This window comes from Mustelus asterias, chromosome 16 (genome assembly GCF_964213995.1).
Source record: "Mustelus asterias chromosome 16, sMusAst1.hap1.1, whole genome shotgun sequence".
Taxonomy (NCBI): domain Eukaryota; kingdom Metazoa; phylum Chordata; class Chondrichthyes; order Carcharhiniformes; family Triakidae; genus Mustelus; species Mustelus asterias.
In genome coordinates, this window is record NC_135816.1 from 71,237,464 (window position 1) to 71,525,821 (window position 288,358).

Here is a 288,358-nt window from a genome sequence, read left to right on the forward strand (position 1 = left end):
AAATAATGGAGGCTTGTAAGAGAGGTCTGGATATAATCATTGGTGATTTTAATCTGACACATAGATTGGACAAATCAGAGAAGCAAAGGCAATCTGGAAGATGAATACATAAGCGTATTTTTGGAACAATTTTGTAGAGCTGCACATTCTAGAGCTAATCAGACAGGCGATTCTAGACTGGGTAATGAAGCAGGTTTATTTAATGACCTTATAGTAACTGAACCTTTAGATAACAGTGATCATAACATAACATTTTGCATTCAATTTGTGGGAGAGAGGGATTGAAGTGTGGGTCTAAGACTAGTGCCTCTAAATACAAGCAATTATAGGGATTCTTGAACATGTATTTGAGAGATTAAATATTTTAAGGAACATTTTAAAGGTATATTTCTGTGTTCAAATTTCTAAATTTAGTTTAAAAGCTACTTTTATTTTAAAAAATCAAAGCATGAACTGACAATCTGGCAAGTTTCTGTGTTTGTTCAAAGTTTGTTATCCCTTGAGATGGCTACGAAAAATAATTAAAATGCAAAGATTTCACCGGGATGTTGATTGAAACTTCTAAAAAGTCTGAAAACCCTTTGGTTTCTAAAGGAATAGGAGACAGCAAGGCACTTCAAAGGAGCTCAATGTAATTAACATCCTTGCTTGTTAGAAATAATGACTTATTGAAATTGAGTGTGTCACATAAAGGGTTAAAGTGGAACTGAGTAAAGTGAAAAGTATTGATGCTTGTGCGCTATACAAAGCATATCGTTCATAGAGAAGGAAACGAGAGAGTGCAGAATGTAGTGTTTCACTCATAGCTAGGGTGTAGAGAAAGATCAACTTAATGCGAGGTAAGTCCATTCAAAAGTCTGATGGCAACAGGGAAGAAGCTGTTCTTGAGTCGGTTGGTACGTGTCCTCAGACTTTTGTATCTTTCCTGATGGAAGAAGGTGGAAGAGAGAATGTCCGGTTTGCGTGGGGTCCTTAATTATGCTGTCTGCTTTTCCGAGGCAGCGGGAAGTGTAGACAGTGTCAGTGAGTGGGAGGCCTGGTTGAGTGATGGACTGGGCTTCGTTCACGACCCTTTGTAGTTTCTTGCAGTCTTGGGCAGAGCAGGAGCCGGACCAAGCTATGCTACAACCAGAAAGAATGCTTTCTATGGTGCATCTGTAAAAGTTAGTGAGAGTCGTAACAGACATGCTAAATTTCCTTAATCTTCTGAGAAAGTAGAGGTGTTGGTGGGCTTTCTTAACTATAGTGTCAGTGTGGGGGGATCAGGACAGGTTGCTGGTGATCAGGACAACTAAAAACCTGAAGCTCTTGACCATTTCTATTTCATCCCCATTGATGTAGACAGGGGCATGCCCTCCACTGTGCTTCCTGAAGTCAATGACTATCTCCTTCGTTTTGTTGACATGAAGGAAGAGGTTATTGTCGTCGCACCAGTTCACTTACATGCACTTTCTAGTAAGCAAAACAGCCATAAACTTTCTCCGGCATCTTCTCAATCTATCAAGTCTACCTATGAAAAAAAGGTTTGACTCTTCAGCCTCACAAGCCATTGTAGCTGTTAAACTAAAACTCAAGTTTCAATCCCTATATTTCGGGGGAAAAGGAATTCAAACAATGGGCCCACTCTGATATCTCACAGAGTGTGGTTGTAAATCTCATCTTTAACTATCTTTTTCCTTCATCTGTATTTTAATGCTTTGTATCTGTAGTTTAGTTAATAACCTTAACACTTTTTTAAAATTTGGTGACTCGCACACACGATGATTTGTGTACATATACACACACATCCACTGAACTGGGAAAATAGGTTAAAAGTAATTGGAAAAATAACGTGAGAAAGAAGACGCTATGAGAAGGATGTACAATCCATAGCTAACTAAGGAAGTTAAAGATAATATCAAGTTGAAAGAAAAAGCACACAATACTGATAAGATTCGTGGCAGGTCAGAAGATTGGATAGATTTTAGAAATCAGCAAAGAATCACAGGGGAGAAATTAAAGTACGAGAAAAAATAGCTTGCAATATCAAACAAATAGTGAGAGATTCTACAAGTATTTATTCCATTATTAAGGAAAAGAGTAACTAAAGTGAGCGTTAGTCCCTTACAGGGTGCGACTGGAGGATTAATAGCAAACAAGGAAATGGCAGAAATGTTGAATGGGTATTTTGTGTCTGTCTTCACTGTAGGCGACATCAGAACATGCCAGGAACACTTGGAAATCAAGAGGTAAATGGAAGGGAGGAATTTAAAACAATCACAATCACTAGGGAAAAGGTACAGAGATAACAATTAGAATCAAAGATTGACAAGTCCCCTGAACCTTATTTGATTTGAATTATTAATGTCACATGTATTAGTATACAGTGAAAAGTATTGTTTCTTGCTCCAACATTAAGGGCATTTAAATAGTCATTGGATAAACATATGGATGATATTGGAATAGTGTAGGTTAGATGGGCTTTAGATTGGTTTTACTGGTCGGCGCAACATCGAGGGCCGAAGGGCCTGTACTGCGCTGTAATGTTCTATGTTCTATACAGACAAAGCATACCGTACATAGACTAGGAAAGGAGAGGATGCAGAATGTGGTGTTATAGTCATAGCTATGGTGTAGAGAAAGATCAACTTAATATAAGGTCCATTCAAAAGTCTGATGCAGCAGGGAAGAAGCTGTTCTTGAGTCAGTTGATACTTGACCTCAGGCTTTTGTATCTTTTTCCCGACGGAAGAAGGTGGAAGAGAGTATGTCCGGGGTGCGCCGGGTCCTTGATTATGCTGGTTGCTTTTCTGAGGCAGCGGGAAGTGTAGACAAAGTCAATGGATGGTAAGCTGGTTTGCGTGATGGACTGGGCTTTATTCACAACTCTTTGTAGTTTCTTGCGGTCTTGGGCAGACCAGGAGCCATTCCAAGCTGTGATACTACCAGAAAGGATGTTTTCTATAGTGCATCTGTAAAAGTTAGTGAGAGTCGTAGCGGACACATCAAATTTCCTTAGCCTTCTGAGAAAGTAGAGGCATTGATGGCATTAAAAGAAGTGAGTGCAGAAATAGTGGACACATTGTTTATGAACTTCCAAATTTCCCGAGGTTCTGGAATGGTCCTAGCATATTAGAAAATCGCCAAATACTCTCTATTTGAGAAAACATGAAGGCAGGAAGCAGGAAACAATAGGCCAGATGGCTTAATGACTATCATAGGAAAAATGCTAGAATCCATTAAGGAATAGCAGGACATTTAGAAAACTAAGCAGGGTCAACCTGGTTTTGTAAAAGGGAAATTGCATTTGACTAATTTATTAGAAATCTTTGAGTAAGTAACAAGCAATGTGGATAAAGTGAACCTGTAGATGTGGTGTGCTTGGTTTACAAAAGGTATTTGATAAAGTACCATATGAAAGATTACTCACAAAATAAGAACTCGTGGTGTAGGCAATAAGAAATTAGCATGAATAGAGGATTGGTTAGCTAACAGGAAACAGAGAGTAGGAATACATTTTTCAGTGTTGGTCATTCTTCTGTCAAGGTGAGCATAGTGAAATATTCCTTGACCTGTCCTTAAATTAGTCACTTATTGGTAGTTTGTCAGAATTATTATAGAACAATGCTTTTTGCAAGATTGCCTCATTACAAGCCGATGTTACATCTGTGATTTGTATTTTTTTCTTTTATTTGATGAACAAACCTGGATAATTTATTTGGGTCTTTAGATTGTACTTGTCTTCTGTGATTAGAATGTTGCTACAGGACTTGTATAAGGCCAAGTTTAGTGGATTTTCAACAATCTACTAATTACTATTATTCACCATGCAGATTCCAGTATACAGTTTTTTGCAAGTTTTAGTTCTGGTATGGATTCTAAGTAGATGAGTTCAACTATGTTCTGAGAGATAAGGCTATGAAAAATTTTCTTTGGTGCGTCTATGACATAAATGAAGAAAAATATTATATGCACTAAACAGTTTCCTGTTTGTCAAATGGAAGTTCCTCCAGATACCTCATTTAACTGCCACAGTCCCTCGAAGCTAATCTAGATCTACTTCTTGTACCAGTCTAGTCCCAGTATATTGAGTTTTAGTATTTGTCAGAGTGTGATGGAATACTCTCCAGTTGCCTGGATAAGAGCAGCTCCACCAAAACTCAAGAAGCTCGACACCATCAAAGGCAATGCAGGCCACTTGACTGGCACCCCATCCACCACCTTAAACATTCACCCCCTCCACCATCGATGTACAGCGGCAGCAGTTTGCGCTGCAGCAACTCACCAAGCCTCCATCAAAAGCACCATCCAAATCTGCAACTTCTACCAACTTCAAGGAAAAGGACAGCAGATGCATGGGAACACCACCAACTTGCAAATTCCACTTCAAGCTATTCACTCTCCTGACTAGGAACAATATCACCATTTCATCACTGTCACTGGGTTGAAATCCTGGAAATTCCATCCTAACAGCACTTCGGGCGTACCTGCACCACATGGATTGCTATGGATCAAAACGTTGGCTCACCACAACCTTCTCAAGGGCAATTAGGGATAGGCTATAAAAGGTGGCCTTCTCAGCGGTGATCGCATCCCAAGAACAGTGAAAATAAAAGATTAATTTATGCTTAGATATACTAAACCGAATAAAGACAATTCCATGAAATATCAATTGTTTAACATTAGAAAATATACTTTAGTTAACTTTTCGAAAAAGTTTATTACTTCTATGTTTATCTTTGTCTTTGAGAAGACTATTAAATATATTTTAGAATGCAGAGTATTAAATATTAAATATTTCAAGCTACCTACTTTAAATACCAGTCTATATTTATATAGCACAGTTAACATCATCAACCATCTTAAGGCATTTTACAGGAATGTTTTAAAGCAAAGTGTGACACAGGACCACATATGGCAATGTTAGGGCATTGTTAAATATTTTTAAGGGGTTTCTTAAAGGAGGAAAGGGAAGTGGAGCATTAGAGAAGTTTAGGGAGAGAATTCCAGAGCTTAAGGTCAAAGCAGCTGAAACCATGACAACCAATTGTGAAGCAATTAAAATCAGGGATACTCAAAAGACCAAAATTCATGAGCGCAGTTATCTCCAAAGGTTGCGGGGTTAGAAAAGATTACAGAGAGGAATTTGAAAGGAAGCAGAATAATATGGGGATGGTGAGGGGTCCAGGGGAACATGGACACTATGCCTCCCCGGAAATGCTAGCATGAAGCCAACACACACCAAACAGCCATGAAGCGATGCTAGGATCACTAACGACGCCGAGTATCTCTGGAGTCGCCAACCAAAGTGCTGTGGAGCTGCCGGCAGCTCTATCAGTCCCAGCCGCACCAGGAAGGTGTCAGTGGCAGCTCCAGGACTGCTGGTGAAGCCAGCAGTGGATGCCTGGAGCAGGCAAGTTTGGAGTCTTGGGTCAGGATGATTTGGCGAAGTTTCGGGAGAGGGGCAGAATGGGGGTAGGAGTGGGTTTAAGGGAAGGAATGAGTATAAGAGAGGTGGGGGTGGGAGGGAGGTTCACTTTAAAGGAAGCTGCCCCTTGATTGACAAAGGCAGCCCCAGAAGAGTGACCCGCCTGCCTTCCCGCCCTTAAACCATTTCAGTTTAAAAATCGGCCTTCCTGTTCCTGCCCTGCGGCCCACACCAAATGGTGTGGGCAGAGTAGTACGAGGGTCAATATGCTTGATAACAAGTCTACTTCACTCTTAGCTTTTCATTTCAATATGTCAAGCAGGTTGTTGACTTTGGCACCCACCGGCCTCCCATTATTATGGGGGTGAGCAAGTGGATGGGCGGGAAGGTGGTAGGATGGGTGTCTATCCTATTTTACTTGACTCCATCCCATGGGAAACATATCCACTGGGGCACATAAAATTCTCATCCTTGGGGCCGAATTTTATGTTTATGCTTGACTGAGAGCCAATGTAGATTAGCAAGCAGAGAACTAATGGGTGAACTGGACTTGCTCGTTGTAAGAACACTGGCAGCAGAATTTTGAATGACTGCCAGCTTACAGGGTTCAGAACATGGCAGACTGGCCAGGGGCGCACTGGGAGAGGTGATAAAGACATGGATGGGGGTTTCAGCAGCCTATGAGATGAGACTGGGGCAGAATCTGCCGATGTTACAGTGGTGTAAATTGGCGGTCTTAGTGAAAGTGCAGATATGTGCTTGGAAGCTCATCTCATGGTCAAATGTGGCACCCCAGTCACAAACAGTCTGGTTCAGCCTCTGACAGTTGCTCCAAGAATTAGGTAGCTAAAGAAAAGTAGAAGTTTATAAATAGAATAGTTTATAAATAGTATATAGTAGGTAAGTTATTACATTTTCTGATAACTTGGAGGTAATTTGTTTTTCCTCCTTATTCCGATAAATCTTTGTAATAAAGTATGTTATCTGTAAAGCACCTAGCACTTGCTCAGGATGCCCTACACATGACCAATTACTGCATGGTCTCTATTATGTGGGTATATGTAGCAGTCATTTTGCACACAGCAAGTTCCCAAACAGAGCAAGACAAATGCACTAAAGCTTGAGTCAGCCACCGCAGAGGCACAACGGGGAAAGATCACCGTCTAAAACTTTTCAGTTATAGTATATTGAGAGGCTGGAAAATCTGCAGAACCTCTGAAGCTGTACACCTGTCATGCAATGTATAATTATGAATATCAAGAGTATTACAATTGTATAAAGGTATGTAAGTGTGGAACGTGCTGTATGGAGACAAGTTGAATTTTATTGTACTTTCTGTCAAGTTGAATTGTTTTGTAACGTACTTTTACAAAGTTTATAAGGTTGATTTTTGGGTGAAAGAACAGTTTCCAAACAGAACAAATGAGGTAAACAAGCAGTAAATTTGTTTTGGTGATGCTGCTGAAGGATGAACGTTAACCAGGATACCACAGAAACCACTGCTTTTCTTCAAGCATGTGGAGATGCCGGCGTTGGACTGGGGTGAACACGGTAAGAAGTCTCACAACACCAGGTTAAAGTCCAACAGGTTTATTTGGTAGCAAATACCATAAGCTTTCGGAGCGCTGCTCCTTCGTCAGATGGAGTGGAAATGTGCTCTCAAACAGTGCAAACAGACAAAATCAAGTTGCAGAATACTGATTAGAATGCGAATCCTACAGCCAGCCAGGTCTTAAAGGTACAGACAATGTGGGTGGAGGGAACATTAAACACAGGTTAAAGAAATGTGTATTGTCTCCAGACTACTTTCTTCAAGGAGCCAGGGAATCTTTTACATTTAAATAACTCATATGAAAGACAACAGAGCTGACATTTCAGCATTCCTTCAGCACGATACTGAAGTATCACCATAGATTACGTGATTTCAAGCACTGAGTTTGAGCACACAAATTTGTGAAAGAGTCAAGAGAGTTACGATTAAGCAAAATTGACACAAACATTTGAATCTCAATGATTATCTGCTTTTGGAAAAACAGCAGTGTGAAAGGCATTGGAAACCTCATTACCACCCAAAACCAATGAAAGTTTAGATTCAATTTTTAAATAGGAAAATTGTTAATTATATTACAATATAAAGCATGTGCTTTTACTTTAAACGTTTTGAAGAAAGTTACCGTGACAGTTTCTACGTGATGTAGTCCAAGTCTCATCTGCACTTCTTTTCCACACAAAATGCCAGAATGTCAGCAACATGAAATGCCCGATTGCCACACTGAAAGTCCCATTTTCTGGTAATCAAGTGCAGATTATCACTCAATAAATTTGCAATGCTTACATCACAATTGGTAATCCCTCAGTGAGCGTGTCATCCCACCTTAACTGCAGGGAGTGTCCTGATTGCCAATGCCTGCTAGGATATGCAAGCGCAGACCAAAAACACCAGAAGTGAAAAGTAATAATACTGCCCATGGTGACAGAATTATACTAGCTCAATCTGGTGTTCAGATTCTGCTGTGAAGCCATCTGTACTCTTATTCTGTCATTTAAGATAGCATCAGGGCTTTTTGACAAGACTACATTTTAGCAAGTACCGAGAGCCATCCATCAATCTTCAATTCCTATGCCCCTGGTTAATAAGAGCATCAAATCACCTAATAGGTGAATCTTAGCAATGGTTCAATATTGGTGACACTTGTTCTCCCGTTACAACAATTAAAATACTGCACTCATTCTTGCTAATTTTATTGGATGTTTACAACACTGCACAATGTTTCTCTTGCATAATACTCATAATCCCCATGGCTAGGCTATTACTGTGCCCAACCTACAAGACCAAACTTCAGAGCCTCCCAACTAACCATCAATAGCTCATTTCATCCAGATCCTCTGAAGTGCTGGGGGCGGAAAGGGGACAAATCCCCATATCTGCTGGAAGTCAGTAAATAGCTGAGCATACCATCCACTGAAGGCTTTGAATAATAATTGTTCCAGAACAATTTCCAATTGAAATGCAAGACAGAAAGACAAAAATGTTAGGCAATAAGAGAAAAATGGTTTAAGAGGACCCATCAATTTTTGGCAGCATTGTAGTTGCCCCTCACCCAAGAGGATGCCACCAAACACACAATTTACAAATGCTACAGAGAAAAGTCCTGAATTCTCATTTGGGATGCCATTGGTTTTGGGTGGTTGAGGATTAAAAGCAACCTCATTTTTACCCTCCTTGTCCAAAAGGGTTTCTTCACCCCCTCGGGTTGTTTCACAAACTGTTTCCCAATGCTGTTTTTCACCTGCTGTCTCTCCTCTTCTTGCCTCCTTGTTTACCTGGATTGCTTTATTCGGAGATGCCTCCATTGTGATCATTATTTTATTGTGATCTCAGTCAATGGGATCCTTCTTCACTCCACACTCACTGCCCTCACCCTTTTGTTGGGTTTGTTTCGTTGGTAACAAACGGATCGAACCTGTTTGAAAATCATTGGGCCCGGCACGTGTCCCGCCGCAGCGTCACAATCGGGAGGGAGAGGCATGTCACGGCAGGGCGTGGCCGGCGGGGAGGGGGCGTGGCCGGCGGGGAGGGGGCGTGGCCGGCGGGGAGGGGGCGTGGCCGGCGGGGAGGGGGCGTGGCCGCGTCTGTCAATCACCGCCCCGGCCTCTGGGATATACCACGAACCGAGAAGAGGGAGAGTCCTGACACTTAGAAACGCGGCTGAGTACAATTTACTCACAAATGAAGATGAACAGCAAAAGTATGTCTATCGATTGTGATATTATTTTTGTTCATGCTGGTTAAGTCTCCCACTGATTGATTTTCTATCTTTTGTAATTTATTACAAGTGTGCTCACCCCCCCCCCTCCCACCCTAACTGGAGGTGGATCCGTTCGGAGTCCGAGCCCGAGGCCGGCGGTTGTGCGCAGTCTCAAGTGGCCCAGCCGAAGGTGGACGGCAAGTTGGGAGCTGAAGGTTGGTTGCCGGGCAAGATATACGAGAGCCGCTTTCCGAGAGAGAGGAAGGTCAGAGCGGCCTGCCCTGGCGGCAGCTGAAGCTTGTACAGGGTGAGAGAGAGAGAGAGAGAGCGCGAGCGATGCCATGATGGAAACCCGGCTGGGGGAGGGGGGATAGGGAGCAACAAACGCATGGGCTCAGACAGCATCTAACTCCTGGGGGTCCCACACAGACAGTAAGTGCCTTGAACCCACGGGGAAACCACAGATAACGGGGTCCGTGTTCCACTGGGGAGTGAGGTTCTGCTCTGGGCGAATGGAGATGATATGGGTTAGGAGTGATAGCTTTTGGTGTGAGCGCAGCCGGAGAATTCCACCTGATATCTCTGCCTGAATTAGTTTGCATAGTGTTTAGCACCATCTTACTCTTTGGTTATTTGTAATTATCTCTCTGTCTTAAATTATCGGTTCTTAGGTCATCCCTACACTTGTTATATACAGCCTGTTGACACTTTACACATACTGATTATACTTAACTGCTTGCACTTATCTATTGGCACTTGTGATACCTGTAAATTTGTTATTCAGCTGGCCTACAATGCAGTACACTATGTATCTTTTGACACTTGGTCATCTGTGAGTGTTGGGCTATCGTCACTATGCCTATATATTCTGTGCCTGCGCACCTCTCCACTTCACCTGATGAAGGTTGTGATTTCAAATAAACCTGTTGGACTATAACCTGCTGTCGTCTGACCTCTCATCTTGTCCACCTCAGTCCAACACCAGCGTCTCAACAGGAGATGGTAAGGGTTAGGAGTGAGAATGGAAAGTTCCTTTCGCGCTAAGGGAGCAGGAGGTGAGGTTGGAGAAACTCTGCCAGCTGAGAGGGATAGGGATATTCGGGTGTGAGGAAATGGCCATTTTGGTGCTCAAGAAAAATAACCACTTTTCAAGCAGTTTGAGCAACAAGCACAGGGCAGGCTAGGTGCAAGATGATGTTCCCTTGATGGTATTCCATCAGCCAAGACAGGTACAGCACAAGTGAGATAGAGTAAAGCTCCCTCTACCTTCTTTACAGAATCAGCAGAATGCATTAATATGACAATTTTTCACATCCAACACTCAGTGATTCCTGACAGTTTGTTTCAGGCTTACTAATCAATCCCGAGTGACGGTGTATTTGCTGCAGTTCGAGCAGAGCTTTCCTTCTGTGTGGCCACTTTTACATTATTCACCTAAGTTGGTTTAGCTCAATTGGCTGGATGGCTGATTTGTGATGCGTAGTAATGCCAACAGTGTGGGTTCAATTCCTGTACAGGTGATTCATGAAAGCCTACCTTGCCGCTTGCCTGAGGTGTGGTGATCCTAAGGTTAAATCACCACCAGCCACAGCCTATGGTCATCTGGCACTATGGTGACTTTACTTTTATTCACCTTTGTTTTTAAATAAGTACTACCTGATAATATTTGACAGGAATGGGAAACAGTGGATTCTATCACCTGAGGTTAGATGATGTGCTGTTTAGACATACTGAAGTTTATGGCCATTGTAAGGTTCGTAATCCAGTAGAGAACCAAGATGAATAGTACAGAATTTGTAAAGTACAGAAAAGTAATAGGGAGGAATAGTTTAGTGCCTAATAAAAGGGAATTTGAAAGACTTGTATAAATACATAATACCAGGGTAGTTGATGGAAGAGTACAATTGAATAGGGGTCAAAAATGAAATCTTCCCGTGAAGGCAGAGGCTATAGCTGAGGTGTTTAATCAGTGCTTGCATCTGTCTTCACAAGAGAAAAAGATATAAAGAGTGTGGCAGTGATGATATTGAATAGGATAGAAATAACGAGAATGTTCTTAAAAGTATTTAAAGGTCACCTAGTCTGGAAAGCGTATAGACCTGGGTTACTGACTGAAGTTAGGACAGAAATTACAGGGCTCAAGCCACAATTTTCTACTCCTTGGAGAAGGGGAGGAGGATGGTGATTCCAGAGCACTGGAGGACTGAAAACATTACACTCCCCTGATAACTTCAGGAACCACTGGAAGCAATAATTTGGTATAAAATAAATTGATATTTGGAAAAGCACAGGTGAGTAAATGACAGTGCATAGATTTGTTAAAGGCAAATTTTATTTGTTGACTTGATGGAGTACTTCGAAGTAATGAAAGTGATTGTTGAAGGTAGTGTGATTGATGTGTGTGTATGTTCTTTCAAAAGATGTTTGACAAAATAGCACATGATAGACTTGTTAGCAAATTGAAAGCCGTGGAATCTAAGAGACTGTGTCTACATGGATAGAAAACTGGCTAAGGGATGGAAAGTATGGAAAATGGTGAATAGTTGTCTTAGAATCATAGAATCCCTCCAGTGCAGAAGGAGGCCATTCGGCCCATCAAGTCTGCACTGACAACAATCCCAATCAAGCCCTACTCCTGCAACATATTTACCTTGCTAATCCCCCTGACACCTAATCCGCACATTTTAGGACTGTGGGAGGAAACTGGAGCACCGGAGGAAACCCATGCAGACACGAGGAGAATGTGCAAACTCCACACAGACAGTGACCCAAGGCCAGAATTGAACCCGGGTCCCTGGCACTGAGGCATTATTTTCCATTTCATAGAAATCATAGAAACCCTACAGTGCAGAAGGAGGCCATTCGGCCCATCGAGTCTGCACCGACCACAATCCCACCCAGGCCCTACCCCCACATATTTACCCGCTAATCCCTCTAACCTACGCATCTCGGGGGCAATTTTAACCTGGCCAATCAACCTAACCCGCACATCTTTGGACTGTGGGAGGAAACCGGAGCACCCGGAGGAAACCCACGCAAACACGAGGAGAATGTGCAAACTCCCCACAGACAGTGACCTGAGCCGGGAATCGAACCCGGGACCCTGGAGCTGTGAAGCAGCAGTGCTAACCACTGTGCTACCATGCCGCCCTATTGCAGAGATAGTATGGGTCCAGTATTGTGACAACTGCTCTTTTTCTACTAATGACCTGGACTTGGATATCCTGGGTAAATTTCAAAGTTTGCAGATGACAAAAATTTGGAAATGTTGTAAATGATGCAGTGGAGTAATGGACCTCAGATATTCTGGTGAAATAGGCAGACACATAAGTATCATTCTATGATTCTAACCCTTCAGGAGCTGAAGAGGGGAAACAGAAAAGTCAGTACTTCAGAATACCTTCAGGCCCTGATGTACTCTTGCCTTTTGCCCTCATATATTCCTCTTTTTCAGATTTTTATGCTCTTTCCTTTCATATTTAATATCAAGTATTTGCAATCATCTTTAGCCAGAAGTACCAAGTTTATGATCCATCTTGACCCCCAGCATCACAGATGCCAGTCATGTCATTTCGATCATTCCATGTGAACAAGAAATGGCTGAAAGTATGGGATACTGTAATGGTTTTAGGTCCGGACAACATCTCAGCTATAGTATTGAAGACATGCTCCAGAACTAACTGTGTCCCTAACCTAGCTGTTTCAGTACAACACTGGCATTTACCCGATAATGTGGAAAATTGCCCTCTGTTTAAGATCCTCTCTCTTCTTTTCCCAATTGGTACTTTTAGTTTACTGGCTGCACCCCTCTACATCTCCCAGTCCATGTTTCTGCTGCTCGTGGCTCTGCAACATGTGATGCTGGTCACCTACCCCTCGCTGGGAGTCCCAGATTATCGACTCCTAGTTCCCTGCTCTTCCCCTTCTGTTCTTATGCTTAAGATATTCCCAGTCTCCATCACATCCCTATGTTACCTGCCCCCCTCCCCCATGCCTCCAAATCCATCCCCAGATAGTGAGACATCACTGGATCTTGGATCCACTCCTTCCTGCCAAGTGCGGATCCCACCTATCTCAGACACCATTCAGTAAAACAACATCCACGTTCCTGACTCTCCAGCCCCCTCCCAGCTACCCTCTGGTCCCAGCTACCTGCAGCATTAGTAGGACGGTCTCACTGGAGAGACCGTCCTACACACTGCAGCAAGAAGTTAATCAATGACTGTTGCATCTTACAAGTCTGTCTTCCGTGAAATGGGTGTTTTCTCTGCCACATGCCAGGCAAAGGCTTCTCTGTCCCTGGAATGAAGCTTAGCAAGTATCCAGTCCTGGGGGTGGTGGTTGCATTGGTTGACTTTCTCTAGTCCTTGGATGTTGGTTGGAGAGGCCTTATTACACAAAAGCCATGGCTTTCATCTATTGCCGCCTCAATGCACCTGTGGGTCTTGTGTCTTTAGTTGCAAGTTGCCTTGGCAATTTGAAGGATTTTCTGTTTGTAATTTGCACAATTTCAAAGGGCAGTTTGCATCCACTGTAATGTAAAGTTATCAGGGGCTTTCATTGTCGTTTTAATAATTGCTTTTTTTTGTGGTTGTCTACAGGTTTTACTGTTCTAGTGGTTTGTTTCTGTGGGAAGCAGAGTGCCAAGAGAGAGTTAGCAGAAAAAGAAATGCACATTCTAATGTTCTATGAATTAGTAAATAGGGATGCGAGCGTTACATGACTTTAAGTAAAGTAATAGTCTGCTAACAAGTGCTTTCACAGTAAGAGTTTTAACAACACCAGGTTAAGCGCTTTCGGCCATACTAGTCTGAAAACGCCTGATCTCGGAAGCTAAGCAGACTCAGGCCTGCTTAGTACTTGGATGAGAGACTGCCTGGGAATACCAGGTGCAGTAGGCTTTTGTTGCCAGTAGAGAATGCTCTCAGCTCTGCATATTAACACTGCTGTTCATTGCTACTCACCACTGCATCTCACTTTCACTTTCTTTTGCCTGTTTCCTTGCTGCACTTCTACTGCTACATGAAGGGATAGTGTTTGGTACAGGGTTGGGGATGAAAAGCAGAAGAATAAACTAAGCAAGCCAGAAAAAACTTAACATAGAGATATCACTTACAGCAACATGGGTCTAAACCCACATTTCCTCATTTCTTTTCATGAGTGGCCTATTCATTTAAGTGTGCTGGCCCTATAAATCTTTCTGTGAGGCAGCGTAAAGAGGCTGACTGGTGATCGTCATGCATTGGAACTTCTGGGTTGCTGTGCAGCCACACAGCTTAGAAGAAGCATTGGTCCAGACCCATATCCCATAACTTTGTAGGGAAATGCATTGTCACATTACTGACAGTGGCTTTCAAGCAGGACACTAAGCGACTTAGAATTTTTATTCATTATGTTAATGATTTACGAATGCAAGCTGTGTTTGTGGCTCTGAATAAAAGATTGTAAAATGAGAACACCATAAACCTTTGTGCCCCTACTTTTGCAGGCTGTCTGATGCTACATTTGAATCGATTTTCAAAAGCTGCTGTTACAATTGGTCTTTCGAGATGCAGTAGGAAAACGAGTGGAGTTGGATGTGGATTCTTTTGGGTCATGCCACACGTGCGTGCTGAAAGTCACAAAACTATGGCTAAAAGTAAATTTGAATATGTTCGCAACTTCGAAGCTGATGATACCTGTCTGCAAAATTGCTGGGTTGTGGTTCGACTAGATGGCCGGAATTTTCACAAGTGAGTGGAAAGCATGTTATCGTACAATACATACTGATAAATTGTAGAAGGGAAATTATTCATTGTACCCTTGAAGCATTTTGTGATCATGCAGTCCCTAAATTTAAAATACATCTAAATCACTGCTGCTTGTTTCTCAACTAAGACCAAAATCTAATTTATACATCAGTCAAGTTTGCTGACCTACTTTGGCTGCTGGTGCACCAACATAGGAACAAGAAGAGGCCATTCAATCCTTTGAGTTTGTCCCATCATTTCATGAGATAATGAATAGTCTGTATCCTAACTCCATCCACTTGCCTTCACTCCAGATCCTTATCTAGCAAAAATCTATCACTTTGTTTTAAAATTATTAATTGAGCTAGCAACTACTTTTTTATATCAGAGAGAGAGTGCTAAATTTCTACCACCTTTTACACATAGCGTTTTCAAACCTTTCTCTTGAATGGCTTGGTTCTGATTTTAAAATTACGTGGCCTTGTCAGTTTCATCCAACAGCAGACAAAACTTAAGTTTAAAGTTTATTTATTAGTGTCACAAGTAGGCTTACATTAACACTGCGATGACGTTATTGTGAAAATTCCCTTGGCACCACACTTCGGCACCTGTTCGGATACACAGAGGGAGAATTAAGCATGGCCAATGCACCTAACCAGCATGTAGGAGAAAACTGGAGCACCCAGAGGAAACCCACATAGACACACGGAGAATGTGCAGACTCCACACAGACAGTGACTCAAGCTGGGAATCGAACCTGGGTCTCTGGCGCTGTGAGGCAGCAGCGCTAACTACTGTGCCACCCATTCTTTATGATTCCTTATACATCTCAAATTAACTTGCCTCTTAACTGTCTAAGTTCCAAGAAATACAGGCCTGGTTTATGTAATCTTTCATAATCTAACCCTTGAAACCCGGGTAATATTCTGCTGCACTCCTTCCAAAGCCAGTGTATCCTCTACTAAAAGCTGTTTTGGTCTAACAAGAGTTTTGTATAGTTTCAGCAAACCTACTTCTCTTTTATTATTCCAGGCATTTAGTTAGAAAATAGATCATCCCAATACCTGTTTTGTTTATATTTTGAACCTGTTACATTTTAGTTATGTGTACGTGAACCTCCAAATCCCTTTGGATCTCCATCATTCTAGATTTTTGCTTTTTAAATAACGCTCACATCTTTCCTTTTTGGTCAAAAATCAATGATCTTGCACTCTGCATTGAAATTCATCTGTTACCATTTCATACCAAAGTATGAGGAGCCTAGACAGAGTAAGCAGGAAAGACTTGTTTCCCCAGGCTGAGGGGTCAATTACCATAGATTTTTAAGGTGATTGGTAGAAGGATTAAAGGGGACATGAGGAAATACTTTTTCACCCAGAGGGTGGTGGGCATCTGGAATTAACTGCCTAAGTTGATGGTTGAGGTTGAAACACTCAACTCATTTAAAAGGTACCTGGAACTGCGTCTGAACTGCCGTAATCTGCAGGGCTACAGACTAGGTTCTGGAAAATGAAACTAAAATGAACAATTATTTTAATTTTTTCTCTCTTTTGGTTGGCACAGACATGAACAGCTGAATGATCTCTTTCTGTAACCTTTCTATGGTCCTCTCCACTCGCTTTATAAATGTCTAATTTTATGCCCCTATCAACACTAATTACAATACTGTCAATCTTTGTCATCAGCAAACTTGGGTGATTTGGCTCATTATTATTTTTTCTAAATCACTAATAAATGTAGTGAATAATTGGGTCATAGCACAAATTCTTGAGGACAATGGATAATAACTTCTTCCAATTCAGGTGCATGCCTATTGTCCCTACTGTCATCTATCACCTAAGCAATCTCAAAACCATGTCAATAATCTGCCTTCAATTTAATTGTAGCTAAAAGTCTCTTATGTGGAACCTTATCAAATGCCTTATAGAACTCATTGACATTCCCTTGTCTACTATAGTTCCTGAAAAAATTCAGTTACGCTTGTTAGACGTGGTCTAGCTGTTACAAATTCATATTGGCTTTCTGTACTCCACTCAAATATCTCTTGTGTTACCCAAATTGATTTATGAATCATAGAAACCCAACAGTACAGAAAGAGGCCATTCGGCCCATTGAGTCTGCACTGATCACAATCCCACCCAGGCCCTACCCCCATATCCCTACATATTTTACCCGCTAATCCACGCATCCCAGGCCACTAAGGGGCAATTTTTTTAGCATGGCCAATCAACCTAACCCGCATATCTTTGGACTGTGGGAGGAAACCAGAGCACCCGAAGGAAACCCACGCAGACACGAGGAGAATGTGCAAACTCCACACAGACAGTGGCCCAAGCCAGGAATCGAACCCAGGTCCCTGGAGCTGTGAAGCAGCAGTGCTAACCACTGTGCTATCGTGCCGTATAGTCTATCACCTTAATATGCTACAACCACCAGATCCCAGCCATGATTTTAAAATTCTGATCTTGTGTTCAAATCCTTCAATAGCCTCATCCCTCCAACATTAGGCAGCATGGTGGCACAGTGGTTTGCTGCCTCACAGCGCCAGGTACACGGGTTTGATTCCCGGCTTGGGCCACTGTCTAAACATTCTCCCCATGTCTGCGTGGGTTTCCTTCGGGTGCTCCGGTTTCCTCCCACAGACTGAAAGACGTGCTGGTAAGGTGCATTGGCCATGCTAAATTCTTCGTCAGTGTACCTGAACAAGTGCCGGAGTGTGGCAACTAGGGGATTTTCACAGGAATTTAATTGCAGTGTTAATGTAAGCCTACATGTGGCATTAATAAATAAACTTTACAAACCTACAGGTATGTTGTTATAATCATTGAACATCCTCGATTTTTACTTTTTTGTTTTTGGTAGCCGTACTTACGACTGTCTATGCCCTCAGCTCTTTAATTATCTCCCCATATCTCTCCATCTCTTTTCCTTTTAAGATGATCCTTAAAATCTACCTCTTTAAACAAGCTTTTTGTCACCTAATATCCTTTGGTTGATTGATGTGAAGTGTCTTGGGTCATTTTACCTCATTTGAAGACTATATATAAATACAAATTGTTAATTAATACCTTCTTGAAGTGTCAGAAATATGTCATTCTGTACCAATAATATCCCAGAAGCAGGTTCATACGTATTCTTCGTCAGTACTGATTGAGGGAGTAAATATCATCGCTTGCATCCACCTTAACATGCAGGGATTCATTTCAATAGTGGCATCTCTGATAATGCATTACTCTGTGTTGGTTGAGACTATGAAGTGAATCTTAGTGGGGCTGAAACCCACTGGTGGAGGTGAGTGCTATCAGCTGAGCGGACATAAATGATGCATTTCTGGTCATTAAACAATGGTATTTTGAATAAGTCGATGACGCATCAATAAAGCTTGTCAATATGTTGTCACAGGTTTAGATGGGTACGGTTTTAATTTTCCTTTTGAAAATTTGATATAAATGTTGATAATACAGGACATTAAAGTTTTAGAAGAGGAGGAGATAAATCAGGAAGTAGAAGTTAGATGACAGGAAGTTAGATGTGTGTTGGGTTCTGTGGTATAATGGTGAGCACTCTGGGCTCTGAATCCAGCGATCCGAGTTCAAATCCAAGCGGTATCATGCTTTAAGGGTACTGAAAGAAATGTCAGAGGTAATAGCGGATGCGTTAGTGGTTATTTATCAAAATTCGTTGGATTCTGGGGTAGTGCCGGCGGATTGGAAAACGGCTAATGTTATGCCGCTGTTTAAAAAAGGAAATAGACAAAAGACGGGTAACTACAGGCCGGTTAGCTTAACGTCTGTAGTTGGGAAAATGCTGGAATCCATCATTAAAAAAGAAATAGCAGGACATCTGGATAAGAATGGTTCGATTAAGCAGACGCAGCATGGATTCATGAGGGGAAAGTCGTGCTTGACGAACTTGTTGGATTTTTATGAAGATGTGACTAGTGCGGTTGACGGAGGGGAACTGGTGAATGCGGTGTTTTTGGATTTCCAAAAGGCGTTTGATAAGGTGCCTCACAAAAGGTTGCTGAAGAAGATTGGGTCACACGGAGTTGGGGGTAGGGTGTTAGTGTGGATTGGGGATTGGCTATCCGACAGGAAGCAGAGAGTCGGAATAAATGGATGCTTTTCTGGTTGACGGATGGTAACTAGTGGCGTGCCGCAGGGATCGGTACTGGGGCCTCAACTATTTACCATTTATATAGACGATCTGGGGGAGGGGACTGAGTGTAGGGTAACAAAGTTTGCAGACGACACAACGATAAGTGGAAAAGTGAATCGTGTGGAGGGCGTAGAACGTCTGCAGAGAGATTTGGACAGGCTGAATGAGTGGGTGAGGACCTGGCAGATGGAGTATAACGTATAATGCGAGGTTATTCACTTTGGAGGAAATAATAGCAAATTGGATTATTATCTAAATGGAAAACATTACAACATGCTACTGTGCAAGGGGATCTGGGGGTCCTTGTGCATGAGACGCAAAAACCCAGTCTGCGGGTGCAACAGGTGATCAAGAAAGCAAATGGGATGTTGGCCTATATCGCAAGGGGGATAGAATATAAAAGCAGAGATGTCTTGCTGCATCTGTACAGGGCATTGGTGAGGCCGCAGCTGGAATACTGTGTGCAGTATTGGTCCCCTTATTTGCGGAAGGATATATTGGCCTTGGAGGGAGTGCAGAGAAGGTTCACCAGGTTGATACCAGAGATGAGGGGTGTTGATTATGAGGAGAGACTGAGCAGATTGGGTTTGTACTCATTGGAATTTAGAAGGCTGAGGGGGGATCTTATAGAGACCTATAAGATAATGAAGGGGCTGGATAGGGTAGAGGTGGAGAGATTCTTTCCACTTAGAAAGGAAACTAGAACTAGAGGGCACAGCCTCAAAATAAAGGGGGGTCAGTTTAGGACAGAGTTGAGGAGGAACTTCTTCTCTGAGGGTGGTGAATCTCTGGAATTCTCTGCCCACTGAAGTGGTGGAGGCTACCTCGTTGAATATGTTTAAATCACGGATAGATGGATTCCTGATCAGTAAGGGAATTGGGGGTTCTTGGGATCAGGCGGGTAAGTGAAACTGATCCACTTCAGATCAGCCATGATCTTATTGAATGGCAGGGCAGGCTCGAGGGGCTAGATGGCCTACTCCTGCTCCTATTTCTTATGTTCTTATGACACCAAGTTGTGGATTGAAGGACTGAGAGGGAACGAGACCCAGAAAAAGAGGATTTTTCTATTCAGTGGCATATGCAAGCTTTTGTGTTACCTGTCACACACAATTAGTCAATGGGCACACTCTAAATAACTTATTAGGATTGATTTAACTTTGTGTTTATCAAGTCACTTTTGTTTTAAAAGAGGCTTTTACTGAAACATTGCATAAATAACACAAAAGTACCAAAACTTAAAGCCTCTGCAAGCTAATGGTTACAGAGAAAGGAATAGAGTGGGTAAGTGATTGTGATACTGATTTAGTGACCCAGAGGGTGTTGGTTCAAATCTCAACATAACAGGTTGTAAATTCAATAAGTCTGGTCATTTATGGGCTAGGACCAGAATATAAACCTGTTAAAATCCATTTGGGTCACTAATGCCCAGACACTGGCTATTGTTTACCTGATCTGACCTATCTGTGACACCGTTCTGGAGGCAACTGGTAAAGGGCAATAAATACAGAATTTTTAAAGCAGAGTTTTATATATTAGGTGGGATTCTGATATACAAGCGTTCAGTCATAATCCCACAGATGGTAGCTTTGCACCATTGGCTCCTCATCAGTATTTATCAATAGAGTTGATTAGTTTCAATATTTATCAAGTTATCAATATTTTTTGAAAATAGTCAGTAAAAAGTCACAAACCTTTGACCTCTTAATGGGATAAGAGTACAATTGCTCATGGCAGCCCTGGAAGGAGAAAATCGTTCCAGATTCTGACCCTTGGTCAATTATTTCGCAACTCGACTTAGAGGCAAGTGCTTCTCCTTTTGTCATGTAGCGTAGGACCAAAGCTTTGCATCCTTGTCTAATATGTTTGTTTTTTAAGTTCCGTTTCGTGTGCGAAGGTGCTGCTTTTTGAAACTCCCGCCTTTTGGTAAACTCTTACTTAAACTGGTTTTTCGACTTCAGATTTGCAGATCAGCATGGTTTCAAAAAGCCCAATGATGAGCGGGCTCTCCGTCTGATGACCAAATGCGCATTAACTGTCATGGAAGAACTGAATGACGTTGTGATTGCCTACGGCCAAAGTGATGAATACAGCTTTGTCTTTAAAAGGAGAAGTAACTGGTTTAAGAGGAGAGCAAGGTGCAGTATACAAATAAAGGCTTTCGCTACGGACTAGTTTTATTTGCTTCAAACATATTGTGTGCTTAATGTCAGGGGAAGCAATGATGTGTCGATTAAACAGTACACTGAGGCATTGATACGAGGAAAGACTGGAAGAACAGACTCTTTCAGTTGAGGTAGCGGAGATTATTATGAGAAACTTTGAGATAAAAAAGGAAGAACTAATTCTGCTAGTCATTAACTGGAAGACATGCATTTAAGATTCAGAGAAGGATGGAAGAGGTTTGATTTACTTTCATGCTGAGGGTGGTTGAAAGATTGAGCGAGCAAGTAAATTCTGTATAGGAAATAAGTAAGTATTTGAAAAAGGGGTTTAAGAGCTTGAAGGGTAATGTACATACGAACAGGAGAAGAATATTAAACTTCTTAAGCCGGTTCATCTATTCAGTTAGATCATTACTAATTTGTATCTTAATAATATCTACTTGCTTGCTTCCATATCCCTTAATATCCTTATTTAATTTAAAGTTGTAGTTTAGAAGAACAGGGGGTGATCTTATTGCAACATATAAGTTCCTGATGGGACTTGATAGGGGACACAGTTTAAGAATAAGAGGTCTCCCTTTTGTTATGATATTGCAGGCGGTAATTGCCCGCCTTTTGGAGATTTTAAATATTTAAATTAGAACGTGTTAACAAAGCAAACTTAAACACTCCAGATAACATTTACACCATTAAATATTAGCCTTGCAGAACAGTTCCTCCCACAATATTTCTTCTTAGTTAACCTCATAAAATAAGATTGCCTTAAGGCCACAGTCCCTATAGATATTTAATCTATAAAAAATCCAGTATTATTACCACAAGGTGACTGCTGTTGCAATAGGGAAGATATATGTTACAGGTCTTTTCTCTCTCCCCCTTTCTCTCCTCAACACGGCTCCCAACCTTTCCTTAAATATGTCTTTTCTATTGCATCTTTAAAACTATTGTTCGTATCATCTCTCTGAACTTAACTGTCTTCAGAATATAAAAATGTTTAATGTTCTCTATTGCCACCATCATTGGGTCAAATAAAACTTAAAAGACTTTCCCAAATTTATTTATAACCTTTCCTTAAGTTGTAAATTCTTTCTTTACCTACCTTTGGAATTCAACAGCTAAGAATCCAATCTTCACTTATTTCTGAATGCAAATTTCTACCAAGTTGTGTTGACTTGTAGAACATCCAACTTGGCTCTATTCACTTCAAATGTCTGCTTTTCACAACTAGCCCCTTTTGGTCTCAATTCCATAGACACTCAATCTCCAGCTTAATTAAATTAGTAATACAAAGACACACACACACACAGCACTTCCACAGACCAACACAATATCCCCAAAAATATTAAAATATTTTTGTTCACTTTTAAGACAAAGATGAGAATTTTTTCTCTGAGGATCATTAGTCAGTGGAATTATTTCCTGAAAGCAATGGAAGCTGGGTCATTGAGTTTATCCATAGCTGAGTTAGTCAGATTTTTGATAGTAAAATGTTATGGGAGCTGATGGCAAAGTGGTGTTGAGACTACAACCAGATCAGCCGTGATCTCATTGATTGGTGGAACAGGCTCGAAGGGCTGAATGGCCTCCTCTTGCTCCTAAATCCTATGTTTCTTTCTAATCTGTCCTCAATATTACCCATTTATCTCTGGTATCATCACCAGAATGACACGCTGCAGAGAGCTGGTACATGCATGATGGGCTGACAGGACGGCACAAGCACTGCTGCCGCACAGCGCCACGGACCTGGGTTCAATTCCTGGCTTGGGTCACTGTCCTTGTGGAGTTTGCACGTTCTCCCTGTGTCTGCGTGGGTTTCCTCTGGGTGCCCAGTTTCCTCCCACAGTCGAAAGATGTGCGGGTTAGGTGGATTGGCCATGCTAAATTGCCCCTTAGTGTCAAGGGGACTAGCTAGGGTAAATGCATGGATTATGGAGATCAGTGCAGAATCGATGGGCCGAATGGCCTCCTTCTGCACTGTAGGATTCTATGATGGGTGTCTCCTTTTTGTGTATGCTTGAGAAACACTGCGACATACAATCTGCTTATCATATTCCACTGTATTGTTTACGCTGAAGAGTTAAATGGGAGAGGTCTGTCTGTTTGGCTGTGGGAGAGGCACAGTGGCAGAAGAAATGTTAATTCTGGTTGGCTACTGGTTTTTCTCTTGGAGTCAGCTCCTGGATTGGTGCTGGGGTTCAGTGACATCATCCCCTGGAATCTTTCTCAAGAGGCTGTTCTTCAATATTGCCTGAGACAGTGAGTGTTGGTAAGCAGCTAAATTGCTTCCCTAGCATAGAATGTTATTTCTCCTCTGATCTGTAAAAGAAAAGGAGCCCACTAATTAAACTGCTCTGACTGAGAATAGCTAAATCAGCATCAGCCAGGTTCAAGCATGGGGGTCTACCTAACCTAAATTGCATAAACACATAGAACTTGCAGCTTAAAAAGTGAGTCATTTGGCCTAACTGGTTCTATGCTAGTGATTATGCCCACACAAGCCTTCTCCCATCTTATTTCATCCAACCCTATCTGCATATCCTTCTATTGCTCCATTCTGTACTTATCTAGATTACTCTATACCATTTGACTCACTAGTCCGCATTGTGGTTAGTCCCACTTTCTAACCAAACTGGGGTTACTAACGGAACCAGAGAACAAAACTTTTTTTCAGAACCGATGGCATATGAAACGGGTAACAAAATAACTGGAACTTCATTTTCTGAGATTAACAAAACATTTATTTTCTCTTCTTCTTCCAACAGCAAATTCATGAGCCATGTGGTCTCCCAATTTTCTTCCAGCTTTGTTTTCTACTGGCAAGATTACTTTAAAGATCAGGCTCTCCTATTTCCACCTGGATTTGATGGGAGAGTTGTTCTGTATCCTAGCAACCAGAATCTGCGAGACTACCTAAGCTGGAGGCAGGCCGATTGTGAGAAACTTTACTGGGTTGTTTTCTTATTTGCAACTTAAAGGAGATGATTTTCATTTTCCTATTGCATTTATTTAATATATTTTTAAAAAGGTAATGGAACTATTGTACAATTCTCCCACCCCCATCATTTAAAGGCTTTGCATCTTTGCTGTGATACAGGATTTTGCGGCTCTCTGACACTTCGGCCTAGTGGCCATTGTTCACATAACTGCTTGCTCATCACTAAAATGGGATGGGAGCATACCAGTGATATTTGCGCCCACATACTTGTGTGCTGAGATCTGATAAAGACTGCCTGAGACCACTTGGATTCACTTTCAAATGTTTCAGCTGTCGCACTCGCAGCCCAGGCTAATCTCTTCCCAAAGCCAGTGGTGTGACTGGCAGCTGTTGCCCCAATTGACACAAGGTACCTCAGCAATGTCTGGGGCACTCTAGTGGTCTGTGATTCAATTGACTGGATAAGTGTTTTTCTTTTTCATGTTTCAGATGGGTGGCACAGTGCTGCCTCACAGTGCCAGGGACAGTGGTTCAATTCCAGTCTTGGGTGACTGTGTGGAGTTTGCACGTTCTCCCCCTGTCTTTGAGGGTTTCCTCTGGGTGCTCCGGTTTCCTCCCAAACTCCAAATATGTGCAGGTTAGGTGAATTGGCCATGCTAAATTGCCCCTTAGTATCCTAAGATGTGTAAGTTCTGGGGATTTACCATGGTAAATGTGTGGGGTTACGGGTCTAGAGCGGGGCTTAGCTCTGTCAGAGAGTCGATGCAGACTTGATGGGCCGAATGGCCCCCTTCTGCATAGTAGGGATTCTATGATAGTATGAAAGTTCCAACCCTCTTCGAAATGTCCTTCCTGGTAAAAGATTACTGACTGCTTTGTGCCATAAGATTGGTTGTACTTTAGCTGTTCAAGTGTAAGAATTCTTTTGCCACCTACACGGCCATTATATGTATATCCGATGTGGGTTTGTATTGAAATCAATTATTCAGAATATTCTGCTTTTAAATGCACTAACAGTAGATTTCCATCAAATAGGTCATATTAATAACCTTTACAACACAACCTTTTGGGCACTTGTGCAACAAGGTGGCTTGTCCAATAGTGAAGCTGAAGAAAAACTGAAGGTACGAAATATTTAAAGCTGCTCAGTGTGGGTTAGGACTAGGACAATTAACCGTGTATATGAAATTTTGTTCTAAATGGGTGTCTTTTTTCCCCACTCATTTTCTCTTCCTATCTCTTAATGACGTGGGGTCTCAGGCTGTTGGGAATATATCCCTTTTTAGTTTTCGGTTTGAGCAATGCTAGGAATAGTAAATAATGGTAATAGTGACAATTATAGGGTTAATAGCTTGAAGTGTAGAATAGAAAACAGGTAGTATATTGTTGAAAGAGTGTGGGAGAGCATATCAGACATTAGTGTGTCTGCTGAGGTGATAATTCAGAGATGAGCACATCCTCAAGTGTTAAAGAAAAGTCTGGAAAGATGAGAGATGCTAACCTTTATGGTTGGCCTAACTGCTCAAGTATGTAAAATGTTTGGAAAATAATGAGCAGGTTGAGCTATCATGTGTATGTGTGAGCAGGGAACATTGCCTACTTGAGTGTCTGCTCCCTTAAGCATTAACCTCACAAATTAATATTCAATGTTGAACTCTATGAAGATAGGTGCACCGGAAAACTATTGGGACTCTAAATCATCTTAAGGAAGAACTACCGTGAGAGATCTGAAGGCTTAGTTCACAACATTGAGTGTGTTGTTTGAGAGTTTAAATGTGCCTAACTCATAAACCTGATGAGCAGTATTTGTATTTGTTTGATAAGTAAAGATTATTGATCAGATGATTCTCTCTCTTGAGTCCATGTGCCTGCATTGCCAAGTAAAAGAATGAGGATTGTCCTATCAAGTCATACCAAATTTGTCTTACTTTCAGGATCTTGAGAGATAACAGACCATCTGAGGACTTTGCAGTGAAGTTCAATTGTTTGCCCATTGGTATCCACTTAAGTGCAGTTCTAGCAGCACTTGTTACCTAGTGATCAGGATTCTGAGGCATAACGTTTACTATTTCATATTCATAGCTGAGAGCTGCTGCTGACAGCTTAGTATCATTGTGGGAAAGAGGTATTTAAAGACTTTGAGGAGGAAACCATGGCACTATGCAATCCATTTTTGATCTCTCCTTATGAGGGGCAGTTAAAAAAATTGTAGCTGAGGTCATGATCACAGTCCTGATAGTTCCTCTTAAGATCGCTGCTCATTCTTCTGCAGAAAAATTATTTATATTTGGGAATTGCATTATTTGCCATTGCTAATCCAGCTGTGACTTTCTGGTCGTAACTACCTACTGACGATTTGTTTCCCAGCTACTTAAATTGCAATAGCTGTTCCAGCTGTTGAACATGACTTTGTGATGGTACTGTGCCTTGAAGAAACGTATTTATATCATGTTTATTGTAAGGGGTATATTTAAAATTCAACTCTGTTTTACAAGGTACCGATTTTTCTGGACAACAGGCAGCTCAGATGTTGAGAATGTAGGATAATGACTGATTTTAACTAATGGTCTATTTGTCCAAACAGAGTTAATGCATTTTACTTAGGTTTGCCTTGGGGTTTCAGAGTAGGGTTTTGATTGGGTTGATTGACAGAAAGAATCATGTGTTAATGGGTGGAGCTAAGCTTACAGGAGAGAGTGTTTATAGCAGTCTGTTACTGCCTGGCTCTGAAAGAAGCAAGAGGTGTCTTTCTCTCGAGGTTGCTGTTTGGGGCTGTCAGAAGACAATTGTCTCTCGCTCCTTCAGAGGTGTTCAAAAAAGCTCTAGGACTGTTAACAAGTACAAGCACATAAGCCTGAGTTTTTGCTAACTGATTTTGAAGAGTTTAAGTCTATAAGAGGAATATTGTTTGAATTGGAACTAATAGAGATAGGTTAGCAGTTAAGAATGATATCTTGTCATGTTTAAGTATTGTTCAAATGTTAAACTGATTCATGTGTTATAATTAAACTATATTGTTAAATAAAGTTTGTTTTGATAAAAGCTTCCTTGTGTGTCAATAGAATGACACCTGGAAGTACCTTGTCCTCACAATGCCGAAAATAGCAAATAGTTGGAGTCTAGTCTAACTTCACTATAAAGCTTGGGGTTTCTGATCTCATACCCTGACAACTTTCCTGTCATTTCTTCCAAACTTCCGAACTTTTGTGTCTTTTATGTTAATTTTCATTCCATAAGCTTTCACCCATTTCGTTCTACCCATTAATGTCTGTAGATCTTATGCTGTGCTTGCCACTTTAAGAATGGCTTGTTTTTAAATTGTAACAGAGAGAGATGTTTTTTTTAAATTTGCTAAATTATGCATTTTAAATTTTTTGGCACAGGGCACTCTTGCAGGAGAAAAAAATGACATTTTATTTCTGGAGTTCAATATTAACTATAATAACGAACCGGAAATCTATAGAAAAGGAACTGTGCTGATATGGCATAAGGTGAGGTCTGTTATCATGTACCTAATATACTCTGTTGTTAGTATACCAACCACACTGAATGTCCAGGATTTACACTGACCAGTGTTTCATTGCTAGTTTAAGGTTATCCTTCTCAGCTGCTTTAGTCGCTCCCTCCTATGTTTCCCCTCACCAGGAACCAATATCAAAGCAAATGGAGGCAGGGAATATCACAGGAAAAGGAACCCTTTGTGATATATTTATATTCTGCAGGAATTTGGATGTTGACTGTGGGGGCAGCGGGGATTGAGTTTGATACTTATTCTGGGTTTGGGAATGCAGCTAAACTGCTAGGTTGCATGCAAGTAATCCTCTTTTTAGAAAATAATGTTATGGGATTCAATCCACAATCGCAAACATCAAGCAGATATTCTGTTTTATTTGACTTCCTGAAAGAAGGATACATGGATAAATGTAGTTGAGCTCTAAGTACATGTGGAACAGATGATTGGCCTATAAATAGAAGGCCTGTTGATGATGTTATTGAAGGTAGCATCAAACTCAGCCATATGGAAATGGGAGGTCCTGGTTTTAATCTGACCCTGCAAATCGGCCACTGTTTTTCGACAAATCACTTTAAAAATTTATTTTTAATGAACTCCATTTGGTAATGTCTAGGGCATGATTAATTAGGCGCTATATAAGCACAAGTCTGGGGAAATCGTGATGATTATCATGCTGTGTGGGAGCTTGCTATGTGCAAATTGGCTGCCACACTTCCTACATTACTACAGCGACTACACTTCAGAAGTACTCCTGTAAAGTGCTTTGGGAGGACATCATGTGGACATGAAAGAGGCTATAGAAATGCAAATCCTCACTGTTGCATGAAGTTGTCGCTGTTTGAAATGCCCTGTGAACAAATACTGGCTTAACTAAACTATTCTAAAGAGGATAGGATTGATTCCTGTTCTAGCAGTCCAAATATCAGTGGATGCAAGGAAGGGCAGGAGAAACATTTGAGCTCAATTATAAGTTATGGCATAGGTTACAAGGAATGGCTGTTGAAGTGGATAGCTTAAATGGTTTCAAGGGGCAATTTGATATTCTGGAGAGCGCAGAGTGCAGAAGATACGGTGAAGTTGATCTTTGAATAGGACAAACCTTTTGCGTATGAATGTCCTTTGTTTGTACCCTAACATATTTTAATGTGCATTAGGGGTGCAATTTATCTTGGTCAGATTGTGGTTATTAAATTCTTAAAGGCACGCTAGCATTGTGAAATAAAGATCACAATATATTAATCTTATGAATTTAATGGTGAGATCTCGGTTTGATTTTTTTTCCATTTAAGGTTGAAGAAACTATTGATAAAAGGGTCACAACTCCAGATGCACCAGAGGGGAAAAATATTGTGGTTAAAAGAACTCGCAACAAAGTATTCCCATTTCACGTGGACATCATAGGAGACAAGTTCTGGGAGGAGCATTCCGAGATTCTTGCTGATGATAGCTAAGCAGCTTTACTTCTCAGCTCCTGGTGGTGCTGCTGTGCTGGATTACAGATCAAGAAGCACTGATGGTGCTCATGCTAGCTTGTTCAGGTGGTTATTTTTGACTTTAAGCTGCAGGGAATGATAGATAGAAGATGGAAGGGTCTTGCATCATGACCAAGCCAGCTCCCTATCGACACAGACATCAAGTTTCTACAAAGATGCAAGAAAGTACTGTGGTTCCAAGGTACACAGGTGTACCTTCTGGTGGAGTTCAAAGGATCGCCGGCAGGAGCAAGAATCCCTCGGTTTTTTTTCTTGCCTCCCTTACCAAAAGTGCTAAGGCCAGCCACCATTCCTTGCTGCTGCCTGAAGTGAACTATTTTGGAAAAGACTAAAATTTGAACTGGGGTCCTGACCTATTTTAAAGTTGTATTTATGTATAGCTTTTTAATGTTTTAATATTAGATGTGCTTTTGATAAATGTCATGAAGAAATGTAATATTATGGCTGTAATTGAGATCAGGGTCCCAAATTCAGGTTGCTAATTATTCATTTATTAAATGTTTTTTAAATGTCTTTTCTGAATGAGTTGTGAAGTTGGAATTGTTTGACTTCATACTTTGTCAACCTATTTCATTATTTGTGCATCTTATACTCAAATACCTAGCTGTAAAGTCAAGCTGACTTATTTTGTCGACCATTGTATAGATTCGTGGGATATTTTTAACCAACCTGTTTTTAGCTAATAATTTTCTCCTTTGTAGTTATTAATACCTGTTAGAGATTTCAAGATAGAGATAGTGGAGGCAAATGCCTTTGTGTGGGCTAACAGGATGCTGTGATGGGTGTTCTAGGTGGACGATACATTATGAGCCAAATAAGCACATTTAATGCTTGTGATTAACAGTGATTACATCTTCCATTTATACAGAGCTTTACTTTTAGAAAACAACCTAAACGGCTTCACGGTGACAGCAAACAAAACAACACTGAGCCATATAAGAGCATCTTAAAGGAGAGCTGGAGGGGTTTGGGGGGGAATTCCAGATCTTGAGATTCAGGCAATGCAGGCACAGCTGCCATTGTTGTAGTAAAGGAAATCGAGTGTCTCGGCCTTTTGGCTAAGATCAAGTGTAGTTATGCAGATGCTGCACTTGGTTGAGGTCATTGGGTTGCATTTAAGCTTCATTTTCATATGAAGCAATTTTTAAAAGCGGCATCTCGGCCTTTTGGCTAAGATGCAAATGAGATCAAGCCTTGGAGGAGGAAACCTCTGCCTATTCCAATCAGCTTGGCTCATGTAGATCAGGCCCAAGACAGGGTAAAGGGTTGCATACCCTGTCTTGTCAGCTTGGATCGGAAATGTCTCAACTTGTGAGACTCTGAATTGGACTTGATTTGATTGAATTGGAAAAGTATAAAAAAAAGGAAATCAACAGTGTGCACAAGAATAACAAAAGCATGGATCACAGACAACTGCTGAGCTGGTGAAGATTTGAGGCCAAAACGTTGCCTGATTGCAAGAAGAAATTAAATATAGCTCTTGCGGCTAAAGGGATCAAGAGATTTGGGGGGAAGGGGGGATCAGGATATTGAATTCAATGATCAGCCCTAATCAAAATGAATGGCAGAGCAAGCTCGAACGGCCAAATGGCCTACTCGAGCTTCTAGTTTCTATAATCAGTGATGGGGAAGTGTGAGGCCATAGATGAATTTAAAAACCAGGAAGAGAGTTTTAAAAATGAGATATAAAAACATAAAATAACGGAATAGGCCATTTGGCCCTTCAAGCTATTCAATAAGATCATGATCTGATCATGACCTGAGCTCCAATTTCCTGTCTGTTGCTCATCACTCTCGATTCCCCTGAAGATCAAAAACCTGTCTAGGTCAGCTTTAACTATATTCAATAACCCAGCCTCCACTGCTCTCTGGAGTAGAGAATTCCAAAGACAGTAACAGCCCTCTGAGAGGAACTCTCCTCACCTCTGGGAGACTCTTAATTTTGGGATTGTGCACCCTCGTTCTTGATTCCCCACAAGTGAAAACATCCTCTAAACATCTCACCAAGTCCCCTCAGAATCATATGGTCACTTCCCACTCTCTAAAATGGTATAAACACAACCTGCTGAATAATTCCTCCATCAGACATTTTCTTGAATCCAAGAATCAGTCTGGTGAGCCTTCTGAACTGCTTCCAATGAAAGTATATCCATAAGGAGACTAAAACTGTACACAGTACTACAGGTGTAGTCTCAGCCACATGTGGCAAGACCTCCTTACTTTTATACTCCATCTCCCTTGTAACAAAGGCCAACATTCCATTTGCTTTCCTAATTACTTATCTGCATGCTAAGTTTTAGTTGCATAGATACAAGGACACCAGATCCCCCTCTACTACAGCATTCTAGTCTCTCCATTTAAATAATATTTTGCTTGTCGTCTTCCTGTCAAAAAGGATAACCACCTTTTCGCACATTACACTTCAATTGCCAAATTTTTGCTCACTCACTTATCTATAACCCTTTGCAGACTCTTTGTTTCCTCCTCATAACATGCTTGTCCATCTACCTTGTATTATCAGCAAATTTGTTATGTACCTTCAGCCAAGTCATTAATATAGATTGTAAATAGTTGAGACCCCAGCACCAATCCTCAGTGGCATCTCACTAGTTACAGTTTGACATCCTGAAAATTATCCATTTATTATGTGTTAGCTAATCCTCTGTCCATGCTAATATGTTACCCCCATGAGCTCTTATCATGTCCAGGAACATGGCACCTTATTTAATGCCTTTTTGGAAATACAAATACACTACATCTACTAATTTCCCCATTATCTGCCCCGCTTGTTACAAAACTCAAAGAACTCTAATAACATTGTCAAACAGTATTTTCTGACTGGGTTCTAAGATACAACTATGAGAACAAGGATGGGTGATGGGACATGGTGTGAATTAAGCTATGGGTGGCAGAGCTTTGGACAGGGAGTGCAAGGCACAGGACCAGCCAAGAGAACATTGGAATAGTTTTAGTGGTAGCAAAGGTACAGATGAGAGTTTCAGCAGTAGGAAGGCTGAGGCTAGGCAGACTGGGGCAATGCTATGAAGGTGGAGGAGGACTTGGTGATGGTAGACGATAAGTGGTTGGAAGCTTGGGGTCATGGAAGAAACCAAAGTTGTGAATTGCCAGGGAGAGGAATGGCCTGTATTCAACAACTATGAAGGGGTGGGTTGGATTTACACTAAACATAAATGTTGACGTGGCTTTGTATTATGTGGCATTAAGTGTTTCTTTTAATTGTACAAGTGGTACCAATCCACCTCTGTATTAGGCAAATCCAGCCATTGTAAATAGAGAATCTTGCTATGTGCAAACTGGCTGCTGTAAAATGGTGACTCCACTTCAAAAGTACTTTAGTGTGGTGCTTTGTATGGTCTTGAGAAAAGAGGTATTATGTAAATTCGAGATATGAACAAGGTGTCGGCCTTGGTATACTATTGGCCACGTTCCAGAGATTTGAGTACCTAATTCAACTGAGCTCACAGGATATTTTTAGGGGCCCGCTCCCTCCTGGCCGCAGGGCACGGTCATCATCAGCTTCTTGAGGCGCTCGATCCTGTCTGGCTCGGGTGTAGGCCAGGCAGAAGTGGTGTAGCGGCCCCGGGCCTGGAGTGTGTGGACGCGGGGGGCTGGAGCGCTCTAGCAGTGGCTCTGGTACTCAGCCACTTAAAGAAGAACAAAGAACAGTACAGCACAGGAAACAGGCCCTTCGGCCCTCCAAGCCTGTGCCGCTCCTTGGTCCAACTAGACCAATCGTTTGTATCCCTCCATTCCCAGGCTGCTCATGTGACTATCCAGGTAAGTCTTAAACGATGTCAGCGTGCCTGCCTCCACCACCCTACTTGGCAGCGCATTCCAGGCCCCCACCACCCTCTGTGTAAAAAACGTCCCTCTGATGTCTGAGTTATACTTCGCCCCTCTCAGCTTGAGCCCGTGACCCCTCGTGATCGTCACCTCCGACCTGGGAAAAAGCTTCCCACTGTTCACCCTATCTATACCCTTCATAATCTTGTATACCTCTATTAGATCTCCCCTCATTCTCCATCTTTCCAAGGAGAACAACCCCAGTCTACCCAATCTCTCCTCATAGCTAAGACCCTCCATACCAGGCAACATCCTGGTAAACCTTCTCTGCACTCTCTCCAATGCCTCCACGTCCTTCTGGTAGTGCGGCGACCAGACCTGGACGCAGTACTCCAAATGTGGCCTAACCAGCATTCTATACAGCTGCATCATCAGACTCCAGCTTTTATACTCTATACCCCGTCCTATAAAGGCAAGCATACCATATGCCTTCTTCACCACCTTCTCCACCTGTGTTGCCACCTTCAAGGATTTGTGGACTTGCACACCTAGGTCCCTCTGTGTTTCTATACTCCTGATGACTCTGCCATTTATTGTATAACTCCTCCCTACATTATTTCTTCCAAAATGCATCACTTCGCATTTATCCGGATTAAATTCCATCTGCCACCTCTCCGCCCAATTTTCCAGCCTATCTATATCCTACTGTATTGCCCGACAATGCTCTTCGCTATCCGCAATTCCAGCCATCTTCGTGTCATCCGCAAACTTGCTGATTACACCAGTTACACCTTCTTCCAAATCATTTATATATATCACAAATAGCAGAGGTCCCAGTACAGAGCCCTGCGGAACACCACTGGTCACAGACCTCCAGCTGGAAAAAGACCCTTCGACCACTACCCTCTGTCTCCTATGGCCAAACCAGTTCTCCACCCATCTAGCCACTTCTCCTTGTATCCCATGAGCCTTAACCTTCTTAACCAACCTGCCATGTGGGACTTTGTCAAATGCCTTACTGAAATCCATATAGACGACATCCACGGCCCTTCCTTCATCAACCGTTTTTGTCACTTCCTCAAAAAACTCCACCAAATTTGTAAGGCACGACTTCCCTCTTACTGAAGTGTTAAGGGAGTGTGTGTATGTGTGCGGGGGAGAGGGAGAGTTAAGTGGCAGAAACAAAGGCCCTTTCCCCCACAATTTAATGAGCGGGAAAGTTATCCAAAGTTCATTCTCCCGACACAGTATTGTGGTAACATGACCTGGCCTGGTGTCTGTGCAATGTGGCACGGTGTTGCCTGGGGTCTGTGTGCAGTGTGGCTTGGCTGCGCTGTGCTTTTGTACATCCTGAACAGGAATCCCACAATGACCCGTGCGCGCGACTCCAAGATGGCGGCGGGTGCAAGTACCCTATCGCGGCCGCGAGAGGGTAACGGCTCCGAGATGGCGGCGGCGAGCGGGCGGCTGGAGGAGGAGGAGGCCGGAGCCGGGGCCTCGGAAGCCGGCCCGGGGAAAGAGGGGGAGGAGGATGGCGGGCTGCTGGATGTCAGCTCGCCGCGCTTTGACCCGTACCTGGCTCTATACAGCCCCTGCCAGCCGCCGCTGCCTTTTCCCAATGTCCGCACCTTCAACAACATGGCCGAGTACCAGAGCTTCCTGAGCGGCCGCCTCCGCCAGAGCGCCCCGGCCCCCCGCGCCCACACACGCCCGGCCAGGGGCCGTCGCACCGCCTCCGCCCGGCCTACACCCGACCCCGAAAGGATCGAGCGCCTCAAGAAGCTGATGGTGGCTGAGCCTAGCGGCGAGGAGAGGCCCAGGCCCTGCAGGAGGGAGCGGGCCCCCAAAAATGTCCTGACCAGGATGGCCCGTGAGTAACCACTGTGTACAGTTAAAGTAAGAAGTTTAACAACACCAGGTTAAAGTCCAACAGGTTTATTTGGTAGCAAAAGCCACACAAGCTTTCGAGGCTCTAAGCCCCTTCTTCAGGTGAGTGGGAATTCTGTTCACAAACAGAACTTATAAAGACACAGACTCAATTTACATGAATAATGGTTGGAATGCGAATACTTACAACTAATCCAGTCTTTAAGAAACAAAACAATGGGAGTGGAGAGAGCATCAAGACAGGCTAAAAAGATGTGTATTGTCTCCAGGCAAGACAGCCAGTGAAACTCTGCAGGTCCACGCAACTGTGGGGGTTACAGATAGTGTGACATGAACCCAATATCCCGGTTGAGGCCGTCCTTGTGTGTGCGGAACTTGGCTATCAGTTTCTGCTCAGCGACTCTGCGCTGTCGTGTGTCGCGAAGGCCGCCTTGGAGAACGCTTACCCGAATATCAGAGGCCGAATGCCCGTGACCGCTGAAGTGCTCCCCAACAGGAAGAGAACAGTCTTGCCTGGTGATTGTCGAGCGGTGTTCATTCATCCGTTGTCGCAGCGTCTGCATAGTTTCCCCAATGTACCATGCCTCGGGACATCCTTTCTTGCAGCGTATCAGGTAGACAACGTTGGCCGAGTTGCAAGAGTATGTACCGTGTACCTGGTGGATGGTGTTCTCACGTGAGATGATGGCATCTGTGTCGATGATCCGGCACGTCTTGCAGAGGTTGCTGTGGCAGGGTTGTGTGGTGTCTTGGTCACTGTTCTCCTGAAGGCTGGGTAGTTTGCTGCGGACAATGGTCTGTTTGAGGTTGTGCGGTTGTTTGAAGGCAAGAAGTGGGGGTGTGGGGATGGCCTTGGCGAGATGTTCGTCTTCATCAATGACATGTTGAAGGCTCCGGAGGAGATGCCGTAGCTTCTCCGCTCCGGGGAAGTACTGGACAACGAAGGGTACTCTGTCCACTGTGTCCCGTGTTTGTCTTCTGAGGAGGTCGGTGCGGTTTTTCGCTGTGGCGCGTTGGAACTGTCGATCGATGAGTCTAGCGCCATATCCTGTTCTTATGAGGGCATCTTTCAGCGTCTGGAGGTGTCTGTTGCGATCCTCCTCATCCGAGCAGATCCTGTGTATACAGTTAAAGTGCCTGGGATTGCAGGCAGTGTAGAGTCATAGAGGTTTACAGCATGGAAACAGGCCCTTCGGCCCAACTTGTCCATGCCGCCTAGTTTTTGCCACTAAGCTAGTTCCAATTGCCGTTAGATTTTCAGCATTAGTAGAGAAGTGGTTTTGGGGAAATTGATGGGATTGAAGGTGGATAAATCTCCAGGTCCTAATAGTCTTCATCCCATAGCATTTCAGGAAGTGGCCCTGGAAATAGTCGATCCATTGGTGGTTATTGTTGTGCCTGTCGCACAGTCTGTTTTAACCCTTATACGGTGGACAAATAACTGCGAGTAGACGTCTTGTTAGTACAACCAATATTTATTTAAAACACACAATCAATAATCACCCATTGTGCACTGTCGAAAGAGAAGAGTCCCAGCCAGCTTGACAGTTTTGGGCTCCATATTATATAAGTATCTTACAGAAAATACTAAAGTTCAAGTCCAATACAAGACCTTGACTTAACTTTGCGTGACTGGCAAGTACCCAAGCAGATATTGGCCTTTATCTGTGCACTGGTCTCGGTAGTCCTCTGCGTAGTCTGGTCCTTTGGTCTGTTCTGGCTCTGGTCTTCCTTCCTTCTCGGGTGTGGTGGCTCTCCTCGTGCTGGTCTTCGCTGGTGATGGTCACCATTGTTGTAGCTCGTTCGTGGGGTCAGAGAGAGAGAGATTCTTGGTTGCGCAGCACCCTTTATACCCCATTGGGTTTCCCGCCCCTTTTGGCCATTGCCAATCAATCGATCAGGACTTGATCATCCTGATCGATAAAGTCCAATCGGGTGCTACCACACCAATCCCTGGGTGTGTCCCCAACGGCCATGTCTGTAGGTGCTGGGGGCACGTAGAATACATACCTCCCTCCCAAATAAGGGATTACGGTGCCCTATGTCTGGTAAACAACCCAGTTTGACCAGAAAGTCTCTTTTGTCCTGGGGATGACCCATATCCTGTGTATTCACCCGTCTGGGTTGCAACCAGTTTATCTCTGTCTTTTAGGCGGCAGCCTGCTGTTTTAGTTCTTGCCCAATTGTCCCAGAGTGCTTTACAAATCGCCATTTTAGATGGCCCATTTGGCCACATTATTTTCCAAAATTCTTTGGACTCTGGATGGTTCCTACAGATTGGAGCATAGCTAATTTCAACAAATGAAAAGCAGAGAAATTATGTTAAACATAATAGGACATTAGTTAAACCATACTTGACAGTTTTGGGCTCCATATTATATAAATGAATTCGAGACTAAAAGATGTGTAAAAATAAATTACACAGATGATAGAGCTGAGGGGTTCTGTCCATTAGGAAAGGTTGAACTGGCTGGGACTCTTCTCTTTCGACAGTGCACAATGTTTAAAATTGGGGTTCAATAGGGTGGAGCTAGAGAAGAACTTTCCACTTGTGAGGGAGCCCTAAACTCGAGCCCATAGATATAAGATAGTCTTGTAAACCCAACAGGGAATTCAGGTGGAACTCGCGCAGAGGGTGGTTAGAATGTGCCACCGCCCCAAGGAGTAATTGTGATGAATAAAATGGATGCATTTAAAGGATAGCTGGATAAACATGAGTGAGAAAGAGACAGAAGAATATACAGGCTGGGTTATAGGAAGTGAAGTGGGAGGAGGCTCATGTGGAGCACTAGTATAAACCAGTTGGCAACAAATGGACTTTCTGTGCTGTACATTTTGGGTCATACCCATTGCATTATGAACCCTTATTTATTGCACTGGGCAAGTGATGCACCTAGTAGTAATTATAACTGTCAAGTATGTTCCACATTAGCAAACCCTGAATTATACCGCAGACAATATAATTCCTTTGGGAGCAGAATGTCTTGGCTTTTCCAGCCCTATCTCTGCAACATCCATCATCCTAACATTACTGTTTGCACTCTTCTGCCTCTGAGTTTGGCCTTCTGTGTATCCTCATTCTTTCACTTACCACTTGTTGCACCACGTTCAGCTGCTTTGGCTTCTACATTGGGAGTTCCCTCCTTAAACCTTTCACCTCTCACCTTTCTTCTCCATCTTGGAAAGCTCTTTGAGACTCCAAACTTGAAGTCACTTTTTGAAACTCTCACCACATTGCCCAGTTTACCTGTTTCTCTCCTTGGGTTATATTTTGATGTCATTGCCTGTCTATTCCATAAGTGTGTTGCTGTCTATTCCAGTAGAGTTGTTCAGTTGGTAGCATGCTTACTACATTGCTGGGGTGCTCTTCGCATGAAATATTAAACCAAAGTCTTGTTTGTCTGTCTTGGCGGTTCAGACTGAATGTGCTGCATTCAAATCAACATTGTCAAAAAGCACAAAAACAGAAAATGCTGGAAATTATCCTAGATCTGGTCCTGTGTAATGAGACAGGAATAATTAATGATCTCACAGTTAGGGATGCTTTCGGAAGGAGCGATCAGAGTATGGTCGAATTTAAAATACAGATGGAGGTTGAGAAGGTAAAATTCAATACCAGTGTCTTGTGTTTAAACAAAGGAAACTACAAGAGGATGAGGGAGGAGTTGGCTAAGGTAGACAGGAAGCAAAAACTTTATGGTGGGACAATTGAGGAACAGTGGAGGATTTTCAAAACGATTTTTCACAGTGCTCAGCAAAAGTATACATCAGTGATCAAGAAGGACTGTAGAAAAAAGGGGTAATCAGCCATGGATATCTAAGGAAATAAAGGAGGGTATCAAATTGAAAGAAAATGCATGCAAAGTGGCAAAGATTAGTGGGAAACTAGGGGATTGGGAAACCTTTAAAGATCAACAGAAAGCCACGAAAAAGCTATAAAGAAAAGTAAGATAGATTACGAGAGTAAACTAGCTCAGAATATAAAAACAGATTGCAAAAGTTTCTACAAATATATAAAAAGAAAAAGAGTGGCTAAGGTAAAAGTTGGTCCTTTAGAGGATGAGAAGGGGGATTTAATAATGGGAAATGCGGAAATGGCCGAAGCATTGAACAGGTATTTTGTCGGCCTTCACAGTGGAAGACACAAATAACATGCCAAAAAATTGAAGACAAGAAGGCTGTGGCAGGTGAGGACCTAGAAACGATCATTATCACTAAAGAAGTAATGTTAGGTAAGCTAATGGGGCTAAAGGTAGACAAGCCTCCTGGCCCTGCTGGAATGCATCCCAGGGTACTAAAAGACGTGGCAGGGGAACTAGCAAATGGACTCGTAATTTACCAAAATTCACTGGACTCTGGGGCGGTCCCAGCAGATTAGAAAATGGCAAATGTTTAAAAAAGGAGGTAGACAAAAGGCAGGTAACTATAGGGCGGTTAGCTTAACCTCTGCAGTGGGAAAAATGTTTGAATCTATCATCAAGGAAGAAATAGCGAGACATCTGAATAGAAATTGTCCCATTGGGAAGACACAGCATGGGTTCATGAAAAGCAGGTCATGTTTATCTAATTTAGTGGAATTCTTTGAGGACGTTACGAGCGCAGTGGACAACGGGGAACCGGTGGATGTGTTGTATCTGATTTCCAAAAGGCATTTGACAAGGTGCCACACAAAAGGCTGCTGCATAAGATAGAGATGCACGGCATTCGGGTAATGTAATAGCATGGATAAAGGATTGGTTAACTAACAGAAAGCAAGAGTGGGGGTAAATGGGTGTTTTTCTGGTTGGCGATCAGTGACTAGTGGTGTGTCTCAGGGATCAGTGGGATCACAATTGTTTACAATTTACATTGATGATTTGGAGTTGGGGACCAAGTGTAGCGTGTCAAAGTTCGCAGATGACATTAAGATGAGTGGCAGAGCAAAGTGTGGGGAGGACACTGAATGTCTGCAAAGGGATATAGATAGTTTAAGTGAGTGGACAAGGGTCTGGCAGATGGAGTACAATGTTGGTAAATGTGAGATCATCCATTTTGGTAGGAATAACAGTAAAATGGACTATTATTTAAATGGTAAAAAATTGCAGCATGCTGCTGTGCAGAGGGACCGGGATGTCCTTGTGCTTGAATCACAAAAAGTTGGTTTGGAGGTGCAGCAGGTAATTAAGAAGGCAAAAGGAATTTTGTCCTTCATTGCAGGAGGGATGGAGTTTTAAAACAGGGAGGTTATGTTGCAGCTGTATAAGGTGCTAGTGAGGCCACACCTGGAGTACTGTGTACAATTTTGGCATCCTTGAGAAAGGATATACGGGCACTGGAGGGGGTGCAGAGGAGATTCACTAGGTTGATTCCGGAGTTGAGAGGGTTGGCTTATGAGGAGAGACTGAGTAGACTGGGACTATACTCATTGGAATTTAGAATAATGAAGGGGGATCTTATAGAAACATAGATAGAAGCAGGGAGGTTGTTTCCACTGGCAGGTGAAATCAGAACTAAGGGGCATAGCCTCAAAATTAGAGGGAGCAGATTTAGAACTGAGTTGAGGAGGAACCTCTTCACCCAAAGTGTTGTGAATCTGTGGAATTCCCTGCCCAGTGAAACAGTTGAGGCTACCTTGTTGAATATTTTTAAGGCAAAGATAGATTTTTGAACAGTAAAGGAATTAAGGGTTATGGTGAGCGGGCAGGTAAGTGGAGCTGAGTCCATGAAAAGATCAGCCATGATCTTATTGAATGGCGGAGCAGACTTGCGGGGCCAAATGGTCTACTCTTGCTCCTAGTTCTTATGTTCTTAATATCTCAGCAAGTCTGACAGCATCTATGGGAAGAGAATTTGAGCCAATGTTTTGAGTCTAGATGACCCTTCATCAGGACTGAGAGCAAAGAGAATCAGCAGAGATTTGTATTGTAAGGGTGGTGTGGAATGGGACAAAGGGATTGTAAATGAGGATACAGAAGGCTGAGAATGTGCTAAATGTGTCCATCAAGTGATCAGAATGTGTGAATGGCACGACAGAGGTACAGATGCTTAAGGTACTGCCTGGGGATTATGGCAGTTGTCCTGAAGAGAGGGGAGGGGGACGGGACGGTGGGGGGTGCAAGAAGGAGAGCTGGAAAGGAGAAGTGGAAAAATGGAAGTAGGAAAGAAGGATGATAACATGGATGAATGAGGTGAAACAAAATGAAATAAAATTAATGGAAAAGGGGTGAAGGTGGAGGAGAGAGTTCATGCTCTGAAGTTGTTGAACTCAACGTTCAGTCTAGAAGGCTGTAAAGTGTCCAATCGAAATTGAGGTGCTGTTCCTCCAGTTTGCATTGGGGTTCGCTAGAACATTTCAAAAGGCCAAGGACGGACATGTGGACAGGAGAGCAGGGTGGTGTTGAACTGGCAAGCGACAGGAAGGTCTGGGTCCTGCTTGCAGACTGACCAAAGGTGTTCAGCAAAGCGATCACTCAGTCTACGTTTGGTCTCTCCAATGTAGAGTAGACCGCATTGGGAGCAGCGAATGCAATAGACCAGATTGAAGGGGGTGCATGTGAAGTGCTGCTTCGCCAGAAAGGACCTTGGTCTCTTTATAGGTTATGTGGGGTATTCCCTGTTCCAATTCTACTCCGACCCCCTCCCACAACTTCTTTATCTGTACATTGACGGCTATTTTGGTGCCACTTCATGCTCTCGTCTGGACCTGGAAAAATTTATCAACTTTGCTTCGAATTTCCACCCCTCTATCACCTTCACATGGTCCATTTCTGACACTTCTCTTCTCTTCCTTGACCCCTCTCTGTCCATTTCTGGTGATAAACTGTCCACTAGTATCCATTACAATCCCACCGACTCCACAACTACTTTGACTACAGCTCTTCACACCCCACATCCTGTAAGGACTCAATCCCATTCTCTCAGTTCCTTCGCCTCCGCCGCATCTGTTCTGATGATGCCACTTTCCAAAATAGCGCTGCTGATATTTCTTCCTTCTTCCTCAATCGTGGATTTCCACCCACTGTGGTTGACAGGGCTCTCAACTGCCATCCCCGAGGCACTGGTCTCACCTCTATTAAGTCTCCCCTCAGCCTCCTCCGCTCCAGAGAGAACAGCCCTAGCTCCCTCAACCTTTCCTCATAAGACCTACCCTCCAAACCAGGCAGCATCCTGATGAATCTCCTCTGCACTCTTTCCAGTGCTTCCACATCCTTCTTATAGTGAGGTGACTAGAACTGCACACAATATTCCAAATGTGGTCTCACCAAGGTCCTGTACAGTTGCAGCATAACCCCACGGCTCTTAAACTCCAACCCCCTGTTAATAAAAGCTAACACACTATAGGCCGCCTTCACAGCTCTATCCACTTGAGTGGCAACCTTTAGAGATCTGTGGATATGGACCCCAAGATCTCTCTGTTCCTCCACAGTCTTCAGAACCCTACCTTTGACCCTGCAGCTAAAAACGGAGGGAGCTCTGGAGGAGTACAATGAAAGTAGGAAAGTACTCAAACGGGGAATTAGAAGAGCAAAAAGGGGTCACGAAATGTTCTTGGCAGACAGGATTAAGGAGAATCCCAAGGCATTTTATTCATACGTTAGGAACAAAAGGGTTGTTAGGGAAAAAATCGGACCTCTCAGGGACAAAAGTGGGGACTTATGCTTGGAGCCCAAAGAAGTAGGGGAGATCCTAAATGAATACTTTGCGTCGGTATTCACAAAGGAGAGGGATGTGTTGACTGGGAGTGTCTCTGAGGGGAGTGTTGAACCGTTGGAGAAAATCTCCATTACAAAGGAGGAAGTGTTAGGTTTGTTAGAGAATATAAAGACTGACAAATCCCCAGGGCCTGATGGAATCTATCCAAGGCTGCTCAGGGAGACGAGAGGTGAAATCGTTGGGCCTCTGACGCAAATCTTTGTCTCGTCACTGGACACAGGTGAGGTCCCAGAGGATTGGAGGATAGCCAATGTGGTCCCGTTATTTAAGAAGGGTAGGAAGGATAACCCGGGTAATTATAGGCCGGTGAGCTTGACGTCCGTGGTGGGGAAGTTGTTGGAGAAGATTCTTAGAGATAGGATGTATGCGCATTTAGAAAGGAATAAACTCATTAACGATAGTCAGCATGGTTTTGTGAGAGGGAGGTCATGCCTCACTAACCTGGTGGTGTTTTTTGAAGAAGTGGCCAAAATGGTTGACGAAGGAAGGGCCGTGGATGTTGTCTATATGGACTTTAGTAAAGCATTTGACAAAGTCCCTCATGGTAGGCTAGTGAAAAAGGTTGGATCTCATGGGATAAAGGGGGAGGTGGCTAGATGGGTGGAGAACTGGCTTGGGCATAGAAGACAGAGGGTGGTAGTGGAAGGGTCTTTTTCCGGCAGGAGGCCTGTGACTAGTGGTGTACCGCAGGGCTCTGTATTGGGACCTCTGCTGTTTGTGATTTATATAAATGATCTGGAAGAAGGAGTAACTGGGGTGATCAGTAAGTTTGCGGACGACACAAAACTGGCAGGACTTGCAGATAGTGAGGAACATTGTCAGAGGCTACAGAAGGATATAGATAGGCTGGAAATTTGGGCAAGGAAATGGCAGATGGAGTTCAATCCTGATAAATGCGAAGTGATGCATTTTGGTGGGAATAATGTAGGGAGGAGCTACACGATAAATGGAAGAACCATAAAGGGTGTAGAGACGCAGAAGGACCTGGGTGTGCAAGTCCACAGATCTTTGAAGGTGACGTCACAGGTGGAGAAGGTGGTGAAGAAGGCATATGGCATGCTTGCCTTTATAGGACGGGGCATAGAGTATAAGAGTTGGGGTCTGATGTTGCAGATGTATAGAACGTTGGTTCGGCCGCATTTGGAATACTGCGTCCAGTTCTGGTCGCCACACTACCAGAAGGACGTGGAGGCTTTGGAGAGAGTACAGAGGAGGTTTACCAGGATGTTGCCTGGTATGGAGGGGCTTGGTTATGAGGAGAGATTGGGGAAACTGGGGTTGTTCTCCTTGGAAAGACGGAGGATGAGGGGAGACTTAATAGAGGTGTATAAAATTATGAAAGGCATAGATAGGGTGAACGGTGGGAAGCTTTTCCCCGGGTCGGTGGTGACGTTCACGAGGGGTCATAGGTTCAAGGTGAAGGGGGGGAGGTTTAACACAGATATCAGAAGGACATATTTTACACAGAGGGTCGTGGGGGCCTGGAATGTGTTGCCGGGCAAGGTGGTGGAGGCGGACACACTGGGAACGTTTAAGACTTATCTAGACAGCTATATGAACGGAGTGGGAATGGAGGGATACAAAAGAGTGGTCTAGTTTGGACCAGGGAGCGGCGCGGGCTAATTGTTCCTTGTTTCTCGTTTCAAGGCTTCATTCTATGATCATCTTGCTGGTGCCAGTACAGAGCGAGACTGCGGATAGTTGGGAACCTGTCTCGGGGGCAGGGAATTCATATGGTGTTCGTGGAAGTGGAAATGACTAGGGTTGGGAAGCATTTTCCGATCAGGGCCATTGTGATCTCCTGGACTCGTTTCGATCGCCTCAGGGGGTCGGAGAGGAATTTCCCAGATTTTTTTCCCCCATATTGGCCCTGGGGTTTTCACTCTGGGTTTTCGCCTCTCCCTGGAGATCACATGGTCTGGAATGGGGGGGTGGGGGTGAGTTAATAGGTTGTGATGAACAAAGCATCGTAGCTGTGAGGGACAGCTCGGTGGATAGGATATTGGTATGTAGATAGGCTGGAAAATTGGGCGGGGATCCTGGATTCAGGATTCAATCCTGGACCGGGGAGCGGCGCGGGCTTGGAGGGCCGAAGGGCCTGTTCCTGTGCTGTATTGTTCTTTGTTCTTTGTTTGTTCTTTGTAATCCACATTTAAATTTGTCCTACCAAAATTAATCACCTCACATTTATCAGGGTTAAACTCCATTTGTCATTTTTCAGCCCAGCTTTGCATCCTATCTATGTCTCTTTGCAGCCTACAACAGCCCTCCACGTCATCCACTACTCCACCAATCTTGGTGTCATCAGCAAATTTACTGATCCACCCTTCAGTCCCCTCCTCTGAGTCATTAATAAAAATCACAAAGAGCAGAGGACCAAGCACTGATCCCTATAGCACTCTGCTAGCAACCTGCCTCCAGTCCGAAAATTTTCCATCCACCACCACCCTCTGTCTTCGATCAGATAGCCAGTTACTTATCCAATCGGCCAACTTTCCCTCTATCCCACACCTCCTTACTTTCATCATAAGCCGACCATGGGGGACCTTATCAAACGCCTTACTAAAATCCATGTATATGACATCAACTGCCCTACCTTCATCAACACACTTAGTTACCTCCTCAAAAAATTCTATCAAATTTGTGAGGCATGACTTGCCCTTCACGAATCCGTGCTGACTATCCCGGATGAATCCGCATCTTTCTAAATGGTCGTAAATCCCATCCCTAAGGACCTTTTCCATCAATTTACCAACCACCGAAGTAAGACTAACCGGTCTATAATTACCAGGGTCATTTCTATTCCCTTTCTTAAACAGAGGAACAACATCCGCCACTCTCCAGTCCTTTGGCACCATCCCCGTGGACAGTGAGTACCCAAAGATCAAAGCCAAAGGCTCTGCAATCTCATCCCTTGCCTCCCAAAGAATCCTAGGATACATTTCATCAGGCCCAGGGGACTTATCGACCTTCAGTTTATTCAAAACTGCCAGGACATCCTCCCTCCGAACATCTATTTCCTCCAGCCTATTAGCCTGTAACACCTTCTCTTCCTCAAAAACATGGCCCCTCTCAACAAAAAACAAAGAACAAAGAACAATACAGCACAGGAACAGGCCCTTCGGCCTCCAAGCCCGCGCCGCTCCCCGGTCCAGGATTGAATCCAGGATCCCCGCCCAATTTTCCAGCCTATCTACATACCAATATCCTATCCACCGAGCTGTCCCTCACAGCTACGATGCTTTGTTCATCACAACCTATTAACTCACCCCCACCCCCCCATTCCAGACCATGTGATCTCCAGGGAGAGGCGAAAACCCAGAGTGAAAAACCCCAGGGCCAATATGGGGAAAAAAAATCTGGGAAATTCCTCTCCGACCCCCTGTGGCGATCGAAACGAGTCCAGGAGATCACAATGGCCCTGATCGGAAAATGCTTCCCAACCCTAGTCATTTCCACTTCCACGAACACCATCTGAATTCCCTGCCCCCGAGACAGGTTCCCAACTATCCGCAGTCTCGCTCTGTACTGGCACCAGCAAGATGATCATAGAATGAAGCCTTGAAACGAGAAACAAGGAACAATTAGCCCGCGCCGCTCCCTGGTCCAAACTAGACCACTCTTTTGTATCCCTCCATTCCCACTCCGTTCATATAGCTGTCTAGATAAGTCTTAAACGTTCCCAGTGTGTCCGCCTCCACCACCTTGCCCGGCAACACATTCCAGGCCCCCACGACCCTCTGTGTGAAATATGTCCTTCTGATATCTGTGTTAAACCTCCCTCCCTTCACCTTGAACCTATGACCCCTCGTGAACGTCACCACCGACCCGGGGAAAAGCTTCCCACCGTTCACCCTATCTATGCCTTTCATAATTTTATACACCTCTATTAAGTCTCCCCTCATCCTCCGTCTTTCCAAGGAGAACAACCCCAGTTTCCCCAACCTCTCCTTGGTGAACACTGAAGAAAAGTATTCATTCATCACCTCGCCTATCTCTACTGACTCCATACACAAGTTCCCACTACTGTCCTTGACCAGCCCTAACCTCACCCTGGTCATTCTTTTATTCCTCACATAAGAGTAAAAAGCCTTGGGGTTTTCCTTGATCCGACCCGCCAAGGACTTCTCGTGTCCCCTCCTAGCTCTCCTAAGCCCCTTTTTCAGCTCATTCCTTGCTAACTTGTGACCCTCAATCGAGCCATCTGAACCTTGTTTCCTCATCCCTACATAAGCTTCCCTCTTCCTTTTCACAAGACATTCCACCTCTTTCGTGAACCATGGTTCCCTCACTCGGCCATTTCCTCCCTGCCTGACAGGGACATACCTATCAAGGACACCCAGTATTTGTTCCTTGAAAAAGTTCCACTTTTCATTAGTGCCTTTCCCTGACAGTTTCTGTTCCCATCTTATGCCCCTTAATTCTTGCCTAATCGCATCATAATTACCTCTCCCCCAATTGTAAACCTTGCCCTGCCGTACGGCCCTATCCCTCTCCATTGCAATAACAAAAGACACCGAATTGTGGTCACTATCTCCAAAGTGCTCTCCCACAACCAAATCTAACACTTGGCCCAGTTCATTTCCCAGTACCAAATCCAATGGTGACTACACTTTGAATTAATTGCTCCTCTGTTGTTAAAACATTCCTTGTGTAAGCGATCCAAGGTTAGAGCCAGGATTGGGGCACAAATATATAATTCAGTCTATTTTAGAGGCATAAATTTTGTCCTTATTTTACATTCCATTATAAATTTGTACATCCATTGGAACCTCTTCACAATAGTATTGCAGTGCCTCAGCTGGGGAAAGTTGTAATTACAGCGTGACATGTTTACATACAGTTTTCATTATAAACGCAGATGTGGGAATTTACAATGGCTAATTTTGACAGCAAATGCAGGTAGACAAAAGATTTTTACATCTACTAGAGAAATGAACTGACGAGGATGCATTTCCCTCTGGGAAAGCTGTGATTTGCTTATTAAGATTCAAATATGCTGTATATGTTAATGCAAAACCTGTGCTTGAGGAAAGAGGGTGAACTATAGTTAGACAGGATGGCAGAAACTTGCATAAATCTGGAATGATTTGGAAGCTGTGAAGTCTCTTAATCTCAGTACCAGAAGAGACTACAGAAATTAGGATTGTTCTCCTTCGAGCAGTGGTCAAGGGGAGATTTAATAGAATTGTTCCAAGTTATGAAAGGTATTGATAGAGTACATAGGGAGAAACTGTTCCCCTTGGCAGGAGGGCAAACAATACAAGGAATTATTCAAATGGTCAAATACTGAGAGTTGTATAGGAACGTAGCGATATTTGAGTGCCTGCCTCCAGTTCCCTGAAGGTAACAGGACTGCTCGATAATGTAACTAAGAGGGGATACTTTATTTTATGAACAGAGGAATGGAATATAACACTGAGGTTATGGTAGAACTGTATAAAACATTAGTTAGGCTACAGTGGAAACACTGCATGCAGTTCTGGTCACTGATTGTACCAAGAAGGGTACAGAGGAGATTCCCAAGGTAGTTGACAAGAATGGAGACTCTTAGCCACAAGGTGAAGTTGGAAAGATTGTGGTTTATTTTCTTTGCAACCGAAGGGCTGAGGGGAGGTTTAATTGTGATGTGTAAAATTGAGGGGCCTGGATAGATTAGATAGTCGTGCAGCGCAGAAAGGGTGCTTCGGCCCATCAGGTCTGCATCGACAATAACTACCAGTAACGTCACACTAATTCTATTTTTCAGCACTTGTCCTATATCCTTGAATGTTATGATATTTCAAGTGCTCATCCAAATACTTTTTAAAGGTTGTAAGATTCCCGGCCTCCACTACCTTCCCAGGCACTGCGTTCTAGACTCTCACCACTCTGAGTGAAAAAATGTTTTCTCAAATCCCCTCTGAATCTCCTGCCCCTTACATAGAACATAGAACATAGAAAGCCACAGCACAAACAGGCCCTTCGGCCCACAAGTTGCGCCGATCACATCCCCACCTCTAGGCCTATCTATAGCCCTCAATCCCATTAAATCCCATGTACTCATCCAGAAGTCTCTTAAAAGACCCCAACGAGTTTGCCTCCACCACCACCGACGTCAGCCGATTCCACTCACCCACCACCCTCTGAGTGAAAAACTTACCCCTGACATCTCCTCTGTACCTACCCCCCAGCACCTTAAACCTGTGTCCTCTCGTAGCAACCATTTCAGCCCTTGGAAATAGCCTCTGAGAGTCTACCCTATCCAGACCTCTCAACATCCTGTAAACCTCTATCAGGTCACCTCTCATCCTTCGTCTCTCCAGGGAGAAGAGACCAAGCTCCCTCAACCTATCCTCATAAGGCATGCCCCCCAATCCAGGCAACATCCTTGTAAATCTCCTCTGCACCCTTTCAATGGCTTCAACGTCTTTCCTGTAATGAGGTGACCAGAACTACGCGCAGTACTCCAAGTGGGGTCTAAGCAGGGTCCTATAAAGCTGCAGCATTATCTCCCGACTCCTAAACTCAATCCCTCGATTAATGAAGGCCAGTACGCCTTCTTGACCGCATCCTCCACCTGCGAGGCCGATTACCCTAAACCTATGCCGCCTCGTGATTGACTCCTCAACCAAGGGGAACAGCTGCTTCCTATTCACCCTGTCTATATCCCTCATAATCTTATGTACCTCAATCACGTCCCCCCTCAGCCTTCTCTGCTGTAGAGAAAACAACCTGAGTCTATCCAGTCTCTCCTTATAGCTCAAATGCTCCATCCCAGGCAACATCCTGGTGAATCTCCTCTATACCCCCTTCAGTGCAGTCACATCCTCCCTATGGCGAGGTGGCAAGATCTGCACACAGTACTCCAGCTGGGAAGGATCTCTTTCTGTTACCAGAGAGGTCCATAATCGGGGGCAAGGATTAAAAGTAATTGGTATTAGAGGGGAGGTATGGAGTAATGCTTTTCAGGCTGATTCATTTAAACAGCCCTGATTTCTCCTCTCAGCACCATTGTCATTGAACAGAAAGATGTTATTAATTTGCCCCATCCTTCATTTTTTGAATGATCCAATCCTCTATTAATAACCTCACAGCAAACTCACGATTAAGTGAAATAAGACGTGGGAAGGGGTTTTGCAATATCCACTCCTTTTTGCATTCTTACAAGAGAGATAAGGGGAAGAAAGGGATTCAGGGAAAGACCACGATAAAACTAAGAATTGTGGTTTCTCATGAACCCAGAGTCCAGTAAGTCAGTGTTCTATGAAGATTCTTTCAGGTGGATTTTTCTGTCATAATGCCTGGTCTTGGTTGCAGGTTGAACCCATTGAAGATGCACTCTGTAGGTGAAATACAAAGCTCTTTTTGGAGATCAGATTTTGAGAGAGATGCAGGTCAAAGGCAGGCTGCCAGCCTGGAATCCGGTTTTCTCTTTGGAGGTTAATCCGCAATTGAAGATAAAACCCAAAAGCTGTATAATTAAAGCAATTCAACCGCTGCAGTCTCAATCATGTGACAGGGGTTTCCTCTGGGTGCTCCGGTTTCCTCCCACAGTCCAAAGATGTGCGGGTTAGGTTGATTGGCCAAGCTAAATTGCCCCTTAGTGTCCCGGGATGCGTAGATTAGAGGGATTAGTGGGTAAATATGAGGATGAGAGGGATTAGCAGGTAAATATGTAGGGATATAGGGATATGTAGGCCTGGGTGGGATTGTGGTCGGTGCAGACTCGATGGGCCGAATGGCCTCTTTCTGCACTGTAGGGGTTCTATGGTTCTATGGGTGGATTTGGGTCGAGCTATTCAGCTAAACTGCTCAAACCTCCAGTACGACCATCATGTGGTCGGTGGTGGCAATTTTCTCAGTCCAGTCATTAGTCCATTTTAAAAAAAAATAACTAGCTATGGTGATGTAGATATATATGTATTTTCCTTTATCTTCTGATCATGACAATGCAAAGGGTTTCAGGACCTGGAACTCACTTTCTGAAAGTGTGATAAAGGCAGAAACCCTCATCACAGTTAAAAAAGTAATTGAATGTTCACTTGAAGTGGAAGTTATGGACCAAGAGCTGGGAAGTGTGATTATATTGGATAGCTCTTTTACAGTTGGCATGAAAGCAGCGGGCCAAATGGCCTCCTCCTGTGCTGTAAATGCATTATTGATGATATGGAGTTGGGGACCAAGTGTAGCGTGTCAAAGTTTGCAGATGACACTAAGATGAGTGGCAGGGCAAAATGTGCAGAGGACACAAAGTCTGCAAAGGGATTATAGATAGTCTAAGTGACTGGGCAAGGGTCTGGCAGATGGAGTACAATGTTGGTAAATGTGAGGTCATCCATTTTGGTAGGAATAACAGCAAAATGGACTATTATTTAAATGGTAAAACAATTGCAGCATGCTGCTGTGCAGAGGGACCTGGGTGTCCTTGTGGATGAATCACAAAAAGTTGGTTTTCAGGTAATTAAGAAGGCAAATGGAATTCTGTCCTTCATTGCTAGAGGGATGGAGTTTAAAAATAGGGAGGTTATACTGCAGCTGTATAAGGTGTTGGTGAGGCCACACCTGGAATACTGTGTACGGTTTTGGTCTCCTTACTTGAGAAAGGATTTACTGGCACTGGAGGGGGTGCAGAGGAGATTCACTGGGTTGATTCCGGATTTGAGAGGGCTGGCTTATGAGAAGAGACTGAGTAGACTGGGATTATACTGATTGGAATTCAGAAGAATGAGGGGAGATCTTATAGAAACATATAAGATTATGAAGGGAATAGAAAAGATAGAAGCAGGGAGGTTGTTTCCACTGGCAGGTGAAACTAGAACTAGGGGGCATAGCCTCAAAATAAGGGGGAGCAGCTTTAGGACTGAGTTGAGGAGGAACTTCTTTACCCAAGGGTTGTGAATCTGTGGAACTCCCTGCCCAGTGAAGCAGGTGAGGCTACCTTGTTGAATGTTTTTAAGGCAAGTAAGATAAATTTTTGAACAGTAAAGGAATTAAGGGTTATAGTGAGTGGGTGGGTAAGTGGAGCTGAGTCCATGAAAAGATCAGCCATGATCTTAATGAATGGCCGAGCAGGCTCGAGGGGCGGATGGCCTACTCCTGCTCCACTTCTTATTTTCGCCACTGATTCTATCGCTATCCTTGGCAACTATTTGAGGCTGAACCCGACTCATTGCAATCTCGGTGTCAGATATGTCCAACCACATATCCACACTGTCACAAAGACCATCTATTTCCACCTCTAACATTGCCCAACTCCGCTCCTGCCTCTACTCTGTGAAATCCTTGTGCATAACTCTTTGTTTAACTGGAGTGAGACTGGGGGAGAGAGTCTTAGCAGGAGTGCTGAGAGTAAGCTAAGAAGTGATTTAATTATTCATTTATTCATTTAAGGGTATTCCTAGTATATTTCGCGGGCTTTTTTCAGGGATTTGAATTGAGGAAGTGAGGTCAGCTGAAGGGGATTCTGGGAGGTTGAGTCTTAGTATAAAAGGCAGTTACCTGGGGGGTTCGATCTCTTTGTTTAACTGGAGTGAGACTGGGGGAGAGAGTCTTAGCAGGAGTGCTGAGAGTAAGCTAAGAAGTGATTTAATTATTCATTTATTCATTTAAGGGTATTCCTAGTATATTTCGCGGGCTTTTTTCAGGGTTTTGAATTGAGGAAGTGAGGTCAGCTGAAGGGGATTCTGGGAGGTTGAGTCTTAGTATAAAAGGCAGTTACTTGGGTGGTTCGCCGGGAGCATAAAAAGCCGTCTGCACTATACAGCGGGCAGCGTTGGGAGCGGGCAGTGGAGTGAGTGGGAAGCAGAGTGTGAACTATAAGGGCTTTGGCTCACAGGGCTTGAGTGAGTGGGAAGCAGAGTGTGAACTATAAGGGCTTTGGCTCACAGGGCTTGAGTGAGTGGGTAGCAGAGTGTGAACTATAAGGGCTTTGGCTCACAGGACTTAGGCTGAAAGGGCGAGGCAAGGCTAGTTATTTTTTACCCAACCCTATAAAGGATAAGGGCAGGTATGAGTGATCGGCCAGTTCAGTGCTTCCGATGTGGGATGTGGGAGTTCCTGCAAACACCTAGCTTCCCAGAGGTTCACATATGTGCCAGGTGCGTGGAACTGCAGCTCTTGAGGGACCGTGTTAGGGAACTGGAGCTGCAGATCGCTGACCTTAGTCTAGTCAGGGAAAATGGGAGAAAAATTGACAGCAGTTATAGGCAACTAGTTACACCGGGGCATCGGGAGAATGACACGTGGGTCACAGTTAGGAGGAGTAAAGGGCAGAAGGGTAAAGTACAAGGGAGGACTCCAGTGGTGGTCTCTCAAAATAGGAAGGGCTTGGTGACAGGTGTGAGAGGGGAGGGGAGTGGACAGTTAGAAGAGGGGTCACCTGTGGTTGTCCCACTCCAAAACAGGTACATTGTTTTAGATAGTGTGGAGGAGTGTGCCTCTCCAGGGGTAAGACACAGTGACCAGGTCACTGGCACACAGTCAGGCTCTGTGGCCCGGAAAGGGAAGAGAGGGGTTAGGAGAGCGATAGTGGTGGGGGATGCATCAGTTAGAGGCACAGACAGGCGATTCTGTGGGGGCGAACGGGACTCCAGGATGGTAGTCTGCCTACCTGGTGCTGGGGTCACGGATGTCTCCGAGCGGATAGGAGGCATATTAAAAGGGGAAGATAAAGAAACGGATGTCATTATACACATTGGTGGAAATGACGTAGATAGGAAGAGTAGGGGGGTCCTAAGAGAGCAATTCAGGGAGTTGGGAAATAGGTTAAAAAGTAGGGTCACTAGGGTGGCCATCTCTGGGCTGCTCCCAATGCCTCGTGCCAGTGAGGCTAAGAATAGGGAGTTGGTTCAAATGAATGCCTGGCTAAAGGACTGGTCCAGGAGGGAGGGCTTTATTTTCATAGACCAATGGGAGGTTTTCAGGAGAGGATGGCACCTGTACAAGAGGGAGGGGTCACAACTAAGTTGGAAGGGCACAAATATCCTGGCTGGGAGCTTTGCTAGTGCAGTTCGGGGGGGTTTAAACTAGTATGGCAGGGGGGTGGGGATCAAACTATTAGGTCTATAAGTGTGGTGGCTGGGGACGAGCTTGGGGCTGGGACAAGGCTGGCAAAGAAGAAGAGCACTCTGGGGGAGGACGACCTCACTGAGCCTGGGGGTCTGGAGTGCTTATACTTCAATGCAAGGAGCGTAGCAGGTAAAACAGACGAACTTGGGGCCTTAATGCGCACGAGGAATTTGGATGTGGTTGCGGTGACAGAGACTTGGTTGAAAGAGGGACAGGACTGGCAGCTGAATATTCCAGGGTACAAGTGTTTTAGGCGAGACAGAGGAGGGGCCAAAAGAGGTGGGGGAGTAGCGGTATTGGTTGGAGAGCATATTACAGCGGTGCAGAGGGAGGACAATTTGGAGGAGTCGTGTAGCGAGTCACTCTGGGTGGAGCTTAGAAACAGGAAAGGCGCAGTCACTATGTTGGGGGTGTACTACAGGCCCCCCAACAGCCCAAGGGAAGTGGAAGAGTGGATATGTCAGGAGATACTGGATAGGTGCAGGAAATATAGGGTTGTTGTAGTGGGAGACTTCAATTTCCTTGGTATAGACTGGAAATCGCTGAGGGCAGGGACTCTGGATGGGGAGGAATTTGTAAAATGTGTACAGGAGGGTTCGTTGGAACAATATGTGGACAGCCCAACTAGAGAGGGGGCTATACTGGACCTGGTACTGGGGAATGAGCCCGGTCAGGTCTTCAAAGTTTTGGTTGGGGAACATGTGGCAAATAGTGACCACAATTCTGTTAGCTTTAGGATAGTGATGGAAAAGGATGAGTGGTGTCCCAAGGGTAAGGTGTTGGATTGGGGGAAGGCTAACTTTATTGGGATCAGGCAGAAATTGGCAGCTCTTGATTGGGAGAGGCTGTTTGAGGGTAAATCCACATCTGGTATGTGGCAGTCTTTTAAGGAACGGTTGTTAGGGCTACAGGACAAGCATGTGCCTGTAAAAAAGGATAGGAAGGGTAGGATTAGAGAACCGTGGATAACCAGGGAAATTGAGGGACTGGTCAAAAGGAAAAGAGAGGCGTACATCAGGTCCAGGCAGCTAAAAACGGAGGGAGCTCTGGAGGAGTACAATGAAAGTAGGAAAATACTCAAACGGGGAATTAGAAGAGCAAAAAGGGGTCACGAAATGTTCTTGGCAGACAGGATTAAGGAGAATCCCAAGGCATTTTATTCATACGTTAGGAACAAAAGGGTTGTTAGGGAAAAAATCGGACCTCTCAGGGACAAAAGTGGGGACTTATGCTTGGAGCCCAAAGAAGTAGGGGAGATCCTAAATGAATACTTTGCGCCGGTATTCACAAAGGAGAGGGATGTGTTGACAGGGAGTGTCTCGGAGGGGAGTGTTGAACCGTTGGAGAAAATCTCCATTACAAAGGAGGAAGTGTTAGGTTTGTTAGAGGAATATAAAGACTGACAAATACCCAGGGCCTGATGGAATCTATCCAAGGCTGCTCAGGGAGACGAGAGGTGAAATCGTTGGGCCTCTGACGCAAATCTTTGTCTCGTCACTGGACACAGGTGAGGTCCCAGAGGATTGGAGGATAGCCAATGTGGTCCCGTTATTTAAGAAGGGTAGGAAGGATAACCCGGGTAATTATAGGCCGGTGAGCTTGACGTCCGTGGTGGGGAAGTTGTTGGAGAAGATTCTTAGAGATAGGATGTATGCGCATTTAGAAAGGAATAAACTCATTAACGATAGTCAACATGGTTTTGTGAGAGGGAGGTCATGCCTCACTAACCTGGTGGTGTTTTTTGAAGAAGTGACCAAAATGGTTGACGAAGGAAGGGCCGTGGATGTTGTCTATATGGACTTTAGTAAAGCGTTTGACAAAGTCCCTCATGGTAGGCTAGTGAAAAAGGTTGGATCTCATGGGATAAAGGGGGAGGTGGCTAGATGGGTGGAGAACTGGCTTGGGCATAGAAGACAGAGGGTGGTAGTGGAAGGGTCTTTTTCCGGCTGGAGGCCTGTGACTAGTGGTCATAGAAATCATAGAAACCCTACAGTGCAGAAGGAGGCCATTCGGTCCATCGAGTCTGCACCGACCACAATCCCGCCCAGGCCCTACCCCCACATATTTACCCGCTAATCCCTCTAACCTACACATCCCAGGACTCTAAGGGGCAATTTTTAACCTGGCCAATCAACCTAACCCGCACATCTTTGGACTGTGGGAGGAAACCGGAGCACCCGGAGGAAACCCACGCAGACACGAGGAGAATGTGCAAACTCCACACAGACAGTGACCCGAGCCGGGAATCGAACCCGGGACCCTGGAGCTGTGAAGCAGCAGTGCTAACCACTGTGCTACCGTGCCGCCCAAGTGGTGTACCGCAGGGCTCTGTATTGGGACCTCTGCTGTTTGTGATTTATATAAATGATCTGGAAGAAGGAGTAACTGGGGTGATCAGTAAGTTTGCGGACGACACAAAACTGGCAGGACTTGCAGATAGTGAGGAACATTGTCAGAGGCTACAGAAGGATATAGATAGGCTGGAAATTTGGGCAAGGAAATGGCAGATGGAGTTCAATCCTGATAAATGCGAAGTGATGCATTTTGGTGGGAATAATGTAGGGAGGAGCTACACGATAAATGGAAGAACCATAAAGGGTGTAGAGACGCAGAGGGACCTGGGTGTGCAAGTCCACAGATCTTTGAAGGTGACGTCACAGGTGGAGAAGGTGGTGAAGAAGGCATATGGCATGCTTGCCTTTATAGGACGGGGCATAGAGTATAAGAGTTGGGGTCTGATGTTGCAGATGTATAGAACGTTGGTTCGGCCGCATTTGGAATACTGCGTCCAGTTCTGGTCGCCACACTACCAGAAGGACGTGGAGGCTTTGGAGAGAGTACAGAGGAGGTTTACCAGGATGTTGCCTGGTATGGAGGGGCTTGGTTGTGAGGAGAGATTGGGGAAACTGGGGTTGTTCTCCTTGGAAAGACGGAGGATGAGGGGAGACTTAATAGAGGTGTATAAAATTATGAAAGGCATAGATAGGGTGAACGGTGGGAAGCTTTTCCCCGGGTCGGTGGTGACGTTCACGAGGGGTCATAGGTTCAAGGTGAAGGGGGGGAGGTTTAACACAGATATCAGAAGGACATATTTTACACAGAGGGTCGTGGGGGCCTGGAATGTGTTGCCGGGCAAGGTGGTGGAGGCGGACACACTGGGAACGTTTAAGACTTATCTAGACAGCTATATGAACGGAGTGGGAATGGAGGGATACAAAAGAGTGGTCTAGTTTGGATCAGGGAGCGGCGCGGGCTAATTGTTCCTTGTTTCCCGTTTCAAGGCTTCATTCTATGATCATCTTGCTGGTGCCAGTACAGAGCGAGACTGCGGATAGTTGGGAACCTGTCTCGGGGGCAGGGAATTCATATGGTGTTCGTGGAAGTGGAAATGACTAGAGTTGGGAAGCATTTTCCGATCAGGGCCATTGTGATCTCCTGGACTCGTTTCGATCGCCTCAGGGGGTCGGAGAGGAATTTCCCAGATTTTCTTTCCCCATATTGGCCCTGGGGTTTTTCACTCTGGGTTTCCGCCTCTCCCTGGAGATCACATGGTCTGGAATGGGGGGGTGGGGGTGAGTTAATAGGTTGTAATGAACAAAGCATCGTAGCTGTGAGGGACAGCTCGGTGGATAGGATATTGGTATGTAGATAGGCTGGAAAATTGGGCGGGGATCCTGGATTCAGGATTCAATCCTGGACCGGGGAGCGGCGCGGGCTTGGAGGGCCGAAGGGCCTGTTCCTGTGCTGTATTGTTCTTTGTTCTTTGTTCTATATCTCCATACTAAAGCACTCCTGGCCGGTCTTCCATATTCTACGCCCCAGAAACCTGAGGTTATCTGATGTCCATCTGCTAACTCTCACCAAATCCTGTTTGCCCATTGCTTGGCTGCATTGGTTCCCAGTTAAGAACACTCAGTTTTAAATTCTAATTCTTGTTTTCAAATCCCTCCATGACCTTGCTCCTCCCTATCTCTCTTGTCCTCCAGTCCCACCATCCTCCGAGATATCTGCCCTCTAATTCTGGCTTCTTGAACATCCTCCGATTTTGATTGCTCCAGTATTGGGGGCTGTGCCGACGTCCCAAACTCTGAATACCCACCCTAACCTCTCCACCTCTGTGCAATGTTTTATTATGCTAAAGGTGCTACGTTAATACCAATTGTTAATAATCCGGAATGTACCCTGTACTACAGTAAAAAAAAAACTAAATGCACTCTTTTTATATTAGCTACTTCAAATCCTAATGAGGGTCGGTGGATTCTGATGCATTAATATTGATATAATAAAATCCTGTAAAACAATGTTGACACCATGAGTTATTTAGCAGATTGATGCCTAGTTTAGACCATAAGACACAGGAGCAGAATTAGATCACTCGGCCCATCGCGTCTGCTCCGCCATTCAATCATGGCTGATATTTTTCTCATCCCCCATTCTCCTGCCTTTTCTCCATAACCCCTGATCCCTTTATTAATCAAGAACCTATCTATCTCTGTCTTAAAGGCAGTCAGTGACCTGGCCTCCACAGCCTTCTGCAGCAAAGAATTCCACAGATTCACCACTCTCTGGCTGAAGAAATTGTTTCTCATCTCTGTTTTAAAGGGGCCCAAAACTGCTCACAGTAATCCAAATGGGGTCTGACCAGGGCCTAATGCAGCCTCAGAAGTACATACCTGCTCTTGTATTCTAGCCCTCTCGACATGAATGATTCCTACAGTTTGCTGTAGGAATCATCAGCCTTTTTGCCCAGTGATGCTCACTGCACATTACTCATAATTTATCACTGCTGTATTCCTGCACAGCTCTTATTGATGTGACTTTCAAATCAAAATTTGTGGCCCTGATATTTTTGGTGGCAGAACAAAGCTCCAGTTACAATCCTGATTCGTTACACAATGAATAAACCTGCAGATTGACCCTTAAAACTTACTAAGTGTCTCTTCTCTATTCGTGCTACTGAGCCCCACCAGCAGAGATTTTACTGGTTTGATTTCTTCTCCTTCCTCTGTGCTACCCCACTACCTCTCAAATCTGTGCTGAATTTAGTGAATTTAGCCTGAAGTTGCCGTTAGTTAAGGGGTTATGGTGAACTGCCAGGCCTCCCAGTCCTTGTCATAATTAATAGTTTGTGTGGATTTTGGGTGAGGACTTGATTCGACTCAGGCTTAACCTCCAGAGACGCTCAGGGTGTCAGTGGTGTTTTCACTGGACTAAAAATCCTGGGACCTATGCTGAGGACATGGGTTCAAATCCCACCATGGCAGCTGGTGGAATTTATAGAATTATAGAATCCCTACAGTGCAGAAGAGGCCATTTGGCCCATCAAGTCCGCACCGACTCTCTGACCCAGTATCTTATCCAGTCCCATCTCCCTGCCCTATCCCTGTAACCACACACATTTACCATGGCTAATCCATCTAACCTATACATCAAGAAATTAAGGGGCAATTTATCGTGGCCAATCCACCTGACCTGCACATCTTGGACTGTGGGAGGAAACTGGAGTAGCCGGAGGAAACCCACGCAGACACAGGACAACATGCAAACTCCGCACAGATAGTCACCCGATGACAGAATTGAACCCGGGTCCCTCGAGCTATGAGGCAGCAGTGCTAACCACTGTGCCACCATGCCATCCTCATTTAAAAATTTAAATACAATCAATACATCTGGAACATAAAGCCAGCCTCAGCAATGGTGATCACCGTTGATTATTGTAAAACCTATCTGGTTCACTAATGCAAAGGAAATCTGCCATCCTTACCCAATCTGACCTACATGTGACACTAGAACCACAGCAATGTGGTTGACTCTTAATTACCCCCTCAGTTCATGGTCAATTAAGGACATCCCATGAAAGAATAAAGGGGGAAAAAATCAAAACAACCACTTGGCTAAGGATTGGGGCAGTCCCAGGGAATTCTTAACTTTCCTCCAATGGATGGGAGTGGAGTAAATGTTATTAACTGAGAATTAATTCAGACCAATGGTGATCAGCACTTAGTGCTTTGCTCTGCTAGGGCCTGAAACTGTGTGAGAGAGCTGTGTGTGTGTCAGAGAGAGAGAGAGCTTTGATCTCCAAGCCCTGACTTTTGCTCTTTGTTTCCCCATAGGAGCAGCTCGCCTCCTCCAGCCAGGAGAGCAGTATGGTGTGGGCCATGGACACCTCCATGACCGCCGTCAGGGCTGCTTCGCTATTGGTCAACAAGAGGTATGCATGTAGCAGGGCAGGAGAGAGCATGCTTGTTTTTAATAATTTATGCCAACTGTTTATTCCTATCACTTCATTTTTAAGGACCTAATATAAATTATGGTCTTTAGACTTCTGGATCCTGTTATTGCGTGCCATCATAGTTCAGTTGGAAGCAGTTTTGCTTCTGAATCAGAAGCTTGTAAATAATCAAGGCAGATACTTCAGTTCTATGAAGGAATTTTCCAGTTAGAGGTGATATCTTTCAGCTGAGGTCTTGGACATCAAATATACCAGCGTTGTTTTTTTTCAAATGACAGCAAGTTCTGGTCATCTCTAAAACACCACCAAAAGCAGCTGATCTGATGGTTTATGTCATTGCTGTCAGTTGGATCTTGTGTTCCCCTGCAAAACAACAGTGACTACCCTTTGAAAGGGCATTATTGGCTGTGTTCTACTTTGATATGACCTGAGGATGTGCTGTGCAAATACTACTTCATTCTGATCTTAACATATTCCTTTTAAATCTTTTGTCTTTTCTTCTCTATCTTCTCCCAAAAAGGGCTGTAACATTTCATCTCTATCTCTCCTCTATTAGCTTTATTCCCAGTGCAAAATTAGTTAATCCAAATCCATTCTTTTGACAGTCTTAACGTTATGGACCTTGTAAAATATCCCAAATAATGCCGTGCAAATAGTCCACCATTCCAGATTATTTTCTATACCAGCACACACTGAGAAATGTTTTCATTGTTATTCATGATTGTGATCAACTCATCCACTTAGCTATCAAAAGGTTACTTAACTGTATGTATGCTGGTTGCCAGAGGCAACCTGCTAACATCAATCAATTATGGTTTCCAGATGAGTATTTGTCCTTATCAGGCAAATGGTGGAATTCTCAAGAACAGCTTCTCCCCCGAAAGACTGTAGATGTAACTGGATTGAATTCAGGCAAGGCCTTTGTGATCTGCATGGCTCAACTAGCAAGAACAATAGTGGAGGGAGGTATTCTCACTGTATTAAAGGCTGGTGCTCCAGTGGAAACAAATGTAGCTCTGGTGACCTCCAATGGTAGCAAACAATATTGCAGTCTTTTTATTTTTTGCTACACTGTTTGTTGTATTGATATAACTGGGAATGTTTTATTTTGTGCAGTTCATGAAGGCAGCCCTTTGGGTGAATTGTATCGCTGTATTCAGGACAGGATAAAAATCAACGTCCACATTCGGACTTTCAAGGGACTGCGGGGCGTCTGCTCAGGATTCTTAGTGACGTTTGACAAGTTCTGGAACATGGTAATGAATGCTGTAAGCAAATACCTTCTCACTGCACCTCACACAGATTGAGTCAAAGCCATCATTTTCACATTTATCTCCCCATCTCACTCATCCCCTTTCTGTTTTCTCTCTCTCTAAAGTTGCCAGTACCTATGTTCCACAGGCTTTCTCCAGCCTTCCTCACCCAAATGGCCATTTTTCAACAGTCGGTGTTGTCAGTCTGTTTTAATGGAGAGTCTACGTGGCAGAGCGCAGTCTGGTCTTCACCCAACCTTTTAAATGCATCAAATTAGGACCAGTAGTTTAGAGAAGTCACAAGGCTGATCCCAGCATCAGATCAATCTGAAGCAACCTGGGCTTTTCACCAGTTAAAGGAGGTTACGAAGAGGTGACAAGTAGAACGGGGGATAGGGTTTCAGTCCAGTGAAAGACAGATTTAGAACTGAACTTGTTCTTCTTTTCACAAGAAATGAACACCACCAGCACAGACTCTTGGAAAGATGCTTTGTGAGAGTGGGGGTGGTGGTTAGTACTGTCAGGCCCTTCGGTAGCAATGGCACAGGATGGACTGAATGGTCTTCCTTGTCTTTTGCCTTGTGAATGTTGCCTTAAGTTATATTATCCACTCATATTGATGAGAATAAGAAACCTCTTTGTCTCAATGTGTAACTGACTGTAATACCATTGTGGTTCATATATCCCCGGTCCCTAGCGTCAGTTCAGCAAAATGTGTGTGATTTCACTGCTTTCTTGTGCTCCAGGGTTTTGGCAAATGCCCAAATGTGTGAGATGCTGCACACTCACTGTGTTAACTTCTTATTAATTTCTTCACCATTATTTCAGGCACTTGTTGATGTGGATGAAACCTTCAGGAAACCCATCCTTGGAAAAGCCTTTTACAATGAACCAGCATTAACCGTTAGCAGAGTAAGTCAAGGCCTCATCATTGTGCCTTATGGAAAAAATCCTTAAGACCTTTTGCTCCAAATCTCTTTCCTCTCCCCTTCCCAAGATACTGACTCCAATGCTGTTGTCACCCTCTAAGTGGAGGCATTATACAATGATCAGTAGTGGGAACCCTGAAAGATCTCATTCCTTCCGCCCAATGATGCTATTTAAGGGAAAGCTAAATAAATGCATGGAGGAGGATAATTACACTAATCCAAAATGCTGGAAATGCTCAGCAGGTTAGGCAGCATCTGAAGAGAGGTCAACAGAGTTTTGATATTTCAGGTCTTCATTCCTTGTACTGCAATTTCAGCATGAAATAAGAATTCTGACTACATTAAAGCTCTGATTTGGTATGGTATGTGCTGGGGCTCATTCCTTGGAAGGGTGGAGACGTATTTTTTATATATTTAACCTGTGTTTAGCTGACGGGGAAATGTTTGATCAGACAGTGTAGAGGGAGCTTTGCTCTGTATCTAAACTGCTGTACCTGACCCAGAATGGTCAGTTTGATGGGAAATGTGGAGGGAGGTTTTGTGTATTTAACTTGTGCTATATCTCGTTTATAACCTGGCTCTATATAAGAGTATATAGTATTCACTGTATTTGTTTTTAAATGCAGCTTTTTGACCGGCTTAAGCTCCAAGATCGATCCACAGATGTGGAACCAGATGCCACAATTGTGGAACAAACGGGCTGTCTATCCAAGAGCTTTGAGGGTGCTAAAAGTGGACTGGGGGACAGCAAAAATCTGAGTTGCATGCCTAAGACAGAACCTGCAGAGGTAACCTCTGAGACCTTAAAGCTGACTGCCCAGAGTGATGTGGTGGATCTTGATCAATCAAAGAGAAACATCAAACAAACGAGTTTGGGGCTCAGGACCCCAACGGGAGAGAAGCAGAAACGGAAAAAAGCCCGACCCAGGGTGGATTATCAGCAGGTTTCCCAAAGACATGTGAAACAACTCTTCATCCGAGGAGAGAATATCTTGCTGATCAGTTTAATGCAGTGATGAATACAGAGCGATTGAGGACCATCTGCCAACCACTCCAGTACCTCAGCCCATTAGGCCTTTGTGGAGTATTAGACCAACCAAGTAGACTAGAGGCAGTAAACACATCATTTGTTCTGCACAAACGTCAACTGCTTGGAAATCTGCCTGTTTAGAGAGAATAAAATGAAATCTTCTAAATGGATTTTGGATAAGTTCAGTTTGGTAGTTGATTATTACCTAAGTGTCCTGACAAAACATTTTTCTGTTTTTGCTGGCAGCTGCTGCATTGGTCTGGTTGTTTTCTTAATATTAAATTGCCCTTGTGACTGGATTGAGTTTGCAGTTCACCATCTCTAATTGTTGTACTCCAGTATGTGTTTCATTTCAAAACCTTTAAAAATGGGGTTATCTTAAAAGGTCCAAGGAAAAAGCATAGAGTCACTTGGTAGTACAGAACTGTAACTATTGCTGTAAAAAAGACACACTGTTGAAATGGATTCACAAGAATACCAAATTTCAAAGGGGGTTAATAAGTTATATCCTCTTCTCGAGCAGTATAAATTGTTCTTCCCCTTTGAGATTCCTGTTGAGCACAAAACAAAAATCTTTGATAGCATTTTTTTCAGCATTAATGTGGATGAGATTTCCTGTTCTTTGTTTCATTCTGTTATTGGTCAGAAGTTTCAACCAGAAGCTGAGGAAACTTGTCACAAGAAAATGTTTCTTGATTGTTAGACGTATAAAGAGTGATATCAGTGCCTGTTGCCTGCTACAAAGTAGTCTAACTCAGTGCCAAAGTCAGGAGGGATTCAAAGACTGTCCCAGCATCCTGCAATCGGGTTTGAGCTGCAGTGGTATTGTGTGTGTTCAGTTTCCTTTGCTGAACAAGGGCACTGTGCAGCAATAAGGCACTAGTTGGAAGACTATTTTTTGTGGGGGTTATCCAGTATCCTCCCCTGGAAGTGCATGTATGGCAAAGCCAAGTACAGACAGCTGTGATATTACTGCCATTGAACTCAGTTGCCACATTCACTGCCTTATCTGATACGAGGGGTGATATTAATTTCATAGTTTGTGGGCTCACACCAGATTGTCATGTATGGAGTGACTGGATCCCTAATCTGCTTCATGGACTGGGCAAGAAATGCAGAATTGCTGATGTCTTTCATCTCTTGAGAATTAAAATACTTAACAGTGAAGGAGTTTTTAATAATGACCCAAACATTTATGCACTCTAACAAGGATGTATGGCTGCAGATTTTCAAAGGAGAGAATATTTGTAGAGCCAAAACAGGTTAAAATTGCAGTAGGACAAGCTGAGAAGGCTTTTAAGTTAACTTAGGATCTTTGACTTTATATGGACAGAACACAAAAACAGGCCAAACTGATTAGTCCTCACATAGAAAGTCTTCGATTTGGGGCCACCACATGAATGCAAAGAATAGATTTAGTGGAATATCAGGATTGAGGGACTTCAGGTCTGTCAAGAATCTGAGATTGATCTCCGACCATAGTTAGTTTGTAATAGATTTAGCAGAGGTGGTTAAAGGAAAACTTTCCATTGGCAGGAGGGTTGGTAGCCAGTCAGTTATTGTGGCACAGAAGGTGCCCATTTGGCCCACTGAGTACATACTCTCTCTAGAGCAATCCAAGGCCCAAATTTAAATTAGCAAAAGAACTGGAGATTTTTTAAATGTAAATTATGATTAGGACAGTCTTCAAAAGGTCATGGAAGGAAATGTGATGCTAAATTTCAATAGGTAATTAGCAGGGTGAGAGCGAGCAGGGGAATGGGACTAACGGAACAGCCAGCACAGGCATGATGGACTGAATGGCAGCTTGCATTGTATCATTCTAAGATTGAGGGACAGATCTTCAGTACAAAGCCAAACTCACGTATTTGAATATCCTAATTATCAAATGAGGTTTACTACACTGGAAACTAACCACCCCAAGTCTCTCATCACTCCTACCTGGAAAGATACTTTCTAACTCTTGGCCGGTATGATCCTTTCAGAGAGATTAAAAAACTGCATATGCTGAAAACATCCATCAACTAATTCAGATGCGCACACATCTGATTACCAGATTGATTTGAAGTTTCATCTATGTGGGACAAACTAATTTTCCTTGAAACAGAAAAAAATGACAGATCCACATTGAGCCTTTGCAGCATCCTCCAGCACCAAAAATCATAAGCATTGCATTAAAATCTGAAATGCTATTGCTATGCAAATCATAACCTTAATGTACTAAGTACAGCTTTTAATAGCATTTCAGTGGTTCTTAATTTAAATGGAATATGACATTTCCCTCTTGATATTCGATTACTTATTTAACTAATTGGGTCACTCTTGCACTAATGTACCTCTGAAAGCATGCAAGATTCTGCAGCCTTTTGGTACTGAGGCAGACTCAAAGCTGAGTTATGGAGTGTCCTTATTTCTAGGGTAACAGCTCCCTCACACATAATACAGTAATGTCCAACTCTTAACAGTCGTGCTCTTAATGTGTTGTCCCTAGGATTTTTGTATAGTGGATATGTGAAATTTACAAACCACTTTGTCCACTTTAGCCTGTGAAAATAGTCAGCAGTAAAACAACATTCTGGCCCAAAGACAGCAATTTGAATAGGGAACAGCTGGCTGTAGTAGTGTTAACAGCTATTTGTGGTAGGAGCGACAAAGGTGACTACTAATGTCTGTTTCTAGTCACAAAAGGATTCTGGCACAATTGCATGTTTTTCTGTAATATTTTGGTTTCAGTGCACAAAATAAACAATGTGATAACAGTACTATGTAGATACCATCACTGAGTCAGGAATAGGAGTGCTACAGCTCATTAGGTTAGTGCAGGGGGTCCAGATACCCTGGAGGATAAGGCGGTGGTCAAGTTGTGTCCACATGCAGTTCTTGATAAACCTGGATGGGTGATAGATATTGGGAAGTTGCAACTTGATATATCAGTGGTGTAGTTAGGTACCAAGGGTGGGGATAGTTACAGATGAATGTGACAGTACTGGAGAGGGGAGGCCAGGTACTGAAGGGTGCTACAGCTTAATACAGCTATTGTAGGTGGGGGGTGTGCTGGAACACATTGGGACTGTACAAATGCTGGCAATAGAGGAAGTGCAGGAATGGGAGGGAAAGTGTTTTTCTGCATAGTCAATAAACAGAAACATATAATCTGTCCTCGACTAATTCATGACTTCAATTTGACAGTGATGATTTACACTATGTTAACTCTAATTCCCAGAAATGGCTGACAAAGATATTTTCCTATAGGTACTAGATTATTAATGACCTTGCTCCTTTTTGAGCAGGTGCATGTTCATTAGGTTGCCAGCTGCAGGGGTACCAGATGATAAATGTAACCAGTCCACTCCATATCTGTCTCTGAGTATCGTGCCTATTATAGCAACCGATTTAAGAGCTGGTTGATTGCTGAGCTTTGTGCTGCATGGCAGGGATGTTTAAAATCTCATTTCTCAGCCACTGTGGCCCAACTAAATGTCAAGTAGTAAAATGTGATGAACATTTCCTCAATATTTCTCCTGGCTAAAATATTTCAAAAGGATCTTGATGTGCAATTTGCATTTTGGAGAAGAGCATCAAGAACTCTGAGAAATTGGCAATGAGAGGAGTTGGAGGGAGAGGGGAGGAAAAAAAAAAAATCAATAAAATGCACTTTGTAGCTTTCGAATCTATTCCTTAGATAAAATTAACAGGCTAATGGAATGTAAATGCACAGCAAGTCATTTTACACCTTGGGTGAAGATTCTGAACTTTGGATAATTCCTGTCCAATAAAGTACATTTCCAACACTTATGTTCTTAAAGTTTTGTTTCAGTTTTTTAATATTGGTTTGTGAAGTCCAGTATTTTGAGTAACACAAAGTAGTATGCTGAAGGAACCGTGCTGCCCAGGGAGGGACTCTCCTTCTGTTGTTAAAATCTATTATCTTCATACCACAACACTTTTATTCTGCAAGTTTTCAGAGATAAAATTCAGCTTTAATGCCTTTTCCATTTAGAAATATAATATTTTCTGCACGTTATCCTTGTCGATCAGATTAAAGAATTGGGTCAAGTAAAGATCAGCAGACAAAAGTCAGGTCTTATTCAACAAATTTATAAGGTGAAGGACCATGGTATGAAACAACGATAATTCAGAGTTGTAATTAGACAGACAAGGGTTGCGAGAGGGAGAGACAATCTGTCAAAATTTCTCATGTGTCCCCAGAATACTTGGGGTGCAAGAGCAGCTTTGGCTCATCACAAGATATCTAAAACTTGACCAGAACATGGTCTCATAGGCCTTTGAGGGCAAAAGTCCTAATCCCTGAAGAGGGAACCAGGTGTGGTTTAGATGCAACATGTCAATGGTTAAACATCACGACTCTAAATAATACTTTTGATTTTCAGTCACTTGTAAAATTGATACATTTGGATTCTATTCACATGTTGAGGATTCTATGCGATTTATCTATATGAAAAGGAGAGATATGTATAAAATACAGTCAGTTACAATACGTCTGCTGATAGGATTAAGTAGAAATGTTTTGTTAAATTACAATTAAATGAAAACCGTAGAAGTAATTACATTTTAAAAACTAGTATAAAAATCATTAACCGTATGAACATGTGTGTAAAAATGGTATATTTGATTTTAGTAACAAAACATTGAGGAAAGTTAAACTGCCTTTGTTTTTTTTGGGGGGTGGGGCAGGGATGGTCATGCAAAACAAGAAAACTTAGTTTGCCCAGTTATTTAGATCCTTTACATTTTATTTGGTATTAGTACACTAAGGGAAATCAAAATCATACTAGCAATCTTATGCAATGGTTTCTCGAGACAGATATTTCCCTTATGCTTTGGGGCTTTTATTTCACTTTATTTTATTTTTGCAAAAATCTTCAGTAGTCTTGTTTTAACATATCACCACAAATCAAAATACTCCAAACACAATCGAACTGTGTCAGAATTTGGGTGGTGCTTCTCCATTCTCCTCCTCTCCCCCTCCCCAAATTCTATTAGGTAGAGCACAAAAACTTCACATGTCCACTTTTCCATTCTACTGAAATTCCAGTGGCACGTGGGGGAGCAATATTAATTTTTCATACTCACTGGCACTTTTCATTGAAATGCTCAGGATAAGAATATTACCGGAGAAACCTTTGTAGCTAGAACAGAATTAAACACATTAAACATGGGAATGGGAGAATTCCAGCAAAAAGCTTCACTCTTCCCGTGGAATTGTCTATATGAATCAAACCTCCTGAGTTAGTGCTATTTTTAACCCTACCTCAATCAACATGAAATATTATCTTTTACAAGGAAACCATTTAGGAGACTACAAGGGGGAAAAAAACAACTGACAGCTTTAAGACTACTGAAGCGTGCATTGATTATTTTGATGTAACTATACGTGAAAGCTTTTTATTCTTTGATTCCAATTCAAACAGAATTGCTGAATGATTAAAAAGTGCAGACTGCTAATTACACACTCTCATTTCTTATTTAGGAAACAAATCACTTTTCATTACACTATACTTGAAGTACAATAATGTGTCTAATTATAAATGTTGTAAATGGGAGAATTGGCAAGGTTTAGACTAGGTCAAGGCATCTTCCCTCTTTAAACTTTGAGTGGTGAAAGCCTTTTGTTGGAAAAGGGACAAATGCAAAGTCATTAAGGCAATGTGAATTATTCATTAAAAAATTTACTTCCACAAAGGTTTTTTTTCCCAAAGTCACAATACAAAGTCAGATAATGAGCACAAAAGGTGATTTTTAAGTAACAGATTTTAATGAATAGTTTGCTGTAATACATAACAGGTCATGAGTACAAGTGAAACACATTTTTTTCCCTCTCTGGCTTGTTGGGGAGAAGAAAAAAGATTCACTGTAGGTGTAGGGCTTGACTTTTGCATCACTAGCAGTGTGTCCCTTAGTGAAGTTCCCATCCAACAAGCAGATAACATGGCTTTAACGTTACAGAACAGTGTCATGATTCACCAGTCACCAAGGCAAAAAAGGTTCAAAAACCAGAGAGAAAAAAAAAAGAATGACAGCGTACACATTTTTGGAAGAAATGGAAAACTCTTCACCCGCACCACCTCGGAAACCAGGGCAAGTGTAGCGTTAATGCTAGTTTCTGTGAAGAGCAGAGGAATGTTTTGGGTATTGCACACTTGCAGGGTTCACTCGGCTGAGGGGGAAAGAAAAAAAAACACACCTGTACCTGTGCAGGCGAGTGAGTGTAGAAAATAGGTGGATTAAGGTGACCGGTGACCTGTGCACTCACCTATTACCAATGCGAGATGCCCTTCCCATTCCTTTACCTCAAATCATGAAGTCCCACAACTGCAAAGGGAATACGTAGCTGATATTTGTATTTCAGCATTAGACAGTGAATATTAAAAGAAAGGGGGAATCGAGGGAAATTGAAAAATAAAAGCTGCAACTACCACCATTTATTAATTATTAATAAAGACATTTTCATGATAGAAAGAATTTAATTTCCTCTATTAAGACTGGAACATACCACCAAACTATTTACATTCCAGTAATCAGGTTTGTTTTTTGGTACCTTGAAGTAGACCTTTTAATAGTTTTGCATTCATTTGTTACATAAAGGATATATACACAAGCTGATTATCACACTGCTGGAAAGACTGATTGTGTCCAGGTAAAGAAGTAAAGAAGAACAAAATTTTAATTTTTATACTCTGGATTTTAATGATTTTCTCGGGATCCTGACTTAAAGGCCATTAAGATAGGTACAAAAATTATTTTTGATATGAACTGCTTTTCCCAACCCATGTAATCCTCCCTGCCCTGTGATTTCAGAAGAGTTAAAATTCATCAACATTTAAAAAGGCTTTCAGGTGTATCTCACAAACAAGATGCCAATGAAAGGGATTTTACTTGAAGAACCTGTGTTAGGAAACAGACATACACATTCAATAGCACAGATCTTGCCAATTACCAGATTTCTCCCCAATACAAAATATGCCATATTCTTCACAAAACTTGTTCTTTATAGCTATAAAAATTTAAGACAACCTATCTTCACATGTTTCAAGTACTATTTTGTGCAGCCTTCACACCTTCATCTAATTAATGGAGTCTTTCCAACCTTTTCATTTACTAAAGTTGGCAAAATTGGCAAAGGCATCTTGCTTGGATTGCACCATTGCAGGCGTCATACTGGTATTGAGACCCATGGCAGGAACACCCATCCCCATGGAACCTGTCATGGCCATGCCAGCTGGAGCCATTCCCATGTTCATTCCCATCATTCCTTGGTTCATCACACCACTCTGAGGTATACCCATAGGATTCATCCCTATGGCACCAGTCGCCATCATGTTCGGCACCCCCATGCCCACTGGCACACTGCCAGCCATCATAGGAGACGCTCCTGGAGGTCGTGGAGGCATCACACTGGTTGGCGAGTTAATGGATACAGCTGAAAAGCTTTGGGCCACGAGGTTCACCGGTTGCTGTGTGCCTGTGAAGATAACAACAGATCAGTGGGTTTTTTTTTTAAACTCTAAATTTTTCTGTTCCTCTGTCCTAATGTGGCTGGATAATTTTACGGTAGAAATATATTGACACCTCAGAGGTTGGGGTGATTCTAAATAGATCACCCCAGATATTTAATGATGGGAGGCATCACAGCCAAAACGCAACAATGTCCCTCTTTTGAAATCGAGGGATGCAATTTACTATTAAAAGTCACAGACAGCACGAGAAGAAATATTGGTTGCTTCCCAAAACCATTCCCAGGCACGGCTGGGGCTACGAGTCCAATTGTAACATCTCCCCCCAAAGCACAGGAATGTAGATTCCTGCTTTCTATTTCTCAGTACAACATTGGACAAATATCCCAGCCATTCCTTCATAATTTCCAGGTCAAAATCCTGGAATTCTCCATCTTTTGTTTACATTTGCTCATGGGATGAGGGTATCGCTAGCAAGGCCAGCGTTTATTTTTAAATCCCCGATTTCTCGAGAAGATGGTGGCGAGCTGCCTTCTAAAGCAGCTGCAGTCCGAGTGATGTATAGATACAACCTTGGTGTTGTTTGGCAGGGAGTTCCAGGATTTTTACCTAGCAACAGTGAAGGAGCAGCAAGTCAGGATGGCATGCAACTTGGAAGGAAACTGGTAAGTGGCGTTTCTGTGCATCTGCCACCCTCTAGGTGGTAGCATTTAGTAGTTTAGAAGATGCTATTGAGGAAACCCTGTTGAGTTCCTGCAGTGCATCTTGTAGATGGTACACATTGTTGCTACTATGCATGGTGGTGGAGGGAATGTTTTAAGGTAGTGGATGGGAAGCTGCATGTTTTGTCCTGAATGGTGCTAAGTGTTAGAGCTGCTCTAATCCAAGAAAGTGGAGAGTATTCCATCATACTCCTAACTTGTGCTTTGTAGATGGTGTTCAGGATTTGGGGGAGTCAGGTGGTGAGTTATTCACCTCAGAATTCCTAGCCTCTCACCTGCTCTTGTAGTCACAATATTTTATACGGTTGGCTCAGATCAGTTTCTGGTTAATGGTAACCCCCTGGATATGAGTAGTGGGGGATTCAGCAACGGTAACGCCATTGAATATCATGGGGAGAAGGTTAGATTCTTTCTTGTTGGAGATGGTCATTGCCTGGCACTAGTGTGGCAGGAATGTTACTTGCCACTTATCATCCCAAACCTGAATATTGTTCAGGTCTTGCTGAGTGCAGGCATGAATTGCCTCAGTATCCGAGGAGCTACGAATGGTACGGAGCACTGCAATTATCAGTGAACATCCCACTATTGGCTTTAAGATTGAGGCAGGGTCATTATTGAGGTAGCTGAAGCCAATGGAATTGCTGCACAAAAAGAACTGCAGCAATGCAGGGCAGCTCACTAATGTTTCATCACCTCTAGAGATGGGCAGTAAGTGCAATCTTGTCCACGTCCTGAGAACAAATTATAAAAAATTCATGCACAGCCATTTTAGGATTTGGAGGCAATGGTTGCTTTAGAAAAGGCATGAAAGTATATTTGAAGATGGCAAATTATCTTTGGAATGATACTCAACGAGTCAGTTGTCATTTCCTATTGAACTACAGCTCGCTGGGCACTGGGATTGAGATCTCCTAAACTCATTCCACTTTGGACCCTTATACAATTAAGAAAAATGGTCATTTGGCCTGATGAAAATCAGCTCTCGTGGCATCTCATTAGTTTGATGTGAACTAGCCCTAGGCCTTTGGAGCAAAGGGGTTCCATGCTGCTGTGCCCTGGAGGCTGCAGTAGCATCTACCATCTACTAATAGTTTGCAATGAGCACAATGTCTAATTATAAAGATATACAGTGCTTAATAAACAAGATAGAGAGATTATGAATCCCCCACCTCCTATTCCTGGATTGATAGAATTCCTACAGTGCAGAAGGAGGCCATTCGGCCCATCAAGAGTGCACTGGCTTCAAAAGTGCACAACACCCAGGGCCACATTCGCTCGCCTCCCCCCATCTTTCCCATGGCTAATCCACCTAATCTACACATCTTTGGACACTAAGGGGCAATACAGCATGGCTAATCCACCTAACCTTGGGCAGCATGGTGGCACAGTGGTTAGTACTGCTGCCTCACAGTGCCACGAACCCGGTTCAATTCCTAGCTTGGGTCACTGTGCGGAGTTTGCACATTCTACTCATGTCTGCGTGGGTTTCCTCCGGTTTCCTCCACAGTCTGAAAGACGTCTGGTTAGGTGCATTGACCTGAACAGGCGCCGGAGTGTGGCGACTAAGGGAATTTCGCAGTACCTTCATTGCAGTGTTAATGTAAGCCTTACTTGTCACTAATAAATAAACTTTAACCTGCACATAAGCAGATTATGGACATAAAACTGATATGAACAGGAAAAGGATCACCTCCTCCACTCAGTTTCCACCTAGAACATAATTTTGCATTTACATGTCTTTAACATTTCAAATGTATGGATGGGGATAGATATTAAAAATACTTTCTAATGAAGATTATGTATGGTATTCAGCTGAAGCACAGTTAGAGGGCAGGCAATAAGACCACCAGGACATGCAGATCAACTCAGTTCCACTTTTAAAGTTAGTGTCTTATTTTTCTTGCATTATAAACTCCTATGAACACAATTACAGTGCGAGAAGTTTACATCGGCAATTTCCATTATGAATGTGGATGCACGAATTTACAGGGAGTTCACACAAAGGTGAAATTTTAAATATCGATAATCATATACAAACAAAAATAAGACTACAATCAAAATGCAAACTTCTTAAAAACAAGTAGCCTATTTTATCTTGACTAGTATTTTATGATTTGTTTTCACTGCCAATATTCTCTCCTTCCTGGTTACATTTTTAAAATCCCAACCTAACCAATACATGACATCACAGCCAAGCCTGAACCTGGTCTCCAATTAAGTCCAGATATATTTCTGTCCAGAAGGCTTGATTCTCAACCTGGAGGAGCACAATCCTAGCAGATTCTTCTTCTATCTCCAGAGGTTTTGTGACTACTGTAGCACTCTGATGGCCAAACAGAAATTGGCTTACTCTACACCAAAGATAGACCTGTGACCTTCTCATTCTATAGCTGTCATGCTGGACAACTTGTCCTAACCAACTAAGCTGCTGGTGGAACCCCAACAAGTATTTCAACCAGCTGCATAGACCTTCACCTCCTGCATGGATTCCCCATGCTGGATTGATGGATGAAAACCGAGTATTTCTTCCATCTTAAATATCTAAATCATTCCTGTAGCAATTAACAATGCCCCTGGATGACTGCAATAAAAAACTAAGTTTAATTATTTTACATCCAACTGCTAATTAACATCTATAGCAAACCTATGCTTAAATGGGTTATTCCCTCTGTTTTCTCAATCCCCAAGGATGCCACCTCTGTGGGAACCCCATTGACTGAGAAGAATCAGTTCAAATAGCACTGAAAAACATAGCCGTTAGAAACTATCCTGATTCTTAAATAATCTTTTAGTGGGATCCAAGAATCTTCCAAACGGTGTATCAGAAATAATGTCCCAAGAATATTAGTTCCCTGCTTGAATTGTTGCTGGGACTTTTCATAATTGAGAATAAATCCCAGCTCTTGAACTGCTTGCTTCAGGGCTATGATGGCAGACCTTAGCCACACAGCTCTGAGGAACCAATCTTCCTGAACATGGAATTGTTGCATCCTGAGCTGTACTCTTCATGCAAAGGAACTTTATGAAAATGCTGGCCACAGAGAAGCAGAAGTCCAATACCTCATTTAAAATTGTGCCCCTAGAATCCAAAGCAGCAAAACATGTACTAGTATTTACATGCTTGCATTCATAAAACAGCCTATCTGATCCTTGCCAGTGCGTATTCTGCACGCAAGCTTCCTCACACCCCTCTTTGCCTAATTATCAGCCTATTCTTCTGTTCTTTTCCCCGTCATGCACTTATCATTTCCCTTTACATAGCATCTATGATATTCACCTCAGCTACTCCATGTGGCAGGAGTTTTTGGGGGTTATTCGGGAGGCACCACAGAAATTCATCACAAGGAGGAGGAAACATGCTAAGGGGAGGACAAAACATTCATGGCCGACGAGGGAAGTCAAGGACAGCATAAAAGCGAAACAAAAAACATACAAAGCGGTGAGGATGAATGGGAAGCCAGAGGATTGGGAAACCTTTAAAAGTGAGCAGAGGGTGATAGCAGGAAACAAAGAAATGGCAGAGGAACTGAATAGTTACTTTGCATCAGTCTTCACGGTGGAAGACACCAGTGGGATGCCAGAGCTCCAGGAGAGTCGGGGACACAGGTGAGTGTAGTGGTCATCACTAAGGAGAAGGCTCTGGGGAAACTGAAAGGTCTGAAGGTGGATTAATCACCTGGACCGATGGACTACACCACAGGATTCTAAAAGAGATAGCTGAGGAAATTGTGGAGGCATTGGTAGTGATCTTTCAGGAATTACTAGAGGCAGGGAGGGTCCCAGGGGACTGGAAAGTAGCTAATGTAACACCGCTGTTTAAGAAGGGAGGGAGGCAGCAGACGGGAAATTATAGGCCGGTTAGCCTGACTTCAGTCATTGGCAAGATTTTTGAGTCCATTATTAAAGATGAGATCGCAGAGTACTTGAAAGTGCATGATAAAATAGGACTGAGTCAGCATGGCTTTGTCAAGGGGAGGTCATGTCTGACAAATCTGTTAGAGTTCTTTGAGGAGGTAACAAGGAAGTTAGATGAAGGAGAACCAAAAGGCCTTTGACAAGATGCCGCATAGGAGACTGTTAAATAAGTTAAGTGCCCATGGTGTTAAGGGTAAGATCCTGGCACGGATAGAGGATTGGCTGACTGGCAGAAGGAAGAGAGTGGGGATAAAGGGGTCTTTTTCACGATAACTAGTGGTGTGCCTCAGGGATCGGTGCTGGGACCACGTCTTTTCACAATATACATTAACAATTTGGAAGGAGGAACTGAAGGCACTGTTGCTAAGTTTGCAGATGATACAAAGATTATGTAGAGGGACAGGTAGTTTTGAAGAAGGGGGGCTGCAGAAGGACTTGGACAGGTTGGGAGAGTGGACAAAGAAGTGGCAGATAGAATACAATGTGGAAAAGTGGGAGGTTATGCACTTTGGGAGGAGGAATGGAGGCATAGGCTATTTTCGAAATGGGGAAATGCTAAGGAAACCAGAAACACAAAGGGATTTAGGAGTCCTTGTTAAAGATTTTCTAAAGGTTAACGTGTAGGTTCAGTCGGCAGTTAGGAAGGCAAATGCAATGTTAGCATTCATGTCGAGAGGGCTAGAATACAATAGCAAGGATGTACTTCTGAGGCTATTTAAAGCTCTGGTCAAACCCCATTTGAAGTATTGTGAGCAGTTTTGGGCCCTGTACCTAAGGAAGGATGTGCCGGCCTTGGAAAGGGTCTAGAGGAGGTTCACAAGAATGATCCCTAGAATGAAGAGCTTGTCGTATGAGGAACGGTTGAGGACTCTGGGTCTGTACTCGTTTCAGTTTAGAAGGATGAGGGGGGATCTTATTGAAACTTGCAGGATATTGCGAGGCCTGGATAGACTGCACATGGAGAGAATGTTTCCACTAGTAGGAAAAAACTAGAACCAGAGGGCACAACCTCAGGCTAAAGGGACGATCCTTTAAAACAGAGATAAGAAAGAATTTCTTCAGCCAGAGAGTGGTGAATCTGTGGAACTCACTGCTGCAAAGGCTGTGGAGGCCAGGTCATTGAGTGTCTTTAAAACAGAGATAGATAGGTTCTTGATTAACGGGATCAGGGGTTTCGTGGAAAAGGCAGGAAAATGGAGATGAGAAAAATATCAGCCATGATTGAATGGCAGCGCAGACTCGATGTGTCAAGTGGCCTAATTCTGCTCCTATCTGTTATGGTGTCAGTGTAATCATACACTACCTTGCTGCAGTTTAAGTTGGAAAACTGCTGAAAAGTGTCAAAGAGAAACAAACGGAAAAGCTCCATACATGGATGGAGTGGCCTACACTCACTAACTGACCGAGGATGGATGCTGTTATGATGATGTGAGATCCGCATGGAATTTGGGGGGGGGGGGGGGGGGGGGGATTGTCTTTGTGCAGTAGCACAGAATAGGAACAAAGTAATGGACAGTTTCATCAGATGACTGACTGCCTGTGCGCCAAAGGATTGTATTTCCAACTCTTGTACTTTACACCCTGTAATAGAGTGAATAATTGTGCGTGAGCATCAAATCATTGATGCCACCGTACTGGTTGGCTTGTCATGCTCATATACTGCAGCAATTTCCTCATTCTATACACTGTCTGGTAAAGAAATTTCCTTTCAATTCCCTATAGGATTTATTAGTGACAGTTTGTATTCATGGCCCCTGGGTTTTGGACTTCACATCACTGGAAATATTTCCACTGCCCTATCGAGCCATTCACAATTTAAAAATTGTATTTGTATTGAAGATTTTTCCCAATTTTACAGAGAATGCAACCAACCCTCAAACTGGTACCGTACAGCTTAATCATTTTTCCACATATACATCCAGAATAAGACAGGAAACCACCAACATAGTTGGTTCAGATTTTACTGCTTCCCACTGTATAAACAATAACAGGATATTTTAGAGAATGGGGGATACCAGGATAAAATCATGATAACAGAGGTTTACAGCATGGAAACAGATCCTTTGGCCCAACTTGTCCATGCCGCCCAGTTTTTAACCACTAAGTTAGTCCCAATTACCCGCATTTGGCCCATATCCCTCTATACCCATCTTACCCATGTAACTGTCTAAATGCTTTTTAAAAGATAAAATTGTACCCGCCTCTACTACTGCCTCTGGCAGCTCGTTCCAGACACTCACCATCCTGTGTGAAAATATTGCTCCTCTGGACCGTTTTGTATCTCTCCCCTCTTACCTTGAACCTATGTCCTCTAGTTTTAGACTCCCCTATCTTTGGGAAAAGATGCTGACTATCTACGTTATCTATGTCCCTCATTATTTTATAGACCTCTAAGATCACCCCTAAGCCTCCTACATTCCAGGGAAGAAAGTTCCAGTCTATCCAGCCTCTCCTTATAACTCATACCATCAAGTCCAGGTATAGAATCATAGAAACCCTACAGTGCAGAAGGAGGCCATTCAGCCCATCAAGTCTGCATCGACAACAATCCCACCTAGGCCTATCCCAATAATTCCATATATTTACCCCTCTAACCTACACGTCCCGGGACACTAAGGGACAATTTAGCATGGCCAATGCATCTAACCCACACATCTTTAGACTGTGGGAGGAAACCGGAGCACCCAGAGAAAACCCAGACATGGGGAGAATGTGTAAACTCCACACAGACAGTGACCCAAGACAAAAATCGAATCCAGGTCCCTGGAGCTGTCAGGCAGCAGTGCTAATCACTGTGCCACCGTGCCGCCCTGCATCCTAGTAAATCTTTTCTGCACTCTTTCTAGTTTATTGATATCATAGAAAACATAGAAACATAGAAAACTACAGCACAAAACAGGCCCTTCGGCCCCACAAGTTGTGCCGAACTTAGGCCTACCTATAACCCTCCATCCTATTAAGTCCCATGTACTCATCCAGGAGTCTCTTAAAAGACCCTATTGAGTTTGCCTCCACCACCACTGACGGCAGCCGATTCCACTCGCCCACCACCCTTTGTGTGAAAAACTTCCCCCTAACATCTCCCCTGTACCTACCCCCCAGCACCCTAAACCTGTGTCCTCTCGTAGCAGCCATTTTCACCCTGGGAAAAAGCCTCTGAGAGTCCACCCGATCTATGCCTTTCAACATCTTATATACCTCTATTAGGTCTCCTCTCATCCCACGTCCCTCCAAGGAGCTCCCTCAGCCTATCCTCATAAGGCATGCCACTCAATCCAGGCAACATCCTTGTAAATCGCCTCTGCACCCTTTCAATCTTTTCCACATCCTTCCTGTAATGAGGCGACCAGAACTGAGCACAGTACTCCAAGTGGGGTCTGACGAGGGTCTTATAAAGCTGCATCCTTTCTATAATAGGTGACCAGAACCGTACACAGTATTCCAAGTGTGACCTTACTAATGTCTTGTACAACTTCAACAAGACGTCCCAACTCCTGTATTCAATGATCTGACCAATAAAATTAAGCATGCTGAATGCCTTCTTCACCACTTTGTCCACCTGTAACTCCACTTTCAAGGAGCTATGAACCTATACGTCTAGATCTCTGTTCTGTAGCTCTCTCCAACGCCTTACCGTTAACTGAGTAGGTCCTGCCCCGATTCGATCTACCAAAATGCATCACCTCACACTTATATAAATTAAATTCCTTTTGCCACTCATCAGCCCACTGGCCCAATTGATCAAGATCCCATTGCAATCCTAGATAACCTTCACTGTCCACTATGCCACCATCTTGGTGTCATCTGCAACTTACTAACTATGCCTCCTAAATTCTCATCCAAATCATTAACATAAATGACAAACAACAGTGGACCCAGTACTAATCCCTAAGGCACACTGCTGGTCACAGGCCTCCAGTTTGAAAAACAACCCTCTGTCTTCTGTTGTCAAGCCAATTTTGTATCCAATTGGCTATCTCACTCTGGATCCCGTGAGATTTAGCCTTATGCAACAACCTACCATGCGGTACTTTGTCAAAGGCCTTGCTGAAGTCCACGTAGACAATGTCGACTGCACTGCCCTCATCTACCTTCTTGGTTACCCCTTCAAAAACATGGTGCAGTGATGCACATCCTTGCTTACAGGATAACAGAGACAGAACTAAATGACTCATGGAAAGCTTTGTAGAAGTCAGACAGTGCAGAGTCTAAATATTTGAGATAGGGGTGTCATACCTTTTGGAATGTATCCGATTTGGCTCACATAATACAAGTCAGGTCACATTCCACAATAATTTTATGCCAATTCTGAATTGAAGGATACTTATCGCTGATCCTTGAACAAAGGATATTTTTTTCATGCTGCAAATGTTAGCTATTGTAAAACCTCTTCCCATTAGCATCAATTATCTTTTTATCTGAGAGACCCAAAGTTAAAGGATCAAACTCCAAGACTGTATCCAAAATCTTCTCAACATCTTTAACAATATTAAACCAGTAGGATTTGATTTTGACATAGGACCAGAAGCAATGCAATTACTTCCCATGCACTTCTGGCACAGCAAGGATATACTATGATCAAGCTTGGAGTAGCATGCAGCTGGTGTAATATTTTAAGCTGAGTCTCCTTTGTTCTATTACGAACTGAGATTTTATTGGCACATTCCCAAATATTACCCCATGTCCCATCATCAATATTCACCGCCAGGTCTTTTTCCCAAAACCACAGAGTGTCCAATGTATTCTCACAGGATCCAGAGCATAACGTATCATAAAATCTGCTGATTAATTGCTTAGGCTCCACAGACAACAGAATTTCTTCCACCAGGGAAATCTTAGCATCAAGAAGAATAGTTGTTTTGTTAAGGATAAAGTCCAAGTTGCAAATATTTATAAAAGGAGTATTTTGGGATATCAAACTGCTGACATTGCTGCACAAAAGATAACAGGGAGGCACCATCAAACACGTCACCCAACAGATAAGACCATGAGACCTGGCGGGAAATCGGATTGCCCTGAATAGGAAAAAGAGTGGAAGATAGGTTAGATCTTCCCTCTAGCCCACGGACCACGCTTTCACAGTATTAATAATAGGAAATGCTCCTTTAGGAAATAATAGGAAAGACTCAATTTATGAATATTTGCAACTTGGGACTTTAACCTTAATAAAACAACTATTCTTCTTGATGCTAAGATTTCCCTGGTGGGAAAAATCCTGTTGTCTGTGGAGCTTAAACAATTAATCAGTGCAACAAGATCTGGACAATATCCAGGCTTGGGCTGACAAGTGGCAAGTAACATTCATGCTACACAACTGCCAGGCAATGACCATCACCACCACCACTTGACATTCAGTGGTGTTACTATCACTGAATCCCTCCGCTGTCAACACCCTTGGGGTTACCATTGACCAGAAACTCAACTGGACTCATCACATAAACACAGCGGCTACAAGAGCAGATCAGAGGCTAGGAATACTGTGGCATGTAACTCACCTCCTGACCTCCCAAAGCCTATCCACCATCTACAAGGCACAAGTCAGGAGTGTGATGGAATAGCGGTTAGCACTGCTGCCTCACAGTGCCAGGGACCTGGGTTTGATTCCTGGCTTGGGTCACTGTGTGGAGTTTGCACGTTCTCCCTGTGTCTGCGTGGGTTTCCTCCGGGTACTCTGGTTTCCTCCCACAGTCCAAAGATGCAGTTTAGGTGCATTGACCATGCTAATTTCTCCGTCAGTGTACCCAAACAGGTGCCGGAATGTGGCGACGAGGGGATTTTCACAGTAACTTAATTGCAGTGTGAACGTAAGCCTACTTGTGGCTAATAAATAAATAAACTTTGAATTTTACTCCCCATTTGCCTGAATGGGGGGTGCTCCAACAACACTCAAGAAGATTGACACCATCCAGGACAATGCAGCCCACTTGATTGGCACCACATCCACAAACATTCAATCTCTCCACCACTGACGCTCAGTAGCAGCAGTGTGTACTATCTACAAGATGCACTGCAGCAATTCACCGAAGATCCTTAGACAGCACCTTCCAAACCCACTTCCATCTCAACGGACAAGGGCAGCAGACACTTGGGAACACTCCTGCAAGTTCCCCTCCAAGCCACTCACCATCCTGACTTGGAAATATATCAGTCACTGGATCAAAATCCTGGAATTCCCTCCCTAACAGCAGTGTGGGTCAACCTACAAGTGGACTACAGCGATTCAAGAAGGCAAGCTCACCACCACCTTCTCAAGGGCAACTAGGGATGGACAATAAATGCTGGCCAGCCACCGACGCCCATGTCCCATGAATGAGTAAAAAAGAAATATCACACTTGCCCAACGCAGCCATGGGATCTCTAAGAAACAAGAGGGGCTGTAAAGAGGCATGAAGACTGGCTAGCTTCAATTACAACATCCAGTTTGGATAAAAGCAGCAACACATCATCCCTGCAAAGCGTAATTTTATGTTGCTTATCTCCACTAAGCAAATATCTGGTGGTCATGTCTAATTGCCTCCGTTAGGAATCCAATAGCTACTGCAAACAATAAACGGGATAAGGGACATCCCTACCTAGTCTCCCTTGCAAGAAGTCTCAAAACTTATGCAACATATAGATCAGATAACTCCATTCCACCATATTGAAAGTATTCAAGGAAATCACCAGTCCATCTATAGTATGCTTTTGGAAAGCCTGGATAATATTAAGTAGTCTCCTAACATTATTACACAAGTTTCCGCCCTTTATAAACCCTGTCTGGTTGCCTTGGACAATCATAGGGAGGATTTTCTCCCACCGCATTGCCAGGACCTTAAGACAACAACTTCAAATCAACACTTAAGAGAGCTGGGCCTCTAAGGACATTGCTCAGGATTCTTGTCCGATTTCAGGGTTAAGGGAATATTTGCTTCACGAAGCGACCGCAGCAGCAGACCCGCTTCAAATGAATAATTATACATACCAATTAACAAATCCATTAACAAATCTTTAAATTGCCATCAGGCCCCAGAGTCTTACCGCTTTGAAGTTCCCTCAGGGTCGAAGCCACTTCCTCTTTAGAAGTAGGGGCACTCTATGTTAATCTCAGGTCCTCCAAGATAGTGGAGAGTTTAAGGGAAGAACAAAAGTGCTCCACAAGTGCCAGAGCATCATCAGCTTGATCCAATTTATAGGGCAGCATAAAAACCCTTAAAAGCCCCACTGATATCCTGTCCCCGAGTCCTCCGATTACCCTTAGAGTTTAGCACTGAGGGAATCACCATGGAGTTAGCTAACTTCCTGATATGGTCTAGGAGAGGGGGTCAAAAGTGCCCATGATTCTTCATAATGAACTTCCAAATGTTTTTGTTATTAGATTTAATTTGCCACATATATTGGAATATGCTACCTGAAGTCGATGACTATCTCTTTCATTTTACTGACATTGAGGAAGAGATTATTGTCGCACCATTTCACCAGATTCTCTACCTCTTTCCTGTCTCGTCATTGTTTGAGGCCCGACCCACTACAGTGGTATCAGCAAATTTGAAAAGAGTTGGAGGGGAATTTGGCACACAGTCATAGGTGTATGAAGGAGTATAGTAAGGGGCTCTGGACACAGCCTTAAGGAGCACTGATGATGAGGATAATCGTGGAGGTGGTGTTGTTGTCTAGCCTTACTGATTGCGATCTGTGGGTTAGGAAGTCTAGCATCCAGTCACAGACAGAAGAGCCAAGCCTTAGCTTACAGAGTTTGGAGATGAGTTTTGTTGGGATAATGGTCTTGAAGGCTGATCTGTAGTCAATAAATAGGAGTCTGACATAAGTGTCCTTGTTGTCCAGGTGCTCCAGGGTCGAGTGTAGGGCTAGGGAGATGGTGTCTGCTGTGGATGTGTTGCAGTGATAGGCAAACTGAAGTGGATCCAAGCAATCTGCGAGGTTGGAACTGATTCGTGCCATAACTAACCTTTCAAAGCACTTCATAATGATGGATGTCAGAGCCACCGACTTGACATCTATCTTCAGCTTTCCCCTCAAGGGACTCTATTTCCAATTTAGAGGGATGTGTTCTAAAGCAAGGCCTTGAGAATCCACAGATTCCGAAGTTCTACTCTCCCGAGAACAGAATCATGCCTTATTATTTCTGCTAAGTTGCAATGTTTTCTTTTAAGAAATATAATTATCGGGATATAAATGACACTGCCATGATTACCCATGTTGCCTACCCCTTACTGCCCTGAAATGGCGATGGCAAGCTTTTGTTGACGATCTTGCAGTGGAGTTAGGTGGAGAATTCTAAGATACTGACCCGACAACAATGAAGAAATGGTGCTAAATATCCAATTCAGGATGGTGAGAGATTTGGAAGGTTCATATTTTCATAATATCCCTGTTCTTGTCCTTCTCTGTGTAGAAGTCAGATGGTCAGGGTGAGAAGTGCTGTTAAATTAAGGTGGGCAAGTTGTTGCAAGGCATTCTGTAAAAGAAACATTCAACAGCCGCAGAATTCTGGTAGTGGAAGAGCTGGCCACAGAGTTCAGTGGTGGGGAAACTGATAAGAGGACGACTTTATTTTAAATGGCGTTAAAACAATTGTGGTTGTTCCTGGTATAGTTTGGGGGAGAGGGTCACACGTGCTCCTGATTCTTCATATACGTCTACCCAGAGGAGTCCATGGATATCTCAATAGAAGTTAATTCTCAGCGAAAGGGGACGATGCCCGTGAAGGTGGTTATGAGTTTCTCCACAACGAGGATTGGGAATAGAAAGCTAAACTCATTAGAGATACTGCTTGGAGTAATATTTGGCAAGAATTCCTAATGATATTTACATTTTATTTCAACTATTTTCAAAGGAGGATAGACCAAAAGGTGCTGACTCGCGCTTGAATTGCTTCAGTAAAATTGTCCCAGAGATGGGACTCTAAGCTGAGAGGGGAGCCCCTTGTTACTAAACTATGGTAATTTTCTTGGAGATACCCCAGCCAGGGGTTAACTCTTGCAGTGGTGGTAGAGAAGAGAGAAAATTAAAAGAAAAAAAGATGGCTGAAAAATTGAACAAACACACCTAAATCTACCAATGCATGGCAATCACAGGCTTGCAGCTGCATTAAACAACTCTGACCTAAAGAGATATGGACAGCAAGTATAATAGTACAAGCATTGTTTTTCAGTTACATTATGCAAAGAACATGCATTCCAAAGGTTGAAACACTAACAGGTTCAAGTTTTCCTGTAGATGGATTTGTAACTGTGTTGTAAACATAGAGAGTAGCTCTTGTTCTTTGATTAAAGCAATTATTTCAAACAACTCATTATCCCCTTCAGGCACTGGCAGCTCTGGAGACCAATTCAGAATGAAGCATTTGTGCCACTAGATTAACAACACATCACTGTGTTGCTGACAAAACAATTCTGTGTTCCCAGGTTTTAAGAGGATTTACTGATAGAGAGGAGAGGATTTTCAGACTACTCTGCATCTAGAATCATAGAATCCCTACAATGCAGAATAAGCCATTTAGTCTATCCAGTGTGCACCAACTCTCTAACAGAGTATCTTACCCAGGCCCTCTCTCCCCCGCCCTATCCCTGTGACCCCACACAATGACGATGGCTAATCCCATCTAATCTACACACCTTGGGACACTAAGGGAGAATTTAGCATGTCCAATCCACCTAACCTGCACATCTTTGGACTGTGGGAGGAAACCGGAGCGCACGGAGGAAACCCTGCAGATACGGAGAATGTGTGAAGTTTGCACAGTCACCCAAGTCCAGAATTAAACCCAGTTTCCTGGAGCTGCGAGGCAGCAGCGCTAACCACTGTGCCACTGTTCCATCCATTTAGCTTCCCCTGCACACCGTTTTTCGTCTACATTATGATGGAGAGATTTTTACTGTACAGGTGCTATATTAAATTAACAAAATGCCCCAAAGCAATTCATAGAGACATTATAAAACAAAACATGACACTGAATATCATAAATAAATTTTAGAGCAGAAAACCAAGTCAAAGTAGTATGGTTTTAAGGAGTGTCTTGAAGGAGGAGAGTTAGAGGCTGACAGGCTTAGGGAGGAAATTCCAGAGCTTTGGGTCTAGGCAGCTGAAGGCATGGCCATCAATGGCAGATTTGAGGGTTGCAGGGCTGGAGGAAATTACAGAGATGGGAAGGTTGCATGTCATGGAAGGACTAAAAAAAAAGGATGAAAATTTTCAAAACCAATGTGATGGATGAACAGCAGTTGGCACAAGTTTTGAATGGTCTTAGGATAGCATATGGGAAACCCAGGAATGTTAGAATAGTCAAGTCTAGAGGTTACAAGAGTTTCAGCAGCAGAGGACGTGAGGTGGGTGATGTTATGGAGATGGAAACAGGCTTTTCAGTGATGGTACAGATATGTTGAAAGCCCATCCCAGGGTCGAATATAGCATCAAGTTTGCAGTCTTGTTCCGTCTCAGACTGTTACCAGGGAGAGAGAGAGAGAGAATTGCTGGTGAGGAACTGGGGCTTGTGGCACAGACTGAGACAATGACTTCAGTTTTCCCTCATATTTAATTGACTCCTTTTATTGGTTTAGAATACCATTTGTCTGGAAGAATTATATCCAAAAAATGTAACCACAATCTGAACACTAGGTGATATCCACACATGTTCTTTCCACCTTTGGAATTTTATCATGGAGCTACAAGTCTCTTTATGGGGATTTATAAGCCTGTGATAGCACCTGCATTTAATCCAGCTGGTGATGGCATATTGCAGAGGTAAGGATGCAAAGATTCAGGCTGAACCAAGAGTCCAAGGGACTCCCAAGAGTTGCCACTGAAATCAATGGGAGATGCAGATGTCCACTCAACTGGTCTGGGTTTGACGAGAGAGCTGAAGGGGAAAAATCCATAACTTTGGAAATCCCTGATAAAGCCCTGTGCTAACAATATCAAAGGAGTTTTTAAAAATATTTTACAAATATTACATTTGATTAGTAACAGATCAACTGCCCTGCAGACAATTATAACGGGTTCAAAAATAAGCACCACTTAAAATTTATTAATTGCTATAATTGGAGTTGGGATCCTTGCAAATTAGGTTTCTGTCTTTGCAATATTTTTTTTAATGATTGAAAAAATCCACTCTCAAAGAATAAAAATCAGAATACATAGCTCACATCACCTCTGGCATGACAAACTTTCATTTGCTTATACAGCTGCTTACACCAATATAATTGTACCAAAATGTCTCAAAGTACTTAACAGAATGAATTATTTGTAAAGTACTTTCTGCAATGTGGACAATGCAGCAACATAATGTTTATCCGATATAGCTAACAAAACTGTTACAATAAGAAACTATAAAAGTCCAAGTAACGCAGTTCCATCCAGTTAACATGCAACCTTGTGCAATGTTTCCCCACCTTCAAACCATAGTCACATGGGAGCGGCAAAACAGAAGTAGTAAACATGGATAATTTAGCTAACACTCTATAAAATTACTTTCCTGTTTCCTAAGGTAATTAAGTAAAACTCCAGGAGTCCACAGTGGCCCACAACTCCTTTAATCACAGCTGCCTAGCATGTTGTCCTCCATAACTGGAAATTTTTTCTGTTCCTAGGAAGCTGCTAACATCCTTTGTATCTCAACACAGCATCTATGCTAACTTTGCCTATTGGTTTTACATATATTTATTACGTATTCATCAATATATTTTGTGAAAAGTCTTGCATATTCCTGTGTCACACTCACTTCCTGTGACAGTATATACACAAATCTTTGAAGAAGGCAGTTCAAGTTGAGTAGGTTACAAAAGCATATTTATATGCTTTTATAAATACAGATCGAAGGTACTAAATCAAGCAAGTTATGCTGAACCTTCTTAAACAGTTGTTAGGCCACATCGGGAGTATTGTGTTCAATTCTAGGCACCGCACTTAAAGGATGTCAAGGTCTTAGAGGGGATACTAACATGGCAGGGATGAGGGATTTCAGTTACATGGAGACACTGGAAAATTTGGAGTTGCTCTCTTTAAAAAGTGGAGAAAGTTAAGAGGAGAATTGATAGAATTGTTCAAAATCATGAACAATTTTGATTGTTTCCCACGAGAGAAAGGTTGGTAACAAGAGGACACAGATTTAAAGTAATTGACAAAAAGTACCAGAGGTGACATGTGGATGCATTCTTTTATGCAGCAAGTTGTCGTGGTCTGGAATTTGTTGCCTGAAAGAAGGAAGGAAATTTAATAGTAACTTTCGGAAAGGAACTGTATAAGCATTTGAAGGAAGAAAAACTGTGCTGCTATGGGGACAGGGCACACGAGTGGGACTAAGTGAATAGAACTGGTACAGGCGCGCTAAGCTGAATATTTTTTCCATCACAACAGCGACTACGCTTCAACAAATTGTTTCATAGGCTGTAAAGCACTTGAGGACTTCTGGGGTTGTGAAAGGTATCATATAAATACAAGTCATTCTTTTTTTCCTTTTTATCATCATATGATTCTAAAAGTGTTTACCTTGTTGTTGTATCATGGTGTTAAGTGATGGTTGCTGGGGTTTGGGAGGTTGCATACCAGGTGTCAGAAAGTCTAGACTGATGTTAACACTTGGATCTGACCAAGTAGAAGGCAAAGATGGCTTGATTGCTTTCTGGTTCTCTTGCATATTCTGTGTGGGTAAAACAACAGTAGTAGGCCTTGACAAAGGCGTGGACAACATCTGCAAAGGCTGAAAGAGAGACACGCCAATGTATTAAATAACACAAGATACTCAAAACTGAGTGACTCTTTCCTCTCATTCCTTTTTTCTCCTCCCCATCTTTCCCTTCACTCTCTTCCCATAGATCCCTGCTTAAAATACTGACCCACACAGCCTAGAAGATCCTAGTGTTAAGATCGGATGTGTTGAGTGAGCTCATCTAGCAGTTTTGTTGCTTCAGTTAATCTCAGCACAATCCCCACTTCCCAATCACGGGCCAGAGATCAATGTCTGATAAATGTGTGTGCATGAACAATTTTACAATTATTGGCCAAGAACAATTTTGTTCTGGTTCTGAGGCCTCCACTGTGAAATCACTTACTGACCCTCATTGCTTAAGCACACCTGTGAAAAACAACATTTGTATGAGGTACAAGGAGGTTAGCCAGCACCTGTGGAACTGTAAACTAATAATCATTGGCTTCTGGGGAGATAGGAGGAGAAAAATCAGAAAACAAACTAGCAACTGTTGACATAGACAAAATTAGAAGTTAATAGTTAAATTTATATTTAAATCTTTCACATGGCAAGACATCGAATTATGTTGGCGGTGCCACTATTTTATTTTATTCTCATGGGCTTTGGAACCCCTTCCATAAACCCCTTCTCTCTTCGTTCACTCAGCGCCCATCTCATTATGTTTTTGGTCACCTCTCCCAAATTTCCCACTGAGGTTCCACAAAGCATCTTAGGATATTTGTTCAAGTGCTGCATAAGGGGCAAGAATGTTGTTGTAATAGCTAACAATGTGTGACCATCCTTCCAAGTAGCACAATGACCTGAGGACCAACAAGTAGTATTCTGAATATTGTCATGCATAATTTCACCAATCGCTAAAAGGCACACATTTAATTTAGAACAACATTTGCAGTGCTGAACGAGAATCCATCAATAGTCTAACAATGTTATCACTGGCTTTATTAATGCTCTATAGGAAAATTTGCACCTGGGCCGACCAGCACTTGAGCGACTCACTCAGTTCATGATCACTTGGTCATTAAATGCTTCAGCTTTACTGTCAAGATACAGGTGACTATGCTCACCAGAGCTACACCTTAACCCTATTAAATGTACTATCCAACGTAGCTTAAGCAGTACAGACTAGAAATTTATATGATTGGAAAGGCAAAACCTGCAGCTATATTAAAAGCAGAAAAAGCTTGAAATCCACACTAGGTTCATCACTCTATAGGAGGGGAGAAAGGTGAGCCTTTCAGCTGGATATCCTTCATCAGAACGGGAAACAGCGAAAACATAAGTCATCTTTTATGCTGACTGATCTGCTCTGTACATTAAATATTTTATGTTTTACTTCATGTATCTCCAGTTGTTTTTTCCCCCCAAGTACCTGGAATTTCTAGATTCAAAATATTATCAAGCCCATAATTACACTTCACTGAAATCCAAATAAACCACCAGTCTCCTGAACTACTGTCTGTGGCATTTCATATTCAACAACAACAACAACAAAAATCAGGACTGAACAGTCAAGCTCTAATCTATATACATTACTAATTCCTGGTCACAAACTTGCACCCACCTGAGATCTGGATAAGGACATACTGGTACCAGTGGCAGCTAGGGTGGTGGCAGATGACATAGCAAAGTTCATGCTCTGCGAAGAAGTCATGGTTGACTGAAAACCAGGCATCAGGTCAAACAGATCTGTAGTAGCTGTGGGAGGTTGAACAGGAGCATGCTGCATATTGTTGTAACGGTCCCCTCCGCTTGACATGGCAGATTGGTTGGATTGGGCTTGGCTGAAGGCACTCCAGTCACCAAAATCAGAGTTCCCAGTCGGTGTGCCTGAAAATAAGTGAATAACAGTGAGTGAAATAAGCAGTTGCAATGAACCAAAATCAAAACAGATCTAACCTATACAGCTCATGTTTATAGATCACATCCCACATGGATCATCTTTCTTCACTCCACTCCATTAACATTAGAAAGGTAACAACACAAAATGCCATATTAAACTGCATATAAACCACACTTATAAGCTATTAAGATGGAGGGTGCAACTTGTGTACAAGTTAATTTTACCTCCCTCAAATTTGGGATGCAACCAATAATCTGAAAATTTATTTCTTAATTTCAACTGTTAGTAATTTTTTTACTTGTTTTCTTAGTTGACGCAGCAAACATTTCATACGTGCTTCATTATATTTTCTTGTTTTGTGAATAAAGGATAAAATCTCCTTATATCTAGATGGACGGTTCAGTGCAGCGCCGAGCAAATGTTGCACTATCGGAAGTACCATTCTTCAGATGGAATGTTAAAACTGAGGTCCACTATCCTTCTGAAGATCAAGCGTCTCACGGCACTGTATGAAGAGCAGTGAGCTCTCCCCATGTCCAAACATTTCTTTCTCAGTCAACACCACCAAGGACAGATTCAACTCATTTTCTGTTTACGTGTGATTGCTTTGCACAAGATGGCTGCCAAGCTGTCTACATAAGAAAAGTCATTGTAACACAAAGTCACATATCTGGGCCAAGACACTGGGAAAGTATGATGAGGGTTCTATCCAAATGCAAATATTGAAGTTAAAATTAACAAGGACAGGGAAGGGAGAGAATAGAAGGAAAATTGATGACCGAGCAAGCAAAGAAAATATTTTAATGCAAAATTGTGCTTTGCGCTTGGGGTTAGCATTACAGTAACAAAAGCTATTCCGGTTATTATTACAAAAGGCATTCAATGTTTCTGCAGTGCTGAAATAAACAGAACTAGATGGCCTGGGAGATACACTCCCATTCCACACACTCCCAGAGTTTAGCATGACTGTCAGCAAAATAGCAAACTGCCAGCAGAAAAATGTAAAATTTCATTTTGCTTCAGATCCCCAGACTTTGTAACCATGTATTAGCAGGTTAAACTCTTCATTTTGTTAACAGCTGCCGAAAGGGCAGGGCTTAACCATTCACCCGTTTAGTAAAAGCTAAGGGCATAGTTAGTAAATTCATCAAAAATGAGAACAGCATCTGCTACCCATCACCATTTCCTGACAATATATTTTAGGTGAATCCGAACCCCTACAATTTTCTCACCATATCTTTCCACTCAAAAATAATTACTCACATTAGACACAGCTTTAGGGCCATAGCCAAAGGGTGATTAGCCTGTCGACAGTTCTGATCGGCACTCAAGTGAAGAGGCACCATACACTAATGCAATCTTCACCAAATATCCAGCCATGTAAACTTTTCAGTGAAGGGGGGGGGGCATTTATTCATGTAGGCATCAAGATAGCTAAAACGAAGACTTCTTTGGCAGGAGGGGGTGGAGAAAAAAGGAATAGAATGATCCTAAAGTTTATTTCTGCAAGCATCTTGGTAAGTAAATGACTTATTTTTCAGTAAAATGAAAGTGTGTGAAATCTGTTTACTGAACTCCAACTATCGACCATCCAGATTATCAATCATGGTTTTGCAGAAGCAAATCTTGTAAAAAGAAATTACCACAACCCATGATACTTCTTGTTGTCTCCTCTCCCTCCTGTTGCACTATCCCTACTGGATGAGAATTTGAGGGCTCTTGATAATGACAATTCCCATTACTGAGCTAACATTGGAGGCGTAATCAGCACTAAATGAACAAGGCTGCAGCACTCTGATCAATGGAATTCTATGCTGCTCATTTGTGAATACATTAGTCAGCATCCACAACTGCTTATTAAAAATGGTTCTGCCTTAAGTAGTTTCAGATTTGAAACAGTCTGCTGACTACATTGAGCCTACATGAAGTGAGTTTGGGTGGTGGAAATATCCTTAGCGCAATATGCACTCTAATTTGGTAGTCCAGACCTGACTGGGAAATGTTAAGTCTCACACAGATTTGGCAGAGGAGGTTGTTCTTCTGAGGTTAGGCCTTAGGCTCATCAAGACCATAGTACAGATTGGTCATTCAGCGCACTATGCCTGTGCTAACTCATTGCCAGAGCACTCTCCCGACACCCCAGTATCTGCCTTTGCTGCAAATACTTGTCCCGTAAAAGATGCAATAATTTTCACCTTAATCACTCTCTTTGGTAAAGTATCTCGATGGTTTCAAAAGAAATCTCTAAATCTCATGCTTCACAGTCTTTTTTTTTTGCATTTATGCTTGGAAAGTGGGTAGATTATTGCTCATCCTTTCCAGCAAGAACAGCCAACTATTTATGATGAAACTGAAAACATGCAAAATAATCTTCTATCTTATCTGATGAATGGTTTAAGTCAGGTCTGCAGTTGGATGGATTCAAATTGAGTCAGGAAGGGTAGGAGGGCGTGAGAAGGAGAAGGGGTCTGGTTGCTGCATGTTGAAAAATCCTGAACATATTCATTTTGAAAGCACTTATAACATAGGAATGATGCTCATATTGCTGATGCACATTGGGTGCAGCTTCCTGTGCTATAAGCACTGATGCCTGTTCAACCGCCACATTGTAAAGTGCTCTCAAAGCACCTTTGGCACTCAATATTAGCACACTTCCTCTTATTTGTTCTCGGAATATTTGTGACAGTATTTGTTGCCCCGTATCCATTAAGAGTCATTGACATAATGTGAAACTCGAGTCACATGTCAATCAAACCGGTGGAAGATTCCCTTGACTGAGTGACACTGGTGAACTACTTGGGCTTTTACAACAATCCAGCATTTTCCGCACCCATTTTACCCGATTCTAGCAAAAACTTAAGATATAATGAACTCTCAATTTGTAGGTCTGACCAATCGGAGACAAGATTACACTGATCAATGACTTTCCACACAGTAAACAATCTTTCCCTTTCGAAGCCCTCAGAATTTTAAATATTTGCATTAAATCACAATCTTCTTTGCTCCAACAATAGTTCCAACATTGAGAGAGTTGGTGATGTTTTACACTGGATCTACATAACACAATGGTTGCAAGGAATAGAAGTATTCCACTTTCCAACACTAACATTGTTCACCATGCCAAGTGCAAAAATGGTCATAAAAACAAATGTGAAGTACTTGTTTGTAAGTTTGAGAAACCCAAACCATGAGATCAATTCAAGAGGAAACATCCTTATGAATGGACTATGGAACCAAAAGATTTCACCAGAGAACCTTGTGGATTTCTCATCAAAAGGTGCCTGACATTAATGTCCTATTATTCAGCAAAAATCTCTCTGATCTTAATGCTTACGTAATCCAGACATTCCCTTTTTGAAATTAGCAATTATTATTCTGTTTCATTGACATCACAAACTGCTGTTTAACCTGGGAGTGAATAGCACAGCCTCCCTGTAGTTAACACACACCTTCACAGCACTTGGTCTCAACAGGAGCACAGCACTGATGCTGAGTTATCGACTTGAATTCATGATACAATGACACAAAATAACAGATGTGGAGGGATACCGAACCTATTCCATCATTCATGACTTTCTCGTCACAATACAAGTATCTTGAGCATGAATAATCTGAAGGGGGGGGTGGGGTACAGAATACTATTTTGGTGATGGTTTGTAATTTTGAATTTTATTCCAATGTACAAAAACATTTTTTTTTGGTAGAACACCATTGCAAGTTCCCGACCGAGATCCATTATGAAGTTAAACAATCATGATTTTGTAGAAACAACAAAATTGAGATGACTGGGCAAAATCATGGCATGGAACAGTTATACTATTATTACTTTAAATTATCCAATCATTCAATTTTTCATAAGCACTGCATTCCCACCTTTCTGAGATATTTCTGTATTGGGAGTAGACTGTATACTTAGTTTAATAGGTTAGCTTCTGGTCTGGCAATGCTTAAGATTTTAAAATTCTCGTCCTTATTTTCATCCCTCATCCCTACCATCTCTAATCTCTTCCAGTTCTATGGCCCTTCAAGATACTTGTGCTTCCACAGTTCTGTTTCCTTATACATCCCTGATCTTCATCATTCCACCAGTGGTGGCCCTGCCTCTGCGCTTGCTAAACATCTCTATTTTCATCCAGCCATCCAGACTCAAAATATTAGCTATGTTCTCTCTCCACAGCTGCTGTCAGACATGCTGAGATTTTCCAGCATTTCATTTTTGTTTCAGATTCTAGCATCCACAGTAATTTGCTTTTATCTCTATTTTGACCTTTTGTTAAGATGCTCCTTGAAACTACCTCTTCAACCAAGGTTTTGGTCATCTGTCCTGATAACTCCTGTGGCTCAGTGTTGTTTGTTCATGCACTCATGAAGTGCTTTGGGACATTTTGCTACATTAAAGGTGCAAAATAAATGCACGGTGTGGTAATTAATGAGGACGCTAAAGATATTCCCTTCCTTGCAATCTGGATTGTCACTCCCAATCATAGCCCAAGGCAATGCTGACAACAGTGCTATAGCTAAACCAGGTGAGATTACCTAACCCAGCATGGATCTAAACTAGAGACTCGCTGCTTTATAGGACTCAGGATCGCACTGTGTGGCAACTTCACCCACTTGGTCTAGTTTGGCAGGGTGGAGGTGTGGGGCAGAGAGAGGGAGAGGTTCATAGGGAAAAAGCTCAGTTATCCCTTTCTCACAATGATCATGAATATATGGTTATCAAATGTCCTAATTTCAGTGGGTTAAGACTCTCAACTTCGAGACTAGTAAGAAAAATAAGTCAGTTTTGGGCTGTCTTTGCCTGCATCAATTTAAAAGCTGTACAGCAATGGTAATAGCCCCTTCGGAAATCATTTCTCAAAGATGATTAATCATTGCTGAACAGTTTCAGTCCCTTTAGAAATCATTTTTCAAATTTGATTAATCCTTTTATAACACTTTTGGTCCCTCTAGAAATAACATTCAACCCAGATTAATCATTTTTGAATGGTTATGAGACCTTAAAAGCATTTAGGTTATATAAACCTATTACAGGTATCTCCGTCAAGTAGCATTTAAAAGTATATACATATAACTGGATAAAATGAGCACATGTAAATCAATTTCCTGAGACTACTAAATATATATTTTAAATACTTTGAACAGTGGGTTCTTAATAAGTACTGACAAGTACAGCATGCAAGAGTATTCATGGACATCTTAATCCCCTTTCATCAATGTTTAAATTGATGGGGAAGGGAAATCGAGGCACTCACTATCTCTCGATTCAACTCCCCAACAATTTGAACATCAACCAAAACCACCTCTGAACTGCTGCGGTTGGATTTTTCTTTGAAGCTGTATTTAAAGATACAAGTAACCAGTCAAAAGTAGGACTTATCACTTCTAAGCGGTGCTAGGTTCATTAATCTTTCACTGTATGCTGCCAGGCTCTGCTCAATTGGGTTATACACAGAATTACTACCTCAAAGTGAGATGCAAGAATATAATCTAATGTTGCTGAATGAATGGAAACCCAAGACGAGATCATCTTGGAATCTGTATTTATTGCTATCTTTCACAAATACAAATGATGCCCTGCTTTATAAACTCAAATCGTGGAATTTTGTCCTTTAGAGCTGCAGGCATCTTTGCTGCTGTGTGCAGTCTGTGGAATGGTAATTTGTTTTTTTTTATAGCCAGGTTCTAACAGAGGTTTTACTTTTGATGAACTGTGTAAAATTTTAGCTCCGATTTGGTGAAAATCTCAATGAATGCAATAATAATAAAGAGAAATTCATGATGAGCAAGATCAACTAAGCTATTTGTGGTAATTTTATCAAAGATGCTGTTACTGGCATTTCTCAGAATAACCTCTCACAGCAAAAATGAAACTACTTATAGCAGCTAACATATAGCATCAATTAGGCAAAGCAGGACCTGATTCAATCCCTTTTGATAAGGTAACTGCTAAGTCCCTCCAGCACATTGAGACTGGCATTTGTGCCCAGGGCTTGCAGTTAAAAAAAAACAAGGCGGACTCTGCTGTGCAGTGCCGAGGGTGCATTATCATTGGAGGTGCCATCTTTCAGATGAGATATTAAACCAAGGCCCCATCTGTTTGTATGGTTAGATGTAAAAGATCCCATATTGCCATTTTGAAGAACCAGGGAGTTATTCCCAGCGTCCTGGCTAATATTTATCCGTTGATAAGCATCAGATTATCTTGTCATTATCACTTTGTTGTTTGTGGGAATTTACTAAGTGAATGGAAGCCATGTTTCTAGTGACTACACTTCAAAATGTACTTCATTAGCTGTTAAGTGCTTTGAGATGTTTGGTGATCATGAAAAGTACTATATAAATGCAAGTCTCTTTCTTTCTTTTAATGCCCTTAATTTAGGAAAAATCAAATTAAGTTTCCACCCCCAATCATTGTTTACTGACTATTGTTTAAGTCCATGTTTGAAGCTCATGATGAATGTGATGTTTCAACTGGATTCATCTGAAAAACAACTACCTGAATCAGATGCAGGATAGATTTCAGTGCCCACCCTGGAAACCATAGTCCTAGAAGAATCAGCAGGGAGAGATGAAGGGAAAGCCTAGGAAGAATGCTGCCAAAATATGGAATTCTATATTATAAAATACAGACATATTCTAGTACTGATCCAAAAACACTGCATCCTGCAAATAGCTAACAGAGGTAGCAACACTTTCACTGTACCAAAGGAATGCTACCTTTTTGGAGACACTCAGATCAGTGGATAAATGCTCGTTCCTATGGGTGTTTAAGTTTCCAAACTCTTCCTGGTGTCCTTCTCACCATTTCTTCCTCAGCCAATACCATGAAGACAGATTGACTATATAGTTACCTTATTAAGTTTGTGGAATTTTGCTGTATGCTATGCTTACGTATTTAATTGCACACTGTAATTTAGTGTGTTTGAAGCTCATGATGAGTGTTGAAAAATTAGGTAATATGTTATATAAATGCTATTTCAATTATAGCCCATCGAGCTATTTAATTAGATCATGACTGATCTGATATAATCCTCAACTCCACTTTACCACCTTTTCCTCATAACCCTAGATTCCCTTACTGATTAAAAATCTGTCTATCTCAGCCTTGAACATACTTAAATACCCAGCCTCTATAGCTCTCTGCAGTAATGAATTCCACAGATTCACTACCCTCAGAGAAGAAATTCTTCCTCACCTCTGTCTTAAAGGGGTGATGATGTGGAGATGCCGGCATTGGACTGGGGTAAACACAGTAAGAAGTCTCACAACACCAGGTTAAAGTCCAACAGGTTTATTTGGTAGCAAAAGCCACTAGCTTTCGGAGCGCTGCTCCTTCGTCAGGTAAGTTGGGGTTCTGTTCACAAACAGGGCATATAAAGACACAAACTCAATTTATAAAATAATGGTTGGAATGCGAGTCTTTACAGCTAATCAAGTCTTAAAGGTACAGACAATGTGAGTGGAGAGAGGGTTAAGCACAGGTTAAAGCGATGTGTAAAGTCTCCAGCCGGGACAGTTAGTGAGACTTTGCAAGCCCAGGCAAGTCGTGGGCATCGTGAGGGTTACTGATAGGGTGACATGAACCCAAGATCCCGGTTGAGGCCGTCCTCATGTGTGCGGAACTTGGCTATCAATCTCTGCTCAGCGACTCTGCGTTGTCGTGTCGTGAAGGCAGCCTTGGAGAACGCTTACCCGAAGATCAGAGGCCGAATGCCCGTGCCCACTGAAGTGTTCCCCAACAGGAAGAGAACTCTTGCCTGGTAATTGTCGAGTGGTGTTCATTCATCCGTTGTCGTAGCATCTGCATGGTCTCCCCAATGTACCATGCCTCGGGACATCCTTTCCTGCAGCGTATCAGGTAGACAACATTGGCCGAGTTGCAAGAGTATGTACTGTGTACCTGGTGGATGGTGTTCTCACGTGAGATGATGGCATCCATGTCGATGATCCGGCACGTCTTGCAGAGGTTGCTGTGGCAGGGTTGTGTGGTGTTGTGGTCACTATTCTCCTGAAGGCTGGGTAGTTTGCTGTGAACAATGGTCTGTTTGAGGTTGTGCGGTTGTTTGAAGGCAAGAAGTGGGGGTGTGGGGATGGCCTTGGCAAGATGTTTGTCTTCATCAATGACATGTTAAAGGCTCCGGAGAAGATGTCGTTATTGGTGTCTTTAGGTGTACCTGTAAAGACTCGCATTCCAACCATTATTTTGTAAATTGAGTTAAAGGTGTCTTTATATGCCCTGTTTGTGAACAGAACTCCCACTTACCTGATGAAGGAGCAACGCTCCGAAAGCTAGTGGCTTTTGCTACCAAATAAATCTGTTGGACTTTAGTCTGGTGTTGTGAGACTTCTTAAAGGGGTGACCCCTTACTCTGTGATCATGCCCTCTGGTCTTAGACTCTCCCACAAGGGGAAACCATCTACTCTGTCAAGCCCCCTGAGAATCTTGCATGTCTCAATAAGATCACCTCTCATTCTACTCAACTCCAATGAGTATAGACCTAACCTACTTAACCTCTCCTCAGAAGAGAATCCCTCCATACCCAGGATCAACCTAGTGAACCTTCTGGATTGCCCCCAATACCAGCATACCTTTCCTTAAATAAAGTGTGTGGTGGAATAATGGAATAATTTCCTGGTTACACTCATGTGCTCAAACTATTAACAAGGTGTAATAATATGAAGCAACAAGAGTTATCTTCATAAGCAGCCTAATTGGGTAATTCACGAGCAATATAACAATGCCACGCAAAGCAACAGCATAATTGGGGAGATCACTGCATGTATACTGCGCTGTTGCTTGGAGACTGTAGTTCAGAGTGTAGCTTTCAGCCAGTAATACCCAATGCTGTCAGTTTGCATTTCTGTGGCCAGTTCAGAGAGCACAACAGGAGCATTCACCTTCTTAAAATATCAGAAACTCTACATCAGTTTTATGAGGTCCCAGTAGCACATTTTGAAAATTTGGCTGAAATCTGGACTTGAAATTTCTTGCTGTGTAATGGCATCTCCTGGGGGTGGGTGGTGAGTCAAGAGAAAAGTTATATAACACTGTTGCTTTCCAAATTCACATCAGAATGTGCAGACGTACCTTTGTATCATTGTAAAATATACTTTCACAGCAACACTAAAGTGATCGTATAACTGCATCCTCATTTCTAAAAGACCTTCTAAATATGCATTTCTTTCAAAGAACAAAGAAAATTACAGCACAGGAACAGGCCCTTCGGCCCTCCAAGCCTGCACCGACCATGCTGCCCGACTTAACTAAAACCCCCTACCCTTCCGGGGACCATATCCCTCTATTCCCATCTCATTCATGTACTTGTCAAGACGCCCCTTAAAAGTCACTACCGTATCCGCTTCCACTCCCTCCCCCGGCAACGAGTTCCAGGCACCCACCATTCTGTAAAAAATCTGCCTTGCACATCTCTTTTAAAACTTGCCCCTCGCACCTTAAACCTGTGCCCCCTAGTAATTTACTCTTCCACCCTGAGAAAAAGCTTCTGACTATCCACTCTGTCCATACCTCTCATAACCTTGTAGACTTCTATCAGGTCTCCCCTCAACCTCTGTCGCTCCAGTGAGAACAAACCAAGTTTCTCCAACCTCTCCTCATAGCTAATGCCCTCCATACCAGGCAACATCCTGGTAAATCTTTTCTGTACCCTCTCCAAAGCCTCCACATCCTTCTGGTAGTGTGGCGACCAGAATTGAACACTATATTCCAAGTGCGGCCTCACTAAGGTTCTATAAAGCTGCAACATGACTTGTCAATTTTTAAACTCAATACCCCGGCCGATGAAGGCAAGCATGCCGTATGCCTTCTTGACTACCTTCTCCACCTGCATTGCCACTTTCAGTGACCTGTGTACCTGTACACCCAGATCCCTTTGCCTATCAATACTCCTAAGGGTTCTGCCATTTACTGTGTATTTCCTATCTGTATTAGACCTTCCAAAATGCATTACCTCACATTTGTCTTGATTAAACTCCATCTGCCATCTCTCCGCCCAAGTCTCCAACTGATCTATATCCTGCTGCATCCTCTGATGGTCCTCATCGCTATCCGCAAATCCACCAACCTTTGTGTTGTCCGCAAACTTACTAATCAATCCAGTTACATTTTCCTCCAAATCATTTATATATATTACAAACAGCAAAGGTCCTAGCACTGATCCCTGAGGAACACCACTTGTCACAGCCCTCCATTCAGATACGTACCCTTCCACTGCTACCCTCTGTCTTCTTTGACCGAGCCAGTTTTGTATCCACCTTGCCAGCTCACCTCTGATCCCATGCGACTTCACCTTCTGCACCAGTCTGCCATGAGGGACCTTGTCAAAGGCCTTATTGAAGTCCATGTAGACAACATCCACTGCCCTACCCTCATCAATCATCTTCGTCACTTCCTCGAAAAACTCGATCAAGTTCGTGAGACACGACCTCCCCTTCACAAAACCGTGTTGCCTCTCACTAATACGTCCACTTATTTCCAAGTGGGAATAAATCCTGTCTCGAAGAATTCTCTCCAATAATTTCCCTACCACTGATGGAAAGCTCACCAGCAAGTAATTACCTGGATTATTCTTGCTACCTTTCTTAAACAAGGGAACAACATTGGCTATTCTCCAATCCTCTGGGACCTCCCCTGTAGCCAGTGAGGATACAAAGATTTCTGTCAAGGCCCCAGCAATTTCCTCCCTTTCCTGTTGACATTGCTCAGGACAAGTCAGGTGATATGTTGTTTTATAAAGGGGGAATAGCACATAACTCGCATTTAGAGTACATGACCTTTAATACAACAAAATGCCCCAAAGTGCTTAACAACAGCATAATCAATAAAAATAAGTGCCACCAAGTCAAAGATGGGAATCTCAGAATACATTACTAAAACCTTGGATTTAAAGAACATTTTAAAAGGAGAGAGGTAGTGGGGTTTAGGAAGCTTACAACCGAGATAGCTGAAAGTATTGTTGCCGATAGTGGAATAATTAAAACTTGAAATACACAAGATGTTAGAACTGGAGGAGCAGAGATCTCAATGGCTTGCAGGGCTGGAGGTCATAGAGATAAGGAGGGGCAAGGCCATGGAAAGATTTGAAATCATGGATGAGAAATTGAAAACTGATGCAGTATTGGAACAGGACCCAGACTTTTAAAAAAATTTATTCTTTGGTGGGATGTGAGCAATTAGGCTAGCATTAGTTGCCCATTCCTAATTGCCCCTTGAGAAGATGGTGGTGAGCTGCCTTCTTGAACCACTGCAGTCCATGTAATGAAGGTATATCCACAGGGCTGTTAAGGAGGGAGTTCCAGGATTTTGACCTGGCCACTGTGAAGGAACGGCAAATGGTTCCACGTCAAGATAGTGAGCCGCTTGCAGAAGAACTTGCAGCTGGTGGTGTTTCCATCTGCTGTCCTAAGTGACAAAAGTTGCAGGTTTTGAAGATGCTGTTGAAGGAGGCTTGGCGTATTGTTACAGTGCATCTTGTAGAAGGTACACACTGCTGTCAACTGTGTGTCAGTAGTAGCAGGAAGACCCTGGGGCTCACAACTCTGGAGTGAATTGATCTGTGTTTTATGCAGTGATTGTCAGGTTTTTGCTACAGAAAACAACAATTTTTTTCTCAAGTAAAATGGTTAGCTTTACAACAGAAAACCAGCTCTTCTAACATGCCATTGTCCATCAGTTGAAGGTTTGATAAATTGGGAGAAGGGAAATGCCTTGTAAAGCCCTGAAACTTAACACCTGTTATTAGATACTGAAACATGCCAAATGGCCTCAAGACTCGCGAATAAGACATGAAAATCAATTAACTCTCATCCATTATTAACAGCTCCTAAAAGCTTACACCTCTAAACAGCTACAGTAACATCCTATGCTACATTCTAAAACACAGCAGGCTCCGCTGTTGTTTTGTAGAATGGGCATACAGAGCGAGTGATCTTGGCTACTGATTATTTTCCGGGCTTTTGGACCAATCGGTGGCATTTTTCATGTGAGGCTTGGTAAAGTAAAGCAATGATTGTTTTAATTATTTCTCCTTCAATAATGCTCTCTGTTCACCCTTGGTGGTCTTTCACAATCTGGGACTTTTCCTGAACCCAGTTTTACACTGATATGCATGCCTGATTAGCATTAAACACCGTACATCAGTTTCAACACTTGTGTTCCGGAACATGAAGTCCTATAAGTACATTAATTCTCAATAAGCTAAAAGACTGCAAAAAAAAAAAAATTGGACATGTTAGATTGGATGATGACAGCGACAGCATACCTGATGCTAAAGGAAAATTGCTCTGTGTTGCACCTGTTGAGGTAAAGTCTGCAAACCCTCCAAATTGTTCTGATGTCCCACCTACAAGGCAAACAAACCAGTAACTTTATCAGTTGTTAATCAAACTTAAAGAAAAAAAAGATTGCTTTAATAAAATTAATTAAAGGATTTGGTCACATCTATGTTCTGATTCGGCCTTTCTGACTCAGCCCTGATCTAATTCTGGAAATAAGAAATTGCCTTTTTGGGGAAGCTGTCTCATTGTTCGTCTTCAACAGTTCATGGAGTATGATGCCTGGGCACATATGGGCACTTAGATTGAGAAGGGGGTTTTCATTTTTAAAAATAGGTACGACTTGGAAGCTGTTTTTTTCCATTCTGTCAAAGCATTCAAAGTTTACCAGTCAGAAGTATAACTCTGTACAGATTTCTCAGCACAGAGGCAAGTGTCACCTCTAGCCAGTGGAAACCTGCTGTGGGACATTCAAAGGTTGAGAAAGGTGCTGTATAAATGAAAGTCACTTCTTAACAAAAATAAACACTAGTACAATCTTACAATAATTGAGTGTTAACTGCAGCATTATGACTTCAACACTAAATCTAAAATAGGCATTAAAACATTTTTGATTTAGACAAAAAGAAGAATTTTAGTGGCGACAAAAATATAAAAAATCTTTTCTTTTGGGAGTCAACTTTATTTATTTTCTTCAGGTGTGCATTTCCAGTTTAGAAATTGGAGCATTTTAAAAAAGTTTTGAAGGGGTGTTTTCTTTCTCCAAAGCAGAAGACAGACAACCAGATTAATTGCCAATACCGTTTGAAGACCAGGAAACCAGCATGCTTGCAGCCGGCCTGGATAGTGTGTGCCTGGATTAGTTAGCTTGTTTGTGGTGTGGACATGGAAGTGAGACCTATTTTGTGCACGTGTGCACTTCTTGTAGACTGGAGATCAGTAAAACTGAAAGGAACATTCATTTGTAAACAAGTCTTACAAACGCTAAACTCACTTTCAGAAGTACTTCAATAGCTGTCGAGTAAGGATAGCGAAAGAGGTTATATAAATACAAATTCCTTCATTCCTTTAATACTGGATAACTGACATTTAGCATGATCCAACAACGCTAATATACTGGAAAACAAAAACCTGGTGTTCAGTTTATAAGAAGTTGGCAGATGCAGCATTTAATGTTATATAAATAAAAATGTTGATTTCTGTAGTGGTGCATCATAAAATATGTCACTTTTATTAAAATTTCAGTTAGCTCTCAAGGACCATAGGAGCAGGAATAGGTCATTTAGCCCTTTGATCCTGTAAAAGATCATGGGTGAGGTTTCAGGTCGACTTTCTGTCTGCCACCCATAACCTTCGACTCCCTTTTTCTAACTCAGCCTTGGGTAAATGGAGTGACCCAGCCTCCACTATTCTCTAGGAAAGAGAATTCCACAGACTAGCTCTCCTCATCTCTACCTTAAAAGAGAGACCTCTTATTTTAAACAAAAACAAAAAATGCTGGAAAATCTCAGCAGGTCTGACAACATCTGTGGAGAGAGAATAGAGCCAACGTTGTGTGTCTGGATAGCCCTTCTGGATGATTCACAGCATTTTGCCTTCCTCTTGTTCTTAAACTGTCTGAGTTTTCTAGTCCCCCCCCCCCCCCCCCCACAAGAGGAAACATCCTCCCTATGAAGTCCCCTCAGGATCTTATGTCTCAAGATGATGACCTATCATTCTTCTAAATTCCAATGGATATAGGTTCAACCTGTTTAACTTTAAGGTAAGCCCTTCATCACAGGAATGATTCGAGTGAATCTTCTTTAAACTGCTTCTCACGCAAATTATGTTTTTTCCCCAAATGAGACCAAAACCATTTCATTTCAAATGTAATCTCACCAAGGTCCCGTACAGCTTCAGTAAACTTTGCCTACTTCTACATTTCACTCCCCTAGCAATAAACACCAACACTCCAGTTGCTTTCCAAATCACTTGCTGTAATTGCATATTAACTTAATATGATTCATGTACCAGGACACCGAGGTCCCACCTGAAGGTACTGACAGTTACTCAGATATGGGTTCTTCAACTCACTTAATCATTTTCCATGCAAATGATGTCAAATGTGGTACCCCAACTAGTGCCTCAGCTAAGATCAGACGACTCAGTGACCAGGAACTAAAATTGATATCATCCAGGCTGTATGACTGACAAACCAGACAATGTCAAACTTCATTCTTGGTCACTGGGCAGTACGTACTACCACTAAGTTATTCGTGCACCATTAAATATATATTCAACGTCTGCAATCTCAAGAGAACCTGGAAGAATGTTGGGTCCCACCTGTTGTAATTAACATTAATACTGCAGCATGGTAATTTATTAAAATTCTGCGTCCTTTCATGCTGAAATTTTAAAAATTGACAATGTCCTACAAATGAAACTTGCTTCTTCTCCCTGCAGTTTGCAGGAGCATTTGATTTCCAACTATTTCAAACTAGCATGCAGAATTATTAAATCAGTTGCATGTTAGCACAGAACTTAATACTGGTGAAAAAGGAACATGTTGCTGAAGTATCTTGCACTCATCAGGGCAAATGCAAGAATGCCAAATTTCAAACAATCACAACAATTTCTACTATAGGAGAAATGGGTGGCAAGACAGCTTTGATTGGCTGAGGTGTTGCCAGGAAGAAAGCAACAGGCTCCCCAAGCTCCTGGGTAATTCAAAAAAAGCCATAAGGCTTTAAGATATTCCTTTTGTTTGTAGGGAGCAGGTCCCCGCAAATGAACGTATGTCACTTCTGACAAACGTAAAGGAGCCATGTTAGAGCTCAAATTATTTTCCTAAATGTTAAGTGTAGCTGTTAGTGAACTTCATTGTTCAGCAAATGCTTCCTAATCATGGAATCTAACAGTACATGTCTTGTTTAGGGTTTTTTAAGCATGGCTGGTTGACTATGGTCTGGACTCTGTCTGTTACCAACAACCAAAGGAACATGCTGTTTGATTTGATCAGCTAATCACTGGAATATAAGGTCTACATAGCTGGCATCGCAACAACACCAAAATTCATACATGTTGCTCGAATGCACAGTAGGCAGGAGATTCGTTTGGATTGATGGAAACATCCTGTTAGTGAAAAATATAGTAAGAGTTTTAACAACGCCAGGTTAAAGTCCAACAGGTTTATTTGGTAGCAAATGCCATTAGCTTTCGGAGCGCTGCTCCTTCGTCAGATGGAGTGGATATCTGTTCTCAAACAGGGTATCTGCTCTCAAACAGAGCAGATATCCACTCCATCTGACGAAGGAGCAGCGCTCCGAAAGCTAATGGCATTTGCTACCAAATAAACCTGTTGGACTTTAACCTGTTGTTAAAACTCTTACTGTGTTTACCCCAGTCCAACGCCGGCATCTCCACATAGTGAAAGATATCACATACATAGCCACTGTCGCTTGCTTATCCTCTTGTTCAAACCTTTGAGGTACTTCGCCCATTCCAAGGTAATTTGAACTAATTTTTTCACGTTTCAGACCCAAATGTAGAGGTCATTGGACCATTTGCGAGTTTGCATGATACACAGCAATCAATGATCTGATCAGAGTTTCCATTGTCGCACAGGATAGCTTTGGTGTACCCTATTGTTGCAACAAGTTTGCAAGGTGAGCAAATAGGCATATTCTGGCATATAAAGAGTTAACATGGGACTGAGTGCCACCCATACAGTGATTTAAGAGAATACATGACCCATACCTAGGGGTCAGTGTAGTGTCGAATAGAACCCAATGCTTTTAATGTAACGGAATAGGACACTCTGGGAAACTGTGCAAAGCAAAAATATCAAAATTCATGGAAGATCTCAAGAGGATTCACAAGGGCACACAACCATGCTTCTTGGATGATGTCAAAGGTCCTGGACTTCTGTTCTGGAATCTCAGTTAATGGCCATCTCACAAACTTTAAATTAGACATGGGAGCCAGTGTTATGGTGATATCAAGGAAAGAACCGTGATTGTGTGACCTCTAGCTACAAACAACAGACACATCACTTTATGGTGTGGCAGAATCAGACTTCCAGTTGGTCATAGGCATGATTCTGGCACCAATAAGATATGGCAGCAAACAAATCTTTGAACTGATGTAGATCAACAGTAACCAGTTTATTACTGTCTTGAGCAGATATGCCTGTTTAGCCCTGAATCTCCTCAAAACAGCATAAGATGTCAAGTCAAACTCTGTGATAAATTATACAGTACTGAAAGTTTCTGAGAGCGCCAATAAGAAAGATTCCCTCGACTGGGACTTCACACTTAAATCATCTTCTCTCTTTGCAGATTTATTACAGATGCAGAAGTCCCCCATTGGTCAGACTATCCAAACACTCGGATGATTACTGCGACACCTTAAGTAAATTACAGTCAAGAGAAAAACAAACAGTGAAGAGCTGCAACCTCCTGCTCCAACACTAGTTGGAGAGATAAACCCTGCAACCACAAAGCAGGCACTGTAAAATCCAGCTAGTATGACAGTGCAACAAATGATGCTGGAACACAGTAGAAGCCATCTATTGACAGCACACCATACAGCCAAACATAAAGGTGAGCTTACTACCAAGTCACACCCTCACAATAGGAAGGACAATCTTCCATCCCAGTATGTTATGGCAAAGGAAGAACAAATAAAAACTACAGGGAAAATCCCAGAGTTCATCCGCTCCGAAAAGAGCAGAATAAACCAACTGCTATCGATCAACACAACTAGGGAATAGACAAAGAGCAATTCAATGACAAATGACAGAAAAAGAAAATGAAAAGGCCACCTAGATGCCAGAACAGCCTCCAATTTAACGAAGTTTACATGCAGCGACAGAGTTCATCATTCCTCTGAACAGCATTGAGAACATGATATGGAAAGCTTAAGGCCTCCAGCGCTGTCTGAACCAATGAACTCGAAGACTTGAGATGAGAAAGTGGGATAGCAGCAATGATGTAAACACATGGGATAAATTGGGATAACTTGCAAACACGTTGGATAGAGACTTTGGCGGGGGAGGGGGAGGGGAAGAGTAGTATAAGAATCTGGCACATAAATGGTTAACATGGGACGGAGTACAGAACCCTGCACAGTGATGTAAAAAAACACATGACCCGCAGCTAGGGGGCAGTGCAGTGTTGGACAGAGCCATGTGTAGAAGCAAGCATGGAAAGAACTCCTAGCTTGGGCCTTTATTGTATCTATGCATTTAATTTATAGTGGTTAATATATTTAATAAATACTTACTGTTGAACTACCCAAGACTATGAATACCCTAATAGGACCTACCAAACTACATCCAATATCTTACAACAGGCCCTGTATACAGGGTTGCTGATCAAGTTTGTAAAATGCCCGTTCTTTCCTTCATGAACATCCCTGTTGTTTTCTTCATGACAATTACACAGCCAGAGTCCACTCCTGTAGTACAAGTTGTGATAATTTGAAATTTGCCATTCTTGCATTTGTCCTGTTGAGTGCAAAATGAAAGGCTTCGGCAACATCTCTCTTTTTCTTTTCAGCAATTATTAAATATTTCAGGTGTCTGACGGGTCACTTTAAACCATGGAAGGATATAAACTGAATAGCTAAAATTCAGGTTCTGTCATTATAATACCCACTCTGCATGGATTATGATGCATCATCTTTGCCTGCAGTGCTTATGAACCACTCAGGTGGGAAAGAAACATCTGTACAGCCATGGAGTGCACAGGGGGACAATGTCCAACATCTGGTACTATTTCTAAAAAGCCATCAGATAGCTGCAAGACATACTGCCCATCTGTCGCACTGAAACACGCTGATTATTCAAATGCAGTACAACTCCTTTGTATAAATGGCTCAGGAGCAATGATATGTAAAATCAGAATGCCTTTTTAAAGTGCGTGTACGATATAATGAGTGTATTAGTTTTAAGGACTCTTGCACGCTTCCTTACACAATCTGGTCATCTTGCTACAAATAAAAATGCTTTATATGCTGCCTTGACGGCTGATTATTCACAAGCATAGTCTGTTGTACTGGCAAGTGAAAGAGATGCTGGAGATTTAATTTAACCAAATTCTGCTTTTCCATTTACAGCTTTATAGACTCTGAACAATACCTTACTTACCACAAAATTGCTTACACTAGCCCATTATCAGCCTTGCTCAGTGAAATGGATTACAAGATGAATCAGACAAAAACACTATTCTGTAAAATTGTGAGATTACTTTCTTGTGTGATACTCATTGCCTTAAAATTGTTCCCACAGGTGACAAACCTGTAACACCCATACTTCAACTCCGGTTACATAGCTTAAAGTCATCTCTTCAGCTACATTGCAGGTTTTGAACTGGTGTTGCCGGGTGGTTTTCACAGTTCAAATGAGGATTGAAAATCCATCCCTCATTCCCTATTGCGTTGCTCCTGAAATCCCAATGCTAGCAATAACCCCTATTTTGGGAGAATGACTCCTGATGGAACGTCATTTTTATTCATGCAAAGGGTAAAGGATTTTTTTTTAAAAATCCTAAATCTTGCAAAATTCAACATAAATGTAAATTGCAAAAGAAGCTGACTTAAGTGAACTTGTGAAAACTTTAGTACTGTAACAGAAAACCAACAAGATACAGAGTACAAAATTCAAACTGCAACCTGGTTATCAAATGATTGAATTTAAACTGAGCGTTTCAAGTAGTCATGAGGTAAACTTATCAAACAGGGTCAGAAATGCCAGCAAAAGGACAGGGGAATTTCTTTCTAAATGAAATCTATTTGAAATCTGGAGGGGGGTCAGGACATAGTTTTATTGCTATTAATCTGTTAAATAATGTTTCTAAGAGCAGAGTCATAATGTACACATTAGGAACCATTTAAGTTTGATTCCTGGTTCGTTTTGAGTTAGCTGATCTTCACCCACAGCAGCAACCAGGTGCCACAATTTCCTGCGCCACCAGACTGGTGAAAAGCGGAGCAGGACAAATAAAAAAGAATGCATTCAGTTGACAAATGGACGGACTTTTAAAAAAATGTGAATGTCTCACACAAGTGAACTCAAATAGTATTCTGTCCACAGTAGTCAGGGGAAAACAGGTTTTAAAGTTCCCAATCACAGTGTAGATTTATATTTTGTTTAAATGTGTCTAATTATTTTCTTTTTTGGTTGGATACCAGTCTTTTCAGGTAATAAATGTTAGTAAGGTACCAAGTTTTAATTAAAAGCAGTGCACAATTGCTAGATAGATGCAGCAGGTGCAGCGCCCCAAACAACACCATGATTAGAAACTGGCATCTGCTCCAATTGCTTTCAGATAAGTAATAAAGAGAGTCAGCTGCCTCGTGAAAATGACTCCAGTAACTTAATTGATCAGAACTGCTGTTCAGGAAGGAGGGCTCAGGTGCACTATGAAATAAAAATCAATGTCAACATTACCTGTAGAAGAAGTCTGACTGGATCCAAATCCTGTGTCAAATAGTAGGTCTACTAGGTCATTCTTTGAATTGCTGTTACTAGTGCTTGGCGCCGAAGTCTAGATAGAAGACGACAGAGAAGCAATAAGGAAGCAGCACTAAACTTTTGGGGCTGCACAATGACCATATTTTTCTTGCTTACTGAATTCTGAGTATCTGAAACTCAAGAATGTTCTGCATTGGACACTTATTTAGTTTTTTGACTCGTTAGCACACAATTTTTATCACTGTACATAAAAAAAACTTCAGCAACAATAGCATTACTCTTCTTTGCATAACTAACAATATTTCAGAGGTGAGGACTATATTTTAAAAATCTATTACTTCTAAAGATCATTTGTTGGTGAAATATTTTTGTTGATTGGAAATGATTGACTTCACGTCTCTTCCTGAGTCCAGGCTGAAGATTATAACTGGCAGATAAAACACAAATTAACTTCTTTAATAAAACTATTAACACATTTATTAATTTCCTTTATTTAGTTTTGTACAAATTTAAAACACACTGACAATATGGCAAAACACATGCATAATACTTAAGTCATTTGGCAAAGAGAACCCGGATAGCCCCTGTGAATTTCTACAATTAGTGTGATTTACCACCCAAGTTACAAAAACTGACATATAAATTACAACAGACACTGAAAGTGTGCTGGCTGAGCACTAACAAATTACTTGCCTTTCACCTATTCAAAAACAAACCAACTCCCTTGGCCTGGTGGACTTTATATTATGAAATGTTACAGAACATTACCAAAAACTAGATTATTTTGTTTACTTGTTGCAGCAGTCAGGATTAGAAAAATATGAATATGTACAGTACTTAGTGCAGTGGGACTTGCCATCTTTTTGAATCTTAGGTTATTAAATGAGGAAGAATCTCATGTTTGTGGAGATCATTCTTCTGCACTAACATACGTATGAAGCACACGCTTCATATGGAGCAGTCATTGACCGTAAGGGTAAAAGAAACCACCTCCATCTGGTAGAGAATAGTCCTTTGGATAATCTGAGCCAGTCCTGAGTTTCCAAGTTAGGAGTATCTATGTGATGAAAATCACACCCCTAGTGTGGTGAAATCAATCGTTTGAAACCAAAGTTGCAATTTGTGCGAAAGCAGCAGCAACATCCAGCAGGTAGCAGCAGAGACCACACGTTAATCTGGGACACATTACAAAAAAACCAACAAAGAAATCAAGGCACCACAATTAACAACTGAACTCCATAAGCATACAGTACCCCCCTCCTTCTCCGCCCCCTCACTCCAACACACCATAGTCTAAAGCACATACTTCACAATATAAGTAATGGTGTACAATGCCTTGCAATTATTGTCCTACTTTGACAAAGGCAGCCCAAAATATCAGAACTGATTATTAAGCACTCCACTGACCTCAAATTTATGGGGGGAATTATGCAAAAAACACGATTGCAAAATCAGCTAGTAGACATTTGCTTGTCCTTATAGTTTTGATCTTTAGCAACTCAATTCAACTGACTATTTTTCCAAAAATGTAAAACAGCCTTCATGCATCAGTGTTACATAAAACAGGCTACATAAAAGTAGATTGTCAGAGAGGCAATACCAGGCAAAGGGTGTACCCCTAATCCTAGTGAGGGGGGCACAGAACTGTCTGCTGCATAAACTGTGAAACAAAACCTGTGAGAACTGCACAGCTCTGTATAACAGAGGAGCTGAAGAGAACCACAGCAGTGTTTTGTTACAGATGTTTAAATTCACCTCTTAATATGACATTCTTAATTCATTAATGCAAAATGTTCTCCACCACTAACAGTATTACATCTGGCACTGTACAACTCAAAATACACTCTCCAATCAGAGGGACAGAATCTGCAGTTGTATTGCTGTTTCATGAAATAGGGTAAGCAAACAGAAGATGAAAAGTTCACACAGCTACTATTACACTTCACCAAGACTGTAGCACTAACTCTTGATTGTAGCATTTTCTGAAACAAGGAGTGAAATACCAAAACAAATAAAACACACAATTGTCTTTAACAAAAGATGCTGATTGCAGGAATATTGCTTTGATATATTGATTGAAAGACTGATAGAACACTCCCAGAAAGCACTACAGTTAAACAAGTTTCATCTCTGTGATATTTACCCAAGTCAATCGCACATCAGGTAATGAGCCGACATAAATTTAGCACTCAAGGGGAATCAATATGGCTTATTGCACTTAGTCATGCCCAAATGTTAACATATTGCATTAATACAGAGAAATGCTCTCAATGTTGTTCTTCAAATATTTATAATGATTCTGTTTTGTAACGATGTGAAAAACACTTTGATAAATCAATGAAAATTTCCCCAGGAAGCATTGCGGAATATGACCGTTTTGTGTTTATGGTACTGGATTAGAAATCCAGAGGTTGAGTGCTCAAATTACACCATGGCAAGTTGGGGAAGTGAATTCAGTCAGTCAATCTGGTGAATTAGTAGGCTGCTAGAGAAAAATCACAAAAGCTGTCCTACTGTCACTAAAAACCCAATTTGTTCCCTAATATCCTTCTTAACACTCTTAGGGCAACTAGGTAATAAATGCACCATTGGCAGCATCACTCACACCCGACAGCAAGTATGCAAGAGGAAGGTGTGGTGCTACAGAGGATGTTTACACTGCAAAATATATACATATCTGCTATACATGATTCTGTAAATAGATAATATCAGGCACATAGTGGCTGTGAGATGCTAAAAATATTATGGATTTCACGAGTGAGGAGAGAGGTTAAATATTCTCCCCACACTTCCCTTCCTACAGCTGTTCACAGGCAACAATGGAGTGGGGGTGAGAGTGGTGGAGAGTTTCACTGTAAGAACTATGGCCAAATAGTTAAAGTTTATTTATTAGTCACAAGGCAATTATTAACACTGCAATGAAGTTACTGTGAAACTCCCCTAGCCGTCACACTCTGGCGCCTGTTCAGGTCAATGCACCTAACCAGCACGTCTTTTAGAGAGGAGGAAACTGGAGCACCCGAAGGAAACCCACACAGACACTGGGAGAACGTGCAAATTCCACATAGACAGTGACCCAAGCCAGGAATCGAACACGGGTCCCTGGCGATGTGAAGCAGCAGTGCTAACAACTGTGCTACTGTAGCAGCTGGCAACCACTGTTCAGGCTCAAGGACTGAAAGATTGGGAGAGGTACAGATGGCAACCTGTGTCCAGCACCATCAGAAATTTTGAATGGGGAGGAAATTGGAGGGGGAAGTTTTAATTTCTCAAAATTATTTTAAAAGCAGATACAATCTATTTAAATTATGATATTTCATGTTGGCTAATGGAAGTTTTTTTATATAACCAAACTAATTAACTGACTTTCTGCAGAAAGAATTAGATATCTGATGTTATTCATTATCAGTGTGACTTTCAAAAGGGATGCATACTTGAAAAGGAAAACATTTAGGGCTGTGAGGAAAGTGTGAAGTGAGATTAATAAATCATGCATTCAAAAAAATGACATGGGCTAAATGGCTTCCTTACGCACATTAAGATCCTATGAAGTGTTTTAAAACAAATGAAAAAAGAGCAATCTACCAAAAGCCTCAAGTACAAATACATGGACCTAGCAAAATGCAGTTTCTAAAATTTGCATTAAGTCTGTTCCCACCTTTACAGCAGAATTTAATTCTGGACTAGTATTGTCTCCTGTGTAATGGGCTGCGGCGCCAAGGTCAACTGTTTTGGAAGGTATCCCAGACCGTTTATGCCGGGTGGTGGTGGTCTCTGTTGCCTGGGTGATGTGGATTGATTTAGTAGTTACCGTTTCCTCTTCATCTTTGTATTCGGACTTTCCAATTTTGCCATTATTTCTGGGTCTTCTCTCCTCCTCACTGTCACTGAAATTTAAAACAGTAATAATTGTAACAGCAAAAGTATATTGAAGAAAAAGGTGGTGGTTACAATACAACAGAGGGCAGCCAATCAGGTCATAAACAAAATGAAACCTCACAACACTGACTCAAAAGGACAGGTTTTACTGGTAAAGCTGTCAACATTCACCATTATTTATGTGCAAGTCATTCAGCAACTTCCAGTGACCACATGTGCAGTTAAACAAGGAAATCCAAAAGTTGTTGTCTGCAATGCCCTGCTCCTTCAAGCTGCGAGAAAATGGCATCTTACTATTTTACTTAACATTTAAATATATTGGAAGTAAAAAAGCAGGTATCTGCAAAAGTGACCACGAAGTTGCCAGAGTCCTATAGGGAAAGAAACCTGCTGTCCTTATCCAAAGAATGATAGAAACTTGCAGTACAGAATAAGGCCAGTCCATCGTGCCAGTGTTGGTTCTTTGCAAGGGCTGTTGTATACCTGCTTCTTGTCCACAATCCTGTAAAACTCCTTGTCCCCAACTACCTATCAAGTCCAGTTTTAAAATTACTAATGGAATATGCTTCCACCACCTTTTCAAGTAATTTTTCAATCTCTCTGCTCATTGTCTCAACCATGTCAAGATGCTGATAAACCTCCTTGGCACCCTGTCTATAATTTTCCAGCTGAGACCTCGACAGTCATTTATAAAGTTTTGGATGATCGCTTCTGGCCTACAAGTGATTCCAGTCTCTCACCAACATGGTTGACTCTAAACCACACTCTTTGGTGATCTAGCAAGCCACTCAGTTGCATTGTCTCAGAGATGATTTTTAAAAATAATCATCATAATGTCAAGTGGATTTTAGAATGTGCAGAAAGCCATTTTCAGTTGACGCTGTGTTCTCAAGTTCCACCAGAAACTGCTATTACAACTGTTATTGTTTGGCATCAAGATTTGTATCAATTATGAACAGCATTTTATAGCTAAGTACTTGCTCAAAAGGAGCAAATTTATTGTAAAATAAAATGTTTTACAAGACATATTCACTGTTGCTTGACAGATGTTGCTGGTACAGTATGATTGCCATTTGCTAACATCCCCAAAATCCAAAACCTCACTACATCGTTTAATTATCTACATCCAGCTCTAATCATCTTAACCTTAGTATACTTCAGAATGCTATCATAACTTTTGGCTCAATTATTCAATAATATCCTTTTCTTTCAGAGCTCATCAGTGTCCAAGCATACATCAAAGGTGAAGGAAGGAGGACATGAAAGGTGAAAATTCAGTGCAAGTTAAAACTGTCAAAAATAATATTTTAGATCTAATTTATTACTACAACTTTGAATAAGAAATAAAAGCTGGTGTACATTGAGATTGAGTTCATGCACAAGCAGACAAATACCCTCAGTTCTAAAAATGTTTTGTGATTATTCTTCAGGAGATGGACATTGCTGGTAAAGTCAGAATTTATTGCTAGCCCTAGTTTCCCCTGAGGTGTGAACCTTTTTCTTGAACAGCTGGAGACAATGCAGCAAAGGTACTTCCATAATGGTGCCATGTAGGGAGTTCCAAAGATAATGGAACAACAACTGTATATATCGAGGTCAGGATGAGAGACTTGGAAGGAAATTTGGTGGTGATGATATTCCAATATGCCTGCAGGCCTTGTAATTTCTAGGTTCTACCATAGAAATACTTGCCAACTTATTCAATGCTACTGTAGCTGCTCCCATTTAGACAATTGAAAAATATTTCACCACACTCCCAATTTGTGTCTTGTAGGTGGTGGACAGGCATTGTGGAGTCAGGTAATCCATTTATCACAGAACACCCTGCTTCTGGACTGTACTAGCAGTCGCTGCATTTATGTGGCTGAAGACAGTCGAATTTCTGGTCATTAATAACCTCTTCCTGGATGTGGATTTGACGATGGTATTATTTCATATCAAGGGTAGAAATCATAGAAATCATAGAAACCCTACAGTGCAGAAGGAGGCCATTCGGCCCATCGAGTCTGCACCGACCACAATCCCACCCAGGCCCTACCCCCACATATTTTACCCACTAATCCCTCTAACGTATGCATCCCAGGACTCTAAGGGGCAATTTTTTAACCTGGCCAATCAACCTAACCCGCACATCTTTGGACTGTGGGAGGAAACCGGAGCACCCGGAGGAAACCCACGCAGACACGAGGAGAATGTGCAAACTCCGCACAGACAGTGACCCGAGCCGGGAATCGAACCCGGGACCCTGGAGCTGTGAAGCAGCAGCGCTAACCACTGTGCTACCGTGTTAAGCTCACCCTTGTTGGAGATGATCGTTCCGTGGCACTTGTGAGGCATAAACGTTACTTGCCACTTATCTGAAAATTGTCCAGGCCTTGTTGCATTCAGTCATAAACTGCTTTATTTATGGGGAATTGCAGACAGAGCTGAGCACTGCAACAATCAGAAAATAGTCTGAATTCTAACTTCATCATGGAGGGAAAGTCATTGAGGAAGCAGCTGAAGACAGTTTGTCCCAGGAGACTGCCATAAGGAACTCCTGCAGCAATGTCCTGAGTTTCACATTAGTGAACCAGTCCTTTTTATTTAAATGACAACCCAACAGCTCCATGGTCACTTGTACTTATAGCAACTTTTTTCCCCCCGATTTATTTTTAAACTGATATCAAATTCTTAAACTGCCATAGGATTTGATTCCCAAGTTTTCAGACTAGACCTCTGGATTATTTGCTTATTGACACAACAAATATGTTGCTGTATCTTTTGAATTGTAAAGATGACCAGTAACTTAGACCATTTTAATCGACTGAAAAATGCCAACTCTGTTAAGTACTTGGTTATTTATTTTCTTTCAAACAAATAAAAGCTAAGTTTCAAAATGGTTTTAAAGTGTTATTTTTAGGACAGTGCACAAGATTAAAGTATGCCAAAAATATTCAAGAGTTTGTTTACAATATTTGACATGACTTTTATTTGACTGAAGTAGCCTTGGTTAAAGCTGATTTCTTTTTGAGGAAGTGTACAATAAACTAAAATTCCCAGAGCACCAAGTCGGCATTTTCCAACAACATTAAAGATCTTATTTATTTTAAACTCAAAATATTTACTGCAATTGGCAAACACAAATGTGTTAGAGAATGACAAAGTTCATCTGTGTGGCTGGTTTAGGGCAAAGACCAAACCGCAAGGCCTTCAAATTATGCTGTGTGAATTTTAGCACCTGGCCATTGCAAATCAATGGAACTATAAACATAGCATGAAGAATAGTTGTTTGGTGGTACACAACTTGTTTATTAATATATGCTGCTTTTAGTACATGCAAGTGCACCACGTTGCGAGTCCAACTGATAATCTTAAATTGGCTGTCAGCATAATTCTTAGCACACACAGGATTGTTTAGCAAATGCTGTCCAATAACATCTAATGTTGGGCACAGTTTTGAGTTTTGCAGGGATGGACTGGTTAGGTCAGCATCTTGCTTGTTGCGAACAGCTGAAGGAGAACGCTGTTTGATATGATCCATCTGTCTTTGGGACATGAACCTACATACCTAGCATCACACCAGTATTGAAATTCATATATTGCATTACTTATTGTGTGATAGGCAGAATTCTTTCTGGTTTGACAGCAGCATCCTATTAGTGGTGATGACCACTCGTGTTGCTACTGCTTAGTAGTAGCGTGAAACAGCTGTTGCTCAGATTGAGATACCAGGGTTATTGGAAGTAGACTGGATACTTTACAGCGCCGAAAGACTGAGGTCAATTCACAAGTGTGCACAATATACAACAAGCAATGGTATCACCAGGCTATCATCTTGCAGGATGGCTTTGATGCACCCTTTTTCAGCATCAAGTTTGCACGATGAGCAAATAGCTTGGGCCCTATTGGGCCTGAGGTTGCCAATGAGGGCAATCCAGCACATGGAACTATAGGAATTCCAGTGCATATATTGACCAGTGATGGTAGACTTGCAGTAGACAGTAGTAGAAAAGCCACTGGCAGATTTCTCAATAAGCACATTAAGGAAAGGGAGCTCATTTGACTGCTCTGTTTCAAAAGCTGAATGAGCTCATTAAGGTGTGTAAGAAAATTCTGAGATGCAGCTACAGATTCAAATATAGCAAATGTATCATCTACGTATTGGAAATATGAAAGGGGGAAAGAGGTTAGCTGTCGTTCCATCAAAGACATGCCTGTTGACGAACTCAAAGACGTTTGAGAGAGTTGGGCCTTGAGGGTATTATATTGCAATTCAATCTATTTGGGTATACAGTGTCATTACAACTGAACTCAACTACATGAGTTAAGTTCATGAGTTCAATGAATATTGATTCACACACTGGAGGCTGATGTAGATCATCATGATATTGTGCTGCTTTGCAAATGTCTATAGCTTCTTTGAACAGTACTTTAGCAATGTCAAATGAGCACATGGATATGGCATCACCATCAATATGCAAGTCCTGGATGGTCTTTGCAAATATGAAGGTATCCTTCACCATGTATATGGGAAATTTACTCAAAACTGGAATTAAGAACCTACTAATGACCATGAAACCATTGTCGATTGTCGGGAAAACCCATCTGGTTCACTAATGTCCTTTAGGGAAGGAAATCTGCCGTCCTTACCTGGTCTGTGACTCCAGAGCCACAGCAATGTGGTTGACTCTCAACTGCCCTCTGAGCAAGAGCAACTAGGGATGGACAATAAATGCTGGCCCAGCCAGCGAACCCCATGTCCCACGAATGAATTTTTTTTAAAAATTCTGGTTGGAACAACTCACCCAATTCAATTCATGCTATGCAGAACCGGTCATAGATAAGATGGAACTTGGAGACATCACTTTTGTGTGTCTTGATCAACCCATAGGGCACAGTGAGCCATGAGTGTGAATCCTATTATATATATCACCTGGCAGTTTGTTACACAAAGTCCAACAGCGTATTTTTTAAAGCTTGCTTTTCAGCAAGATTGTCTGGTCATGTTGAGTGCCAGGACCAATGGATATGAATTTGTCGGAAAAACCCATCTGGTTCACTAATGTCCTTTAGGGAAGCCATCATTAAGAATGGCGTGCATTTTGTTGATTGTTAAGGATGACTATTCCAGTTGCATTGTCAGATTTGCAGATGTGTGCGCTTGGGTTGGCCTTGAGATCTCAACGCATCCAGGCATCTGCATTAGATGTGAAATCGGCGAGTCATTCGGAGTTCCACATTATGCATTGTCTAGATCAGCTAGGCATGCTTTAAAGATTCAGCATCTTCAGTGGACTCTAGTTTGTAGCTGGGGATAGTGGATTTTGAACTCAACTTCCCAGTTAAATTGACAGTCATCAGTTAATTGGTGCATTCCCAATGGCAACATCTCTACAAATCAAGAGTTCACTTGCCAAACAATCAACACTCTCATCTCATGAACTATAAATTGTGAACCAGCAAGATTGCAAATGTCACAGGAAGATTTCCTGTGACCATTATGAACTGTGAGATCAGTAAGATTGTAAATATAGCAGGGAGACTTCCAATGGCCTTTGTGAACCAGTGAGATTGTAAATGTAGCAGGGAGATGTCCCCTGGCCTTTGAGAGTCTGAATCATATTAAGCCAATAGTAAATTTAATGCATAAACTACTTCTAATTAAGAAAGACAAAACTACAATCAGAGCAAGTCTTTTATGCTCTCATTGTGTTTCTTTTTCACTGATGTGTGCCAATTACAGGACCTTTACTCATCACATCTCCAACACTACTGACTTGCAAGGGTCATCTGGAAATATTTCCGCGGTTGAATAAACTGTATAACAAAATTAAGATTTGGGCAGCACGGTGGCAGAGTGATTAGCACAGCTGGTTCACAGCGCCAGGGACCCAGGTTCGATTCCAGCCTTGCGTAACTGTGTGTGGAGTTTGCATGCTCTCCCAGTGTCTCCAGGTGCTCCCGTTTCCCCCCTCAGTTCAAAGATGTGGTTAGGTGGATTGGCCATAGTAAATTGTCCCTTAATGTCCCAATAGTTTGGTTAGGCGGATTAGCCATAGTAAATGCATGGGGTTTAAGGGAATAGGGTGGAGGGGAGGGCCTGAGTGGGATACTCTGTTGGGGAATCTGTGCAGACTCGATTGGCTGAATAGCCTCTTTCTGCACTGTATAAATTCTATGATTCTAAGATTAACGAAGGACATTTTTGTGTTCAAAGTACCTTTCTGGTGAATCATCTTTATCTTTCTTCCTGAACTTGTTGATCGTGTCATCGATGGTGTTTCCAATTTTATCGCTGATCTCCCCCAACTTTTCACTGAATGGGAAAACACCTTTATTGCCTTTGTCCCAGTCATCATCCCACCTGGATTTCGGCTCAGAATCGTACCTGTCACCTGCATAATAAGTAGAATAAAACAAAATTGAGCTAATACCTTCAGTTTGCTATGGCATTCTGCAGCAGTGGTCAGTGATTACGTAACCACCAAATGCAAAACTCTGTTGAATCAACAGTTTTAATCTAGACTTGGAGGAACACATCAATATTGTATGTTGAAAGGAGCACTTTTATACCCATAAAAATATTAGACCCAAGAAGCTACCAGTAATAACATTCACACACCAAACCCAGTGGTGAATGCTAGTGAACACTTAAACAATCAATGGGTGGAGCAAGCTCAATGAACATCCCCATCTTCAATAATAGTGGAATCCAACATGCATCAAAGACAAGGTTAAAGCATTTTCAACCATCTTCAACCAGAAGTACCAGGTAGATGATGCATCTTGATCTCTTCCTGAGGTCTGTCCATCATAGAAGCTAGTCTTCAGCCAATTTGACTCATTAGATGTGATATCAAGAGCTGGTCGAGTAAACTGGATACAGCAAAGGCTGACAACAGTCGGCTGTAGTGCTGAAAACCTATGCTTCAGAACTAGCTGTGCTCATAACCAAGCTATTTCATTACAGCTACAACACTGGCATCTACCTGCCAATTGCACCAGATAGGTCATCCACAAAAACGACAAATCCAACCTGACCAATTACTGCCCTACCAGGGTCTGGTAAAGGGAGGCGGTGAGGAGAGTCCAGCAAAGTCTGGGAGAGGGAGGCAGCAGGCGGGATGGAGGGTCTGGTGGCCAGCGGGAAATATATTGCCATATCTTCATTGTCACTGCATCAAAATCCTGGGATCCCTGACCTGACCTGACAGCACTGTGGGAGTAACTTCACCAGATGGACTGCTGAGGTTCAAAGCAGAGGCTCACCACCATTTTCTCAAAGGCAGTTAAAAACAGGTAATAAATATATAAGTGACACACATCCCATGAGCAAATTAAAATAAAAACAATTCATTTATTTCTTTGTCTGCTATTTTAACTGAAACATTAGCCTAAAGGAATGGGTAGATGCCATTAACTGCTGACAAATGAGTGCTATGTGGGAATAAGTATTGTTCATGCTGATCTGAATAACTAATTTCTGGTATATAAATTACACTACACTGCAGTCATATGAACTGGATGTTATTGGGCGTGCATTTTTAAAAAATCTATAAAGCACAAATTACTAACTGAACTCAGTAAACAGACTCACTCAAATACTTTAAGCTGGTTCTGTACTGCTTGACCCTATCATGGTACAATGCTCCCTCATCCTAATTCAATTTTTCTGCCAGCCTGATTATGGAGCCATCTAACAGGGAAAGAAAGTAAGTGAATCTTATGAATAATTAAGTAAGTGACATTGTGGGGAACTCAGAAAGACAGGCTAAATTTGCAGCACAAATCTAATCAATTATCTCTTATTGCTCAGTGCATGTAATCTAGACACAAGTCAGTGTGCTACTGTAAGTCTTGTTAAGATAATGCACAGTACTATCTAGGACAGAAATGCCAGTAATTGTCACTTCACTATAATGTGGCAAGGGACATTGCCAAGATTTTTCAATCTAAAGTACATAACCAATACTTCAGATGACAAATTGCTACCAGTATTTATCAGTTATCAAAAATAAAAATTGTGGTGAAACTGTGTACACAAAGTACAGCCTCCTGCCTTTTCTTCCCCCTTTCCTATTTCCCCCCCTCTTGTGATGGCGACATGTCTTGCTCCATATGTTTCTTTATTAGCTTTGTGCTCAAATGGTTATTTTTCATGTCTGAGAATCTACTGGCTGTTTTACTATAGAGTAAATGAAATTCTATCCAAACAGACATATTCCACCTGGGTCACCAGATCATCATCAGGAACCATGGATGATTTTCACATTCCATTGACTGGTGGTGCTGAAGCCACACCAAAAAAACAGAAATCGAACTTATGTCACATTGTCACTAAAAACGAGCATATTGTCAACCAAATAGATTTGTTCAAGGCTGAAAAGGCAAAACGTTATGAACTTGCGTGGTTTGGATGGAGCGAGCAAAGATCAAAAGTGGTTCAATGCACTTTTAATTAAACATCCAAGAACAATAATATTTTCAAATATAAATTTGAGCCAGAGTTAATGTGCCACATCAGAAACCTTGAACCCATCCCATCTGAAGTCTCTCAAGGATCTAGTTCCAATTTCTCATCCGCATGTTGCCCCGAGGCAACATCATCCGAAATTCACTACATACGCTAACAAAACCCAGTTCAACCTCAACCACCATCTCACTCAAATCCTCTACTATCTCGGATCTGTCAATGCTGCTTGTCCCTTATCTAGTACTGGACAAGTAAAAATATCTTCCAAATACGTATTTGAAAGACCAACGCCATAACCTTCTGTTCCCATCATAAAATCCATTCCTTAGCCACTGACTCCATCTTTGTTCCTAGCCAGTGTCTGAGGCTGAACTGGATCCTCATCTACACTTGACTATTCCCATGTTATCCTAGCCAGCCTCTCATATTCTGCTCTACATGAACCCGAGCTTGACTTGATGAGTTACATCCCTGAGTGTTTAAGGTGGTGGCTATAGAGTTGGATTGATGGTTATCTTTCAAAATTCGCTTGATTCCTGCAGTCTGGAAAGTAGTAAATGTAACCACGCAATTGAAGAAGGAAGGAGAGAGAACAGGGAGACTGACAGAACTGTTACAGTTTGACGTCAGTGGTAGGGACAATGTTAGAATCTATGATAAAGCATGCGAGAATTAGGCACTTGAAAAATAATGCTATGATTGGGCAGAGTCAACATGGATTTATGGAAGGGAAACCATGTTTTACAAACCTGTTGGGAGTTTAGAGGATGTTACCTGCAGCATAGATAAAGGGAACCTGTGGATTTGGCATATTTGGATTTTCAGAAGGCTTTTGATATGGTCCCATAAAGGCGGTTAGTAAATAAAATTAGTGCACATGGTATTAGAGATAATATACTGTTATGGACTGAGAATTGGTTAACAGACAGAAAGCAGTGAGCAGGAATAAACAGGTCATTCTCAGGATGGCAGGCTGTTGTTACTAGTGGGTATCATAAGGATCAGTGCTATAAGACCATAAGACATAGGAGCAGGAATTAGGCCACTCGGCCCATAGAGTCTGCTCCGCCATTCAATCATGGCTGATATTTTTCTCATCCCCATTCTCCTGCCTTTTCCCCATAACCCCTGATCCCCTTATTAATCAAGAACCTATCTCTGTCTTAAAGACACTCAATGACCAGGCCTCCACAGCCTTCTGCGGCAAAGAGTTCCACAGATTCACCACTCTGGCTGAAGAAATTCTTCCTCATTACTGTTTTAAAGGATCGTCCCTTTAGCCTGAGGTTGTGCCCTCTGGTTCTAGTTTTTCTTACTAGTGGAAACATCCTCTTCACTTCCACTCTATCCAGACCTTGCAGTATCTTGTAAGTTTCAATAAGATCCCCCCTCATCCTTCTAAACTGCAACAAGTACAGACCCAGAGTCCTCAATCGCTGCTCATACGACAAGTTCTTCATTCCAGGGATCATTCTAGTGAACCTCCTCTGGACCCTTTCCAAGGCCAGCACATCCTTCCTTAGATATGGGGCCCAAAATTGCTCAAAATACTCCAAATGGAGTCTGACTAGAGCCTTATACAGCCTTAGAAGTACATCCCTGCTCTTGTATTTTTAGCCCTCTTGACATGAATGCTAACATTGCATTTGCCTTCCTAACTGCCAACTGAACCTGCATGTTAACCTTAAGAGAATCTTCAACAATGACTGCTAAGTCCCTACGTGTTTCTGATTTCCGAAGCATTTTCCCATTTAGAAAATAGTCTATGCCTCCATTCCTCCTTCCAAAGTGCATAACCTCACACTTTTCCACAATGTATTCCATCTGCCACTTCTTTGCCCACTCTCCTAACCTTTCTGCAGCCCCGCTCCTGCTTCCTCAATACTACCTGTCCCTCTACATATCTTTGTATCATCTGCAAACTTAGCAACAGTGCCTTCAGTTCCTTCCTCCAAATTGTTACTGTATATTGTGAAAAGTTGTGGTCCCAGCACTGACCTCTAAGGCACACCACTAGTCACCGGCTGCCATCTTGAAAAAGACCCCTTTATCCCCACTCTGCCTTCTGCCAATCAGCCAATCCTCTATCCATGCCAGGATCTTACCCCTAACATTTGGTCTTAACTTATTTAACAGTCTCCTATGCGGCACCTTGTCAAAGGCCTTTTGGAAATCTAAATAAATCACGTCCATTGGTTCTCCTTTATCTAACTTCCTTGTTACCTTCTCAAAGAACTCTAACAGATTTGTCAGACGTGACCTCCCCTTGACAAAGCCATGCTGACTCAGTCCTATTTTATCATGCACTTCCAAGTACTCTGTGATCTCATCTTTAATAATGGACTCAAAAATCTTGCCAATGACCGAAGTCAGGCTAACCGGCCTATAATTTCCCGTCTGCTGCCTCCCTCCCTTCTTAAACAGCGGTGTTACATTAGCTACTTTCCAGTCCTCTGGGACCCTCCCTGCCTCTAGTGATTCCTGAAAGATCACCACCAATGCCTCCACAATTTCCTCAGCTATCTCTTTTAGAACCCTGGGGTGTAGTCCATTCGGTCATTTATCCACCTTCAGACCTTTCAGTTTCCCCAGAACCTTCTCCTTCGTGACGGCCACGACACTTACTTGTGCCCCCTCTCCTGAAACTCTGGCATCCCACTGGTGTCTTCCACCATGAAGACTGATGTGAAGTAACTATTCCGTTCCCCTGCCATTTCTTCGTTTCCTATTATTACTTTTCCTACTGCTGAAGCCATTGCTGCGCCATCTATATGAATGATTTGGATGTGACAACCAAATGTAATATTTCCAAATTTGCTGATGACACAAAACTAGATGGGAATATAATTTGTGAGGAGAATGCAAGGGGGCTTCAAGAGCACTTGGAAAGGTTAAGTGAATGGGCAAGAACATGGCAGATGGAATATAATATGAATAACTGAGAAGTTAACCACTTTGATGGGAAGGATTGAAAGATGAAGGTTCATATTAGATGAAGTAGTATTAGCCATGGTCTGACACCTGATATCCAGGGTAATAGTAGCTGTGTGTCCAAAAGGACCAGGGTGCCCTTGATCAGGAGTCATTAAAAGCTAGCATGCAGGTGTAGCGAGCAGTTAGGAAGGCCAATGGTATTTTTGGCTTTCATCACAAAGGGATTTGAGTGTAGGAGTAAAGATGTCTTGCTGCAATTGTATAGAGCTTTGGCGGGACTACACCCAGGGCATGGTGTACAGTTTTGGTCTCCTTATGCAAGCAAGGATATACTTGCCATGAAGGGAGTGTAACAGAAATTTGCCAGATTAACTCCTGAGATTGCAAAGATAGAGGAAGCTAGGCCTGTATTTTCCAAGAATGAGTATTTTTGGAGGAACGAGAGGCGATCTCATTGAAACTTGCAAAATTCTTTCAGGGCATGACAGGGTAGATGCAGTGAGGATGTTATCCCTGGTTAGTGAGTCCAGAACTAGGGGTCACAGTCTCAGAATGAGGAATAGGGCTTAGAACACAAAGACATGAAAATGAGATCCAACCACCTTCGCATGCGAGCCTGGTTTTTTACAAGGAAAAGCAAGCTGACCTTCACAATAAGCAGTGAAGTTTGGCAAAAAATTGAGAAACATTTTTTATCGTGTAACAAAATTGTTTATCCATGCTTTTGTGCAAATATACACAATTATCCAATCAAGTCTGTGAGCTCATTATATATGGTAGGAACTAAATTAACAGGTTACAATTTAAAATTAAGAGATTTTGAACTAAAATAATTACTAGAATGCACAAATGTAATCCAACCCCCAGTTTCCAATAAAAAGAACAAAGCTGCACTATGTAAATTCAAAAATTCAGTTAAATACAATTTAACCCATTAATAATAGACACCGCCATTTCTATAAAAATTATCTTTGAACCTTTCAATTTGAGTTGTCAGGATTGAGTTTTCAGGATAGCAACTCCTTTTGTTTCAATAAATAACCACGGCTGAAGACATGAACACCAAAATCTAAACAAACAGCCTCTCTATTCTTAATGCTATTGATCTATTGGCAGAAAAATCCAGAATTGCGCCACCAAGATCTGTCGGCATTTGCAGTCTGAAGTATTGAGAACATTCACGTAACTATTATCCATAATAGAGAACTTTGTTTTGTAAAGAGACGGTAATTGGTCAACTTTAGCTTAGAAACTGACATTAGCCAATTGTCAAAATTTAAGCACAAGTTTTTTTTACTTTATCAGTTTTAGGGGTGGCACAGTGGTCAGCGCTGCTGCCTCAGCACCAGGGGCCCGGGTTCAATTCCGGCCTCGGGTCGCTGTCTGTGTGGAGTTTGTACGTTCTCCCTGTGTCTGCGTGGGTTTCTTCCGGGTGCTCCAGTTTCCTCCCACAGTCCAAAGATGTGCGGGTTAGGTTGATGGGTCAATTTAGCATGGCCATAGCATCAAGCGGATTAGCAGGGTAACAGGAATAGGGCCTTTCTGGGATTGTGGTAGATGCAGACTCAATGGGCCGAGTGGCCTCCTCCTGCGCTGCAGCGATTCTATGGATTCTATGATTTAGTACAAGAAATTCATTTTCTTGCATGGTGGCACAGTGGTTAGCACTGCTGCCTCTCAGCACCAGGGACCCGGGTTAAATTCCAGACTTGGGTGACTGAGTGGAGTTTGCGCATTCTCAGTTTCTGCATGGGTTTCCTCCAGGTTCTCTCGTTTCTTCCCACAGTCCAAAGATGTGCAGGTTAAGTGAATTAGCCATGCTAAATTGTCCCTTAGTGTCCAAAGATTTGTAGGTTAAGTGGACTAACCATGATAAATGCGTTACGGGGATAGGGTAAGTAGTGGGCCTGGGTATGATGGTCTTTTGGAGAGTCAGTGTAGACTCGATGGGCCAAATGCCCTTCTTCTGCACTGTAGGGATTCTAGGAGATTTTCTAGGTCGCGATGACAAGGGGAGGGCTAGCGACCTGGTGCCAGACTATAGCTAATACTATTTGGTCGTCATGATGTGGAGGTGCTGGCGTTGGACTCGGGTGGGCACAGTAAGAAGTCTCACAATACCAGGTTAAAGTCCAACAGGATGAAGGAGCAGTTCTCCAAAAGCTCGTGATGCCAAATAAATTGTTGAACTATAACCTGGCGTTCTAAGACTTCTTACTGTACTATTTGGTCAGCTGCCCAGTAAAACAATCTTCAGAATTCTTCTCCATGCCCAACATTCCTACCAAACTCAACTTCTCCCAGCAACTCCCGGCAGCAATTCAGCTACAATCATGCAGTTTGGCAGAAAGCCAAAATTGGGGAATATTGAACCAGTATCTTTTACTTTTAAAAATCACGTAATGCTCCAGTACATTGCATCATCCTTCCATCCCGCACATCAAATGATCATCATACTAGTTTCTGGTAATACTGTTCATGCAAAACCTGGAGATAAACACTAGAAGTGGAATGGAATTTGTACATATAGCACATACAGATTGTATATTTGAACAACGTCTGTAAGTGTTAACTGTACTATATTGCAGTAAAGTATACTAGGTTATTTTGTCACCTGTGCTTTTACAGGAGTTAACCAAACTGATCTGCATTCAAAGTGCACAGCCAAGTTAACAAATTGTATTCAACTTGCAAAATCGTGCAAACCAGGATGAGGTTGGTTAAGCATCAAAATAATGCATTCTGCTAACTGCATGCTGAGTTGTGACAAGCTCAAAAGGGCTGAAAGGAACAGGAATAGGCCGATGAACATATATTTGCAAATTATAACTCAGGGCTCAAGGAGTTAATGAACCAATTCAGCTGCATGCTTCTTCTACAAATCATGTTCTACATGTCATGTCATCTTTGCTCCTCAGCAAGAAGCATCCACAATAAAGGTTGATAAAAGCACAACTAAGCCAATAAGACCCTTTTTCATCATTGTGAAATTATAGCTCTTACTTGAACTTTGACATTTTAGATCCTGGGGTTCCCTTTTCCAATACTTCTCTAAGTCAAGTTTTCCTTTTTTAAAAAATGTTTAGAAAATCTAATTTAACCCAAGCTTAAGCTCCTGATCATTTCACTATAACGATCATAAGATGGGTAGGAAACTAATAGTAATTTCCTCACTTCACCCCCTTTCCTTCAAATCTCCAGTACATTAGAGTTTGGTATTGGTAGGCTATTCAGCCTTAGAGATGCAGCACAGCCAATTGCAATTGTCCTTGCATAACAGCTAGAGATTTACACTTCTAATAGGCACCACTACTTTCACTTAGCAGCATCACTCCTGCAAGCTGACCCTTGCTGGGAAATGCAGACAGGTCTGTTGAGGACTCCTTAAGGTTAACTTATGTTCTTCCCATTGCCAACGCTTAATATTTGGGATCTCAGTTGCAGAATGGCCACTTCAAGTATCGAAGACCTATCAATGTGTATGGAACCATGCCCACATAGGTTTCTGTTTTCATTAATGGAGAGGGAACACAAAGAGAAACAGAACTCAGTTCAGGCACTCGTGTCAGACGACACACTCAGGTCAGTTACAGCAGAACCAAATGGAAAGTAAAAGTTCCTCCACACTGCCTGGTCCTGATCTCAGGTGGTCATTCACCTTCTACACCTGTGATATTCCATTTCTCACATTAGCCATTGTATGATACCCAAGTGACAAGGACAATTGTCAAATTAGAAGCTGTTCTATGCTGCAAGTTCATGTCCAGTAAGATTCAAATCGAGATTGCCCACAAATTTCATTCACCTTTACAGGCAGCCCACAAAGTAGATCTCCTCAGTCTGGGCTGAACTTGTAACAACAAAAAATGGAATTCCCACCATTTCCAGATGTGTATTTGAAAGATGAATTAGACAAACTGACTAAGCCAGCAAAAGCCTTTCCAGCATTCTCTGAACAGACCAAAACATTTTGACAGTTAGGAATTTAATGGTGAAGAGCTGCCATAATGTTATAGTTAGGAGAAAGCCTTGCTGTATCCATTTAATTACGCAGGTTAAAACATATGTAAAATATTGTTTGGAATGTAGGTCAGAGAACATTTCAAAGTTAGGTTTGAAACCTTTGTTTCGAAATGCAAATAGCTCGGCTATATTGTTGCTCTTCTTCTGAATCCGTGGAACTTCCAAAACAAAAACTTGAAAGTTAGATGCTCAACATGTTCATCTTTTCTTATTTGCATTAAATATCTCAGTACTCACTGTATCTAAAGCCTCCAAGACTGTCTGAAGACACTCCAATGTATTTGTCTTTGTTTTTCTTGGCTTTTTTCCGTTCTTCCCGTAGGCGATCATCATCCTGCACAAACTCCACCAGTTCCTTCACCTTCTGTCTCACGTTTATTCCTTGGTCCTTTCCATTTTCATCTGAAGACAGCAATGAAAATTAGGGAAACAAAGTCATTCAGAGTGTAATAAATGACATTTCCAAATAAACACAGACAAAATAAAATGTGCTTGGCAGGTACCTGGGTTATCTATTTATAAGCAATATATAATCACTGTCTATCCAAATATATGTTCGGAGGATAGCAGCATGCCAATGAGCACAATTTAAAAATCAATATTAGAAAATAATAGCGCGATGGCAGCATGAGGCTGGTGGACATTTCATGCTACTAATACTCTAAACCATAACGTAAATTTTCTCCACTGGCCTCTGATGAGGATGACTCTTATTGGACTATAGGTGCCTTTGTACACCAGTTCTCCAGCTTGATTTTTTTGTGGTGAGAGCCTCTTTGCTTTAATATCTACAGGCTATTCTAGTAGAGCAATACCTAATCCCGAGCGTCTGGTGAACAAGCACTTCCAGCCAGAGTCTCTCAACAGTGATTGGAAACATTAAAACGTTGGTTAGGTTTTCACTTCCTTAGTCCAGAATAGTTGACACCACTTGTAACGTTCTTACTCACAGGCTCAAAATAACAATTTTGCACTTGCATGGGCTCAAAGGACCTCGAATAAATGTATATACAAGTTTAAACAAAAGAACACCACAAAAGTAGTACGACTTTAATTTCAGAATGAGAAAAGTGTGCCATGGTAGCCACATCAATTACATTCTTAAATGATTTATATGTACAATATTGTCTGCATTACTAATTACAGAAAGCAATAAATGACAATTTTTGATAAACACTTCTTCCCAAATTGAGCCATTGGATGTGCAATTGAACAGCTTTGTTGATCCAGCAGAATTTGCCGACATAAAAAAGGCACCTGGGTTATTATTAGGCTGTACGTCCACATCTGACAAAGTCGATCAGTCTTCAAGTTTTGGCTTTAATGTCAAAACAATAAAAACATGGCCTTATTGCCATTACACTGTAAATATTATTTGCAGATATCCTTGCTTCTTCAAACAGATTAGTCTGTGTTGGTGTATAACCTTTCCTTCCTGTGTAATTAAGGCAATTTCTTTATGAGCATCACAGGGGAGTCATAGCTGTTGTGTTTTTTTTTAAAGAAAAACCTGAGCACTCATGTTGTGCTAGTTGTGTTGTTATTACCATGTCCTTTCTGCGAGTTCTTGTCTTCGCTAATTAATACTCTAGGGTCCCCAAATCTCAGATTCTGTACACTTCAGATAGTGCCACCAGTCACATTCTAATTAGTGAAGGAAGCTGATCTACTGGCTAAGGTGACTGACAACTCCGCTTGCTGTTATAATTTGCTCAAAGCTTTTTGTTTTGCTCCCTGGCGCTGGAGGTTTCCTTACCTACAAAGTGATAGTTCTCCATCGACCGCAAATCGTAAATGTGTTCTCTGGCACTGGTAACTACTCGTTCTGATCCATTCCTTATGAGGTAAGCCAAAAGGAGCATAGACTGTAAAAGGAGGAGGTGGTGGTGGTGGTAGAACAAATAAAAACACACGATGAGAGAAAAGTGTTTCATGTTTGTGAGAACAAAGTCACACCCTGCCACATTGCTATGATTGCTTTCTGCTTTAATAAAGTACCGTGAATGTCAGCAGTCAGTGGGAGGAATTCCCAGCACAAATCAAAATTGACAGCTGCATGATTAGTTTACCAACTGAACAGAACATAAATAAATTTGCCTTCCACACAAGTAAAAATTAAATACTAATTAGTAGCATTCTTCGGAGTGAGATGGTAAAACAGTGACCTGGTCTGCCAGTTGGTTGATGCACACAGAAAATATTTATTAGCTTCATTTATAATAAGTGCACAACATACTCTTCCACTTGACACGGTGCCCTTGCACAATTACGAGGGTCCCATTTCAAGACCCTTTCACGATACAGACTAAACTAAAATTTTAATATTTAAGGGTTGAAATCAGAGAATTATATTGTAAAGAGTGATGCATGAGATAGGAGATTCATGTTGTTACAAAATTTAATATCCATGAACTGATCTTTTACATCAGCACCATTTGGAGAAACAAATTTCTTTCTGCCTTCCTCTTTAAAGAATGCTTTTGACCCCCTCTAGACAAAAGAAAGTGAAATTCACCATCAAACAATGTGTCAAACCTGCCACAACGTAAACCAACAAATTATTTTTTGAATTATGAAGCATAAGATCAGCAGTCAACTAGTCATTAGGGAGTTTCGCTTCAGGTACAGAACTTCCTCCTAATCTCGAATTTCATTACAGCTGACACCAAAAGGAAAGACAAGCAGGTATTACAAAAAAAATAAAATCTACACAATGACATAATATACTATAATATTCTGCACTTATGCTGCAACCTGTAACCAAAACAGCTCGTCAAAGCATGCACAATAACAAACGCAGTAGGAGGTTGAGAAAATACACGCAGAACCCTCTCAGATCACAGTCTGCCATAATGGTCACTACATGCATACTCATAATCAAACATGTACAGAGAATGAGACACTTTCTAAACACTAGCTTTGAAAGTTATTCTTTTGACAGAGCGCAGCTTTAGTTAAAAAAGGCAAAATATATGGCAAATCGAAAGGGTACAGACTGGAAATTTTGAAAACTAGCCTCAATTATTTAAATGTAAAATTTGCATTTGAAAGCAATCATCCTGTTGAGATATTGCAAATAAGCCAGCCCCTGATTCAAATAGTACTGCAAATCAATTAAAAAATCCTAATAGAACATATTTGCACATTGCACCGTATGTTGGCTGACAAGTGTTTGAAAGTTTAAAAAAATCCAGTAAAAATTTCACACATTAGGAGATAAATACTGTAAGCTCTGCATTTTCTTCAACAGACCAAATAATAGTCTAGAGCATTTGAACCTCGTTAATTACCATCTGCGGCTGTTTATCATCCAGTCTCAGCAGTGAAACACATTGGGGATTACTGCAGTTGTCTGTTACACTTACAGGAATATTAATTCCATGTTTTCATGTTATTAAGCAAAGGACACATGGGGTCATTGCTTCATGAACAGATTTGAAAAATTTGTGCGAAAACATTGTAAATTACATCGATAACTGGATAAATCAGAAGACAGAAGTACTTGGATATAATGATTTACTTTTTGCGTCATGTACATATTTTGAATATGCAAATTTCAAATGTGCTCCTTGCCTTGTTTATTCAAAATCACCCAAAATCAGCCAGCTCCAACTTCTTAAATATTGTTCAGATGCATTTAATTATACCTAAAAAAAATTTGCACACCTCAAATCATAAACAAAACCCGCCTTTTTTTTCACGTGGTCGGGGGAGGGGTCTTCATTAAAATTCTGTTCCAAATGAACAGATGCACCTTCTGCATTGAAGCAAGAAATGAAACCTTCTTGTGAAAGGTTTCAAAGTTGTACAACTACTTCAATAATTTGTAAAAGAGTGGCAAGTTAAAAAAATAGAAATTTGCATAGTACTTTTCACAAATTCACAAAGTCCCAAAAAGTGCTTACATTTAATGATGGACTTTTTGAAGATGTCATTTTTGTAATATAGAAAAATATGGCAGACAATTTGCATACAGCAAGGTCCCACAAATAGCAGTGAGCTAAATAATGTGGTTGACTCTCAACTGCCCTTGGGCAACTAGGGACGGGCAATAAATGCTGGCCAGCCAGCGACGCCCACATCCCACGATTGAATAAAAAAAGAATAGAAATAGTTTTTTTTTGAAAAAGTGATGTTGGTTGAGGGTTATCCAATTGGCTAGAATTTCTGGACTGTATGTTAACAGAACCTAACATGGCCCTGTGTGGTAGATTAAAGTCTGAATAGTTATGCTCTGAAACTTCGCCTCATATATAAACACCAAACAGATAGGAACTTTCAAAAATCAACTTGACTGCTATCCCTTTTAGCTTAGACAGTTATAGATTGATTCTTCCACCAATGGGAGGGAAATTGGTTAAAACAAGCTTCAACTTCACATGTCTCTCTTCTGCCTCCATGCCCAGTGGGATTAGTTCAGAGTTGATGTAACGTTTCTTGGATATTTTCTACTATCTTAACTCCAATGTAGTATTAGCACATTTATTTTACAATGGTTTGACCTCAATTTAAAAGCCACCAGTCAAAATACAAAGACTGATAAATACACCAGTATCCATACATCTCAATCTAAAATAATGTCCACTGTATGTAAAATGGAAGTCGCATAAAATTCAAATTGCTCAATGGACAAGTTCAAATAACAAAGGCGATGAGGATGCAGTCACTGAAATTGCAAATTTTTTCTACAACTATTAACAGCACGGAAAAATTTCCTCACGTTAAGAAATCTTAATATATGACTTCAGTTATTAAAAATAGAAAATTAAACAGATACGTTCAAATACAGATGCGTCGTTGTCCTCTCCCAACTCAAAATAACTGAATTTCAGAGGTTAACATCCAAGTTCTTTCTGTTTTCCATTTTGAGGTATTCCAACCAGCAATTCTTATGACTGAAAACGTTCCCAAGTTCAATGAGGTCAAATACTCAAGTAGGTCAAATCTACTTGATCTCACTCTCAGCAATCTAGCAGTCACAGATCCATCTGTCCTTGACAACACCAGAGGAGTGACCTGCACAGAATCTTTGTGGAGACCAAGTCTCATCTTCACACTGAGCACACTGTATTACATGGCACTACCATCATGCTAATTGGATGGATTTAGATTATATCCAGCAGCTCAAAACTTGACATCCATTAGGTGCTGTGGGCCATCAACACAACAGCATTCAATCACAACATGTAACCTTATGGCCTGGCATATTTCTTACTCTGCCATTACCATTAAGTTGGAGTAAACCCTAGTTCAATGGAGTACAGGAAAGAATGCCAGGTGTAGCATCAGGCATACCTAAAAATGAAGTGCCAATCTGGTGAAGCTGCACCACAGCACTAACATGCCTGTTAACAGAAGGAGCATGAAATAGAGAGCGCAAAGTGATTGCACAACAATTAATCAGGTCAAAACTTTGAAATCCTGTCCACTATCTATAAGGTGCAAGTCAGGAGTGTGATTGAATATGCTCCACTTGCTTGGACGAGTGCAGCTCAGTACTCAAAAACTTAACACCATTCAGGACAGCACCCTATTCACTATCCTCTCATTCACCTTCTCCTCCACAGGCACACAATAGCAGCAATGTGTACCATCTACAAGATGCACTGCAGCAACTCCCAAGCCCCTTTTGACAGCATGAAAAAAAAATCAACCAACTAGAAGGACAAGATAAGCAGATCCCTAGGAACACTATCATCTGCACGTTTCCCTCCAAAACACACATCAGCCCAACTTGGAACAATACTGCCATATGCGCTGTCAAAATCCCAGAACTCCCTTTGTAACAGCACAGTAGCACGGTAGCACAGTGGTTAGCACTGCTGCTTCACAGCTCCAGGGTCCCGGGTTCGATTCCCAGCTCGGGTCACTGTCTGTGTGGAGTTTGCACATTCTCCTCGTGTCTGCGTGGGTTTCCTCCGGGTGCTCCGGTTTCCTCCCACAGTCCAAAGATGTGCGGATTAGGTTGATTGGCCAGGTTAAAAATTGCCCCTTAGAGTCCTGGGATGCGTAGGTTACAGGGATTAGTGGGTAAATATGTGGGGGTAGGGCCTGGGTGGGATTGTGGTCGGTGCAGACTCAATGGGCCGAATGGCCTCCTTCTGCACTGTAGGGTTTCTATGATTTCTATGACCTGCACTATATGGACTGCAGCAATTCAAGACGACAACTCACCACCAGCTTCTCAACAAATACTGGCCTTTTCAGCAATGCTCCCATTAATTAATAGAAAGAAATATCATCTCCAATGGCAGTGAAATACAAATCAGTTGTTTCTATCCTAGTTGGAGTTGGTTTACTTGGAACTGAAGTGGAGTTGAAGTCCAATGCTGTATTAAAATGACACAGTTTTCCTAAATGTACTTGAAGCAGAATTCAAAAATATTCATGGTAAAGACCCTGGTGCTCTGCATCTTTAAGATAAAAGGGAACAGAACTAAAAGATTTAAAATGGAAGAAAAATATAATGGTATGGAATATATTGAAAGATGCAATGCAAATCACTCGAGTTTTAGCATTTAAACCATTTTGTATGATCGTGAATTTGAGACAGATTGTGCTACCATTTGGCAGATGGTTTTGACAGCACAAATATTAAATTTCTTCAGTCAATTTTTCAATGTCAAAACAAAACAATAAAATCTGCTTTATTTTCTGCAATATATTAAATTCCTGTATATGATTTTTTACAAAGAGAAAAAGTTGTTGGGAAGTCTGAATCGGAAGTGCCATGGAAGGGGAAAGGAATGCTTTGTTACCACACCTTATAGACCCGCCTCCAATTCTTTTTATTGTCTTTCAGCATACGAGTCCAAAGCATGTTCATAACTTCAGGAAACTGCTCGTACATAAACGTAGATCTACAAGAAAAAAATACAGTTTTAGCAGATCCAATATATGTAAAGAAAGAAAACAAACAAAAGAACCGAACAGTGTGTGAGTGGAACCTTAGGCGTTTACTTTGTTCTATTTTTACTCATAAAAGGAAATTGCTGTGGGTGTGTGCATGCTCCCAGAGCAAAAGCAATAAATAAGGCCTGGCTGTAGGTGGCAGAATAGGTTTGGCATACACATATAACATTTCTTTTTACAAATAGGCATTATGAATCAAGCAGTGCTGCAAATTGTCAGTATATTAACAAGAAAGAAAAGTGTCCCAGCAGATCCCCAGCTGGCTACTTAGGTGTTTTCTGTGTTGATCTGACGTACAGCATATCAAATATTTAGTGTTATTACATATGTAACAGATGGTCTGGGGTGAACTGCAGATACAAGCTGAGTTCCTTCATAGGTTTCAGATCCATTTGCTCACTAGCTTTGAATCATGAAAAAAGCAAAAATACCCTGTGATCATTCATTATATTGTACAGTTTATAAAACATATACAAAAACTTATTATTTGTTTTCATGAAAAACATTTTTCTTAAACAGGTAATTGCAAGCACAATCATGAGCCAAATAAATATTCACACTTGGTGAATATTTTGATTGCTTGGCACAATGAGAATCATTTTATTGTACTCATAGCCATATTTCTATCTATAATTAGAAATAAAGTGTCTGAAGATAATTCTGCCTAGACTTTTCTGATCCACCAATCACAATGCAAAACCAGCACCTGTGTCCCTTCAACCAATTACATTGCAGATCAGAGACCACAGTGCCTTGAAGTTAGATCTCAGCACAAAGGCAAGGGAAACATCAACAACTCATTTCTAGGTGCCAGGGTAACATGTGAAACATACTGCATGACACCATCTAGTTTTAATTTTGATTCAACTATAATCCACTGCAAAGACCAGAGGAGTAACATTTAAAACTTGTTTATAATGTAAGTGCTGAGAAATCCAGATTCAAGCAGCTATCCATTTTATCAGAATTCAAAAATACCAACTCATAAGAACTAGGAGCAGGAGTAGGCCATTTGGCCCCTCGAGCATGCAATAAGATCATGGCTGATCTTTTTGTGGACTCAGCTCCACTTACCCACCCGCTCACCATAACTCTCAATTCCTAAATTAAATCCTTTACTGTTCATAACAAAACAAAAATCCAGAAAGATCATGTTTTTTCTACTTAAAAACTAATTTAAGTCACAAAGTTGAATTCTTGACCATAGCTTTGCCCCATGCTACTTTGTTCATTCTAAAGTTTCTGTAAAGCTTAATCTTTGTTTAGGCAATGCACTGCAATCTTGCAATCTATGGAACATGTCTATAGAGCATGCTCAGGTGCATTAACCTAGGATGAAATACTACAATTTACAGGGTCATCATTGGTAGCAGTGGGACCAATGTGAAACAATGACTACTGCACAACTGTATTCACGAATGGGCTCAAGCACAGCAACTTAAATAAACCTTGTGACAGTAGAATTTGCCAGTTTACAGTACTGATCTCAGTTGTACACTGATCTATGACAGTGCAATAGTATGAAGTTATTGCATACAATGCACCAATTTGCAACCAAAACAAATTATGCACCTTGATTTGCTGAGAAGAATGGGATTTTATGGCTTTAGTGTGCCCCACCCACCAAAATCAATTATAAAAATAATAGTTCTTTTATTAGGAAATGTTACTTGCACTGCAACAATGAGGAATGATGCAAGAGGTTTGTAGGGTTAAAGTGACGACATCTTTTTTACTTGTCCTATGCAGCTCAAGACTGTTAGGAACAAAACTCAACAAGCCAGAACAAACTGCAATCTTCAGGAAGAGTTCGGTCAGGGCTGATCTTGGAGCAACATCATTAGGTATTCCAGTTCCCATGTGTTTTCCCCTAGCCCATTCCCAATGAACTGTTTCACTCTTCAAAAGAAATTGCATTTACACCATTTCACATTTTGAAATACAACCTCATGACCAAAGCAGTGATATCACACCTTTCACTCAAACAATAAATAAATCAACGGTTTGAACAGATAATTTAGCAGCATGCTCAATCCATGTATATCTGGAGATACCCGTAGAACTCAGTAAGATTAGTACTTACTTGGCGATCTCTGCCATTAGCTGCCCTGAAGGTCCCCACGGATCATCATTGGTTGCTTCTCGAACCTTAGACTCAATCTCTGAATAATTCATAACCACATTTGTGCTGAAATGAAACAAGTCATACACATTACATTAGCATCAAAACACACAACCATATGAAAACTTAATAATGACTCACTGACAGCTTTAATGAGATACCTCTATAGGGCGGGGAAAACATTTTTTGTGTCAGGCTGCCCTTAGGACACATCAGCACGCATTTAACTTGTCTTAAATCAAGTGTTACTGTTCCATTAGCTTTGCTGAATAATCAAAGAGGATACAGTAGGTTTTATTAGGGCTGAAACCTGGTCCAAATTCAAAAAGAAAATCCAACTCAGATAAAATACCAGAAGAGCCAAATAATTAATTATAGCTCGCCCTTTTCGTGGTCATGTCAGCACACCGGTTTTCAAACATTTCAGCATGGGGAAATCCATTTCAAATATTGAAAGAATCCCCAGGACTTTTTGTCCTGGTGTTCAACAGTGTCAGCGACCCAAAGGAAAATAGTACCAGCCTCACAGACTACTTTTTATGCACACAGAGCATAAGAAACAGCACATTACCAAGTCAACAAATGCAGAAAGGTATAGAAATCTGATAACAGACAGAAATAATAAACAGTCCTCTGAAGTCTACAGATGCCAGTTTGAAAATCTATAGCTTCAACTAATTTATGTTGTGCTTTAGTGCGTAGCACCAGTTTAGAACCAATACAAGATCCAGTGTTAATCGTGAAATCAGGCCCTCTGTTGTATCATTTAATTAGCACCTTTTTGCAATTATTTAAACTTTTGGATTCCACCATAATCACATAGTAGTGAAATATACTCTGCGATAAGAGACAATAGTTGAATGAAAGTTTATTTCTGACTTAAGAATTCTATGTTCCTCAAGGCAGTGTATTTCGCAACTTGACATGCAGAAAACAAATCTAGCCTTTCAAATTAAGTATTAAGCTACAGAAAATCCATTTCCTAATGATAAGCACCGTTCCCTCCTAGGTCATGTTGATGAAATTTGGTTATCTTTAATGCAACGTGTAAGCTTGACAGCTGTTATTTGCTACCTTTCCTTGAATACAGTAACATGACATATCATATTATATTGATGACTTCATACCATAACACCATGCTCTTTTAAAGTGCCCTGCCCATTAACATTCTTTGCTGCAAACAGTGATTTTGAACAGTTAGATGTGCTTTGATGGGAGCAAACTGCAAAATAGAAAGGCTGTACTGTCACAAACACTTCTCTTTCTTCTCAAACCTCAACAGCCTGTCGTATCTACATTGAATGCATTACCTTCCATCATATGCAATCTACATTTAATACATATAACAGATAGAAATCAGTATTACGATTCTGCAAAACAGAAAACCGCTGATACATTTGAAGACTGTAGCAAGCCAGAAAAAGTTTCATTTCCCCATCAGATACAAAGGTTACTGAAAATTGCTCCCTCTCTTTGCAATGACATTCACCTTGCACCAGGGGGCACTGCATTATGCAAGTTAATAGGCAACCATCTGCTTTCCTCCAGCTTCCCACTTCAGCTGAAATAAAACCAAGGCGACCTGCAAAGAACGGGTGGAAAGAAAATAACACCTCCCCACCCACGACCACCAAAAATGGCTAGAAATAAAAGAGTGGAATGTAGAGATAAAAGATAGCTGTAGTTTCAGTTTCTTCATACCTTGTTATTTTTCTGCCACATTAGAACTCATTTGCTGCAGTTAAAGCAGCAGTTGCCTGAAGTAAACGCTATTTGTGTCAGATAACTGTAGCAAAAAGTATAGTTTCTCGCTGCAAAGTAGGAAAACAAATATTTCCAAATGTACAAGATTTTTTTTTAGAAATAATCATTGGTAAAATGGAGGCCAGAGTCAGGCTCTGAGAAATGGGGTAAACTGTTTCATCTAGATATTAAGCAGAAAAAGGAGTGGAGCTCGTTTTATTAAAGGTTCAAAATGGAACCTTGGCAGGTGCAAGATACAGATGGTGTGTCAGATTGCCCAGGCTCTTCATACAATGATTTCATTTTAGATTATAAAACCCGCCTTTAAGACAGTAACTGTATAAGCTATGGGCAGGAATTTTACAGTCCTGCCTGCCACGGGAATCAGAGCGGACGCGGGGCGGACCATGGAAAGGTCTGTTGACCTCAGGTGGGATTTTACGGTTTTGAGATAAGCGAGGCCCTATAATCCTGCCCATGCTGTGCATTGGTGGGGTGGCCGTGAGTAGGCATGATGATGGGGAAGAAGTGTGTTCTTTTAATCTATAGTTTACTTCTGTCCAGTTTCTAGAACTGTCAGAATGTGTGTACATTTCCACAGGACATTTCTCAACCGTAGGACTATTTCAAATGCTACTTTTGTGCACTCAGTATTTTGTTGTTTCATTTAGCTTCTGTGCAATTATTTTCCTTCTGAATTTAACTACTAATTTATCATCCAAATCCAATGGTCTCACACATCAGTATTCACTGTATTTTGGAACACAGAACAGAGGGGGTCAAGGAGAGAGGGGTAGAAAATTGAATGAGTTGAGGGGTCACAAAGGGTTGAGGGGTCAGGGTAATTGGGGGTTTAGTCAGGTAGGGGTCAGTACTAGTTACCCAGGGGTCAGATGTGGTTTTTATTCTTTTCCTGGGTAACTATTCTAATAAGATAGTTGGAACCATTCAAAAACTCCAATTTAAATTTAAATTGGAGTTTTAGGATAGTTTTTTTCCCATAGAATCCCTACAATGCAGAAGAAAGCCATTCAGCTCATCGAGTCTGCACCGACCACAATCCCACCCAGGCCCTTTTCCCAAAACCCCATGCATTGACCCTAGCTATTCCCCCTGACACTAAGAGGCAATTTACCATGGCCAATCAACATAACCCGCACATCTTTGGATTGTGGGAGGAAACCGGAGCACCCGGAGGAAATCCATATCGACAAGGGGAGAACGTGCAGACTCCGCAGACAGTGACCCAAACCGGGAACTGAACCAGAGTCCCTGGTGCTGTGAGGCAGCAGTGCTAACGACCTCTGCCACCATTCCCAACCCAGTGAGGACTTTGAAGTGCGGCAGGAGGTGATGGTGGAGTCCTTTAATGAAAAGATAATGGAGAAGTTGGGGTGAAGCTAAGATAGAACCTGACAGGAGAGTCTTGCTATAAGCATGGTGATTTAAGTGGGGGACTATGTAGGTGAATTGAACAGCTTTGTCCAATGTCTTGTCATTTAGAAGATGAAAGGTTGAATGCTTTGGCAAAAACCTTAAAGTATTGTTGCTGAGTTTTAGGCAGGGATTTCAGGGAAGAGTAGGTACCAAGATATTTCTTTAGAAAAGGGTTTCAAAGGTCAACCTTCAGTGGAAGAGACCATTATGTAGTAAACTGGAGTTGTGGGGGGTGTTGTTGAGGGAAGGGGAAATGAAAATTGGAAAGTGTTTCCTTCCCCCATTTTGTCTGACTCAAGTAGAAACATAAAAGGTATTGGGATAAAAAAATGAAAGGGGGGGGGGGGGGGGGGAGTTATATGTGTCCTTCCCGACTTTCTTCCCTACCTCTACACTATTCTCTTATAGTTCCCAGTGCAGTCTAAGTGCCCATTGGAATTCCCGTGCAGTCCTCGAATGAAGACCCTTTGTGTGTGTGTGTGTGTGTGTGTGTGTGTGTGTGTGGGGGGGGGGTGTCTGGGGTAGCTACAAGATATGACATACCCCCAAGATCAGAGGTGGTGGGCCTTAGTCTATTCAGCATACACAAAAGCACAGGTTTCAGTTCACAAGAAGCCCAAGATCTACAATAAAATTCGACCAAATACAACATTTTAGCTTAAAAATTGGAGTTCTATAATTTTCCATAATAAGAGTATATCATGATTTCACAACGAAGAAGTGAAAAATTAATTTGCAGACACCCGCATTAAATAAGCTTCAAGAATGCTTTGTATATTGTATTGCTTAGGCCAGATGTAACCCAAGTACTTGACATTCTGTCCCAGCTATCACTGCCTTCCTTCCCTGATTTAACATGCTACACAGAGACTACATTAGAAAACTAGTGAAGGACAAATGTATATACCATTTAATTTCCCTTTTGACTTGGAGATGTTTCGTATAATAAGTCTGAAAAATTCAACTACGCCAACGTAGCTACAATATTACTGTCACTTGCAAAATGTTTAAAGATTATTACAGGTTAAAATGGAATTCAGTATAATATAAATTTTAAAGTTATCACTTTGGTGTGCTGTAGATCAGAAACCTCTTCCTAAAGTAACATGTTGGACAGGTCCACATAAAACTTTGCAAAAGTTATTGTTTGGAGTGGACAGGATACAATCTGTAGTCCATCCATTTATTCAAATGCCAAACTGTCTTGCACCAGACTCGATGGCTTTTGTTCATAAACAAGATCAGAGAATTCTGCAAATGATTATTGGGTTTTTAAGCATCAGCTGGTCAGAGGATCATATTCTCAGGTACACCTATCTAACCGACACCTGTTGGTGTACCTACACAACACAGGCCATAGCAGTTCAAGAAGATGGTTCATCACCACCACCTTCTCAAGACCAATTTGGATGGACAATAAATACTAGCCTTTCCAGTGATGTTCACATCTCTCAAACAAATAAAAAAATGTCCATGAAGTTCTGTGTTCATGAAACACATTGGTGTGTAACAAGGAGCCTTGTGTGTGCTGCATAACGTTTAAATTAGTGTTCTCGTTAATTTGCAGACAGCTTGCTGCTGCCTGCATTTTCTTTTAGCATTTATCTACTAATAAAGCAATAAAGCCAAGATAAAAACACTTTCTTAAACTCCAGGTCCACAAAATTCAAACATGATAAACCAATAAATAATATATACAAGCAAAAATATGACAGCTTAAGGGCCAGGGTTCAGAGGAACCAGTTTAGACACTATTGGTCTTTTGGAGAGAGAGAGAGAGAGAGAGAAGATTCATGGCCTTTTTAAGCTGTTTGTAATTTCCACTTGGAATCCTGACAATCATCTTGCGATCTAATGCAAGTTCCATGACATGGTTGCCCTGCTAAGCCAAAGTCTGCATAAGTTTATTTTGGTTGTGCTCAGCCTATTTCGTTACTGAGAATTTTGCTACAACTCACTTGATTTTATCCAGACTTTTGACATTATGGGTGCCTGAATAATGAATTTGTTTATTATTGCTGTCCTACTTTCTAGAATGCATTGTAAACTTTCATTTAAAAATTGTTTTATTTGCACCTCTGCTCCTCACACACGAAGCTTTTTACTGTGCAGCCTCAACATTCCAAAAATAGATTTTAGAAGAAACCCATATTGAGTTGCTTCTTTTCCTCCCTTTAATCTATTAAATCTCCTTACACAGGACATTGAGTAAGGCACCAGCTCCTGGTGGCAGTTAATGGAGTACAACAGAAAAATTAAATACCCATTAAAATTCATTTAAACCCTTCTCTCAACTCTACTACAGCATGAAAAAAAAAATCTCAACAAAGGAATAAAAGTTGCTATTCTCTGGGGAGAACAATTTTATTTGTCGAGATGTCTATTTAAGAACACAACTCATTCCAAATCATTGTTTTTGGAACCATACTCTGCATTCTGCATCAAGCAAACCAAAAACAAAATCTACATGTAGCTTGGCTTGCAACCAAACCATTCAAAAATAACTTTTTTTTTGGAAAGGTGGAAAAGTAGTTGTATTCTTCCTTTCCCATGTTTTACATGGCTCTCTTTCCTTGCTCTACCCAGAATCCTTGTGACCTTTGGTGCAAAAAATAATTTCCCTCTTCCAGATGTGAGGGGAAAAAATTACGACTTTGAATGCAAAGACTTCCTGTGATTGATATAAATTTAATAGCGGTAGACAGCTTTGGAGGCCAGGGGGAGCTGTTTGATTAGTTTATACTGGGTTCCATCCAGGGAACCTTGCTCCCTCCTAAGCCAGGCTGCATTAACACATCCTTACCCACAAAAGCAGCCAGCTGTGAAACAATAAGGTCTGACAGTCTGTGCGTTTCTGATATTCTGTTCACAAAACCAGTGCCACTCGGCTTTTTAGGTACTGCTTTTCACTAGTGCTGTTTAAGCCTTGCTTATGCTTATTGTTGAAGTAAATCTGATGGTGGGGAGGATAATTTGACATGATTTGCATATTCACCACTTTTAATGCTAAGTATACCTACCTGTAGCAAATTTAAATCTCTTGTATGTGTTTCTTTTAGTTGGGGTAATGGAGAAGGAAGGAAGGTAGGTTACACTAAAATGCTTTCAGAAAGACTATTTGACTATATTAAAAAATCACCAAAAATCAGCTAAAATCAGCTCCCCACATAGTTCAGTTGATAAAAGTTACAGAGAGATATCCTGTTTGGAAAATACCAAACTTAATCCACTGCCTGTGCTGAAAATAAGGAATTGCCATTTAGGGTGGCATGGTGGCACAGTGGTTAGCACTGCTGCCTCACAGTGCCAGGGACCCACGTTTGATTCCCAGCTTGGGTCACTCTTTATGGAGTCTGCACGTCCTCCCCATCTCTATGTGGGTTTCCTTCAGGTGCTCTGGTTTCCTCCCACAGCCCGAAAGACGTGCCGGTTAGGTGCATTGGCCATGCTAAATTCTCCCTCGGTGTAGCCGAACAGGCGCCGGAATGTGGTGACTGGGGGATTTTCAAAGTAACTTCATTGCAGTGTTAATGCAGTGCTTGTGACACTAATAAATAAAATTTAAAGTGGCAGTACAAGCACACAACTGAGCTCGGATCTCGAGGGCTGGAGAGGGGAAATTTGTCAGAGGTCCTGTTTCCTATAGCTAACCAGGGGTGGCTTGTTAGAAAGCACTTGCATGGACCTCTGCTGAGGGCTGGACATAACAGTCTGATGACACATATGTTACAATGAACTTGATTTGGCTGAAATACTACGTGGCAAATGTACAGAACCATAGCCAGACAATAGTTATCAACCTTGGAAGAGAACAGAAAATTTGGAGGAGTATAAGTGAGGCTAGTAAGGCAGCCAGGGCAGCAGACATGCAAACGTATCAACATGCTCACATTCAAAACACTGATCAAGAAATTCTGATGTCATTGTTGCTTCTTTTTAAAGAAACAAAAAGCAGCTAGTATCATTCGCGGCACTTCCATCTTACAAAGATAAGATTTTCCATTCCTTTACATTAAAGAACCTCAACATAAACACCAATTTATAGGTTCTGTTCAGAACCTATACATGGCTTTACATGAAAAGGTCTAAAACAGAATGCAAAACAATTCGCTGTTGATCATTATTGCAGCCAACATTCATATTTAAATATAATACTTTTACTCGTGAAAGGGAATGTTGGAGCAAGGGGAATCATAGGATGGTTATAGCACAGGAGAAGTTTATTTGACCCATCAAGTCCATGCTTTCCCTCTGGGATAACAACTCACCAAGTCCCACTTTCCATGTAGTCCTGCAAATCGTTTGCTCCAGATTACTATCCAATTCTTTTTTGAAAGCCTCAATAGACACCCAGGCAGAATATTCAGCATCCTAACCAGATACTGTGTTAAAAAGATTTTCCCTCCTGCTATTGCTTTTGTCAATCAGCTTAAATTGGTGTCCTCTGGTTCTCAATCCGTACGCCAAAGGGAATAGTTCCTATCTGCTCTAAATAGACCCTTCATGATTTTTTCTTCGCCAAGCAGAACCAGGTTTCTCCAATCTAACCACATAACTGAAATTCTTCATCCACAGAACCATTCTCATTAATCTTTCTGCATCCTCTCATTTGCCTTCACATCCTTCCTAAAATGCGGTGCCTAGAACTGGATGCAATACTCCAGTTGAGGCCAAAAAGGTTCATCATAACATCTTTGCTGTTATGCCTTGTTTTTAAGTCCAGGATCCTATATACAAAAGCAAAATACTGCGGGTGCCGGAAATTTTAAATAAAAACATAAAAGTGCTGGAATTACTCAGCAGGTAGGGCAGCATCTGTGGTGAGAAACATAGCTAACGTTTCAGGTCATGATGAACTTTCACCAGGACTGTTCTTTTACTTTTATCCAAACAGCTTTTATTTAGAGGAAATGAGGTGAGTTAAAGGAGTTGTTCAATGTGAGAAAACATTCAGCCAGGCAGAGGAGGACGGCAGGTGGCACAGTGGTTAGCACTGTTGCCTCACAGCGCCAGGGATCCGGGTTCGATTTCCAGCTTGGGTCACTTTCTGTATGGAATTTGCAAATTCTCCTTCTGTCTGCATGGGTTTCCTCTGGGTGCTCTGGTTTCCTCCCACAGTTCAAAGATGTACAGGTTAGGGGCATTGGTCATGCTAAATTCCCCTTAGTGTTCTGGGATGTGTAGGATAGAGGGATTGGCAGGGTAAATATATGGGGTGACGAGGATATGGCCCGGGTGGGATTGTTGTCAGTGCAGACTTGATGGGCCGAATGGCCTCCTTCTGAACTATGATTCTCTGAGGAGGTGGATGGAGATTAATTGGGTCTCCATTCAAGGAGGAAGCAGAAAACCCTCGGATCATCTTGGTGAAGAGGGATTGAGTGTGCATGGTGAAGAGGAGACAGTTAACTGTTAAAATAACAGGCATTGAATGACTCATGGATGTCAGTGGGAAAGGACTGGACAAGTGGGGAAAGTCTTACATTCCTTATTAAATATTCCAGAGATCACTGCAAACAGCAAATACTAATTTGCAACTCATGTTAGTAGGCTGTGGAATTTTTGTTGATGAACTTTTTCTGGTAACGTCCTTACCTCAGCAGTCCCTAAATCTTTCCGCTCACCAATCTGTGTCTGAAATATTAAGCTTAGGTTAAGTTGGCTGCATTTGTATCGGAAACAAGTGTGCATTCAGTATTTCAGCTCAGACACCAAAGCGTGATGACTTCCATAAATAATCAGATGCCCAGCCAACCCAAAAAAATTCACACTCCAGGTCACAGTTTGACAGTTGCAATATACTTGCTTTAAAATCAATGCAAATCAATATGTGAAAGCAAGTGTCCAAATCAGACTGGTCGCTGGGCAAGTGAAGCACTGTCTAGATGCATGCACAGCATTCTGTGCTGGTGATGTTTTTATGAAGAAATGACAAGACAGTGCTCTTTACAAAGATTAAGACTTAAAAGGCTTGCAAGCATTCTGAACTTAAATGTTATAGTTTTAAAAGTGCTCCCACCTGTTGGAGTTATACTGTAATTGGTTAAAGCCAAATTACTGCCATGGGTTTCAGAAAATTTTATTTGGTTGCTGTAATTCCAGTTAGATCACATTCTGCATTAATGCAAAGTGACTTTAAACTCACACTAAAATTGGCATGGAATTGGTCTATTAAACATCTAACTGGAATGCTCTGTGAAAGTTCATCATCTCACCTGTGCTGTTACTAAATTGATAGCTAGGATAAAGGTGGAAAAAGCAAGGACACTGAAAACCATTTCATTACAGCAATCTTCATAATGAAGCAAATTTTATGTTTTCAAGAGTCGAATGCTCAGTCAGTTGATACTATCAACTGCTTGCATTTGTTAAGTGTCTTAAATGCAACAATGCATCCCCAAGAATCAGGCCTGAGCAAGAAGGAAAAGAATTAGCTGAAAAAGAGGCTTGGAGATTTTTGAAGTTGGAAAGACATGTTGCAAGGGTTTAGTCAGAGTCCGAGAGTGTGGTGTTGAAGACTCTGCCATTGACTTTACAGTGAAGGAAGTAGGGAATATACAGCACAGCAGAGTTTTTAAAAAAGTGGGAGAATGAAGTCAGGGATGTGCAATGATAGGGAGCAGCAAGGATTCTAATCAGACAAACAATTCCCAGCTGATGTACTATGGAAGGAAATTAAAAGACACAGTACAGGGTCTGTGAATCACACTGTATTCAAGATAGGATGCAAGCAATGGGATCTTGCCAAATTGGGTTTATATGGGTTATATCTTAGGAAGCTCGCAAGGCAGCCAAGATGTGGAAATGCAGAAAGTTGAACCACGATACAAAACAGAAAAATGTGAACACACAACAGTTTGACCAATACCTATTAAAAGAACAGTCAATATTTTGGCATTGTATCTCATTTCAACTATGAAGGCTGAAATTGCTGATTTACTTCCTGAAATTGTTCATGCAGTACATCCACCAAACTAACATTTCACTCGCACACAAAAACAGAAAATGCTGGAAAATCTCAGCAGGTCTGACAGCATCTGTGGAGAGAGAATAGAGTCAATGTTCTGTGTCAAGATGACCCTTTGTCAAAGCTACTATTGTGTTTGCTATATTACAAGTCAGATGTAGTTTGAAATTTTCAAGCATGCACGTCAGCATTGTGCTGCAAGGCACAAGTTGGATTAGGCTTATATAAATAGCTGGGTTTTTTCTTATGTTTCAGATCAATCTGAAAAGCTTGGGGCATGTATTACGAATATAATTTAATACCTCCATTATATATACCACGAGACACCTAATTTGGCTTAAGCTAATTTGACTGCGATCTTTGTGGGAGCAAAACTATCAGCTCAACATAAATACGATTTGACACACGGTGCCAGTGCGCACACATTTCCGATATGTTTCTGGATAATAACTTAAACAGTTAGCTAATTTAGGAATCATACTGCACAAAGGCTAATATATATTTTATAGCTACATTCTTATTTGTACTCAGTATTTGGTTGTGAATGTAAAGGCAAGCCATAGATGGGATAGTTTTAAGTTTCCTTAACCTCAAAATGGTGACGATATTGTTTTCAATATGCTCAGCAGTGATTATAATTGCATGCTCTAAAGATGAGACAGGGTGCGGCAGGAGTGGTAGTTGAGCAGCATTATTTTAAACATTCTAATATTTATACTACAGATTATTTCTCAAAGTCTAAACACTGTACACAAAAGTTCTCATTCTCTGGTGTTCTAATTATTCCTAGATATTTCTTTTTTAATGTTTCTTTTTAAATCACACAGCCCCAACATTTTGATCCACCCACTTATGGCAAGTTTCTCATGAAATACAACTCGAAACCTCAAGTAGTGCAGCTACTAGTATGTCAAGAACTCTGAACTGAAATGTTTCAGCAGCTAAACACAACACATACAATTATTTTGTTATCCCCTTGCTATTTTCCTCACTTCAAAGTTCCACCAATGACTAGTCAGCTTAATCTAATAAGCAACATCTGAAAAAATGTTTTTTTAAAAATTGGACTACTGTTCTGCATTCATCTAACAGTCTTTGTGGTGGTTGTGGCTACAAAATAGCTGAGTTTATAAAACATTGTACATGGTCAATTCAGGTTAAACGATAACCCATATTTAAATCTTAAAGAGGATCTCAGCTAACACATTATGGACAAAGAAATTTTTTAAAAAGGGAAAACTATGGAGTACTCCCATAGGGCATTGCACAAATAATAAGCACTTTGAACAAACGACAGACCTTCAAGCTATCTCAAGGTATATAGCAGGGTCAGTTTTAAACATCTGTTTTGTTACATTTTTTTTAAAAAGAGATTTGTGCATATTAGGGTAAGGCAGTGGGTATTCGGTGCCAACACTAAAGGCAGGTGCAATACAATTAAACAGTAAAGGCCCTTTCTAACTTTACCTCGTCAATATGTGTCAGTTCCAAGCTTAAGGGCTCCCCTTACTGCACTTGTGTGACATACTTCCATTGCCCACGTTAGTCACCCAGTGGTATCTATAGCGAAATAGGGAATAGCTTTGTGCTGAGGTTCTATGCTCATGTACTGGATTCAGTGTGTTCCAAACTCATTTATTTGCATTTTGATCAAACAGCCAACAATAATTTCAACAACATTCTGTTGCTTTCCTAAAGTGCTACATAATGACTTAAAAATTGATTCAAAAGTCAAACCACTAAAAAGAGTATTCTGTTATAAAATAAAGATTAAAGAGGAAACGGGGGAATTAGGCCAAAAAAAGGTAGAGGTACAGTGAACTTTCATCATTCGAGACTCCCTCTATCTAGTCCTGCGAGAATGTGCGTGTACATCAAATTGTGGGTCGCAGCCCCAAAACTTCAATTTAGACTCTCATGTTAAACTGTTAGACTCTCACCTTTCCCAAACAGAAAGTGCACACTGTGCATGCACCATCTCTGCGCAGGCACAAGTTCCCCATTTGCGATTTCACCCTTTTCAGGAACAGAACTCCTGCAATGACAGGAGTTGACTATACAGTACATTTCTAACATTTTCACTTTGAGTTCTATTTCTACTCAAAGCTGAAATTCATCCATACATCCAACTCCTATTTACCAATTTTCCAGATGTAGAAATCTGGACAAATTTTCACCTGAGCTTAAATTTTCACAAGCTGTTGTGTGTCCCCTTTAAGTCCTGCAAATGCAAATTACTATGAATTCGAGTTTGCTCTCATGAAAGTGTGGCCATGAAAAAGAAATTGCCCGATTTAAACTGATGACAAGATAACCTGGTTAAAATCACTGAAAAAAAATTAAGATTTAGATCTAATTCAACACTGTCAAAACAGCATGGCCCTAATTGCACTCATCGAGTTATTATTCGTTGCTTTGATTTCCTGTACATTAAGGTTTGCTATTTATTTTGCTAAAACTTATTCAATTACACAATCTACTTTTACCTAACAATACCTGCAAATTGAAATTTAAAACAAAATAGAATTCTGAGGAAAAGGCAAAATGTATACATTTGTAAAGAGTTATTTTTGAAGATCTAACTAGTAGGGTCAATCAATCTCACTATAGAAAACAAGCTTTTTCCAATTAAATCGACAGAGTCTCAACTAATGAGATAGTGATGGGAATTTTCTGGACTTTTTGTTAAAAGTAGGAATAGAGGGTGTCAGAAAACCTAGACCTCAGCATCAAACCCTGTTGCAGTTTTCGGATTCAGCCCTATGCCTCTATATCTAATTCCACTGAACCCAATGGCAGGCCTGACTGTGGGAGTTGCTGGCCATTTACCTTTGCTAAATGTGTACTTCTGCATAGAGGGAGTGAAGTAAATTGAGGAAGCACTGCAATTTGAGATAGTAAAAGTTCAGAAGGAACTATACTATACTAGACTATACTACATGGTTACAACTATTGCTATTAAATGCAAGATCAGATCCTGTGCACACGTAACCGAGGCAGGATGCAACACCACAGAGTACTTCCAGGGTGTGAAGCAGGTGACACATCATATCTGAACAGCTGTGATGAGCAGCCACAAACACAGTTAGAACTTTGTTTAATAATCTACTCTTCAACTAAAGCAACCTAACTTACTGAGAATGCTGTGTAATTCATATTTTACTCATCCATTGTTCCCTATTTTCAGAGTGACAATTTAATCAAGGCAACTGAACGGGAATAATCGAGTTAATTTATTGATCCCAAACATTCTAGAGTGTTTTGTTGACTATTGTAAATTTTGTGCTCCTAGAAGAACATGCCATTCTGACATCTAGTGCCAACACCAGGGTCCCCCAGTTTCATTAATGGGTTAACTGGAAGAGTAATGATCCCTCTCCTCAAAGTGAAACATTCTGAACTCAGAAAAGCATCTCTTATTGGAGCAGAGTACTGAATTTTCCACACTGACTGGCCATTCTACATTCTGAAACTGCCAATTTAATGCTAATTAGGTCCAGCTTTGCACTTCTGGCCCATAACCACTGGGAAATGGATCAAGATTGTTACACGTGGGACTTTCCATCCCATCATCTGGATTGAATTTGAACTTACAGGTCCAATAGCTGTTGAGATCTCTGTTTAATTCACAAATTTAAAACAAATTTAAAACGATTATAATTGACCATTGAAATCTAAATATGTTTACCCAAATGTCATTTTCATTAACTGAAGTGAGTAAAATTAGCAGTTAACTGGAGAGAGAGAGTGCTCCAAAACCAATTTTTTGTTTTAACATAGAGTAAAAGCTATAATATTGCATTAGGTCCTTCCTACTTGGTGATCTTATTCAGCAATATCTAAGAAAGCTTGATGGATTTGTTACAGCCAGCAATCTGAAAACTCTATTTTCCCTAGTGTTCATCCTTTGGAAATCTGATTAGTTCATCTGTATGAATATTTGTGAAAAAAGAGGCAGAGAGATGAGACTGGCACCCAACATAGAGGAATCCAAAAGCCTTCTGTAGGCAAAAGGAATAGTAAAATCAGAGGAAGAGGAGGGGCCAGTAGGGAATCCAAAAGGATATCTATGCTTGGAGATGTAGGGCATGGCTAAGGTATTAAAAAAGTATTTGCATCTGTCTTTTGGTCGCTGCCCAAAATATAACAAAGATTATTTAAAGAATGGTCTAAAAATGATACAAGAGACAATAGAAAGGCTGGCTGGAGTTATGGAAATGACAAAATCCTTCTGATGCAGAAAAAAACCAGAACAATGCTACTTAACCAGTATGATGTGGAGATGCTGGCGTTGGACTGGGGTAAACATAGTAAGAGTTTTAACAACACCATGTAGCAAATACCATTAGCTTTCGGAGCGCTGCTCCTTCGTCAGATGGAGAGCAGATTTCCACTTCATCTGACGAAGGAGCAGCGCTCTGAAAGCTAATGGTATTTGCTACCAAATTAACCTGGTGTTGTTAAAACTCTTACTGGACTTCACCAGTATGCCAAGATACTGTGTTCAGCCATCAACAGAAATCCAGAGGAATCCAGAGGTTCTGGAGACACTACATGCTGTTTTAAAAAGTAGCTGGGTTTGAATTTGTGTTTGTATTTATTTAGTGGATGCAGACATGTTGTTTACCAGAAGCTAAAAACCAAGATCCATAGCCGTGTTCACACAAAATAGAATGTTACTTTCACCTTCCCAAATTTCTCTTAATATGCTAAATTAATCTGGATCATAGCCAAGCCCTGTTCATCTACCAGCAATGAAAAATTGAAACATTGACAGATTTTGTTCTATTATGAGCTGAGTGAACATCAGACAATGAGTTGGGGTTCTGACATCCCTCCCTTCCAATTCCTCACTCTGAGACCTACAGACATGGCAATGCCAAGAAAGTCATTGGTAAAAGCCCTTGTAAAAGAATCCTTAAACTAGGTTGTTATTCATATCTTTACGCTGTTCTCTATTTTCACTGATGCAAAAATCTCCGCACAACATTTACTGGGGGCAAGCTGCATGATTAATTTACTGTAACTTCATCCAAATTCTATTTTTGGGAAAATATTCATTGGCACAATAAATAACTTATCAGATAACAGCGAGGGCAACATACATTTTCACATTGCAAGATCAGTTTTTCATGAATGAAATATAATCCTTTATCACAATGGATGCAATATGTAATATTTTGGTTCGTATGCAATATATTCAATTTTCACTCTGTGGATTGACAACTGAAGCAGCAAAATCAGCAACAGACACCATAGTGAACATCATAAAACAGTGAAGATGGCAATACTCAATGGAAAGCCAGTACCATATTCATCCACGACTTTGTCAAACACAAATGAGATAAAAATCACTCACCCACCACAGCAGGCTCTATCAGCATCACATGAAAAAAACCAAAGAATATTCTCAATTACCCAGAAAAAACTAGAGTTAGGTACTTAAATTGCCTCAGGCCATCAGAAATTCCACAAGAGCAACAGAAATGGTCTACTTAGATAACTGCACTATATCTGATGTTTAATATTTTCTACTTGTAGGTGGGACAAGAGAATATGCCACTACACTTTCAGAAAGACCCTTGGGATTCTAAAATGAATGCCAAAGATATGCATCAAAACAGAAAAATCTAAATTTAACTGCATTGCAGTACAGTAAGTGTCTTGGACACTGGAAAAGTGTCCAAACTCTAATGGTCGAAAAGATGTTATGACATTTAAACATGACCGCCAGCTACCGCACAACAATGTTTTAGCAGTTGTAACCGCTTTCCTGCCCCTTAAACTCACTTAGGTGCTCAGTGACCACCATGTTTGTTCACTCAAATCCTAAACCAACAGGGACATACAATGTTTATCATGCTATTGGGCAGATATTAGTGATATTAATGCCTGGTAGAAAAAGCCAAAACTCAGCCATCAGAAGCAATTTCTTTCCAAATCTGCACACATCAGCCACACCAGACACTTACTGTAACAGACTAAATCTGCAGTAGGCATATTGCACTAACTATAACTGAAATCAAGTTTTAATATTTCCCACTCTATCAAACTGTGTCCAAATCAATGAATTACAAATACAGGAAAATCATCACAATCACTGATTATTAGTTGATCAAGTAAACAACTCCATGATACAAGAATTATTTTCTAGAATTTAAAATTACAGTTAACTGGAAATTTTGCAAAACCTCCACTGGGTATACACAAGAGTAATCAGTACAGAGATTTAACACTACTTTTTAGTCTTCAAATAGTCTGAGGTCTTAAATCGAACTAAGTAAAGAGGAAAAAAATTACTACTTTTCAACAACTGCTGATTTAGTGGGCACTTCAACAAATGGAACATGACTCTGCACTGCTGGAATCCAGGAATGTGTAATTTACGTAAACTAAAAAACAATTCTGCATGGTATGATTGTCAGATGAACTTCTAACTGACTTTATAAGCATCACAGTTCGTAGGCAGATGTTTGTACATAAAGCATAATCAATAGAGTTTTATTAATATAATGATTTAAGCTAAATTGCACAACAGACAAAAACAGCAATACCAAGTGCTACAGAGTACTATAGTGCACAGATTTATGTCACAAGTTGTACATAACCTTCAGAACAAGGAACTTAGAGTATGATGATCTTAACTGGGCCAGCACTTGAGCTGCTTTAGCACCTGTGGTTGAGCAGGGGTATTTTTATCGTTAGTATGCTCGACTTAAATAGAGTATTTGGTGACCATTTTCATGCCTTCAAGACAGCTTGTTTGGCCAGTTCTCCCGGCAGCATGAAATGGACAGCAGTCTATATCTCCTGGCTGAGATGGTGCGCTGTTTGTTGTCGTGAATGAGGTGCAAGGTCCAGGAGGTCATGCATTCAAAAATTTTGACAAAGAAGGAGTTCAAGGCACTCATGGCCTTGGATGAGATTTAAGTGGAAGGGTGGACTTGGGTCAGCACCCAGTATATGCAAATCGAGTAGCTATGCTTTTGAGATTTCCTTCACTTCTTGGGTGCTTTCTTGGTGACTTTAACCAGTGACTACTTGGATGCTTTGAGGGATGCCCCACCCTCAGCCACAGCAGCCACTTAGGCATTCCATTCAGCTTCAAACAACTCAAAGCACTTTTTTCACTTAGTTGTGATCCAACAGCCCTCATGGCCCTGCATATTTGTAGACAGCAGGTTTATATATGGTCTATGAATAGACATGAAGAATTGCTACTTGACTGAGGTACCTGAAGGCAACATATCTGTATTCCTCGTGTATGCAAGAGGAAGGTATAAAATGAGCAGAAAATAGACATCCAGAGTCCCAGTACAGGTTTCAAATGTGGTTATTAGTCCACAAATCTGAAAAAGTTACATTAATAATTTGTCATCCAAGATTTCTAATTATCATTCAGCTCCCTATCATTATTTCAATGAAAGGTTAAGACATTATTTCAAGTAACCACACTCTTTCTCCATTCTCCCACTTCAGGAAGACTCCCTTATCTGTTACTTTCTCCAATCAGAATTTTTTTAAAAAGTGACCGAAATGAGAACCACAGTTCCTTTATTGCTCAAGGACAGACAACTGTAACATATTTGGCCTTTAGCACTTGCACATCTCTTCTTTCCCCCTCCCTTCCAAATAACGGACTGGATTTCATATTCTGTGAAAAACACATCACTTGACCATGCTTTCAAAGAAGTGGCCTCAATTTGGAAGTGACCATGTCACTGAAATAGGCTTGCTTTAACAGGCAGGCTATTACCAATGTCATCACATATGCTGAAAGGCAGTTAAAGGGCAAAAAAAAAGTATTATATTAAATGAACACTTGAGGGAATGCTGAAATAGCTTTACGTGGTGGAAGGATAGAGGGGCAAACAAAATGCTGCAGCTACAATATTTAGTGCCATTAATTCTATACATTTTAAATGACCATTACATTATCTTTCAATGACCAAACAATTCTAAAAAGACAAAGTCGACACTCTTGTCACTTCATCCTTTTGTATTACAGAGCACCTAGATAGCCCTTTCAGAACAGAAGTCTCTGTAACAGTGCACCACTAAATTATTAATAGCATCAATACCGTCCAGGTTCATTAACTTTTAAAACAGACAGCCAAGGATAAGGGAAACATGTGAGGAAGAATACACTGGGGAAGAGATCAGGATCAGAAGGTGAAGCAGCAGGGTAGTACAAGGCCAGCTGCCAATATTTTGTCTCTCGTCATTGAAGCATTCCTGGTTATCTTGTTCTATCAAATATAGGCTCACTTTTCTGTAAATCCAACACTCACAAATAATTAGCTATGCCATAGCATATTAGGTATAAGGGAACACTCCATTCACAGGAATGAAATTTTAATAGTTAAGTCAACCATTCCGCAGTACTGGAGTTGGGAAAAATAATTGGTGAACATGTAACAAAAAAGAGAGTTGTGGTGAGGTGGGAAATAAAGCAGACTCTCTGGCACAGAAGAGTGCTGCCTCCTGTACAGTCAATCCTCATTAGTCCAAACCGGAGAGGGATTGGCAGGTGAGTTCATAAAAAAAGAAATTCCTGTTGAGGTTTACCACAGCCAGCTTGGAACGCCACTAATTTTAATGGAGTTTCAGCTGGGGCTGAGAAAAAAAAACTTGGAACAAGGACATAGTTATGAACAGTTTGTTAGAAGGGGTATATTCAGTTAAATCAGAAGATACTGCAGATATAGTTGCCATGCGTATTTATTTCATGGGTGAACAAGGCTACATAAATCATAAAGAAGATGTTGTGCACAGAATACTTGATGTATTTTCCAGTTTTATGCTATTCTGTGAATAAAATTCACCAAGTGCTCGGAGATGCAATGACACAGGTTCAAATCACTTTGGGACAGTTTCAATAAAGTTCTTGGCAGACAACTGAAAAATTGCCCCTACTTAGTAGCTTTACAGGGGCAGGAAAAAGAAAAATATCACTGAAGTAAAATAGAGGATCCTTTATCTTGCTACTTGGCTCAATACTTTGACACTGGCACTCCAAAATGCAATGCGCTCCTCTTCATGGCACCAAAGCCCACAGATGATAAAATCAATTAAAAATAGCTTTTGTACAGTGCTTATCATGGGATAAGAATATTTTTTCTCCTGCCCTTTCCACTCAATGAAGTACAATGTTTTTGACTTAAGAAATTTTGACTGCAATCACGTGTATTTGGTAACAGGCATAATATGGTAGTGTTATCAACTTCATGCAATCAACCTAGAGGAGAAGCTAGGGATCCAAATTTTCTCAGCAGTGTCCCTGACTCAAAGTGCTGACTCCTTTCTATTGATGTGTCAATAAAAATTGGTGGCAAGGTGATTCAGAAAGTCCAGAGATCAATGCATAGATGGCAACGCATTTTTGACAGATTTCAGAATGAACATAAAAGTTCCTCCAATGATGTCTAGATTTTAGTACCAGTACTACAGAAACGTGCCAGAGCTGGTAGCAGTAGTATGCTAGGATTCCAGCTTGTGCTTCCTACAGCTAATTATTTGCACACCAATTTTTCCTCTTCAGTTTCCATTACTTCACAAAGTAGTTCTGTCAATATCTGCATCATATATCAATATTAACTCAAGGATCAAGCATGAGATGATAACAAGTGCAATTGTTGGTCATGTGTGTTATAACATATCCAAGTGATGTCATGCAAGAGGAAAAAAGGTAAATCTTTCATCACCATTTAAAATTTGTATGAGGCCTAGTCACTCAATCACAGGAACCCTCAAGTTATTTTACAAAGATTTCTTCTCTAGTACTGAAACAGGACAGCAACAAGAGTTTCGACATAATTACAATTCACAATTTAATCAAGAGAATAAAATTAAAAGTTTTCCAGTGTTTGGCGCATGGTTGCTTTCTGATGTCATGGAAAAAAGTCACAAAAGAAAATCCATCTATACCATCCTGGCTACTTTAAAAAAATATAATGGACAACGGCTTAACTGAATGAAGCCATGACCAGCTACAACTCGAGGAATTTCTAGCCTTCGGAAAACCACAGTAATCTCATTATCTCTGAAGAGGCATTAATGCCCTGTGACTGTTGAAATCAAATTCCAAGGAAATGCACAAAGACCCCTTTATATTTCTGAGGCTAAGCTTGGCCAATGGAGATGTTCCACCTGTGAAGACAAAGAACCCTGAAATATTTGCCATCTCAAGAATTCAGACCAGGAACATACATCCTTTATCCAAACCAAAGTGGCAGTTACGTCACATGATGCCCCACTTCCCCACCACGCCTCTCCCCTCCCCACAAGTTATTCTAGAACCTGTAATAGTGCCTTGTGAAAGCTGAAGGAGGCAATCTGCCATGTTCCATCAACAAAACAGCAGCAGGACCAGAACTCTGTCCAGGTTTAAACTGTCAGGCACCGAAATGTCTGAATTCTTGTCCCAGTGCCTACTATAGGACTATTCCATCTTTATGTGCTTCTCCTACCATGGAGGTCAGCTGGAAAGGTGGATTAACCCACTTCCACCTGTGAACCTCTCTGAAGGAATACATCATTGGACTTTTGTTTCTGAACTCTAGACTTAAGTGAAACATTAATTCTTATTTTGTCTGTGGTCTTTGTCCTTTACCTCTTTCTTTCCCTTATACCTCTTTTATTGTGTGAATATACTGGGAGTTACATAGCGACACTCCTTCCCTGTATTTGAATGTGTGTAAAATAAATTAACCCCATCTTGAGTTTGCTATGGAATTATTACGAGAGAATTGGATCACTGCAAAACGGAGAGGTTAGGGAATCTATGCCACCACTTATAAAGGGGAGAAATAAAAACGGTTTATGGGGAAGGGAGAAATCAAGGCTGTTTAAAATTAACCCCTCTCCTACCCGTACCAGTGAGGTATTAACAGATCTCACCATTAATCTGGGGCACAAATGCTCAATGAAGATAGAAACTCTTTTAGGATAGACCATCCCTTTAAGGCCATTGCTCAAGTACTCTCTGCAAGGAAGTGGTCTGAATAGACAAACCCCAGTAACTATAGCCCCTTAAAAAAAATTCCTGGTATTAATTACAAGGCAATATTAACTCCTTCTAAATGTCTAACAACTCAACATGAATTGCTCCCTTTCTTTTTGTTTTATATACAATTTTAATATCTGATGAAGTTTGACATCTGCAGTGTCTGTCTGCAGACACACAGTTACACCCCAGGGTTCAAAGTTTCATAATTTAAGGATCAAGTCTATTTAGATCATATTCAATTTTCAAACAAAGATATTGAATTCAAATTAGTCAGACCAGAGAGAAAATAAAAGTGGGATTCAGCTATGGTTGGCATCAGTACATCTTGCAAATGTGAACCCAGTATTTGTCAACTTACTGATGTTGCACAGTTGCAGTTCATTGATAGTGTCGCAAACTTATTTTCTGAAGCAGAAAATAATATTGGTAGGTTATCCATTTTGGATTCCATGGATTATATATTTTTATTGGAATGTTAAAGCTCCATTGGATAGGCATCGATCAAGCACCACTGCATTGTAAATTTTATAACTAAAATCCCTACACTTCCCTTGCTATTGATTCAAGATAAGTTTTCATGTATATTAGGTGAGGTTTACAATCAACATTTTTTTTTGAAAACATCACCTTTCTTAACTTTGGGCTTCATTAGTGTGTTAGGTTGAACATACTACAGGAAAATAAAAACTCACACTTAAATACACTTCAGTGCTATCATTTGTTTCTTGCGTGGTAATCTTAATCCATCATCTGGAATTGCTCCTGCCAATACAATCACTAATGATGCATCTGTAATTAGTTCAAATTAGTACACAGCTCAAAATGCTTTCTTCAAATACAAAGCCAATTTGGAAACAGCCAGGTAAAAAGCAAAATGTATGTTTCTTTCAAGGTTCAAGTGAATAAAGTAGCAACGGTGTCATATATCCCCCATTAATCCTTTAAAGGAAAAATTTGGATTTCTAGAGTTCTTTGTCACCACAGAAAAACCCAAAGTGCATTACAAGCAATGAATTATTTTTGAAATACAGTCACATTGTAATATAGAAAACATAGTTTGTCCAACTAGGATGATCATACCAGCTAGATTGCAGAATAAGCTGAGTGAGAGGGATCGTGATTTCAGTGACAAGTATACAGAATAGGAGTACTCTATTTAACAAAGTGCATTGCCTCCAGTTCTGGTTACCACAGAGTGTCCTCGAGAGGAGATTTAACAGAATAATTAAAGGGATGGGAGATTTTAATTACAAATTTATGGAAAAGCTGGGATCATTCTCCTTGAAGCAAAGGAGATTGAGGGGAGATTTGATAGAGGTACACAAGATTATGACAAGCTTAGACAAGATAGACAAGAAAAACTATTCTCTTTAGCTGCTGGTACAACAATGGGAGGAACCAATTTAAGGTATTGGGCAAGAAATGCGAACGGAATAAGAGGAGAAACGTTTTTTTAAAAATGCAGTATTAAATGGTAATGACCTGGTGATGGAAGCAGAAACAATCATGGATTTCAAGCAAACTGGATAGGCATTTGAAGGAAATAAACTTGCAGAGCTACATGGATCAGAGTAGGGGAGTGGGACTAACTGGTTGCTCCACATAAGCTTGATAGACTGAATGGCCTCCTTCTGAGCCATAAATGACTCTATGACTTAAGGAAAGAATGATCTTGCATTTATATGGTATGTCATCATGTCTTTAGCAAGCTGCAAAGTACTTCACACAAATGAACTACAGAATCAAAATGTCTGAAAAAAGTGAAAATATTAAATCTATTTTAGGGGGTACAGCGAAGAGGGGGAGTGTGGAACCTGTAGAATGTTAGTTCAGAAACCAGAACGCTCAATATTCTTCTTCAAAGAGTACTGTTTGCTTTGTCTTCTCAATAGGCAGAAGGAACCTTGCTTTACAAAAATAAAAAAAAACAGAAAATGCGTGAAATGGTCAGATCAGGCAGCATTTGTGGAGCGTGGAAGTTACTGTCTAGCTGTTTGTTGACCTTTCATCAGAACTGGAATAAGTTTGAGATGTTAAAAACAGTACTGTCTTTAACATCTCAAAAAAAGATGAGATCCTTTGAGAAAAATCACCAATGCAGCACTCCCTCAGTTCTACTCTAGAATGACCGCTTAGATTACGTATTCAAATCTGGAATAGGGAATGAATCCATGAACTGATTAAGCACTATGACTGCCAATTCAGCCAAACTGACTGACCCAATAGTACAGCTACACATATATCAATTACCTGCAAATGCATTCGAATCTGGATCAAATACACATGCTGGGTTCTTGCAATATGAAAAAAATAAACTTACTTGTCTTTTCCTACATCTGGGTGTGACTAGTCTCCATTGCTATTAAAGAATAATTTGATTTTAAAAAGTTACCTATAAAGTAGCATGTATTGAATTATAATTAACTGCACAAAATACAGCATTTTATTCCGTAAATGCAGACTTTGTAATTTGATCTGGTTCAAAGTTTAACATTCTAAGTTCCAGGCCATTCACTGCACGCACTGTAAAATACTGTTCAGTTAAAAATCTGAAGAGCAAGCCTAATTATTTCTTATACAAGAGGTTTCTAAATTGTTAGGAGCTAAATTATTAACTTCAGCTGATTGCTACCTGTTAAATAGCATTTCTGCCCCCCCCCCCCCCTCGTAATTTTACGAACACAACTGGGGTTGGTCAGGCATTTCCCATTCCAGCTAAGATAGAGTTGCGACTGCCATCTCCCTATGCCCCTAAGAGTAGAAGACAGCGGCAAACCACTAGTGAAAAAGCTGCCAAAGAAGCATCACCAGACAATAAGACAAGAACCAGTCTTCAGGAAGAGCATGACTGAATGCATGAAGGAACATTCTAACATATGACCACTAGAGGATGTTGCACTAACACAATGATACTTCTTTTCAACCTGGAAACATTTTTTTCGTACAAATAAAAAGCAAAAAGAAAATACAAAAGTTGGAGATCCAGATATACAGGTTAGTAACAAAAAACAAAAGTTTCAGGGTATAATTCTCCTACAGCTTCTATTTTCAGAGAATTTGCCCTGCTGGACGCCTATGAGAGTTTAAAGTAAAGTTATAGTACAGATTACACTTGATCGGTATTATAACTTTATAACTATAAACATAGCTCATGTTGAAATGCCAAACACTTTCACACTCCATTTTTGTTGTTCGGGAAGGGAGAAAAGGACAAAAAGGGAAATCAGTGCAGAGAAAGTACATTGAACTTGCTGACTTGGATAGGAGTCATAAACAAATTATAAAATTCAGCACACCATCGTACTAATCAATCAGACCATCCTATATTAAGAAAAGTGTTGACAATAATTTGCATCCATCATCAAGCTTTATCTAGCATCACAAGTATCTTCTATTTGGCATCAATTTGGTTCAAAGAGCACTTAGCCTCTAAGTGACCCTAGGATGTTGGCCTTTGTGGTTTTAAAGAGACATGCAAGTTTGCTGCAGTTGCCTTTAGCAGCTGAATTATATTTGATGCACTGAATAATGCAATATATTTGTTTTTCAAAACAACATATCTTCTGACATACTCTGAGCAATTACATAGGAAATTAGCTTGCATTAAATAATTTCTGGTTAATGCCTACCCTAAATTTAGCCAGTAGACATACAATAATTTGACCTCCACGGAACACCGGTGTTTGCAAATCTAAGAATCAGACAATTACACATCTCATGACTTTTTTCTATTTTTGTTCGCACAATTAGCTAAATTTTCCATTGAAATCCTTGACGGAAACTCAAAAGCTCTACACCAAATAATTTGCTTCTACATCAGGTGTGAATTCTAATGGACTGGCTTTCCAGGCATTTGTTTACTGAGCAATACTCAAGGGGTTTACAAAGATTCCCTGGACATGAGCTCACTTTAAACTCCTTAACCTACTTGACATTTGCAAAGAATCATTTGGCTGCAAGGATATTTAAACATGACAGTTCATGAATAATAAGCAAATAGAAAAGTAAAGGCTAGGAGCATTTCCATTCACCATTATAGAACAAATCTGTAAATGTTAAAGTATGTAAATATGGACGTAACACTATTCCTAGATAGAGGCGACCACGTTAGGGAGCTTTGGAAGAATACATACACTAATATTTCAATGGTAAATGCATTAAAATGAGACTTCCCTTCTCATGGCTGCTAGGTATACTTAACACCCCACATGGGAAAAGACTAATTTCAGACAATACACATTAACATTTGACAAAGGGTCATCTGGACTCGAAACGTCAGCTCTTTTCTCTCCTTACAGAAGCTGCCAAACCTTCTGAGATTTTCCAGTATTTTCTCTTTTGGTTTCAGATTCCAGCATCCGCAGTAATTTGCTTTTATTAATATACATTAACATGTGCCTCCAGTGATATTCTTCTACCATCACCTCAAGTTTCTACCAACTCAATGTTATGTCATTCAAAATAAACTCCTCACACACAATGCAATACTAGAAGAAAAATCAGTTTAAAATTTGGCTTTATAATACAGAAAATGCTGGAAAAACTCAGCAGGTTTAGCAACAACTCCGAAGAGAGATAAAATAGAGTTAATGTTTCAAGTTCATATGACTCTTCTTCAGAAGAGTTCTGTGTGTTCCTGTGAAGCACCTTAAGACATTTCATTATTTTGAAGGTGTTGAACAAGTTGTTTTTGTCATCACACTGCTGAACTCTTCTCCATAACTCAAATGGACATTTTACAAAGTTATGACGCAGAAATTCTGTCAACAGCACTATGGTCATTTCTGACCATCTCAATCCATCTAAATGGATGCACATCCACAGTAAAAAAAAGCATCTTGAACTAGCGCTTGTTTGATAGATATTGCCTCAAGAGACAAACATTTGCGTGTTGCATGGATCACAATAACTGGCTGGAGTGGACATCTACATCCAAATGAGAATTGCAATTACAAATTAGGTGTTGCACTGAATTAGATGCTAGTCTTTTATTTTTCAAGCACATGAATCCAAGCCAAACTGAAGAGGTGAAATGCCACTGGTACTGGATTGCTGTGAGGGTTCCTTATTGTGTCTATTTTATAATCTAAACCAATTCTTTGTGGAAAGTTCAAAGCTACCTCCAATTCTATTCAGAGATTCAGACTCAAAAATGAGTGGGAAATGGAAAAAGGAAAACCAGCATATGAACACACACCAATGGATTTTTTTTTTGAGTCTAAGGCACGTTCTTGGAGTTGAGTGGAAGGAGCTGTAAAGGACTTGGTAAGATATGTCAGCTTCTCAAATACAGCTCTTGCATGGTGCCAGTGTAATCAAATGTAAAACTAGTCAGGAAGGCCAGTCTTTAATTGATCATCAGGGGCATCAGTCTTAGCAAGTTCTTCTGTTCCTACATTTAGTATGCACAGCCTGCATACATCCATTCCATCTGACGAAGGAGCAGCGCTCCGGAAGCTAATGGCATTTGCTACCAAATAAACCTGTTGGACTTTAACCTGGTGTTGTTAAAACTCTTACTGTACTATGTTGGAGAAGCATTAGTGCAATAAAACCTTTCTCCTTCCTTTAATTTAGTCATGATCATTATGACCCGAGATTTAGTGCTTACACGAAGTGCTTCAAATAGCATTCCATTCCTAGCACTAATAGCCATCACCTTAAACACAACATTCATAAAAAATGAAGAGAAATAAAATTAGGGCTAAAAGTCTCACTGGAATTATTCAATAAAATGTGAAACAGACATACTGGACGAAAGTTGAAAAGAGAGTTCTATTCACTGTTCTTTTATTCCATATGCTCCTTGGTGATATCATCTGCTGATATGAAGAGAGGTTGAGTAGATTGGGCCTGTACTCATTGGAGTTTAGATGAATGAAAGGCATCCTTTTTGTGACCTATAGGATTCTCAGGGGCTTAACAGGGTAGATGCTGAGTGTTGTTTTCCCTTGTGGGAGAGTGAAAGACCAGAGAACATAATTTCAGAGTTAGGGGTCACCCATTTAAGACAGGGATGAGGAGGATTTTTTTCTCTGAGGATAGTGGATCTGTGGAATTTTTTTACTGCAGAGGACCATAGAGGTTGGGACATCATGTTCAAGGCTGAGATGGACAGATTTTTAAATCAGTCATGGAATCAAAGGTTATGGGGATAAGGCAGGAAAGTGGAGTTGAGGATTATATCAGATCAGTCATGATCTCACTGAATGGAGCAAACTCAAAGGGCCAAATGGCTTACTCCTGCTCCTTATGGGGTTAGGTTCCACATTTACATCCATGACAATCAGTACCATTTATTTGCTGCATCTCCTGCAATTGTCATTGCCTTCAAGATGTCAGCTGTTCGTCAGATATTTATTCTTGGATGCACTATACTTTTCTCCAGTTAATCACTGGGATGATTGAAGTTGTTGTCTTTGCTCCTACTGATTCCATCCTCCTTCCTAACTGCTATGTCAAGGTTGAGTAGACTGTTTGCAATCTTGGTCCACATGACTGATAGCTGGGGGTGAGGGTTGAGGAGGGGCATTATCTTATGAGGAAAGGCTTCATAGGCTGGGCCTGTATCCAATGGAGTTTAGAAGAATGAAGCATACAAGATCCAAATGGGACTTGACAAGGTAGATGCTAAAAGGATTTTTCTCCTTGTAGGAGAAACTAGAATTATCGGACACAATTTAAAAATAAGGGGTTTCCTATTTAAGATCTCTATGAGAATTTTTTTTCTCCGAGGATCTGGAAGTCTTTGGAACTTTCTTCCTCGGAGAGCAGTGGAAGCAGGGTTATTAAGTATTTTCAAGGCAGAAGTAGATAAATTCTTGACTAACAAGAGAGTCAAAGGTTATTCGAGGTAGATGGAATGTAGAGTTGAGGCCACAATCTTATTGAATGGTGGAGCAGACTTGAAGGGCCTATTGTCCAACTCCTAATTCGTATGGTGATGCCCTACTTGAAAACAAGCTGAGATTCCTATTCATTTCAATCACCAAGAGCATTCCCTTCTAACTCCATAATATTGCCTGTTGACCTTATTCTGCTTCCTCAATCCCTCCGTAACACTCATTTATGCTTTTGTCCCCTGCAGGCTGCTATTCAAAGGCTCTGCTCACTGGCCCTGTTTCCACAAACATCAGTTTACCCCTGGTGCCCAATGCTGTCTCTTGCAGGAAGCCCTGTTCACCTATCATCCCTGCCAACTTTGACCTACATTGGTTCCCTGTTAAAAATTCTCATTAAATCTATTCACGATCTGAACCCTCAGTCCCTGCAAGGCTCCCCAAGCCTACAAACCTCTGACTGTGCATTTCTTCTCTTCTCCCCCCCCAACCTTGAGACATTTTTTTATGTTAAAGACACATCCTGCAATCCAGAATATTGCCAGCCTTTTCTAACCTTGGTTCAGATTTCCAACATTTTGCTTTTTATAAATTGGTAGTTTTTGAAATGTACACCAAAAAGATTAAGGAGGGTGACTTAAATTAAGTTGTAACCCATGCTTCCAGAGTAGCAGCACAAGTCGTTTGGAATCCCATTTCTCTCAAAATACTTGCCAGGAAAATGGCCTTATCTTCGAGTACTCATCCAAAACATTCACGCTCCTCCATCCTCCTAATTGTTTGTTAAAAGTTAGAAGAAATGGCGTTATACCTGATCATGTGATGGCTGGTCGCCAAGTCAGGATTACCTCATCTTGGGTAATTCTGCTCAGCCTTCACTTCAGATTGTATGGGGGAAGGCATGGGGAAAATCATAGGTATGAATGGATATTCCACCACTCTGTCACCACATTCTGTAAGAAGTCTAACAACACCAGGTTAAAGTCCAACAGGTTTATTTGGTAGCAAAAGCCACAAGCTTTCAGAGCCCCAAGCCCCTTCTTCAGGTGAGTGAGGACTCGTGTTCACAAACAGAGCATGTAAAGACACAAACTCAATTTACAAGATAATGGGTGGAATGAGAGTCTTTACAGGTAATCAAGTCTTAAAGGTACAGACAATGTGAGTGGAGGGAGCATTAGGCACCGGTTAAGATGATGTGTATTGTTTCCAGACAGGAAAGTTAGTGAGATTTTGCAAGTCCAGGCAGGTCATGGGGGTTTCTGATAGTGTGACATGAACCCAAGATCCTGGTTGAGGCCGTCACATGAGGACGGCCTCAACCAGGATCTTGGGTTCATGTCACACTATCAGAAACCCCCATGACCTGCCTGGACTTGCAAAATCTCACTAACTTTCCTGTCTGGAAACAATACATCTTTTTAACCGGTGCCTAATGCTCTCTCCACTCACATTGTCTGTACCTTTAAGACTTGATTACCTGTAAAGACTCACATTCCACCCATTATCTTGTAAATTGAGTTGTGTCTTTATATGCCCTGTTTGTGAACACGAGTCCTCACTCACCTGAAGAAGGGGCTTGGGGCTCCGAAAGCTAGTGGCTTTTGCTACCAAATAAACCTGTTGGACTTTAACCTGGTGTTGTTAGACTTCTAACTGTATTTACCCCAGTCCAACGCCGGCATCTCCACATCACCACATTCTGTAATCAGAAGTGAATGCGGTTTCATAAATTTGCAAGACAATTGTTCTGGAGAATGTTTTGTGACAGTAAAAATTAAAGATTATTTTTACTGCTATTTATAATTATCCCATATTTGCCCCATTGCAAAACCAAAAACTTGCTGCATTGCACCCTGGCAGGGCACAGGAGTCACAATGGTTTGTTACCAGAGTCAGTATCACTCTGTAACAAGATACGACTCCAGGCAGTGCCATCTATTTAAAACAACTCACTCAAGTTTCTGGGTCACAACAGACAATTCCTGTTTTGCAAGTTTCTTTGTAGGTCACACACAGAACAGCAAAACCTTTATTCTACCTTAATTATTCTGATATGTTAAAGCACTAGTTTAGAACAAAGAGCAAATGAATCTGGAGATTCCTGGGTAAATTCACAGCTCCCATTAAAAAAAAATTGCTTTCCCCCTCCCCCAAATAATACAACACTCCAATTCCAACAGTAGGTTTCCTAATTTATCAACATTCCAACAGTGAACTACAACATCAACTTAATTGAGTCATGTTAGTTACGCATTAACGTCACTGCACATTACCATAGCTTTATTTGTTTTAAAATGCTCATAATAGTAGCTTGATTAGATGGTTTTAAAACTAAAAAGATACTAGTTTTCTGACACTTCAAAGATCCTCTTTAGTTTGTATGTAGACACTATGAGGCGCTAGAGCTCTTTGTCTCGTTTCTGCTTCTCAGCTTACACTGAGCCGGAGCCTAATTGCTGCAGGTTTTCTCAAATCTCAGGGTTTGAAATGACAGACATGTGTAATGAAGTCACACTCCAGACAGGAGGCCAAGAAAAACATCCTGCTGTCCAATACTAAATTATTACAGAACAGAGGAGGAAACTGGTAAAATATTTCCTGTGTCCTGTAGTTCCAACAACCATTAAAACTAGAAATAGAAAGATAGTACCCCCTTAGCAACAGTAAATTTACTGAGATTTTAACCAAAACATTTAAAGGCTTTTGGAAATCCAACACCTGCAATGTGGAAAATCATTTATCTATGTTCTCATTTATGGTTCTTAAGTTTATGGCAGAGACAAATTGTATACTGCATTTTAGGTGGGAAAGCAATTTCAGGCCACACGGGTTTCACAGGATTTATTGTAGATAGTGAAGTACAAGTTGACCTGGCATTTAGACAAACCCACATTTTTGCCACCAGAACCGCCCCCCCTTTCTGCTAAGAAATGCTATATTTGCATTCGGAGTCTCAGTTTTTCACCTTAGAAAACATGTTTTACTCACCTAAAAAGTCAGCATATTGAATCAAGCAGGCAAAACAAAATGCTGCCATTTACGACATGCATACGTGTGGCGAACAGCAAACTGAAATTGGTCTTCCAGCAAAAAATACACAAGTACAAAGCTGATTTCAAGATAAAATACACAGCATTTGCTAGCTTACCAAATAACTGTGTAGCAGTGAGGGAGTTTGCACATTCTTTCCCTGTCTGCATGGGTTTCTTCCGGGTGCCCCAGTTTTTTCCCACACTCCAAAGATGTGCAGGTGTATCAGGGCGATTAGCAGGGTAAATACGTGGGGTTACAGGGATAGGGCCTGGCTGGGATTGTCATCATTGCTGTTTCGATGGGCCGAATGGCCTCTTCCCACACTGTAGTGATTCTATGATTCAATTCAGAGTTAGTGAAAAACTGGTGCAATAATGGAAGGAGGAATCATCCACTCTGAAGATGATGCCCAAGACCAAAAAATGTGCCACCAGAATAGGGACCAGCCACTTGAGAAGGATGTATGAGAATGGATCCCTGGAAATTTTCAGAATGTCACCAGAAATGCAATGCATTCAAGTGGGTCAAATCAACCCCAAGTCCAGCAAAGACTTCAGACCTACTGCTCGTTGGTAGAAGTGACTTTATGGAACAAAAATATCTAGTGCTGTGACAAAAGACCAAGATCGTTCAGAGATTACCAAAAGCCAAAAATACCAGTCTCCAGTGATTCATTACGCAGCAGCAAAAACATGAGTACCTATTATGTCACATCAGCAACATGGATGAAATCCCCTTGAATTTTAATATGCCCAACAACTGAAATATAGAGCGAAAGGTTCAACAACAGTTCTAGTGAGAACCACAAGGTACGAGAAGACAAGATTTACAGTGGTACTAGTGTGCATGGCTGACAGAATGAAATTAAATCTATGGCAATCATAAAACCATGCTAAAAATCAAGTTCCCTGAAAGATTTTTTTTGCGAGTCCATGACAACTGTTGGATGGACAAGAATGGTTTCATGTTGTGGATAAATGTATGGAGTAAGCATTCCAATGGTCTACTCAAAGAATGGAGCTTATTACTGTATAACCAATCAGATCAAGAAATAACCTGCAAAGAAATAACACCCACGTGTACTCTGAAGTCGTCATAATGGCTCAAAAATCTGTTTTTCTCTCCACAGATGCTACCCCAGACCTGTTGAGTCTTGCCAACATTTCTTATATTTATTTCAGTTTTCCAGGACCTGCTTTATTTTTTTTCATTGAACATATGTAATTCAACCTTTGTTCAGACAAGCCTTTCAAGCATCATGTTTATGCCAAATGGAATAGATGGATGGTTGATTGAGTAAAACACTTGTATGAAGATTGGAAATATGCATGTTGACCCGCTTGATGTTTTATATGGTTGCATCATCAAATCACAGAATGCTATTAATGCAAACCGTCATCCAACCATTCAAAAATATGCAAAATATCCTATTCAATGAATGCATTGGAAATGATTTGCTATGAAGGGGTGATTCTGAAACAAAAAGCAACAAAATTTGGTCCAGAGTGGAATCCTTATGATGATGCCATAGCCAAAGTGATTCAGAATGAATTCTACGAATTCTGAAGACAATAAATGACAGATTTGTCATGGTCTAGAATGTGGCCATGCCACTTACTACTATCATTGGATTTGTGACAATCGAGGCTACTGATAGTTTCACATAGCTAAGCTCCAAAACACCAGCAACCTGTCACTTGATGTTGAAGTCGATACACATGAAAGCTGTTACATCCGAGCTGAGTAACAGTGTTGAACACCAATAACCTGGCTGAGAACACCAAACTATGAATCTACCAAACATGTGTCATTAATGCACTCCCCTACAATGGTGAGACCTGGAAATATATGCCGGGTAGGAGAAAAGGCTGAACAGTTTCCACTTTTGCTGTTTCAGACATATCCTTAGCAACACTTGGCAGGATAAATGTCACAATTCAGAGATGCTAATACCATCAGCATGCAATCAATGCTAAGTCACCAATGTCTGCGCTGGTTTAGTCACATTCATCAGATTGATGATGATCGTGTACACAAAAACATTCTGTACAGTGAACTGATCACTGGGTCACAACCTCCTGGGTGTCCATGCTTAAGATGTGGAGATGCCAGCGTTGGACTGGGGTAAACACAGTAAGACGTTTTACAACACCTGGTTAAAGTCCAACAGGTTAATTTGGTAGCAAATGCCACAAGCTTTCGGAGCACTTCCCCTTCGTCAGGTGGAGTGGAGAAATGCTCACAAACAGGGCATACAGAGACACAAACTCAATTTACAGAATAATGATTAGAATGCAGTCTTTATAGATAATCAAGTCTTAAAGGTACAAACAAACAATGTGAGTGGGGAGAGCATTAAGCACAGGTTAAAGAGATGTGTATTGTCTCAGACAGGACAGCCAGTGAGATTCTGCAGGTCCAGGCAAGATGTGGGGGTTACAGATAGTGTGACATGAACCCAAGATCCCGATTGAGGCCGTCCTCATGTGTGCGGAACTTGGCTATCAGTTTCTGCTCAGCGACTCTGCGCTGCCGTGTGTCGTGAAGGCCGCCTTCGAGAATGCTTACACAAAGATCAGAGGCCGAATGCCCGTGACCGCTGAAGTGCTCCTCAACAGGAAGAGAACAGTCTTGCCTGGTGATTGTCGAGTGGTGTTCATTCATCCGTTGTCGTAGCGTCTGCATGGTTTCTCCAATGTACCATGCCTCGGGGCATCCTTCCCTGCAGCATATCAAGTAGACAACGTTGGCCGAGTTGCAAGAGTATGTACCGTGTGCCTGGTGGATGGTGTTCTCACGCGAGATGATGGCATCTGTGTCGATGATCCGGCATGTCTTGCAGAGGTTGCTGTGGCAGGGTTGCGTGGTGTCGTGGTCACTGTACTCCTGAAGGCTGGGTAGTTTGCTGTGGACAATGGTCTGTTTGAGGTTGTGCGGTAGTTTGAAGGCAAGAAGTGGGGGTGTGGGGATGGCCTTGGCGAGATGTTCGTCTTCATCACTGACATGTTGAAGGCTCCGGAGGAGATGCCGTAGCTTCTTCGCTCCGGGGAAGTACTGGACGACAAAGGGTACTCTGTCCACCGTGTCCTGTGTTTGTCTTCTGAGGAGGTCGGTGCGGTTTTTCGTGTGGCATGTCAGAACTGTCGATCGATGAGTCGAGTGCCATATCCTGTTCTTATGAGGGCATCTTTCAGTGTCTGGAGGTGTCTGTTGCGATCCTCCTCATCCGAGCAGATCCTGTGTATACGGAGGGCTTGTCCGTAGGGGATGGCTTCTTTAACGTGTTTAGGGTGGAAGCTGGAGAAGTGCAGCATCGTGAGGTTATCCGTGGGCTTGCGGTCTAGTGAGGCGCTGAGGTGACCATCCTTAATGGAGATGCGTGTGTCCAAGAATGCAACCGATTCCGGAGAGTAGTCCATGGTGAGTCTGATGGTGGGATGGAACTTGTTGATATCATATAGTTGTTTCAGTGATTGTTCACCGGAGCGGAGAAGCTACGGCATCTCCTCCGGAGCCTTCAACATGTCATTGAAGACGACGAATATCTCGCCAAGGCCATCCCCACACCCCCACTTCTTGCCTTCAAACAACCGCACAACCTCAAACAGACCATTGTCCGCAGCAAACTATCCAGCCTTCAGGAGTACAGTGACCACGACACCACACAACCCTGCCACAGCAACCTCTGCAAGACGTGCCGGATCATCGACACGGATGTCATCATCTCACGTGAGAACACCATCCACCAGGTACACGGTACATACTCTTGCAACTCGGCCAACGTTGTCTACTTGATACACTGCAGAAAAGGATGCCCCGATACATGGTATATTGGGGAAACCATGCAGACGTTACGACAACGGATGAATGAACACCGCTCGACAATCACCAGGCAAGACTGTTCTCTTCCTGTTGGGGAGCACTTCAGTGGTCACGGGCATTCAGCCTCTGACCTTCGCGTAAGCGTTCTCCAAAGCGGCCTTCACGACACACGACAGCGCAGAGTCGCTGAGCAGAAACTGATAGCCAAGTTCCGCACACGAGGACGGCCTCAACCGGGATCTTGGGTTCATGTCACACTATCTGTAACCCACACAGCTTGCCTGGACTTGCAGAATCTCACTGGCTGTCCTGTCTAGAGACAATACACATCTCTTTAACTTGTGCTTAATGCGCTCTCCACTCACATTGTTTGTACCTTTAAGACTTGATTATCTGTAAAGACTGCATTCCAATCATTATTCTGTAAATTGAGTTGTGTCTCTGTATGCCCTGTTTGTGAGCATTTCTCCACTCCACCTGACGAAGGAGCAGCGCTCCGAAAGCTAGTGGCATTTGCTACCAAATTAACCTGTTGGACTTTAACCTGGTGTTGTTAAACTTCTTACTGTGTCTATGCTTAACACAGAGTTGATCACTATGGCGCAAAAAACCACTGTCGAGTCAGTAGGTGGCAATGAAAAGGTCAACAGAATTCATATCTAATGTCTATTTCAGAATTGAGAATGCCATTGAGCAGAAACTGACAATAATTGTCTTACAATTCTAGTCAAGAATGCATTTTAAATCTCGGTAGCCAGAGCAGAATTTTGAAAATCTTACTTCCTATAGCAGTTGTGATAAAATGGGGGAAAAAATAGCTACAACTGAATTTCAATCAGCAAATCTTGACGGTACGATCAACGGGCTAAGCCAAGAGTTGCAATCATTTTTAGTTTGCAGAATGCATAATCAGTGTATCCAAATTCCAATAATTTGAATTCATTGATGAATGATGAATTTGGACTAAGCACCATTCAAATACAATGATCAAAGTGCAAGATGTACTGATTGCACCTAAAGTTTCATTAGCTAATACCACTGCTAGAAGCTATATAGAGATCTTGATACGTACGATCAACTGCATCAGATAAGCCAAATTCTCACATTGGAGGCAGAAACCACAAAAGGCCAGTTGATTAAATGTGCAATGTATTAGGAAATTAATATCGAACACTAACAAATGTATATTTGAGCATACTCCTGCAAAGCAGCTAAACCTGGATCACCTGCATAAGCATGAGAAAAAGCTAAACTCTTTCCCATTGTTCATTGTATTCTAAACAGCATGTGCAAAGATAAACTGACACCAAAATACTTTCCTGTGCATCAGATTTCAAGAGTTACCATCCAGGGATGGCAGAAAGAAACAGCGATAACAGCATATGACCTAGTTATGCTTGCACCATTTGCGTTAAAGACAGTTGAGAATTGGACACTAGCCACTAACATGTAGAGTGTTGTCGTCCCCCTCTCAAACCAGTCTCCATTACTGACCCCTACTGGAAATAGTGTGCACACAGACTGAGAGAACAGGGTCAAGGGTGGCTGTGCTATCATCCGTAATCAAATAACCTGCTGACACATTATTGAGCTGTACATTTGTAAAATGAAAGCTCCTTCGGTAAACAGAAAGGGGGTATTGCATGAGGGAAAAGAGAAAGAGATCTGCAGAACAAAAATAGTAGACATAGTTCAGCAGATCTATAACTGAACATTCAGTATTCGTGTACCAAATGCATACCATGTGTTGACATATCTTGTGAATCTTTAAATGCAAGAAAAAGCAATAATTTTAACAATCTCTTGGTATATGCCAGAGGTGGCAGAATGAAACACTGACAGCAATGTATAAAACAATGACAATATGTCCTCCTGGTACTTTAATGGTAAAACAGATACTGTGAAATACATTGAAGAAAATTCTACTTAAACACTTCTGCCCAGCAAATATTTTTTTTGCTTTCAATGCAAGATTACTGAAGGCTGATTTCAAAAGACGATCTGTTATTTTGGTTGGAATGTCAACCCACTGACAGTGCAATTTGGGGAATTTGGGCTTGGTTGAACTCTTACACCCAATGAGATTTCTTAATTTCTCCCATACTCTGTTGTTCTTATAGTAAAAAAAGTACTTTTCTCCTGCACAGATGTTGGCACAGCTTCAGAATACATAAACATTACATTATTCAATAGGACCCCTTTTTCTCATGCTTATGCAGGTGATCCAGGTTTAGCTGCTTTGCAGGAGTATGCTCAAATACACATCTGTTAGTGTTCAATATTAATTTCCTAATACATTGCACATTTAATCAACTGGCCTTTTGTGGTTTCTGCCTCCAATGTGAGAATTTGGCTTATCTGATGTAGTTGATCGTAAGTATCAGGATCGCTATATAGCTTCTAGCAGTGGTGTTTGTTGGCCATTGCACCAATAAGTGCAATGGCCAACTAAATAAGTTAAGGAGTCACAATGTCTAATTGCCAACAGCATCATCTTTGATGCAGGTGTATCTGTATGCCTGAACCTTGAACAAATGAAGGCTCAATCACTATGTTGGCGGCACCTATCACTGTCAAGACATATGGATTAATAAAGACTACTTGGGTGAAGTATCATAAGGCACCTGGTTCCTTATTCAACTGCACCCTAGTGAAAATGGAAAAATCTACAGGAAAGTGAAAAAAAGGAGTGGGGAGAATAATGGGCGAGGGAATAAACTGATAGCAGTTTAGATTGCACAAGCACACCACTTTTTTGGTTACAATATTCATAGAACTTCATATGAAAATATGCAAGCATACATACCCCATTTTCAGTGGTCTTGAATAGGACAGCTTCATTATTTAGTCAACTAATTATTCTAGATTTAGGTGTACCACTTACCCTATTATAAAGTAGTTGGTCAAAATTATTGATAGCCATCTTTATTGTTGGCTCAGTAAAAAAAGATCCTGGACTTGACAGTGCTCAAGTAGGCCTCTGATCCACAACACATGCAAGGAGTGTAACTAGTATGATTTTGCACCTGTCCACAAATTTGTTCAAGGAGGCTTTTGATACACTATTCAACATGTCCAACATTTTACACTTGTGCATAGTGTTAGAGAAGCCTTCAGTCTCTCAGTAATTCTTACCCAGCTGAGTAGTGATGTTAATTGTTTTTGCGAATTGTGCATTGTGTTTTGTTTATTTTTGGCTTATAAATAAAAATGTATTTCATATCTATGTTATGCATTGGAGCCAAAAATCTTGGGTTGGGAATGTATCTCATATTTCATGCAGTCAAATGGAAAAACTTGCCGCAATACAGGTAACCTTGGTACAAATAGTTTTAAGTAGCGGCTTCCAGGAACTTTGCATCTGCTTTTAAAATGTGCCTGCATTTATGAAACAATGCAACACTTTAATTGGAGTCTCGTCAAACACCTCCAAAAATTGCAATTAATCCCAAGTGTCAGCAATAGATTGCATTGTTAGAAAAAAGATGTACCTAAAGTAGCAATCAAATATGAAGTATAGACAAATGTTTAATTGCATTACAGAATTCTGGAGTGCTTCTCAAAAAGCAACACAACTAAACAGGCTAGCTGGCTTCCCTCATGCCTTAGTGGGTAAAAAAGGTGCCTCAAGCAGTTCTAAGCCCGGAGTACCAAACCCATTGAATAGTTCAATTCGGCCCCCAAAATGATCTACTGTGTTGAGGATTGAGGATCAAGTCCGTCAGAATGCATGTAAATCTACGGGCCTGAGGTAATTATGCCTTTTAAATCTTATGTTGTAGAATTTAAGTTTTAAAATCATTTACCAACACAGTTGCTTTACAATAAAATAACTTTATGCATTAAAGTTAATGTTTACGTAGGCATTTTCAGCCACAGGTAAAAAAAATCATATATCACTTGCAAAAATAACTGTTTGCTGGCAAAAATATAAAGAAGTCAATGTTATAGTTGGTTGGTAATGTCACATTAGAAACTAAAAGTAGTCCTCATTAAACTTAAAATCCAGTGCAAGTATTTCATCTCATCTCTAGGCAATCATTTGCTCTCGACCCCAGAGAAAGTAAATCTGTGTTTTGGTTTTGGGGGAAGGGGCAATTGGGTTTGCACTTAGCTGTTCCCTCCCCACTTCCCCACCTGCAGCACCATCCACAATTCCAAATTTGGATGCTTAGAGATATGGAGCAACAGGTCCGCAGGCAGAACGGCCAAAGAAAGAGACAGTATTGGAGCAGAAAATTGGATCAGTCCTTGTGCAGTGTTATGAGTAGCATTGCTCTGAATGTTATTATTTTGAGTAGTCATGTCAATTATTAGCATTGTTTAAAGTGATCACTAAGGTAGAAAACATTCACTTAAGAGGTCTGTTCTCATCATTTTGTCTTTACCTAATCATCATGGCTCAAGAGGTAAACACACTTCATGTTGTAATGGTCAGCTCCATAGAAAATTGTGGGTTCATTTATCGCACTGAGTTAGGCAATGCAAGATCTGGTTACTTTTTTCAATTGGTAGTGAAGTGTCACTACATATGTCTTAGGTACATCTGCCCTCCAGTGGGTATGAGAATGAGGGAAAAAATGTAATAAATCAGACAGGAATTTTATCCAGTATTCCAAAGTGCACAATGCACAAGTGTAGGGTGAGCAATTATCAACCATGTCTGATAATTTGAGGGAGGATAGGGAGAGCTGGCTATTACTTGCAGAGACACACCTTTCATTTTTGGACGGGGAGGTACTGTATAAAAGCTCTTATTACAGAACTAGTTAAATATTTTTTAAAATTATATCCTTAAAAAAATGATAAAATATCTGAACATTTGATAAAGGTCCTTATTTCACATAAGGAAGATCTTGACAACTCATTTAAAATTCATCAGACCTTCCTTGCTCATAAAATTCCCAGTTTGAAAACATCTTCCATTTAACACACAGAACAATCCAACATTTTTAAATAGGTCAGTGAAGGCAAGTGGTTTGCCACAGCAAGTAAGAATTAAATGAGGAAATAAAGTGGTTAAGGCAGGAAAAATGAAAAAGAAATGCAATTATTTTGTACTTGATATGTAGCTTACAACTAGAAAACGGTACCACTTGGTTTACTACATTACAATATTGACGGCATTTCAAAAGGTACTTCAATGGTTATAATGCTTTTGCTGTGAAAGGCAGTATCTAAATGTAAGTTTTGTTCTCTATCTTCTATATACCTTGGAGTTCACTCTAGTCTGATTTCAGTAAGAATGATAGGCAACCCTCTCTTCCTATGAAACTAGTCACAATAACAGACTGCCCAAGTGTTATTTTGAAAATTCCAATTGAGATACTAGTCATAACTCCCTTAGGATATGTGCAGGACATGTTACTATTCTTCTTGATGATTTATATCAGTACCTGAAGTGACAGTGATCAGCAGTTCAATCTCCAGCTGTCACAAACATTGGACTCCAAATGCAATTTGTCTTGTAGCATGCAGAGTTCATCAGGAATCTTAGTCCAGCTCTATATTACCACGGCCACCAGCTGAACTTGGATCACTGAAGCATACATTACACTATCCCAAAAATGCTGTCTCTGTGTGTACATCACATCACAAGGAAGAACGATTAACAGCTCTTGGCCAACAAGAAATTGTGTCTTGAACTTGTAGTTTCTGGAAGAATCTCCTCCTGATGGTTTACATACTATTTAATTACTTTCAATCTGTGGGCTAAAGCATAGATTTTACTCTACAAAAGGTAAATAAACCAGTGAAAAAAAGGGGACAAAAACTTCTAAATGAACTGAGCTACAATTTGAGACACAATTTAGTGGCCCAGAAGGAACAGAGCCAGCTGTTAGCTCTGCAGAACTGACGTAGAATCAGAATCCACTGTTACTTAAATGTGGAAAAGCAGTTTCATTGGCAATTACACCCTCTTGACTCCATCAAAACCCTGCCTTGAAGGCAATTGAAATACACTCCAAGACCTTCTCTTGTTACAATATTGTGAAGCATATAGAGAGGACGGGAAAGATACATTGCTCCAATGCTATTTCTAATAGTTTTACTTTCAGGATGAGCTTTACTAAATCTAATTCTGCTTCTGGTTTGTGCATTGGTATTACAAGTCATGGCTGCAGGGATCAGCAGTCTTGGTCTATCTGATTCTGATGAAAGATCAACCACTTGAAATGTTAACTATGCTTCGCTCTCCCCGATGCAACCAGACCTGTGGAGTATTTCTGCATTTCCTGATTTCATTTCAAGATTTTCAGCATTTCCCGTACCTTGCTTTTGTTTAATTTTTCTTTGATCTTCACACTCATTCAAACATGGATGCACAGATGGTATTCTTAAACACAGGTGTAAGAGGATATTCTTGAATATGTCATAAGCATTTCAGTATGCATGTGATGAGACCACTAGTATTTCATTGTGCTAGTGGTCACATGCTATATGCACACTGAAATAAGGAAAATCCCTCTGAATTATGCATGACTAGGCACTGTTTAGAGAGGCGTCTGTGGCAACATGAGTGCAGTCAATGGCCCTCTGAATTGTGGGAAAGGTAGGTTTTAGAATGGTATAAAACCTCTCCAGTTGTTGTTGTGTTCAATGATAGTTTTTAGCACTGTTGAATAATGCATCAGTAGTCTTCTTGATGCACTTGTGGGCAACGAATTAGCTGACACAGGAAATATCCCAGCATTGGCCCGATGCATACAAATTGTAGGTCACACTGATTTTGACAGCCATCTGTGTAATATCTGTACAATATAACAAAGGTCATCCTTAAGACACAGGTCGCAATCTCTCCCAGCGAAATTTCAGCCTCTTGGTGCATTCTCCACTGTCATTACCAAATGCTTCAAGAGACCACTGCATAGCAGAGAGGGGAAGCTGGATATATGGGCAGCTCTTCTCTATCCCGCTCGTCCTCCTTTGCCAATGCCAATGCTCATTGGCTGGTGAATATTTGTGCTCCAAATAGGGAAAGTAAAAAGTTCTCAAAACATGCATCTTTAAATTAAGATCCCAGTTTTCCCTCTATCTTGTTACCTTGGCATGACTAATGGATCAGAGATGCAAGGCTGCAGCATTGTGAGGGAGATACCTTTAAATATCCAATATCTGACCTCTTAGCTGATGTTCAACATAACTTGAGCACGTCAGCAATTTGGTTAGTGTGGTGAAACTGGCTTTCACAGAGTGCAACACAATTGAATAATGCATTAACTTTTTTTGTATGTAACCAAAAGCTCCTCTCAATCGTATGAAGACCAAATCATAGCAGTTAAAAAACAGTTGGGAAAAATTATTTTGGGCACATTTTCTGTGTGTCGCAAGATGGAGGTAATTTAAATTCAGAAAATGTTACTGCTCAACTTGAGTTTAATTACAGTTTATACTGTAAAGAAACAAGATCAGGAATAGCAATAAAGTGAAAGAAAGATTTTTAGAATGGAAAATTAATTTTAGACTAAAGACTTGCCTTTTCATTAAAACTGCACCAAGATAATTACCCAAGATTGTTTCATTTGTAGCCAATAGATGGAGGTGGTTTTTAGTAGGATGCATTTTTAATCTTGGCGGTGCTGTGATCACAAAATGACATCAGCCAGGATTTTGAGATACAGTAGCAATGAGTTTCTTATCATTAATGACATGGAAACTGGATAGCAACCACTGGTGTCAGCACAGAGAAATCAGGAAGTTGCTGTCCAATTGGACCTGCTCCTCCAAAAGCTTTGTTGCAGTGATGCCATTGGAGAGTCAGCATTCAAATTGAATCACAGAATCTCTACGGTGCAGGTGGTGGCCATTTGACCCATCACATTTGTACCAACCTCCAAAAGAGCACTCTACCTAAGCCCACTCCCCTGCAAATTGATCATGGCCAATCCACCTTACCTATACATTTTTGGACTGTGGGAGGCAACCCACACAGACACAGGGAAAACGTTCAAACTCCACACAGTCACCCAAGGCCAAATCAAACCTGGGTCTCTGGCACTGAGGCAGCAGCGCTAACCACTGTGCCACTCATATACATGAAAGGTATGAAGTTGCAGTGGTTATCCATGAAATACGCCAGAAGTAGTTGAGGCTTGTTCGCTCAAATGCAATTGAAAAGTCCAAATTATAACCAAACACGGTCTGGCCTGAACTCCAACTGCTTTCCCAGGCTAAGCCTGGAAGTGTAAAATCTTGGTATGTATCTTGACTCTTAGCTCAGCTCCCTCCCGTGCATCCAATAAACTCACCTTTTCCAAAATCTCCTGCTTCCACATCGACTTTGCATCCTTCACCAAAAATCTACTCCTCTCATGACTGGACTTCAATCATTTCCATTCTGGCCTCCATATTCCTCTCATTCAGAAACTACAACCCATCCAGAATGTTGCTGCCATGTCCTTATTCACGTAACTCATTAACTCCTTTACTCAACTTTAAATATTTAATTGAAAATAGATACTACCAAGTTTAAGGGAAACATTTGCCAAGAAATATCCTCGACGTAGAATCTATTTTCTTCTTCCCTGAAGCATCCATCAGGATACATGTCTTGCGGCAGTTAGTCTCTTCTAAGTTATCGCTGCCAAACAAAGGCTGCAATGCCATTTATCTATAAATCCTCCACTTACTTCCAGAAGATTCTCGGTCATCCAGCCAACTCTGCAACCAGAAACCGATCACATGGCTCGAACATCCAATGAAATTACTTGAGAACGATGCCATTATGCTTAGTTCATACTGCATGCTCCACACTTAACAGCAATACAAATCAAAGCCACATGTCAAATTTAAACAACTTCCCTTGTTGGACCAACACAGGGAGGTTTCAGATCACAGCTCCCAGACCAGCACAACTTCACAACCTGCATGTGGTTTTAATTACAAGTTGACCAAAAATCCCAGCATGTTTAACTCTCAGCCAGAAAAGCCATTTTAAAGCCATTATTGTTATTGCCGTTTTCTCCATCCACACAAACAAGAACCTATCTCTGTGTTAATTATACTCAATGACCTGGCCTCCACAGCCTGCTGTGGCAATGAATTCCATAGATTCACCACCCTCTGGCTGAAGAAATTCCTCCTCATCTCGGTTCTAAAGAGTTATCCCTTTATTCTGCGGATTGGCCCTTGAATCCTAGTCTCGCCTACTAATTGAAAAGTCTTTTCCACGTCCATTCTATCCAGGTTTTTCAGTATTCTGTAATTTTCAATGAGATCCCCCCCCTCATCCTTCTTAAACTCCATCAAGTACAGATCCAGAGTCCTCAAATGCTCCTCATATGTCAAACTTTGCATTCCTGGATCATTCTCGTGATTCTCTTTGGACCCTCTCCAGGACCAGCACATCCTTCCTTTGATGCGGGGCCCAAAATTGCTCAATACTCCAAATGTGGTCTGACAAGAGCCTTATAAAGCCTCAGCAAAACATCCCTGTTTTTGTATTCTAGTCCTCTCGAAATGAATGCTAACATTGTATTTGCCTTCCTAACTAAGAAAAGTGAAGTTTATTCATAAGTCACAAGGCTTACATTAACATGGCAATGAAGTTATTGTGAAATTCCCCTAGTCACCACAGTCCGTTGCCTGTTCGAATCAATGCATCTAGCTAGCATGTCTTTCAGGATGTGGGAGAAACTCATGCAGACACGGGGAGAACATGTAAACTCCACACAGACAGTGACCCACGCTGAGAATAAGAGAATCCTGAACTGGGACTCCTAAGTCTCTTTGCACTTCCAATTTCTGAATTCTCTTCCCATTTAAAAAATAGTTTACATTTCTATTCTTCCTACCCAAGTGCATAACCTCATACTTTTCCACATTGTACTCCATCTGTCACTTCTTTGTCCACTCTCCTAACCTATTTAAGTCCTTCTGCAGCCTCCCCACCTCCTCGATACTACCTGTCCCTCCTCCTATCTTTGTATCATCTGCAAACCTAGCCATAATGCCCTCAGCTCCTTCATCTAGATCGTTGATGTATAAAGTATAAAGTTCCAACACCGATCCCTACAGAACTCTCGCCACTGCTGCCATCCTGAAAAGGACCCTTTTATCCCCACTCTCTGCCTCCTGCCAGTCAACCAATCGTTTATCCATGATGGTACCTTGCCTCTAACACCATGGGCTCTTTTCTTACTCAGCAGGCTCCTGTGCTGCATCTTGTCAAAGGCCTTCTGGAAATCCAAATAGATAACATCCACTGGCTCTCCTTTATCTAACCTGCTTGCCCCAAAGAATTCTAACAGATTTGTCAGGCATGACCTCCCCTTGATGAAGGATGGCTTCGCTCTATTTTACCATGCAAGTATTCCGAAATCTCATCCTTAATAATGGACTCTAAAATGTTCTGAAAGGACCAGTTTATGTTCTCTCTCAAAAATGTCCCAAACACTTCAGATGAAAATGATTTTCTTTTAATTTAGTACATTGTATTTGCTGCTCAAATTGCTGTCTCCTCTACATTGGGAAGACCAAATGCAGATTAGGTGGCCACTTCGCAGAACACCTCCTTCAATCCGCAAACATGGTACCCAGCTTCTGGTATCCTGCCATTTTAATCTTCCACCTTGTTCTCTCGCTAACATACAGCACTGGTCCAGTGAAGTTCAACACAAGTTAGGAACAGCACTTCATCTTTTGATTAGGCACCTAACAGCCTTCTGGACTCAACACTAAGTCCAACAATCCCAAGTTCCCAATTGTTTCCTTTTTTTGCAGATTGATTTTTTTCTCTTATTTTTGCTTTCAAACAGCTTTTGGCATATCCTTTGTTCCTTTTCTTGCCCCATCAAGATTTCCTTTGGCCCTGTAAAGTTAATTTCAATCTCTCCTCTTTTGCAACATATCAGACCTTCATTTTGCCCCTATTCGAATAAACTGCTAGTAAAACATAATTCCAGACTAATGAAAAAAATTATAGAATCTATACAATATAAACAACACAAGTTCATTCAGTCAGTCCATTTACACGAGTGGCTCGGATTATAAGGAATACTGCAGTCTCTTTGTATCTTAAAGGACTAGACATTGCTTTTCCAAATTCACTCAAAAACATCTGAAATCATGGGAAGCAACCACCAAAAAGCAATAAAAAGGCCTGTGTGATATAATGTAGAATTTCATTTATTTAGTCACCATAAACAAGTGGCCTTAACTGTGAGGTTTACGTAGAAACATCAACCTCCTAATTGAATAATTAGGAACTCCAGGCTCGTGGGTTAGCTATATTCTTGATTCATTAACTTATAAACCAACAATTCTTATTACTTGCCTGAACATTTGTTTTAAGTTTTCTGTTTACAAGGTGAATTTGCTTTGCTGCAATCCAACTTTTGAAGGACAACACTTTAGTTTGGAATGTGATGACATATTTTATTAGGCAATTTCATTAGCTAATAGTTTCATAAAAATCCATGTATAAATAAATCAGGTAATTTAAAATGATTTAGCTAATGCATATTATGATAGGCCTCCAATTATACCATGCAATATAATTCTAACTTACATCAACTGGTCCTTTCAGAACATTAAACCCCTTAGAGAATCACACAGCCACACCTGCCGTTATAACCAAGATTCTCGTTAATTGATAAATAGCACATCTGTAAAATGTTGTTTTACTGAAATTTTTATTAAAGGAAAAATATACAATAGAATCATTCCATGGGGTGCAAGGTATTTTATGGGCAATGCTACTAAATCTGCAGTGATTTTTTTGCTAATAAATTTAAAGAGAATAAATTCAAGTACATTGCAATTCGAAAAAGACAAATAATAGTACCTATAAATTCAATCTTTGTTTAAAATTCCATCAGTGAAACTCTAATCTCTTAATTACAATCTGACTAATTTTACAGTTCTAAAAGGCTCAGAGAAACTGTACATCAACAGAAAGCAAATGATGAGTTTGGAACAGCTCCAAAACTGCTTCTTGGAGAGTCTGGCATGTCCAGATGGTTTTCGTTCTGATTTTTTTTTAAAACGGGGAGTGAAGAGCAGGCCTAACTTGTTTGACAACGAACATTATGAGAATGTCAACAATGTAGTTGAACTTTAATTTTTAAAAAGTCCAGCCATCATAGTTTAGAACATCCCCAGTCCAGTTCAAGGTGGCAGCGGCTCACCACCATCTTCGACAGCAATTAGAGATGGGGAATAAATATTGACCTCGCCAGTGACTCTCATCCCATGAATGGATAAAAAAGACCTTGCTGTGTGCCAGGTTTGCTGATCCATGTCCATGGGTCACTGAAAGGAAATGTCAGCCAAAGATTCCATTCTTGATCACTATTCAGTGCACCCTGCTGGTAGATACCTACATGTTGAAGGAGTTTGAGGATAAGATAGAAGCAAGACATGATACCCGCTCCATGGCCACGCTGACGAAAAGGCACCCAGCACAAACAAGTAGCTTTTTGTAGTGAAAAGGAAGAAAACTGTAATTTAGACCATCAAAATATGTAACTGCGTCTTTGCAACTCTATTTAATGTTGTTGGACTTGTGCTTTTACCTGTTCTTTCTTTCATCCTTGGCTTAGTCAATCCTGAGAGTATTTTTCCCAGTTTTGATTAATTGATCAACAACCAAAAAAAAACACCTTTTAAAAAAATTTTAATCTGGTTTGTAACTACAGAAGTGAAAAAAAATCAATAAACATTTCCTGATCACAAAGTAACTGCATAACAGCAATTTGTATCTTCAGTTAAATCAGATGTTCAAAAGGGCAGACTGAAACACCATGTCATGAGAGAAGTCTAATTTTGTCATCCTTAGTTGTGACCCCCAACTCTCATTTCCCACGATGCATTCTCACATGCCTGGCACAAATCAATCACTCACTGCATCCTACAATTAGTATTTCTCCTCTCAGGTATTCTACGCATATGACTACAAACATGCTGTGAAACAGGTCAGAGGTTTCAAATTCATGCTTGCTTTTCATAGTTTTTAAGATTTCATGTGGAGCTGCAGCATAACTTTGCAAGAATGTTAAGACTTTTCTGAAGCTTTTTTTTTCCAATAAATAATGCCTTGTTTCAGAGAAAAATAACCAGGAGGAAGGGAAATGGCAACCAATGAAAAATTGCACCTAAACTCATTTGATGGGATTAAGAGATTTAAAAATATTTGTGTTGTACAAGATTTGCACTAGTATCACTACATTCCTGAAGTGCCGATCTCATTGCAATATAAACACAATCCAAACCTGCCGAAATGCACAAAGCTGTCACATTAGCTTTTAAGTAAATTCCTATAGTTTTATATTTGACTGTGCAAAACTAGTGTTTCAGAATCTCAGCATCACGAGTGCAACACAAAAGCACCTGTGAGGACTGCAGTCGTCTCTTTGGAATTGAGCTTGAGCATTCACTTTTTGCAGTGCTACAAATCTCAGCACATGGACCCCTACCCTTAACACAGCATTTCTATCCATCTTAGTGTATCTCACACTACCAATACATCCTTCATTATTTTCTCTTGTATTTATCTAGCTTCCCCTTTAACGTGTATGCTATTCATCTCAATCACTATGGTGTAGCGCATTTCACATTCTCACTATTCTCAAGGTTCTCCTGAATTCCTCATGAATTTTTTGTGAGCATCTTATATTTTTGGATGATAGTTTGAGTCCATAAGAGGAAAACGTTTATATCTAGACTATCAAACCCTTTCATAATCTTAAAGGTTGCTATCAGGTTGCCCTTTAATCTTTTCTTTTCTAGAGAAAAGTGCTCCAGTCTGATCTTTGCTGATGGCTGTCCCCTTAGCTGTGGTATCATTTTTGTCAATATTCGTTGCATTCACTCCAATGTTTGTGTCTATTTTATCGTCATCCAACAGATGTTCTGTACAAATTTAACAACCTCTCTACTTGTGGATTCTATTCCTCAAATAAACAAGCCCCAGTATTTAAATTTGCTCTTCTAATGACTTTGTTAACCTACAGAACTACTTTTAATGATTGGTGACTCTATACACTAAGATCACTTTGTACTGTTGGCTCATTTAAACTCAAGTATATTCATGTAGGGGGAAGATTGATGATAAGTCACTCAGCTACAATGTGTCAATATTTTCTAAAACCAGTTAGGGAAATTAAAATATATTTAACTCTTCAGAGGTTCCTAGATTTTGGCTGAATCCCAGGGATCATATTATCATAGATCCCAGGGCAGCACGGTGGTTAGCACTGCTTGTCTCTCAGCACCATGGACCCAGGCTCGATTCCCAGCTTGGGTCACTGTCTGTGCGGAGTCTGCACATTCCCCCAGTGTCTGCGTGGGTTTCTTCCGGATGCTCTGGTTTCCTCCCACAATCCAAAAATGTGGGGGTTAGGTTGATTGGCCATGCTCCTTAGTGTGATGAGTAGGATAATGTGTAGGGTTATGGGGATAGGACCTGGGTGGGATTGTTGTTGGTGCAGGCTCAATGAGCCGAATGGCCTCCTTCTGCATTGCAGGTATTCTATGATGATTCTAAAGTAAATTAAGTAACACAACTTTGTTTTGCCAACAGAAGTTCAAGGATCAGGTCACTGTAGTGCCATATCCTTGTACTCCTTTAAGAGGCCTATTGTAACAAACAATTCCATAGTTCCCTATCAGCATCTAAAAACTCTCTGCCAGTACAGCAACCAATGCAAGACTTATTGCTAGGATTGTCCCTCTATGTCAAACTGAACATGTTTTTTTTCCTTTTTACTAATGACTATTGTAAAATTAAATACAGCACCGCAATAAGAATCTCTATTACATGCACACAGGCAGAACTGATCCACAGAAAACTGGTACTGTACAGCAAGTGCATCCCAAGATGACTGATCTTTGACGAACTTTCCATATGCAAGATATGGTGACTGAAAATTATTCAGGCAGTTAGCAGAGGCCATTCCTAAACCCATTCCTGCACCAAAAGTAATAGGCCAACTGCGCCACTTAAAAATGACAACAGAAAATACAATTCCTAAGTCAAAGCCAACACCTAATTTCACCAGTGCATCCGCCAGGCACTGCTCATCTTCTTAGCCACAAAAAATGACTATGAATCCTGCTAATTGTGCAAAGTGCACCTGGTTCATTATTAGGGATGAGAACCTGCCACCTTACTGCTCTACAAGTAGCTACTGTCACATATTTTGGCCTAGATTTTATGGTCAGCAGCGAAAGAATAGCACTAACTGCTCATTACACTACTCGTCCAGTTAGAATATTTAATTCAACACCAAATCATGTTCAGAACTCAAAATAGAGTAGATCTGTGGGATTAAGAGAAAGCGACAATATTAAAAAAAGGTACAAATTAAACATTAAATCTCCAGCAATAATTAACTTCATTGCAGTGTTAATGTAAGCCTACATGTGACACTAATAAAATAAACAAACTCTAAAGGAATAATACTACACACTTGTTTTTAAAAAGTTTAATTTTCAGTGTCACGGTCAGAGTCATTTATAGCATAGGAGGCGACCATTTGGTCCATCAAGTCTATGCCAGCTCTTTGTGGAATAATCCAGTCAATCCTACTTCCCCATTTGATTCCCATAGCCTAGCACATATTCCTAAATAGTATTTTTATTTTTTCTCAGAACATTCTTTGAACAACACAACATCAATTCCAGTTTCCAATATGAAGTCTATTTTAACAGTGCATACGTACAGGTGTCCAGCCAAAAATGCAGTGAACTTGATGCCTACAATTTGAACAATACAAGAATTTCAGTAATGAAATCAGCCCTAAGAGTTCACAGTGAGAATTCCTTTCAACATTCTTTTTCAGATCTCTGCATTCTCTGAACAGTGTTCAGGCTACCGAATTTCTCAAACACACAAAAAGAGTTTAGTTTGGTCACTTTGTTACATAGCCAGTTTAAATGTTTTTGTTCAGTTTCCTGACTGACTGAGAACTAAAGTAAAATAAAAGTAAAGTATTTATTAGTCACAAGTAAGGCTTATATTAACGCTGCAATGAAGTTACGGTGAAATTCCCCTAGACGCCACACTCCAGCACCTGTTCAGGGTAATGCACCTAACCAGCATGTCTTTCAGATTGTGGGAGGGAACCGGGGCATCCGGCCGAAACCCAAGAAGACACAGGGAGAACGTGCAAACACCACACAGACAGTGAACGAAGCCGGGAATCAAGCCCAGGTCTCTGGCGGTCCTGTGAGGCAGCAGTACTAACCACTGTGCCACCCAAAGGTTCCAAAGACTCCATTTTGTGTCAATGAAAGTCAGAACTTTGCTGAATTAGGTCCCAGATCCAAATGTATCCCTGTGTCAGAGTATATTTTGTTCTTCTCCATATTATACCCAACCTGATACTTTACTCTGCTAAAATACAGATATCTCTATAATTCTCCCCTCAGTTAAGAGTGAACAAACGTGAATTCACATAGGCCTTATCATAGAATCCTTTCAGGGCAGGAGGCGGCCATTCGGCCCATTGAGCTTGCACCGACAACAACCCAACCCAGGCCCCATCCCCAAGTATTTACCCTGCTAATCCCCCTGACACTAAGTCAATTTAGCATGGCCAATCAACCTAACCCTCATGTCCATAGACCATCCCAAAGCACTTTACAACCAATGAATTTATTTCCATGTATTAGTATTACCTTTTAGGCAAATTCTGCAGTCAACTCACACATCCAAAGGTACCACAGAATAAATAAATGACTGACCAGGCAATTTTTTTTGGTAGTGTTATTAGCTGAGACACATACGTTGACCAAGGTACCAATTGTTTTTTTAAAAACTTGCTCTGTGGAAAACACCACAGGATCTTAAGTTTACTCAATCTAGTAGTCAAGGCCTCGGTTCAATGCCTCAACCAAAAGTATGACAATCCCTCGATATTGCACTATTCTTCCTCATATTTTTACCTTCAGCTTGGTGTTCAATAGAAATATAAAGAATCTGCACTTCTCACCCTTATTGTCTGAAGTAATAATTGATTTCACAAATTGTTTGGTTTCACTGAAAAAAATTCAGTTTTAAATTTTAAAAATCCAATACCAATGCAACCTCTAATTTCGCCTGTCATGTGGGCCCAAGGTCAAAACATCAGAATATCCTTCCCTCTATTGCTCACATCATGAATATAAAGGTGCCTCTGATGGCAATGACAATCTGACTTTTGGAAATTCCAACAGATGGCATTGCAAGCAGTGGAAAATTTTGGCATCCATCCTGCTGCTCCTTCAACAGGCCCAATAGGATTGGCAGCATATCAACGTGGACTGCTGTTCATAGGTCAGAGATCTCTGCTGCAGTATTCCTTTTCCCTGTCCTCAACAGACATCTTTTTAGACAAAAGCAGCAATTCCCTGACACACACAGCTGAACAAGACACTCTAGCTTTATTATAAAATTAAGGACATAAATCTTTGGAAAATAAATTTCAATTTTTAACCAAAATTATAAATTACATAATTTGCATATAAAAATATGTTCAGACAACATGCTTTCCAAACTGGCTTTATTTGCATACAGTCGAGAAGCCTGAAGGTCTACTACAAGAATACATCAATGAAGGTTTATTCATCATGTGTTCTTATTTCTTGCAAAGTTCAAAACAAGAGGTATAGGTTGAGAGGCAGTAGATTTAACACTGAAATGTGGAGGAACTGCTTCTCACAGAGGGTCGTGAATTTGTGAAACGCGCTGCCACATAGTGCGGTGGAGTTTAAATCGCTGAACGGTTTCAAGGAGATAGATATATTTCTAATAAAAAAAGGGATAAGGGGAGCAGGTGGGAAGACAGATTTGAGACCAGGGAGGGATCAACCATGGTCTGATTAAATGGTGGAGCAGGTTCAAAGGACTGAATTTGCCTCCTTCTGCTCCTAATTCTTATGTGCCTATGTAAGGAAAGCACAAAGAGAAGGACTGTGCACGAGCAGGATCATTGCTCAAGTCATGTTTGCGTTAAGTATTCCGAATGTAACAGCAAATAACAAAATCAGATACAAGAATGCAACAATATTGGGAAACCAGTTCATCATAGATCAAACATCTGGTCCAAGCGTCATAATCTGGGCTCAACAATAAAATCTCCATGGGTGAATGAATTGACTTCTCACATCTGTACTGCTGGGTTGTTCCACTAAAGAGTTCACATTGCAGCTAATGCCATCGCCAGACTTAGACTGCTGCATAACTGCTCCCAGGCCTGGTATTGTTGGTCTGGCATTTTATAATGGGCATGATAACAGTTTTTACCAGTTTTAGTTTTGCACTATAATTGGAGCAAATCTAGCTTTGCAAAAATAAAAACACATCTTCAAAGGGTTTAGACGATCATTTCAAGTTTATAATCAGAGGATTGATTAAAACAACTTGACTTTATTCTAAGTTAGAAATATCAGCAAATTAGAGGCTGTGCAATAGAACACTGCATGTGATTTTGTTTCTGGAACAGATTTGCATTTACCTTTATCTCAGCTCTGCACTGCAACTTAATCTTAATTTTATTTACTTAGATTGGACTAGGTTTAGTCTTTTCTTCTGAAGTGTTAGCTAAATTTCATTTGTTACCATCGGGGAAAAAATGCAGTCAGAAATTTAGCTTTTCTCTCAATTTTAAATCTCATCCTTCCAGAATTTCTTTTAGTGCTCATCCCTCAGATCCTATATTCACAAAGGAGAGGCTATTTGACCTATCCTTCCCTTCACCAGTATAAATCTACAGTTTTCCCATCACTGGACCAGAGCTCTTGCCTGCACTTCTCAGAAAGCCATTCAAGGTACTGATTAGTCTTTGAATGAAGCGCTCAATTTCTGTGTGCGTTCCTCCAACCTTTTTGGTTTTTATGTCAAATTTCCAACAATTGGAGTATTTGGCTTTTGCATTTCCCTTCTGCAAGTCTGGGTACCATGATTTAACTTGAAATAGCACCCTGGATGAACTTTTTCTATTTCACCAAGTATCTTAAATACCTCCCAGTTTCCTTCCCATTCATTTAAAGTTCCCAAAAGCATGGAGTTTTGCAATTCTCTCACAACTTAGATATTAGGGAGCAAGTCTTTTGGCCTTTAAAACTTAAGGCTATGAATGCTTACCCCGAGCCCAAGTGGGATGAATGCAGGATTCAGGGAGCAGCCTGATCCAACAGCTACACAGCATGTGACACCCTCCAACTTGTACTTTACAAATAGAAACGGTTCAGTACTCGATTTCCTCTGTTGAATGAGGCTTCACAGTAATGGGACACAATGAATGTTCCCACTGCTCCTAGCTCTTCCAATCCTTTAATAAATTGTTTTGAAATTAAAAAATATTTACTCTCCTACCCACCAAACTCATTTTTTCTTCAAGTGTGCAACATACACATGTACACACACTCACTGACCAATTGGAGTTGGCCTTTTCATAGAATCCCTACAGTGTAGAAGGGGGCCATTTGGCCTATTGAGTCTGCAGTGACTCTGCGAGAGAGCATCTTAACCGTGCCCACCCCCTACGCTATTCCCAAAAACCCATGCATTTACTCCACCAATCCCCTAAAACCTACACATATTGGGACACTGTCATTGACACCTTCCATCACTTTGCTAATGATTGACAGTAGACTGATAGGGCTGTAACTGGCCAGATTAGATTCATCATCCTTCTTATGGACTGTGCAATTTTCCATTTTCTCAGGTAGATGCTAGTGCTGCATCTTACTGGAAAAGCTTGGCGAATTCTGCAGCATGTCTTCAACACTATACCAGGATGCTGTCAGGACCCAGAACCTTTGCCATGTCGAGTGCAAGCAACCATTACTTGATAACGGCACGGTGGCACAGTGGTTAGCACTGCTGCCTCACAGCGCTAGGGACCCAGGTTCGATTCCGGCCTTGGGTCACTGTCTGTGTGGAGTTTGCACGTTCCCCCCATGTCTGCGTGTCTCCTCTGGGTGCTCTGGTTTGCTCCCACACACCAAAGATGTGCAGGTTAGGTTGATTGGTCATGATAAATTGCCCCTTAGTGTCAAGGGGTCTAGGACAGTAAATATGTGGGGTTATAGGGACGAAACCTGGATGGGATTGTTGTCAGTGCAGGCTCGATGGGCCAAATGGCCTCCTTCTGCACTGTAGCTTCTATGATTCGGGATCTTGGGTTCATGTCACACTATCGGTAACCCCCACAGCTTGCCTCCTAGACTTGCAGAATCTCACTGGCTGTCCTGTCTGGAGACAATACACATTTCTTTAACCTGTGCCTAATGCTCCCTCCCCTCACATTGTCTGAATCTTTAAAACCTGATTAGCTGTAACGATTCACATTCTAATCAGTATTCTGTAGCTTGATTTTGTGCCTCTGTATGCCCTGTTTGAGAGCAGATATCCATTCCATCTGACGAAGGAGCAGCGCTCCGAAAGCTAATGGCATTTGCTACCAAATAAACCTGTTGGACTTTAACCTGGTGTTGTTAAAACTCTTACTGCTTCTATGATTCCACATGGAGTGAATTATATTGGCTGAAGACGAGCATCTGTGATGATGGGACTTCAAGAAGAGGCCAAGATGGATCATCACTTGGTACTTCTGGCTGCAAGCACTTTAGCTTTGTCTTTTGTATTCGCATACTAAACCTAGCCATTGTTAAGGACAAGGAGCCACCTCCTTTTGTCAGTTGTATAACTGTAAATCCTAAACAGAGTTCAGGTTTCAGCAATGATCTCACGGGAAGTCCACTCAGAACATCTCTCAAATCCAAAATCATTTCTTTAAACTAATACCTGCTGTTTCCACTCATGGAATTGATTATTTAGCCACCCAAAGTTTTGAATTGTGTAATGCTTTCTGCAGTTGTAGCAGCCTTACAAGCTGATCAGCATAATTTATATGAAAATCGGAATGTGTATTATATAAAGTCACAAATGCAAATTAAAGTTCATTAGCAGTTACTAATATATTATCATATTTAGTGTAACAAATGTATCCTCCAAGATTCATAACAAGAATGTGTTTTCTGGGCTAATTGAATGAAGTCTATTATCTAACTTAATTTGCATACCCAATTAGATGCAATTAGTTTAACATGTTATCTTGATTAGTAGATGCATATATCATCCAACATTTATACAAGAAGAATGAATAACTGTTAGCTCGAGAAACATGCTGCCGCTCTTTCCATATCGCCAACGTCCCTTTCAGTCAATTCACCATAATGCAAGTGAAGCAAAAGCACAACATTAATAATGGATAAACAAGTGTAGACAGGGAGTAAGCTAATCACAGGTTCTAGATATTGTTAACGAGATTGATGCTTGAGTGCTTTATAACAAGCTGAACAGCAAGATGAGATCATTGTAAAACAGCATCTGTCCCATGGCATTGCTCACAGCAAGTTGACCGAAAGGTTTCTTTAAATTACTGTTAACAAGTGCAACACGACAAGATTGAGGATGGAACTGTGACGCTGGAAATGTGTATAATATAAATATTTTGTGGTGCAAGGGTTTTTCTCTCCATCACTTTAAACTGGAGAAAATGATTGCTGATTAGCTTTCCGATCTTTTTATCCCCTCACTTTGCTATCTGGAGATGTCCAGTTGCCCACACCAAGTGACCATTGTTCACGTGCATACCCAAACAGCCTGTGTGGGCTAACTATTTGATTGCTGATGGCATCACAAGCGAAACTCTAATTTTAGTCTTACCTAAAATCCATACACATACACTTATTATCTAAAGTCATTGGATAGAAATCCAGGTTGACTGTTCTCTTTCAATAGTGCTCCAAAGCCAAGAGACATTATTCTGCTGCCCAATCGGGATCAGCTAACACAGATGACCTCACTGCAACAAAAGTGAGATTTTCTGAGCTGGACAAACATATGAAGGAGAAGAGAATGGAGGATTACACTGATAAAGTTAGATGGCAAAGGATGCAAGAAGCACAGGTGGAGCCAAACAAGATAAGCTGGTTGGGCTGAATGCTGTATATCCTAGGTTATGTCAAGATGGAGAGTGAACTCTGCACCGGTCAACGCAAAAGCCGTTTCTCCATACATTACTGAAAAATTTCTAATTTCAGCCATCTTTATATTCTCTTACAAATGAAACTGACAATCTAGTGTCAATTTTGTATTGAATTAAAATTGTTGTGCATGGAAGCCTTACAAATCTTTTATTACAAATCTTGAAATGTGGGCGCTACTGTTGAGGCTGTCATTATCAACAATCTTGTGTTTCCCTTGAATAGGTAAAGGCGGTCTTTCTTGAACCACTGCAGTCTTTGGGGAGAAGGTACTTTCACTGTACTGTTAGAGCATTCCATTATTTTGATCAAGCAATAATCAAGTCCAAATGGTGTTTTAATTAGAAAACATAACATTTCCATGTGATCGAATACTCTCCACTTGTCTGGATGAGTGCAGCTCCAACAACACAAGAAGCCTGACATAGTCCAGGACAAAGCAAACTGCTTGATTGGCACCCTTTCCACAAACATTCATTCCATCCACTACTGACGCACCGTGATAGCAGGATGACTGCAGTAACTCACCAAAGCTCCTTTGGCAACTTCTTCCAAACCAATGGCCACTGTTATCTAGTACGTTATGGTTAGCAAGCACATAGGAACACCACCATCTGAAGTTCTCTTAAAGGCGACACACCATCCTGAGTTAGAAATATAATGCTGTTCTTTCACTGCCACTGGGTCAACTTCCTGAAAATCCCTCTCTAACAGCACTGTTGATGTACCACATGGGCTGCAGCAGTTCAAGGCGGCAGCTCACCACCAGTTTCTCAAGGGCAATTAGGGATGGGCAATGAATACTGGCCTAGCCAGTGACACCCACATCTGGTAAATCAATTTTTAAAAATACACCTGCTAGCCTTCTCATTCTAAGTGGTTGAGTCACTGGTTTTGGAGATCATAGTTTGGGAACTAATGAGAAGGCACTTCTAGAATGCAATCAGCTGCAGACAGCCAGGTCCTATGCTATCAATACCACCTGGAACCAAAACTTTCAGCTCACCTGTTAGTATGCTCTCTACATTCTATCCCAGAGCAAATCCCATTCAACCTTCCCTGTGCACTACACTCACTCAGTCCCTCAAGTTTAAAGCTCTTTTCCTTGCATTTAAATAGTACCTTTATAGCTTCATCCCTCTTTTTCTAACCACCGTCAATTCTACAAATCATGGCACCTGTCAGGAATACTCAATTTTCCAACCCAGACCACATGTATTGTTTCCTTCTCTTTCGCTCTGATGGAGGGTCATCCAGACTTGAAATGTTGGCTCTATTCTATCTCCACAGATGCTGTCAGACCTGCTGAGGTTTACCAGCATTTTCTTTCAGATTCCAGCATCGGCAGTATTTTGCCTTTATCCACATGTATTGCTGTTCCTTTGCACCACCATTGTCTCGGTCCTGCACTCTGGAAATCTTTCCCTTAACCTCCACACCCCTCCCTTCAAGGCCTTCATTAAAACATACCTTTAATCAACAGTTTGGTTAATCTTTTCTTACATTGTTAACTTAGGTTCAGCATCCACTTTTGTCTGATTTTGCCACTGTTAAGTGCTTTTGGACAGAGCTTCACAGCTCCATTATAAATGCAGATGATGATTTTTTGCTGTTACACATTTTTCCATACAACTGATGACAATGGACACACAACAAAAACAGTTTATATTTACTCAGTATCTTTAATATAATACACGTCCCAAAATGCTTCAAAGGAGCTATGTAAATAAAAATTAAACACCAAGCTGGGTTGATGTCCAAAAACTTGGGCTAACAAGATTAGTAAGGAACATTTTCAAGGAGGGAGAGGATTAGACTCTAAATAGATTAGGGAGGGGATTTTATAGCTTAAGGCCTAGACAGCTGAAAGTCCAGCCACCAGTGGTAGAACAATTAAAATCGAGAGAGTGCTCAAAAAGTCAGAATTAGAGGAGTGCAGAAATATTGATGGTTTATGGGGCTGGAGGAGATTAGAGAGTTATTAAGGGGAAAGGCTATGGAAGCGTTAAAAATAGTTATGGACATTTTAAAATCAAGGAATTGCTTGGCCAGGAGCTAATGTAGGTCAGCGGGCACAGTGGTAGTAAGTGAAAAGGACTTGGTACTACTAAGGCCATAATCAACAGAATTTTGGATGACCTCAAGTTTATAGTACGTAGAATATGGGAGGCGGGCCAGGAGTGCATTAGAATCGTCAAGTCTGAAGGGACCGAATGAGTATTTCAGCAGCAGATGAGCTAAGATATGAACAAAGTCAGGCCATGTTACAGAGGTCAAAAAAAGAGTCTGTTGTGGATATGTGGCTGAACGCTCTGCTTGTACTTAAGCATGACAGAGGTTGCAAACAGTGTGGTTTAGTCTGGTAGTCAAGGGGAGAGGTACAGAGCCAGTAAGCTAGAGAATGGAAGTTGGAACAAGGACCAAAGACAATGGTCTCAGTCTTCACAATATTTAATTGTAAGAAATGTTTTCTTATCCAGTACTGGATGTCGGATTAGCAGTATGATAATTTAGCAACAATGCTGGAGTCAAAAGTGGTGGTGAGGTAAAGCTGGGTTTCATTAGCATACTTGCTAAAACTAAATGTATGTTTGGATGATGTCACTGAGGGGTTGTGCCCTATAGTCAATGAGAAGCAGAAGAGGACTAGGAATGTATCCATGGTGACGGGTAAGAGGGTGGGAGTGGAAAGGGAAGCCCTTGCAAGTGTTACTTTGGCTAGAATTAGATATGGAACCAGCCAATTGCAGTCCCACCCAGCTGGATGCTAGATAGACCAAGAAGGACAAGGAGGGATAATTTATTTTCATTTGTGACTTTGATAGAGCTGTTTCAATACTACAGTGGGGATAGAAACCTGATTGAGAATTCAAATATGTTCTACAGCAATCAAGGACTCTGGAGAAGAATGATAGGGCAGGCATGGGACAGTGCACTACAAGGACAGTGGAGTCAAGAGTTTTGAAACCTGTAATGACTGCAGATTTAAAAGAATAAGAGACAGCATTTGAACAGAGGATACCATTAATAACATCAGCCAACAAGAAGACCAGGAGGCGAGTTTTATATAAGCAAAAGCAACATGAGGAAAAACAGTGGGCAGTTTAGGTCTGATGCACATTGCCTGAGAGTATGGTGGAGGCATGTTCAATCGAGGCATTCAAAAGGGAATAATACTGTTATCTAAAAGGAAGAATGTGCAGGTTCACAGTGAGAAGGCAGGGGGAATGTAACTCGCTAAGTTGCTATTTGGCAAGCCGAAGCAAACATGATGGCCCGAATGGCCTCTTTCTGCGACGCAACAATTCTAAGATTGGCAAGATGAACTTGGAGAGGACACTGGGGAAGTAAGAGAGAAAGAGAAAGGTTTTGTGAATGATCCCCAATGAGGATATTGATAACACAGAGGAACAACTCAAGGTCAGATTCCTAACCCAGTCTCCTGCAACTCTTACAACATGCTGCAAAGATATGGGAGTGCCCAGACTCAGATGCTGGAAGTTAGCAGACTAAAAATAAAAGCAAGATTCCCAAGGTCATTTCATGTGGAAATTCACAACAGAGAGGAACTCAACCTAATCAAGTTGTAGAAAGGACCAAATGCCACCAACTTATTCATTAAATGTGCTCGTGCACAGAGCAGAAAACATTTGAACATAAAGATTCTCATATCGCCTAATGCAAGATTTTAAACTCAGTAGAATAACCAGGCGTCGTTCTGTCCATTACAAAAGAAAACACAGGAATTCTAACAATATTCCAGATCAAATTTTACAACTTAATTTTCAATAGGACCTACAGTAATAATTCACTAATTTAAAATGGCAGCCTACACCCAGAGCCCCACATCTCAAAAATTCCCTTCTAAGTCAAGTCTACAGGTTAAAGATTTGGGGAGCTGGTTTGACAGTCGGTGCTCTGCCAATTCCCGAGCTGTAAATTTCAATTTCCAAAGAAAAAGGCAAAAGATTGCTCAATTTATTTGAATAATGTGTGGAAAATGCAGAATATTGTTTTGTGGAAGTGAACTTTTGGTCACACAGTTGCAATTTATTAATTCCAGGTATAAAGCTGCTTTACAAGGTTTCCATGGCATTGGTGCCACTGACACCCACATGTCTCACATTGCTGGCATTCTGGAAAAATTCCAGGGCAAAGAACCTGCCATAGTTCCCCTTTTAATCACTGCGTAGTAACCTGATTGAAAAGCACAATGTTTTGTTATTCAGTAATGATAGGATTGGGGACTTGCCTTGAATGCCTGCTCTTCTAGGTAAATAGCACCCACTACATTCATCCACGTGAAAAATGGCTGCTTGGACAGGGTTCCTTTGCAGGATTGAGCAATAAATGCTGGCAGCAGCGCTCACATCCAGCAAATGAATTAAGAAAATTGAAACAAAAGCTGGCACAGTGGTTAGCACTGCTGCCTCAGTGCCAGGGCCACTGGTTCAATTCTGGCTTTGGGGGAGTTTGCACGTTCTCCTTGTTGGGTTTCTTCCAGCTGTTCCAGTTTTCTCCCACAGTCCCAAGATGTACAGGTTCAGTGGATTGGCCGTGCTAATTTGCCCCTTAACTGCCAAAGATGTGTACTTTGGGTGGATTAGCCATGGTAAATGTGCAGGGTTACAGGAATAGGGCCAGGGCTGGGCCTCTGATGCTCTTTCGGAGAGTTGTGCAGACTCCATAGGCCGAATGGCCTCAATCTACACTGTAGGGGTTCTATGGAACAGATGGGAAACTGTTTAATCTATGCTGCTTGTGATCTAAAACCAAAGTCACTCTAACCTGAGTCAGTGAGCTTCAGCGCGTAGATGACACTTAACTGAGCTCTAGATCACTGTCAATTCCTCCCCCAATGCATACAGGCCTTTCATTAAGCACCTTGTAAACTAAGGTCCTTTTCCAACTAGTTCCCAGTACACCACCCCTCCGCTGTTGATTAAATTCAACACCAACGTTCTGGAAAACGTAGACCATATTCCATATCTTGGGAGCCTACTCTCAATGAATACTGACATAGATGGCAAAATTCATCATTAGCTCTAATGTGCCAGCTCAGCCTTTGATTGGGGAAAAGAGCAAACATGTGCACGAGTTAGAACAAGATGGTGCTCCCATCCAGCTCTGAACCACCTTAATAATTCTACTTCAAATGTTTCAGATTTAATAGAGAAGGAAGAACACAAAATTCAAACATTCTTCCTTATTACCCCAAAGGCAATTTGAACAATTCTCTGGATTACCTGTCTAATCTTACCTTTGATATGGTATTCCATGGTTCCAGCCAATCAGGAAACTATGCTTTACACAACGTTCAATCACTTCTATGCATATTTTGCCTTATGTGATTAGTAACAAGGTAAACAATTATATCTGTCCAGTTCTTTTACAAATACTTTGTACTGCACAGGTTTTAACTATCTCGAAACCACTGCACAGGTTTTAACTATCTCGAAACTGCACTCTTTACACAAGGGTTCAGTATTTCCTGTTGCAAAGCATTTTGGGACCTTCCGAGATAAAAATTCAAGTTCTTTCTTATTGCCAATTGCAGGATTGTCACTTGTAATGGGGGCAATTTGAGGTAATGAATCAAGTATCGTACATTATTAAACCGTATGATTTACGAGCGCAAGAGCGCGGTATTCTGACTCTCAAACCTGAGTCTGCAGGTGCAACAGGTGATCAAGAAGGCAAATGGGATGTTGGCCTATATCGCAAGGGGGATAGAATATAAAAGCAGAGATGTCTTGCTGCATCTGTACAGGGCATTGGTGAGGCCGCAGCTGGAATACTGTGCGCAGTATTGGTCCCCTTATTTGCGGAAGGATATATTGGCCTTGGAGGGAGTGCAGAGAAGGTTCACCAGGTTGATACCAGAGATGAGGGGTGTTGACTATACGGAGAGACTGAGAAGATTGGGCTTGTACTCGTTGGAATTTAGAAGGCTGAGGGGGGATCTTATAGAGACCTATAAGATAATGAAGGGGCTGGATAGGGTAGAGGTGGAGAGATTCTTTCCACTTAGAAAGGAAACTAGAACTTGAGGGCACAGCCTCAAAATAAAGGGGGGTCAGTTTAGGAAAGAGTTGAGGAGGAACTTCTTCTCTCAGAGGGTGGTGAATCTCTGGAATTCTCTGCCCACTGAAGTGGTGGAGGCTACCTCGTTGAATATGTTTAAATCACGGATAGATGGATTCCTGATCGGTAAGGGAATTAGGGGTTATAGGGATCAGGCGGGTAAGTGGAACTGATCCACTTCAGATCAGCCATGATCTTATTGAATGGCGGGGCAGGCTCGAGGGGCTAGATGGCCTACTCCTGCTCCTATTTCTTATGTTCTTATGTTCTTAAACAACTGAACTCCAGAGAGCGACCTGTCTTCAAACCGCAGAACTCCAGAGAGACCTGTCTTCACATAGCAGAACCCAAGGGAAGACTTGTCTTCACTCAGCAGGATCAGAGAGAGAGAAAGTACCTCTTGCATTTTACAGACTTGTGGAGAGGTACACCTATTTTCTAGCAGCTCCCAGACTTTAACTTCCAGAGAAAGAGAGAAAAAGAGCTGCTGCGCTGTACAAATTCAAACAGCAACTACCTGCTTGTCTCTCTGTAAGCCTAGCTCCTCTCATTAGCAAATGTTGATTAACCTAATTAAAACCTACTCTGAAACCCAGGAGACAACCCTAAAAATAACAAAACTGCATTAACTCAATAGCAATTATTCTTTTGCATGTTCAGCAAGTGGGTGCCAATTGTAGACAAATCAGCATCATAATCAGAGCGGAAGTGGAAAACAATCCCTCACAAGAAACGCGACACAATTACATTTCTTAAAGGCACAGTATTGTCACAACATCTACACCAACTAGGCCACTTTGTAAAAATATATTTTTTAATATGGACACAGCTTTACCCTGACTAGCCATGCTTCTAACCTTCAGGCAAACCAGCAGAGTCTCATTATCTTGAGAAAAAGGTGTTAATGCCCCATCCTAAAGCTACGCACAGCTTCTTTACTAAAGAATAATTCTGGACACCAAAGACACCGTCTCCAAGGGCAAAGGCAGCATTAGCTGAGCCTTAAAATCCAATGAATTGTTAACGGTCAGACTGTTACCTGCTTCAAAACACCATCTTGTTAGTCATGGGACAATGTGGTTTCAGGTTGACTGAGACTTCAGCTGTCTGGATCGTTTTAATCAATAAGCTGTTGGGTCTTATCATTAGTCACTGCTTGACCTACAGAGAACAGCAAATCCAGGCGAACAGTGTGCCGCTGTCTAACATCTTACCTTCAGCAGCAGAAAGAGCTCGATCTAGGTACAATTGCATGGCCCTCATCTACAGTGAACTCCTAGAACACTGGAACTGATGTGTACAAGCTTAATTCAACTCTACGTGTCTTTGCTCCTTGTGAAAGTCCTCACTTCTGGAAAGACAGATCACCCTACAACAACCAACCAACCTACTCTCCGAAGAAACACTCCATTGATTCTGAATTTTAAACCATAACTTGTATTTTATTGTGGTCTAGCCCTGTTCCTCTTTCTTTCCCAATCCCTCTTTCAATGTACAAGTGCAAAAAAAAGAGATAGACATTGCAAAACTCCTTTCCCGCGTTTTGTGTATGTGAAATAAATGTACCCTTATATTTTATCTTGCTTAGAGTTTCCTGAGCAAGTTATTCATACAGGATTGAAACACTCCAAAATTTAAAGGATTAAGGAAAATACACCATCACTTATAGGGTAAATCAGAAATCAAAAACACTGTTCTATTGATGTACGGGTAGCGAGAAGGGAAATGCGGGCTGCTTAAATTAACTCCCGCCTGTCCACAACAAAGTCAATAACTCTATCTTGGGAAAAGGAGACTTTTTAGGATCTTGGGTTCCATCTATATCCACATCCTTTATTTCTGCATTCTCAGTCTGAAGTAACATTATCCATTTGTCCCAGCATTTTAGAAATCTGGATTATTTCTTCGGTCAGTCTCATTTTCTGTAATGAAAACCAGTTCCATGCTATCAGTCTTCTAACGTCAAGCCTGAAGTCCCAGAGCTATTTTCTCTGAACCCCTTCCAACAAATCAACATACTTTCGGAAATAACAGAATAGAAACTGCAGCAGGTATTCCAAATGTAGCCATGCTAAAACTCAAAATTAAAGTTAGAATATTTTTGACTTCTGGTCAAATACCCTGCAGCTGCTTGTCACAATATGATTCATTAGCGTTATTGATAATAGCTCTACATGTATAGGCAATTTTTAGTAATGGCATGTAATCATCCACAATATATTAATCTTCTAACTTTGCCTCACAGCATTGTATGTTCAAGTCCAGCTCAGGGGAGTACAGAAATCAAGCCTAACAGTGCAGTGCTGCAACTTTAAACAAAGGCTCTTAAAAGACCCCACCCACTGTTGCAAAGAGCAGCACCGGAGTTTTCTTCATCCTTCAATCAACATAAAATCAGACTAGCTGGTCATTTTCACATTGCCATTTTTTGGAAGCTTGTTGTGCAAATTAGCAGCTGTTGCGTTTCCTCCAACAATGACAACAATTCAAAAAGAACGTCATTGGCTATAAAACACTGTGACATCCTATGATAGTGAAAGGTACTATGCAAATACAAATCTTTCTTGCCTAGACACCCTTCTCCAATTAGACGCTTCACTTTTCCTATTTCATCTGCGGCCATTAACCAATTTAACAGATCCCACTCATTTCACACGAACTAGCTATAAAACTTGGCATTGTCAGCAAATGTTGTAGCAAACACAATCTTTGTATAATTTATGAAAAGAGCAAGGGATACAGGAGGGAACCTTGTAGAATTTCACAAGTCACATAATTTTCCATTTATCGCCACCATCTGCTTTCTTTTACTCATCCCATGTACTCCCCGCATTGGAGATCTCTACTGCCTCCCGAAGATACACAAGGTCAACACACCCGACCGTCCCATCGCATCAGGCAATGGGACCCTGTGTGAGAACCTCTCCGGCTACGTCGAGGGCATCCTGAAACCCATTGTACAAAGAAGCCCCAGCTTCTGTCATGACACGACGGACTTCCTACAGAAACTCAGCACACATGGAGCAGTTGAACCAGGAGCACTCCTCGTCACAAAGGATATCTCGGCACTCTACACCAGCATCCCCCACGACAACGGCATTGCTGCAACTGCCTCAGTACTCAAAGCCGACAACTGCCAATCTCTAGATGCAATTCTACAACTCATCCACTTCATCCTGGACCACAACGTCTTCACCTTCAACAACCAGTTCTTCATCCAGACACACGGAACAGCCATGGGGACCAAATTCGCATCTCAATTTGCCAACATCTTGATGCACAGGTTCGAACAAGACTTCTTCACCGCACAGGACCTTCAACTGATGCTATACACTAGATACATCGATGATATTTTCTTCCTTTGGACTCATGGTGAACAATCACTGCAAGAACTATATGATGACATCGACAAGTTCCATCCCACCATCAGACTCACCATGGACTACTCTCCAGAATCGGTTGCATTCTTGGACACACGCATTTCCACCAAGGACGGTCACCTCAGCACTTCACTGTACCACAAGCCCACGGATAACCTCATGATGCTCCACTTCTCCAACTTCCACCCTAAACACGTTAAAGAAGCCATCCCCTATGGACAAGCCCTCCGTATACACAGGATCTGCTCAAATGAGAAAGATCGCAACAGACACCTACAGACGCTGAAAGACGCCCTCATAAGAACAGGATATGGCACTCGACTCATCGATCGACAGTTCCAATGTGCCACAGCGAAAAACCGCACCGACCTCCTCAGAAGACAAACACGGGACACAGCGGACAGAGTACCCTTCATCGTCCAGTACTTCCCTGGAACGGAGATGCTACGACATCTTCTCCGGAGCCTTCAACATGTCATCGATGAAGACGAACATCTGGCCAAGGCCATTCCCACATCCCCACTTCTTGCCTTCAAACAACCGCACAACCTCAAACAGACCAGTGTCCACAGCAAATTACCCAGCCTTCAGGAGAACAGTGACCATGACACCACACAACCCTGCCACAGCAACCTCTGCAAGACATACTGGATCATCCGATACGGATGCCATCAACTCATGTGAGAACACCATCCATCAGGTACACAGTACATACTCTTGCGACTCAGCCAACGTTGTCTACCCGATACGCTGCAAGAAAGGATATCCCGAGGGATGGTACATTGGGGAGACCATGCAGACGCTACGACAACGGATGAATGAACACCACTCAACAATCACCAGGCAGGAGTGTTCCCTTCAGCAGTCATGGACATTCAGCCTCTGATCTTCGGCTAAGTGTTCTCCAAGGCGGCCTTCACGACACACGACAATGCAGAATCAATGAGCAGAAACTGATAGCCAAGTTCCGCACACATGAGGACGGCCTCAACCGGGATCTTGGGTTCATGTCACACTATCTGTAACCCCCATGACTTGCCTGGGCTTACAAAATCTTACTAACTGCCCTGGCTGGAGACAATACACATCTCTTTAACCTGTGCTTAACCCTCTCTCCACTCACATTGTCTGTACTTTTAAGACTTGATTACCTGTAAAGACTCGCATTCCAACCATCATCTTGTAAATTGAGTTTGTGTCCGTATATGTCCTGTTTGTGAACACAGCTCTTCACTCACCTGATGAAGGAGGCGGAGACTCCGGAAGCTACTGCTGCCAAATAAACCTGTTGGACTTTAACCTGGTGTTGTGAGACTTCTTGCTGTTCTTTAATTCAGCCAGTTTTAACCCAGTTAATTATATACCAAGTATTTATTTTATAAGCATCATCGGCAAAAACCTATCAAATGCCTTGTGAAAATACAAGTACATTATATCCATGAGAGTATCCCTGTCCATCCATATTATTAGTACTTTAATTCTAATGGAGTTATGACATGTTTGTTGGATCAAAATCCATTCCGACTACTCTTTATGGTTCCTGGAGTTTTTGGACCAGCATTGATTAATGGAAAAGCAAACGAATACAATAGCAGAAAGAAATTATGTTTTTGCCATTTCATGCAAGATTTTGTCCTGAGAAAGTCTTACTGGATAATTGGAGTGTGAATAATAAAGGTTTCATTGTATAGTCTTGTTTCAAATAGGATCAGATACTTTCTCTTAGCTTTGTCTAGTCTGCAGATTACGTGTTTGAAAAGCTCAAATCACTAGCTTAATATTTGAAATTTATCCTATTACTATCAGTGTTGCTTTATAAAATGGTTTAATTTCGACAACCTCAAACTGAAGCAGTACAAGCCCCTACCATGGGTATTCATCTCAAATTACAATGGTCTACAATGCCAATAATGTAGCACAAGGAACAAAACCCCCATTACCACTGATGTGGCCCGAGAGGAACCTGAACGACATAGTCAGGGATCACATCACTCAATCCTGAATATGAACCAGCAGTAAAGTTTCATATTAGAAGATATCTTGTAACAGAGGTCAAAGTTTGCCCCTCACAAACACTGACCCCATCTGGTTGTTCACCTTCAGTCAAAAGAATACTTTTAACTTATATCAAGTTACCATTAACATCAAGAAAACTTACAGCTGCTCCCAAATGATCGATAAAACATTTTTTAAAACTGGGAGCTGATGCCCAATTTTTGATGTTCTTGACATACTAAATTAAATTTCATGAACCAATTAACATGAGATTTTGAAAAGGGGATACTATATCTAATGTGTGCATATCTGTAATAATGTTAAGTGCAAAATGCAAGTGGTGTTGAATTCTGTTTTTAAAAAGCGCTGCTGATTCATTCACTACTACAAAAAACTTCAAAACCGATAAGATAAATCACTCTCCAGAATCAACTGCTCTCCTGACTCCCACACTGAACAACTTTGTGTGGCAACTCAACTTGTACAACTGAGAAATCTGCTCAAAAACATTTAGGAAGTTGGAAACATTAACATTTTAAACAGCAATTACGTAACATTTTTAAACCACAGCAAAAGTCACGTTGCAATTTCTGTTTGTGGTTTTTAATCAGAATTATTTCAATCTTGCAGTTAGAATTTATTCATACATTTACCAGTAATTATTTTAAGCAAAGGGATTACAAGTAGTAATCTCAACAATTTGCAATCATAAAGTACCTTTAATAGAGAAAATATCCCAAAGTTCTTCACAATACTGTGGTCAAGAAAAAAATAATGTCAAACCAAAGGCGATATTAGATTGAAGATTTTAAAGCCTGGGTGGATTTCTGTGCATGTCAGACACCTGGATGACCAAAGTAAAAGCTCTCTAGACAATTCACATTGATAGGCCAGAACTTACAGCTGCACTGTTGGGTCTTGTTTGTAGTTCAAGAATATATTGTATCACGTATCAATCACATTCTAACAACAATAATTCAACAAAAGCATGTTATTAGTGTTACATTTGATACCATATTTTCACTGATCCAGTAACTTTGACAGGCATGAGATGATAAGAATTTACAGTATTGGAGACGAAGGCAAACAAAAGTAATGCTCTCACTTCTGGGAGATTCTTAACAGCCACTTGCAAACAACCCCTGAACCCACAACCTCACAACACAAATTATTGGACAAACTAAAAAGGCCAACTGGGAGGAAAGTGATTGTGTTGTATATAAATCAAAGATACACAAACAAGCTTTACTGCCTGGAAATATTAAACTAAATAACATCTATCAATCATGTTTAAAACAACATGATAAAAACCAAAAGCTCTACTTCATATTTAAATATCCTTGCAAGTCATAACCAGCAAATAGATGACTGGGTGGAAATTAAAAAGTAGTTTTGAACTCAATGTGGCTCAGAAACCTCTGTCCAAGTATCTATCTTTAATCACCACTTCCTATTCCTTATCCGCATGCTGCTCCTCTGTAATATCAGCTGTAAATGCAATGCCAGTTTCCACATGACACTGGTGATACCCAAACGTATTTTAACACCTAACCGGTTTGTTAAATTGAAATAAAGCAGAAATAGAGCAAATGTGCTTGCATTTGTGTTAATTTATTAAGGTCCATTAAGATTCCTGAAAGGGCTTTATGCCATAATGGTAGGGACCAAAAAGGGGGCGATCTTATCAAAAAAATTCTAAATGCCAAACAAGCGTTAAAACAGGAGAGAATCATGGCGATTTTTGGGTGAGCTCACAGACCATACAGCACTTAGAAAAGAAAGAGTCCAGATGTGATTCTTGCCAGTAGGAAATGTGGGCAGAGCCTATTCTCTCTGGGAAGCTGGCCTCAGCTCTAGGAGCGCCATTGTGTAGGGTGTCCCGATGGGCGGGCACACGGGGCGCGCACAATGCACAAGGCGATGTCACTACACGCCCCCAACCCTCCCGCCCCCCGGCCCGATCACCCCCGATGCAGAGTACCCCCTTCCCTCCCTCCATTATAGAGCCTTGCCTCCAGCCACCTTGGGGACTTCAATGGCTTCCGGTCCCATCAGAGAGAGCATTATGTCTGGTCTCCATTGGCAGGGACCATACATTATCCTCGCCAGTGAGGACCTCGACTAGCAAGTAGTTAAATGCAGGTGAGCCCAGGCGAGTGTGTCCGGCACTCACTAATTAGTATAAATGGGGTCATACATATTGAAATCAGCTTCGTACTTCTGCTGCCAATTCATTTTTTGCCTCTCGCGCCATCTTTCCGGCTTGCCACACGGATCGACCGGTGGGACGAGCCAGTAAGATTGCCCCCTATGACTTCCATCTTCCCAATATTCAGTTGGAGGAAATTCCTGCTTGTACAAACAGCATGAAGGACAAGCAACTTGAAAAATCAGTGGTGGTGGAGGGTTCTGCAGTGATTTTTTTGTGAAAAAGTTTACTGCTTACAACACTGTATCCTTACAAATCACCAAGATTGTCTATTTCTGCATCAGTAATATCATGTATCACTCCACCTCAGCTCACCTGCTATTGAAACCCTCATCCATGCCTTTGTTACGCCTAGATGTAACAAATTCAATATTTTCCTGGCCAACTTGCAAGCTCTGAAAATTTGTGCTAATCCAAAACTCTGATGCCTATATTCCAATTTGCACAAAGTCCCATTCATCCATTAATATCGATTTCTGGTGAAGCAACCTCAATTTTAAAACCTTCATTTATGTTTTCCAATCTCTCCATGGCATCACACTTATCAACTCAACAACACGCCAAGATCTCTGCGACCTTACAGTTCTGGCCTCTTGTACAATTTTCATTGCTCCATTATTGGCAGTCTTGTTTTCAGTTGCTTCATTCCTGAACTCGAAACTCCCTCCCTACACACACTCTCTTGCTCTAAGGCGCATTTTAAAAACTACCTCTGACCAAGATGTTGATCACCTTATTTCATCTGGCTTGGTGTCCAGTTTTTTGGTAATGCCTCTGGGAAGTACCGTGAGACATTTTACTGCATTAAAGTAAAGTTTATTTATTAGTCACAGATAAAGCTTACATTAACACTGCAATGAAGTTACTGTGAAATTCCCCTAGTCGCCACACTCCGACGCCTGTTCGGGTCAATGCACCTAACCAGCACGTCTTTCAGATTGTGGGAGAAAACCAGAGCACCCGGAGGAAACCCACACAGACACATGGAGAACGTACAAACTCCACACAGACAGTGACCCAAGCCTGGAATCGAACCCGGGTCCCTGTCGCTGTGAGGCAGCAGTGCTAACCACTGTGCCACCGTGCCGTCCACAGGCGTTGGGTAAAAGTAAGTAGCTGTTGTATAAATTGCCAAGAGCTCAGACAGAGATGAAGTTATTTAAATCCAGCTTTCTTCCTGACCTAAGATGCATTAAAGCTTCACACTCAATGCAATCTGCTGGCATGTGCTCATTATTAGTGTCAGCTGGTAACACACTCACCTCTGGGGCACAAGGTTCTGGGTTCAGTCAAGTCCACTCCTGGGCTTGAGAACAAAAAGAAAAATCAAGGCTGACAAGCTGGTGCAGTACTGAGGGAGCGTTCTACCATCGGAGTTGCCATCTTTCAGATGAAACATTAATCCAAGGCTCTTTCTGCTTACTCAAGTAGATGTGAAAGGTTCCAATGAAATAGCAAGGAGTTATTCCAACATTTCTCCCTCAGATCAACATCTTAATCTGGGTCACCATCAGATTGCTGTTTGTGGAAGCTTGCTGTGCACAAACTGGCTGGCATATTTCCTACATTGCAACAGTGATTACACTTCACAAGTACTTAATCGGTTGTAAAGCATTGAGATGCCCTGTGTCATAAAATGCACCACTTAAATGCAAGCCTTCTTCTACCTGTATTATACATTGAGGGAGAATGGGCAGGGAAGTAGAGGAAACAGAAAAGAAAAACTACTGATGTAGTGAAAGCTACACGAGGACTTCAGTGCAAAATGGACCCCTCTGTCATTAGGAAGCTCATTAAAACTGTCCAACAGAAAAATTTCTCATCTCATTTTGCATTGACGAGAATCGCTTCTTGCATTATGATCAGTACTGTTTCCTGCTTTTATCATGGACTGGAAAATTTCATTGACTTCGTTTCCAATTTTCACCCTTCTCTCACCTTAACTTGGTCCATCTCTGGCTCCTGGGGATAAGCTACCAACTAAAATTCACTAGGATGCCACAGATTCCCATAGTTCCCATTGTGGTCGGAGCAGACTCGATGGGCCGAATGGCCTCCTTCGGCACTGTAGGGTTTCTATGATTTCTTCTATGATGAGTTACCTTGGCTAAATGTCCCCCAAATCCCATTTCCTGTATGGACTCTATTCCACTCTCTCAGTTTCTCGGTTTCATCTATTCAGATGAATGCTTCTGACATGTCATCCTTTCCCTTCAGCTGAGGATTCTGCCCCAACATGGCTGACAGTACGTCCCAACTACTTCACGTGCTTCTATTCTCAATCCTTCTCCTGCCTCCCGCAAACGTGATAGGGTTTCCTCGACCTCACCTCCATCTCACCAGTCTCCACATTCAACAGATTACCTTCTGTCATTTCCATGACCACCACTGATGGCCACCACTAAACACATCTTCCCAGCCTCCCCTTTCAACATTCCAAAAGGGACCATTCCCTCTATGACACCTTAATCATCCTCAATAGCCCCTCTGTTTCCTACTACTTTCCATGCAAGCGTGGAAAGTTGCCATTTTATCTCCTCCCTTATCATCCAAAGCCCCAAAAAGTCCGTCCAATCAAATTATATGCACCAGAGCTTGTGTGTTTATGGTCCTCCCACTTCCTGTTGGGAATGAGAAGATCAGTGGTTTTCACCAATTTAATGCAAATAGAGAAACTGCTGTTGCATAGCGATTTACTTGTGCTTCTTTCAATTTAGTAGATTGTATTAGCAGCTTATGGTGTAGTTTCCTATAAATTGCAGAGGCCAAACACCTCTTTTCAGTCCATAAGCGTAACCCTGAGGTTTCTGTCACTTGTCATTTCAATTCTCCACTGTGCTCCCACTCTGACCTGCCATTGGCCAGCTTCAGTGTTCCAATGTAGGTCAACACAAGCTCAAGGAAAAGCACATCATCTTCTGACTTGGCATTCTATAGTCTTTTTGTCTCAACATGGAGTTTAGCAAGTTTAGATCTTAACCCTGCCCCATCCTCAGTTTTGATGATACATTATCACGGAGCTGTTTCTCTCCACAAATGCTGCCTGACCCGAGTATTTCTAGCATTTGATCATGTAAACGTGGACTATATTTGAGTGGATTTTAATTTATATAACAATGGCTTCTCTATTTGCAGAATATTGGTGCAAATATCTAATTTTCTCATTCCCAACAGCAACTGGGAAGACAATACTCAACAGCTTTGGCACGTGTAATTCGATTATGTCAGCTGTCAAGCAGTGGTTTTCAAAATGGGTCCACGAACCCACACTTTCCGGGGCATCTGCAAAATGATCCATCCAGTGACAAGGAGAGAAAAAAATTGGGGGGGGGGGGGCGTGGAGAAGGAAAATAGGCAAGTCGTTAGCTTTGTATAAACTAATGGTAGTTAGTATTGGGCCCTCTAGAAGACGTCCACCCTGCAGTTCCCAAATACCAGGCCTTTATGTGGTGATGGGTACCTCAACTGCCATGGTTCGCAGCGTTGAGTCTTACATTTAGTTTCAGCAGGAGTAGGCAGATGAGATACTGGAGTACACGGAATTTGGACTGCTGCATTGAGAGTGTCAGTTTAATTTTGTCTGGCCTGCTAAGCATTTCCAGTTTATATTAAACGCTTGTTGCTTTAATTTTTGTAATTGTGGAAAAGCTCTCAGTTTGATTCAACTTAAATCTGACAACAGGTTGAAATAATCTAAAATCCTTGATTGTTCAAATAACTGTTTAATAAAAACTGGGCTGCATTTATACAGGTCTATAAAATATTCCCAGGAATGTCACATTCAAGTGAATATTCTATAATAGAATTAGAGGCAAGGAGGATTAATGTTTATGGGAAACTTTGTTAAATTTAAAATAACCTGCTTTGAGTCTGAACATCTAAATGACGACTGTAGATACTGATTGAGCCAATCAATACTATTTGTATTCAATGTGACCTGTGAAATAATTGCCTGTTAACAGCATACATACCCAATCTTTAACCACATTAATAGGAGCTCTGTTGGTATACACGGAAAGTTAGTGGAATTGCACTTCTTCCTTATTTCTGGTTTGCCTGATTTATCTTATTACTGCCTTAATTGTCCTCAAAATTGCCACTAAGTAATTACCTATTTTCTTAAAAGCATTATTAATTCACTCTAATACTCATAATAAGGTAATGCTATATTTGTATAGTACTATAATTAGACTGTCTAATTTGATACAGTTATTGTCAGGAAAGCTACAAGGCCACCATTTCTGGAGAACACACTGGGCTGGCATGAATAAGTTTGGAGAATGCACAATACAACCTTGGTCAACATTACCAAGAAAAATTCAATGACCATTGATCTTGAGTCTTGCTTGAAGGATTTTGATATGTAAAATTACCTGCTGCATTTGCCAACAAACCAGTGGTGACCGCACTTAAAAAGTAATTAATTGACTGAAACATTTACCACAATTTGCAGTTGCTAAAGTATTTACATAAATGCAAGTTTTCAAAAGTTAACGATTGCATGGTTAAAAGAAACAAAATGTTGACAAAGTAGGTTTAAAGAATGGGAGGGTTCAAAACATTAGCAAAAGGTGACTAAGAAATTGATACGTGGGAAAAGAGTGAATTCGCAAGACTGCTGCAGAGCATCTGGAGTAGTTACACCAGAGCGCTGTTGGGGAGTGAATTCCAGGATTTTGACCCAGCGACAATGAAGGAATTGAAAAGAGTGGCTAAAGTAAACGTTGGTCCCTTAGAAGATGAGAAGGGGGATTTAATAATAGGAAACGAGGAAATGGCCAAGGCCTTAAACAAGTTTTTTATGTTGGTCTTCACAGTGGAGGACACAAATAGCATACCAATAATTGACAGTCATGGGACTGTAGGGGGTGAGGACCTTAAAACGATCACTCTTACTAAAGAAGTAGTGCTGGGTAGGCTAATGGGGCTAAAGGTAGACAAGTCCCCTGGTCCGGATGGAATGCATCCCAGGGTACTAAAAGAAGCGGCAGAAGTAAATGGCAAATGCATTAGTTGTAATTTATCAAAATTCACTGGACTCTGGGGAGATGCCAGCTGATTGGAAAACAGCTAATGTAACACCACTGTTTAAAAAAAGGAGGTAGACAAAAGGCAGGTAACTACAGGCCGGTTAGCTTAACATCCGTAGTTGGGAAAATGCTGGAATCTATCATTAACGAAGAAATAGCAGGACACCTGGAAAAGAATGGTTCAATCAAGCAGACGCAGCATGGATTCATGAAGGGAAAGTCATGTTTGACTAATTTACTGGAATTTTTTGAGGATATAACGAGTGCGGTTGACAGAGGGGAACCGGTGGATGTGGTGTATTTAGATTTCCAGAAGGCATTCGATAAGGTGCCTCACAAAAGGTTGCTGCATAAGATAAAGGTACACAGAGTTGGGGGTAAAGCATTAGCGTGGATTGAGGATTGGCTATCTAATAGAAAGCAGAGAGTCGGAATAAATGGGTGCTTTTCCGGTTGGCAATCAGTGACTAGTGGCATGCCGCAGGGATTGGTGCTGGGGCCTCAACTATTTACCAAATACATAGATGATCTGGAGGAGGGGACCGAGTGTAGGGTAACAAAGTTTGCGGATGACACAAAGATGAGTGGGAAAGCAAATTGCGTGGAGGATGCAGAAAGTCTGCAGAGAGATTTGGATAGGCTAAGTGAGTGGGCAAGGATCTGGCAGATGGAGTATAACGTTGGTAAGTGAGAGGTTATCCACTTTGGAAGGAATAATAGTAAAATGGACTATTATTTAAACGGTGAAAAATTACAACATGCTACTGTGCAGAGGGACCTGGGGGTCCTTGTGCATGAATCACAAAAACTCAGTTTGCAGGTGCAGCAGGTAATCAAGGCGGCAAATGGAATGTTGGCCTTTATCGCGAGAGGGGTGGAGTATAAAAGCAGGGAGGTCATGCTGCAACTGTACAGGGTACTGGTGAGGCCGCAACTAGAGTACTGTGTACAATTTTGGTCCCCTTATTTAAGAAAGGATATATTGGCCTTGGAGGGGGTACAGAGAAGGTTCACCAGATTGATTCCGGAGATGAGGGGGTTAGCTTATGAGGAGAGATTGAGTAGACTGGGCCTGTACTCATTGGAGTTTAGAAGGTTGAGGGGAGATCTTATAGAGACATATAAAATAATGAAGGGGCTAGACAGGGTAGAAGCAGCGAGGTTATTTCCACTTACAATGGAAACAAGAACTAGGGGCAGAGCCTCAAAATACGGGGGAGTCAATTTAGAACAGAGTTGAGGAGGAACTTCTTCTCCCAGAGGGTAGTGAATCTTTGGAATTCTCTGCCCAATGAAGCAGTAGAGGCTACCTCGTTAAATGTGTTTAAGTCACAGGTAGATTTTTAACCATTAAGGGAATTAAGGGTTATGGGGAGCGGGCGGGTAAGTGGATCTGAACCCACTATCAGATCAGCCATGATCTTATTGAATGGCGGAGCAGGCTTGAGGGGCTGGGTGGCCTACTCCTGCTCCTATTTCTTATGTTCTTAACTCAGGATAGTGTGTGGCTTGGAGGTTAATTTGCAGGTGATGATGTTCCCATGTGCCTGCTTCCCTTGTTCGAGTGGTAGAGATCACGGATTTGGCAGATGCTATTGAAAGAAGCTTCACGGGTTGCTGCAGTGCATCTTGTACTGAATATGTACACTGCTGTCAGGCAATGACCATCTCCAACAAGAGAGAACGCAACCATCGCCCTTTGACATTCAATGGCATTACCTTCACTGAACCACCACACTATCAACATCCTGGAGGTTATCACTGACCAGAAACTCAGCTGCAAATACTTTGGCTGCAAGAGCAGATCAAGGACTAGGAATCTTGCAGCGAGTAACTCATCTCCTGACTCCCAAAAGTCTGTCTACAAAGCACAAATCTAGAGTGTGATGGAATACCCTCCCCTTGCCTGGATGAGTGCAACTCCAAAAGCACTTAAGCAGCCTTGATATCATCCAGGACAAAGTAGTCTGCTAGATTGGCAAACCTTCCACAAACATTCACTCCTTCCACTGACGGACAGTTGCTGCAAAAACTCACCAAGACTTCCAAACTCACAACCACTATCAACTAGAAGGACAAGAGCAGCAGATTAATGGGAACAGCTCCCCTCCAAGCTACTCCCATCGTGAATTAGAACCATAATCGCCATTCCTTCACCATTGCTGAGTCAAAATCTTTGAATTCCCTCCCTAATGGCACCGTGGACTGCTGTGGTTCAAGGCAGCAGTCCACTACCACCTTCTCAATAGCTATTAGGCAATGAATGCTGGTCTAGCCAATACCACACCCCTTGAATCAATAAAAAAGTATAATGAACATTGATTAACGGTTAAATAAGCAACAGTCTGAAATCATTAAACCCTATAATTCTTTGCTTCAAACTTGCAAATCATCCCTTCAAGAGGTCAATTCTACTATTGCATTATCATATTGAACTCATTATTATTAACACAATGTTGAGTTATTTGATTTGGCTAGCTTGGTGTTTCAGGCAGTTTTCAGAAGTGAGTAGTGGAATTCCAACTTTTCATTGAGAAACTTTTCGCACAACATGGAGATAGCATGGTGCTAATAATGCCAAAGTCACGGGTTCGTTCCCCATACTGGCCAGATGCACTCACTTGCGTTTATGCAATCCTGGCTCCTGATATAGCTGTGGCTGAGTGGTATAGATCACTGAACCGGTAAACCACAGACCTAGAGCAATGCTCTAAGGTTCCTGGCTTGAATCCCACCATGGTGGATGGTTAATCATCCTGTGGCAGGCATGGGTGAGCTGGCAGGAGAGTCTCAAATGATCAGGTAGGTTGATCTCCCTTGCTAGGGTAGAGTCAATGATCAGGGTAGTCAATGAAGTTTAACCTTGCCTGATGCAATTTTTCAAAGCCATCTCGGCCTATTGGCTAAGATGAAGCATCAGGTCAAGTCCACGATGAGGTGTCATGCCTCAGCTTGAATCTTGTCAGCCTCTCTTGTAGGGACTGTGAATTGGATTCAACTGTAATTTGATTTTTGGATGGAATAAAAATTTGGAGATTTAAATATTTAATAGGGAAGGAGTTTATAGTCAAGTGGCAGTTATCGGCCATTTTGAAGTTGCAGATTAATAATACACTAACTGGGTTAGGTCAGATTTGGCAGTCAGTAGCAAAATAATGACACTCATCACTGACCTTGAAAGCAAAACTGTCCACAAAGATCTAGAAATCTCTGATGTGGATTTCCACTTTTCCAACGTCTGCTTGCTTCTGGCACTAAGTCAATGGGATCTCCTGGCATTCAGCAGCAGTGATGTCAACAAGTAGCCAATCAAATTGAAACTTTCTCAAACAGGAAGTTAAAAGCACTGATTCTCATCTTCATTTTAAATTTAAATCTTCAGATAACAAGATAAATGATGATTGGATTAAGACAGCGATGCCCACATCCCATAGAAGAATAAGGTTAAAAATTATAACCATATGTATAACACATTTGGTTAAATAGTTGTATTGCAGATCAATTAATGCTCTCCAATATCTGCATCCTGACCTGGCAGAATTCTTTCACTCTTTGCATAAATGACACATTGGCCAGAATTTTACCGCCCCACCCGCCACAGGAATCAGAGCGGGAAAGAGAGTCGGAGCATGGGAAGGTCCATTCACCTTGGACGAGATTTTACGGTTTTGGGATGAGCGAGGCCGTAAAATCCCGTCATTATTTGCAATTAAACTACCTTAAAATAAAAATGTAATAAATGCCAGAGATTTGTTACCTAATAGGAGGAATATTCCAGAACTGTCATTAAATAATACCATCAGTCTGAGTCACACTTTTGAATTTAATGGAGATGGCTGGTGGGCTGGGTAAGATTGGAGCATTTTTAACAAAATCATATATGCAGATGGAAACATGACACTGTTACATGAGGAACTTCTTTGCTGTTGAACTGTTTGAAGAACGATAACATTGGTACTTAGAGACTTTATAAAAGTGATGGATCACCTTTCATAAAATCATACAGAATGGCAACATGCCCATTGTTCTTATACCAACTTTTTGTTTTAATTATATAATTATTTTTTTATACAGAAGGCATACTTGTGTTATAGGGGTCTATGGATTTTCTTGTATTCTAGGAGGGAGAACATCAGAAGCAAAAAGGACGAGAACCCCTTTCTTAGATTCTCTCATGGAAGGCAGCAAATCTAACTCCTTTAATCAAGAAAGGAGAAAAGAAAATAGACTACAACAGATCAGTTAGCCTGACATCAGTAGGAAAAATGCTAGATTCTATTATGGACAAGGTAACAGGGTACTGAGAAAATGTTAATAAAATTAGGCAGAGTCAATGCAGTTTTATGAAAGAAACCCAGTGAATGACAAATCTATTTTTGAGGATACAACCAGCATGGTAGATGAGAGGAAACTAGTGAATGTAGCGTATTTGGACTTTCAAAAGGCTTTCAATAAGATTATTACACAAGTTGAGAGCTTACTGAGTTGGTAATATATTAGCTTGGATTATGGGTTGGTTAATGAATAGAAAACAGAAAGTAACGATAAACTGGTCATTTTTGGATAAACAGCTTTTAATTTGTGAGGTGGTGCAAGGACCTGTGCTTGGGCCTCAGCTACTTGATGAGTATGGCTCTAATAATACTCAACACAATCCAAGCAAAGCAGTATTTTTTTCTCCAAAATTTTACTCCATTCTTAAAGTTACAAAGCCAATGCTCATAGTGGACTGGGCAGATCTGAATCCATCTCCTCGCTTGCTGCAAAAACTGATTTCTAATTGAATGCAATTCATGGTCACGATAAGACACAAACAAGATCCAAGCTGACAAGATAAGGCATTGCAACCCATCTTGGGCTTGATCTTACCCACTTGACTGACAGCCCGTTCACCACCTTAAAGATTTATTCCTTCCACCAGAGCAGCAGCAGTGTGCACCATATAAAAATGCACTGCAGCACATCAAGACTCCTTCGATGGCATCTTCTAAACATCTACTGCCTAAAAGGCCAAGGGCAGCGTACGCATAGGAACACCACCACCTGCAAGTTCCCCTCCAAGCCGCACACAAAACTAACTTGGAACTATATTGCCGTTCCTTCATTTATTTGCAGTTCTGTCCTGTTGTTTTACTAGCTTACCTTCCTACCTAGCTATGTATCATCATAAAACATGCATGGTAATCAACCCCATTACCTAAGTCATTGATGTTTATTGTAACCTTTTTATATGCTTTCATGGGATGTTAGCATTTGTTGCTGATCCCTAATTGTCATTGAAAAGATGATGGTGAGCCACCTTCTTGAACCTCGGCAGTTTATTTGGCATAGGTACATTAACAGTGTTGTTAGTCAAAATCCTAGAACTCGCTTCCTAACAGCACTGTAAGTGTACCTATGCCAAATAAACTGCAGAGGTTCAAGAAGGTGGCTCACCATCATCTTTTCAATGACAATTAGGGATCAGCAACAAATGCTAACATCCCATGAAAGCATATAAAAAGGTTACAATAAACATCAATGACTTAGGTAATGGGGTTGATTACCATGCATGTTTTATGATGATACATAGCTAGGTAGGAAGGTAAGCTAGTAAAACAACAGGACAGAACTGCAAATAAATGGATTAAGAGAGTGGGCAAGAAAATGGCAGATTAAGTAAAATATGAAATTATCCACTTTGGTAGAAAGATTGGAAAAGCAGATTTTTTTTTAATGGCGAGGGGGTAGTAAATGTTGGTATTCAGAAAGATTTGCATACAAGACATGCAGGCACGGCAAAGAATTAGGAAAACAAATAATATGTTAGCCTTTAATGCAAGGGAGTTGAAGTATGAGTAAGATGCCTTGTTGCAATTATACAGGACTTTGCAGAGACAACAGCGGTACAATAGCTGTCTGAACTCATCTAAACGAGGAGGGACTTGGCTTGTAGGAGGTTCGTTAAATTAGTTCCTGGGATGATGGGGTTGGACATAAAAGGGGAGATAACTTCTGAGCTCCTCAGCATAGGACTGGGGGATATCCCAAAGATACACTGGGAACTTCACAGGTAAGCATATGTAAGGCAATTGCCCAGAAATGCAAACACCCTCTGGACAATTGCCCTGCGCCATGAACCATCCAAAAATGTGATTTAAATCACAAACTTTGAATGGTTCCAACAATAATTAATCGTTACTCAAAGAGCAATTAAAACCTATTCTAACATCTGGGTAACTATTGTAAAGACCCAGACCGAATTCCCACCCCCCCCTCCCACCCCCCAAACCACCATGGGACTCCCCCACCCACACAGGACTCCTCGCCACCAACCTGATCCCCGACCCCATCCAACTGGAGCCCATCCACTACCCAAAATCCCCAAACTCGACCCTTCCTTGAACACCCCCTACACTCAATATTCTATTGTGCTTTTCTACCTTTTGCATCCATTATCTATGACTAAGTGGAAGTTTCAGTGCCACAGTGATTGTCTTACGAGGGAAAGAATGTTACGTGCATTCCTAGGCAAAGAAATGCAATGGCACAATACACTCTTACATATTCCATGACTGCACAAAAAGAGGAGCAGCTAAAGACACACCCTTTAACTACACATGCTAAACAGATTTTTTTCTTTATCAACAGGTTATAAGTATAGAGGCTGGAGGAAGAAATAGAATGGCGGATGTAGAAGAGAAGAATAAAAACGAAGGTCAGTAGTGTTAAATGACAAAGCGATAATGGTGCAAGGCAAAAAAAGGGATGGTAACAAAATTAGGAGAATCATTACCTAAAGTTGCCAGAAAACGGGCAGTGATTTTGATTAGAAATGTTCCCTTAACTATCTCCATTGCTGGACCAAGAACCACTGACACCCATAGCTAGTCAACCACAACTCACTGAGACAGCTTCAAGTTTCTAGGTGTTCAAATCACCAATCTGTCCTAGCCCCTCCACGCCGATGCTACAGTTAAGAAAGCCCACCAACACTTATACTTTCTCAGAAGGCTGTGAAAATTCAGCATGTCCACTACGACTTTCACCAATTTTTACAGATGAACTATAGAAAGCATCCTGGTTTATTGTCACATGGATTGGGATGCAGTGAAAAATACTGTTTCTTGCGCTATACAGACAAAACATACCATTCATAGAGTACATAGGGGAAAAGGAAAGGAGAGGGTGCAGAATATAGTGTTGCAGTTACAGAAAGGGTGCAGAGAATGATCAGTATCTAGTCATTGTTACACAATGATGGGGCTGGTTATTCTCACTTGGGGTTTCACATGACTCCTCACACCATTCCATTGCAGATATCAATGTGGTTCGTGACAGAACTAAACACAAATACAAGGGTCAGCACAGGCACGATAGGCAGACTGCCTTCTTTTGGCGCTGCAAATTTCTAGGATTCTATGAAATCTGCAGGCGGTCTATTGTACCATCTGATTTTTTAAAAATGTCTTTAATATTAAATAAGTATTTAACCACTGTATAATTGCTCCCTAAATGTGAGGCAATTCTTCAAGAAACGTTTGTTGATAAAAGCAGGAAGCACAAAGTGGAATGAATTGTTGTGGTTTGCGCCAATGCCTAGGATTAAGCCAGAATAATAGTACAGATATACTGCAGGAGAAATTTGGATCTTGCTGAAATTAAATTCCAGAAATTTTACGCAAAGATAACCCTGAACAAAATAGTCTATTATTAATATTTAATAATGGAAAACCTACAGCTTGTTATTTGAGCTCATTATTTTTCTTCCCCTACAATTACTATAACCAGAGCTTGGGATTATTTGATCTCAACTGCAAAACTTCTGTTTCACAATCAGCCAAGAGAAGCAATTTTGACAAGTAAACTATCGCATCAAACGCCTCAACTAGAAGCCCCACACCACTCATGACTGTCTGGTGCTTGCTCACCGGTTATAATCACCATTTTGCTTTTGTGATTAATACTCCATTCCTCACAAGGCTTCACCATAAGCATTTCACGCACAAAATTTGTGGAAGTCACTGTTGACCAAAAGGTTTGCCAGTTGTTTCATATAAACACATATTGCTCTATTCCTGCAATAAATAGCTTCCAAAATCCAATCGAAAGCTCCCCAGTTGCTTTCAAACCCCTCTATGGCCTCACCCCACTATCTCCTTAGTTTACTCTAGCTCATTAACCCAGATCGCTGCATTCACCTAATTCTAGCATCTTGAGCATTCTCAATTTTAAGATGCTCAAACATTGCTGGGGATCCTAACCTCAGGAATGTTCTGCCTGAACCATTTCATCTCGCTTTCCTTCCTCTTTGAAAAGTTTGTGGTCATGAGACCTAACACCGCCTTACATGACTCAGTGATACTTTGTATTATAATGCTCTTGTGAAGTGCCTTGGGACGTTTAACTATAGTAAAGAAGCCATATAAATATAAATTATTAACTGTTGCACCTTAGACATAGTCAAATTATAAAGCAGTTGTACCACTGAACTCAAGCACATTACACAACACGCAACATCTTATAAAACTCCTGAAAAATACGACTTGTAGAACGTGAATATCCCACCCGTGTGCATATCATAATTCTGTTCTGCGGAAAGTATCTCTTCCACCTCCTCCTCGTTATATGCATTCAACCTAGTCTAATCAGCAAGATTATGAGGGGCATGGACAGGGTGGATAGGGAGCACCAGTTCCCCTTAGTTGAAGGGTCAATTACGAGGGGACACAAGTTAAAAGTGAGGGGTGGGAGGTTTAGGGGGGATTTGAGGAAAGGCCTTTTTACTCAGAGGGTGGTGACGGTCTGGAATGCACTGCCTGGGAGGGTGGTGGAGGCGGGATGCCTCTCATCCTTTAAAAAGAACCTGGATGAGTACTTGGTATGCCGTAACATTCAAGGCTATGGGCCAAGTGCTGCCAAGTAGGATTAGGTGGGCAGGTTAGGACCTTTCGTGCATCAGTGCAGACTCAATGGGCCAAAGGGTCTCTTTTGCACAGTAGTATTGAGATTCTGTGAAGTTGAAAAGTGATTTATTTATTACACTGACCAAAGTACAGATATGAAGTTTCACTATGAATAATTTCCCACCAATCTGTAATTTTTTATTGTTGCAATGATGGAAAATCACTAGTAAGCACTCAATTACTATTTAAAACAAATCCTATTTTTTTCTATTTTGAGAGAGATGAATAAAAAATTAGTGAAGAGTCTGAGAAGATTGCTGAAACAGTTGCTGAGAATAAAATTCAAGCTTAAGCCTTGAAAAGTTTGCTTGAAGATGCACGAAGAAAAAAAGTGGATAGATTAAAAAATGTAATTAGGAAGCTCTAACAATGATAAAGAATGGAGTTTAATTGATGTGATCGGAAAAAGCAAATAAACTGAACAGAATGTCCTGGGTGAATGAGATGTTGAAAAAGGGGTGTTTGACAGATGGAAGAGAAAAGAAAATCATGTGAAAATTATGATTTTGAATGAGTTGAAGAATGATTGATCGTCTGGAGAATTAAAGAGATCAGAGACAATGGTTGGATATGGGAAAATTGAGCTAGAACATGCCTTTAAGCAAATTACTGATAATTTGAATTTCAATCCCCTCAACTGGCCAATATGCTGCTTCAAAATACTAATCCAGATTACACTGTTTTCTTTTTAAATGTTGATGGGGCATCAGCAAACACACTTAAATGCAGCCCCATCTACAAGAGGGTCACTTTATGGATTGTTCAGAAGTCCAATACAGGGTAGCTGCTGGTACATTTATAACTTCTGAAGACATTTCTGGACACACAAAGTCTATTTGTCGGACAAAAGAGACATAGTTTCCATAATTGATGGTGGGAATGAGTACTTTGTGTACCACTGTAAAAGCTATGTAATTCAGTTTTAAACTGTGCCAAAGCATCAGAAGATTGAAAGTTCAAGTCCTGTTCTAGACAGTCAAGTAGACAATCTCGGTGGACACTCCAGTATGATGCTGTGAGAAGGCTGCAGGTTCCCTCTGTTGGCCCACATGGATGCAAACAATTCCAAAACACAAATTAGAAGAACAAGGAAGGTTTCCTTGTTGCCATAGCCCTCGCCAATATTTATCCCTAAACATCACTGAAACAGGTTATCTGGTCATTAACACTGTGCTGTTTGTGAAATCTTGCTGTGCACACAACAACCACCACGTTTCCTATAGTACAAACGCAGGTAATCTTCAAAAGTACGTAATTGACTGGAAACCTCTTTACGATGTCTTGAGGTCATGAAAGGCACTTCACCATTGCACCTTTTTAAAAATAATTTATGGGAAGTGGGCATCGCTAGCAAAGCCAGCATTTGTTTCCATCCCCAATTGCCCATGAACTGAGTGACCTGTCCAGCCAACTCACAGGGCAGTTAACAGCCAATCACATTGCTGTGGATCAGGTAAATGGCAGAATTCCTTCCCTAAAGGGCATCACTGAACCTTTGTTACAGCAATCAGCAAAATTACCAAGACTGTCTTTATATTCCAGATTTCATTGACTGAATTTAAGTTCCACCAACTGCCGTGGAGCAATAGCCTGAACCTCTGGATAATTAGATCAGCGACATTACCACCATGTCACCATCTCCCCCTTTCAGTCATTAAACAGGTCTGCAGTCACTTCAAAAGTCATGATGTGGAGATGCCGGTGTTGGACTGGGGTAAACACAGTAAGAAGTTTAACAACACCAGGTTAAAGTTCAACAGGTTTATTTGGTAGCAAAAGCCACACAAGCTTTCGGAGCTCCAAGCCCCTTCTTCAGGTGAAGGGGCTTGGAGCTCTGAAAGCTTGTGTGGCTTTTGCTACCAAATAAACCTGTTGAACTTTAACCTGGTGTGGTTAAACTTCTTACTGTGTCACTTCAAAAGCACAGAACATTGTTCTAAAACAGCTTTTGAGCATATCTGATTGAAAGTGAAACAAAAACTATTCTTTGCATGATTGCATCTCACTAACCAACAGGGATTTGCAAGTGACAAGAGGTTTGGGAAGAATTCCCTCCCCCACCAAGTTTGCTTATTTGAGGCAACATCTGAAATAAATTCAAATAGTTGTTGGGCAATGTGATTTTGAGCTTTAATGACTATTTGGAATAAATCAAAGAGTTAATGCTGCTCGTCTTTTACAAGCCACAGACGACAGTTTCAGAGAGATCAATACTAATGCATTAAAGGAAAAAGATGGTTGTGATAAATCAGATCTTTACAGTAGGTATACAGTAAGGTAGAAATGTTTGTTTTTGAAACTTGTGGATCAGATTCTTGCAGTACTTGAGGAACCCTGTCAGTCATTTCTCCTCTCAAATGTTCAGACTCAGTAATTGATATTTGCCAGAACAAACTACATCCTAATGTACAGATAATCAAAGCAAAGTTACTTATTGATAGCCAGGCTTTTAGTTTACCATGTGACAAACACAAAGGATTTGCATTTTTTTGGAACCTCAATTTCCTAAAGTGTTTCACTACTAAACAAAGAACAGTACAGCACAGGAAACAGGCCCTTCAGCCCTCCAAGCCTGTGCCGCTCCTTGGTCCAACTGGACCAATCGTTTGTATCCCTCCATTCCCAGGCTGCTCATGTGACTATCCAGGTAAGTCTTAAACGATGTCAGCGTGTCTGCCTCCACCACCCTACTTGGCAGCGCATTCCAGGCCCCCACCACCCTCTGTGTAAAAAAACATCCCTCTAACATCCGAGTTATACTTCGCCCCTCTCACCTTGAGCCCATGGCCCCTCGTGATCGTCACTTCTGATCTGGGAAAAAGCTTCTCACCGTTCACCCTATCTATCCCCTTCATAATCTTGTACACCTCTATTAGATCTCCCCTCATTCTCCGTCTTTCCAAGGAGAACAACCCCAGTTTACCCAATCTCTCCTCATAGCTAAGACCCTCCATACCAGGCAACATCCTGGTAAACCTTCTCTGCACTCTCTCTAACGCCTCCACGTCCTTCTGGTAGTGCGGCGACCAGAACTGGACGCAGTACTCCAAATGTGGCCTAACCAGCGTTCTATACAGCTGCATCATCAGACTCCAGCTTTTATACTCTATACCCCGTCCTATAAAGGCAAGCATACCATATGCTAAAGAAGTATTTTTGAAATGTATTTTTGTTATAATGCAGGCAAAAGCAACATTCAATTTAGATACTGTCAGATCCAACAAACAAATACAAGACGATGATCAGACATCCTTATGTACATCTGAGAAGACAGACAGGACCTTGATTTAATATCACATCAAAAAATGCACATCAGACAATACATCACTCTCTCATTACTGCATTGAGATTTCAGCCTAGGATTTGTGCTCATGTCTCTGAAATAGAGCTTGAACTTGATCTCTAAATTGAACTCTAAATCATAGGCAAAAATGTTGCCTCAGAGCCAAAATCTGATACTGGTCAAATGTGCTAGTGTTGTAATTCACCAAAATGAGCTGATGATCAAAAATCAAATACCACTTACTACATTGAAACATTTAGCTATCGAAGAGAATTGGGCAATTTTTCTACAGCCTGAAAAACAAGCAGTATGTATTCGAACTGCAGAATGGTGCATGATTCTTTAAATTTAAAAAAATGCATGTATTTGAGGCTACTGAACTTAACGTCAATTTAACTGTAGCATCGTCCAAAGGTGCCAAATTCCAGATGTAAATTTAAACCAAAGTTCCATTGGTCTACTCAGGTGGATATAAAAATGGTTTTATATTGATTCAAGAGGTGCAAAAGGTCTTGGTGTCCTAGCTGAAAATCTTCATTCAACCAATAACAAAAATATATATCTTTATCTTATTTGCTGTTGCTGCAATGTGTAAATTGGTTGGCATTTATATTTGCCTAACAAGGACTATACTTCAGAAATAAATCATTGACTGTAAAGTATTTGGAGGTGACCTGAAGATATGAAAGACAAAATTTAAGTTACTTTTAGAATTCTATCCCCAAACACAAAAAGTTATGAACATTTGGTCCTCCAGTTTAAACATTATTTGAACCCCCAGTCCTTGTGAACTATTTACCATACAGTAATTATTTTGCTAGTCTCGTTGATCTGAAACACAAGTAGACACTATTTAATTGTAAAGTCACTTCATACAGACTTGTTATTAAATCTCTTGATTGTTCCATTTGCGCTATCTTTTTAAGGAGCTGTAGTTTACATAGTCAATCGCAATCAATCACTAAAAAGTTCATGGATGTTTCCAGTTCTGCTCGTTTTATGTTTAAGAACAAGATTTGGTTGAACAGAGCAGTGCATTATATCTGCATAGAATGCACACAAAATACCAGTTGTAGCTATTTTAAGATCAACAGAGCTCCAATTATTCCAATTTACACTTGAGGTCAGAGTTAAATCCAAAATATTCCCAAACTGTAAAGTTAATTTACTCGAGAGATAATGGTCCATTGTGATGCAAACTGCACCATTTTACCCCTCCAGCCTGCTTATGAGCTTATAAATTAGTTTTTCAGATATTATTCCCTGAATGCTAGTATTCTTCCTTGCCTTGGATACCTCTTCAGATTGAAGATCTAGCTGCTACCAAGTTTTATCGCCACACATATGTATAAAGATCAGGGTCTGGGGTCAGACCACTGATCTCACTCAGTTGAATGGGAGCTGTTCAAGATGATCACACTGGTGACACATCAAAGATAACAAATCAAACACAGCAAGCCCACATTCAGGTGCTTCATTAACCAACAGTAAATTTTTTTTACTGATAAAAACCTTTTTTCAACAATTTAGTACATTTCACATAGATAATACTTTTCAATAATTAAAGATACAATTAATTCCAAATTACTTTTCTCAGGATATGGATGACACCATCAGCCCTAAATTTATCATCCATCACCTATTGTGCCCAAGAAGGCTCCATTGATTGATTTTACAAAGTGGCTGATAAACCATTTGAGAGGGCATTAAAAGTCAACCGTTTAGTTGACACGTGTAGACAGTATCATAGGAACGGGATGACAGTGGTACAGATTGAATGGTTGAGACTATGGACAAATTTAAAATCTAACATTAATACACTAAGGGCCTTACAGGTTTCAGAATCTAGTCAGCGTTATCATCTACTAACTCTTCGTAATATCTGGTTTAATCTGTATTAAGGAGAACGGATAGGGCAGACAGAAAATATTTTGACTGTTAGGGAGTCTGGGACTCTATTTAAAATGCATAGTTTACAAATTAGAATCTGGCCTTCCAGGAGTGAAATTAGGAAACACTTCTACATACAAAAAGGTGGCAGCAGTTTGGAATACTCGTCTACAACCAGCAATTGCAAATTTTAAAGTGGACATTGATAGAATTTTGTTGTGACAACCTTTGATCCAAAACCAGTTACAGTATGGCAAATTTTTTACATTTGTAAAAAAATGTTTCAAAAGCACATTTTAGAATTTGTACCACTTGCAAAGGAACAACCATTCTTTTTGGATAAAGAAAAAAATCCTGGTCAATGTGATCTAGTGACCCTTGACTTGTAACAATACCCATAGTAAGTTAAAATACAGAGGCCATGTAGATTCAGTTCTGCAGCTGGGATGCTGAGAACAGAGAAGATACATTTACAATAAGGAGCTGCGTGTGAGTTGAAAAGACCAGAAAGCTGAAGACAAGATTACAGCAGGGACTGTGAATTAAATAATTCTTGTGCTTCTGCTTAGTTTTTTTCAGAGCCAACTAGACTGTTTATTGGGGTTTACTAAAGGAGTTTCTGGGAAATCTGTGCCATCAAGATTGTCATGGATCTAGCTCATAAGGTTCTTCAGGAATGTGCCATTTGAGTAACAACCACCTCTTGGAACTCAGAGTGGAGCTGCTGCTGAAGGTGAGTAGAGGACTAAATCCATCGAGTGGAAAAAATGAGACACCATACATATTGGAGATCAAGTTGGAAGGATTCCATTTAGTGCCAGATTTTGGCAGCAAGTGATGTGTGTGCTTGTAATTTCAAGAGACATTTCTTTATTTGATCAACTATTTGAAGTGAAGTTCTTCTTCGAATAAAATATCATTTGTCTCTTATTTCATGTTTTGAATTGTGTTAAAGTAGAAGTTACAAAAGGTGAAATCGTGTTAGTAATTTCTTTAAGAGGGCGGGGCCATTCGGTAAATTTGGCTATCTTGTTTTGTGGATCTCCATGAGAATTGCAAGTTACCCAAAAGATTAAAGAACATGGGGCAAAAACAGATAGATGGAGTCAGGTAGCAGATTAGCCATTATCTAACAGAATGGCAGTAAAGGCTCGAAGGGCTAAATGGCCTACCCCATTCCAAAAATCCTAAACTCGAGGACATTACGTACCAGCTGAGTTTCTGAATAACAATCCAGCAGCAATAATACTTTATTTCCAACCAGCCTCAAATTACTATTGAACTTATTTTCACAACTTGCTGTGATCTGAAGCAGCAGCCGCTGAATAACCTCTCTTGCCTGCAACCATCTTCAAATTACTCAGAATTGTTATAATTGAGGTCAATTTAGGAAGGCTTTAAAAACAAATTTTAAGGAAGTATTTTTATACAAAACTTTCAAAAATTCAAAAAGTCAGGAGTTTTCTCTAAAAGTAACTAAATTTCCAGGTTCCATTTGTTAAAGAAAACTTCCTCTTCTGTGAAGTTTTTTAAAAATTCCATCAAGTAAATGTGCCGGTTTTTCTTTCCCTTCCAAAATAAGTACAGTAATGACAATTTAGCAAAGGCTCTCTGTTATAGTTTCCCAGTGATGGATCGCAAATAATTACCGTCATGATTTATAGTAGCAGCAAAGCCACTGTTATTATGTAGCATGCCACCTCCAGTATCAAATACAAGGAAGTTATTAATCGCTGGCATCCACATTAAGGTGTATGAGCCAACAGCAGCTTAACATACATCAGAAAGTTCTAGTTCTTGACTTTCGATATTACAGGCAACCTCCCAACAATGTTGCCAGGCACAGCTGATCTGGACGCATAGTGACTAGATCGAAAGAACTGAGAAGTTCATAATACATCAAATTTAAAATTACTGTCCTTGTCTTTAAATTCCTTATGGCCTTACATTCCTTCTTCCCATCTAACTATATGGATGCACTTTCAGCAATCTAGGCATATAATCCCTTTTGAATTCCTTCTCTATTCAGCCCCAGTACCTCATTACAGAACTTCCAACTATCTTGTCCAACATTAAGTCCTTGATGAGCAGATATTTTCTTCAACTGAATATTATCTTTGGTACCGACCAAAATTGCCACTCCCTAGTTATTGACTACATCCATCTCTCTTGTCACTATCTGAAGCTGAATTTCCTGGTTTGAAACCTTGCCCGTGATTCTTAGCTGTGCCCCTTAAGCGGATACCGGAAATCTGAAAGAATAGAAAATGCTGGAAATACTGATCAGGTCTGAAGCATCTATGGGGAGAAAAAGAGCGCTAAAATTTCAGTTCTGATGAAGGGTCAAGACCTGAAGCAAACTTAGTTTCTCTCTCCAGAGATGCTGTTAAATCTCCTGAGTATTTCCAGCCCTTGCCATTTATTTCTGGCCCCATATCCACTTCAAGTTCTGTAATACCACCTCTGCCCCTGCTTCCGCTCATATGCTAGTCTCAATCAATCTAATACTCATCAAGTTGGACTCCCAGTTTGCATCCTCCACAAGATTGAGCTCATCCAAAACCTGTTGTTCATTTCCCAACTCCCAATTATCTGTCACTCCCTATGCTCTCTGACTGACACTGGCTCCCAACCTTGATATTAAAATGTTCATCCTCATTTTCATATCCTCCCACCATGGTTTATCTATCTGCTTGCTATTTCTAACCTGTTCTAGCCCTGCAATCCAACAAGATCTCTACAAACCTCAAATGCCTCCCTAATTACCTCCCTAATACCCTCCACCTACCTTTTCTCCTTTAAGATACACCTCAAAATCTACCTCTTTAATCAAGTTTTTGGGTTGAACTTGTTTTCATGAAATCAAATAACTTGTTAGACCATTTCAAAGCTCAATTAAGATCAAACATATTTTTGTGGGCTGGAGTCACATACAGGTCAGACAAACAATGACAGTGGGTTTTCTCCCTCGTGAACAGTTGGATGTTTATACAAGTCCAACAACTCCATATGCACTTTCACTGATCCCAGCTTTGAATTTCCTGATTTTTGATTTGGAACCGAAATCACACCGCCACAAGTGAATATTCATGTCTGCTGGAGAATTGTGAGATAATTAACTAAATTATGATTTCAGTAATTTACTTATAAAGCAAGAGTGAAGAAGCAAATTTATACAGGTGCTGCAAATTTGAAACAGAAAACACTGGAAATACCCAACAAGTCAGACTGCATCAATTGAGGAGGCAATTGAATCTTCTGGTATGAAGCCTTCCTCAGAAAGAGCACAATTCTGGGTACAAGCCACCGGAGGTTGTTCTTTCTGGCTGATAACATTGTTCAAGGTGTATACTCGCCTGGAATGCTAACGAAACTAATTTGCGCAACCCAGTTAAAAACGTCACAAGCTGACATTTCCAAATCCCCTGCTCAATTAAAACATAGTGCAAGCATTTGAATTATGAAACTTTTAGTTCAGTCATGCTAAGTACTGTTAGACAAATCAACAACCAGGCCCAATCCTGAAAAACTGGTATTAAGTCAACAATTGTAGCCCTGGTAACCCCTGATAGGTTTCAGCTCTATTTTCTAAAAGGAAAGATCATTCAACATCATGTGAGCAGTGTAGGAAGAGAACACTGACGACTATTCAGGTGCTTTTAAATTGGCACTGTTTATCTGGAGCTGCTTTAGCCTAGTTTATAGATGTCAGTGAACTAAAATAAGATTTAAATCCAGCTCCCTTATCCTGGGAAAAAAATATTGCATGAACAAATTGGCAATTATGTAACACCTTATGGCTCAGTGAAGTGTTGAGACTTTTTTTTAATGCTGAAGGCACGACATAAACAGGATAATTTGTTTTAAATCAAGCATACAGGCATTGTTTTAATGTCATCTGGAAGGTGACATTTCTGACCGTGCGATGCTCCCTCAGTGGTGCAATGACAGCCTAGATTGTGTTCAAATTTCTTCAGATCAAGGCCACCATTTTGAATAACACAACACTCTGAGCCAGTCCTGTTCTCTCTGAGCCTCCACATTACACAGCAGAGATTAGTACCCTAGCTTCTAGCAACATGTAAAACTGTGTATGGAAATTTCTCTCCCTACATCATTTGCGTAAACAGCAATGCAAATGTTCTTTCAATGCAAATGCTCTTTCAAGACAGCTTCATAAACAACACAATGAGATTGCAAAAACATGTTCAAAATGCTACCTATGGGACAAAACATATGTGTTCCAATATATGGAAGCTTTACATTACATGATCAAGATCTGAGAAGTCGTGGTTGCAAAATTCTCAATGCAAGTCTATTTTCCCCATTTTAACCCAAGGACACGGACTTAAGCTTACTTATAACATAGCCAGACTGGCATGATGTACATCCAAATCCAGGTCATGGATACAAGTTAAAGAGACAAAATCCTAATTACAACCCCAGGAATCACATTATATTTCCTTCCAGTCTAAAAACTATCTGCCAACTCTGTTTACTGTCCCTTCAATTTTTTTTGCAATGACTGGTTAGGATTTGGAACACACCATCTGATAGGAAAGTGAAAACAGATTCAATGATAGCTTTTAAAAGGGAATTGGATAAAGCTGTACAGCCATGGTGAAAGAATTGGAGTGCAAGACTAACTGGATTGCTATTGAAAGAGCATTTGCAAGGGCCCAAATGGCCTCCTACCAAGCTGTACTGTTCTATAATCTGTTTTTCAGTTATTTATACTGCAATATACATCCCTCAAGGCACTGAATTCCAAGTTATAACTTGCTATATAAAAAAAATGTTTCCATATTTCACCTCTAAGTCTTAAATCTCTGACCTCTGGTTACCAATCCTTCTGCCACTGGAAACATTGTTTCCATATTTACTGTATGAACACCTCTTCTGAAATTTTCTGTTAACCATTTCTTCTCTACAGCAACCACAGCTTCTCGAAGTCTCTTCACATAACCGAAGGTCCTCACCCCAGTATCTTTCTACTGAATCGTTTCAGCACCCTCTTCATAGCCTTTCCATAGTTATCTTCTCTAAATTGCTGTGCCCAGAATTGGACACTATCCTTCACTTGTGGCCTAACCAGTGTTTATAAAGGGTTAATGTAACATGCATGCTTTTGTACTCTATGCCTCCATTAATAAAACCAAAGGTAATATATCTTCAAACAAAAACAGCTTTCTCAACTTGTCCTGCCACCTCCAGGTCTCTGTTCTTGCACTCCATTTAAAATTGTATAATTTCATTTCTATTGCTTCTCCTCTCTCTACCTACCACAATATATCTGTTCACATTTCTGCATGTTAATATTTCATCACTGTACGTTTTCCTAAAGTCTGATGCTTTCCTTCTCCATTTACTACATTTCCAAATTTTGGTTGTGTGTAAACTTTGAAGTTATACCATGTACATCCAAATTCAGGCTACTGATACAAGTCAAAAAGAAGTGGTCCTAATTATGACCCCAGGAAACACTTTATACTTCCCTCCAGTCTAAAAACAATTATCTACCAATACTATTTACTGTCCCTTAGCCAATTATGTACCTACAGTGCCACTGTCCCTTTAATCATACAATTATCTTTTTATTAACTAATCTATTAAATTATTTGGCCCCTTACTACCTTCGTTAAATCGTCTCTGTACGTTTGTATTCAGTCTCAGCAAGATCCATTTTTAACCCACTGAAATTAGTCCTCCGCCCATGAAGTATTTTTACACTTGGTTGTGTCAATCTCCATAGCTGTTTTAAACCTAATGGTCATTGTTTTCCGCATGCACTAAAACATTTTATTCTCCAGAACTAGATCCAGCACCACTTCCCTCATTGCGTGAGCACACTAGTCAAGAAAATTCTCATGTCATTGCACAATAGATCTTGCACCTTTCCCATATTTGTTACACATCTGATTCCCACTATTTGGTCTTTGGTTACACACTGAGCAATGCAACAATTTCTTTGTTGTTCATAATTTTCACCAAGTAGGTTCTCTGAGCTCTCAACTACCTCATCCTCTTTCAGTGATATAATAGGTAATTTGATCAATACAACCATTCACTCCTTTTCTTGAATTCCTTGTAGCCAGGAATTAAGTTCCTAGTGCTCTCCCTCTTTAAAAGTAAAGTCCCATACAATAATTTTTGCCTACAGTTCACCAACCTTATTTTACCTATTTGCATTTACATATAAACACTCAAATTCTTCTGCGGCTTCATTTGCCTTTCCAGCAGCTTCCAAGACTGATCTACTGAACTAATATTTCCAAACTATAGTATTTATTTGTCTCTTGCTGTCCCCTCTAATGTTTCAGCATGGTCCTTTTTTTATGGGTGAAACATTAAGCCAAGGCCGTATCTGCGCTAAAGTTACAACACAATTAAAAGAATAGCAAGTTGTCCAAGTGCCTTAGACAACACATCCCTCAGTGGAACAAGAAAACAAATTATTTCCATTTATTCTTTTATAGAATCTTCTTGTAAATCAGTTGGCTGCCTCATTTACCAACACAACAGTGACAGAGGTTATTTTAAGTTTTTCATCAGTCTTGTTGAAGAAACAAGATTTCTCACAATCCTGGCTGAAATACAGCATGTTTAATCTCAATTATTGAAAATAGGCCTGAATAAACACACCCTCATGCGATGTAAGTGAACAAAAGAGGCACTGGATTTGGTCAGACATTTTTGAAAGCTGCAAACTGCCAAATAACAAAAGTAATGGATGAAAGAGTAGCAGAAACAGTTCAAATGAACCAGAGAATTTATACACTAAATAGCACAGGTTTCAATTAAAGGGACAAATGAAACAAAGGGGCAAATTAAGCAAAGATAATTGTCTCCTGAAATTAGTCCCGGTGGCTTCAGGGAGCGCAGAAAGCAATGCAGTACCTGGAACAAAGTCCATCACATGATCGAGCAATCTAGATGCAGCTATGTGATCATTAACTTTGAATTTTAACTTCTGCATCCAAGTGGTAGAATTTTTATTTCTGTTTACAACTGACAAAACATATTTTGAAACAGGTTCTACTGCAGGAAAGTCTCTGAAAACTGCTTGATAGAACATTGTTCATACTGGTGGGATGTTTTATGAACTTGTGGCTGTGTTGTTCAAACATTTGGACAGCTGCAGAATATTGAAGTTTAAATGCAGCACATATTTCCTGTAACAAAGCTTATTCCAGTCACAACCTTGCAACAGCCACATCTCTCCCTTGCAGCAGAGCTTTAAACCATCCTTAGATCAACTAACCCAGCCCTCAATGTCAAGAATTCTAGGGCTGTGATCAGTTGATTAATACTAAATATAAATCATTTTTGAATACTGAAATCAAGGACACGCCCACAGAAATAGAAACAAGTCAACATAGTATCTACCTTCAAAATAAAACAAAACAAATCTAGAAACTTCTTAGTCTGACACCAATAATTGAAAAACAATGGATTTAATGACACAAAATTTAAGGATGATTTAGGTATGGAGTAAGATCGTGCATAAGTAAACACAACCTACAATAAGGAAATAAATTGCCTAGAAACCCCAATAATATAGTGGAGGTAATTTCCAGAAAAACTGAGTGTGTCAAAAGTTGGTTGCACCTTCAAATTGGTTTCCTTTTGAAACAGTGGTCAACAGCTTAACAGTTCCTTCTTAAGAAAAAATCAGGCATGTCAAAATTATTTTTGCATTAGCGTGTACTTTTTAAAAAAATTATAAGCTGAAGTACCATGTTTTGATTAAGTGTTCTCAAAACCAGTAAAGCTATGAATAGGAAGGGATAGGCACTATACATTTTTTGGCTGGCTCTCACTAACTTGTCTCTCATCAATATCAGGATTATTGGAAAATTTGAAGCAGACAGCAAGAAGTCGTCCTGTTTTATTGCCTCACTTGTGCCTCTGCAAACTCTAGGTGACGACTCTGCTGTTGTAAACTACTGCAACATCAGGAATTCCTATCTGCAGAGTGCAAATGGTCAAGCCTCTAAAGCAGAAATCATGTTACCGAATGTGAATCACAGGTCGACTCCAGAACCTGGAAAGTTCAATTGAGGTGGACGTAGAATGGAAGCAAAGGGAAGAGCCAATATTTACTGGTGAAGGAGGAAGTACAGCATAAAAGTTCACAGTGGAGCAAGTTACACTTTTTGATGTAGACTTTGGAAACTATTTTAAAGAGTTAATATAATGCATACAAATTGGTCGATGCACTCTTCAAAATATCAATGTATGACAGCATAATGTAAACTAACTGAACCCAATGGGTAAATAGATAAAAGCACAAAAACGAACAATCCATGTCATTTTTTCTTTACAAGTAACTCTTGATAAATTGCTGACGTGTTAATCATTTTAGTTAGGGCATATTGTTCCTTTGAAATGTGCAACAGTATCAAAATAATTGAAGTTTTGCAAAGATAAAAGCACACTGACACTATTTGGTTGCCTACTACTTAAAATTAAAGAGCAACACCAAAACTTTGAGATGATATTTAACTGGAATGGAAATTGGAACCTATTCAAGACTTTCCACTAGAAATGAAGGGTTTTTTAAAAAATGAAGCGTCTAGTGGCTGTTACCTACAGTATTGTGCATTTATTCTCAACTAGTTAGTCAATAGCATTAAATTGGCATTGAATTTGGAAAAGGCATCAGACATTTATGTTTTCCACAATTTTTAAATTATCATCCAGGGGCACAATGCCTTTCAACAAGTTAAAAACTCATGAAGCAGGAAATTGGTCAGTGATCTGATATTTGCTTTCTTGGTCAAGGTTTTTTAGGAATAAATTTGTCTAATAATGCCAATAACTAATGCCACATTATAAAATTCAAAAATGAGTTTAAAAATACATGTGCATTAAGAAATAAGCTTAATGTTCATTTTTTTAAAGTTTTCCTGACTCCACTGCAGAAACAGACTAGGCAGTTAAAAACTTAACTGGTGATGACTCAAAGTGTCGGTTAACTTACACCAGAAGGACCAGTTTATAGCATCACATCTGATTTGCTTAGAAAGCGCCCTTAAACTATGAGCATGTCTTCCAGCACCAAGAACTGAATCAACTGCCGGACCAAACCAGCCTTTTCTATGGTCCAGTCCAACTGCACTGATCAGCACTGCACCCATTCATTATTACTCAAAACATTGTTGTTTCTCCCCCTTCAATTATTGGTATTTAGTCCTCTGAATTATTGCATATTATTTTAAATTTGAAAAGAGAATCACATCAAATGAGCTCCCAGACAGTTAAAATTCCTCCTCTTAGTGATCAAGAAGCACATTTACAGCGGTATAATCTTGCTGCAGGAGAACATCTGCAAGTGAGAACTCTACACATTTCAATTATCTAAATGACACCAGCAAGCATGAGCCAAATCAACAGGTGACTTATTGCATTAACTACAGCAAACAACACAATGTTATGTAATCCAACAAGTAATACTCCAATATAATGCCATATTTTTTAAACTGCACTTATGATTCCATTCTCCATTAGCTTTAGTCCTTTCCTTTGTGCCTGAAGACAGTGACTCCTCACTGACATATAATTTTCTATGTCCTAGTCACCATCTATGTCCTTCACATATGAACCTACATAGTAAATGTCAGCAGGATAAGTGACCTCAGGGCCTCAATCTTGTCCTCCCTCCAAACACAGACTTCCAACAGCAGTCACTAGGTGTCAATGATGTCCAAATCCCTCGTCCTTTATCCCTTTCCTAACAAAGGAGCACCAAGGCCAGCTGTAGCACCAAAACTGCTACCCAGATGGAAGTCAGCAGAGCCCAGAGACTACAAATCTTCCTTGAAAGGGGGGAGGAGAATATTACAAAGAAAAACCAGAGGTCGAATATTGGGTTAATTGTTTCACAGAATTGGTCAGACATTTATCACTTATTTAGAACTTTCTTTTTGTTTTCCTCTGGTGAAACAACTCTACAAACATGATTTTCTTTCAACCATCAGTGGAGTGAGCATCTGAAAGCAGATCCATGCTTGTTACAAAAAACATCCAGGTAATAGTTTTGGAATGTGGGCATGAAGGTATTGGGTCCTGGAATGTAGTACCTTCCCTTGTGGAACAGGTTGATCATGCTTACGGAACTGGGTTGAACTATAATGTTCTTCAGAGTTGAATAGCCTGCTCACAAATAAATAATGGCCTTTTAAACAATATCCTATAGCGCTTCTGGAACTAAACCGTCTTAACTGAATACCTTGAAGATGGGGGAATAAAGGAGGAGAAAAAACAATGAAGTTATCATTGAGTTTATGACTCTAATGAAGTCTGAGAATTCATCATGGTTTACATATCACTGCAACAAAAATCTATCAAAATCAGCATTGAATAAATTTGATGACCCAACTTTCACTGCTTTCTGGGGAAATTTTTTTTTACATACCAACGACCCACAAGAGAAAGAAATTCTCATCTCCATCTTAAAGGGAGATCAAACTGTCTCCCCTAATTTTCTAGTTTATCCCACAAGCTGAAACGTCCTTCAGGTAACCACCCTATTAAGTTCCCTCAGGATCTTATGCTTCAATAAGATACCTCTCATTCTTCTAAACTCCAATGGGATAGCCCGAACCTGTTTACCTTGCTTCATAAGACAAGTCCTTCATCCCAGAAATTGTTGAACCGCTCCTAACCCAATTATATCCTGTTTTCAAATAAGGAGACCAAAACTATACAGGCTACTCAAAATATAGTCTCACCAAGACCCTGCACGGCTGCGGTAAAACTTCCCTACTTTTATATTCCATTCCCATAGCAATAAACACCAACACTTCATTTCCTTTCCTAATCACTTGCTATATTTGTGTATAAATTCATTGTGACTCATGCACCACTGAGTTCTGCAATCTCTCGCCATTTAAATAATATACTGTCTTTCTATTCTTTCTGCCAAAGTAGACATTTTCCCTCATTATACTCCATTTGGTGATTTTTTTTGTCCATTCACTTAACTGGTCTATATCTCTTTGTAAACTCTTCCTCCTCTTGACAACTTATTTTCCTACCTATCTTGATGTGATCAGCAAACTTAGCTACCAAATATTCAATCCCTTCAAGTCAATGATATAGATTCCAAATAGTTAAGACCCATGCACAGATTTCTGTGGCAATAGCATCTTATGTGAAAAAGTGATCAGTGAGCTTTGTTTGTCTGGAGGAACTAGTCCACATTTAAATTGGGTGATAAAATTTGGTGAATAGGTATTTTGTAAACAAAAATATATTTTTTAAAATATTAAAATGTTAAGCTATTTCTTCAAGGCCAACAACCTTATTTTTTAAAATCTGGCTTGGTGTTTGTTTACATTTTAGAAAAATGTCCACATAACCTGCATAAATTAAAAACCAGCCTCCCATCCATTGACTCTGCCTACACTTCCCACTGTCTTGAAAAAGCAGACAGCATAATTAAGGGCCCCACGCATCCCGGACATACTCTCTTCCACCTTCTTCCGTAGGGAAAAAGATACAAAAATCTGAGGTCACGTACCAACCGACTCAAGAACAGCTTCTTCCCTGCTGCCATCAAACTTTTGAATGGACCTACCTTGCACTAGTTGATCTTTCTCTACACCCTAGCTATGACTGTAACACTACATTCTGCACTCTCTCTTTCTTTCTCTATGAACGGTATGCTTTGTCTGTAGAGCATGCCAGTAACAATACTTTGCACTGTACATTAATACATGTGACAATAATTCAAATAAAAAAATGAAAACTGGATTTTACGATCCAAAATTAATCAATATGGTAATCTTAAATACCAATATAGAGAGCAAACAGGAAAAATGTCAGTGAATACCATAAACAAATGTGTGATCTATGGTCAGACTTTCCAGCCTCAGGAAAAGTACATGATGCTAAATGTACTTACATAGGAATCATAAAAGCCCTACAGTGCAGAAGGAGGCCATTCGGCCCATTGAGTCTGCACTGACCACAATCCCACCCAGGCCCTACCCCCACATATTTACCCGCTAAACCCTCTAACCTACGCATCTCAGGACTCACAGGGGCAATTTTTAACCTGGCCAATCAACCTGACCCGCACATCTTTGGACTGTGGGAGGAAACCGGAGCACCCGGAGGAAACCCACGCAGACACGAGGAGAACGTGCAAACTCCACACAGACAGTGACCCAAGCCGGGAATCAAACCCAGGTCCCTGGAGCTGTGAAACAACAGTGCTAACCACTGTGCTACCGTGCCGCCCCAATTGCTGTCAAAGTTTCTGGGAGCTACAGCAGCTTTTGACACCAAAAAAAGTGTTTTGGGCAATCACAAACCTTTCAATTTAGCTAAAAAAATTAAGTACTAAGAACTGTAAATAGATTTTTTAGCAAACACAATGGAAAAGTCTTGCATTTATACAGCAACTTTCACAATCATCTCAAAGTGTTTGCAACTAATGAAATATTTTTCAAATTATGGTCACTGTTATGATGTAGGAAGCACCACATCCAATTTGCATAAAGCAAGCATCCAAATATTTGAGGAACAGACCCTGAACAGGACTCATACAAACTCAAATCATTAACTCAGTTTCTCTATCCATGGATGCTGCCAGACCTGCTGAGGTTTTCCAGCATTTTGTTTTTATTTCAGATTTCCAGCTTCCACAGTATTTTGTTTTTATCCAAATATTTGATTTGGGAAAGTGCATGGATCTGGGTGCTGTGGTTAGAGGAATGATAGCATCAGGAAACTGTTGAGAACCTTTATGACTGGAAACATTGACACTGATGTAAATACACTAAGTTGCACTTACTTTTTAGCAGATGATTAAAGTAGGGCCACACTATAAAAGCAATGATAATTGTCACTCCACGTGAGCCCAACTTGACAAACTTTGAAACTTGTTACTTATTCTGCCTGGCACTAAACCAGGTCTCTACTAATAAACTTCAAAACAGGACAATGGCTCGCAGTATTTCAGAGTAAATTGGACATAAACTTGGAATATTTTGCACAAAATACATTAAAAATTGTCATATCAGATAAGGTGGTCCAAATTTGAAATAGTCATCACAAACTTGTGGATCGAATTATAAATAGGCAAGATTATTGAAAGCAATTCCCCCCTCTGACAAATAAAATCATCAAAAGTCTCAAACAGAATTTATCACTATAAAGCAAGTAATGAGCGCGGTAAGTGAAAAAATGCAAAGATCTGCATTGAGACATCCCAGAGCACTTCACTGCCAATATATTGCCTCTGAAGTGTCATCCCTTGTTCACTGTGTGGGCAAAGCAACTGCCAATTTACATACAGCAAAATCTGTCAAAATAACATTGAGATTGACGACCAAATAATCTGCCTGTTAGTGATGTTAGCCGAGGGATAAACACTGGCCATGACAACAAGCAAGGACAGCCCTACTCTCCTCCGAAATAGTGTACTTGGGAGGGGGGAGAGGGGGGTTCCTCGGTTTTAACAGCTGGTCCAAAGTACAACCCCTCCGATAAGGAGGCACTCCCACTGGGGTGCCAGTCCCTAGATGCAGGTGTGCCAGCACTGCACTGGGCCCGGGCTTGAGGAAACCTCAGAAGGGAGGTAGGTGTGTTTGGGAACGAATTCTCCGGTTGCTCTTGGTGACAGTGAAGTGGAATGGGTGTTGAAAAGATGGGGGAGGCGGGTGTGGAGGATGCCACTCCGGGGGGGGGGGGGGAGCATGATAGTGGCTGGGCCTGACGCCGCGCACCCACTGACGTGTCACCTCCGAGCCAGAGGAGCCGCCGCCACCGCCGCCACCGCCGCCAACTTTCGCCTTTGCGCTCATTTTAACCGCACGCCATGATCTACTCACGCCTTATCCACCAGCTCGCGCATTTTCCACATGTTCAGCATCTTCACCTCCTCTCGCTTCGACAGCGGCCTTTACTCCCCGTCCGGCAATTTGATCTCCTCACTCGGGGCCCTCTCCTCAACCGCCCCCCCAGCAACCACCGCCGCTACTACCGCTGTTGCCCTGCCGCTCAGGTGAAGTAACCCAATAATTCACAGGCAGGACTTGCTGAACAAGAAGCCGGGCTTCCCCCCTCCCTAACCCCCTCCTGCTCTGGGCTCCCGATCACCAACCAGTCACTACGTCAACGCGTCAAACGTCATCACGCCGACCAAATTTTCTGCGTCACCAAAAGGCACCACCCCTTGTGCGGTCAGGCCCCGCCCTCCGCTACCTGTCTCGCCCTGTGGCTCCGCACTCCCTGCTAACAGCATCGCGCTCTGGCCCCGCCAACTGCCTCGTGTTCTGGCCCCGGGCCGCGCCAATTGTATCGCGCTCTGGCCCCGCACTCTGAGATTTTTCTCCTCCTGCACAGTTTCGAGCCGCAGCGCGAGCGCGAAGCGGTTAACGGCGGACGCCCCAGTGCACATTGGGAATTGTAGTCTCCATTCCCCCCTGCAAGCAGCGACTGTGCAGCCGTGGAAACTACACCTCCCACAAGCCCACGCAGGACCCCCCCTTCCCGTTGTCCAACCGCTCTCCTTTTAAGTTAATTTTGTTAGTGTCACAAGCAGGCTAAAATTAACACTGCAATTAAGTTACTGTGAAAATCCCCTAGTTGCCACACTCCGGCGGCTGTTCGGGTACAAAGAAGGCGAATTTAGCTTGGCCAGTGCACCTAACCAGCACGACCTTGGGACTGTGGGAGGAAATCCATGCAGAAACGGGAGAACATGCAAACGCCACAGAATCTGACCCAAGTCGGGAATCGAACTGGGGTGCCTGGCGCTGTCAGGCAGCAGCGCTAACCACTGTGCCAAGGTGCTGCCTGTCCTTGTGCCAATAGTAGGGGTGGGAGCTGTGCACCGGGGCAGTGAATGAGGACTGACGTTTGGAAATTTTTAATGTATGCTTTGAATGTGTACCTGGCAATTTTCTGTAGTTTTATTCAGAATGACGTCAAGGAATACAAGCAAGAAGCAGGTTCAGAGGTGAAGTGACAAAGCAAAGAGTACGAGAAGAGACTGGCAGCCAAACAGTCCAAGAGTATTCTGTCAGGGTGACCAATTTTCCGGGACCATGCCGGTTTTTGACCTCCTGCATCATGTGCAAGGTGTGGGCTTCACAGAATGCCACTTGTCCTGTATATTTCTCTTGTCGCTGCATGATCATGGCTGGTATCTGCGCATACAAAGCCCAGAGCCAGCTGGGTGTCCATGTGCAGTGTCAGGAAATTGAGGCAGTTTAAAATAATTTATATTTATTTTTTGTACGTATTAGAAACATGATAAGCTTAATTTTGTGTTTCTAAATTTTTGTGTTAAGGGTTTATAACATCAGTTCGGTTCAGGTGACTTCATTGTAGTGAGGGTTTTACAACATTAAAGTAAACAGGGTTTAAAGAAAAACTTGGCTGTTGCTTAGCAACCAGGAGCCACCTAAGACAGCAAAAGGTTCTAAGCTAATGGTAGGAGCAGCTGAACACAGGAGAGAAAGAGAGCAGATTTCCAAAAAGAAAGTTCCAGGGAGTGGGCACAAAAGAATGACAGTTGAGTCAGGGAACAAAGAACAAGATCGGAATCAGAACAAGATCCTGTTCAGGAAAAATAAAGTAGAGCGGCAAAAGGGTTCCGAATTAAAGAAACAGCTACAGGAACCAGATTTGAAGTCAGTCATCCGAGCTAATCAGAAGGCTGGTGACTACTTATTACAGGTCAGTGAAGCAGCGATATTCTGTTGGCATGGCTGGATACCTGACCGAGTCTGTGGAAGGAGAAGCTTCAACGTACGTGGTGATCCAGGGGAGAGAAATACCGAGCGATGAGGTTGAAATTGTGGTTTTAATGAAGACATTCAAGAGAAAGCTGTATGTGGGAGAAGATTCCAAAGTGTGCTCTTCAAAGGTGTAGTTTGGAAACTGAAGAAGGGGATTTCTAATCAGCTAATAAGATTCATAGAATGCAAAATTTCAGAGAACAAGGGATCAGTAAATAGTTAAATTGCTGGCTAGGCTAGCATGGCCAGCATTTATTACCCATCCCTAATTGTCCTGAGAAGGTGGTAGTGAGTTGCCTTTTTGAAACACTACAGTCCATGTAGTATAGGTGCATTCACAGTGTTATTCGAGAGGGAGTTCCAGGATTTTGACCCAGTGAAAGTGAAGGAGCAGTGATATATTTCAAATCAGGAAGTCTTGGAGGGAAACTTCCAGGTGGTGGTGATCCCATGCATCTACTGCCTTTGTCCTTCTAGATAGTAGTGGTCGTGGGTTTGGAAGGTGTCAATCAAGCAAACTGTATCCCAGATGGTGTCGAGCTTTTAGAGTGATCTTGGAACTGCACTCACCCAGGCAAGTAGAGAATATTCCATGACACTCCTGACTTGTGCCTTGAAGATGATCGACATTCTTTGGGGGAATCAGAAAGTGAGTTACACACCACAGGATTCCTAGCCTCAACTGCTCTTTTGGCCACAATATTTATATAGCTAGTCCAGTTCAGTTTCTGTACAATGGTAACCATTTCCCAGGATACTAATAGTGCGAGAATTAGGCAATGGTAATGCCATTCAATGTCAAAGGGCGATGGATATATTATCTCTTGATGGAGATGGTCATTGCCTTGCACTTGTGTTGTGCGAATGTTACTTGCCACTTGTCAGCCCAAGCCTGAATATTGCCCAGGTCTCAGAAAATGCTGAGAAAACTCAGCAGGTCTGACAGCATCTGTGGAGAGAGAATAGAGCCAATGTTTTAAGTCTGGATGACCCTTCATCAGAGCTAAAAAGCAAAGAAAATCAGTTAAGATTTATACTATGGGGCGGGTATGGCTGTAATTGGACAAGGGAAATGTAAATAGTGAAGATGAAAGCTGAGAAAGGTGCTTAAAGCATCCATTAAGTGATCAGAATGTATGAATGGCAGAACAGGTACAGATTGTTCAGGGACTACCTGAGGAATGTAGCAATTGGCCTGGGGTGGGGGGGGGTGAGGGGTGCAGTGGTGTTGGAGACAAGATGGAGACAGATTTCAGAAGTGGAAGAATAGAAGTAAGAATGAAAAATGATAAAAATGGATGAATGAGATGAAAAGACAAAGTAAAATAAATGGAAATAGGTTGAAGGTGGAGGGGAGAGTTCATGTTTTAAAGTTGTTGAACACAATGTTCAGTCCGGAAGGCTATATAGTGCCCAATTACAAGATGAGATGCTTTTCCTCCAGTTTGCATTGGGGTTCACTATAACATTGCAAAAGGCCAACAGCAGACATGTGGACAGGAGAGCAGGGTGGTGTGTTGAAATGGCAAGCGACAGGAAGGTATGTGTCCTGCTTGCTGAAGGACCAAAGGTGTTCTGTAAAGCGGTCACCCAGTCTGTGTTTGGTCTCTGCAATGTGGAGTAGACTGCATTGGGAACAGCAAATGCAATAGAACAGATTGAAGGAGGTGCACTTGAAGCAGTGCTTCACCTGAAAATAATGTTTGGACCCTGGGATGGTGAGCAGGGAGGAGGTAATGGGGCAGGTGTTGCACCTTCTTACGATTGCATGGGAAGGTGCCATGGACAGGGGTGAGGTGTTTGGTGTGACAGAGGAGTGGACCAGAGTGTCCTGGAGAGAATATTGCCAGGATATGCCTTTGCAGTATCCAGTGCCTTCATCTATTTGTTGATATCATGTGGATCTGCACTCTTGCCCCTCATACTTTGACAGCATTTCCTGCCCTTCAAATCTCATTAGCACTGCCCCTCTCCCAAGACTTGAAGTCAATATCAAAACGCCGAAATGAAGCCCTCAGTTCTTCCTTTGACTACAGTGAGAGTGTACCCCAGACTCAAACTATCCTTAGAAGATTTGCTTTGGTAAATTAGGATCTGGTATTCTGGCAACCTGACCAGCCCAACTCAGTTGTGACTGTTTCAATCTGGTGTGAATGCGTGGCATGCCATCTCAGGTGAGCATCTCGGTATCTGGTATTTTGTCCTGCCATCTGCTCTTTCGAAGGTTCCAAAAATAAGATGATTTTGATTTGATTTATTATTGTCACATGTATTAGCATACAGTGAAAAGTATTGTTTCTTGCACTCTATACAGACAAAGCATACCGTATATAGAGAAGGAAAGGAGAGGGTGCAGAATGTAGAATTACAGTCATAGCCAGGGTGTGGAGAAAGATCAACTTAGTGCAAGGTAAGTCCATTCAAAAGTCTGATGGCAGCAGGGAAGAAACTGTTCTTGAGTCAGTTGGTGCGTGACTTCAGACTTTTGTATCTTTTTCCCGACGGAAGAAGGTGGAAGAGAGTATGTTTGCATGCGTGGAGTCCTTGATTATGCTGGCGGCTTGTCCAAAGCAGCGGGAAGTGTAAACAGAGTCAATGGTTGGGAGGCTGGTTTGCGTGATGGTCTGGACTTCGTTCACCACCTTTTGTAGTTACTTGTAGAATGGTTGATCATCTTGGCATGAACTGGTATGCAGTCCAAGTCTTACATGCAAAGAGCATAGTAGACAGGCCTATTGCAAGTTAGACTTTCAGTTTGGTAGGCAGACTTACTCTCTTCCCTTAATTTCTGGACTGATTTTCGAAGTCTGCTGAACACTACATTTGCTTTGGCAATTTTTGCTCTTGTCTCATCATCAATACAGACAGCCTAAGGCAGTATGCTGTCAAGATAAATGAACAGGATCTACTCATGGATACTTACTGAAACCTTGAACTAGAGAAAGGGCTTTCCTGGCATTGATTGCAAGACTGAAGTTCCACATGATTTGGAGAACAAGTCAATGTCACATTGCAAGTCCAGCTCTGAACCAGAAGCTATGAAGCAGTTATCGGCAAACAGGAAATCACAAAATATGCCCTTGGAGACCTTGGTCTTTGCCTGGAGCTGTCTTAGATTGAACAGCTACCCATCCATGTAATGTCTTCAATGCCAGGATTACCATCATGGAAGGCAACAGAGAGCATTCATGGAGATGAAAAACAAGCTGATTGGTTAGTGCTGGCATGCACCAATCAATAAGCTGCCAAGGGTGCTATTAACTGCTCTCTTGATGACCCTCCCACAACATTAGAAATAACAAAGGCAATTAAATTCCTGATTAGCAACAGAGCTCCAAGAGCTAAAGCTATCCGAGCTGATGTCTTCAGGCTGAATGTCAATGCCTGGTCAAGTAGCTCACTGAACTTTTTCAGTCTATGAGCGAGGAAATATCCTGTCATAGAGATATATAGCACGTGAACAGGCCCTTCGGCCCAACTCGTCCTTGGCAACCAGGTTTCTTAAACTGAACTAGTCTCATTTGCCTGCATTTAGCCCATATTCCTCTAAACCTTTCCTATCCATGTACCTATCCAAATACCTTTTAAATGTTGTCTGCCTCCACCACCTCCTCTGGCGGCTCATTCCATATATGCACCATCCTCTGTGTGAAAAAGTTGCCCTTCAGGTCCTTCTTAGATCTTTCCCCTTCATCTTAAACCTATGCTCTCACTCGCTGCACGTACCTTTGCAGAATATGGTGCCACCTGTCAATCTGCCCTTTGTCAGAATCGAAAACGATTCCACTCTTAAACACATGTGATCACTTGCAGCAAATTAGTCCATGCCTGGAATCCTGGCAGTAGGCATGATGCCTTGATCTCTGCAACTCACTGCCAGCTGCATTTGAACCACTACAGCAAACTAAACGGTGCCTACTGGGTGACCATGGCTATGCACTGGTTATAAGGCTGAAGACTTAGGTGTATTATGCACATGTGTGAAGCAAATGATGCTACATGAAATGTGATAACAGAAATCATTGACATGCTGAGACAACTCTTTCGCTGCCTAGACCATTATTGAAGAGCCCTGCAGTGTTCAGCTAAGCAGATCGAGATGCGCGGAGGCCTGCTGCATGCTGCATAACTTCATCTTGAGAGGGCAGTCCTTGCCACCTGCTATATAACAGCTGGGGAACAAGAGAAGGAAGAAGCAGGCAACCTAGATGACACAGGCAATCATCTTCTGGTAGGCCAACTCATGAAGAACTCATCCAGTGCGATACCAATAATCTCAACCCTAATTCCCTATTCACTGAAAGTCCCATATCTTACCACTATCACAATATCCATTGGCAAAAATAAAAACTGTCACAAAATAAACATTCCAAACCAAATTTATAAGCTTATAGCAAATGTATTGAAAAGTCAATAATAATCACGTACTTTCCCTTAATATCTGTCTTCCCGGCCTTGAGCTCCTGCACATTGTTACCCCAGTGGCTGCAGTATGGCTGGCAGAGGGCTGTTGATTTTCAGTAGAGAAGATTGCAGATGGCCTTGGATAATGTCTTTGAGCATCTTTGGCACAGGAGAACTGTACCATCACCGCATGGACACCAGTTGCCTGACAGATGGGAAATACCTCGATCACTGGCAGAGTGGAGGATGAATGTCAATGTTCTAAGAGAGGACAGCAAGTTCATGCTCTATGCAACCACTGCCATTGCCCTGCTATGGTGCCTCAGCAATCCGAGCAATCAGCTGGATAAAAGATTGCTGGACTGTTGTGACGTTTTGCACATTGCAATCCACAGCCATGATGGCAGCAGTCTAACCTTGCATAACAGTTGCAATTCTCAGACTTTGGGCAGCTGCTACTTGTGCTGCAATGAAAGCATCAGAATCAGCCATCAGACATTGGGCCTGATTTTACTATTCTGAGTCTAAGTGCCGAATCTGGGCATCAAATAGATCCGAGTCCAGAATCCTCGTTGTAGCGCGCCCATACGCTTTTTGCCAGCTCCGGTCCGATCTGCGCAGTGGGCGGGGCTTAGCGCTGCCAGAACGATCGGAGCTCTGAACTGCGCATGCGCAGTTCAAAACAAATCCAAAGCAGCGCGCCCGGGCGCGAAAGAAAAAAACAGAGAGAGCGGCGGGGGGGGGGGGGGGGAGGAGGGACTTGGGAGAATCTTGCAAACTGAAAATAATGTAGCATCTTCTTTGTGCTGCCTAATTATCTATGGGAAAGGTAATTAAACTCCAGTGTCCTAGTGAGCAATTAGTGACCTGTATAATACATTTGTGGTCTGTAACTGGATTGTTGATGGTCAAATGTTCAGTCATGTGGTGAACTTGGAAGAATTGTCCCCGTGGTGGAACTTGGTTGGAAATAAGATTCAAGGAGATTACTAAATCTGGGAAATCAACAATAGTGAAAAGAAGTTTGTATTGGCAACTCTTCTCTCACATTCCATGGCAGATGTGCCCCTACTTATGAATGTGATTTGCATGGGCAACATTGGGTGCAGCTAATCTGCCTCTGGAGCAGCCTTGGATCCTTTCTTTCACCTTGTTTTCATCTGAACATTGCACAGAATTAGAGGAATTCCCTTTGGAAGATAATGTCAAAATTATAATCGCAGGAACTAAAAACCTGACAGTCAAAAAATTGGGAAAATATTTTAAAATATGGATGGGGGGATATATATTTTTCCCATAGATAATTAGGCAGCACAAAGAAGATGCTACATTATTTTCAGTTTGCAAGATTCTCCCAAGTCCATCCTCTCCCCACCCCCCCCGCCCCAATCAGAGATCCATCTGAGCCCGCCCCCCTCCTCCGGCGGACGCCAGCGGCAGGCCAGGAAGGTGCTGCAGGCTCTCGAAGGACTGCAAGTCGGAAGGATGGTGGAGGGAGACCAGCGATCGAGGTAGGTTGGGGGTGTGCTCTGCCAAGGGGGGCCTGCCTCCCAGGGGGGGTCTGATCCTGGGGGGGGGCGGGTCTGATCCTGGGGAGGGAGGGGGGTCTGCCGAGGGGGGGGCCTGCCTCCCAGGGGGGTCTGCCGAGGAGGGCCTGCCTCCCAGGGGGGTCCGATCCAGGGGGGGAGTCTGCCGTGGGGGGCCTGCCTCCGAGGGGGGTCCGATCCCGGGGGGCAGGGGGGAGGTCTGCCGGGGTGGTTAGCGGGGGGGGTCTGCGAAGGATGGTCGAGGAGGATGGTGACTTCACAAGGGCAGAGAGGGCTTCGGAGGTTCCCCTGCAGAGTAGAAATCCGCTTCGGATTTTTATTCGGCAGGTCGCTTACAGCGCGGATCCGGAACGGACCAGAAGACGGTAAAGTGGGATTTGGCGGTAGAGTTGGGCGCGCGGTTCATGAAGTCGATTTAAATGCATGCTAATGCATTTAAATCGTCGGGCCGCCCGAATCAGGTGTCGGTAAAGCTGCGATCTGCTCGGATTCGGGTGCAGATCGCGTTAAAGACTTTACCGCGATTTCGGGCGCGAATCTTTGGTAAAATTGGGCCCATTGTGTGGTGGTTCTGTTGATCATAGAATCTGTGCAGTGCAGAAGGAGGCCATTCAGCCCATCAAGCCTGCACCAATATCAATCCCCCCCAGGCCCTATCCTCATAACCCCACATATTTACCCTACTAATCCCCCTGACACTACGGGGCAATTTTGCATGGCCAATCAACCTAACCCACACATCTTTTGGACTGTGAGGGGAAACCAGAGCACCCAGAGATCTTCTCAAAACTCTGTGCCAAGTTGGTGCCACACTCCTCCTTGCTCTTTGACATTCTGCCAGATTCCGCAGTACACCCAAACCTTTTTTTGTGACTACCCATCAGCCTTTTTCTGTAGGTTGCCCCATCAAAATATTCACCTGAGTCTTTTGCAGCAGGAAACCTGTGTGTAACCTCAGCTTCCAGCCAGCTGACATCTACACTATTGTTCCTACCCTGGCTGCAGGCTAGTTTTGAGCAGAGCTTCACCACTTGGACATTCCACTCCTATACTTTGCTCTAGGTTATATGCAGTTTCGTGGCTGAGTTGCTGGCTGCAAGTATGAAATTGAGTAATGATACATCTTCATCATCAATGATTTTTGACACCACTGCCTAAATAGCTTACACTGCCTGACCATCTGAAAGGAGAAAGACACAAGAATATAGGTTGATGTAGGTGAGAGGTGGGAGGGTCAGCGTGTGTGTGGGTGGGGGTGGAGGGGTGGTGGTGTGCAGGAGTGGGCAAGTAAGATATTCATGCTTAAACCATTTACAGTTTGTAAATTAAATAAGTCAGATAAGGGGAAGTGGAATGTGGGAAGGAGGATTCAGTATGAGGATAAGGTCATCTTCAATGGTTTCAGCTCTGTTGCTGGGCATGACCATTTCTGTGATAGGGAGCAGCATCTCATCTATAGGGTCAGGAAATGCAGGCATACCAATCTACCTCTGATTAGATCCTGCTTCCTCTGGATGTGCACCACCTTGTCCTGCAAGAGAGGAAATTCCCATTAAATGTTGTGCAATCTGTTTAGGCAATGTAGCTGTTGTGATTGAAAAACTGACTGTCTGTGTAACCTGAGAGATGTGGGTGTGAGTGTTGCAGCAATACTAGGTTTGTGAGGGCTCAGCAAAGCAAATAAATGTCAGATATTGTTGTTAAGTAAGTGGTGGAGGTGTGGTGAACTGAGCAGTGCCCGATTCTAATAGTGCAACTAGTAGGATGTTGCATTTGAAATTGAAGTCACTGGTTTTGACCATTCATGGGAGGTCATTAAGCCTCTTATGGCAGTGCTTTCCAGATCCTTGGGGCTTGACCCATGATAAGAAACCCAACTTACCTTGGAGGTCGGGAATTCCAAGTATCGATGAACCGCAGACTATTTATGCACGTGCAAGCCAAGAGCGGAATGCATCTCAGTTCAGAACCTTTATGTTCTTTGGGCATGCCTGCGCTGGAGGAAAAAGAAGAAGGGCGCAAAAACTCAGGTTAGGTGACTCGATGTGGAGTGCCAAAGTCAGTATTCGTCCCAGAGAAAGGCACAATGGAGGGGAACAGGGAGGGGTCCCAAGAAGTGCCCCAGAAAGGGGGACAAGGGAAGAGGACAGCAAAAGGTCCCAAAAGGAAATCCCAGATAAGGGACAAAGGGAACAGAAACAGGTCCCAGTTAAATCAGAACAAACGAGAAGCAGAGAGACAGGCTCCAAAAGAGAAAAGGGATGCAAGGGAGCAGATTTCAAATGAGGTGGGCTTGGAAGAAAGCCTGGTAATGGAGAAGTCATCAAGATCCAAGGAGATAGCCTAAGATTGGCGATTCCATGCTCTGGGCTGTTGGGACAAAGGTACTCCTTTAGAGCAGTAATGTCTGCTTGGCATGGGCAAAAAGCTGAAATTATGCTTTTATGTTGATGCTTGAGTGTGCTCTGGAATTTAGGGAACAGAATCTCAGTAGGTAAGATTTTGAAACACCACAAGGTGGGCTGTCATTGAAGCTGTCTGAGTTGTAGCTACCTTTGGAGAGAGTTCCAAGGCAAGATTTTTGAAGATGAAGATTGGAAACCCTTGTGAGAGAGATGAAATTTCAGTGAGATTGGTTGACTCACTGTGAGTGGGTTGTTGAGAAATCCATGGAATCTCCTTTGGTCACATCTGTCATTTACTGTGTAGTGTGGTGTGTCTGACCACAGTTTGTCTGTTAATTCGCATGTACTTCATACTTACCCTGAAAGTTTTTTAACTTTCTGATCTTGTATTGTAAAGTTTATTGTTGTTTGTTCAAAGGCCATGGACTCTTTGTAGCTTTATTCACTCAGTAAGTGCCTTAAATCCAAACTTTTTCCACTGGTAACAAAAGGTTATTGGTCCCTAACCTGATCTCACCAATAACCTGGGGGCCTTACCAAGGATCATAACACTCCTGGCACTGCTCCCACATCTATCTGCTGTCACTGTCTTCTGGAGGGCCTCCTGGCCCTCTAAGCCACATTGCTGCGCAGCAACCCAAAAGTTTCAGCACATACCACACACCAGTTGACCGCTTTAAGATAATGTGTGTATTGGGCTGCACGTAAATATGTCAAGGGCCTACAACAAAGTTAAAATTAGAGGGCACGTTGTCCTGGCTCTCTGAATACAAGGCCTCTTTCTTCGTTTCCACCCTCTCCATAACAAGACATCCAAGGAAGCTTCCAAAATCCTTGGAGACTGCTCTCCCATGTTGTGCCTTTCCTATGTCTTTCCCCGTCACAATCGCATCTAGCACAACTGCCAATCCTACTTCAGCCACAATGCACATTCTCTTTAAGAGGACCGAGATAGCTTTCATTAATGCTGTTTAGCTTTATGTGATGCTAGCCACTCACAATATTCCAAGCCCACTTCATCACCACCCTCCTCCCCAAACCCACCAACTCACTGATATGTCCTTCCAATCAATTGTGTGGTTAATGCTGACAGGACGCAAAAATCATTGAAATGAGCAGGCAACATAAAGTTGGTGCATTGCAAACCTCCACCTGCTTTTAGGTATGATTGCATTTTGCCCCAAGCAGTTTTCTCTCTTCTGATGTTTGTCACCAAGACTCCTCCAGGAAACTGCCACACTGTAAGACAGAACTGGAGCAGCAAACAGAATTATTCATACTAGAAGCCTCTGGCTATGGGTAGTAATGTTTTTAGCTATGTTGATTATTATTGTATCGTTTTCTGTGTTACACTATTCCCATTTGCAGGCATGAACGTGAATCATGTTTCAGTGTCGGACTATAAGATGTTTAGAAAAGTAAAATGCTGCAGATGCTAGAAATCTCAAATAAAAACATAAAATGCTGGAAATACTCAGCAGGCTAGGCAGCATCTATGAAAAGAAATAGAAAACAGAGTTAACATTTCAAGTCAATGGCCTGTCATCAAAGAAATTCCGCTCCCCCTGCAGTGTGCTTTGCTGTGGTGAAGGCAGCCTATCAATGACCAGCAGCGGGTCTTCTGGACTCGCCACTGTCAATATATTTTGCTTTTCTGCCTTAAAGTCTCAGTTAGTGAATGGCTCTTCCATGTGATGCAATGTTCCGAGGTCGGGAACCTTAGCCTTTCAACCTGCAGTGTTAAGTCATGACCGAGTTGATGGCTAAATATTACCCCTATAATAGTTCCGACTCTCTACCTGCATGGATGTAGAGCAATGGACCTAGTTAGTACTTGATGATCCTTGAAATGTCTGCTGGACACTAACCATGCAATATTATATCCATAGTCTCATGATGGCAGCCTATTACATGAGGATGCTCGTTGGCACCTGAAGGTCTGGCTAGCGTCACTTGACATAATCCTTGTGCTAATTTAGTGGCACGGTGGCACAGTGGTTAGCACTGCTGCCTCACAGCGCCAGGGACATGGGTTCAATTCCAGTGTTGGGTGACTGTGTGGAATTTGTATGTTCTTCCCCGTGTCTACATGGGTTTCCTCCGGGTGCTCCGGTTTCCTCCCACAGTCCAAAGATGTACAGATCAGGTGGATTGGCCATACTAAATTGACCATTAGTGTCAGGGGGATTAGCAGGGTAAATACGTGGGATTATGGGGATAGGACCTGGGTGGGATTGTTGTCAGTGCAGGCTCGATGGGCCAAATGACCTCCTTCTGCACTGTAGGGATTCTATGATTCTAATTCTCATGAGGGCAATCAACATAGTTCTTTGGTCATGACAGTGTCATCGGTGTCCTAGGCTTCCTCATACACATTTGAATCTGCTGGAGTGAAAATGTTGAGGCCTGTAATGGGATGAGAGCAAAGCTCCAATACATCTATTGCGTAGTCTCAACAAAGTTACTAAGTAATCCTTAACTAAAATGGTGAGACGAACTGTGCCACGACACTTCCAGCTGCTATGGCAATGTTGAACGTGAACTTGTGAAGCTCCCAACAAAAACTGGATCATGAATGCTTGTTAGTGATCAGACGATGGTGCTGTTGCAGCTCTCTGGACACACTAAGGTGACTTGCAGGCTTGCATCAGTGATTGACAGTGACACATCCTGAAGAGCAATTTCATCTTGTGCACTCAGTATCAGGATGGGGCCAGAACATTATTCAAGCATAAGTGATGGCCTCTGGAGAGATGCTGATGTCTGGATTTAGATCAGTTCCCAGGTGGTCAAGCAATAGTCAGTGATTGGTGATTATCCTCCTTGAGGCACCTTGCAACACTCCAGTCATACTGTCATGATTATATTAATGTTTGCAATACTGCCTGTGTTTTTTGAAGTCTGCCGTAGACTGTGAAATGCTTGTGCAATGCTTGAAAGCCCTGCTTCAGTGAGTGCTGGTGGAATTATTTTCTGTTGTGTATTCATGTTTGTCCCTTGTTGGGACAAGGTCCCTTATAGAGTTTGATCACATGATGTACTGATGACATCATCAGCAGTTGGGCTGGGCTTACAGTCATTCTAATCTAAGGGCCTGTCAGAACAACGCCTGCCCCAATAAAAGCTCATATTTGTTTCATACCTTTTGTGGTCTGCAGCTTCTCTTTTAAAATACAATGTTATCCCACGACAGAACATGCTCCATAGGCTGACTAGCCTTACAAGGATGAGGCCATCATAACATATATAACATTGTCACACATCATAACATTGTGACTACTCATTCTCAAACTGATGTCCTTCTTTGAGATGTTGATAACAAAGAAGGTGTTAATGTCTACCCTGCGTTGAAAAGACAGGTGAAATTGGCTAGTATTTTTCATCGCCCTGGAACTTTGTCACTAAAAGGGTCAACAGACACATCTGCTGCTTCTTGCCTGTGCATTGGTCTCTTCCTGTGGGACCTCATTAGCCTCGCCCTCTTTGATGTGATCCCTTTCAGTGTCCTCCTCAGTGGAGGAGACGTGCAGCTCCCCCATCTCGTCATAGAATCATAGACCAACAACAAACCCACCCAGGCCCTATCTCCGTGACCCCATGTATTTGCCCTGCTAAACCCTCTGACACTAAGGGTCAATTTAGCACGACCAATCAACCTAACCCACGCATCTTTGGAGTGTGGGGGGAAACGAGCATCCAGAGGAAACCCACGCAGCCACGGGGAGAATGTGCAAACTCCACACAGACGGTCACCCGAGGCTGGAATTGAACCCTGGTCCGTGGTGCTGTGCGGCAGCTGTACTAACCACCGTGTCACCCCATGTGGCAACTCATCCACCCTTTGGAGCACCATGTTGCATAGAGCTCAGCAAACCACAATGATGTGGGACACCCTCTGGGGAGAATACTAGAGAGTACCACCTGACGAGACATCTGAAACACATCTCCAAAATGCTAATGATCAGCTGAATCAAAGAATGTGTTGCAGAATGAGCTACATTGTCCTACTAAGCATTCTGTAACCGCCAAACGGGGGTCATTAGCCATGTCTGTTGTAGGTAGCATTTATCACTAATTAGCAGTGTGATCTGTAGCACCTGTGAGTGATTCAAGATGGAAGAATCATGTAAGTTCCCAGGATACCTTGCACAAATCTGCATAACCTGCTTTTGGAGACCATAGATCAGCTGAACATTGAGAGAGTGGAAACCTTTTCATTTAATAAATCTTCGTAGCCATGGCCAGAAGGCCACACGCATTGTCGTTGGCACCCTGCCCTTTTGGGAAGCCAGAGGTCATCACAAATCCCACTGTCTGGCAGCCTAGCTGGCTTCATCCAGCAGAACTGGACATAATTGTATGCGACAGTGACCTCTCATATGAATTTATGTATAGCCAATTACAATATTCCACAAAGGCCCTGGAACAAGCCATTTGCAAAAATGTTGAGTGCAGCAGACACCTTCAGAGCCACTGGCAATGGATGGTCTGCCAGTCCCTGTGTCCCTTCCAAAGTATGTGGCAGATGTAAGCGATCACATCGCTTGACAAGCAAAGTGTCTCTGGCACCATCTCTCTTGCCCATCTGCAACAATGAAAGGCATCTTCGGTGTGCCCTGGGTTACGCCAAATGCCTCCATGGAATTAGTCTCTCTTCCTCAGCTTCTGGATCTCCATGGCCTATATTCCTCAGGACGAGACTCTTCCCTTACCCCTACCAGACAGTGATGGGCCCTTCTTCATGTCCTCAGTTGCATCAAAGCTATGGAAAAGGCAGCGTTGCCTGCAGCCTGCACTCCACATTCCTCCTGGTGTCTGTGGAGAAATAGATGAGAGACATGATTGCACCTTCCCTTGCAATGATCACTGTCCATCACCAAACTAGTGAGTTATTGTGAAGTCTTGGGCTGCCCCATTCAAAACACTCCAACCCCAGTAGCAGTAGCTGAAGTACATCCTGAAGGATTGCAGGTAGCTGAGCTTCCCCACACTGCCCCCACCCCCCCCCCCCCCCCCCCACCCCTCCCACCCCTCCCACATCCCCTCCAACCTAGGCATGCAGTGCATTCACAAAGAGGATTGGATCTGGATGAATACAGCCAGGCAATACCAATCTCAGACAGGGCACTGTCAGGCTGCCTTCGATGAAGTGGACTAGATCATAGCCTTGCACTAATTCAATGACTTCAGTCTTTGAATTGTGTAAATCTTGAATCTCTGAACTGCAATGTGCAGAGTTGTTCAGAGTATGTTATATATATATACTATAATCATTAATAATTTGATCCTTCTGATCTTTTCACTTTTCTCTGTGAGGGACAAATAATCATTAATTTACATAGCCCTTAGACCCTTCCATTGGTAATTTTTTCCAAGCTTATTTTTCAACTGTGTCATTACACTAGCTGTTGAGATGGTGCTGCTCCGATTTTATTTCAAGACCAGCTTTTACCATCACCTCCCTTCCCCTCCAATCACTGTTCAAGTCCCGCTTATCACTCTCAAAGCTTGCCATGTGCAAGATTCCCTCCCCTTTATCACTCTCCTATCCCCCCCTTTAACCCTGGTATAATTGCATTTGATATCCTTGTCATCCCCTCTGACCCATTTTCTGTGGATGTCCCCGTTGCCCCATGTTGACCTCACCCCTCCATATCTTGAAGCCTTATGTACAGTAAGCTACCAGGTCTCCCCCTATGGGACTATTGACTGCCCCTCTCTTACTTACTAGTTCCCCATTTACTTGACTGTGACTGAGCCACCTGCTGCCCAGTACCAAGCTACTAACCCCAGGACTAAAATGCATGAGGTACTAACCACACCCCACACAACATCGTGTACAGGACTGACACACCACACACACACACACACACACCCTTCCTGGACAGAGACCAATACATGCACGCCAGGCATAGCCCTATAGCATGGTCCACACTACCCCAGGACTACCTTTAATTTCTGGCTGTGATGCTGTTCTCCACTTTGTCCAGGAATGCCTTCCAGTTTTTGACCCCGACGTTGTGCTATACACTGCCCAAGACTGCCTTTAATTTCTGGCCCTGTTACCGTTCTCCACGTTGCCCCAGGACTACCTTTAATTTCTGGCTCCGGCATTATTCTCCACACTGCCCAGGACTGCCTTTAATTTCTGGCCATGACACTGTGCTGCATGCTACCCCAGGACTGCCATTCATTTCTGACCCTGACCCTGATAATGCAATTCCCAGTGCCCCTCACACTCTTTCCCCCTTCGATCTTAAATGACGCCCCCCCCCCCCCCCCCCCCACCACCCCAAGTAATGTATCTATGTCCACATGCATCCCTTCCCTCCTGGACTCCAATAATCCCACCCATAGTCTTGCATCTGCCTTCCACCCCTTCCCTTACCTCTGTCCAGTAACCCACACCCAGCAGTCAAATGTCTGCTTTCCTCCCTTCTTCCTTCCCACTGGTCTTACCTGAACAGCCTTGACATGGAGTTGGAGCAGCCGGAAGAGCAATGCAGTGAAAGGTATGCAATGCTGTGCACACAAACTTCAAAGTCGTAAGCAAAGTGCAGTTCACCAGTTGCATGCCAATTACATCTGGTTGTGAATCAAATCAATCTAATTATCCACTGGCAGGGCAATTAGATTTGGAGTGCAAACGTGATTCCAGTGAGCTGGGTTTTTCAGGAGCATACATGAGATGCAAAGGGATACAAATACAGTTCCTGACATGAAGCAGTGGGAAAGCTTAGCCACCGTGAGAGTCCAGAGGGGAACATTTCTACTTATTTTCCTGCCAGCAGAGAACTAACTTTTGCCATCACTCCTATTTTTGTGCTCCTGCTCGCCACGGTTCCCATTGCTGGCGGGACAAGAAAATCCCACCCTACATTTCAATAGTACTTCATTGACTTTGAAGCACTTCAGGATGACTTCCTGAGTTTGTGAAATAAGCTTTGGAAATGCAAGTTTATTTTGTGCTTTACTTGAACCTGACCTGTATGATTCAATTGTATACTTCTTTATCCAACTGCGCAGTCAGATCTATTACATTAATTATTCAGAGAGGACTACATTGGAACCGGCTCATTGTGTAAAATGGATACAAGTAAGAAGGAATTTGCATTTATATAGCAGGTTATCATTTCTCAGAAATATCTCAAAGGACCTCACATACAGTGAATTCTCTGAAGTACAGTCTTTGTTGTGTATTGGCATGGTAGTATAGTGGTTATGGCACTTGTCTCACCACTATAGTGTGAACAGTAAAATAATGTGAATTAAAACAATTCCAGCAGCTGTCACGTACTGAGCTACCTTGATACAGAACTGTCAATCAAAATATTAACAAAAGCAATGGTAAAGGTAGTTGTATTCCATATTAATGAGCCCTAATATCTTAGTTTCCCAGAAAATGTTAATACAGACATAATGGGATGTATCTTGGTGGAAAGCTAATGGTGTGTTAATGCCAATATTAATGCACAGATCAGTCAACAAGTTCACAGGAATAAGAGGATTACGTGAGCTATGAATCTCCAGAACTTGCTGGTCGATTTACGCTGCTCTACCATTTGCTTTGCATAAATGGTATCAAACCCATGACCTCCCTGTTACTTTTAAGATTGTACTGAATTTGCACGTCAATTGTCCATTAAGCCCGCCACAGGAAGTTGTTTGGAAAGTAACATCTTATTTATGTGATCACTGATAATGCAATGACAATCAATTTCTCTGGCCAGAAAGGAAACCATTGAAATGTTCTCATTCTCACAATTGTTGTTAGCGATTTTTATAATTTAAAATGTATTGTTTTTCTTTGCATTCCCTACTGTCTCTTTTACTCTCTCTTAATGAAGTCTTTCCTTCCTTCTCTTTGTTTCTCTTTCTGAAATAACTCCTCAGCAGATTCCCTTTATTTACAAACTCAATTCCACTCCTAAAAGGTACAAAGTCAGAATCCAGGGTGTTAGTAACCCTGACATTCCTCAATCAGTGAGCTCATACTCCAAGAGGCCAACCTCACGGGCCTTGTTCAGATTATGAAACCTCTCCCCATTAAGTCCAAGGAACCTCAGCAGTTCATGCCCTCATGGGTTTCTTGCACAGACTCTGCGCCGACTCTGGTTCCTCCAACTCGGTGTCCGATGTACGCAGGATGTATCGAACAGGCATTTATCTCTTTACACGTGAGTGCCAGAGTTCCAGTTCACTCCTTTCCTCAGGAGGCAAAGGAGTAGCTGCAGCTTTGTCTGCAGTGTCGATTTCAGACTCTGAAGTCCTAACTACAAGTGATGGAGAGCCTGGGGTGGCCGGTCTGGGAGGACACTCCTTGGTTTTTGGCCCACTGAGCATAGTAGGCTCCTGGATGATCTGTGATTTCAAGGCTCACCCCTGGTCTATATGTTTTTTCTGGATGGTCTCATCCACGCGTATTTTGCAGGATACTGGCTCCGTCCTAGAGTCAATTCTTGCTGATGGCCATACTGGACCCTTAGGGTAATTCTTTACCAGTACTTTTTTACCAGCCTCCAATTGACATATCCCAGCTGCTGTTGTGTGGCCTCTTCATTGGGTTTCTTGCTGCTTTTCCATCTTTCCTGATGTGGAGATGCCGGCGTTGGACTGGGGTAAACACTGTAAGAAGTTTAACAACACCAGGTTAAAGTCCAACAGGTTTATTTGGTAGCAAAAGCCACACAAGCTTTCGGAGCTCCAAGCCCCTTCTTCAGGTGAGTGGGAATTCTATTCACAAACAGGGCATATAAAGACACAGACTCAATTCGCATGAATAATGGTTGGAATGCGAATACTTACAGCTAATCAAGTCTTTAAGATACAAATAACGTGAGTGGAGAGAGCATCAAGACAGGCTAAAAAGATGTGTATTGTCTCCAGACAAGACAGCCAGTGAAACTCTGCAGGTCCAGGCAGGCTGTGGGGGTTACAAATAGTGTGACATGAACCCAATATCCCGGTTGAGGCCGTCCTCGTGTGTGTGGAACTTGTACCGTGTACCTGGTGGATGGTGTTCTCAAGTGAGATGATGGCATCTGTGTCGATGATCCGGCACGTCTTGCAGAGGTTGCTGTGGCAGGGTTGTGTGGTGTCGTGGTCACTGTTCTCCTGAAGGCTGGGTAGTTTGCTGCGGACAATGGTCTGTTTGAGGTTGTGCGGTTGTTTGAAGGCAAGAAGTGGGGGTGTGGGGATTCCAAGTAACACAAGTTCCGCACACACGAGGACAGCCTCAACTGGGATATTGGGTTCATGTCACACTATTTGTGGAAGTAGAAAGGCAGACACACCTGTGATCTAATCATTGGAACAAAGGCAGATGGAGACCAGCAGAAGAAGAAGTAAACAAATCAGCGGGGGGCAATGGCCATGGAAATCGGCCCATCCCCAGAAGACAAGTGGAGACCCATCCCACTAATGGGATACCATTCCGGAAGCTCCAGGGGGACATCAAAAGGACATTAAAATATCAATCAAGGCAGTTTCAGCCTTTTGTGTTTGGACTTGACTCAATTTAAACCAAGACTGCGGGTGATCGAAAGCCCATTGTCTTTGAAAGCATCTACGGGGGCGGAGTTGATCGGACCCTTTTGAAAAGTCAAGATTTAAAAGATACAGGTTCAAGGCAGAAGTCAAGAGCAAGAGAAGCAGACAAGCAAGAAGGAGCCCTCTTCCAGAATCACAAGCTGAGAAACAGACAAGCAGGACCGAGCTCTCTTCAGTTTCGACCCTGCACTAAGACATTCGAGCCAACCACAAAGGAACCCCTTTTAGAATTGTGAGTATCCCAGCCAACCTTGTGAAGTTCCCGAAGATAGGATAGGGGTTGAGGGAAAGGGGAGGGGTGGTGAATTGTAATTTTAAAGTTCCGTAATCTTGTTTGAACTGTGTAAAGTAAGATTTTACTTGTGTCCATTAGCATTTCTCCCATAGTGATAGCATAAAGCATAAGTTTTATTCATGTGTGGTGTGGCATTGGAGAGGTTGATTCTATTGTTAAATAAATCACTAAGTGTTTGAAACTCATTTTGGAGTTCGTCTTGCCTCTTGTTCTCTCATCAACGCACTCTGGCGAGGTCACAGTTTCAATATCCCTTACCATAAATCCGCAGTCCAGAACCGAGGGTGATCTGAGCGATTCGAACCCGCTCACTCCAGGGAGACTGCTGGTCAGGAGATAAAGGATCAGAGTCTCGCTGTTTCTCTCTCTTGGGAACCCACTCGAGTGCTGTGGGTACAGGGTGGCTATTGTCCTACCGACAAGGGAGAGAATCACTCGGGCCTTGGTGGTGGTTCTGGTATAGCTGTGTGATATAAGGATCAGGCTACCGGTCAGGTATAAACGGTGAGCCTGGTTCAGCGCTCTCTCCTGCGGAGTTGCCCTAGTGCGGCATTCCCCGATCCTTTGAAATTTGTAGGAGAGAGACACTCACAGCTATCGGCAGACCCCCAAATACCGGCCCGCAAGTGGAGTAAAAAGAAAAATCCTGCTACATAACCTCATACTTTTCCACATTGTATTCCACCTGCCACTTCTTTGCCCACTCTCCTAACCTGTCCAAGTCCTTCTGCAGCCCCCCTGCTTCCTCAATGCTACCTGTCCCTCTATATATCTTTGATATCTTTGTATCATCTGCAAACTTAGCAACAGTGCCTTCAGTTCCTTCCTCCAAATTGTTAATGTATATTGTGAAAAGTTGTTGTCCCAGCACTGACCCCTGAGGCACACCGCTAGTCACCAGCTGCCATCATGAAAAAGACCCCTTTATCCCCACTCTCTGCCTTCTGCCAGTCAACCAATCCTCTATCCATGCCAGGATCTTATCCTTAACACCATGGGCACTTAACTTATTTAACAGTCTCAGTGCGGCACCTTGTCAAAGGCCTTCTGGGAATCTGAATAAATCACGTCCACTGGTTCTCCTTTATCTAACTTCCTTGTTACCTCCTAAAAGAACTCTAACAGATTTGTCAGACATGATCTCCCCTTGACAAAGCCGTGTTGACTCAGTCCTACTTTATCATGCACTTCCAAGTACTCTGCGATCTCATCTTTAATAATGAACTCTAAAATCACACTCTAAAAGCCACAGTTGGAATACTGTGTACAATTCTGGTCACCCTATTATAGAAAGGATATTATTAAACTAGACAGAGTGCAGAAGAGATTTACTAGGATGCTACCGGGACTTGATGGTTTGAGTTATAAGGAGAGGCTGGATAGACTGGGACTTTTTTCTCTGGAGCATAGGAGGCTTAGGGGTGATCTTATAGAGGTCTATAAAATAATGAGGGGCATAGATCAGCTAGATAGTCAATGTCTTTTCCCAAAGGTAGGAGAGTCTAAAACTAGAGGGCATTGGTTTAAGATGAGAGGGAAGAGATACAAAAGGATCCAGAGGGGCAATTTTTTCACACAGAGGGTGGTGAGTGTCTGGAACAAGCTGCCAGAGGTAGTAGTAGAGGCACCCTTTTAAAAAGTGTTTAGACAGTTACATGAGTAAAATGGCTATCAAGGGATATGGGCCAAACCCAAGCAATTGGGACTAGCTTAGTTATTTAAAAAAAAGGGCAGCATGGACAAGTTGGGCCAAAGGGCCTGTTTCCATGCTGTAAACCTCTATGACTCTAAACCAGGCGCGAACCTGATTTTTAGCCCCTCGCCTTATCTTACCGGTTCACCATACTGATTGACCAGCATGTAAGATCCAGTAAGATCCCGCCTTACAGCTGAATTCAATCTTGCTATCACATAACATCCATACACACATTTCCCAGCAGGATCACTTCACAGTAATCAATAGTTAAAAATATATATTTTTTATTTTCCCCTCAAACAAACAATGTAGTTGGAGCACCCCTGCTATCACAATGGCTGAGAACTGATCACAGAACATTACAGATGGAATTAGAGTTAACCATATGATACAGTCATAGGCCCTGATTTTACAAGCACGGCCGCCTGAGGCTTGTAAGATCTCGCCCGAGGCCAATGGGGAATGCCGTTCTGCGAGCCTCGCCCACCCCGAATTTGGTGACCAGAATTGTAAAATCAGGGCCATAGAGGTTTACAGCATGGAAACAGGCCCTCCAGCTCAACATGTGCACGCTGCCCTTTTTTTTAACCACTAAGCTCGTCCCAATTGCCCGCGTTTGGCCCATATCCCTCTATACCCATTTGCAACTATCTAAATGCCTTTTAAAAGACAAAATTTTACCCGCCTCTATTACTACCTCTGGCAGCTTGTTCCAGACACTCACCACCCTTTGTGAAAAAAATGTCCTCTGGACCCTTTTGTATCTCTCCCCTCCCACCTTAAACCTATCCCTCTGGTTTTAGACTCCCGGACCTTTGGGCAAAGATAGAATTATAGAATCCCTACAGTGCAGAAGGAGGTCTTTCAGCTCATCAAGTCTGCACCGAAAACAATCCCACCCAGGCCTAATGCCCGTAAACCCACATATTTACCCCTCTAATCCTGCTAACCTGCGCATCCTGGGATACTATGGGGCAATTTAGTATGGCCAATCAACCTAACCCTCACATCATTGGACTAGATCTAGCTGATCTATGCCCCTCATTGACTATCTAGCTGATCTATGCCCCTCATTATTTTATAGATCTCTATAAGATCACCCCTAAGTCTCCTACGCTCCAGGGACAAAAGTCCCAGTCTATACAGCCTCTCCTTATAACTCAAACCATCGTGCCCTGGTAGCATCCTAGTAAATTTTTTCTGCACTCTTTCTAGCTTAATAATATCCTTTCTATAATAGGGTGACCAGAACTGTACACAGTATTCCGAGTGTGATCAATGTCTTGTACAACTTCAACAAGACGTCCCAACTTCTGTATTCAATGTTCTGACCAATGAACATGTGTGATGTTGGTTGGTCAGTAGGGGACAGAAAGTAGAGGCAAAGGAAACTTTCCCTGAATGAATATTAGAAGTGGTGTTCTCTTGGCCTCAAGTACTGAGGCCTCAAGTTTTCATCATCACTATTAATAACTTGAAAGAAGAATTAGAGAGTTGCATATCCAATTTTATAGCTGACAGCAAATTGTATAAATGGAATCAGAAAGCTCCAAAAGAACAAAGACAGATTAACCAAGCATACAAAATGAATTTGAATGAGGGGAAGTAAGAACCTAAGAAAGACAAATTGTATAATTCTCCTTAGGGTGAGAATCCAAGTTCTGCAGAGGCAATGAGACTTGGTTGTCCATGTAAACAAATCACCAAAAGCTAATGAACAGGTTAAAAATTTAAAATGCTAATACAATGATGACTTTTTTTTAAAGCAGTTGGAATATAAAAGTGAAGGAGTGATGCTTCAGTTGTGCAGAGCCATGTCCTTTGTCTGGAGGACCACATTCAGTTTTGGGTACCGTACCTTAGGGTGCTGCTGGACCTGCTGAGCATTTCCAGCATTTTCGGTTTTTCTCTGAGGAGATTATTTGGTCCTGGCAGATTAACTAGAGTGATATCAGATCTTAAATGGTTGAATTATGAGAACAGCCTATTTAAACTTGGTTTGTATTTCCTCGAGTTTCGAAGAAATGGGAGTGGAATCTGGTAGTTTATCCATATCTATTTTCTCTGGTCGGAGAATAATCTTAAAAATAGAGCTAGGCCAGTTAGTATGAATCAGGAAGCACTTTTTGTTCTGGACGATGGGCCCCCCAAAAAGCTGAGGATGTGGGTCAATAGAAATTTTCAATGCTGAGATCAAGTTTGTTAGCTAAGGGTTATGGAGCAAAGATGAGCAAATGAAGTTCAGTTACATATCAGTATGATGGCAGAATAAGTTTGAGGGGCTGGATATCCCACTGGCTATATATTCTTTTTCTGGATATTTCAGCTTTACAATGGGCAATGGATGTATTAGCTGATGTGGAGATGCCGGCGTTGGACTGGGGTAAACACAGTAAGAAGTTTAACAACACCAGGTTAAAGTCCAACAGGTTTATTTGGTAGCAAAAGTCACACAAGCTTTCGAGGCTCTAAGCCCCTTCTTCAGGTGAGTGGGAATTCTGTTCACAAACAGAATTTATAAAGACACAGACTCAATTTACATGAATAATGGTTGGAATGCGAATACTTACAACTAATCCAGTCTTTAAGAAACAAAACAATGGGAGTGGAGAGAGCATCAAGACAGGCTAAAAAGATGTGTATTGTCTCCAGACAAGACAGCCAGTGAAACTCTGCAGGTCCACGCAACTGTGGGAGTTACAAATATTGTGACATGAACCCAATATCCCGGTTGAGGCCGTCCTTGTGCGTGCGGAACTTGGCTATCAGTTTCTGCTCAGCGACTCTGCGCTGTCGTGTGTCGCGAAGGCCGCCTTGGAGAACGCTTACCCGAATATCAGAGGCCGAATGCCCGTGACCGCTGAAGTGCTCCCCAACAGGAAGAGAACAGTCTTGCCTGGTGATTGTCGAGCGGTGTTCATTCATCCGTTGTCGCAGCGTCTGCATAGTTTCCCCAATGTATTTCCTCGAGTTTCGAAGAAATGGGAGTGGAATCTGGTAGTTTATCCATATCTATTTTCTCTGGTCGGAGAATAATCTTAAAAATAGAGCTAGGCCAGTTAGTATGAATCAGGAAGCACTTTTTGTTCTGGACGATGGGCCCCCCAAAAAGCTGAGGATGTGGGTCAATAGAAATTTTCAATGCTGAGATCAAGTTTGTTAGCTAAGGGTTATGGAGCAAAGATGAGCAATAATTTCCCCAATAAATTCCCGAGGCATGGTACATTGGGGAAACTATGCAGACGCTGCGACAACGGATGAATGAACACCGCTCGACAATCACCAGGCAAGACTGTTCTCTTCCTGTTGGGGAGCACTTCAGCGGTCACGGGCATTCGGCCTCTGATATTCGGGTAAGCGTTCTCCAAGGCGGCCTTCGCGACACACGACAGCGCAGAGTCGCTGAGCAGAAACTGATAGCCAAGTTCCGCACACACAAGGACGGCCTCAACCGGGATATTGGGTTCATGTCACAATATTTGTAACTCCCACAGTTGCGTGGAGCTGCAGAGTTTCACTGGCTGTCTTGTCTGGAGACAATACACATCTTTTTAGCCTGTCTTGATGCTCTCTCCACTCCCATTGTTTTGTTTCTTAAAGACTGGATTAGTTGTAAGTATTCGCATTCCAACCATTATTCATGTAAATTGAGTCTGTGTCTTTATAAATTCTGTTTGTGAACAGAATTCCCACTCACCTGAAGAAGGGGCTTAGAGCCTCGAAAGCTTGTGTGGCTTTTGCTACCAAATAAACCTGTTGGACTTTAACCTGGTGTTGTTAAACTTCTTACTGTGTATTAGCTGACCCATTGATGCAAACAATTATTTTCAGGTTGACAACACTGTGACATTATAAATAAACTAATTGAATTGTACAATTCATGGTGGCACAGTGGTTAGCACTGCTGCCTCACAATACCAATGTTATAGGGCAATATCGGGGTTCGTGTCTTTTATATTTTAATTTATGTGTCCGTTCATATGTTATTTAATTTTAGTATAATACGTGCAGGGCTACATAGAGCAAGCCCAGGGAGCCGGACCTCACCAGAGGGAGGGAAAGGGGCCACCAGAGGCAGGCAGCTCGAGGCCTTCTCTGCCAACAGATAATGATTAACGCATGCTATCAACTTCTGATGTGCGGGAGATCACTCAAATTATTACGACAATGGGAGAACCGGCATTAAGACAGCCAGGCTCCATATAGTCTAGGGAGGATATAGTCTTCCATAAAACTTGATCATCTAGCAGAGGGGGATAACGATTAACACATCAGTGCAAATTGGGTTGGGCAAATACAACGCTTTGACATTATAATTGGGTAAACGGAACTGCCCAAGAAACTGATTAACAAAGTTGTACTGAACAATGCAGTCTGCATAACGAGATTAAAAGAGCCATTTTGTATCCAACTCAATGAATTAATATGCTAATGTAAACGTTTGTGACTCGAAATGGTATATTACAGTACCAAATCTACTGGGGCAGAGAGGACTCGCAAGCAACTTGAGATTTCAGGCCCGAGTTCAGCTCTCCCTCATGCATGTGGAATAAAAGCTTTCCTTGAAGTTTGACACAGTCGCCAAGGCTTGACTCATTTTATTTCCCTCCTACACCAGGGACTTGGGTTCAATTCTGGCCTCGGATCACTATTTGTGTGGAGTTTGCACATTCTCTCTGTGTTTGCGTGGGCTTCCTCCGGGTGCTCTGGTTTCCTTCCACAGTTCAAAGATGTGTGGGTTAGGTTGATTGGCCCCTTCGTGTCAGGGGTTTAGGAGGGTAAATATGTGGGGTTATGGGGATAGGACCTGGATGGGATTGTTGCTGGTGCAGGCTCAATGGGCCACATGGCCTCCTTCTGCACTGTAGATTCTATGATTCTATGAAAACAATCCAATATGTGATTTCGTCATTTGAATTCAAATTGGAGCATTTCTTTGCTCTCCATCAATTATTAGTGTTATATATTTCCTCATTGTGGATAGATTTCATAAGAACAATTAAAAGTAAACCATGGTGATGAGTTAGCCAGTGGTGTAATAGTTTTGCAATTTTTAACACTAATTTCAAATTGAGTAATCTAACCAACAGAATAATACATGGTTACCATAATCATAGTTCATGATGAGTTAAAGATGCATTGAAGATACTGATTTGTAATTTAAGGTGCTCGTTATTCTAAGTGAGAATAGTTTGCATTCATATATAATGCTTTAGGATGTCCTGAGGATGTATAATTATACTTGAAGTGTAGATAAGTATGGCAATCAACTTGCATGTCGCAAGGTTCCACAAATAGCAATGACCAAATTAACTGTTTCAGGGCGGCACGGTAGCACAGTGGTTAGCACTGCTGCTTCACAGTTCCAGGGACCTGGGCTCGATTCCCGGCTTGGGTCACTGTCTGTGTGGAGTTTGCACATTCTCCTCATGTCTGCTTGGGTTTCCTCCGGGTGCTCCGGTTTCCTTCCACAGTACAAAGATGTGCGGGTTAGGTTGAATTATTTGAGCGCCTTGATTTTCTCAGTAGCAGTGTGTTGAGGGAACTGACATCAACTTGCAGGGTCCCTCTGGCGACCATCAAGGTAGGTACATTCCTGTTAGAGGCTAATCAGAGACAAATTAGTCACAGGTGTGGGGTGAAATAACATTTATTGGTGCCAATGAAAGTGCCTTCATAATAAGTGCTAATATAACAACGAACGTGAGACTTGAAAGTACCTAAATATTCTATCTAACTAGTGTTGCCCTTCACCCGTGGCATCTTAGTGGCACTACAACTTAACTTTATGTGACTTACCACTACGTCACGGTGTCTCCCCAGGATGTACATCGTAGGTAGAGGTGGCCAGCTGCCTACCGCGCCTCAGGGCCAGCTGTCTACTGCACCCCAGAGCCTGTGATGTCCATGCAATTATCCTCTGGAGGGCCTTGACCTTGAGGGCCCTGGCCGGCTTCCAGGTATCATGGATGTATCCATGACACCCTCTTCATCCCGCTTCCCCTGAGATGTTCCAATGTCAGGATGGGGGGAGTCAGAAAGTGTAGCCACAGCTGCACTCTCCTGGCTGGAAGGTCACTGCATGGGCTCGAGCCCTTCCTCCTCCCTCTGTGGACCACTGGGTCACTCCTGGGACAGCTCCAGAAGCTCCGTTGTCACCTGGCCCTGCCAGTCTTGGAGAAACATCTGCGTTTTTGCCATGGTGGCCGAACCCTCTGCAATGGCAATCTAAGTTGGGGGTCACCTGTCAATGGCAGCCTACCGAGACTGGGCCATGCTCTGCAGCCCCTCATCCATGACCCTCTGTGACTGAGCCAACTTCTCAAAGGCTGCAGCGATAGCCCCCTGTGTCTCAGCACTGTCCTGCTGGGTCTCCTGAAAACTCTCGAGCCTCTTAGCCATGGGCCGCAGAATCTTGAGCAGCCTGTTGAGGCCCTCAGCTGTGCCTGCTGTGACTTTGCCATGGCCCTCTGGGACTCCGTCATGTGACTTGGCCATCGCTTGGACCCTGCCACTCTTAGTGAGGATTTCCTGCACCAAGCTTTCCACCAAGGATGCCACCCTTGCAGTGTTGGCCTGGGAACCATGCAAGATAGGCAATAGCTGGTCTGCCTGAAAGCTTTGGGACTCCACCCAACAGCCTCGCAGTCAGTCCAGTGTTGCTGTCAGGCCCCCCCCCCCCCCCCCTGCATTCCCTGGCACTATTGCTGCATCTCCAGCAGCTGAGGGAGAAGTGATCACTGACGCCCAGCATGTAGCCTGGGGCCAGCTGAGTCCTCGCCTCTGGCAGGCCCCCGTGTGTCAGAGGCCTCGGATGTTCCCTCCTCCACCGATGTACATCAGCAGATGTGTCATGCACACCAGACAGTGACCCAGGTGCCTCACCACTAACTTCACCCACCGATGTGAGAGTCTCTGGGATGGTGAATTGTGAGGTGGAAGCTGACACAAAACTGGTGCCGGCCTCGGAGATCCTTTCATTGGCTTCCTCTGAGGAGTTTTCTGAGCTGTCGGGGGCAGGACGGGTGGGAGCAGCAGTAGGGGCCACGATGCCAGATGGCCCAGTCGTGTCAGGGTCCCTTCCTGCAACATACAACACAAGGTTAAGTGCAAGGGAGGGAGAGGAATCTGGGCTGCATGCAACTTACTTGAGATATCTCCAACAAATGGAGGATTGGCAGGTACTCACTTCTATGCTCCAGCCCAGTTGTTAATGGTCTGCATACCCTCCTCTCCCACAAGCTGCAGTGCCCGCTCTTCAAAAGGGATGAGGACCCAGATCTAAGGCACACCACGCCCTGTCTTCACCATCTCCTGGCGATTATGGGCATTCTTCTCTTGTGGGGACAGAAGGAGCCATGTAAAATCTGATGCCAAGAGTCTAACAGGGTCTCAGGGGGTTGTCCTCAAAGGGCAAGGGTTGTGATACTCTAGGGGGGAGGAGGGAGGTGCTTGGGGGTCAGGGTTGGAAGCATGCAGGGTGCTGGGGGTTGGTGGGGGTCAGTGAGGGGGAAGATGCTGGATGAGGTTAAACACTCACCCTTGCTGCCCAGATTAGGTCATTCAGTTTTTTGTGGCATGCTTCCTGGTTCTTCTGGCCAGTGCCCTGGCCGAAGATCAGAGGCCGAATGCCCGTGACCGCTGAAGTGTTCCCCAACAGGAAGAGAACACTTAGAACTTGTTGGGGAACACTTCAGCGGTCACGGGCATTCGGCCTCTGATCTTCGGGTAAGCGTTCTCCAAGGCAGCCTTCACGACACACGACAACGCAGAGTCACTGAGCAGAAACTGATAGCCAAGTTCTGCACACATGAGGACGGCCTCAACCGGGATCTTGGGTTCATTCACACTATCTGTAACCTTCACGACTTGCCTGGGCTTGCAAAATCTCACTAACTGTCCTGTCTGGAGACAATACACATCTCTTTAACCTGTGCTTAATGCTCTTTCCACTCACATTGTCTGTACCTTTAAGACTTGATTACCTGTAAAGACTCGCACTCCAACCATTATTTTGTAAATTGAGTTTGTGTCTTTATATGCCCTGTTTGTGAACAGAACTCCCACTCACCTGACGAAGGGGAAGCGCTCCGAAAGCTAGTGGCGTTTGCTGCCAAATAAACCTGTTGGACTTTAACCTGGTGTTGTGAGACTTCTTACTGTGTTTACCCCAGTCCAATGCCGGCATCTCCACATCATGACTAATACATGCTGCCACTGCTTCTCATCCCTTCCCCTGGGACGATGTCCTGCTGGGGGAGAAGAGCCATTCCTCCACCACCTCAAGCAACCTGGCCACATCAGCATCAGAAAAATGGGGAACTGTCTTCCTGGTGGCCATTTCTTCCTGCATTGTCTGCCTGTCTGTCCATCCTTGGTGTTTCTATGGAGCTTTCCCTTGTTAGGGCAGATCAGCTACAGGCAGTTTGGGTGAGTCACACACCTGTTAGACCAGTCCAGCGAGTTTAATGCAGTTTGCCTCATTACCATGGTGGGATAGTCAAGTCAGCATTTGCAGGTGTGCTGATGGAGGGGGTGGGGACAGGGGAGAGAGAGGGTCATGTCAGTCAGCCATTGGAGCCGGGGAAGGGGGGGGTGGGGGGTGATGAGGGGGCCCTGTGCAAGGTGGTCTGGGGGAAGGTGGGGGGGGGGGGCGGGTAAGGGTGTCAGTAATGTTGAGGGATGTGGTCCCTGATGTCCATGGGGAGGAAGGGGAGGGTGAGGCTGTATCTGGCCCGGGTGTGTTCTGCCACGAGAGCTGCTTTTTATTTTGCTTTTTCTGCGCATGTGCAATTTGTGCCTCCGATCCGAGCTGCTCGCTGTCTGGCGAATTAAGCCTCGCCTCCAGTGGCTAGAAATGTTTTGGCCCACTTTTTCAAAGACTGAGTGCGTAAGATTCGGTGTGAAAACGCGCCGAAAAACGGATCAGGAACTCTCCCGCTTTTATGCTAGCTGGACAGTTAGAAAAAATCTCGTAAAATTCTGCCCATTGTGTGCAGTGTTTATGAGTTTTGTTCCTTATCACTTCTCTAAGGGTGGCACGGTAGCACAGTGGTTAGCACTGCTGCTTCACAGCTCCAGGGACCTGGGTTCGATTCCCGGCTTGGGTCACTGTCTGTGTGGAGTTTGCACATTCTCCTTGTGTCTGCGTGGGTTTCCTCCGGGTGCTCCGGTTTCCTCCCACAGTCCAAAGATGTGCAGGTTAGGTTGATTGGCCATGCTAAAATTGCCCTTAGTGTCCTGGGATGCGTAGGTTAGAGGGATTAGTGGGTGGATATGGGGGTAGGGCCTGGGTGGGATTGTGGTCGGTGCAGACTCGATGGGCTGAATGGCCTCTTTCTGTGCTGTAGGGTTTCTAAGATTCTATTGAAGCTTTGTTTTTATGTGATGTGGAACCCATCATTCCTCCATTAAAATAATCATTCTTTATGTGTGAACCTTGATTAGAAGTGTCAGCATTTTAGGCCATTGCAGTTGATATTGATAATATCCTCTCGTGTTAGGTAGACAGAAGCACTTTTCAACAGGAGTACCAAGATTTGTTTAACTACCGCTGGGATGCCAAAGCTAATTGTAGTGTCCCCATTGCCATCAGTTATTTCAACACTGACTTGTAACAAATAAAGGATTTTCCTGCTTTTTTCTCTCAATACCATATTTTCCTGGTATCAGAGAGCAAAATGTTTCACTGCAGTGTGGTTGAAGGGGAACTATAGTGGGCGTAATAATGAGTAAGTATTTAATCATGGATTTTTAAAATCTTAATGTCATTGCTTTTTTGAGGCTAAGGTGTAGAATGTCTCTACCGAAGCCATCTACTAATCCTGGAATATCATGGACAAGAAAGTTAAGCACCAGTTTATTTCCTCCACTTGCTGCAACCATGCCCCTTATTATGTATGCCCCTATGGACTAAGGATACATAAAGAATCATGAGGTAGACTTGATAACTTGAACATTGGGAGCACTTTACTTAAGGTGTGCACTGATTCACAGTCAGGTTTAAGACTGTCCAACAGGGTCCCACACTGGGACCCCCCGTCCCAACCGCTGCTTGGTGAGGCATGGTTCCAAGCTACGCCACCCATTCCCCACCAACTCCCCCACCCTCGGGCCCACTAGCCACCATGCTCTCAATCAATTCCTTATGTCTCCACTGGAAAAGATTACCCACAACTGAAAAGAACAGGAGAAGACCGATGGTGGAATCCCCAAACAGGTGGAGGCCCACTGGGTCCAAGGACACAACTGGTCCCAGCTAGAACAAAGGACAAAGAAAATTACAGCACAAGAACAGGCCCTTCGGCCCTCCAAGCCAGCACCGACTATGCTGCCCAACTGAACTAAAACCGCTTACCCTTCTGGGGACCATTTCCCTCCATCCTCATCCTATTCATATATTTGTCAAGACGCCTCTTAGAAGTCACTATCGTATCTGCTCCCACTACCTCACCCGGCAGCAAGTTCCAGGCACCCAGCACCCTCTGTGTAAAAAACTTGCTTTGTACACCTTCCTGGAAAATGTTCTCACAGAGCTACTGGGGGTGCAGAAGATGTTAGAGAATTCCAGCAGCCATGAGGAGTCCAACACCCTTCAGGTGAAGGAGATGGTACTGGCATTGTGTGGTACTCAGACTGACACTCCAAGGGTGGCGATCATGGTGGAAAGCCAGGGGCAGGAAACGGTAGCCATAGGTGGAAGGGTCCAAGGCATGGCCAAATAGTTGAGGTGTGGAGATGCTGGCGTTGGACTGGGGTAAGCACAGTAAGAAGTCTCACAACACCAGGTTAAAGTCCAACGGGTTTATTTATGGTATTTGGTAGCTTATGGTATTTGCTACCAAATAAACCTGTTGGACTTTAACCTGGTGTTGTGAGACTTCTTACAAATAGTTGAGGGCCATGGCTGAGGGCTTTAAGAGCTTGGCCTTGTTTCAGAGGGCCATGGCTGCAGGCCTCAAGAGCATGGCCCAGTCACAGAGGACACTTGCTGAGGGACTCCAGAGTTGGTCCAGACTAACAGGGCCATTGCTGAGGGCTCACACACCATTGTGCAGATGCAGTTAGGCCTCCAGGACTGGCAGCGCCAGGTGACACAGAGGCTTCTGGTGCTCAGTGCAGCTGCCCTGCTGTCCCCTGGTGTATCCCAGGGACCCAGGAGTTCCCCGAGGGAGAGGGAAGTGCTGGAAGCCATGCAGGAAGAAGCTGAACGACCTCATTTGGGTTGCAAAGGTGAGTGTCCATCAGGATTATCCTTGCTACCCTCTTTAAACAAAGGACCAAGATGAATTGTGTACTTCAACAAGCTTTCCAGTGAACGAAATAGATCTTGGAGAAATCATGAGAAAATGGCAGATGCACTCTGGGGGTGATTCTCCCACCCTGCTGTGCACAGGTAGGAGAATATCGCAGCCGGGCATGCTTGGGATTCATGCATGCGTTCCCACTGTGAGTGCATCTCCCAGCGCCGGATTCCCGGCGCGGTCAGACCCATGCTGGAAACCGGCGGGAAGACAGGTAAGTAATTTAAATCTTTATTTTCATGTGATTGAAATGTAATTAGTGGGCCCGGGATTGAAGTGAAACATTCCAGAGTGTTTCAGTCCAGCAGGGCTTACAGTAGGTCCACACTATTGGGGAACTATTGGGACGACCCTGCTGGAGTGAAGGGAGGGGAGCAATCAGGGCTCCCCAGGGTGTCAGGCGGCAGGCAGGTGGTGTCCCTGGCATTGGCACCCTGGCAGTGCCAGCCTGTGCCCCTGGCACTGCCCAAGTGGCAAAGTGCCAATGCCCAGGGGGCAACTTGGCACTGCACATTGGGCATGGGGCAATACCAAGGGGGCGGGGCCTAGGGGACGATCGGTGAGTGTGGGGGGTCCCACTGTCACTCTGCCATTGGGATCGATGGGGGCAGGAGAGAGGCCAGCGATTAGGGTGGGCTGGATGGGTGGGTCAGCCGGGAGGTGTCTGCACAGCGGGGGGGGGGGGGGTTGATAAACACTGTCGGGGGTGTGGGAGCTGTCTGGGGGGGAAGCTCGAGATTGTGGCAGGGTCAGGCCAGGACGGAGGGCGTTTGGGGCTGGCCCAGGAATGGTTAGGGGGGCTGTGATCAGTCCATGGAGGGGCACCACTGCGGGGGTCCTGGACTGGCCAGCGATTGAGCTGGCCGCAAACGGGAGGCTGTCACTTTGGGACCACTGCACATGCGCAGAGACCCACTGGTTTCAGCCTCCTGGGCAGGAATAGGTCCCACCCCCTGAAATTTAATGATATTCGTGCTGGTGGCCTCTGCATTACACAGAGTGTGGGAGATTCTAGTCTGAATTCCCACTGAAAAAAACAACGTGAATTATTCCAGTCTTCCTGCGAATGCAACACTTCGAATTTTTTGTAGAGAATTCCGCCCTTTATCTTTAGATGTACTGCTGAAAGTGAAAGAAACTCACCTCTACCATTGTTGGCACTCCCTAAGCTCCATTTTCCTTTTCAGCCAACTTCAGCAGAAAAGTCCTAATCAACCACTGTGACTTGTCTATTTCACATTCCAGATTATTTGGTGGCCCTTAAATGACACTATAAACAGAGTGCTATTTTCTGCTTAAACAATGGGCAGTTTTGCAGCGTAGAAGCAGTACGATCAAATAACAAAAAGCCAACTTGGCCAATGCCCACCTTTTTTGTTAAAATATTGCTGTTGACTTTGTTCACTTTCTTTGTAAAGTAATTGCAACAACAGCAATTACACAAATAGTAACTGTACCCAATCCTTTCACCCCTATATGTACCACAGCTGAAATGGGATAGAAGAAGTTGCTGATGTGGCAGGCTATGTATTTAAATTGGCCAAAAACAAGCTGCATTACATAGTATTGCACAGTATGTACAGCACAGAAACAGGCCATTCGACTGTGTAACAACATGATTATAATGTACTAAAAGGTCTGCGCATGTGCACATTTCCTATAAAGGTCACATTTTCTTCACCTTATGCCTTCCCTACACACCCTTCTGAGTAATTATGAGCAATGCTATCTTGGAGCTGCTTGCAATAAATTTAAAATGGTATGTCAACACTCCTACATCCCACTGTACACTGTTTAATGCATACCTCAGCATCAATATTTAATACACGTGGAGAGGGCTTGAGGCATTTCAGCTACCAGTGCCCACATTTTCTTAACTTTCTCCCTCCTGTTGGAAAATACCTAGACAATGAACCATTTGGGTTTTACCAGCAAGAGAACCAGAACTGCAAATGAGTGACTCTGAACTATAATTACTGTGTCGCAATGAACAAATAGAGGAGCTCATCACTCTGGGCTGAGTTCAAAAGGGCAGTATTCCAACATTGTTGCATCACTCATTCTTTATACATTACTTAAATTTCCATCAGCAGGGTTTGCATGTTAATTGTCAGACACCCTACAATGTCATTAAATTTCCCAATAAAAACCCCCAAAAATCAAATAAAGGAGTAAAAACTACTGTATTAAGTTTTTAGTGTTGTTGTTCATCACTGTCTGATTCAAGGTATTAATACTGTGTGTGGGTTGCCCGTTTGGAAGGTTGCTTATATATGATTAATAGGATATGATGATGATGGCTTTAGGCTGCATTCAAGTGTTCCTGCTAAGCTTGGTCTCAGTTAAAACCAGAGAGAGTGGAATTTATAAGTTTTGCCTGAAGAAACTGTTCAATGATTGATGATAAGCATTGAATGATCGTTGGCGGCACGGTGGCACAGTGGTTAGCACAGTTCCTCACAGTGGCAGGCACCTGGGTTTGATTCCCGGCTTGGGTTGCTGTCTGTGCAGAGTCTGCGTGTTCTCCCCGTGTCTGTGTGGGTTGCCTATCGGTGCTCTGATTTCCTCCCACAGTCTGAAAGACGAGCTGGTTAGGTGCATTGACCATGCTAAATTCTCCCTCAGTGTACCTGAACAGGCGCTGGACTGTGGCAACTAGGGAATTTTCACAGTAACTACATTGCTGTGTTAATGTGAACCTACTTGAAATACTAATAAATAAACTTAAGGGGGGGTATTCTCCCATCCTGCCCATCATGGGAATCGCAGGGGGTGGACCACACAAAGGTCCATCGATCTCGGGCAGGATTCGTTGGTTTTGGGTGAGTGCGGTTGGAGAATCCCAGCCAAGGGGGCCGATTTTACCAAATCGGCTCTAAGTGCCGGGTGCGGTCGTAAATCAGACCTGCGCCCGGCAGCCGCGCTCCAGCGCCCCCATACGCCTTTTTTCGGCACGGGTCCAGTGGGCAGGGCCTAGTGCATTTGCATCTGTCAGAGAGCGCCGAACTTCGCATGTGCGGTTTGAAGCCCCAGCTCGCCCGAGCGCGAAAGTCAAAGGCAGCGCTGACAGCACTGCTGTCTGCACTGCTGTCTGCACTGCTGTCTGCACTGCTGTCTGCACTGCTGTCTGCACTGCCTTTGACTTTCCCTGGTGGGGGTGGGGGGGGGTGGGGGGGGATTTGACGTCTCTTCCCTGAGGGGGGGTGGGGGGGGATCTGACGTCTCTTCGCTGAGGGGGGGTGGGGGGGGATCTGACGTCTCTTCGCTGAGGGGGGGTGGGGGGGGATCTGACGTCTCTTCGCTGAGGGGGCGGTAGGGTGGGGATGTGATGTCTCTTCCCTGGGGTGGGGGGGTGGGGGGGAGCAGGAGGGGATGTGACGTCTCTTGCCTGAGAGGGGGTAGGGATGTGATGTCTCTTCCCGGGGGGGAGGGGGATGGGCAGGAGGGGATGTGACATCTCTTCCCTGACGGGGGTGGCGGGGTGGGGGGGGGGGGGATCTGACATCTCTTCTCTGAGGGGAAGCAGGGGGGGTGATGTGACGTCTCTTCCCTGAAGGGGGGTGGGGGGGAATGTGATGTCTCTTCCGGGGGGGGGGGCAGTGGGGGGGAATGTGACGTCTCCGACACCCCAGGGGTAGAGATGTCACATCCCCCCCTACCCGCACCCCCCCCCCTCAGGGAAGAGACGTCACATCCCCCCCCCCCCCACCCCGCCCCCCCCTTCAGGGAAGAGATGTCACACCCCCCCCTACCCTGTCCCCCTCAGGGAAGAGATGTCACATCCCCCCCCTCCCCCACTACCCCCCCCCCCCCCCCCCCCGACCCCAGTGAAGAGATGCCACATCCCCCAGGATTGCTTTCGACGGACACCAGCGATCAAGGTAGGTCGTGGGCCCGGGGGGTCCGATCCCGGGGGGCGGGGGGGGGGGGGGGGGCGGGGTTGGAGGCTGCTGGTGGCGCCTGCGTCCCAGGGTGGTCCGATCGCGGGGGGGGGTGGGCTACCCCGGTGGTTTGCAGGGGCGGTCCACGAAGGGTGGTCGGGGGCGATTCAGCGGTTCAGTTGCTGAGTTGAAGCCCTATCGGACTTGAATTCAGCAACACGGTAAATGCGCGGGCGCCGATCGGATCGGAGCCTCGTAAAGTGAGAATCCTTGAGTAAGTTGGGCGTGGGCTTCATTATGTCGATTTAAATGCATGCAAATGCATTTAAATCGGCCCGCTGTCCGATTCGGGCGCGCGCCGGATCGGCGCCCGGATCGGCCGTTGGTAAAGGCGCGATTTGCCTTGGGTCGGGTCTGGACCGCGTTTTAGGCCCGACGCCCAACTTTACCACGATTTCACGCCGGAAAACGGGCGCGAAGTTTTGTTAAAATCGGGCCCAAGGTGTTTCACTCCAGGTAGATTCAAGTGACCCACTAGGAAGATTTTATCAAGCAATGTTTATTTAAGAACATAGTTAGAATATAACAAAAAGAATTAGCATAACTTTTACCAATTACAAGACTTAAAAATGTCACAGTATAACTCCTAACAGCGAGTTATCTCTGTTGTCTCAATGTAAAGCACTATCCCACAGGCATTCACAAAACAAGCATGCTCGCATGATGCTGGTTTTTCAACTTTTTAACACTTCTGGACAGTGAACCTGACAGCCATCTTCAGAGAAGGACATAATCTCCAAACAGCACAACCTCAGAGACGTAAACCCAGTCTCTGGCAGTTTCCAACACAGCAACACTTAAACAGCAAAACCTCCAACTCCAGAGAGAGGGAAAAATCACTGATGTTTCGCTTAACTTCAAACAGCTTCTGAAAGCAAAATTAAAACTAGAATGCTATGTGAAAAATAGCTGTCCCTCAGTCACATGACATAACCTGTCAATCATCCCCAATCAAGATCCACTCAGCAATCCCAGGGGAACATTAAAACCACAGAACACTGCATGAACTCAGATTAAAATTAACATGACATAAATTATACTGCCTCAGTAACAATAAAGGACACTGGCGGCAGACAACATGGTGCCGACAAAACATCCTGCAGAGAAACATAAGACATAGGAGCAGAATTAGGCCACTCGGCCCAATGAGTCTCAATCATGGCTGATATTTTTCTCATCCCCATTCTCCTGCATTTTCCCCATAAACCCTGATCCCCTTATTAATCAAGAACCTATCTATCTCTGTCCTAAAGGCACTCAATGACCTGGCCTTCACAGCCTTCTGAGGCAAAGAGTTCCACAGATTCACCACTCTCTGGCTGAAGAAATTCCTCCTCATCTCTGTTTTAAAGGATTGTCCCTTTAGCCTGAGGTTGTGCCCTCTGGTTCTAGTTTTTCCTACTTGTGGAAACATCCTCTCCACGTCCACTATATACAGGCCTTGTGGTATTCTGTAAGTTTCAATAAGATCCCCCCTCATCCTTTCTAAACTCCAACGAGTACAGACCCAGAGTCCTTAACCGTTCCTCATAAGACAAGCTCTTAATTCCAGGGATCATTCTTGTGAACCTCCTTTGGATCCCTTCCAAGGCCAGCACATCCTTCCTTAGATATGGGGCCAACAACAGCTCACAATACTCCAAATGGGGTCTGACCAGAGCTTTATACAGCCTCAGGAATACATCCCTGCTCTTGTATTCTAGCCCTCTCGACATGAATCTTAACATTGCATTTGCCTTCCTAGCTGCACGTTAACCTTAACAGAATCTTGAACAACGACTCCCAAGTCCCTTTGTGTTTCTGATTTCCCCATTTAGAAAATAGTCTATGCCTCCATTCCTCCTTCCGAAGTGCATAATCTCACACTTTTCCACATTGTATTCCATCTGCCACTTCATTGCCCACTTTCCTAACCTGTCCAAGTCCTTCTGCAGCCCCTCCTGCTTCCTCAATACTACCTGTCCCTCTACATATCTTTGTATCATCTGCAAACTTAGCAACAATGCCTTCAGTTCCTTCCTCCAAATCGTTAATGTATATTAACGAATGGCAAATGGAGTTTAATTTAGACAAATGCGAGGTGATGCATTTTGGTAGATTGAACCAGGGCAGGACTTACTCAATTAATGGTAGGGCGTTGGGGAGAGTTAGAGAACAAAGAGATCTAGGGGTACATGTTCATAGCTCCTTGAAAGTGGAGTCACAGGTGGACAGAATAGTGAAGAAGAAATTCAGCATGCTTGGTTTCATCGATCAGAACATTGAATACAGGAGTTGGAATGTCTTGTTGAAGTTGTATAAGACATTGGTAAGGCCACACTTGGAATACTGTGTGCAATTCTGGTCACCCAATTATAGAAAGAATATTATTAAACTAGAAAGAGCGCAGAAAAGATTTACTAGGATGCTACCAGAACTTGATGGATTGAGTTATAAGGAGAGGCTGGATAGACTGGGACTTTTTTCTCTGGAGCGTAGGAGGCTGAGGGGTGATTTTATAGAGGCCTGTAAAATAATGAGGGGCATAGACAAGGTAGATAGTCAATATCTTTTCCCAAAGGTAGGGGAGTCTAAAACTAGAGGGCATAGGTTTAAGGTGAGAGGGGAAAGATACAAGAGTGTCCAGAGGGGCAATTTTTTCACACAAAGGGTGGTGGGTGTCTAGAACAAGCTGCCAGAGGTAGTAGTAGAGGCGGGTACAATTTTGTCTTTTAAAAATCATTTAGATAGTTACATGGGTATGATGGGTATGGAGGGATATGGGCCAAATGCGGGCAATTGGGATTAGCTTACGGGTTTTTTTAAAAAAGGGGCGGCATGGACAAGTTGGGCCGAAGGGCCTGTTTCCATGCTGTGAACCTCCATGATTCTACGACTTTATATTGTGAAAAGTTATTGTTCCTGCACTGACCCCTGAGGCACACCATTAGTCACCAGCTGCCATCCTGAAAAAGACCCCTTTATCCCCACTCTCTGCCTTCTGCCAGTCAACCAATCCTGTATCCATGCCAGGATCTTCCCTTAACACCATGGGCACCTAACTTATTTAACAGTCTCAGTGCGGCACCCTGTCGAAGGCCTTCTGGAAATCTAAATAAATCACGTCCACTGGTTCTCCTTTATCTAACTTCCTTGTTACCTCCTCAAAGAACTCTAACAGATTTGTCAGACATGACCTCCCCTTGACGAATCCGTGCTGACTCAGTCCTACTTTATCATGCACTTCCAAGTACTCTGCGATCTCATCTTTAATAATGGATTCTAAAATCTTGCCAATGACTGAAGTCAGGTTAACCGGCCTATAATTTCCCATCTGCTGCCTCCCTCCCTTCTTAAACAGCGGTGTTACATTAGCTACTTTCCAGTCCTCTGGTACCGTCCCTGCCTCCAGTGATTCCTGAAAGATCACCACTAAGCCTCCACAATTTTCTCAGCTATCTCTTTTAGAACCCTGGGGTGTAGTCCATTTGTCCAGGTGATTTATCCACCTTCAGACCTTTCAGTTTCCACAGAGGCTTCTCCTTAGTGATGGCCACTACACTCACCTGTGCCCCTTGACTCTCCTGGAGCTGGTGCCTTCCACCTTGAAGACTGATGCAAAGTAACTATTCAGTTCCTCTGTCATTGCTTTGTTTCCTATTATTCCTTCTCCAGCCTCATTTTCCAGTGGTTCAATGGCTATTTTTGCCTCTCTATTACCTTTTATATATTGAAAAAACTCTTCCTATCTTCTTTTATATTACTAGCTAGCTTACACTCATATTTCATCTTCTGCCCCCTTATTGCTTTCTTAGTTGTCCTCTGCTCACTTTTAAAGGCTTCCCAATCTTCTAGCTTCCCACTAATCCTTGCTACTTTGTATGCTTTTTCTTTTGCTTTTATGCTGTCCTTGATTTCCCTCATCAGCCATGGATGCTTCGTCCTCCCCTTGGCATGTTTCATCCTCCTTGGGATGAATTTCTGTTGTGCCTCCTGAATAACTCTCAAAAACTCCTGCCATTGCTGTTCCACTGTCTTCCCTGCTAGGCTCCCTTTCCAATCAACTCTGGCCAGCTCCTTCCTCATGTCTTTGCAGTTATCTTTATTTAATTGTAATACTGTTACATCTGATCCCAACTTCTCCCTCTCAAACTGCAGGGTAAATTTTATCATATTGTGGTCACTGCTCCCTAAGGGTTCCTTCACCTTAAGTTCCCTGATCAAGTCTGCCTCATTCCACATCACCAAATCCAGAATTGCTTGTTCCCTCATCGGCTCTGTCACAAACTGCTCCAAAAAACCATCCCTCAGACATTCCACAAATTCCTTTTCTTGGGATCCATCACCTATCTGATTTTCCCAATCCACCTGCATATTGAAGTCCCCCATGATTATCGTAATATTGCCTTTTTTTATATGCCTTTTCTATCTCCTGATTTATTTTCTGCCCCACAAATTGACTACTGCGAGGGGGCCTGAACATTACTCCCATCAGAGTCTTTTTTACCTTTGCAATTCCTCAACTCTACCCACAGAGATTTTATGCCTCCTGATCCTATATTACTTCTTGCTATCGATTTAACTTCATTCCTTACTAACAATGCAACCCCACCCCCTTTGCCCATCTGCCTGTCCTTCCGATAGGACACATACCCTTGGATATTTAGATCCCAGCCCTGATCCCCTTGCAGCCACGTCTCTGTAATGCCCACAACATCGTACCAGTCAATTTCAATGTGCACAACAAGCTCATTTACTTTGTTCCGTATACTGCGCGCATTTAAGTACAACACCCTCAGTCCTGCATTGACCACCTCCCTTCTCATACTTGTCACCTTTTTTGCTCTGCCTGAGATTAGATTCCTGCCACCTTCTATACTCTCTGTTTTATTACATGGTCTAGAAACTTTACTAACCCCTCCTGAGCCCCAGCTCCATTAACCTGCACTTTTACCCTCTCCTTTAACTTTGATTTTCTAATTCTCCATACAACTGAACCCTCTCCCCCACTATTTAGTTTAAAGCCCTATCTACAGCTCTAGTTATACGATTCGCCAGGACTCTGGTTGCAGCACGATTCAGATGAAGACCATCCCTTCGAACAGGTCCCCTCTTCCCCAATACTGGTGCCAATGTCCCATGAATTCAAACCCATTCTTTGAGCCACACATTTACCTCCTTAATCTTATTGACCCTGTGCCAATTAGCTCGTGGCTCAGGTAGTAATCCAGAGATTATTATCTTTTTGGTTCTGCTTTTTAATTTAGCTCCTAGCTGTTCATACTCCCTTAGCAGAACCTTTGTTCTTGTTCTACATATGTCATTGGTACCTACATGGACCACGACAACTGGGTCTTTACCCTCCCACTCCAAGTTCCTCTGCAGCCCAGATGAGATATCCCGAACCCGAGCACCAGGCAGGCAACACAACCTTCGGGATGCTCGATCCTGGTCACCCAGAACAGCGTCAATGCTCCTAACTATACTATCCCCAATTACGACTACATTTCTATTTTCTCCCCCCACTTGAACAGCTCCCTGTACCACAGTGCCATGGTCAGTTTGCTCATCCTCCCTGCAGTACCCGTTGCCTTCCACACAAGGAGCAAGAATCTCAAATTTGTTGGACAAGTTCAGGGACTGAGGCTTCTGCAACCCTACCTCCTGGATCCATCTACCTACCTCACTCGCAGCGACACCCTCCTGTCCCTGTCCACTGGCCGAATTCAAGGTAGTTAATCTAAGGGGTGTGACTGCCTCCTGGAACACAGTGTCCAGGTATTTCTCCTCCTCCCTGATGTGTCGCAGTGTCCGAAGCTCAGAATCCAGCTCATCCACTCTGAGCTGGAGTTCCTCAAGCAACCAACACTTACTACAGACATGCTCACTGGGAACCACAATGGGGTCCACCAGCTCCCACATCGTGCATGAACAACACATCACCTGAGCCGCCATCTCTATTTTATTTAATTTGGGTTTTAAATTATTTTTATTTAAAATTTAAAATATATATATATCTCCTTATTACCTCAGTCGCAATGCAATGTCTAACCAGTAATTTAAATGGGTTTTCAACTTTAGTACAGCTCCCTGTAAGCCAATCAAATCACAGCCCTTCTGTGAAGTCATGTATTAAATACATTTCTTAAGGGCACAGTACCATCACAGTACATACTTGTAATATGTACATTGTAATAATTCCTGTCCAATGGTTAGGTAAATAACAACCGTAACTTTTATTTACAAAAAACTTTAATACAGAAGCTTGCAGCCTTGTGGCTGCAAGTCAGCTTGCAGGATAATACTGATCCAGAAGCCTGCACTTGCTTGGGTGATTACCCCGCCCTGGTCCCAGGTGCGTGGCGGAGACTTGGGTGGAGCGCTAATTCTGGCATGGACCACTTGGGGTGAATGGTCTGCTTCTGTCTCTAGATTCTGTGTAAGTCTAAGTAATATGTGGCTCTGGAGACATACTCGTCCTCCAGCAGTAGCCAATTGCTGTTAGAGAGGAAATTAAAACAAAAAAAGATGCTTAAAGATGTGATTCTATAATTTTTTGGTGGTTTATTTGTGAACTCTATTAATTTGTGTTATTTTTTCTCACATCTATCTAAGTGGGAGTCTCCAACTCCTCATGCTTTTCCATTAATTCTACTTTCAAGCTGTCTTCTGTCCATTTTGGCAAGAGTGGGAAACATGGTTTATATTTTGATGTCATATGCTTGCCAATTTGCCTATTTTAATTTTTGCTGCTTTATTGTTTTTTCTTAGACATATATTGAACACCTCCCCATTGACTTTTTAAACCATGTGGTTGTTTACTTCAAATCTTACCAACTTAGCAAGGTGCAGATAGAAAGGTTTGGAAATATTAAAAGAATTCTATCAGAATAGGAAGACCAAGGTTCAATCCCTGGATCCCAGTTGGATGTGGCCTTTGTATCTACAGGCTAGAGAAGAACAAGAATCAATTAGTAACTCCTGATGGTATGTGTAATTATTGATGTCAGTTGACCGGATGGAAACTGATTGTGGTGCCCCGCAAAGGTTGAGTAAACTGCAGAGGGTCAGTGTGCAGGGTTACACATGATGAATGATTGCCTGGGTGAGATACTGGAGGGCAGCCAACAAAAGAACAAGTCCCAGCAAGACTTCCTTCAGGGCAAAACAGGAGAAAATTTGGGAAGGATACAAGGTCTTCCAGAGACAGGATGTTTATAAAAGTCCTTGTGCATTTTTAAACTTTACTAACTTTGGATGCACATATGATAGATGCAAACTTTAAGTGGCTCAAGTAACCATAAATTTCCCATAATGAATAGTGAATTTTCTTTTCACAGATGTTATGAACTTCAGCTCAGCTAGCCACAACCCACCTTTTTTTCTACCGTAAGCTCAGTTTCAACATTTGATATAAAAGCAAAAAAATGAAAACAGCCTTAACAACATTTACAATAAAAAGATTTATGAATTATGCTTTTGTACGACATTTAGAGTTTGCTTCTATCATGTTTACATCCAGAGTTATTGAAGTTTAAATTTGCACGAAGACCTTATAAACGTATTAGGTAAAGACAAAGAAAATTGTTGCCATGCACACATTCAACCAAACCTCCAAGCAGCAAAACTATTAATGCAACATTAATTAGAAGATCCCTTTAATCCTCTCACTCGATAGAACAAAGGGTGCCTTCGAGTATCAACACTGAGATTCTGGGGAGAAAGTGGGAATGCTAAAGTGTGACCGGCGAAATGGAATCTTTGGAAGTTGACATGATGAAGGGTATCCAATGACTCATTGTTTTGAAGGGCGGAATTTTCCAGTCCCTCCTGCAGCGGATTTACTGGTGGGTGGGAGGCGCAATGCGGCAGGAGCGAAAAAAATTAGTTTCCTGCCTGCATAAAATGACGGTGGGGCCGTGTGCTCCCACCCACCATGGCAGGTAACCATTCCCACCAGACACTGACAAGAGACCATTTTGTATCCTGCTAATGGGATGCACATGAAGGCCCGACTGAAATATTCCCCTCACACTTCCTTCCACACCACTAGCCAGATTTTACACCAGTCCAGAGCATGTCTGAACCAACATGGTGTGCACAAGTTTGGACTTACCTGAAGAAGGCCTGGGTAGCCTCTGGGTAACCTCTGGATGTTGGAAGATGGAGGCCTCCAGTCACCCTGGAGCACCACATATACCGGTTTGGAGCATCAACCACATGGATCTTATCACTGAAGCCGCTTCCAGGAGGTGGATCTTCAAGCTGAAAGTGGACGGCTGCACGAGGCACTGTTGTGTAGCAATAGTCTGTACAGGGGCAAGGGGGGGAGCAATTAGATGAGGAAGCGAGGAATAAAGAAGTAGGATGGGTGTGGAGACCTGGAGGGGGCAGAGGAGGTAGAGAAAAGGGCAATGCTGTGGAAGTCATGGAATGGGTGAGCTGGTTTGGAGCGGGAGGGTGGGAAGGGCCTTGTGAAGTGCTGATGGTGTGAGATTGTGCAAATGTGAATGGGGGGAAGAGCGGAAGGGGGTTCAGAGGAGGGTCTGTGCTGTCAACTGATGAGTCCTGGGGTGAGGGCGGGGGAAACACTGAGTGAATTAGTGAAAGAAAGGGATAGTGAGAGTTAGAGGGGGCAGTATGAGCCAGTAGAATGGGAGGGCGAGGGTTTGGCGATGATGGATAATGGGGCAGGGAGCTGTTGAAGGGGATACGGAGGGAGAAGCAGATTCTGGGTGTTGGAAGACTGAGGGGGTAGATCTGCTGTCACAGGAATAGGCTCCTCTGGAAGGCTGTTGATCTTTGTCTGCATGGGACAGACCGTTATATGGGTTGGGTGAAGGGTAACTGTGGGAAAGTCAAATGTTGCATCTGGCGGGCTCAATGATTATGGGAGTGGGGTGAGAGTGTGGATCATGAGGGTGGAGTAATGGTATTTGACTGCACATCAAAGTTAACAACGACCATAGCTATGGTTGACTATGTAGAACCTCATGGTGGAGATCTCAAGCTGCTGCATGGGAGTTGGTCATCAGGGGTGGGCAGAGATGCAGGTCAGCTCAACTGGACAACTGAAGGAGAACATCAGTATGTTTTGCTGACAACAGATGAACATGTGAAATCAGACCGACCCCCTCCCCTCTTAGAAATCATAGAAATCATAGAAACCCTACAGTACAGAAAGAGGCCATTTGGCCCATCAAGTCTGCACCGACCACAATCCCACCCCCATATCCCTACATATTTTACCCACTAATCCCTCTAACCTATGCATCTCAGGAGACTAAGGGGCAATTTTTAGCATAGCCAATCAACCTAACCCGCACATCTTTGGACTGTGGGAGGAAACCAGAGCACCCGGGGGAAACCCACGCAGACACGAAGAGAATGTGCAAACTCCACACAGACAGTGACCCAAGCCAGGAATCGAACCCGGGACCCTGGAGCTGTGAAGCAGCAGTGCTAACCACTGTGCTACCGTGCCGCCCTCTTCCCTCTCCTGTTGTGCCTTAACTTTTCCTGCTCAAAGACAGAAGACGGGGTTGTGAGAAATTGGGTTTCATGTACTTTTCTCATGGTTCCAGTCTGACAAATAATCCACTGAATTGTGTGCTATCTGATTGATACACTGCAAGTTGTCCAGAGGGTTCTGGGCAGCATCCTCCAGAGCAGTGAGCTCATGCAGATAACAGATAAGGCTGACAGAGACATGTCATTAGCGGTGCTTGCTGATGCCCTCAATGCCTAATCCCCTTCTGCCCCTCTCCAACCCCTCTCCACCTTCCTGATAGCACCTGAGCTTTTTGTGTGGAAGGGTACAGGATCCACAGTGGCCTCTCCACTTGCAAACTAGATGGACTACAATGGGGCTATGAGGCATCACCATATCACGTTGAGTAGCTCTTTTATATCTGGACTGCATGGAGGGTGTCCTGGCCACTGAGGCCAATGTCCCCTCTACCACTCAGTGAGACGAGAGTTAGCAGTTGAGAGTTCACTGACTCTGGCAGAGAGGATGTTCCTGGCACTGCAGGGCAGACCAGGGCACTAACCTGGAGGCCCCCTCCTTTGCAGGGTTATTTGGATGG

General features: G+C 42.0%; 3 protein-coding genes and 1 pseudogene across 8 annotated transcripts; 3 read left to right on the forward strand and 1 right to left on the reverse strand.

The window, feature by feature from the left end:
* Positions 1-9,250: 9,250 nt before the first annotated feature.
* On the forward strand, positions 9,251-29,663 carry thg1l (tRNA-histidine guanylyltransferase 1-like). Of its 2 annotated transcripts, none has more exons than XM_078231653.1 (7): positions 9,251-9,371; positions 14,645-14,888; positions 21,005-21,181; positions 23,971-24,140; positions 25,179-25,267; positions 27,527-27,634; positions 28,947-29,663. In XM_078231653.1, exons 2-7 carry the CDS (start codon positions 14,653-14,655, stop codon positions 29,106-29,108), a joined length of 942 nt encoding a protein of 313 aa, XP_078087779.1. In that variant the 5' UTR covers positions 9,251-9,371; positions 14,645-14,652; the 3' UTR covers positions 29,109-29,663. The 2 variants fall into 2 exon arrangements, with proteins under 2 accessions (XP_078087779.1, XP_078087778.1); XM_078231652.1 differs by having other exon boundaries at positions 9,322-9,463.
* On the forward strand, positions 13,949-14,057 carry LOC144505689 (5S ribosomal RNA; annotated as a pseudogene).
* A 4,609-nt stretch (positions 29,664-34,272) lies between the features above and the next one.
* Positions 34,273-66,820, forward strand: lsm11 (LSM11, U7 small nuclear RNA associated). Of its 2 annotated transcripts, none has more exons than XM_078231271.1 (4): positions 34,273-34,824; positions 60,931-61,082; positions 61,896-61,979; positions 62,623-66,820. In XM_078231271.1, the coding sequence occupies exons 1-4, from the start codon at positions 34,323-34,325 to the stop codon at positions 63,010-63,012; spliced, it is 1,128 nt and encodes a 375-aa protein (XP_078087397.1). In that variant the 5' UTR covers positions 34,273-34,322; the 3' UTR covers positions 63,013-66,820. The 2 variants fall into 2 exon arrangements, with proteins under 2 accessions (XP_078087397.1, XP_078087398.1); XM_078231272.1 differs by having other exon boundaries at positions 34,336-34,824; positions 60,931-61,070.
* A 1,960-nt stretch (positions 66,821-68,780) lies between these two features.
* On the reverse strand, positions 68,781-241,563 carry clint1a (clathrin interactor 1a). Of its 4 annotated transcripts, none has more exons than XM_078231266.1 (12): positions 241,238-241,563; positions 137,715-137,819; positions 135,483-135,579; positions 130,476-130,584; positions 128,957-129,121; positions 119,510-119,684; positions 113,087-113,315; positions 109,405-109,501; positions 101,963-102,043; positions 89,403-89,668; positions 87,622-87,832; positions 68,781-70,509 (listed from the first exon to the last, which is right to left on the reverse strand). In XM_078231266.1, exons 1-12 carry the CDS (start codon positions 241,276-241,278, stop codon positions 70,139-70,141), a joined length of 1,947 nt encoding a protein of 648 aa, XP_078087392.1. In that variant the 5' UTR covers positions 241,279-241,563; the 3' UTR covers positions 68,781-70,138. The 4 variants fall into 4 exon arrangements, with proteins under 4 accessions (XP_078087392.1, XP_078087395.1, XP_078087394.1 ...); XM_078231269.1 differs by having other exon boundaries at positions 87,622-87,772; positions 113,240-113,315; positions 241,238-241,527; XM_078231268.1 differs by having other exon boundaries at positions 113,240-113,315; positions 241,238-241,527.
* Between the last annotated feature and the right edge of the window lie 46,795 nt (positions 241,564-288,358).

What these genes read in the sequence shown, in the direction of transcription:
- clint1a (XM_078231266.1), bottom strand. Translation starts at nt 241,278, where the DNA reads ATGCTGAACATGTGGAAAATGCGCGAGCTGGTGGATAAGGC. An exon ending in CAATTTTCCTTTAGCATCAG is followed by an intron (nt 89,669 to 101,962) that starts GTATGCTGTCGC and finishes ACTTATTTTCAG; the next exon opens with GCACACCGACTGGGAACTCT. An exon ending in CACCATGATACAACAACAAG is followed by an intron (nt 70,510 to 87,621) that starts GTAAACACTTTT and finishes TTATCTTCACAG; the next exon opens with GCACACAGCAACCGGTGAAC.
- lsm11 (XM_078231271.1), top strand. Translation starts at nt 34,323, where the DNA reads ATGACCCGTGCGCGCGACTCCAAGATGGCGGCGGGTGCAAGTACCCTA. An exon ending in TGTCCTGACCAGGATGGCCC is followed by an intron (nt 34,825 to 60,930) that starts GTGAGTAACCAC and finishes TATTTTGTGCAG; the next exon opens with TTCATGAAGGCAGCCCTTTG. An exon ending in CAGCATTAACCGTTAGCAGA is followed by an intron (nt 61,980 to 62,622) that starts GTAAGTCAAGGC and finishes TTTTAAATGCAG; the next exon opens with CTTTTTGACCGGCTTAAGCT.
- thg1l (XM_078231653.1), top strand. Translation starts at nt 14,653, where the DNA reads ATGCTACATTTGAATCGATTTTCAAAAGCTGCTGTTACAATTGGTCTT. An exon ending in TGGTTTAAGAGGAGAGCAAG is followed by an intron (nt 21,182 to 23,970) that starts GTGCAGTATACA and finishes TTCTTCCAACAG; the next exon opens with CAAATTCATGAGCCATGTGG. An exon ending in AAGCTGAAGAAAAACTGAAG is followed by an intron (nt 25,268 to 27,526) that starts GTACGAAATATT and finishes TTTTTGGCACAG; the next exon opens with GGCACTCTTGCAGGAGAAAA.